Here is a 229,280-nt window from a genome sequence, read left to right as displayed (position 1 = left end):
TTGCATGATTTTCACCATATTAAGCTTGAAAGAATCTCTAGACCTCCACTCTAAACTAAAACTTATCTCAGTAATTACCAGATGCAGTTGGAGCTTTCTTAATTGCTTTTTTAATTGCTGCTTAATTAATAGCTTCACTCAGAAGTCACTGCGGACATGACTTTTCTTTCCAAATCATCCCTGTCTTAAAGACATTGTTTGATTATAGCCAAACTTGCTCTCCATTTCAAAGCAGATTGCAAAACTGGTGTCAGTGTGACTTTGTAGGTATAACAAAGAACCATCAAATAAATATCTTCACACTTTGTCCGTTTATCCAGTGGATCATGTGGATTTGGATGATGCATGATGCAATGATCTATGACTTTGATAAAGCTTTTAAAGTTAATTAACATCCAGAATGCCATACTACCGCAGTTGCATTGACTGATGGATCGATTGATCAAACATCAATATTAAGTTATGATTTTTAGCTACAACAATTTAAGAAGGTTTTTTTTCTCTTTAAAAAGTGACATGAAAGATAAGTCAGTTTTTGTGCACTCATCTGCTATGTCCGAGCCAAAACAGACCACATGAAAAACACAGCTTAATATACTTACTGTCCACCGTTCATTCTTTTTCAAGAAAAACACTAGACAAATGCAGTCATAAATTATTCATAAAAAGAAACCACAAAGTCCATCGGTAGTGACTGCACAAGGTGCATGAGTTACTTTTGATTTCGATTTCTCTAGGCCACTCCTGTTTAGCAAATAACTGTACCCTAAATCAGACGAGACAGAATTTGGTGAATTTAGACGTGGTGCACCTTTGATACTGCTGTACTTTGGTGAGTTAAGAAATTGTAAGTACAGTACACTGTACATACCACTGTAGCCCACAACAATAAATAGTCCACTAATTATTCATAGCGTATCCCTAAAACTGCAGTTCGTGTGTAGCATTCTGTGTAGAAACAGCGGGATATCGGTCGTTGTTGTGTGTGTGGAGTAGAGAATTAATGAGAGAACGAGAATTTACGTTCCATCGTATTTTCATAGACACTACTCCGACTTGCAGTTCTTCATATTTCAGTCGGGAATGTCTGCATCCAGTATAGTAAACGTAAACAACCTATGATTTCCGGATTCGAAGAGAGTAGGCTAAACAATACGATGACCGTACGGTACAGTGAAGTTGTGGTCGACATCTAACTAAGCGCCTAGGGTTACAGTCATGTCACGGTCTAGTGTAACCTTTTTCCCAGTCAAAATCCAAGCCTGACATGGTGACAGCAGAGAACTGACAGAAAGATTGGTTGTGGCACAGAGGCGTGGACCCATGCCTTTTGATTATGCAGACAGTTCTGTGAGTAACTCACATGAATATTGTGTTTAAACGCACGTTGTTTATTTCGTATTGACAAGCAGTTGATAAAAAAAAAGAAAAGAAAAACAGAACAGTTTTGTAACTCTCCAAAAAAGTATGTACAGCATGTACGTGGTCACATTAGGTTTGCTACTGAAAAAACAAGTTGTTACAGTATAAAGGATGAATGCAGCCCAATGTTCAACTTTGTGGAGCTCATCTTAGTTGTCTCTCTGTCAAGCTGAGAGCACTTCCATCACCCTGGTCATAAGGTTTGTCTGAGTGGAAGAGTAGAGTAGAATGGAGGGACCAACTCTGTTATTTATCACAGCTAAGGAGGTGACATTGTTTCTTCAAAAATGACAACCATGCCACAGCCCATGACACTCCTGTTTGTTTTCCTATCGGGCAATGCTTATCCCCGTTAGATGACAGTCTTAATGTATAGTCTGAATTCTAAACATATGCAGGTGGTGGTGTGATAAATTCTAATGTTGTATCCATTGTTCTGGGCAAACTAAAACACAGATCAAAGGGAAAACCCAGTTGTCTTACTGGCTCATCAGCATACTGGGACTCTGCCCTGTAATTTCCTGTAATTGTATTTCAAAGCAGTGACATTTACATGAAATCTAAGTGGCTAAATATAGGCTTTGTGACCAGTCAACTGCAAGTGGTAACACACTGGTGAAAGAGCACATTTCAAAATCCTCCACTGAACTATCAGAATAATTGGAAATTAAGAATTTAAGTTTTTGGTAAGAGTATATTGTAACAAGATTTAATTTCAAGTTGTATGAGATCCTGAGATACAAGGGGCTGATCTTGTATTCACTGAGGTGCTTTGCATTCAGTTTGTAATACTCTGAAGGTGAATTCATCGCCTAGCACATGGCAGCAGCATATTCACTGTAAGTTCACTTTAAAAGGAGTTGTCTCTTTATGAATTCCACAGTCATATCCCAGTGGAGAACAGAGTGCTGGCATTGAGATGGAACAGGATCTTGACACAGATAATACTCAGCAACATGGGCCTGGGCTTGGAGACTTTCATGATCAGTGCAAAAGTAATGATGTGAGTACTCAATACTAAATGTGGAAATTTTATACTTTTTGCTGTTATCAGTAAGCAACCAATAAGTACTCAGATGCAGCTACAGTCTTGACAAGCCTTAATGGACTAGGACCAAGACATGGGTTAAGTATCAGAAAGAACAATTAAAGTCTATACGTGTTTCCGGGTTCTTTCTTAGTAGTAGGACTATTCTTCCATCAAGCCATTGTTTTTATCTGCAAGTACATTTTAAGGACATGTGTAGTACTACTGTTACTCAACCTCAGCCTCCTCCTCCTCCTCCTCCTCCTCCTCCCATCATGTTGCAACTAGCAATCAACTAATATAGTTTTGCTTTCTGTGATTCTTATAAAATAATAAACAGGACATGGTGTTCTGACTCCGTTTACAGTAAAGTAATATGAAAATAATAATAGAAAACATATAATGTAATACAATGAAGTGTTCAGCCACTTTTCTTTGGATCGTTTGTGGCTGGTAGACCTTTCTCTGTTTACCTATGGTAATATCATGCATAAAAACCTTACTGTAATTGTTAACTCTAATAGCCACACAGTGGTGTGCCCGGCACCAGTTAACATGCCCTTTATCAAATCATTTCAACATATCAACATTTTGTCTTCCCTCTGAACACACCACAGATCCTTTGTTACTGGTTTCATGAAAACAACAAGTGGCCCTAATAAAGTAGAAATCTTGTGTATGAGCAGAATATAGTGACAGTCAGTGTGTTGTAGGTCCTCGGTGACCTACAGCTGGTACAGTTCAAACCAAGAACTATGCTTATGATACCTCTCTACCAGCAATCCTGATATAGTATACTGCCTGAGACTAGACCTGTGTGAAAGTCATTAAGTAGTCATGTGGTATTTGAGATATGATTAATTAAGATAATGCAAATTTTAAAGGTCAAATGTGAGCATTTGTAAGGAAAAATAAAGATATTGACAATTTGAGGCAACAGTTTTAATCCTACAAAAAACCCATTTCCTCATTATACAGTATTTATGTATTTATTTATTTAAATGACAAGATCTTTAGATCACTCTAAATGACCCCCTGACCACACTGCCAACTATCTAAAGTTCCCAAAGACAAGAGTATGAAGATGAGACAAGAATAAGATACATTAAATCCACTGCAGCATGCTTGCAGTGACTTAAATGATGATGAGATTTTATGTTGACCATGTTATCGCTTTTTACAAGCATTTTATGTTTTTCAGTTCAAGTTTCATTTGTCTTCAGGCATAGTGCTGTACACATTTTTCTTTATTTTCCTTCTCCTTCTATGATTAACATTGGGGCACAAAGGCACCACAACAGATATACCCTGTTTAAGGACAAACCAAAACTCTCATCTGAATGATTTAGTAGGCAGTTTTATATTACAGGAGTTCTATGTATATTTACACTGTCACATTAACTGTTACTGAAGTTTCTGTTGTTTTTCTGGCGGTACCTTTGTATCAGCCCTCATTACCTCCAGACACAGCTGTTGTCACCGTCAGGGCACAATGGACAGGTGGAAAAGTACCTGATAGACTGGAGAACTGGCTTCATTTGGCAGTTCAGAAATGGATCAGCGGAGAGTTTAAGGCAAAGCCTTGCGATGTTCTTAAAGTACAAATTTTGAAATCCCCAGATTTGGCTGACATTACAGTCACACCATCATCAGGTAAGACATGAATATTTGTTGGAAGTTGTTTTCATTACAGAAGTAGCACAGGACCTTAGCAGTGGAAATCTGTAGTACTTATGCCCTTAAAATAATGAGTACATAACAGCACTCATTCATATTTAAGCTTTACCTCGGACAAAATACATATTAAGTATATAAATCTTTTTTATATATATTCACTTTTTTTATCATAGCCTTGGAGGGTCTTCTGGAGCAGAAATCTGTAAAATTGATGCGTCGGGAATACAGTGCTGTTGTGCATTTCATGGAATCAGTGACTTCACCCCAGAACCCATCTGTACAGCAGTTCACTCATGCCCCTCCAACACCTATGTCTGGAGTCAACAGTCCAACGGAGGTATGTTTGATTTTCTTGACTTTTTATAGACAGCTTTTTTGCTCTTTGTTATTTCTCCCTGTAAATAAATTATATAGATGTATTACTATATCATAATATGAGTGTCTTAGGGAAATATTTTTCATTCACAGAAATTGAATTATTTTTAACTCATTAATATTAGTTCTGCATATGAGCAGATTTCATAGAGTACCTGATGCAGAAATTGTGGGATATCTGCTTATATCATGGGAGTTATGTTCATTTCCTCAAGGTGAGGGATGACAAATGCAAAAGAGAGAACCACAGGAGGCCATGATGTATACCCTCTGTTTAAGAAAAACTTGAAAAAGTAGCCTGTTAATGTAAATGTGGGATTTAAAAATCTGACATAAATTTAAATGAAAAACAGTTTGTCAAGTAATATCTTTTTCTCTCATAACAACTTTTCACATAACAAAACATTCTTTAAAAAAAATCGTCAATTCTCTTAATAATTTTATATTGTCTGTTTGTTAATATCTGTCAGTGGGTGAATAATTTTGCAGAGACCCATTCAAACAAAAGTAATTCCTTTCAGCAGGGAAATGGGACAAGTAATAGATGGAAAATTTAGGGAACATTAATAAGCATGTAGGAGACCTCATTCATTTCTATTTTTTAACCTAGTCCCCTGATAACAAAGAGAAGACTGTAGATGAAACCCAAGGACCTCCTGACTATAACACTAGCATTCAGCACAAACATACCTTCCAGGGACAAGATCATGCATATGAGGTAAATATGGGTTGCATTTGTATCAAAATTTGCAGTGATTTGCAGTGATTATCTTTTTGGGTTAATGGTAGAACTGCTCAGAAATTATCTTCAAAAATAGTTAGGTCATTAGTTGTGTAACATGTGATATGCCATTTTTCTTTGCATTCCTCAGTAATACTTTATCTCTGATCCTTGAGTGGAGGCCAAAGGTAAAAGCCACACCGTCACCATTTTCTTTCTCCTTAGATCCCGATGACAGTGACTGCAGAGGTGGATGTGAACAGGTTCAGCCCCAAGGCACTTGATACACTCCTAGAAAAGTATAATAATGTAATTAAATCCAGTCATGATGGAATTATCACATTAAAAGGAACCTTTGAGGAGATAAATATGTTTTACCAGGACCTCAGTAAACTCAGTGGACAGGAAGGAAAAGGGTGGGTTAATGCCAAACATATGAACAAATCCAGTCAGACAGAGAACAATGAAAACACTGATTTTAAAGTCCCTCTGTTCCAGTACTGGTATCTGAACCAGGCCTACAGCAAGGAGATGCACCTTATTGAAAGTAAGTATGGAGTAAACATTGAATCTGACGTCTTTGTGTTGATCAAAAGCAATTCACATCAGTCAATCAAGGATGATAACTTATCTAAAGCTCGAGAAGACTTTCAGGTCTTGGTTCAGAAGATAGCGACCAACTTAGACTGCATCTCCATTCCCCACTCACACCTGGAATCAGATATTGTAAAAGAGACAATGAAACACATCCAGACAGATAAAGCTAGAATGATCCTGAGTATGTCAGCTGAAGATTGCAAGCTTTTAGCACCACAACAACAGGCATCCATGGTTGCAAGAAGGTTGGGAGTGGGCAGAAAAGAGGATAGATCAGAATCAGATTTTTCTAAGACAGCTAGACACTTGATAATGGATGAAAAGGACCCTCAACTGTCCTCTGAACTCTCAATGAGCCAAATCCATTGGGATCTGATCAGAATTACTCATGAAAAGGAGATCGAGGATATCATAAATAATTTTGGGGTGGTGTTCCAGAGTAGTGAGCCCTCCCCAGGGACTGTGAAGGTTACAGTTCAACCCAGAAGAGAGAACTTTGAAGATCTTAAAATCCATGCACTTAGAGCCCTTACACATCTCTACCAGAAAGTTGCCATGGCAACCGTCACTTGCACTATGAGGAGCCCTGCCCCTGAATCTATAGTCCAGACAAAAGAGATCATTCACTCTGGTCACCCCTTTGTTGGGATAGAGGAGAAAAATGGATCTTATAGGTTGGTTGGTCTGCCTGTGCACCTAGGTCCTGCTGTTACTGAAGTAGAGAAAATACTTTCACATCCTGTGTTTCATGACAAAGAGAAACAAATGACTGGATACTATGAGTCTGGTTATGGAAATGGAGCTGAGGCAGGACCAGTGTGGACAGGAGGAGCACAGCACAGAGAAGCAACAAGAAGGAGTAAATGGGGAAAAGGAGAGGAATCAAAGGCAATAAAAATGGACGATGGAGAAGAAGAGACATGTCCTATTTGTATGGATCATTTTAAAACCAAAGAGAAGCTAATCTGTGGTCATGGCTTCTGCAGAGAGTGTGTGTGGCGCTCAGTGGAAAGCATGGGTCCCATCTGTCCTGTATGTAAGAAGGTCTTTGGGAAAGTGGAAGGAAACCAGCCTGATGGTACCATGAACACTTATGTGTCGGTTTCCAAGCTCCAAGGATTTCCTGACTGCAATACAATTGTAATTGATTATTCCATACCAAATGGTATACAGACGGTAAGATGCTCTATTTAGTTACTTCAAAGCAGATTATCATGTCACTTTAACTTGCTGAGTAGTGTTCTTGGAGAAAAATATGACAGCGAATTTTGTCCACTTTCATAGTTGTTTCACTTATTTTCTTAAAGGAGCTGGAATAAAGTAGATAATCTATATAAGATTACCTTTGTATTAATTTTTTTAAACTCATGAAATCCTAATTTGACTTTTCATTGTTTCTATCAGTGAATCATGAATTGTTGACAATTTTTGCTCGATGTTGCAAACACCGCTAATTTAATCTTTCAGGAATTAAGTATCGTTTCATCTGAGGTATTCAGATGAGTCAAGTTGCAGTCAAAATGTTTGTCTAATTTCTAACAATTTACATGTTTATTCTTGCATTGTTTACTTTTTTATACATACTGCAACATCCCAGGAGAAACATCCCAATCCGGGAAAACGTTATTATGGGACACAGAAACGAGCATACTTACCAGACAATAAGGAGGGAAGACATGTGCTCAAGTTGCTGGAAAGAGCATTTGATCAGAAACTTATCTTTGCTGTTGGGACCTCAAGAAACTCTGAAGCAGATGATTCAGTGACATGGAATGACATCCATCATAAGACCAGCACACATGGAGGACCACAATGGTAAGTAACATAAGAGAGGGGTTTGATTTCCCGTCAAATCTGGTAGATATGTCATTGTAACAGAGGAATTAGAGCTAAAAATGCCAGAAATTATGTATTTATTGACATTCTCCAAATATTAATGTGGCCTGATGTATTTACACTGTTTTTTTCTTCTTTTTTTGTGCATGCGTGTGTGTGTGTGTGTGTGTGTACACAGTTATGGCTACCCAGATCCTGACTACTTGAAGCGGGTGAAAGAGGAACTGAAGGCAAAGGGCATTGAATGAAGATGTCACACAATACAGGAAAAACAATGATGTTCAGTTTTCAATTTTAACACACAAATGATTGGCTTCTTATTCTTTACTGCTTGAGACACACTATTTTTTTTCAGTGATTACAACAGTAATAATACAAGTCAAATGCCTCACCATTTATATGGGTTTTGTTTGTTTTATAACAAATCAAGTTCAGTACTGAGCAGTTACAATAACTGAAAAAACACCGCTCACTCATTATCTAAGCCACTTATCCTAATTAGAGTTGCGGGGGTTGCTGGAGCCTATCTCAGCATTCATTGGGCAAAAGGCGGGGAAACACCCTGAACAGGTTGCCAGTCCATTGCAGGGCAGACACACAGACAAACACATTCATGCATACCAAGGGGCAATTTAGTATCTCCAGTTTGTCTGACTTGCATGTCTTTAGACTGTGGGATTATGGTTGGCTTTTGTGTCTAGATCATAAACAATGAAGATCATGAAACTAATGCACTTCTTAAAAGAGAAAACAGTAAAATAGTTAAGAAACCAGTACCAAAACATACTAGGTGAAACATTTCTGTCCAAGCAACAAACCATGATTTGCACTGTAGCTCTGTACTGGTGATGTGGCAGACTGTAAGCAATGGAAAAAGTGTAATTAAAAAACAAAATGTTTTCAAAATAAATAATGCTAAAAGAGAAACTAACAGTTGATCAGATATTATTTTTATACGCAGTAAATAATATTTTGCAGGATATGTTTATTTGGATTTCCTTCTAACATAATATTTAATAGGATGAAAAATTCTTGACCACAAGCAGTGTTAATCAATATCCACTATCCCATATGTTGCCTTACTCATCAGGGATAGGAAATATAATGGGTAAAAGTCAATATGTCACACAGTCCCTCTCATATAGATAAAGCTCATTCCAAATGGACAGAGACCCGCTCTTGTTTGTGAGGTGTGGAGGCCTGAAATGAAAATGTGCGTTATCTTTATGGCGAGGCAAGAAATCTTCGCCCTGTAAACTGTGGTGACACACCCTCCCGTATAATTTTGTTGTTCAGGTCGATTCTTCCAAATCTCCAACGTAGCTGTCTCAGAGGTAGGTTGCTGATGTTTAAAGAACTGCTTAGATTAAGTTTATTACAATAACCAATTTAGTGCGAAAACCGAAATTAAAACTATGTGTATAAGGGACATCCGTAGTGTCACGTAATTTGACTGCTAATAGCATATGTATTACTAAACACGCTGAGATTCACCCCACGCTGTTGGTGATAAAGGTTCTTATCACTAACAGCGTGCTTACTGTTCTGTGACGTTATAGCTATACCCTGTGTAACATAAATGTAAAATCTTCGGAGTTACACATTATGCAGCATATGAACTAGTGCAGTTTGTTAGAGACCACGCACCGAATCGCTAAACTTAGGTGAGCTGACAATAGCTAAGGATGCTAACTGGAGTGACAGTTACTGGTCTCCCGCGTTCCACGTACTCACCAGTTGCATTTTACTTCAGTTGTATTCTGCTTAAGAGTTATAAACTACACAATATATATATATATATATATATATATATATATATATATATATATATATATATATATATATATATATATATATAGCTCAGTTCAATATCTATCTGTCTAAAGGACCAAAAATTTCAGCAATCATATGAGTGGTTAGGTAACGTAGAATTATATTCTTCTTATTTACCGAGGCATTCTATACAGTTGTCCTGAACTTAATGTTTCTTTTAAGAATAGCACTTGTGTGTGATTTCCCAAATCGAGAATCGTACACAGAATAATGCTTTGGTGAATGTCAGTCACTCAGAGACGTTTCAGCCGTATGTCTGATCGAAGTCCAGAGTGACGTGATTACAGCCGGGCATCTGAGAGAAAGATCACTGCTGTCAGACAGTGAAGAAAAGATGGACAGTACAGACAAGCCTGTGAGTATGCCTCATGAATATCGTTTTTAAGGGCCTGACATTTCCTTCATGTCAAATAAACCAGGGAGATCAGGTTGGATAATTCCACCATGCATGTCACATACACTTTATCATATTATATCGTCCTAGTCTTGCTTTTGAAATATTGGACCATCAGTATAATTTTTCTACTCTGTGAGGGTCATCTTTGTTGACTTTCAGGTTTAGAACTTTTCTACTATAGAGAGGATAATGTAGATATGTTCAGAAGAACAGTTCCAGCAAACACCAGTGCAAGATGCAGACTCTAATGATGAACTTTTTTTGATATGGAGTGAATGGAGCAATGGATACGTTAAGTATCTACCTAACACATATTTTATCATACAATATTAATGCCAGCTATGTGTTCCTTGTAACAAACACAACATTTTCAAGTGGTAGCTGGTAGACTGACTGGAAAACATTCCCATGATTAAACTGTGTTAATTGGCACAAGTGTAAAAATGTCCAAATTTCTGAAACACTATTATGAATAGACTGCATGTATCTTGAAATGATTACTCAGACATTCAACATGCATTTCTTACCAACATATATTCAATAGAACCTCCCATTGACCACTACAGGAGTTACGAAGGTTATAGGATGGGTCTCTTGCAGAAAAACAAATCCTACGTTGAAATCATGATTTTTTCAATGTAGAATGTGTCATTTTTCTTTGTGCTCTTCAGCCACATCCTACTGCTAATCTTTCACTTTAGCCTAAAGACTAATGTCACGCCACGATTTAAGGAAAAAGTTAAACTCTTAAATGTAATTTGAGCCATTCTTCTCATTCTCCTTAGGTCACTGTCACAATGTCAGTGACTGCAGAGTTGGATGCGAGAGAGTGCAGCCTCCAAGAGCTTGATAGACAGTTGAAGAAGTATAAAAATGTTTGCATAAGTAGTTATACCGTAACGCTGGAAGGAAGCCCTAAAGAGGTCAACATGTTATACCAGGAACTCAACAGTATCAGTGGACAGAAAGACAGAGGCTTGAATGGAGCAACACATCACGGTGTAACCACTGAGAGATATAACAACAAAGAGAAAGAGTTAAGATTTAATACTCCCTTTCATATCCCTCATCTTGGGACAGACAAGAGATACAGTTCCTCAAGCCAGGTTGGATTACAAGCCCAACGAAGTTCTTCTGTTGGAGAATTGAAGAAGATGTTCTCATCACCTCATATAAATGATACTGAGGAGCAGCTGACCAGATACAAAAGCAACTCATCCACCAGTATGTACAGAGATCAACAGAAACAACAAACGGGTCGTGCAAAAGGAGCAGGGGGAGGAGCAGAATGGACACGAGGAGCACGGTATGAAGAAGGAAAAAGAGGGCATACACTTGTAAAAGCAAAAAGAGAATCAGATGTAAAAAAAGTTGAAGTAAGAGGTGGGACACAACAGACGTGTCCTATTTGCAAGGAGGGTTTTACAAAGAACGGGACATTGAGCTGCGGTCATGGATTCTGTAGAGAGCGTTTGCGACAGCCAGTGGAAACCAGAAGTGCCACCAGTCCTGTATATAAGATGGTCTTTGGGAAAGTGGAGGGAAACCAGCCTGATGGTACCATGAAAAGTCACGTGATATCTACCACTCTCGCTGGATTTTCTCTCTGTGATACAATTGTAATTGATTATTACATACCAGATGGCATACAGACGGTAAGGTTTTCTTATCTTTTTTTTTTAAGAGTGACTTCAAAGTAGATTATTATGTCAAATGTATGACATTCCAGACAATGATCTTGTGAAATATATTACTACTATATATTCCCCCTCTAGAAGTGGTATCATGTATTTTAGGCAGAAGAGCTGAAAAAGAAAGTGAATTGATCTATACATTCTGAATCCCAGTGTCATAATTCAGTAAAAAGCAAATAAGATTATTTTTGTTTGTTTTTTGTTTCCTTTTTTTTAACCCATAAAGATTATAATTTGACTATTCACTGATTCTTCCAATGAAGCCAAAATTCTAGAAATTTTTTGTTGAATATTTTTGCTTGATGTTTCCAAACACTGCTAATGTAATCCTTCAGTAAGTAGCATTGTTCAATCTAAGGTATTCAAATGAGTGAAGTTGTAAGCAAAATGTTCGTCTAATTCTAACAATTTTACTGTTTATTTTTATTTATTTTTTAATACATACTGCATCATCCAAGGAGAAACATCCCAATCCAGGAAAACCCTACCATGGGACAGAGACGCAAGCATATTTACCAGACAATGAGGAGGGAAGACATGTGCTCAGGTTGCTGAAAAGGGCATTTGATCAGAAACTTATCTTTACTGTTGGGACCTCAAGCACCACTGGTGTAGACAGTTTAGTGACATGGAATGGCATCCATCATAAGACCAGCCGATACGGAGGACCACAGTGGTATGTGACATGAGAGTGGGCATTAAATGCAAATGTGATATAGATATAGATTTTTTTCTATAGAATAGAATCTCCATGATTTCACACACACACTGTAAGCAGTAAGCAGTGAATTTAAGCTCTGCATTTAACCCATCCTATACACCTGGTAGTGAGCACACACACACACAGACTAGGCGCAGGAGCAGTTGGGCTCGGGGGGCAGTTGGGGGTTAAGTGCATTGCTCAGGGGCACTTCAGCCATGGATGTTGAGGGAGGAGAACGCGCCGTTCACCCACTCACTCCACCCACATTTTTCCTGCCGGTCCAGGAGACTGAACGGCTGCCGTTTGTACTGCTGTACTTAATCTCTTGACGCACTGGATAATTCAGACTCTGACTGACGCACAATTAGTCTAAGATTTTTTTATTTGGTGTGTGTGTGTGTGTGTGTGTGTGTGTGTGTGTGTTTGTGTGTGTACACAGTTATGGCTACCCAGACCCTGACTACTTGAAGCGGGTGAAAGAGGAACTGAAGGCAAAGGGCATTGAATGAAGATGTCACACAATGCAGGACAAACAATGATGTTCAGTCTTCAACTTAAACAAATGATTGGCTTCTAAGTCTCTGCTGTCTGAGACACACTGGGTTTTTTTCAGTGATTACAGTGGTAATAATATAGATCAAATGCATCGTCATTTATATGGGTTTTGTTTATTTTATTTCAAATCAAGTTTGGTGCTGAGCAGTTAAAACAACTTAAAAAACACTGGCGTTCATTTAACCATTCTAAATTAATTGTCTCTTTTTAAATACAGTTATTTGTGGTATTTTGACATTTTTCTTTCAATTTGTTTGCTTTGCTGGGACAGAGCTCTAACTTAGTGGCATTTTTATTTTGTAATAAAAAGTATGAAAGTCAGGATAATTGAAGTTTACTTTTGTGTCTAGATCATAAACAAGGAATATCATGAAAGGAATGTACTTCTTGAAAGAGAAAACAATAAAACTCTTAAGAAACCAGTGCCAAAAGAACTAGGTGATATGTTGTATCCAAGTGTTAAGCTACAAACTATGATTTGCTCTGTAGATCTATACTGGTGACAGACTGATGGAAATGGAAAAAGTGTAAAAAATAAACAAATGATTAAAAAAAGATGCAAAAAGAAACTAATTGTTGATCTGATGTTATTTTCATCCTCAGTGAATAATATTCTCTGGTCACTTGCAATACTTATTTATTTGGAGTTCATTATAAGCAATATTTAAAAGGATAGAAAAATTCTTGAAACACAAATTTTTAGTGAAGACCTTTTTTTATTTATTTTTTTAGTTTACAAAACATTGTGGTTACTATACAGAGAAGCAAACATAGTCATTGAAATGTAATGTGCTGTAACGTATCACCACAATCAAAATCAAATTTGTCAGCCACTGGTGTTTGACAGTGATGGTGAGACACTGGGGCCAGGACTGGGGTTGGGGTGGAAGGACACAAACAAATATGAAGTGAAACCCATAAAGAAAGGAGCACTGGCCAAATGAGGAGAAACAGTAAAGAGAGGAATGGTTGTATTCTCCAGCAGCCAGTTCCTGGAATTGGGAGATATAGAGAATCTTCTATTTATTTGTTCTTGTTCATGAGAAGAACTCCAGCAAAACAGAAAGAAAAAAAACATCACCACACAGACCTTCCTCACTGGCAGTTTGATTTGCTCACTGCAGTTAGTAATTCAAATTTAAAAAATGTCTAAGTTATAGTTCAAGAGGAAACTGAAAAGTAAGCAGATTTTATACTGTTTGACTATACACGTATATATTTTATGATATATGCATCATATTAGGACAGCAGCTCCTTTTGATCGCCTGTTCTGGTCAGTTAATGATTGCTGTGGGCTCTCTATTACCTTTTGGATGCTAAAACGGGAGAAGCGATAGCTTCAAAAATTGTAAAATGTAGTAGTTCTTTGTTTAAAAATGTTTCAATACAGACAGTGATGTGATTTTTTTTTAATCTACTTGTATTAACTTTTGTGGTGTCCTTTTGTTACACCAAGAGCAAACTTAAACTGCAATTGAAACTCTAAATTCTTTTGCAACATCTCAAGTAATGAGGCAACAGCGACATCAAAATGTACAGGGGCTGTCTTAAAGTATAAAATGTGCATACCTGCATCACAGCAAACTGGTTAGCGCATATATAATAGCAATTTAAAATTTGAGTGATTTGTTCAACATTCACTTTTCCACGTGTTTTCCACGTGTAGCCTGCAAAATCAACACATATTCTTTTCTTTTGCCTCCTTGTTTTTGCGCTGCAAATCAGCGCACAAACGACTTGGATCGCTCGATTATTGCTGACAGTCATTTTTGGAAGAAAAAAAAAAATCCCTGTCTCTCTAATGGTATCTAAATTTCCTAATATTGGTATCCTAAATTTCCTTCGAGATTAATGAAGTATCTATCTATCTGTCTATCTATCCATCTATCTAGTGTGCAAACCACAACGACTTCAAGATTCCAGATTACATGATAAGAAGTTGTGTAGTGTGAACAGTACGGCGATCTGACCACTTTTAAAGTCGTGTAGTGTGTCTGTGACTTACTCATCAGGGATAGTAAATGTAATAGTGAAAAGTCAATATGTCACACGGTGCTCGTAACATGGATAAAGCTCAGTCCAAATAGATAGAAGCCTGGTCTTGTTTATGAAAAAAGAAACTGCTAAATGAGCGTTACCTTTATGGCACCGCAGTAAGAAATCTTCGCCCTGTAAGCTTTGGAGACACACCCTCTTATATATTTTGATGGTTCAGGTCGATTCTTCCATATCTGCAAGGTAGCTGTCTCAAAGGTAGGTTGCTGAGCTTTAAAAACTGCTAGCAGGATATATAAACTCACCTGATGTGTTCAGGTCTGACATAGCCTATATATAAAATAACAAATTACGTTCATAAAGATTAACCCTCGATCCGTCCTTATAATCAATAGCGTGTTTAGGGTGCTTCTGTGACGTCGTGTTGCTGTACCCTGAAAGTATAAATGTAAGATATTCGAAATTTCACTTTATATAACATATTGACTAATGCTGTTTGTTAGAGACCACGCACCTAATCGCTAAATTTAGAGGGTGCTGATAATGGACGTGACTGCTAACGAAAGTGATAGTAACTGGTTCCACTTACTGACCAGTTGCATTTTACCTCAAAGTGGATTTATATTTTGCTAAAAAGATATCTTTTAGCTTCGTATCTGTCTTAACAATAACATAATTGTTTTATGTTTTAAAAGACCAAAATAAGACATTTTAGTTTAACATTCCTTTTTGGAATAGACGTCTGCATTGAAGACAACTTGTGTGTGTTTGCCTCAACCCAAATCGAAAGTCGTGCACAGAATAATGTGTTGGTGAATGCCAATCACTCAGAGACGTTTCTGTCATATGCTTGTCTGATCGAAGTCCAGAGTGACGTGATTACAGAGGAAGCTCAGTGCTGTCAGACAAAGAAGAAAAGTTGGTCAGTACAGACAAGCCCGTGAGTATACCTCATGAATATCGTTTTAAAAGGCCTGTAGTAGTTTCCCTCATGTGGACAGGCTGTTGGTAAAATAAAGCAGATGGATCAGGTTGGATAATTCTACCATGCATGTCATGTACACTTTATTGCATCCTGGGCCTGCTTCTGAAATATTGCATCACCAGTATAATAGTATTGGTTAGTAATAGTATTGGATTATCGGTATAATATCAGTATAATATTTTACTCTTTATGGTTCATCTTGGTTAACTTTCAGGTTCATAATTTTTCTACTCCAGAGAGGGTAGGCTTTTTTATATGTGTTCCTTGTAACACTCAGAACAGTATCAACTGGTACCAGTTTTTATTTTTTCTTTTCAGTGTGGAATTTTGATGTAATAAATTAGAATTATGTTGTCGCTGTTTTATGCTCAGACACAGACATAATTTGAGTCATTCTTCTCTTTCTCCTTAGATCATTGTCATAATGTCAAAGACTGCAGAGTTGGATCTGAGAAAGTGCAGCCTCCAAGAACTCGATAGACTCCTAAAGAAGTTTAAAGATGTTAGCATAAGTTGTACTGTAACACTGGAGGGAAGCCCTAAGGAGGTAAACGTGTTGCACCAGGAACTCTGCAGTGTCAGTGGACAGAAAGACAGAGGCTTGAATGGAGCAACAAATCACAGAGTAACCACAGAGAGTGATGACAAAAAAGGAAATTATTTAAGAGATATGTCTGAGTTTAGTCTCCCTCGTGCTCGATATGATAAGTTACATAGTTCCTCAAGCCAGGTTGGATCCTCTGAGGGAGTCCAATCAGGCCCAAATGTTAGAGAATTACAGAAGAAGTTCTCATCACCTCGTTTAAATGACACTGACAAACAGAACCACAAATCTGGTCATGGAAAAGGAGCAGAGCCAGGAGGAGCAGGATGGAAAGGAGCAGAGCAGTATGGGGAAGGAAAAAGAGAGCATACATTTGGAAAATCAAAAGAATCAGATGCAAAAAAGACTAAAGGAGAAGATGAAGCAGCTGAGATGTGTCCTGTTTGTATGGATGACTGTAAAAACAAAGAGAGGCTTGTCTGTGGCCATGGATTCTGTAAAGAGTGTTTGCGGCAGTCAGTGGAGACCATAGGTGCAGTCTGTCCTGTGTGCATGAGAGTCTTTGGGAAAGTGGAGGGAAACCAGCCTAAGGGTACTATGACCAGTCATGTGATGTATACCCCTCTCGCTGGATTTCCTCACTGTGATACAATTGTGATTGATTATTGCATCCCAGATGGGATACAGATGGTAAGATGGTCTTATCTTTTTAAGAACTTCAAAGTACAGAATTATGTCAAGTGTATGACCTGCCAGATAATGATCTTGTGAATTGTATCTTGTGAATACTGCTCTGTATAATACCCCTCTTAGTGGCTCTCTTTGTTTCAACTCATTTTTAACCCATTAAATCATAATTTGACTTTTCACTGATTCTTCCAATGAAGTATGAATTTTAGATTTTTTTCACTTCATATTTTTGCTTGATTTTCCAAACATTGCCTATGTAAACCTTCAGTAATTAAGAACCGTTCCATCAGAGCTATTCAAAATGATGAAGTTGTTATCAAAATGTTGTTCTAATTTCTGGTAATTATACTGTTTTTTTATTGCCTTATTTTTTATACATTCTACACCATCCAAGGAGAAGCATCCTAATCCAGGAAAACGTTATTATGGGACAAAAAGACAAGCATACTTACCAGACAATGAGGAGGGAAGACATGTGCTCAGGTTGCTGAAAAGAGCATTTGATCAGAAACTTATCTTTACTGTTGGGACCTCAAGGACCACTGGTAGAGACGATTCAGTGACATGGAATGACATCCATCATAAGACCAGCCGATACGGAGGACCACAGCGGTATGCAACTTAAGACAGGACATTAACTGAAAATGTGATATAGATTTTCTTTCCAGCTACACTTAATTTCTTGATGCACTGAATAAATCAGCACAATTATAAGCCTAAACCTTAGATTTATTTGTTTATTGTGTGTGTGTGTGTGTGTGTGTGTGTACAGTTATGGCTACCCAGACCCTGACTACTTGAAGCGGGTGAAAGAGGAACTGAAGGCAAAGGGCATTGAATGAAGATGTCACACAATACAGGACAAACAATGATGTTCAGTTTTCAACTTTAACACACAAATGATTGGCTTCTTATTCTTTGCAGTCAAAAATGAGCTATTTTGAATCAAATGAACTGTCATTTTTATTATTTTTGTTTTTTTCAATTCAAATTCAGTATTGAATAAGTATAATAACCATAAACATACTGGATTTCCTTTGAATTTCAAGTTAATTCTTTGTGTTTCATAGCGTTCTTTCTTTCTTTCTTTAAATACAATTATCTGTGGAATTCTGGGGGATTTCTTTCAATTTGTTTGTCTGGTGGGACAGAGCTCTAATTTAGTGACTTTTTTATTTTGTGGTAGAAAATGTAAAAGTCAGCATAGTTAAAGTTTGCTTTTATGTCTAGATCATAAGCAGAGAGGAAAATTAAAGTAATTTACCTCTTAAAATAAAAAACAGTAAAATTAATGAGAAACATCTACCAAGATATAATAGGTGAAATGTTGTGCCCTGAACTCTCATCGACTGAAAAATGATTATAAAAAAATAAATGATGCCAAAAGAGAAAATCACAGCTGATTGGACACTGCTTTCATTCTTAGGCAATAATATTCATTGGTCTGTATGCAAGACATATTTTTTTGGATTTCTTGTTTTGAAGTGCCTTATTTAAGCAAAATTTGTAGGATGAAATGTGATGCAAACAAAGTACAAATTTTGATTTAGGCTCTTGAGCAGTATTAGTCAAACTAAGTGAACCGTAAACCTGTAAAGGTCAAAGGTTCAGTGTGATGTCTGTCAGGCTGTGGTAGATCATTATAGATATTCAGTATTTATTAAAACATAGATGATTGAGATTATGATGGATGGACACAAACAAACATGAAGTGAAACCCATAAAAAAAGGAGTGCTGGTCAAATGAAGAGAAAGAACAAAGGGAGGAAAGGCTGTATTCTCCAGCAGCCACTTCCTGGATTTGAGTGACATAGAGGATCTTTCAAAGGATTTTGTTTATTTATTGTTGAATTTAAGAAGGACTCCATCAAAACAAAAACACATCACCATAACCCTTCCTCACTGGCAAATTCATTTGTTCACTTCAGCGTATAATTTAAGGCCAAAAATATTTAAGCAATAATTTCAGAAATAAGTACAAGGGTTATGTATGTATATGCACCATATCATCCTGATTTAAATAACCTAATATAATTCACTCACTCATTCATGCACTCACTTATTCACTCATTCATTTCATTCATTCACCAAGTATGCTGAAATTACAGTACTTATTCAAATGCACATAAATAATACACTGGGACTGGTTATAAATTCTCTTGCAGAAAAATAAATCCTGTTTAGTAAGCATGAATTAGTAAGCATGAATTGTTCAAAGTGAGGCATGTCATTTTTTTTCTTTGCACTCTTTGGTCACACCCGGTCATTAATCTGTATGCCCAAAAGTCAAATACCACACCATCACGTAGAAAAAAGTAACACTCTCAATATCTCTCCTTTCCCCACTTAAAACCTCCCAGCTCTTAAATATCAGTGATTTGTGCCAGTATTCACTATTTCATGTGTTACATGCTGTCCTTAACCGTTGAGGAACTGCTGGAGAACGCATTGAAAGGGAATGTCGTATAAGAACAATTTGGTCACAGAACACTCATAAACCAAGATAATACTACAAGTATGATAGTATCTTGTGCACTTTAAATGCAACAGTTCAAAGGTCATCACGGAAATCAATGATTGGCCAGCACTGAACTGTGCTCAGTACTAAGTTGCGTGAAAAGTGCAATTCGCATTCGCTTTGCTCGGGTTAAATTCAAACTGTGTCTTAATCCAGTAAAGTGATTTCAGATAAAGTTCAGAAATTCAACATATTGACGAATTGGAGACACTAAATTGCCCCTTGGTTTGGGTATGTGTGCGTGCGTGTATGTGTGTGTGTGTGTGAGAGAGAGAGTGTGTTTGTCTGTGTGTCTGCCCTGCGATGCACTGGTGACCCGTCCAGGGTGTCTCCCCGCCTTTCACCCTATGAGCGCTGGGATAGGCTCCAGCACCCCCCACAACCCCTAATTAGGATAAGCAGCTTAGATAATAAGTGAGTGAGTGTTCAACAATGGTTAACTTAAATTCTTTAAGGCAACGGGTTACCTCAAAATTTTGAAGTTGATTGAACTTAACTTGGGGTGGCACGGTGGCACAGCGGGGAGCGCTGTCACAGCAAGAAGATCTCGGGTTCGATTCCCGGCCGGGCGGCCAAGGTCCTTTCTGTGTGGAGTTTGCATGTTCTCCCCGTGTCTGCGTGGGTTTCCTCCCACAGTCCAAAGACATGCAGGTTAGGTGAACTGGAGATACTAAATTGCACCTTGGTATGAATGTGTGTGTCAGTGTATTTTTCTGTCAAGCTTTACTATTGACTTACTTAGAGTTGTATATTTTGTGTTTATAGTAAAGAGATAGTAGTATTGCAAGTTATGCACGGCAAGTTGCATTACATATAACAATTGCATTGAAAACATGGGACATATACAGTAAATCCCAGATTCAGTCAGTATTGTCATGTTGATCCAATTGCAAACTAGGTTATAATATTGTAGTGTCGGAGAGTGGTCGTTGGTCCCGCCCCTTTAGCTCTGTGTGTAGTTATCGTCAGAAAGTACTATACTGTGTTGTCAGTAAATGTGCAATTATGTACAGTGCGAAGTGAAAAAGAAACTCAACCTCTAGTTGAATCAATGCATAAAAGAAAGACGTGGGAGCAACGTCGCGATATCAACGTTGATGCTATTTTCAAGATCAGTACTCAATTCAGTGTTGACGCAAGACCTTCACCCATGTTGAAAAGTAAGACGTTGAAACAACGTCGCAATATCAACGTTGATTCGATTTTCAAAATCAATAGTTCGACGTTAATTCAACGTGGACGCAAGACCTTTATTCGCCCATGTTGAAAAGTAAAACGTTGAAACAACGTCGCGATATCAACGATGATTCGATTTTTTTTAATTATCCTTGATCCATTATGTTGACTCCACCTTGAATAAACGTTGAAATGCCAGCTGGGTAATCTAGGGGTTGTCATTTTCTTTGTGCTCTTCAGCCACACCCTGATGTTTACCTTTCAGTGGGCCGAAAGACAAGTTCTGTACCATGCCTTAGAAACAAGTTCACCTGTTACAAGTTCTGTACCATGCTTTAGGAACAAGTTCACCTCTTCACCTCTTTTTAATATATGCCACTATTTTTTTTTCTCTTTAGATCAATGTCCCAATATCAGTGAATGCAGAGTTGGATGTAAGGGAGTGCAGCCTCCAAGAACTTGACAGACTCTTAAAGAAGTATAAAAATATTTGCATAAGTAGTCATACTGTAACACTGAAAGGAAACCTTGAGGAGGTCCGCATGTTGGACCAGGAACTTTGCAGTGTCAGTGGACAGAAAGACAGAGACTCCAATGAGGCAACACATCGCAGTATAACCACAGAGAAAGATAACAATGAAGACACCAAAATATGCAGAGAGAAACAGAAACAACAGTCTGGTTATGGAAAAGGAGCAACGGGAGAAGCAGAGTGGACAGGAAAAGCACACCATGGAAAAGGGACAAGAAGTAATAAATGGAAAAGAGGTGAAGACTCAGGAGGAGATGCAGAAGAAGAGACATGTCCTATTTGCATGGACAACTTTGAAAACAAACAGAAGTTGAGCTGTGGCCATGGATTCTGTAAAGAGTGTTTGAGGCAGGCAGTGGAACGCCTGGGTTGCTATTGTCCTGTTTGTAAGAAAGTCCTTGGGAAAGTGGAGGGAAACCAGCCTGATGGTACCATGAACTGTCATGTGTTGCATTCCAGTCTCCCTTGATTTGGCACAATTGTAATTGTAATTACATACCAAGTGGCATACAAACGGTAAAATGTTCATATTGTTTTAAGAATAGCCTAATCTTATAGATTTTGACTTCAGAAAAAAAGTGGTGTAATCTGAAAAGCTAAGTAGATCAGCAGTGAATTCCAAATCATGTTTAAGTATATGAAAACAATGCAAATTAGATATAATGTAGATAAACAATAGTTAGCTGTGTCGTTTTCTCTTTCATTTGATTTCCTGCTCTAATTCTTTACATTAACCAGAAATGATTGACACGGCTTTTCTCTGTACTGCACTTTACTGTACTGTACCACTTCTTGCAGTATTCAGTAGAGTGCAGTGCTCATAGACAGCTAGGTAGTAACTCAACTCATCCACTTGTGCTTAAAGAACAAAAGACTCACTGCCAAAGACTCACTGCCAAAGGGAAAGGGCACTTTTAAGGGAAGGTTTGTCAGGTGACTGCATAAATCTGAAACTGTTTCCTCAAATGCACTACCAACATTCAGTTGTTACAAGTTGAGCTCCTATGTGTAATCCGTGGAACCCAAGGGACATAGTTACTCATTGATTCATGAGCATTTTAGCAAAGTTCAGCAAGTCCCATCTGATGTATTTATAATTGTTCAAGTGGTTCTTGAATATTGAAATATTGGAAAAACAAATACGTCTGGTGTGCTGGTCTTTACCCTCATGTCTGACAGTTTTTTTCAATACACCATCCAAGGAGAAGCATCCAAATCCAGGAAAACTCTACCACAGGACACAGAGACAGGCATATTTACCAGACAATGAGGAGGGAAGACATGTGCTCAAGTTGCTGAAAAGAGCATTTGATCAGAAACTTATCTTTACTGTTGGGACCTCAAGGACCACTGGAGCAGATGATGTAGTGATATGGAATGACATCCATCATAAGATCAGCCAGTATGGAGGACCACAAAGGTATGTGATACAAGAGTACAGATTCAATGAAAATAAAATATCTTAAATTGGGTCCATGTATATTCCATTCATTAATTTTCTTTGTTTTGAAATGGAAAATTGGAAAATATGAAAACACTTCCTCAGTGTCTTTCCTTCCACTAAAATTAAAAATTCATCTTTTGTGAAATGAAATCCTTCCTCCAACCCCCCTGCCAAAAAAGTAAGTATTGGCACTTTTTAATTGTTTCCATTGGTTTAAGCACATAAAGTCAAGAAATCAAATATTCATGAATCCCATGAAAAAACGCCCATTGTAGCACATTTCAGTGTAAACAGAGTAGATCTGGAAGAACAAGCAGGACTAGCCCACAGTTTCTTTTCTTTGATTAAGATATCCTCTCCGGAACCTTATTCTGATTTAATAAAAGATATGATAAAAACAGGATTATCATATTCAGAAACTGCTGAGAGTCTCCCACAAGTGGGTGCCGGTCAGGGATGTTCCACAATGTATGTCAGAAGATTCTATGTTTGGCACAACATTTTTAGAAGAGGATACATGTTTGACTGCATGTGTTGTCTTCTGGCTATTTTTTTTTAATAATAGAGCATAATTATTCATATCAGCAGCACATTAGTGCTCATTTAAATAACAGTTCATGTTCCCTACTACACAGGACCCTGTTACATTGCCCATGTCATTCAAGCATTGTTTATTCATTTGGCCACCAAACTGAAACAGGAAAAGTAAAAACCAGCAAAAGGGAAATATGAGACCCTTTTCTAAGGCTTTTTATTTTTAAGCCTAAAATGAATGAAAGCAGCTGTTTGCAATCACTCTTTTCAAACATTAATCTACCCCTGATGTATGACCTGAATTTTCTCTCTCTCTGTGTGTGTGTGTATGTGTGCGCGCACACAGTTTTGGCTACCCAGATGCTGACTACCTGAAGCGGGTGAAAGAGGAGCTGAAGGCAAAGGGCATTGAATGAGGTTGTATAAAACTGGACAAGACATTACTATGAAGATTTCAACTTAAACAAAAGATTCATTTGTTAAGGCTTGGCAAGAAATGCTGATGGTGAATCTGAGATCAAGGTATACTTCAAAAATAATTCTTAAGGAAACATAAAATATTTACATTTCTTTTCTAAAGCAGTTCAAAATAAGTTCAATACAAAATTATAGTAACTTTAAAAATTGATTTTTACTGAGTGAATTATTTGTATGTTTTTATAAAATGATGTATAATTTAATACAGTAATATTGCTCTGTTTCTCTCAGTTTGTCTACCCAGCAGGGGAGAGCTTAGTGAATCTTTGTGAATATTTTTCAAAAATCAACAAATTTAAAGTTTCCCAGATCATAGAATTCATGTATCGTAAGGTGCAATCATAAAAACTCCTAAGGATCAAGTACCAAAACAGGGAATGTTGAAATGAAATGCATCTCTGTGTTAAGTGTTCAGATAGGAACTTTCATTTGCTTTGCAGCTCTGTAATCATGGTGATGGGCTAGAGTGCATGGTGATGAGGGGGTGGGGGGGGGGGGGGGGGGGGGTTATAAAAAATTTAGAGAAAATGACCTTGCATTGGACAGTAATTGTTTTTATTTTCATTGAATAATAATTATGGTACATGTAGACAGATTGATTAATGGATAATTGTTCATTCACTGTGGCAATATTAAATAAAATTTAGACATCCACATGAAACACTTTTTGCATACTCAGAGTTTCCGGGGAGGCGTTGCGAGAGAACATGTCCGACAACGCGGACATGGTTTATAGTGCACCATCAAATCTAAAATCTAAAGTTTGGAGGACATTTGGATTTTATTTGGAGGAAGTAAAATTGGACAAAAGTCTGGCCATTTGTAAGGTCTGTATAGTGATTGAGTACAGCGGTGTAAAGGGCAGGCCAAGAGAAGGGCACAGAGACAGGAGTGGCAGTGCAGAATTTTGCTGTTTATTGGAGGAGGCATCAGTTCATTGTAAAAAAGAAGGAAAATCCATTAGACTTTGGGAACCGAAAGTGAATCAAATTAAAGTGAAAAACAAAATAATCCTATACAACTACACAAAGTCTGCTCTGGCCTCCGTTGATAGAGGTCTAAAACTAGCAGAAACAATTTTATCCTTTTTTAGCAAAAAAAAAAAAAATATCCAGTGCTCTGGTACACTTGGACAACAGACAGGGACAACAGATACAGCGACAAAGCATGGGGACCAACAACAGGGGTGAAAAACAGGGACAAAAGGGACAAAAATACAGGGAGACACATAGCGACGAAGCACAGGGGCCAAAAACAGGGAGCTCCCACACACATACATATAGTTTGGTGGCCAGCACCAAACAGACAGAGGGGATAACAAACAATAGAGCATGACAAATATATAAATATATAAGGTTATAGTCAAATAAATGTATCAACTGAATTTACATAATGTTGTTTAACAAATAATCTTATTAAAGAAAACAAAGCAAAACACATTAAGAACAATTAGGAAATACAGGGTGATGTTTGGTCCCCTCAGGTAATTAAAGATGGTATTTCCCTCCGCCTTGCCCCTTGGAACTCAATAGCCTGTGTTTCCACACTTACCCCTTTTCTTAACAGACCAACCTGGAAAGATGACTCAGGCAGGTAACAATGGATAAAGGTAAATTACAGAATCCCTCAGCAACTGAGTTTGTGCACTTAACTCAGAAACTGAAAGTAAATAAAAGGTTGTGGAGGACAAATGATAGTTTGTGTTATTATATATTGCTTATTTTGTGTGTGTGAGATAAATGTGGTGGAAACTAACTGATGTAGTGGCCTATATGTGCGGTCATCGCACACAGCTGTCACAAGGGGTAGCAAGACAAATCTTACCACTCACCTGGTGAGACGGCTTGAAACCTATGTGAGACTGACTTCAGTTTATATTTGTAGAGAGGGGCAAAAAGGGGAGAATGGAGAAAAGACCAGCAACACCACCTGTGGACTTACACCCCAGGAAACACTGTTCAAGAAACCTTGAGTATTGTTTTGGAAATTAAGGCAGACTGACTCATTCCTGATACAAGACAGAGACGTGTTCAAAACAAATCAAATATTTTATTGAAAGTATCAAACTAATCAAAAAGGCAGGGGTCAGAACTGCTGGGGAAGAAGAGAAACCAAAATAAACCAAGTGACAAACCTAAGAATAAAGGGAATAAAAAACACTTACAAATTCAATAAGACAGGCCTTTACAAAATCTAAAAATAGTAATTAAACCCTAAAAATGTATAAAATGCCATATAGGATTGTCTTGTAAGGGAGAGAAGCACACCCCAAATATATATACAAATATTTTAAGAAATGCAAAATTAACATGATTGCAAGAAATAAATCTGAATTCCATTATGTTTGATTTTGTAATAAATTCATTTTTGAGCACTCATGTCATGTGATATGGCACCCCCCCCCCCCCCCCCCCCCCCGTGCAAATGTCAAACTCCACCTATGACTGTTTGGTGCATACATGGTAGCTTTGAACAAAGTAATTTAGATTATTTAGATTTCATATACATTTGTCACAGCATGGAGTGGTGCAGGACCCAAGCGCAAGACACAAAGATTGTGGTGAGAAAAAGGAGGACTTTACTTACAAAAAAGTTGATAAATAAACAAGCGCAAACAGGAACAAAAGCCAGTAACAAACGGTGCAGCCTAACAGCATGTTCAAAACACAAACAACAATAGACAAAGAACAAGGCAAACACAAGGGCTTAAATACAGAAGGAGAACTAAACAGGGCAAAACAGGATTGGTTGAACTTAACAAGGGGAGAACGAGGTTAATAAATGCAACAAACAGGATCAGGTGAGGGGTGGAAACACACAGGGAAGATGAGCACAAGACATTTCAAACTAAAAGTCCAAAAATGAGGTGCAGGCTGTGACAACATTATTACATAATGTATTTAAACATTACTTATTTACATATCAGGTATATATTAATACCAAGTTAAATCAAAGCCAAATGGTGCAATTTGTATTTAAAATACTGACATGACCTTGAGATGAGGTAGGCTATTGTGTGAAAAAAAGAAAAAAGCCAAAGATGTTAAAGTTTACTTAGCGTAGGAAGGACACTGTCCAGACTGTCAACTTAGAGGCTACACCATTCGCTGTTTATATATTTGTGTAACTTTTTATGAGAAACAGCACATGTTACAGTGGCCTACATATTAGGAATATCAAGTGTCCGTTTTGGTACGATTATCAAGGATTAGCCAGCATCGTAACGAGGCTGTACATATTTACAATTTGCAAAGTTGTGTGCAACAGATATATTCATTTGTGTTTGGACAGTTTACAGATGTACTTTAGGTTTCCTTTTCACTCTACACAGCAAAATTAATATAGACTTGAATGGACACTGTAAAAATATGATTTAACACAAAAGAAATCAATCGCAAAAGAGAGTTGGTGTTATTGAGAAGGGTTGGAGATTCAACTCATACTGCAGAGTTATTAAACCAGTGTAGCATGTAGATAACACGTTCTGGTGTTAAGCAGAGTTCATTTTTAACACATCTGAGTTGAATTATCAACACTTTAAGAGGTGTTAAATTAACACTGCAACGATTGGGACAAAATAAACCTCAGCATAGTGTTAATATGAACTCTCTCAGAGTAGATTTAATGCTATAGAATTTGCTGTGTAGTTCACATATGAACTCTAAATACCGAAGTCAGACAGGATGGGCTTTCGCAGACGCAAGTCATTGTACAGCTTTGAAATTTCTGTGCATATGTGACCAAGGATGGAGGTAAGGGTCCCCCAGAACAATGTGTATACTGACTATGCCACTTCGGGAATTTTGAGCGTAATCCCTTAGTAAGCAGTAGTAAGTATTGCACAGGTCTTTTATTGTAAAGTTTATCTAAATTTGCTGTAATAGAAGAAAAAGCTGCGAGAGAGGGTTAATGTATAAGAAACAGCACTTTATTTAAATACCAAAGAATTTAATATTTAATAAGGGCATAAAAGAGAGGTTTAAACAAGGTATTTCAGTACCTACAAACTGCCACTATGATTATTAGGACCCCACAAGGGGCACTAAGGAGCGAAAGAATAGGATAGTAAGGCAGGCCGACTGCAGAGGAAGCTAATGTTGGCTTAACTAGATCAAAAGAAGAGTAGTTACCACCGCCACATGTGATCAAAGGGCCGGATCATGGCCCCGTGAGGCACCTGGGCACATGTCTTTTTGTCTCTGGCTTGTGCCCTTGACAACTGTTTTTGATGCATATTTCGCTGCTGTGAAAAAAACGCTCAAAACTTGGACACGGATCCAAAATCTCCCACATTACAGTGCTGGGTATCCACCTAACAGCCATGTTAGCTCATTAGCATTTTGTTTTATTCTTTGTTTTCATATCTTTTTGTTTTTCATTTTCCCCCCAGTCAAACAATGCTAATGCCAGCTAAGTTTGCCTAATGTGTGTGTGTATGTGTTTGCCTTTCAGTGTGATATTTTGGGGTAGTAAATTAGATTTTACTCTCATTGTTCCATGCTCAGACACACGAGTGCAAATTGAATGAAAGACTGAATTGTTTTGATTGAAACACATTTATACGATCTAACTGCATTCATGTGCACAGAGTATAGAAAAGGCTTTATCACTCACACAGTGACATTTGACTGTAGACATCAAATCAGTCGAACACTATTCTATGAGGTCACTTACTGACATTAGAAGCTGTAATGGTAGGAATTAATGTCTGAAGACTGAGCAGATCTATGAACTCTAACAATAGAGAAGAATATATTGTAATATGATTTATTTCACGTTAAATAAGTTCCTGATCTGTTTAGCTAGTACGAGAAGTTGATCCTGTGGTCATTATGGAGTTTGTTGTTCTGTCTCTAATACAGTGTAGGTAAATGTATTGTCTGACTCAGATTATCAGTACAGTGACAATTAATTCAGATTAAGGAAGGATGCTCCCCTTAAAGTATCAATATTTTCACTGAACCCCTTCATCATTGTGGGACTGATGGAATCTCAAATGATGAAACACACTGTAATGTGAGTACTGCTGTTTTGCACTTTTTGTCTGTGACCATGGTAGGTTGTTGTCCCTAATATCTCTCTGGGTGTTGAATAAAAGTGTCTGTAATTTCAGTCAGCAGAGGAGACATTTTCATTAAGTTTAGTGGATGAAACTAATATTTGATCAGAAAGCCAAATCTAAGTATCTGAAGACACCATGGTTTGAAAAGATAGATAATATATGTTACAATATATTCTTAAACATTTCATTTTTGTTTCCAATGTTTATTTATAAATCAGAAATTAAGTTGTACCCATCCAAATGTCTTTTTGTCAGATGACGTGATTCCAATGATTCTGTCTGATTTGATTTGATGTCTGAAACTAAATATCAGTGTCTGAAATACAGGACACAAATATTCCATTTTTGATGTTGTTTATGCATTTTGGCAATTTTGTACACCTGTGCACATCAACAAAGTGTGATCATTGAACTGGCTCCACTTAAGACAATTCAGTCTTTGCTTTCATATCTTTATAAAGCTGAGAAAATCACAGAAAGGAGAAAACCTGAAAAATTAAGATGTCTACTTAGATTGGGTGAAACTGTTGTAGACATGCAGTACAAATGCTGATGTTTCTGAAGCAGATACATTCTGCTACTGTTTCTGTTTATACGCAATTTTGTGATTTCAATTAAAGTGTCACACCGTGGTTGCCACTCTGCCCCTCTACTGGCTATTAGAATTAGGTTTACTGTTTAGGCACTGTCTTATTTTCATTGCTTCATTCAATTATTTTATGATTGTGCATATCTGCTTCTAGTTAATCAAGCCTGGCTGGTGTGGTGTCGCGTCTTGTCTTGCCTCGTCTCATCTGGCCTTACCTGCGTGTGTGCCTACTAATTCAGAGAGCTATTTTAAATCATGTGTTTTGAATTCGGCCTTGTTCTTGTTTTTATGTTCTTTGTGTCCGCTGTTTTGTCCTTTGTTTCTGTCCTTTGGTAAATAAAGACTCGTAGGTTGTACATGCATCCAGTCTTACCTCCAATTCATGACACAAATGCTATCAATCTCTGACAGCTGTTGGTTAAAAAGTTAAAAATCATTATCTCTGATAGCCTTTGTGCCACCATAACCAGCACACTGTCTCTAAAAACAGATGAAACTGTTCTCTGAATTATTCCAGTGGCTTTGTTGCAGTGTCTGTATTCCATGTCAGTGGGAGTTGCATGTGTATTTGCAGAATGAAGTTTATTTTCACTGAAATGTCAGTTGTTTCCCTGTAGCTGTCTTGGTCAGATGTTGAAAACATCTGACCAAGACAGACTTTATCATCCCAACATACTGCTGATTTCACTCTCATGTGGAATGGACAGACAGAAAAGTACCTAATAGATGGGAGAGGTGGTTACAGACAGCACTTCTGTCATGGATCTGTACAGAGTCCAAAACATTTTGTGATGTTACCAAGTACAACCTTCTCTAACACCATGATATACAAATATTACTATTAGTCTATCAATTTATGGTTGTTCCTTCTCTGAGGTGGAAGCACAGGATCATCACAGTAGAGGTTTATTTTAACACACTATCTAACAGTATTCATACATATTAAACATTTACATTCAGTGATATAATTTACAAAACATACAAGTTGTTTTTGCTGATCACTGTTTTCTTACAGTTTTAGATGATATTTTGGAGCAGAAGACTGTAAAGTTGATGTGTGGGCAATACAGTACTGCTGTGTATTTGTCTAGACGGCAAAGTGCACTCGTGGTATGTTTGATTTACTTAGTGCTATATGTAATTTGCTGTGAGTACTATGATATTATTATAGAAATATTACTGTAACATTAATGTCTGAGGTAATTATTTTTCCCTCAGTGGCAACTGAGAATCATGCCAGATAGTATGTGTACTTCCTCTCTATGCTAACTTTAACTCAGCCCTTCCAAACCAGTCTCTTTATTTTGTACTTTACTGACTTTAATACTGAAGCATGAGCACAGGTTTAACCTAAACATGGGCTGAATGGACAGGAAGTCAAACCAATAACGGGGGGAGATATCAAGAGATGATTAGTCTTAAATACTGTTCTTCTCCTTCCCCCCCTCTGACTCCCAGGTTCAACCTCGCATCGCAGCCTGCCTAGCTGACATTGCCTCCTGGATGTCTGCTAACCATCTCAAACTTAACCCTGAGAAAACGGAGCTCCTGTTTTTTCCTGCTAAGGACTCCCCAGCGATCGACACTGCAATCACCATCGAGGGATCTGCGGTGTTTCCCACCCCAGCAGCCAAAAACCTTGGCGTAACCCTCGACAACCAGCTGACATACTCCGGGCACATCGCAGCAGTCACACGATCCTGCAGATTCGCCCTATACAACATCAGGAGAATCCGCCCTTTCCTCACGCAACAGGCAACCCAGCTCCTGGTCCAAGTGCTTGTCATCTCCCGCCTGGACTACTGCAACGTTCTACTGGCTGGCTTGCTGGCCTGCGCCATCAGGCCGCTCCAGCTCGTGCAGAACGCCGCTGCACGCCTGGTATTCAACCTCCCTAAGCACTCTCATGTCACTCCACTGGCTTCCGGTAGCAGCCCGCATCCAGTTCAAGACACTGGTGCTGGCCTACCTGGCCACAAGAGGCTCTGCCCCATCATACCTTCAGTCTCTTATAACGCCTTACACCCCAACTATGACCCTCCGCTCCACGTCCTCCGGACAACTGACGGTCCCCTCACTCCGGGAACCCGGCAGCCGCTCCTCCCGACCACGCCTCTTCTCCGCCATTGCCCCGAGGTGGTGGAACGACCTCCCCCATGCAGTCAAGACTGCGGAGTCTCTTACCATCTTCCACAGGAAACTGAAAACCCACCTCTTTAGAACACACCTGTCCCCCAATGCCTAACCTCCCTTCCCTAGAGAAAAAAAAAAAAAAAAAAAAACACCTTTGTCTTGTATTTCTGTTTGTAAAAGTATTCCAGGGGCGCAATGCGAAAGGGCAATTTGACGCTCAGTCTTATTATGATCTCTGTTGAAGGTATTAGAAATCCGACTGATGCACCAATTGTAAGTCGCTTTGGTAAAAAGCGTCTGCCAAATAACTAAATTGTAAATTGTAAATTGTACTGTACCCTCCAAGCGTATTAACACTCATCAAGTTTCAGACATGAAATACACAAACTATCACTGTGAGCTAAGGCTAGATGCATTTACAACCTATACCACACATTCACCTCTTCTCTTGTTGTGGTAAACCTTTTATTTATTGATACAATAGTAAACAGTGAGCTCTTTAATCTTCATTCTTTTTTTCTAACCATTTGCTGCTGCACAACAACCGCTTGTCCTCTTTGAGATCTTTTTTCCCATTTCCTCAAGATGTAAAATGATGCAACTTTAAATGTTGTAAGATCATATGCATGGGGTAAGTATTGACAGCATTTATAAATCAGTGAGATATTTTCAGTGATTTTGCAGTGTTCTAGGATTAATGAAATGGTTTGTCAGAAATTCACTTATAGAAAAATAAATCCACCTGTTTTCTATGAGTCACACTTTATCTCTCATCCTCCTTTAGGGAAAAAGCAGCATCATCAAGAAAAAGTTTTTGATCCATTTTCAGTCTCTTCTTTTCTTTCTCCTTAGATCACTATGCCAATGACACTGACTGCAGAGGTGGATGGTAGCAGGTTCAACACAAAGGCACTTCATGTAATGTAATCAGTTCCATCATGAATGGAATTATCATACTAAAATTAACATTTGAGGAGATAAACATGCTTCACCAGGACCTCAGCAAACTCAGTGAACAGGAAGGAAGAGGTTAGGGTAGTGCCAAACATACTAACATACCCATTCAGACAGAGAATAATGAAAACACTGATTTTAGAGTCCCTCTGTTCCAGTACTGGTACCTGAACCAGGCCTACAGTAAACATTGAGTCTGATGTCTTTTGATGTAAAGCAAAGTCAAGTCAGTCAACCAAGGATGATGACTTATCGGAAGCCCAAGCAGACTTTCAGGCCCTGTCTCAAAAGACATTTAGACTGCATCTCCATTCCCCGCTCACACCTGGAATCAGACATTGTAAAAGAAACAATGAAACACATCAAGACAGATAAAGCCAGAGTGATCCTGAATATGTCAGCTGAGGCTTTTAGCACAGGCATCCATGGCTTAGAGCAGGTTGGGACTGGTAAAGAAACTGAAAAAAGGAATAAATGGGGAAAATGAGAGGAATCAGATGGAAAAAAATGGAAGATACAGAAGTTGAGATGAGAGTTGAGTTGACAAACAGAACTTGAGCTGCACCCATGGATTTGTTTGTAGCAGTCAGTGAAAAGCATGGGTGCAGTCTGTCCTCTAAATAACTGAAGACACAATTTGTTCAATTTGTATGTTCATCTATCTTTATGTTTGAAATTCTGTCAGCCATCACTTCAGCTAGGTTGCACACACAAATAAGTATCAGTTTCAGCTGCAGAGTGTTTTTTATTTTTATTTTTATTCTTATTTATTTAACCTTTATTTTACCAGGCAAGACATTAAGAACAATTTCTTATTTACAATGACAGCCTGGCAAGTGCCAAAAGACACCTGTAGGGGGAAGGGGAAGGGAGAAAAAAAAATTAAACACAGGACAAACAAAACAAAAGAGTGACCAACTAATCAAACAGAAGTAAAACATTTACAAGTATCATTAACAGTGTCCATAAGTGGGCCCTTAAAAGCAGTAATGGAAATAAATTGATCAAGTTTCAGGATTTTTGTAACAGACTCCAATCATAGAAGCAACAGACTGGAATGACAACAGGCCAAAGGATGTGCTGGATTTAGGGGCCTCTACTCTGATGTAGAGGGAAGACAGCGTTTTATACTTGGCCACAAATATTGGCTGCAATAACTGCCTTAAATAGGGGGGCGAGTATCCAAGAAAAGTTTTATAAATAAGCATAAACCAGTGGATGTTAAGACGAGTATGCAGAGAAGGCCATTTGACCAGGGACTATATATGACAGTGGTATGTTTTGAAGGGGGCATTCGTAGCAAATCAAATCGTAGAGTGATAGATTGGTTTTGAAGTGTTCCTTTGCAAGCCAATCTATAAATTGTATCCCCATAATCAAACAAGGGAAGTATGGTCATTTGAACAATCATGTATTTGGCAGCAGATGTAAAAGAGGAACGATTTCTACATAGAAAACCAAGTTTGCATTAACCTTTGACTACAACATGGTGACATGGTGCAAGAAGGACAATGCACTATCTAGCCAGATTCCTAGGTATTTATAAATCGTAACCTGCTCTAGCACAGTTCCATCTCTGTTGGTAATGTCCAAGGTGGAAGGGGACACAGTGCCCTTCCAACCAAACCACATAACTTTAGTCTTGGCAGGGTTTAATGATAAACTGAGGCTGGTAAAAGCCTCCTGTATTTCAAGAAAACTGTCCTGAAGTGATTTTATCGTGGCATACAAGACTGTATCATTAGCATATAAGCATATAAATGAACGTGGGAGTTATTAACACCATTTGAAATATCATTAATGAATATGGGGAAGAGAGTTGGACCAAGTGTTGAGCCTTGGGGAACACTTAAAGACACGTGGAGGGGCTGAGAGTTGGAGGTCTGAATTTACACGTTGCATCCTATTAGAGAGGTAGTTAGAAAACCAAGCAGAGTGACTGGAGACCCCGATACTATCTGATCTATTTAATGAGATGGAATGATCCACTGAGTCAAAAGCTTTTGCTAGGTCAGTAAAGATTGCTGCACAATGTTGTTATTTGGCGTCTAGTGCAGATTTTATGTAATTTAGAACTTTCAAAATGGCAGTAACACATCCATAACCTGAACAAAACTCCAACTGTTCACTGGACAAAATGTTATGCTCCTCAAGATAGTGAGTTAGCTGCTTGTTCACAAGTTTCTCCAAAAGCTTAGATATGTAAAGTGAAATGGATATAGATCTGTAGCAGTTTAAGTCAGCCTGATCACCACCCTTAAAAACAATGGCTCTGTTCCAGTCAGCTGGTAATTCAGCAGTACAAACAGAAAGATTAAAAATGTCTGTTCATCGTGCTGCAATGATTGGAGCTGCTATTTTAAAAAAGAATGGAGCAAGCCCATCTGACCCAGCTGGCTGTTTGGGGTCCAATGAGAGCAATTCCTTTAAACCTTTTTTTCGGCAAATGGTTGGAGGGGAAACCTGTGAGAGGCTGCATGTAGACAGGTATTGAACAAGAGGCTACACGATGGGTATGAGTTGGATTAGTGTCCAAGCAGCTCTCCCTTAGGCAATTCAAGTTAAAGGGAATCAGAGACATGCCCAGCTGCAGAGTGTGAACCTTGTGACAGAGTGTCACACATACTGACTGCTTATGTAGAATAACAACTAAAAATATTTTAGAATTTATGAAGAAACAATTGTCACGTAATTAAGGTACCACAGAAATGATGTTTCCTGCATCCAGGATCCCAAAGGGCTAAGGTAGATTCTCCCAGCACAGAGCTGGACAAGCATTAGAACATTACACTTTCCCCAAAGAATAGAATAGAATCCCATGATTGCGCACACACACACTGTGATCAGTGAGCAGTGAATTTATCCTCTGCATTTACCCCATCCTTACACACTCACTGGTAGTGAACACACACACACACCAAGCACAGGAGCAGTGGGCAGCAAATCTGCACCCAGGGAGCAGTTGGGGGTTAGGTGCCTTGCTCAAGGTAGGGCACCTCAGCTGTGGATGTTTCCTGCCAGTCCTGGGGATTCAGTCACAAGCCATGTTCTCTAACCTCTAGGCCACGTGCTGCCCCACAGCATAAACACTCTGTACTCCTGCATTTTTTGATTTCTTATAATTGTAGAAAGTGGCATTATAATTTGTTTGCAATTATAGTAAAGAGAGGCATTTTCTCACTGAATAAGATGAACATGCACGTTTTGAACCAATATACTGGTAGATATTTGATTACTCCATGTTTTGCAACAATAACTTTGAGATCTTTTTTTTACTGTTTTCTAAGTGACAGCAGGAGGATGGATGCAAACTAAATAAACAATGCAGGCGTAAATATCAAAAAGCTTGCAAAAGTATCTATTTACTAATGTATTTACTGGTTCATTTTTATAAAGGTCTTCACTGATACTTAATACTTAAAATCCACGGTATCTTTCCTAGCTTTCTAAGATGAAAAACGTTGATTGTGAATAGCTTGATTTAAGTTTCAATATCAGTATGGCTTAATGAATTAAAACAGTAGGCTATTTAGTTATGTTATATAACTCACCTTAGTTAAATGAGAAGCAATTCATATTTACAATGCTGAAAGGGCCTTGAGACGAGGTGGTGCATGACAAAGAAAAATAAGGTGTTTTACAAAGACAACTCGACTGATCAGTTTACGTGGCGCACGTACATGGACTCGCACTAAGAGTGTTGTTATGCCATACGATATTGTATATTTGGTATAGCCTGTTTGCGTAACCTTTGACGAAAAATAGCATAGATTGCAGTACAGACAGGAAAATCGCGAAGTATGCATTGAGTGTATATTTTGGTTCAATATACCGCGTTGTTATCGAAGATTACTCCGTAATGAAGCAATACATATTCATAACTTCCAATGTCATGTGCAATAACATCACTTCTGATTGGACAGTCTGAGCATATACTTTCGATTTCGCTTTTTTTCACTTTTGCATATCAAGTCAACTAAATAAGGTTCAAGTCAGACGACACAGGATTTTGTGGACGAAAGACGTCGTAGACTATAGCTTTGGTATTTCTGTGACTTGGTGAGTTAAAGCTTAAAATTTTGTATTACCATGATTTTCTTACGTCGTTGACATTATTAAGCGCTCTCCTCTCTTAATGAGCGATGTCTCTCATAGTCTACTTAACATTCTGTGCTGTATTTTGCTGTAGCCTGTATAAAATAACCCAGGTGTAAGATCTTCGTAGTTACATATATGTTATTTAAGTTTTCTACTACTTCAGTCTGTTTCGGGCAATAGCACACACCTAATCGCAAAATGTTGTTAATAAGTGTGCTAACAACCTAGCCAGGGTTACAAGTAATCGAAAGTGATAGTTACTGGGACTGACTTCGCAGTTACTATCCAGTCAAAACACTGGATAGTTCTCTTTTACTTCATATAGGACTCATATACCGTGAAATGTTAAGGTATTGTTATTTCATGCTATGTTTTGGAAGGTCAAAAGGCATTTGTTCAACAGTCATAAGACACACAAGGGGATGTCTTACACCTCATTTACATATTCACTCCATAGACTAGCTATCCGGAACTTAATCTTTCTTCCGAGAATAGCAGGCCACAATGAAGACAACTTTTTATGAGTTACTGAAAGAAAATCGAAACCTCCATGTTATATAACTGATTCATACTGGCCTGTTTTGGTCGACTTGCCAATCACACACGGCGTCTCAGTGCTATTATCAATTTTTTTTTTTTATGAAATAGTCCAGATTGACGTTGTTACAATCGTGAGCTAAGACGAAGATCTGTCCTATCAGACAGTGAAGAAAAGATGGACTATCCAGTGAGTATGCCTCATGATTGTTATTTTAAGTGCCTAGTTTCCTTTATATGAACAGGTTGCATGTGAAACAAAACAGGTAGATCTGGTTGGATAATTTCACCATGCATACTATGTATGCTTTGTTTTTGTCATCCTAGGCCTGCTTCTGAAATAATGGACCATTAGTATAATTTTCATGTTTGTGAAGCTCTTCTTGGTTGACTTTCATGTTTAGAGATCTTCTCACCGGGGCAGTGCAAGTATGGGTCAATACAGCAGTGCAGAGGAACATTCCCAGCAAACACAATCACAAGCTGCAGACTCTAATGATCAGGTTTGTTTGTATGTAGTGAAAGGAGACATTGATACACCAAGTATTCACCTAACATACACATGTAGCTCATTAGTCTTTTAATCTTAATATTCGCTTTGTTTTGTTTTGTTTTGTTTCAATTAGACAGTGCTCATACCACCTGTGCAACCCTTGTAAAGTTGCTGTTGAATTTTGTTGATGCTGTTCCATAGTCAGACACTCACATGCAATTAAATGAAAGGCTGAATTGTCATACTTGGTACACAGTCCCACAAATAAACTGTGCTCATGTGCACAGGTGTAAAGAAAGGTTACATTTCTTAAACAGCATAAAGACTGTGACATCACTCAGAAACAGTGATGTTCATCAGCAGACATCAAATCAAACATAGGCTACATATGATAACTTTCTGACAATCAAAAACTTTCTCTGTAGCAATAGGATCCAATCTTTGATGAATAAATAAATATAAAACCTTGAACAACAACAGGCATGAATATCTACTAATATGTATTTATTTATTTGTAAGTTAGAGTGTCTATTCACCAGTTAGAGGAGGACTATCTTGTACCTTGAATGTGAATGTAATGTCTCTTTTAAATTATTCCTATAATAACAATAAGCTTACATTAAGGAGAACATTAAGCTTACATTAACTGTATCTTTAAAAATTATTTCCACAGTCAGACCTCAATGGACAGCAGAATCCTGATGTTGAAATGGTGGATGTTACTAATGATTCGTCTCCGGAACTTGGACTTGATGGAATCTCCAGTGATCAAAGAGAGAGTAATGTGTGTACTGACATTTTGTGATTTTTATCACTATTGTTTGTAATTTGTTTTTTGTGTGTGGGTAACATGATAGACTAAATTGTTTTAAGTGGAGCTATGTTCATGTACAGGCTTATAATATTTCTGTAGCTGTTAACAAATCTAAATGGTTAATCATAGACTATATGGAGACTTATTAACAATTATAACCTTGTTCCATAAGATTATTATTGTTTGATGAATTAAGTATCATGAAAAGCAGGAAAACAGTGGTTAATAATAAATCTTTGTTTGATCTATTTACAGTTGTATAAGAACTTCACATATTCACAGGGTACACAATGCCAATGTCCTAGTCATCTAGATGCTTGGTCTTAATAAACTGAAACTGAATATGTTGTGTGACAAAGTATCGGTATAGTAACAGGCAGTTCACATTAACTCAGACAGTTTCTGCAAACTACAGTTAAACCAAAATAAAGAACAGAATAACGATGAAGAGATGACAGATGCCTCCAATGGAGAGCCCAGTCAACACAAGCCTGATGGAAACTCACATGTCCAGCAGATGAGTGACAATGTGGGTGTTGCAATTTTGTCCTTTTTATCTGTGATTCTGGTTGTTTTTTGTCCAGAGGATTTCTCCATCAGTTATGCAAAAGTGAAAAGTGTTTTCTGTTTTAGTCAAAGAGAAATTAAATACATTTTGATGCACCCGTGGACTAAATCTGTGCAGATATTGTAATGCTGCTGATTTTTTTTTTATTTCTATGATATTCTCAGCTTTCATTTACATTATGAGAAAGAGAAGCTTTCAATAAGTTCTTTATTTGTTTAGGAGTAAACATTACACACTTCCTTAGAAGAGTTTATATGAAGTTTTGTGTTAATGGAGTCAATATTTTATGCTTTTTTTCTTTTACCTCAGATATCTCATAATACTGACCTCACTGAGGAAGCCACCAGGTCTCAGCAGCAGCATGGACTTGGGCAAATGGAGGACTCTAAGGGGCAAGGCTGGGGACATGGGGTCAGTATCAAAAAGAATGACCAAAGTCTCAAAATGTTTCTGAACTCCTGTTTCATGTTCATATAGCAAATGAACAGAGATCTTTTTGTTGTAAGATATGTTCCCCATCACAGAGAATAAAATTGTAAAGTCAGTGTGGTAATGGTAAGTTTACATTTTGAGGAGCTGTCTCTTTATGAATTTCACAGGCAGATTCCAGTGGACAACTGAGCACTTACCCTAACATAGAAGAGGATCTTTACACTGACAACCTTCAACAACTTGGGGCTGATAGAGATCCTCATGATCAGCGTAATAGTACAGAAGTGGGTACTGAACAATAAAGCGAGATGTTTTACATTTTTTAGTCTGTGATTGTGGTTTTTCGTTCAGAGTCCCATGATTAAATATGAGCAACAGAAGCCAAATCAAAATTATTTAAGACACCACAGCTAAAAAACCCAAGCAAAAGAGTATTCAGATATTGTATATGGACATGACATTTGTAGGAGGTGTTAAGCAACAAAATATGAACATTTAAGTTTAATGTCTACAGTACATTCTCATAATCTGTCATATACATTCTCATAATCAGACATCTAGCTTCTCCAGTTTCCTGTCTTTTCTGTAATTGTCGTTTATGTTATATCATTCATTCATGTTTTTTTTTTCTTTTCCACAGGGACACAAACATGCTTACCTGTATATGAAGGACAATGCTAACCTTTTTTTCTATCATCTATTGTAGCCCTCCGGAGGTACTGTCATCACTGCACAACCCAAGAGCACTCAGTCACAACTTGGATCAAATCGGACTCAGTCACAACCTGGGCAAACAGATAACGTTAATGGGCAAGAACCAACACATGGGGTTAGTATTAAAGAGAAAAGCAAATGTCTCAAAGTGTTAGTGGTCTCTTGCTTTGTGTGTAACAGCAGATATCTGGAAATCTGTAGGAAATCTTTTTGCAGCACAGAGGATCAAACAATATATATTTTTTATGTACAGAACTGTTAAGAAGTAATTTTAAATACTGTAGGTGCTTATTACCTTACCTCACCATCTTTTAGCCAGTTGCAATCTACAGTCTCAAATGGTTTTCTTTATATTGATGTTTCTTCAAAGTGCTACAACATGATATTTTGTTTGATCTCCAGGCAAATCCTTTTGTCTCCACAGAAGTCTAATAATGTCATAGCAAAAGAAAATATTGAATGTAATGAAATAAACTACACTAAGTGACCAGTTAATTTCATATTTGGTAGAACTTTACAATGACTTCAGATACCATATTTAAATATTTCAATACCTGTGAAACCCTGACTATACTTTTAACATTTGACACAGATATTCTATAACTGAACCTAGGCATTTTATAACCAAAGACAAGAGGGGGAAGATGAGAAAAGAATGTGGTTCATTTATACCATAGGGATATACATATATATATATATATATATATATATATATATATATATATATATATATACACACACACATACACACACCAGTTTTGAGTTTAAACTGATGACATCAAAAAAGAGACTTAACAGAACAATGCTATGTTTATCAATTTAATAGTCATTGGTCAGGACGATAAAGTGTAAATCTTATTGTCTTTTTGATGCACAGGCACCACAAGACTGCTCCCCCTGACCCCACCCCCTTGGGAGAAAGCTGCGCTCTTATTTACATGACTTTATTTGTTCATTTGAGGAGTTGTATTATAAAACAGTGAAAATATTGTTTTTTTTCTTTAGGTACCTTGGTCTGATGAGGAAACGGTAACACAGCCTTCAGCACCCACAGATACAGCTGTTGTCACTGTCAGAATGGAATGGACAGATGGAAAAATACCTGATAGACATAAATTGGAGAACTGGCTTAATTTGGCAATTCCGAAATGGATCACTACAGAGCTTAAGACAAAGCCTTGTGAAGTTGTGAAAGTACAAATTTTGAAAGACCCAAATTTGGCTGATATTACAGTGACACCATCATCAGGTAAAATATGAATGTTTTTTGGATGTTACTTCAATTAAAGTAGAAGCACACAATCATTACAGTAGAATTTTGCTGTGCTGTAGAAATATGTCTTCCAAAACTAACACACAACAGTATTCATACACACTTAAAGCTTTCCTTCACTGAAATATATTTTATGAAACATCTAGAGATTACTTTTATTAATTGTTTTTGTACAGTCTTAAAAAGGCTTTTGGAGCAGAAGTCTGTAAAGTTGGAGCGTTCAAACTACAGTGCTGTTGTGCATTTCTCACCGTCTGTGGACTCATCCCAAAACCCATCTGTACAACAGTTAACTCATGTCCCCCCAACAACTCAGTCTTCACAGAGAAGTGATGTAGAGGTACGTTTACTTGCTGATTATGCTAACGCAATAGTACCATTTGTTTGTCATTTGTCTCTGTGACATATCATGTAAGATAAACAGCTTTCAGTAAGAATGCTTTAGGGTTTATAGTCTCCATTTTTAATCTAGTTCCCGGCAACATAAAAAGGTCCTCAGCCATCATGTTAGCACTCAACACAGATACTGCTCAAAAACAAGATCTTGTGGATGAGGGGAGCATGTGTTTCATTTATATAATAATGGGAGATTTTAGATGAATTTTCAAGTAGATTTAAGGATTTGACTCATTGGAAACCTTCTTGTAGAAAATTATTACTGTATGGAGGTCAGTAGCTAGTCAAATTGGTGTAAACTTTCTGGTCTCTACAGCTATACTCTATATCTGTTCCTTCAGTGGGGTTAAAGTCATACCATTACTTAGGACAAAAATTAAACTTGTAGACTCATTTTAGTGACATTTTTGTTCTTGTCTCCTAGATTGCTATGCCACCATCGCTAACTATACAGGTGAATGTGATGGAACTCAACCCTTTTGAACTTCATGCAATCTTACAGAGGTATAAAAATGTGTCTATAAGTGACAACATTATGACGCTAAAAGGAACCTCTGAGGAGATAAGCGTGTTTTTCCAGGTCCTCAGCAATATCAATGGACAGGAAGGAAGAAGTTTCGGTAATGCCACACACACTAACATTCCCATGCAGACAGATAACAGTAACAACAATGATCTTAGAGTCCCTCTGTTCCAGTACTGGTATCTGACACAGGCCTACAACAAAGAAATGCACCTTATTGAAAGTGATAATGAAGTGGAAATAGAAGCTGCAGTCTTGGTGTCAATCAAAAGTGCTTCAAATCAGCCTGCCAGGGATAATAACTTATCTAAAGCACAAATGGACTTCCAGGCGTTGGTTCAAAAGACAGCTACCAACTTGGACTGCATCTCCATTCCGCACTCACACCTGGAATCAGATATTGTAAAAGAGACAATGAAACACATCCAGACAGATAAAGCTAGAATGATCCTGAGTATGTCAGCTGAAGATTGCAAGCTTTTAGCACCACAACAACAGGCATCCATGGTTGCAAGAAGGTTGGGAATGGGCAGAAAAGAGGATAGATCAGAATCAGATTTTTCTAAGACAGCTGGGCACTTGAAAATGGATGTAAAGGACCCTCACCTGTCCTCTGGACTCTCAATGAGCCAAATCCATTGGGATCTGATCAGTATTTCTCATCAAAAGGAGATCCAGGAAATCCAAAATAAATTTGGTGTGATGTTCCAGAGTAGTGGGACCTCCTCAGAAACTGTGAAGGTTACAGCTCAAGCCAACTATGAAGATCTTAAAATCCATGCACTTAGAGCTCTTATGCATCTGTACCAGAAAGCTACCATGGCAGCAATCACTTGCAGAACCTTGAGCAACCTTGACTCTGAGACTACAGCCCAGATAGGAAAGTTTGTTAAGTCTGGTCACCCCTTTGTTGGGATAGAGGAGAAAAATGGATCTTATAGGTTGGTTGGTCTGCCTGTGCACCTAGGTCCTGCTGTTACTGAAATAGAGAAAATACTTCCACGTCCTGTGTTTCATGACAAAGAGAAACAAATGATTGGATACAATGGAGACTTCACACTCCAGGTACATGGGGACAGACAGAACTCTGAACCTGATTATGGAAATGGAGCTGAGGGAGGAGCAGTAGGAACAGGAGGAGCAGGGCATGGAGAACCAACAAGCAGGAATAAATGGGGAAAAGGAAAAGAATCAGATGCAAGAAAAAATCACGATGCAGAAGAAGAGACATGTCCTATTTGCATGGATCATTTTAAAAACAAAGAGAAGTTGAAATGCGGCCATGGATTCTGCAGTGAGTGTCTGCAGCAGGCCATGGAAAGCATGGGTCCCATCTGTCCTGTATGTAAGAAGGTGTTTGGGAGAGTGGAAGGAAACCAGCCTGATGGTACCATGGAAACTTATGCATTACGTTCCAGTCTCCCTGGATTTGATCACTGTGGTACAATTGTAATTGATTATTTCATACCATATGGCACACAGAAGGTGAGACGTTCTTAGTTTTTTAAGATTCACCTAACCCCATTGTTCATAAAAACGAGCCTAATTAGATACAGCGTAGATAAACCATAGCTGTGTGTTATTTTATCATTCAGTTTCTTGCTCTGCTTCTTCCAATTAAGCTCAAGTCACTGACACTGTTTTTCTTCAAAAGTTATTAAAATGCGCAATGCATTTCCTTTATTAACATGCTGAAACATTGTTTAGGTGGCTATGCATGCAAATGTTATTATATCAGTAGAGATAATGCTAGATAATCCCAATAAAGGAATTATGTAGTATGGCTTTCTTTACAAGACTTGTAAATACCTGTGCTTGCAGTAACTGTGAGCTACAGTAACTGTACTGCTGGTCACAGTAACTATGTTTTCTGAGAGCACAGTCCTCCTAGACAGTAATACCCTGACTAATCAACTTGTACTTGGTCAATAGAAGACAGAGACACATTGCTAAATGGGACATGCAGAAGTCTTTCAGGTGATTGGCTAAAAGTGAAGCAGTTTCCCCTGTGTAATAGCAATGTTCAGATAATACAAGTTGAGCTCCCTTGTCAGAGTATGGTCCTGGAAATCAAGGGGCATTTAAAAATTTAGATATTCAGGAGTCCAACAGTATTTTGACAAAAGTCCTGTCTGATGTATTGAGAATTATGTAAGCAGTAAATGAGTATTTGGATATTGGAAAAACAAGTAGTGTGTTGGGTTGTACCTTAATTTCTGACAGTTTTAATTTTATATGCCATCCAAGAAAAACCATCCAAATCCTGGAAGGTGCTACCAGGGGACACAGAGACAGGCATATTTACCAGACAATGAGGAGGGAAGACATGTGCTCAGGTTGCTGAGAAGAGCATTTGATCAGAAACTTATCTTTACTGTTGGGACCTCAAGGACCACTGGAGCAGATGATGCAGTGACATGGAATGACATCCATCATAAGACCAGCTGTTCTGGAGGACCACAAAGGTATGTGATACCTCAGAACAGAGTATTAGGATTTTGGTTTAAATTGCATTAGCAGGTTCTTTTTCATTCATTTGTTTCAGTTATCTACCCCTGAAGTTACTTTGTTTTTGTTTTGTATAGTTTTGGCTACCCGGACCCGGACTACTTGAAGCGGGTGAAAGAGGAACTGAAGGCAAAGGGCATTGAATGAAGACGTACAAAATTGGGCATGATATCACCAGTCAGTTTTTAGCTTTAACGAGAGCTTTAGCTTTAACGCTTCACAAGAATCTAACACTGATGCTCAATCTGTGGAAAATGTATATTCAAAAGTATTTCTTAAGGAAACGTAACAAAACATTTGTAATTCTCATTTAAAAGTACTTCAAATCCAATATATAATGGTAATAACTGTAAAAATGCAATTCAAATTTTGAATTGTTATATGTTTTATACAAATTTGTATAGTCTTATATAATTATCTGTAATAGTTTGAGGTATTACTTTCAGTTTGTATATCCTGCCAAGTGTGAGCTCTAGCATAGAGTCTTTTATGATAGGAATTTTTAAAAAATCTGTATAATTAAAAGTTGCCAGATTATAGACACAAAAGAGCATAGAATTCCTCCAGTTCAGTAGAAAATAAGTACAAGTCTTAAGAATCAAGTACCCAAATGTAATAGGTTCAATGTTGTATGGAATGTATGCTGTATATTGTACTGTTAAGCTATTAATTTTGATTTGCTCTGTAGCTCTGCATTCATGGTGATTGAACAAAGTGTGAATGATGGAAAAATATATGTAATAAAATTAAGGAGAGAATGACTTACATTAGATGCTGATTTTATTTGTTTCCAGAGGATAATATTTATGGTCCACTTGGTAATACTGACTAACTTTGAAGGAAGATTGTTCATTCATTCTGGCAACTGTACCAAATACTAATCTTGATGTGACCTTTAATATTTGACTGGAAATTCTACTACACACATGCAAAATCAGACATTTCCCCTATTGCTTTTCTATTTCTACTGTATTGAAAAAATGTATTTGACTAAAATGCTTTGGCAAGTATTATTCAAATTACAGTCAAGCTAATATAAATTTCATGTCAGAGGAGGGCAGGCCAAATATAGTCAGTGAGAAGGTCTTTACTGTGCTGAACTGCTGAAGGCCAAAGGTTCTGAAGTCCACCAAGCTATGGATTATCATTACAGGAATTCAGTGCAGGAGTGCAGATTATCAAGATTATGGAATACAGCCAAGAATGTTCATACTGTGAAGAGTTTCAAAGTCAGTCGTTGTGATGGTAGTGAGGGTGAGACGCTGGGGCTAGGGTTGGGGCGGACGGACACAAACAAATATGAAGTGAAACCCTTAAAGAAAGGAGCACTGGTTAAATGGGGAGAAACAACAAAGGGAGGAAAGGTTGTATTCTATAGCAGAGACTTACTGGATTTGAGAGACACAGAGAACCTTTCAGATAGTTTTATTTATAACAATATTTGTTGTTTAGTTTCAGAAGGACTCCAGCAAAATAGAAAGAAAAAAAACATCATTCTCTTTCTAAAAGAAAATTTGAGCCTCCATGCATTACGAACTATAAAAAAAAAAAGCTATGTGTCATTTTTCAACAGAACTGAAAGAAAGACATGTATGATTTTGCAGAACTTTAGAAAGTAGTATGATTGTTTTTTGAATTGCCAAAAAAAAAAAAAAAATAGAATAAGGGCTAAGGCAAACAGATTTGTTGCTCAAGTTGTGGCAGGTATAGAGGAGAGTCAGTTGTTCTGTGTACTGTTAGTCTGTTTGCTTATTTTGTGTGTCTTGAGCATGCATTAAAATATGGCTGATAAGCTTCCGACAGAAGCAGTGTCTCCGTGGAGAAACTGAGGATAAGAACACATTTTTGAGTGAAGAACAGCAGTACACTGAGAGGACAGGGAAAGAAAAACCATTCAAAGCAAAAACAGACAGACAAATATATTGAATTAGACAGACACTGTGAATTACTTTAAGACTGTAATGTACACTTTTTTTGTCACTCCTTAAAATCTCTTTTAGTGTGGATAGCATAAGCTCCAACAAAAGAAAACAACACCAAAAACAATCAAAATTAGACAAACCAGACATTTGACCTTTAAAAATCCAACCTATCTGATCCAAACATACTACACATTACCCACAGTCTTCCTGACGTCGTGTGCAGTCGCAAAATGAGCAGCAACAATACTCCATTACTCCCACTGCTTCTGTCCCTGCATTAGGACTGACTGCGCCAACCATTAACAGTAGCCAGCTACACTCCTCATACTGCAACCAGGAATTCACCTGGAATGCTTCACAAATCACCTTACTCATAATCCCTCCACATTGGCATCTTCATTTGCTCACTTAAGCATATCATTGAAGGCCTAAAACATTTAAGCTATGATTAGAGAAGAGAGAAAAAAACAAAAAAAACAACATATTTGTATATTGACCTGCCAATATATATATTTTTTTACGGTATACACACCGCGTAAGCTTGAGTCTGTGCAAGAAAGAGGACACAATCATTCCCAAACATAAATCTCTATGAAAATACTATGGAAATATTAAATTTGCCACTTTACATGTGCTGTACAGAGTACAATAATGTCCCGTCAGACATACGAGTAGTTAAGGACAAAACATCACCAAGATAAAACTGTAATTTAACAACTTTTCACCCCAACCCAGTCATGGCATACCTCAGACAGTTGGCACTGATGATATGGAACAACGTTTTCTTTTCTATACAATTCATATAAAAATAAAAAAATAATAAAATGGCTCCAAACATGATTTACCTCCAATTTTCATCTTCATCTGTTCTATTCTGCACAGAGGTAGTGGCTATTAAGGTACAGGGAAGGGCATGAAAAATGCTAAATAAAAAACTGTATATAAAATGTTTAGGTTTTTTTTTTTTTTCTTCCATCATTGTTTTAACCAGAAGAATTGTAAAAGAACAAAATATAATACTGCGATCACATACAAAAGTAGTCCTTCATATTGTACATTTTATACAGTGTTCGCTCTTTATCGCTGATTTTCTTCCGTTGATTTTTTTTTTCTTTTCATTTCTTAAAAAGGCAGAAGGGGGTGTTTTGAAATGGTATGGCCCGACCCTATGGACAGTCTATGCTAATGGGTCCACCAGGGGCTCCTCGTCCCCCCGAGATAGCAGCTCCTTTTGCTCGTCCGTACTGGCCAGGGAGTTGCGACTGTTGTGAGCTCCCATGTACAGAGTGGCATAAACAGGGTTGGTGAAGTTGGTGGGCTGCAGGAAGAAAGGATGGGGAGATAATCTTTACAACAAAAATCGACTGCCATCATATTTATGCAAGTGTCTCTGAAGCGTGTGTTCACTGACAGAAACTACGGCTGTGAGATATACAAGGCAGGACACCTGCAATACTTAAAAAAGGGCTGAAAATGTTCCAAAACATCTGGTGGTATACCAGTGGTTTTTCCAACATATCTATACTTCCTAACCCCGTCTGAATGTGGACAAATGAACCCAAAAGGCCATAAATGCTTTCCTATCAGTCCTAATGAGGAAGAGAAAATCTAACTGAACAGGTAGAATCTTGGCAGATGAACGAGGAAGTAATTTACTGCTTTCGCTTGAACCATGGACCTACGCTCTGCTGTATACTTTTTACTGTGTGTGTGTGTGTGTGTGTGTGTGTGTTAAAACTCCATTTCTTACCTTGTCTGGGTCCAGAGTGAAGTCTGAGTCCAGTAACTCTCCTACATCGTCGTCTGGCTCGCCTTCGTAGATCTTATACGCCGGGTTTCCGATCTCCACATTCATCGCACCATTCGTCATTCTCTGATGCTGGAAACCTTTAGCACTACAGACACAGAGGACAGGGGACAAAGGGCATGAGTCACAGGCCTATTAACCATTCAAGTGTCTGTATGTTTACCTTGCACACAGCAGCGTGAGCATACATACAGCCACAACACAAGAGTGGCGCAAATGGTCACGATCACCAGAGAAGCCTTGATATGAGCCAGTCTAATGGACACCAATGCAAAACCCAGTGTTTATCAGAAGAGACACACATGCAAAACTGGGGTGATTTCAAAAAGACGTGGCCACGTTCAAAAAAAGCCGGGTAAAATACAGAGAAAATCACCGGTCAATATTGACATGAATTAAACTTTTATCAAAATCTGTTTTATTGTTCCATGTGTGCAATGCTAGTCACAAATTGGAGCTACAGGTTTCAAAGAGAACACATCGGCCAGCATTGAAAAAAAAAAAACCCTCAGAGTAAATTTGAAGTATGCATTATTACGATAATTGTGATAAACGCTGGGTTTTGGAGCATATTGTCCAAGCACCTGCTTGGAACGATGAGGTCAACAATGAAAAGTCGTCTCATCATGTCACATAACGCCTACAACAGCATGACAGAGAATCAAACAGTGAGGCTGATTCCCACGGTCTGTTCCATCACTATGACAAATCACCACTTGCTCGCCCAAGAGAAGGAGGATTGGTATGTAGGGGCTGTTTAGGGGGGTAGGTAGAAGATATGATGGAAAGACCTGGAAGACTGTTCTGGTACGTCATGGTAAAAAAAAAAACCCAACAACATACAGACCACGAGACTACATTTTCAAACACAGCAAGAGAGAGAGATGAACAAAATGCAAGAGGAGGAGGAAATGCACATCAAATCCCTAACAATTGTTACCGCGATCGTCTGGTGCAAGATTTGGCCGGCTTGCCAGACCTGAAGAGCAGAGGAAATGAAGTTAAACAGAGAGAGAGAGGGGGGGGGAAGGAAAGGGAAAGGGAGAGAGAGAGAGAGAGAGAGAGAGAGAGAGAGAGAGAGAGAGAGAGAGAGAGAAAGACAGAAAGAGGAGAGGAAGGGCGGTACTGTCAAATGACTTGAAGCACATGATTATAGGGAAACCAATTTAAGAAGAAAAAATTAATCAGAAAGTCAAACAGTGACAGATTCATACAGAGAGATAATTTTCCTAGTCAAAATGACATCTTAAATTCCAATAATACCAAAACAGAAAAAGCCAAACCACAGTTCACAAGCAGTTTCACTGATAATAAAGACGCCACGTGGAGTCACTAGTTACTTAGTGCAGGCACGTTTTACTTCGCAAAAGACACAAATTTCTTCCCTTCTTTTTTAGTGGCTTTAAATGCTATAACTTAATGGCTTTTTTAAATTAAGTGGCAGTGTCCAAGTTTAAGTCTTTGGCAGTCAACTGAGATGTGACTCTCACAAAGACAAAACTACAATTAAGATGTGAAAGTTAATGTAGCTGAATATTGTACTGTCACACTGTAGGGGTATACAGATGGATGTTCAGTGAAACTGTTTGTGTGTGTGTGTGTGTGTGTGTGTGTGTGTGTGTGAGGGAGCCTGTCTGTGCGTGACAGGGAACGGTTCTGTGTGTGTGAGGGAGCATTTCTGTGTGTGAGAGGGAGCCTGTCTGTGTGTGTGTGAGGGAGCCTGTCTGTTTGTCTATCTGTGCATGTGTGTGTCTGTGTGTGAGAGGGAGCCTATCTGTGTGAGTGAGGGAGCCTGTCTGTGCGTGTGAGGGAGCCTGTCTGTGTATGTGTGTGTCTGTGTGGTTCAGGTGTCAAGTCAGGTGAAAGATGATATAAACTCAGTCATAAAGCCTAAAGTTATTATTGTGATTAGCTTGTTGGATGATTGCAAAATTGTCAGAGACAAAAAAAGTGACAATGAGTTAAGACCAAAATACAGTACTAATAAAATAGTACCATTCTATCAAAAAAAAAAAAATCAGACAGTGTCCATAATGTTATGGTTCTGAACTGGCCTACTTTTTAAAGACATGTTTGATGTCCAGCCACAAGAACAACCCGTAGCTTTTGTTCTTTACTAGAAAGACTGGTTTGCAGCATCTCAAAGGTTCAGTGACTGCTGAGGTCTGAAGCACTTTGAAATACTGATATAGCAGAAATAATCATAACAGTAATGTAATAATGTATGCTTTGTGAGAATGAACAGATAAAATATTGTAATGGCGAAGATAAGCCCTTAAGTATTGCTTTGTTTAAATGATTTTCTCACATGTACCATGGAGGTATACTAGTTAAATCTTCAGGTTGTCATATACAGTATCAAGGGTACACTTATGGACCATTCCTATGAAAATATAATCTGTTGTAATGTAGGAACACAGTGGGAAAGATAGAGAATAGTGAACTGATCTGTTACACTCACCCCCTCATTCTTCTTCTGTACCAGAACACTGCACCTCCAATCAGCAAGACCAGCAGTATCAACAACAGTACAGGGATGACTATAGATGCTGTGCCTACACACACACACACACACACACACACACACACACACACACAAACACACAAACACACGAGAGAGAGAGAGAATTAGATCTCTGCTACCAAAAATCAGTATATTTACAGCATTAAGTGATGTCCACCTGTTGCCATTCAGTATAACTGTTAAACTCAGACTCATTTAGGGGTGTTCTCATGTCATCTTTACTGTTAAGAGAAATCTTTGAATATTTGGAAACCCAGTGGTAAAAAAGAGCACACGTACGACTACTGGACTCTGCATTCACATTGGGAGCAGGGTTTTCACAACGATGTCCTTGCCATCCAGGAGGGCACCTACAGACACAAGGCACAACTCAGATATATATACATATATATGTATGTATGTATATGTGTATATATATATATATATATACACAAACACACACACACACACACACACATATATATATATATATATATGTCTGTCTTTACTGTACATGCATATATAGGCACCATACTTGAATCCTGAAAGTGAATACAGTATGAACAGTCTGAGTGTGTGTTTGCTCTTTTCTTACTTGCACTCTGGAAGCTGTGTAAGAGGGTTAAATGAGCATTGACCATTAGCACAGTATTCTTCACAAGTGTAGCAGCTGGGCTGTTTCATGCCGTTGGTACAGCTACAGCACAAAGACACAGACAGAACATCACCACTTACAGCCAGTCAGATACATCTATCACAAAGCTAATAAAACACTGGATGTGAAAGTTAATGTAGCTGAATATTGTACTGTCACACTGTAGGGGTATACAGATGGATGTTCAGTGAAACTGTTTGTGTGTGTCAGTGTGTGTGTGTCTGTGTGTGTGAGGGAGCCTGTCTGTGCGTGAGAGGGAATGGTTCTGTGTGTGTGAGGGAGCATTTCTGTGTGTGAGAGGGAGCCTGTCTGTGTGTGTGTGAGGGAGCCTGTCTGTGTGTGAGAGGGAGCCTGTCTGTGCGTGTGAGGGAGCCTGTCTGTGTGTGTGAGGGAGTGTTTCTGTGTGTGTGAGAGAGCCTGTCTGTTTGTGTATCTGTGCATGTGTGTGTCTGTGTGTGAGAGGGAGCCTATCTGTGTGAGTGAGGGAGTCTGTCTGTGCGTGTGAGGGAGCCTGTCTATGCGTGTGTGTGTCTGTGCGTGAGAGGGAGCCTGTCTGTGCGTGTGTGTGTCTGTGCGTGAGAGAGAGCCTGTCTGTGCGTGAGAGGGAGCCTGTCTGTGTGTGTGAGAGAGCCTGTCTGTGCGTGAGAGGGAGCCTGTCTGTGCGTGTGAGAGAGCCTGTCTGTGTGTGTGAGGGAGCCTGTCTGTGCGTGTGAGGGAGCCTGTCTGTGCGTGTGTGTGTCTGTGCGTGAGAGGGAGCCTGTCTGTGTGTGTGTGAGAGAGCCTGTCTGTGTGTGTGAGGGAGCCTGTCTGTGCGTGAATGAGTCCGTGTGCCTACCTGCAGGTGACTTCTCCGTTGGTCTGGGCGGGGTTGATGGGAATGCACCTGCCGTCACGGCAGTAGTGACACTTGTCCACCTCACAGGTGTTTCCAATGAAACGTGGAGGACAGCGGCACTGTCTCGAGCCATCATTCGCCTGCAGACACGTGCCACCATGAGCACAGAAACCCTCACAGCTACCTACACACACACACACACACACACACACACACACACACACACACACACACACACAGAGAGAGAGATGAAGAATAAAGGTGTCTGCACACCCTTTCACATATGTTGTAACACATGTCCCATCCTCATTGGTGTCTCTGTTTGTTACTAATTTTGCCCTTAGCTGGAGCTGATAGACTAATGATAACCTGTACATGTACCTCAGAACATCATATTTTAAAACCCCTCACAACTCAGTCTGTATACATACTGCATTTCCTCTTAATAGGTTTGCTAACAATGGGCTGTAATCGTATTAAGCATCCAGTGCTGCCTGTGATCCTCCAAGTCAAGTGGGGATACGATGACACTCACGGTACTGGCACTGGTCTCCAAGGAAGTTGTCAGGGCAACGACAAGTGGGCTGGTTTCCACGATTGACGGTGCAATTGCCGCCATTCTGGCAGTAGTTCTTACAGGTGCGCAGGTTACAGTTCGGCCCAGTAAAACCAGTCAAACAGCGACATGTAGGAGCACCTGGGAGAAAGAGAGAGAGAAAGAGAAAGAGAAAGAGAGAGAGAGTAAAAGAGCGTGAGAGTGAAATTCAGGGAATGGCTGCTTCACATTCCAAACAGGCCATGCAGACATGATAAGGAGCTGTCTGTTTCATAAAACCTAATGCACTAAAGACACAGCACTAAGGACTGACATCGACCAAAGCTCAGAGGTCATACTCATAGTAAAAGGCTACATGTGTGTTTTACATGTCAAGAGGGAATGCAGGTGTGAATGTGTAAGTGTGTTTGTGTGTACTACCGGTCAGAGAGGCAGTGTGCAAGTGTGTGTGCGCGTGAGTGTGTTAGGGTCCATGAGCATTACTTGTGGGAGAGGCTGTATTTTGTGTCTGTGTGTGTGTGTGTGTGTGTGTGTGTGTGTGTGTGCGAGCGTGTATATGTGTAGTGTGTATGTGTGTTAGTGTCAGTGTCCATGTGCATTACCTGTGGGGGAGGCAGCATATGCGTGTGCACACGTGTGTGCGCGTCTGTGTTAGTGTCCACGTGATTTACCTGTAGGGGAAGAGGTATACGTACGTGTGTGTGTGTGTGTTAGTATCCATGTGAGTTACCTGTAGGGGATGCAGTACAGGTTCCTCCGTTCTGGCAGTAGTCTCTGCACTGGTTGATCTCACACTTCTCTCCGCCGTAGTGGGGCTGACAGCGGCACTTGGGCTGCTTCCTGGCATTCACAATACAGCTCCCACCATTCAGACACTGCAGGGTACAGGGCCCACTGGGAGCTGAGCAGGACAGAGGAGAAGAGAAAAAGAAAGAGAGAAAAAGAAGGGTCAAGTAAGACAGATTTGGAAGACAAACATAAGGCCATGTTAAGAGGTGTACATTCTCAAATGGTGTATTGAGTGACAGTGGAAAAGGGTCTGTACTCAGATGGAGACAGGATTGTTGTACTACAGACTGTTATAGTACAGGCTGTACTCACAGACAGGGGACACAGTAGGTGTGGGGACCTCCACACAGGTGCCATTGTCAAGCATGCGTCCGTTGGGACAGGTGCAGACTGGGCCACTGGGGCTGAGTAGACACAGCCACTCACACTTCTTTCTGTCACATGGATTTGTCACTAACACACACACACAAACACACACACAAACACACACACAAACACACACACAAACACACACACACACAGAAAAGTTATCTTATATCCATATGTATTAATATTTTCTACCATGGTTTGAGTGGTTTTCTAACAACAGAATTTACATTTTCAGTTAACTCAGCATCCCTAACAGTGATGGTGTTGACAACAAATAAAGATGCTTTTGCAAAGTGCAGAAAGATGATATGCGGCACTCTGTAACACACTCAAAACAAAAAACATGTCCCACGAATTACAGTAAGCTCCATCCTAACACTGCTTTACATGTGATTAGTGGCTCTTTTTTTCATTCAATCAAAAACTGACAATTACTCAAGTAATTCATACCTGCTCTGAATGATTGACAAGCACTGGTATACCTCATACTCTACACACGTCTTATGAGTGTATGGAACTGGGAAGCATACCGTCATGCCATGTAGTGCCATGCAGTGAGGAAACAGGCAGCAGCTGATAAAAACTATTGGGAAATTGTAAAATAAGTCTTGTTCCTGTAAGGAACTGACTGTAAATGATCCATGTTACTGTGAATATCATTGCTCATTTAGATTTGGTGTAATGATTTATTTGGGTATGTTTTGGTCCTACCATTCTGATTGATCCATGGGATCTGAAGAACCAAGAGGACTTTCATTCTTCTAAACTGATCTATCAATCAACCATTCTCTCTGTCATTATTATTTCCCTCCATCCATTAGTGGAAGTCAATAAAGAACTGGACTGACCTCAGAAATCACTTTTTGGATATAAACACATATTCAGGAGAAACCACTGGTATGTTAATGGTGCGTGTGTGTTGGCTTTACACTGGACACTTATGTATTTAGTACCCATGTCCGGGACAGTGCTCTTACTCTCTGGCTGTTTGTAGCGGTGGTACAACACCAAGTCTGTGGCGTGGTTCATGCCTGTCGTCAGGTTCTCCACCAAGCCCTTGCCAAACTTGTTGACACGGAAGACAAAGTTGTTGACGTGGGTCACGCCGTAAATGTAGTCCTCAAACACATCAATGCTGAAGGGGTGATGGAGCTCTGCATGTGTGAGTGTATTGGAGATGGAGACAGAAGATTTGGCATTAGATTTGCATACTTTGCATTGCTTTCACTTTAGGAAGTGAACCTGTCCAACCAGCCACAGGCCCAGCTGTACTGCTTTAGTGGTTCATTTTTGGGTTGTACTTGAGATTACAGGAAGTCCTCTGATTAACTGTGTTCTCACTCTAGTGCTGTAAACATCTGTGATGTGAAAGCTATAAACCAGCCTCCTTTTAAAATACCATTCTTGGCCACACCCTTTAGAAAAATCACACAGTACACATAATTACCTTTGAAGTCTTTTGCGTAAATGGAGCTCTGTTAATCCTCATGATAATTCTCTGTCACTGAATCGTCATCAAATGATACCACAGTCGTGCCCAAATAAAAAAATCCCAACGTCTTTATTGTAAAAGATGAAAGAATTACTCAACTGTTCTTGAAGCTGGACACAGCAACCACCTGGTCTGTTCCATTCAGTCTCACACTGCCAATCACTGAGAGCTTAGCGTCTGCCCAGTACAGGCGCTCATTATAGTAATCCACCGCCAGGCCTTCAGGGAGAAGCAAATGGGGAGATAGTAAATGAAAGGATTAGGGAGTGGATTAGACTAGAGTAGCAAAAAGAGCAGGGGATAGCCAATGGGATAAAGACAAATTGAGAAGATGTAATTTTACTTCCTTAAGGGTTTTTAGTACAGTGTGTGTGTAAATCTCTGTGTGTGTGTCTTTACAAATAAATTTGTGACAGTGGGGATTGTGTGGCAGCACGTAGGTGTATGTATGAATGTGTAGGTATAACATGGATGTGTACGAGTGGGGTAACTAACCAGTTGGCCACTGAATGTTTTCATGGACTAAAGTCTCTCTCATAGTGCCGTCCATAGCTGCAGTCTCAATCTTCGGATGATTACCCCAGTCTGACCAGTACATGATGCTGTAAGAGTACGATGATGTCATATTAAGAGTGCGATGATGTCATATAACCTTTAGTTCATTTCCTCCCTCCATACAACTCCCACTGCTATTCTTTAAAGATTTACAACATATCCACTTTAACCAGCTATCACACCTTTTCCACCATCTCATCTCTCTTTAATCCATTCTTATTTTTCTCTTTTGTCTGGCCTGTCGTCTTTCTCTCTCTCCATCCACTGTCTGACTCACCCTCTCTGGGGATCCACAACGATGGCGTGGGGCTCGTCAATCATGCCTGATATGAGGGTCTTGCGATGTTGTCCGCTCATCTGGGCCACCTCAATGACATCACGGCCCGAGTCCGTCCAATAGATGTTTCCAGCCACCCAGTCCACCGCAATTCCTCTGGGCATCTTCAGACCCGGAATCTGTAAAACGGAAAGGGAACATTGTGGCACCATGGCCCACTTGGGACTATATCTACATTTACACAATAAATACAATATTAAGAGAGACAAGACATACTCACAGATACACACAGACATATGCGCGTACACACACACACACACACTTTGTGTATAGGAACTTGCATCATAGTTATAAATAAGTGGGGGCATCTCAGTCAATGCTCTGCATTTTCAGCAATGTTATGTACACACTCATACAGTTTAAACTGTACAATATCAGCTCATACTTGGGGAGCACTGTATATGAATATAGCACTGGTGTGTTTAACTCTGTCGTGACCCTTCACCTCAAGATTGGTGATGCGGTTGTCGGTCTGGCGCCGGTTCCTGTTGGAGTTGGGTGAACTCGGTCCCGTCGCCGGGAGTTCGTACGATGAGATTCGTCCGGTGTGCCAGTTAGTCCAGAAAATACGGTTGGACTTGATGTGCACGTCCATGGCGTCTATCCTGACGTTGGCATCTCCCTGGAATGTCTGCTCGTAAACCCAGTTTGGCAGTCCGGTGTTCAGGCTTCGGATCTCGTTATCATCGGCGATGTACAGAACCCGCTGAACATCGCCTGGGATAGGACGGGAAGACGTTATAAGAGTTAGAAAGACCAAACCTGGAATCTGAAATCTGGAAACCAAAATCCATGAATCAAAAATCAGGAGAGGTAGTAGTGGGAATAATTTGGGGACAAAGAAGAAGAAGTTTGAGATTAATCTTGGGCAGAAAAATGATTGTAAAGCACTGATAACGTACTTTCATTCCTTCATATCTCTAATGGTGTATTTGGTGTCTACATCAGCATCCAGTGAATACAATGGGAAAAAAAAGAAAATCTATAGAAGATTTCAACACCATCTGCAGTTGAGTAATCATTGCACTGTGGATGATGTACAAAGTCCGGCCTATCCCAGGACTCATAAACTTTGCCATGTGAAAGGTGAGGCAAACACAGATCGCATGACGGCAGGCAGGCTGTTGCCGTGGCGTTACTCACTGTCGGCCTTGCAGGTCTCGTTAATCCTGATGAAGTTCTTGTGGCACAGACATTTGTATGAACCCTTGGTGTTGTTACAGAACTGGGAGCACACCCCAAACTGCGCACACTCATTCTTATCTGTCAGACAGACAAAAGACAAACAAGTGTTGGGAAATCTATAACTGGCTGGAACAGGGACCATATTTGACACCGATAACAGAACATTTAAGTTTGCTTTATGTATTTGTATACATGTGTGTGTGCGTGTGTGTGTGTGCATGTGTGTGTGTGTGTTTGTGTGTGTGTGTGTGTTTGTGTGTGTGTGCGTGTGTGTGAGTGAGTGCATGTGTGTGTGACTGTGTGTGTGTGTGAGTGTGTGTGTATGTGAGTGTGTGTGTATGTGTGTGTGTGTATGGAGTATTTCTGTACCTATGCAGGTTTGCTGGTGTGTTTTTCGGAAGCCTGGCTTGCAGGAGCAGAATGAGTCTGTTCCATTCACCACACAGTGAGCTTCATCTCCGTCTCCACATATACTTCTGTTCTGATGGCATTCATTCAGCCCTGTGTCTGCAGAGAGAGAGAGAGAGAGAGTTAATACACACACACACACACACACAAACGCACACACAGACACACAAACACACAAACAGACACACAAACAGACACACAAACAGACACACAAACAGACACACACACACACACGGTGGTGGATGTACACAGACCTTTCTTATTGCAGTTGATCTCATCAGAACCGTAGTCCTCACAGTCATTAAAGAAGTTGCACCGCAGGTTAATATTGATGCACCTGCCATTACTGCAGGCAAACTCATCCTTTCCACACGTGACTGGACCAGGAACCTCTACAAGAGCATAAAATAACAGATGGATCAGTCACAAAGTCTATGTAGTCATCATGTTACAGTCTGACTAATGTAAGTGACAATTATGATACTGAAATGTTTGTCTACTTCAGAAAAAAATAATGCATGTTTTAATTTCTTTAAGAGATTAAACTTAATTCTGACAGCTGGCTTTCATGTTTGATACACTGAATTACAGAGGGCGCTATGGAGACCCGGTGAACTATCACATTTCTGTGAGCATGTGATGCATGAATACAAAGAGACAAAATGCGAGTAAAGACCTCCCCCTACAGGCCAGATTGAAAATTGTAGCACTATAGCCCCTCCAATCCCCCCAACCCCAAAAATAAGGACAATACTTGCGACACTCACGGCAGTTGAGCTCATCACTGTTATCACCACAGTTGTCCACACCATCACACTGCTTAGATAGTGCTATACACACACGGTCGTTATGACAACGGAACTGTCTGGTTGGTGGGCACTGGAACTTCCCTATAACAGAAGACAACGAGAGAGTGAGTGTGTGACTGAATGTGAGTGAGAGAGTCAGAAAGAGAGAGAGTCAGAAAGAGAGAGAGAGAGAGAGAGAGAGAGAGAGAGAGAGAGATTAAATTCACAGAGGATAGCTGAAAATTTAACAATACAAAAAGACAATGTAACAGTTTAGGAAACAGTAACACATTCTAGAGGAGTATTTAGAGAATGATGTAAGATTAAGAGAGCAGTGATGAAATATCATGGGAGGGAGAGAAGGCAAGAGGAGCTACTCACTGCAGTCCTCTGGGTTCTCATCAGAATTGTCTCCACAGTCATCCTCTCCATCACACATCCAACCCAGAGGCTTACACAGGGTGTTATTACACTGGAACTCATCTAGAGGGCAGTGTCTCCCAACTGAGACAAGACAGTAACACAGTAAACCAGTAAACCAGTTAATCATAACAGTACTGTGTCCATGCAATATAATTTTACCATAGCATTCACCATAAGGTTACTGTATGACATTCGCCATAAGGCTATTGTATGAGGGTCATAGATGAGGATATGCAGAGAGCACGTTTATGTTCAGAGTTAAGAGCTGCACAGCACAGCTGGTCTGTGTATTTCCTAAAAACCTCAACTGAATACTTATCCACATAACGCACATACAAATTTAATGTATTTGTACAGGGTTTACATGATGAAATATTGCGAATTTGTGCGTGTGTGTGCATGTGTGCAAGTGCGAGTGAGTGAGAGATAGAGAGAGAGAGAGAGAGAGAGAGAGACAGAGAGAGAGAGACAGAGAGAGAGAGAGAGAGAGAGAGAGAGAGAGATAGAGAGAGAGAGAGAGAGAGAGAGAGAGACAGAGAGAGACAGAGAGAGAGAGAGAGAGAGAGAGAGATAGATAGAGAGAGAGACAGAGAGAGAGAGACAGAGACAGATAGAGAGAGAGACAGAGAGAGTCAGACAGAGAGAGAGAGAGAGAGAGAGAGAGAGAGAGACAGACAGAGAGAGAGACAGACAGAGAGAGAGAGAGACAGCGAGAGAGAGAGTCAGACAGAGAGAGAGAGAGACAGCGAGAGAGAGAGACAGCGAGAGAGAGAGAGAGAGAGAGAGAGCATCAGCCTCTCACCTCCACTGTCACATTTCTCCTCGTCACTGCCATCCATGCAGTCAGCGTCAGCGTCACACCTCCAGCGGTAGGGAATGCAGTGACCGTTCTTACACTGGAACTGATCACTGTCACACTTCACATCACAGCCATGCTGTTACACACACACAAACACACACAGAAACAAACAAACATAAACAAAAACATTTTTATGTGACATTGGAGTCATCTTGCAGAACTGAAGGTATGAATGTGAAACTGTCCCTGACTGTCAAAGAGAAAATGTGTGTGTGTGTGTGTGTGTGTGTGTGTGTGTGTGTGTGTGTGTGTGTGTGTGTGAGAGGGTGTGTCCTTCTTCAGTGACCATGGTACTCTTGGTCAGATCATATCAGACAGGTGAAAATTAAATCTGTTAAGTGTGAAACAAGACAGGAGTGGTTTGAGTGTGAGTGTCAGTGTGTGTGTGTATGTGTGTGTGTGTATTTTGGGAGCGGTGAGGTTTACCTCATCTGACCCGTCGGCACAGTCATGGTCACCGTCACACTTCCAACGCCCAGCGATGCAGCGGCCGTTAGTACAGGCAAACTCACTCTCAGAGCACTGCCGTGGAACTGAGAGAGACACCAAGGAGAGAGAGGAGCAGAGGGCAAAGACAGAGAGATGCCAGGGAGAGAGCGGAGGAGTGGGCAAAGACAGAGGAGTGCCAGGGAGAAAGAGAGGAGCAGTGGGCAAAGACAGAGGAGTGCCAGGGAGAGAGAGAGGAGCAGTGGGCAAAGACAGAGGAGTGCCAGGGAGAGAGAGGAGCAGTGGGCAAAGACAGAGGAGTGCCAGGGAGAAAGAGAGGAGCAGTGGGCAAAGACAGAGGAGTGCCAGGGAGAGAGAGAGGAGCCATGGGCAAAGACAGAGGAGTGCCAGGGAGAGAGAGAGGAGGAGTGGGCAAAGACAGAGAAATGCCAGGGAGAGAGAGGAGCAGTGGGCAAAGACAGAGAGATGCCAGGGAGAGAGAGGTGCAGTGGGCAAAGACAGAGGAGTGCCAGGGAGAGAGAGGAGCAGTGGGCAAAGACAAGACAGAGGAGTGCAGAAAGATAAGACATGAGGAAGGGAGAAAGATAAACAGTTGTCAGAATACTGCAAATGACCGGCGAAAAGAAATATTACCAACATTTTAACTATTCTTAGATCAAATAGAAAACATACTGAACAAAACAAGGGACACATAGACACGCATGGGGTTTGGGTCTAGCAGCATCAGGGGAAATAAGGGGCTTGGAGATTTGGACACAGAGTTGGAGGGTGAACGTCGGCATAGGTGGGGTAAGGAGGCTGGGGGGAGCTTAGTGTGGGACGAACCGGGCTGTAGGTAAAGGAAAGGGCATAGTGACTCTGGGTGGAAGCCAACAGCTGAAGAAGATCTGAAGGCTTGGTTCATAGCAATGCAACAATATCACAGAACGGAGTTAGGTCCAGGCCAATTAAAATCTCTTATGGATTGTTTTTAACATATGCCTCAGCGTATGACTTGCCATGCATGTCATAAACAATATTATTTAAAATGAAGATGCAAGCCTCCTCAAATGATCTGAAACCAGGCTTTCACCCTAGAGTGCCCTCTAGAGGATGGGAGTTGTCACTGTAAAGATGAGTACCTACCTCTACCTCACGTCAACAGGCCAGTGTGAAATGAGCAATAAAAATAAGATGGAGTGAGATGTATCAATGGCCACCAAAAAAAGTGAGGAAAACGAAAAGAAAGCATAGCACTTTCATTTATAGTGTGTTTAAATTATTAATAAAGCCAATTACATCGTAAACATAACTGGTAATTATCATTTATAACAAGTAAGTCCTAACACAAAATAATAATTGTACTCAGCATTTGCAATAGTGTTACATGATAAGAAAACACACTTAAAATGAAGGCATAACTAAAACAAAAACTTCAAAAAATGAAAATGATATCAACCAAACATAAATAAAATCATAACTAAACAGACCACATGTATTAAAACAAGGTGATGTGTTCTCTGTCTTCTGGGCCTACACACAGACTGTCAACGTTTACATTTTTATATTTGTGTATGATTTAGAAAAAGAGGATTCATTTCAAGTGCATGCTGATTTTTTTTTTTTTTGAAATTCTAGTTTTGGCTTCTCTGACAAAACAATAAATATCTGAGTAAATAGGTAGAACTACTGATAATCATGCAGTGTATCGTGACAGCTGTACTGATTGGACGATGCTCTGAGAACTATGGCAGCTGCTAAAGAGTGGGGGGGCTAGTGAATGAACAGGTGAAGGTTAGAGAGGCAGCGGTCAGGAGGACAGATAGTGTGTTCGTATGGAGCGGCTCTGACCCCACTGATCTGTGGGTACCTACCACACTTGTCCTCGTCAGAGTTGTCTCCACAGTCGTTGTCGTAGTCACACTGCCAACGGCCCGGTACGCAGCGGTTGTTCTTGCAGCGGAACTGATACGGTTCACACGTCCGCTCGTCTGGTGGGAGGGACACAGAGTATACAGTCCTGCTTCACTGCGCGTGACTGAAATGAATGCGACTGAAGTGACAGTGCAGTTCTGACAAGGTTCAAATGTTTTGGGAGCTGAACACCATAAACGTTTCATTTAGTGAAAAAAAAAGAAAAAGAAAAAAACGAAACATTCCGCAGGGGCCGACATAGAAATAAGAATACCCTGAAAGTGTTGTGAGATGCGAGTTTCTGTACTGGATGCTGGGACATTTCTGCTTTTTACGCCACCTAATAAACGTCTCTCTAAAGTCCAGGACGCCTGCATTTGGATTCCGTCTCAAGTCACTCACCGCACTCCTCCTTGGGTTCATCTGAAGAGTCTCCACAGTCGTCCTCCCCGTCGCACTTCCATCTCGCCGGGATACAGCGTCCTGAGTCCTTACAGCGGAACTCATCCACCCCACACGTCATCTGAGCTGCACCACCGAGAGAGACAGACAGCCAGACAGACAGACAGACAGACAGACAGACAGACAGAGAAACACCTCAGAGAAACATCTCTGCTACCAAAAATAAGTACATTCTCAGCATTTAGTAATGTCCACCTGGTGTCATTTAGTGTAACTGTTAAGTTCAGACTCATTTGGGGATATTCTTGTGTCATCTTCACTATTAAGAGAGAGAGAGAGAGAGAGAGAGAGGGAGAAAGCCAAAGATTACAGAGGAGAGCAGAAGCAGGGAGAAGTACCAGAGAAAGAGTGACAGTTGGTTGTAGTAGAGGACACTGAGCAGGTCAGTGCGTAGAGTGCTGCTGTAATGTGTGTGGTTGAGTGGTTAGAGGTGAGTCTGATAGGACTAATACATAAAGGGGGAGAGTCAGTGTCTTACTGCAGTTGGCAGGTTCATCGGAGCCGTCCACGCAGTCGTTGTCACGGTCACACACCCAGACACGTGGGATGCAGCGTTTAGTGATGGCACACTGGAACTGGTTAGGAGCACACGTCACCTCCGCTACACAGAGAAAAACACATCACACCCATCACAAATACAGAACTGTTAATACAAAACTGTTACAAATAAACAGGTCACAAGACCAACAACCAGCAATACCCCATACTTCCTTCTAGATGTATGATATATATCATTTATTAGTAAACCAATTTAGAAATAAAAATCTTTTAAATGTTAACATATTTTAAAACAAAAACAAACAAAAAAAACCCAAACAGTTATTCAGGAGTAGTGTCTATATGATAAACCTGCTCTAAACCTGAGACTGTATTGTACTAATGTACTGTACTACACTGTACAGTATACTATAGTATTTGAGTGTATTGAGTGAACAGCTCCTGAGGGAACAGTATACTCACGGCAGTCTTTGTTTAGACTGTATTGTACTGTTCTGTGCTGTTGACTATAGTATTTGAGTATATTGAGTGAACAGCTCCTGAGGGAACAGTATACTCACGGCAGTCTTTGTTTAGACTGTATTGTACTGTTCTGTGCTGTTGACTGTAGTGTTTGAGTGTACTGAGTGAAGAGCTGCTGAGGGGAGTAGTATACTCACGGCAGTCTTTGTTTGGACTGTATTGTACTGTTCTGTGCTGTTGACTGTAGTATTTGAGTGTATTGAGTGAAGAGCTGCTGAGGGAACAGTGTACTCACGGCAGTCTTTGTTTAGACTGTATTGTACTGTTCTGTGCTGTTGACTGTAGTGTTTGAGTGTATTGAGTGAAGAGCTGCTGAGGGGAGTAGTATACTCACGGCAGTCTTTGTTTAGACTGTATTGTACTGTTCTGTGCTGTTGACTGTAGTATTTGACTCTACTGAGTGAAGAGCTGCTGAGGGGAGTAGTATACTCACGGCAGTCTTTGTTTAGACTGTATTGTACTGTTCTGTGCTGTTGACTGTAGTGTTTGAGTGTATTGAGTGAAGAGCTGCTGAGGGGAGTAGTATACTCACGGCAGTCTTTGTTCAGACTGTATTGTACTGTTCTGTGCTGTTGACTATAGTATTTGAGTGTATTGAGTGAACAGCTCCTGAGGGAACAGTATACTCACGGCAGTCTTTGTTTAGACTGTATTGTACTGTTCTGTGCTGTTGACTATAGTATTTGAGTATATTGAGTGAACAGCTCCTGAGGGAACAGTATACTCACGGCAGTCTTTGTTTAGACTGTATTGTACTGTTCTGTGCTGTTGACTGTAGTGTTTGAGTGTACTGAGTGAAGAGCTGCTGAGGGGAGTAGTATACTCACGGCAGTCTTTGTTTAGACTGTATTGTACTGTTTTGTGCTGTTGACTGTAGTATTTGAGTGTATTGAGTGAAGAGCTGCTGAGGGAACAGTGTACTCACGGCAGTCTTTGTTTAGACTGTATTGTACTGTTCTGTGCTGTTGACTGTAGTGTTTGAGTGTATTGAGTGAAGAGCTGCTGAGGGGAGTAGTATACTCACGGCAGTCTTTGTTTAGACTGTATTGTACTGTTCTGTGCTGCTGACTGTAGTATTTGAGTGCATTGAGTGAAGAGCTGCTGAGGGGAGTAGTATACTCACGGCAGTCTTTCTCGTCCTCCCCCCCTGCACAGTTGTCCTGGCCGTTACAGCGGAAGATTCCGGGTATACAGCGGCTGGGGTTTGTGCACTTAAACTGACTGGGCAAGCAAACATGGATGTCTGGAAAAGAAAACACAACGTCAAGCAGAGTTCTTCTGTATACAAACATATATTTACACACACACACACACAAGCAAACAAAGAGAGAGAGAGAGAGAGAGAGAGAGAGAGAGAGAGAGAAAGAATATATCCATACCACAGTTGGCCTCGTCTGAGTTGTCTTGGCAGTCGTTGTCTCCATCACAGATGTACGCTGGGTTGGTACAGATGCCAGTACCACACTGGAACTGACCGGGTCTGCATTTAAACTCAGCTAGACAGAGAACACACACATCAATACACAAACTCTACATCTACACACACATCCTTACTCACACACATCAATACACAAACTCTACATCTACACACACATCCTTACTCACACACATCAATACACAAACTCTGCATCTACACACACATCCTTACTCACACACATCAATACACAAACTCTACATCTACACACACATCCTTATTCACACACATCAATACACAAACTCTACATCTGCACACACATCCTTACTCACACACATCAATACACAAACTCTACATCTACACACACATCCTTACTCACACACATCAATACACAAACTCTGCATCTACACACACATCCTTACTCCCACTCTGTTTTAACTGTTGATAAACGATTCAAAGCTTTCATTTGTTTCTGGTCCAGGGATAACACAATAAAATAATAAAACAATAAAATCTGTGATGCTCTCAGTCTGTGCTCACTCCCTCCTTCACTTACGACAGTCAGCAGGTTCATCAGACCTGTCCCCACAGTCGTCCTCTGTGTCACACTTCCACCAGAACGGAATACATTTGTCATTCTTACACACAAACTAAAGGAGAGACAGAGAGAGAGACAGAGAGAGAGAGAGAGGGAGGGAGAGAGAGTCTTTTAATGCATTTACCATGGTAATGTATATAGTAAGATATATCTGTACAGTATAACTCAGGGAATACTATCACGCGACACTGCAGAAGTAAAGAGCCTAACACACTCCATGAAAGATCATTCAGTTTAAAAGGCTGTTTGGTTAATTTGCCAGTTTCTCATTTTTTGGTTTAACTGATCGGTCAACTCGCACTATACGGAATAGCTACTTTTTTTATAATGTGGTGGTAGCACTGATGTGGTTATCCCCCTGCACTTGTCTGAAGAGAGAATTAAATTACTGACTAATTAAAGCTCTAAAAGTGTGTAAGGTTGTGGAGGTGGTTCTTGGCACTACATTTGTGTACTGAGACATGCTGATTTAAGATATTCTCTGTGCACTTTTGTAAGCTGCTTTAAACAACAACATGTCTCTCTACCCATGAAACATATGCTGTGAAAAACCCATACCATGCACTCCCATACATTACTGGACAGAACTGCTGACCTGGCTGGCGGTGCAGTTGGACAAGCACTGGCGTCCGTTGGCGGCCAGGTAGAAGTTGGTGGGGCAGGCACACTTGTAACCACCGCCAGGAGAGAGCAGACAGAGATTACTGCAGCCTCCGTTATCCGTCTGACACGGGTGGTTAGGAACTGGGTATAACAAACAGATTTGTTCAGTAAGTATAAACCACCTAAAACAAACATTGAATGTGCTTTGTTCATATCACAAGTTGTGTGTGTGTGTGTGTGTGTGTGTGTGTGTGTGTGTGTGTGTTTGTGTGTGTGTGGTGTGTGAATTCTCACCCTCAGGTTGTCTGTATGGATGATAAATATGAATGTCCATAGGTCTGTGTAGAGTGCTGATCAGCATTGTCTTGTTGATGCCCAGTGTCTTGTGAGCTCTGTTAATGGACTTGGTCTCCCAGTCCGTCCAGTAGATATACTCCTCAAACAGAGTCATTGCAAATATGTGTGGAATGTCCTGATTTAGAACTGCATCGACACAAACACAAACATAATCCAAACAATCCAGTCACAAACTGATTTTAAAATATATTTCAGACAAACAGTCTTCGTTACTGATCCGTTGCTGTTCTGTATGTGTGTCTGTGAAGGACTGTGCTTGCCCCTTGTACCTGTGTGTCTATTGGATCCGTCTAGACTGGCAAACTCTATGTAGTCCTCTCTGGCGTCAGCCCAGTAGATACGGTCGTTAATGAAGTCCAGCGTAAGTCCGTTGGGCCAGGTTATCTTGTCGTCCACAATCACACTTCTGTTGGTGCCATCCATCCCAATGCGACCTATATGGGGATTATCACCCCAGTCTGTCCAGTACAGGTACCTGTGAGGGTCAAAACACAAAAATACAGTGGTTATGAGGGTTCTAAGGAGAGAAAGAGTCTCACAGTAACGTAATGTATGAAGGCATCAAAGCCACACAGAGGAAGAAAGGATGAGCCCTGTTTACCCGTTGCGTACATCCACGGCCACTGCCCTGGGTTCTCTGAGGCCAGTGTTCACCAGTACTGTGCGATAAGCTCCATTCAGTTTGGACACCTCAATCGTGTCCCGCCCCTTATCGCACCAGTACAGGTTCCCTCCCACCCAATCCACAGCCAGACCATCTGGGTTACTGAGGGACGTCCGGTGAAGGACCTGCCAGGGAACCAATGAAGGCGTTAGGGATGAAAGTTTTCAGAGAGAGACTATAGTTGGTATAGAGATTTCATTAACCTACAAGGGGGGCTTCAAATAAGGTGAAAAGGCTGATGCTGTGGTGAATTTGTGGTGTGTTGTGATTCAGATTGTGCTGAGATAGTGTTGAAGCTTGGTTGTGCAGTGAGGTTGATGGTGAACGATGGTATGGGCAGTTGTAAACTGTAGAAGGAGTACAGGGCCTAGTACAGGTTACCTGAACATTGCTGCCGTTGATGTGCATGCGTCTGATCATACTGCCTTGTGTTGTCACATCTGTCCAATAGATCATCTGCTGTCTGTAGTCGAAGTCTAGGGCTACTGCGTTGTTCAGGCCCTGCCCAACAGACATACAAAGAAGAGAAATTTCCATTTCTGTGCAGAGACGGCTTAAAATCAAATCAGCAGACTGAACCACATTGAAGAATGGCTTGAGCGTCACTTCAAATGACTTTGGTGTAATCATTTAAGCATAAACTTTTCCCAAACACCCACCTGTTTTAACAGAGTGTAGTTGGAGCCATCTAGGTTGAGCTTCCTCAGGTAGTAACGGTTAGCAAAAATGAGGAAAGGTTCCTCCTCTGAGTGGAAAGAGAAAAAAAGAGAAAGAGACATAAAGAAAAAGAGAAAAGAAGGTACAATCAACTCAAGACTTTATGACACACACATAGTTACACATACCAGACCTATGACACACACAGATCTATGACCTATGACACAACTTGGCCAAAAACCCAAGAAACCATACAAACAGTCTGTGTCTCTTACCAGAGATGGACTTGCAGATGGTGGGTTCCTGAGGACTGAGGACAAAGCCGTCCACACACAGACAGTGGAAACTGCCATGAGTGTTAATGCAGCGCTGGGTACAGGGGTAGGTGCTGGTGCACTCGTCTATATCCACACATGTTTTCCCATCATCCTTCAGTCTGAAGCCAGGGTGACACCTACACTGCAGGGGAGCAAAGGACAACACAGGTAAAGCTGGTGACAAAGTCACATAAACAACACAGGTAAAGCTGGTGACAAAGTCACATAAACAACACAGGTAAAGCTGGTGGCAAAGTTACATAAACAACACAGGTAAAGCTGGTGGCAAAGTCACATAAACAACACAGGTAAAGCTGGTGGCAAAGTCACATAAACAACACAGGTAAAGCTGGTGGCAAAGTCACATAAACAACACAGGTAAAGCCGGTGGCAAAGTCACATAAACAACACAGGTAAAGCTGGTGGCAAAGTCACATAAACAACACAAGTAAAGCTGGTGGCAAAGTCACATAAACAACACAGGTAAAGCTGGTGGCAAAGTTACATAAACAACAGAGGTAAAGCTGGTGGCAAAGTCACATAAACAACACAGGTAAAGCTGGTGGCAAAGTCACATAAACAACACAAGTAAAGCCAGTGGCAAAGTCACATAAACAACACAGGTAAAGCCGGTGGCAAAGTCACATAAACAACACAGGTAAAGCCGGTGGCAAAGTCACATAAACAACACAGGTAAAGCTGGGGGCAAAGTTGCATAAATAAGTTACCGCCACAAAATTCCTTCATGACAGCTTAAAGAAACCTTTAATGGTATGACTAGTTTACATAAAACAGATTTAAGTCCCCAGTCTAAAATACTGGACAACTTTCACCGCCATTCAAAACTCAATGAAAATTTGAACTTGGGTGTGTACTTATTTTAATTAACAAAAGCTAATTTAGCAAGTTTACATTACGTCCAGCTTTGACTTGATGAGTTGATCTGAAACCGGAGAATCTCTGAGAGCTCTCTCTCTTCTTTAAGCCAAGACAGTTGAAGTTTATCAGCTGTCATCTGAAAGCTGAGATTCAGATGTAAAGTTTGACTTGGCTCTTACCTTAAAGCCAACCTTCATATCCTCACAGAGCTGGGAGCAGCCGCTGATCTTGTTGTTCAAACACTCGTTGATGAAACAGTTTAGCTCATCTGTGCCATCGCCGCAGTCGTCCTTCCGGTCGCACAGCAGAGTCTCGTTAATGCATTTCCCGTTTCCGCACGCGTACGCCGTTTCATTGCACTTCTTCTCTGTTTTATCACAAAGATGGACAGAGGAAGAGGAAAAAAAACATATCTTTCAAACCAGAGTCTTTCTGGTTGTGGCCTTGATAAACAGCAGGGGTGGACAGATCATTTACAGCAAGTTTCAATTTATCAGCAGTGGCACTTATGCAACAGACAATTCCTTAATGGTTTCTGTTTTCTGTTTGTCTTGAAAGTCACTCTGGATAAAAGAGTCTGTTCAATGAATAAATGTAAATGTATGGGTGCCTTTCTATGCAAGTGCTCTTGTCTACACATATATAAAGTCTTCAAGTGGCCAGTCAGCAACGCTACGCTACACTAGCAGTTTAGATACATTTAAGTTGCCCTCTCACCTGGGCCATTGCAGCGAGGGTTTTTGGGGGCTTCGTCTGATTGGTCATGGCAGTCAAACTCTCCATCACACTCCCAGGAGCTCTGAATGAGACATCGTCCGTTGGCACAGCGGAACTCGTTAGGCTTGCAGGTGGGATAATCTGTGTGGGACGATAAAGCACGTCAGGTTACAGCTTCGTTACCAATTTACCAAATCACATCTCAAAACTACAACCTCATAAATGCGGCTGTTGGAAACTACACTGCAGTGTGCTTTCCACGCCTACTCTTGGGAACACAGTAAAATGCACATGTTATTCTAGCAATAACACACCTGATTTAGAAAACCAAGGACTTGATGAGTCATTTATTCAAAACAGTTCAATTTAATACATGGATACTGCCGAAATCCGGCTAAGCACCACTTAGACGTGATTATTTAAGGGTACTAATGAACACAATTACAGGGTAGAATCTTCTTTGTTAATATTATATCGAAAAAGCGGAGGTCACACACACTCACCGCACTCAATGGACTCGTCTGACCCGTCGCCACAGTCGTTGTCATGGTCGCACACAAAGTGTTTGGGGATACACTGTCTGTTCTGACACATAAACTCGTTGGCCTCGCACGTGTTGTTGAAAGCTACGACAGAATGACATCACGGTAATTCAAATCAACAAACCCGTTCATTAACATATTCATGCATTCACACACTCGCGTATATTTCAATTCAGCTCCTTCAGATGAAATGATGTTATTTATCATCCTCAGGAAAACTGATAAAATGCTACTCACTGCAGCCAGCCTTGACGCTTTCGTCAGCTCCATCCGGACAGTCTTTGTCCCCGTCGCACACCCAGTGCTGGGGCACACACTTGTGTGATCCTGGGCAGTGGAAGGCATCGGCACTGCAGGTCTTATTCTCTGGAAGTTTGGAAGAAGGAGAAAGCCCAAAATAGGAGGAAAATTAGAGAACTGGGAACAGGTGGTAGAAAAACTTGCCAAGGTTTCTTGGTGCTTGATTTCAAGTTGTACTGGTTGTCAACATGTTAAACATATTTCATTGAAGTTATACATGTTCATATTATGGACATGACATGGACGCAGTTCCAGGATCAGACGTTAAGGGAACAGGGAAGAGAACTCACTGCATCTGCTGTTGTCCTCATCAGTTCCATCACCGCAGTCGTCGGCTCCGTCACACACCCAGCGGCTGGAGATACAGCGATGGTTCCCACACTCAAACTGAGCCGCTGTGCAGAACTTATCTGTCAACACAGGCCAGGGCAGTCAGAAATAGAGCCAAACCACATTAAAAGTGTGTGTGTGTGTGTGTGTGTGTGTGTGTGTGTGTGTGTAAGTGAAGGAAACTCACCACAGTGTGCTTCATCGGCTCCATTCTCACAGTCATTCTCTTTATCACAGGTCCAGCTTTTGGGGATACAGCGTCCACTTGGACAGGCGAAGAAATTGGACGGACACTTCAATTTCCTCTTTTCTGTGGGGAGGGAGGAAGAAAATGAGTGCAGCTGAGGAAACAACGGTCATGCCTCAGCAAGTATTTCAATACTAATTATCATCACCACGTTATTTCTTTTAGGATCTTTCTTCAAAATCTTTAAGTCCCTGAAATGTGACTAATAGTGTACATTTCTCTGTAGACACCAGATATTTGCTGGTACCAGCCATGTCTCTGAAGTCATTTTAAAAATGTCAGGGTATTTGTGTGTGTGTGTGTGTGTGTGTGTGTGTGTGTGTGTGTGTGTGTGTTTGTGTGTGTGTGTGTGTTTGTGTGTGTGTGTGTGTGTGTTTGTGTGTGTGTGTGAAAAGCTGTGCTTGTACAGGCTACCTGGGCAGTTTCTCTCGTCAGAGAAGTCTCCACAGTCGTTGGCCCCGTCACACAGCCATGAGGGGGCATAACAGAGAGTAGTGAACTCACACTTCTGATAGGTCACCCCCTTCACCCCGAGACGGAAGTAACTGGAACAGTCCGTAGCAGCTGAGAGGGAGAGAAGACATAAGAAAAAACTGAGAAGAACCTGGAATAGTTACAGCAACCTGGATGTAAACTCCTGTTTTTGGTTTTTGTCCTCTTTGTATTATCTTCACAACATGTACATGAATGTACTCTACAGGTTCTAATTTTGCTGCTAGTTTAAAACAAGGGTTTGACATAAGTGTAACTGACTCACGGGAATAAAATGTGTTCTGATGTGTGTTGTGTAAAATGGTTTCAATCTAATTTAATTTTCATTTCTTACAGCAGTTCATCTCATCACTGGCGTCATCGCAGTCCAAGACTTGATTACAGCGACTGGAGTTAGAGATGCAGCGTCCATCTCTGCACTGGAACTGCTCCACCGTACACAGAGTGGCTGAGGGAAAGAAAGAAAACAGACAGACACACACACACACACACACACACACACACACACACACACAGAGTATGATTAAGGTAAAAAAAACTTTTTAATATCCTCTTTATGAGAGAAATAGAACATCTCCCCTCCTTTACTACTGCATAAACACAACCTAATGCTTAACTTATTTTTAATGATTTATTTATTGAGAGGAGATGACCTCACACAGGGTGAGCCGTGGAGGGACTGTCTCTGAAGAATCCCAGACTAATTCAGTGAACCGTGTGTGTGCATACTCCAGCGCTTTATCAAAGAATTTCCAAACATATAGAGGGTGTGTTAAATACCGTTACAGAAGAGCTCGTCTGAGTTGTCCCCACAGTCGTCGAGTCCGTTACACCAGGAGCTCAGATTAACACAGCGACCATTAACACAACGTCTGTAGCCCTTCTTACACACACGGTTGGCTAAGGGAGCAATGACAGTTTAATAACCATACCCAGAAAAAGACATAAGCAATCACATGCAAACACACACACACACACACACACACACACACACACACACACACACACAGTTACAGTCACTCACCGCAGTAGGACTGTTTCTCATCAGATTTATCTTTGCAGTGGGCTCTGCCGTCACATGTCAGTGTGTAGTTAATACAGTCTCCGTTTCCACACTCAAAGTCATCAATGCTGTTACACGTGGTGTTCGCTGCTGAATATCAAAAGGCCCGATTTACATTAAACCGTTTCCATCACACAGAGTATGTCATTCTTACGCCTACTGAGAATTTTTATACAGTTGTATTAAAACGATAAAGATGTATTAGAATAAGCTTATATTAAAATAAGCTGAAAATAATGTGCGTTATGACACACTTAGCTTAAGTCTCAGCTCAAATGCTTCAAACCGCCCTCTTACCAATGCATGTGTTGTCATCCAGTAGTTTTCGGTCATCACGGCAACTGCAGTTGACCTTGCCCTCTGAGGAGAGCAGACATAAATCCTGGCAGCCTCCGTTATTTACTCTACAGGGTGAGAATTCACCTACACACACACACACGCACACACACACGTACACACACATTATATTTTCATTTGGTATATGACCATGAATAACACAAATTCTAAAACTCTTCTTTCTTTTCCTTTTGTTCTCTCTGGTTCAGACACAGACACAGCCACCATTGAGACTGTAAAAGAGCACTCCATCAGCTTGCTTCTAACGGAAACTGACACAACCCAAATGGGATTGGCTCCAGTGTCTGCAGACTAACTTCAGGAGGAAGACATGAGAAGGAAACATAAGAGGAGACAGAGAGAGAGAGTGGAGATTTATCTCTAAAGTCCCTTCATCGGGGACAGAACCGCTGTAGAGCAGGAAGGGAGGAAAAATCATTTATTTTTCATCATCAAACACACCCTCTTACAGAAGATTAAATTCAATACCTCCAAGAAAAATATATACAGCATACAGAGGAAGGGATGCATAGGGTGGAATGATAAGGAATGGGAGGATTGCCAGGGACAGACCAGAACAAAAGCATATAAGGTTGAGGAGACTGAAGGAACCGACTTGGAACAATGGGAAAACTCGGGGAGTAACTTTCTCAGTTTGAAGGGCTCAGATGAGAACAGACAGTGGTACAGACGAGACTGGTGAGCTGAACTGAAGACATAAAGGACGTTGTGTGTGAGGAGGCCCAGTTCCTCACACACATCAAATTCTTCTCAGATCTGTCACCCTCTCAAATTACTCTCAGCACATCATTACCTGTGCAAACTCTTAAGCCAGGAAGTCGAGCAATGAGAAATGTAATGAATCACTCACAGAGGCACAGACATACACACACACACACACACACACACACACAAACACAAACACACACATACGGAATTGCATTCAAGCAGAAGCTTACAGCTGTTTGTGTCGTTAGCGACGGCAACGATGCCCATCGGCTGTTGAGGTATGTCGGCCCGCAGAACCTTCATGACTACGCCGAAATATTTGTCGGCTCTGAGGACAGCTCTGCGCACCCAGTCGGTCCAGAAAATATAGTCACCATAAACAGCCAATCCAAAAGGGTGCACGGGTTCATTCTTTAACACCACCTACAGGGGGAGACAAACATCACACAAGTGAATTAGGTACAGTATCTGCTCAGAAAAATTGTGCGTGGACTAATGATACAAAAACAAGAAAAAAAAAAAAATTAGGGCTAATGGATTTGGATTGGATTGATCAACCTGTGATTTTTTGCTTTCCAAACTATACCCCATAGTGTTGATATCTGTATCTGTATGTGGATGCAACTACCACTGACTGTTGTACTTACAAATAGTGTTTCAATGTGTGTGTGTGTGCGTCTGCCTTTGTATCCTCTCTGTAAGTGACTGTCGGTAATTGTAAATACTGTAGCAACCCATCTCTATTTGCAAGAGGTAAAAGAGTGTGTGTGTGTGTGTGTGTGTGTGTGTGTGTGTGAGCGCGCATGCATGTTGATCTAAGATACGTCAGTAATGATGTGACTCACATAGCGGCGGCTGCCATCGTATTCACATCGTTCAATCTTGTCCAGAGTGGCATCAGAGAAATAAAGTTTCTCTGCACGATGATCTATGGCCAGACCGTTGGGTGTCCGGATGTCACTGCCGATGATCCGCAACACGTTGGAACCAGACAGTGTGGCACGCATGATACTGGGAGACTGCTCGTTCCAGTTAGTCCAGAACATCAGACTGAGTAAAACAGAAGAAGGATAAAATGGCATATTATAATTTGTCATGTTTGTGATTGGTTTAATTTTTTAATATATCGACTTAACATTAACATATTAAATGGTCTTTAATTCACTGAAAGTGTAGAACTGTGGGCAGAGAAAAGAACTGACTTCTGACATTCATCAAGGACAAAGGCTCTTGGGTGGTCGTCTCCAGACATGGTGACCACAGTGTCACGGTCAAATGCCCCCCAGCGGCTCTGGTCCACAGTGTGGCGGGTGATGGTGGACGTGGTGTAGCTAGTCCAGTATAGTGTGTCCCAGGCTCTGTGATAGGCCAGGCCTTCCACTGAACCAACATCTGACAGGAAGAGAGAGAGAGAGAGAGGAGAGATAAAGTGTGTTTATGTGTATGTGTGAGAGAGACAGAGACAGAGACAGAGAGAGAGAAAGGGAGAGAGAGAGAGAGAGAGAGAGAGAGAGAGAGAGACAGACAGACAGACAGAGAGGGAGAGAGAGAGAGAGAGAGAGAGAAAGAAAGAGGAAGGGGGAGGGCTGGAGGGCAGTCAATCACAAATGCTTGTGAGGACGTCACTGGCACTTTGACTATACCAGGTCCTGCGCAAAGTCTAGTGAGTGAGGACATGACGAGCCTGTGTTAACACACACATACACACACACACACACACACACACACACACACACACACAAAACCACATACATATAGACTGTTTTCACATCACAAAACTACAAGACACATTAATAATACAAAACACATGCAATAAAAAGAATCTGGATTTGCACTTAGAACACTGCTGTTTATAAAATATTTAAAAATCTTTCATGTGGTTATTACGCAAGATTAAACAGTTTTGGAGGCATTTTTCAGCTTTGTTTAGGGACTATGACCATCAAAGAGCTGTTCACAGGAACCAAGAGAAGCAATTCTGGAACTTAGGTGGGACACTCAGTTCCTGGCTTCAATTACAGACATAAAAATGTAGCAGGGTTATTCATGCCAAGTTCACTTCCAGACTACAGGCACCAAGGAGCAAGGAAGCCCTTTCAGTTTTTAGTTCTGATCCTGCCTGAGTAAAAATCACTTTATGCAAAACTGTTGTCTCTAATGTCTACTGTCCCAACATGCCATGCCTGGTCAATGTTACATCAGTAAGAGACAGCTAATCTGTGGCTAACAGACTATCATTGTGATCAGAGCAAAGGGTAAACACACACTGCATGGGATGGGGTGAGTTAACAGCTGCTAGAGATGAAGACTGAGACTGAGTCAAAGGCTCTGTGTTCAGAGTAAGAGTGAGAGAGAGAGAGAGAGAGAGAGAGAGAGAGGGGCTATATTGAGAAAACAATTAAATGAATGGAATAACTCAGACAATTCATGAGGCCAAATTTTGCTCAGTCTCACCGTTTGATCTCCACGCATGCTGTTTACTCAACCTTAACTCACACGCGAGCAACTCCATGCTCAGATGCTACAAACTGTGGTGTTCGACTGTCAGAGCAAAGAAAAAACATAATTCAAAAAATACATAAATGTAAGCTCTAAGTGTAAGGGAGTGTTTGAAAAGTGCGATGTGAAAATAACATAATATCACATAATTATGAGGATTATGAAGACACACAGGGCTCTAATCAGACCCGTATCAGCAGGGGTTCCACTTTTTGATTTTTTGAGTGTATGAGTAACCTGATGAATCTATTTGTAGAATCACTGCCATTGTCAGAGGTAGTGTCTACTTGAGATATGGATCTGTTTGAGATAGGAATGTGTGTCTAAGCTGGTGACTTAAAACGTCAAACTCCACTGATGCTCATTCAATAGTGTGAACAATTTGACTACATGACAGTCTATGCTAAGGTGCAGTAAATAAAGACGCAAACAGTCTTTGTTAACTAACACAAATGCAGAGACACACACATTTTTCCTCTCTAATTTTAGCTAAGGTGCAAAAGGAGAGCCAAATGTGGTGCTGCCCCCTCCCCCAACATTTGGTATCATGTGGTTACTATTCAGGATTAAACCATTTGGGGAGTATTTCTGGCCTTTTCAGCTTTGTCACTCTAAGCAAGTTCCAGTTTCAGGACCCAAGAGGAGTGACTCTGGAACTCAGGTGGGACACTTGGTTCCTGGCTTGAATTATGGACATTCATGCCAAGTCATTCATGCCAAGTTCACTTGCAGACTTAAGACAGTGAAGAGCTGTAAACCTCTTTCAGGTTTTAGTGCCGATTCTGGTTGAGCAAAAATCACCTTGTGTAAAACTGTCTCTGGAGTCCTAGAATTCCATGACAGGTCAAAGTTACCTCAATAAGAGCCAGCTAATCCGTGGCTAATAGACTATCAGTGCCAGCACTGTGATCAGATCAAAGGGTAAACTCACTGCATGGAAGAGTGAGTTTATGGACATCAAGTCTAAGATTTTATAGCCTGAGCTGAATCAAATACTTCTCTCAGACTGTTTTCTACGAACTGGCTGAGACACATTTGCAAACAAAGGGGAGAAAACCCTAAAAACAATCCCTGAATTTGATCTCTGCCTTACCTAGCTCACATGTCGCTATTTAAACACTTTTAGGGGCTAATGTTAACGGCTGTCAGCACATAAGAAACATTAAGATGATGACAAATTAAATGTGAGCTATTATCAACCAGTCTTTTAAAAACAGTAAGGCAAGTAACAGTATCATAACAAATAATCACTGAAATTCTGAACAAACACAGGGCCTTATTCAGAGACGCGTATGAGACGGGAGTTTTCAATGTTTGATTTTCTGAGCGAATAAATAATGTGACAAATGAGACAAGGGAAAAGAATGGAACCCATTAACAGAGTGAGGGCCATGGTCACAGGTAATTTCTATTTGAGATAAGGTTTGGTATCCTGGCTGGCAACCTCAAATATCAAGCTCCAACCCAACAACACACAGCCAGCCCCCTGAGCTCTTGCCCCATCTGCTTTGGGAGTGCCAGTTTATGAGTTTACGAGCTGTTGAATGGCTTTAGCCCTTGAAGCCTTTGTCTCCTAAGGGTCCTTTCTCAACAGGTTTATGACTCCTCTTTTGGTTAGATTAGAGTGAAGTAAGATACACAGAAGTAAAGATGACAGCCACATAGATCAGAACCCTGCTCCTAGCAGTCCACAGGTGGAGAGTATTGAGAGTAATAACTTTGTTTATGTTTACAACACCACCACAAATATGTATATACAAAATATGTGTGGATAGCAAAATACATGAGAAAAAATGCACAAGATGTTATGTTCGAATAGGACTGGAGTGCTAAAGTTCAAGGTTTTATCTATAAGAAAGAAACAGTCTATAAAGCCACGTAGAAGATTGAAGATTTACCATTGCACAGAGGCAAAGAAACTTGATTGGAGTCCGGAGAGGAATTCTGAACTTCTGAGGGTTTTTTTTAAGAGATTTAAAATAAAAAAACCACTCCTGTTGTAAACTGACTGAACAACCAACCAAATGGATCATCCTGTTTATTGACCCTCGAGTTTCGTCACTGTACAGAGTTCAAGGGATATGTCGATCTCTCCCTCTCCCTCTCTCACTCTCTCTCTCTCTCTCCCTCTCTCAGACAACACATACAACAGGCAGCAGTATTCTTTCATGTAGCCTATGTTACAATCTTTTTTCCCCCCATGGCTGATTCTGCCTACGGAAACTGGGAAAGCTGATGGACTGACCACATGATTGGCTGAGAACTCCATCAAAGAGAAGCCCCATGCGCTCAACAAAGAACACAATTCAGCTGATTTCTGTGGAGAGCTGCCACCAGCAGTGGGAACGGAGGCAAGTGTATGGGATCATTTACAAAAGTAAATCTAGACACAATGCCTTACACAGGGGGCAGGCTGAATTTTCTCCATTGTACAGTCTTTTGAGATGGAGAGGGGACAAGTACACTCCTGATTGCAAGACATTAGAAGTGGACTTCTCACAGCCAAGTCTTCAGAGATCAGCTAAATGGAATGCACAGTAGATGACTGCTGATCTATTTTTGGAAGGAAGAAAGAATTTGGATTTGACCGCATGTTCTGCGAAAGGATGGACAAAGCTCAGAAAGATACAAGACAGCTCTGAAGGATTTTTTTTTTTTGATATTCTAGATGGTTTAGGATTGACATTTTCTGTTGCTCTGATTGTCTTTAGTGAGCTGTTGTGCTATTTAACAGTGATGTCATCATTCCAAGGCTGTCTGTTATCACCAAAGTTTTACAGCTAGTGTAAAAATCAATCAATGGGTGTGTTGTTATGTTGATCTGATTTCTGTGTTGGGTATTAAGCAGGAGCACTGGTGCCGCTGTTTGAATGACTCGTGTAATAAAACTACTGTGGAAAAATAGCAGTAGAATCAGGACAGCCTGGACTTTATCCTCAAGCTGGACAACTTGATGACCAGGTAAACACTAACCTCTGTCCCAAAGCACAGCCTAATATCTATAAGGTGGAGTTAAAATAAATTATGAGAAAGTGGAGTGTTATCAGCAGTATTATCCTGGACTACACCTTTACTTGGGTTCAACCTTAGCAGTACTGTCATATGCAGATAGTGTTTCAGTAACACCCAGCTTATCCACACAGTAACCTCCACATGGATAACGGAAATAATTCATTGGGAAACAGCTCTGATCCAGAGGTGAGTGATGTGGAGCGAGTGCTGGTCCCAATATTTGACACCTTAATCTTGGTGACAGGGGTAGTGGGGCACTGCCTTGTCATCGTTATCCTGGTTCGAATAATGCAGGGGGGCCGTGGACAGAGCAGTGGGGGGACGATAGGAACACAACACAGGAGTGCTAACGGGACAGACATTCTCCTCCTGTCTCTGAGCGTGGCGGATCTCCTTCTCTTGGTGTGCCTACCCTTCCACACGTACGCGATCGCGACCCGGCACTGGTCTTTCGGGAATTTCATGTGCAAGATTGTCAGCTTCCTCGGGGCTGTGTCTACATCAGCTAGCGCCTTTACGTTAGCCACCCTGGCTTTTATGAGGTACATTACAGTGGTTCATCCCACCAAAGCCTATCGTTGGCGCAGAGACAGTTTGCGTTTGAAAGTGGCCACGGGGGTACTATGGATCCCAGCTGTTATCTTGGCAGTTCCCCAATTGGTCTGGCGCACTGTGAGGTCAGGGTCGGAGACCTACAAAACCCAACAGGACCTGGCCTGTTTCAACTTCCTCTCAGAGACGGACCTGCTGGCGTCTGGAATCTGTCACTTCCTCCTTGCCTTCGTCTTGCCACTTGGTATCATTGTGGTTGCTTATGGGAAGATATACTGCTTTCTCAGAAAGACCAGACAGGGTAGTACTAGCCAGATTGCCCATCTGGAGCAGTACCAGAGACAGGTTACTCAGACATCTGCTCTGTTGGTGCTGGCGTTTGCTCTGTGCTGGCTGCCTTCTTATGGTCTAATGTTTGCACAAATACAGGACGAATGGACGGTGACTGGCCCCTCGCCCCGCTTTGGGCCTTTCGCCACTTTTGCTCGAATCATGGCAACCTCGTCCACTGTGGTCAATCCAATCCTCTACGTCTTCATGTCACAGAAGTTCAGGAAGGAACTAATTGAGCTGGGCCAAGGGGTATGTAAAAAACCCTCTCTCTGTGAACACTGCCAATGTATAAGGAGTCAGAATCAAAGGACACAATAGGATCTTATTGTAATGGCTTGTTTTGTTTTACAAATATATGGGATATTCAGTTAACTGAGTTATATGTACATGGATATAAACACTCTTCATTAATGCCTTTTATGTACAGACAGAATCCAAGATGATCTGTCAAAAGCTCCTCACAGCAAAGTTTACCTCTCTTGAATAAAATGTTTTTTCCACTTTCATTGCGCGACCTTTACTCGGATGTGACTTTGTGTGGATCTGTATGTTTGTGGGACTCTGTTGTGGGGATTATTCTTTTAACTTTGATGTTCAAACAGATGTTTATGATATTGCTGGTGATTCTGAGCTCTTTTAAGATCATATTTAGCCTGAAACAGTTTTCCACTGCTTTGCTAGTGCTTTATGGAGTGCTGTAAATCTGGCCGGTTATAAGACAACCTTCTCAGTGATATAAAAAAAAGAACACCAACACATTAGAGCAATACTTTTTGTCGTGTTTGATATAAAAATTTGATTGATAAAAACGATTACAGCCACCCCAAATATGAAAGAAGTCGGAGCACACAAAAAGCGCTTTACATGCAGTTATGTGTATCTCAATTTCTTTGATGACGCATGTGTCAACAGTGACTTGGATCAGTCAAACTAGTCCACACTAAGGCGGTGACTGGGACTTGAGTCAGATCTTACATCTTCTGTTTAGTCTGGTTTCAAACCAAAATATTTACAGGGTTTACTTCTGAGTCACTCCAGCTGGACACTCCTAAGTCTACTGGGAAGGTATCAGGGTGTGAACATTCAGAAGGATGAAGCATTTCATTCATAGCATAGACTGATCCTGAGCAAGCTGCACCAGAGAACACTACTTAAATAAAATTTGGGAACTAACACATCTTACTTTGTGAATACATAGTTTGATCCCTGTGTTATATCATACCCGCACACCTTGTTCATGACGCCTTTTCTTTTCACAATAATTATTCATAGGAAATATCGTGGGTGAGGTTTAACACAGAGTAAAAAAATATGAATGACAAGACCACAAATAAGGAATGCTACACAAAACTAACCGGCTCAGCTTAACAGTCTCATATAGTGCACAAAACTAGCAATGTCTGATCTAAAAGAATAATGAATCTCTAAGTTTAGATAGGCAATGACGGCCTAGAAGTCTATGTTATGGATAGCACAGGCGTGTCGCGTATGGTGACATAAATTACAAAAGATGTCAACATGTCATGGCAGCTTTACGACATCCCCATGAAAAAAGTCCTGAAAAGAGACAAAGAAAAAGAAAGACAGAGAACAAACAGAGTGATGGGAGACAGGAGGACTTACAAGGTCAAAAAGTACACAAGAAAAAGGTAGACTACAGGTAGACTACGAGAAATGAACCAAATGCTTAAACACTTACTCTCGACCACTGTTTTCCGATCAGATCCATCATCGTTAATCTGTTGGATGTTCCCAAAGTGGATATCACTGTAAAAGATGCGATTGGCTCCTTTGCCTCCTCCCCCGCCACGGTAATCAAATGTCAGAGCTATCACATTCTTCATGTGCTCTGGGTCTTCAAATGGTTTAATAGGTGCATTTAGATTGTTCTCATCTGACAGGTGCACGCTCTTTAGTATGGTTCGCTCCGAGTAAAGCAAATAGCCATCGTAGTCACGGCAACTCTGCCCGTCATCGGCAAGTACGCCGTGGGCACACGCACAGGTGCGCTGCCCATTACCACGGTAAAGACACAGCTGTTGGCATCCGCCATTGTTGTCCTTGCATATGTTGGTTCCTTAAAAAAAAAAAAAATGAGTGTAAGGACTCTATACTTAAACAGCGGTCAAAAGGTGAACCAAAGAGAGAAACGCATTCAGAGGTACGTGTCAAAATCATAGCTTGAGAGTTTGCATTTTGTTCCGTGGCATTTTTCTCCCATACTATTACATTCAAGATATCCTTTAGAAAACTGGTAAGTATAGCAATCACACAGCTGATTGTTCTGGAATGTTCTGTGACTGAATGTTACCGAATGCGTATGAGAGCAGAGAGGATTACTCGAGGGGGCAGGGCGGGAAACTCCAGGACACTCACCCTGTTGTCTGGCCCTGTTGAAGACTTTGATGTCTTTGAGTTGCACTCCAATACTTGTCCTCAGAGCCACTGAGTCTGTGGCGTTATCCTTACTGCCTCTCTTTATAGAGCCGTTCTCATGGGTCCTAAAGCCAAGACAGGACAGAGTAAATGCCGATTTTAACAAAAGGTCACACGAAAACAGGGACGTAATTCATTGTTATTATGTGGTATTACAAAGGTTGAGCTTCAAAGAAAAGTTCTTCTTGCTTTTAGTTAATTCGGTACAGAATACTCAGTGCAATAGACTGATGACATCCTGTACGAGGCTTGACAAACTGAAGACAAGAAAATACAATATCAGACCAATATTTCCCTATTTTCCCAAAATTTTTCCTTCAATTTATTCTCTTAGTGACCAGTGTTTACCATTATTCATGTTCACCCAAAATGACCTCCTTTTATATGGTTTTATCACACAGGTTTTAGAAAAGACACCTCAAACACAATGACATCTTCTGTGTTCCTCAACCTACATAATCACACAGGGAGTACAATGATCAATGATCCCTCACACACACACACACACACATACACACACACACACACACACACACACACACAGACACTTGCCTGTCACTCCAGTAGATGTAATTCTCAAACACAGAGACAGAGAACATGTCCATGTTGTTACTGGCCAGCACAACTTCTCTGTTCTGTCCAGTCTCCAGATTAATACGCTCAATTTTATCAGTGCGTGCATCGCACCAGTACAGCATACCCTCCTACAGAGCACACAGATCATCACCATGACAACAATTCACAATGCACAACACAGTCACACTGACATCAAACAGACATGGTTGATTTCATTACGACGTGTGTGTTTCAGTGTTGAAAGATCAAGAGAGCATAAGTGTGAGACTGAAAAGGAACTGTGTACCTGGTAGTCAATGGAGATCCCATTAGGCCAGCTGATACTGACGTTGACAAGCACAGCCCTCTGGGAGCCATCCAGACGTGACCTCTCAATGCGAGGGTACTGACCCCACTCTGTCCAGAACAGGTACCTAAACATACACACACACACACACACACAGACACACATATGACACATGACAATAATGTATAAAGAGCAACAGTGGGTGAAACCCTACAAAAGACCAACACAATATATCTATGAGAAACAGAGACAGAGAGAGTGGACAACAGAACGAGCTCACCCTTTCTCTGGGTGGACAGTGATAGCTCTGGGTTTGTCCAGACCCTGTGATATGACCACGTAACGGAAAGAGCCATTGAGACGGGCCACCTCAATCACGTCAAAGCCTTGATCTGTCCAGTAAATGTTTCCTATGAGGGAAAGCATAGAGAAAAGCAGGACTAAATATCCAAAACCAAGACACAGTCTGCATTACAAAGAGTTCATAAACTAGACTGTTTTTTTTATAACATTTTACAACTCTGGTTACTATGGTTAACAAAACACAAACCAAACATCTACCTGTGTACCTGTGTGTATATGTATATTAGAGTGAAGAATATAAAAGCATGGTAAAGTAAGAATGAATGTGAGTGCAAGTGTGTGTGTGTGTGTGTGTGTGTGTGTCTGTGTCTGTGTGTGCGCGCGTGTGTTTCAGATCCTTAAATCCAGTCCACACCTGCAATCCAGTCCACAGCGATGCCTTCAACTCGTCCGATTCCATTGGTCACCACATCCTCTCTCCAGGTCTGGTCTCTCTTGGCTCTGCTTATGGTGCTCAGGCCCATGTCCACCCAGTAGATAGTGTCATTGTCTAAACATCAGGGGTCAAAGGTTAGTCAGAGGTGCCAAAATCAAGTGGCCAAACATTTAATTTCAGTAGGTCAGATAAGATGAATGAAACTAGGCAGTATTTTCAAGAGCAACACTGTGTACACTTCAAAAAAAAAAGTTAATAAATCACTGATGCTTTATTTGAGGGTAATAAATCACTATCATGTCTTTCAGGAAAGGCTCCATCTATCATTCTGACCACCATTGTGTTCTTATCTTTAAAGGTTTATTGAAGTATTCCACTGGTTTTAACAGATGAGTTTCAAAACGCTAACATTAGCGTAATCCACTGGAAAATGGGAGAATGTGAGGACACTACCCTAACAAACTTTTCGACAAGTCTTTTATGCCTAAACTGTCAAACCATTTATGTCGCTGACATTAGAGATAAAAAGTAACTCTACGAGCATTTTCGCAAGCTACTTTTTTTTTTTTAAATTAGACTTTTATTGCTCGTCTCAATATGTTACCTAGGATACAATGTTTAGACCTCACGCTTATCCAATGACATCTCAAGGTGATGTGGCTTCGCTGATCTATTTTAGCAGTGTTTACAGAGAAAATCTACAAGATGTATGACAATGAATTGTACTTCTATACCTGGATGTACTTGTAACGACATGCATAACCTGATAACTTCAATATAATTCAAATTTAGCCTCTGTAGCCCCCGCAAACTTCCACCGTTTCCAGCTGAGGATGCTAATGTTAGCATTTAGAAATTTTATGTAGTTTTTTTTTTAAATACATATAATTATTATTTATTTATTTTTAAGAAAAGAAGAGTGAAAATGGAAAAATCATGAAACTTTCCTTGAAGATATTACATTTCCCACATCCAGCAGTTTTGTGGGAAAAAAAAAAAACACAAAAAAACAAAAACCCAGCAAGGAGGTGTCAGGTGAGATAGCATAAAGAAACACATAAGGGCTCTTAAACTGTAATATGGTGCATCATGAATGAGTGAGACTCACCAGCATGGAAATCAATTCCCACAGCCAGAGAGGTGCCAGACACTGGAACCAGAGCGTCAGACTTGTCTGCAGGGTCCAGTGGGATGCCCCGAATGCCCTCGTGAACAGAGTACAACAGGAAGGAGCCCACACCTGCAGCCAAACATGCAAAGTCGTATGTTGCAAGCTGCTGCCTGCCATATTCCGTTCATGCATTTGGTCACATTCGGCTAACACAGAGATAAAATATACTAAAAGGTGTATGGAGTCTCCATCCATGGAGTTTTGACATTTCACATGAGAATTTAAAGTGACGGTTCACAAATAGCACTCTGTATGTGCGGGTTTGTTACCTTCACAGGACTGTTGCCCACTCTTCAGACTGTAACCTGCGGTGCACATGCAGGCGCGGGTGGTTGGTGAAGTAGGCAGGCATAGCTGAGAGCAGTCTCCATTGTTTTTACTGCACATATTAGAACCTGGGGAAAAATGCCAATTTATTCAACCGCACTCCCATCTCAAATCTCTCTTAAGTGCAGATCGATATCATTTTCCTACAAATGTTATGTATCAGTCAACAGAGTGACACCTCTGAGACTTGGGGGTTCCAGATTAATTTGACATCAGTGCATTACAGTGCTGTCAAAAGCTGAATATTATTCTGATAACTCCTTTTGACATATAGCATGATTTAAGAAGCAAAACGAAACTCCTGGGAGACAGAGAATTCACACACACACCTTTCTGTACGGTTTCATTGTAAATCTTCATGTGCATTATTGGGGACGTGCTGTTTCTCAGAACCTTCCAGTTGCCCCCATCACTCTTATCACATGTGCCAATCTGATCTGTGCCTTGGTCTGCCCACCACAACTTCTCACCTATAAACAGTCAGCAAATCACAGAATGACACATCATAGTAAAGGACCAATCAGAGGCTGAAATCTGACACAGTATATGATTTCTTGTAAAGTCAAGGAATAGAGTTCATTTACTAACAAAAAAAGAGCACAGTGAGACACATAATGTACTACTCTTATTACCATGTTGATAAAGTTTGTAAAACATTTTGTGTGTTTTTAAGTGAAAGAAAAGAGCTTTATCAGTAGAATTTTAACTTCTTTTGGAGATGAGTTCACAGTAATTTGGAAGTCATGTGATCCTAAATTGACAGTTTTATTTCCTTGGTGATCAGAAATAAGATTTCTCGTGATGACTGATCTTTTTTTTTTTTTTTCATTCTAAACCAAAGGAGATGACAGTACAGTATATGACCCGTTTTAATCTAGCGGTCCCACATGCCAGCGGTATAGATTCTCATGGGGTCATACCCATTATGGCCAGTGCTGAGGCTTTGTTCAGTTTGCCCTTCATTCCTTCCAACACCTCCAGTCCACTGCCGTCCAGTTTACAGCGATTAATGGTGCTGTTGCCTGAGCTGATCCAGTACAGGTGTTCTGTGTCAAAGTCAATGGACAGACCTGCAGAGAGAGGAGAAGTTACAACGCCATGCCAGTGCCGTAGTGAGGCTCCGACACTCCAGGGTGTGAGTACGTGTGCAAATCATATTTACAGGAAGAATTTTAGAATCAAATACTTGAGCGCTTTCTAAAGGACGCAACATGTTTGACAAAAGTTTTGCTTGAATGGTAAAAATTCATTTTTGAGCATAAAGCCCCTCAAGGTCTTTTTTAATTTGCAAAGCCAAACCACCCACAGGTAATATCAGATGTGCAAGCATGAGCTTAATAAGCAAACCTGTTCTTGGGTTGTTATAAATGGATTAAGATACCTACCAACAGGTCCTTTCTGACTGGTAAAAAGAACACTGCGGTTGCTACCATCTGTGTTGGCCATACTGATGTTGTCTCCATCTGTCCAATAGAGCTTTCTAGAAATGGAGAACATGACACTTAGAAAAATGATTTATGTTGCAAAGTCACTAACTGTTCAATTGAAAACAGTGTATGTACAGAGTAACTTTACAAAGCACCACACATCAGCTCACCATAAAGAAAGACTGAATGTGTGTGTTGGACTTCTTCTTTATCTATGTGTGTCTAGGAAATTTGAGGACACCATAGATTTTCTAGGTAACACAGTATATGACATAGGCCAAGGTGTGTGTTTTATGAGTGTGTGCGTGGTAAACTTTGTGCGTCCTTACGCATGTTCAAGTCACTAATGAATGCATCAGTTTGTAAATTGCCTGTAATCAATGTACAGATGCTCAAGGCTGTCTCTCAAGTGGCTTCCACTTCATTTATTTTCACTTAATCTACAGTGTAGGGTTGCCTCTAGCAACCTGGTTGCTAAGAGAGGGGTCAAGGGTAATGTAGCAGAACATAGATGGAGGCTGATTGGGTTAGACCGAGCAGAAAGAAGTCTCATTTGATTTAATCACACATATCTAGCCAAACTCAATTGAAGTGCAGTTTACTGTGTATTGCTTTGTTCTTGATGCCTCTTTCACTGTCTGTTCCCCAGTTGCTTTCTCACCCTCCGCTTAGCAACATACATATGCCAGTACACACAGAATGAGAAGACGGCTGTAACCTTGAACAAGGGCATTCAACATTTCTAAAGCACGAACATACATCTTTTATCCTGTCTTTGTCAAACTTTTACCAAGTCACAAATACCCATGTCTCATTTGTAAAACCTGCAAATGTACAAAAGATAATCTAATTAAAGCAAACCCCTACTTTTTCTATAAAAGCTAAAACTTTCTCATATCTGAACTTGCAGGTGTGTGGATTAAACACATCTCAGACCCTGTGTGTGCACGCTTTTGGAGTAATGAAATAAAATCCCACTGCAGCACTATCAATGTAAATTAGTTCTTCACAGACAAACGTTATTATGTGCAAACACATATTAACATGTGTAAGCGAATAATTTCTTGTTCACTATACTCTTTAAAAAAAACAAATATATAAAAATTTTTGCGGTGTCTGTTACAACCATGCCAGCACTTGGGATTTAAGACATCTTATCTAAGCACTGTCCACTCATGGCTTTATTTTCACAGATAGTAATATCCTGCGTGAACTCGCTGACAGGTGCTATTCTTCTCAACACTTCTCAGAGCCTGCCACATTTAGAGCAGGCGTGACCTGTCAGGCCGGCACAAAGAGCTCGATACAAAAAAATGTATGCCCTCCTGTGAAATTAGTTTTTATATTTGGAGAAACATCTTTTTTCCCCCCCTCAAACTCAGCTCTTTGTCCTATCTTCTGTAGCTTCACCAGCCAAATCCAGCATATTTAAAAATGAAACACTTACAGACTTTAACTGTTGGTGGGACCATAAAATTGTTCATATAGGCCAAAAATGTAAGATATGTGTGATTTAGCACTTGAAACAAGCATATAATGGGTAAATATGTACACTCAGCTTCCAACTGTACGCCAATATTTTGTGTGAAATGAATGAGGTTGTTCTTAGACTGTGAGCACCATACATGTATGTAAATGTGTATGTTGTGTAAGGGGCCCTGTGGACAACATTTAAGGCTACACGCTTCTCTCTTTCTCCAACTACCAGCTAAACACAGGCGTGTATTTGACTTGTCTTTGTGTCTTAAAAAAGGGAAAAAAGAAAAAAAAAATCTGCAAACAAGTTTGACCTCAGCTCTCTGGAGAATGTGAGTTTGTGTGCGTATGTGTCTCTGCAAAATGTCTGGGTTTTTTTCTTTTTTTTTTGCCACCATTTGCTCTGACTTCCATCTGGAAATGGAGTGCATGTGAGCCTGCACGCATATACACACACACACACACACACACACACACACACACACACACACTTGCAGACAGCATCTGCTTCTTATTTGAACCTGTGCCAGAGAAGCCCACACCGGAAACATTCCACTGGCTCAGTGGCTGACTCTTTTTAAAAAGAAAAGGAGGAGGGGGGTTAAAAAGTGGAGTACCGCAAAAGAAAATACCCCTGTTACATTCAGCAAACACACACACACGAACACACACACAGACACAGACACACACACACACACACACACACACACACACACACAAACACGCTCGCTCGCTCGCTCCCTCACTCACTCACTCCGTTAGTCATTTAAAGAGCTGTAAAGTGAAGCCTGTCCTGGCCTTGTCTTAGCAGCAGTACAGTAGTGTTGGAGAGAGGAGGGAACAAAAGAGACAGAGAGAGATCTAAAAGTCACCCGTTATCTGAACTACCCCATTTGTCAGAACAGATCTCAGTGACTAGCACCAGGGTGTCTCACCATCATGTGTTTCTACCTCAGAGGTTTTGTGTGTGTGCGTGTGTGTGTGTGTGTGTTAGTGTGTGTGTGTGTGGGTGTGTGTGTGTGTGTGTGTGTGTGTGTGTGTGTGGTAACAGGTCTAGGCATGTGTTAAATGACAAGTCTCACCCCAGTACTGGATGCAACACTAAGCAGTGGGGTTTGTCCAGTCCCTGGATCACAGCGTTTTTGAAGGAGCCGTCCAGTCTGGCCACGTTGATCTGCTTCTTGTTGGCATCGTAACTGGTCCAGAACAGGTTACGAGACACCCAGTCTACTGCCAACCCATGGGCATTAGGCAAATCTGAAACACACAAAGCACACAGACTTACACACACCAAGCTTACGGTATAAAATGAACAAAAATCCCTCATTAACATCAGTTAATAACAAAGAATGAATATCTCTCTTTCTCCACACAAACAAACATGCTCACAATATATATATATATATATATATATATATATATATATATATATATATATATATATATATATATATAAATAAACACGCATACATATATATATATATATATATATATATATATATATGTATATACACACATATATTATTTAATATTATACTGTACACACACACACACACACTCAGTCACGCTCTAAAGATGGTCTAACCTGCTGAGACCACTGTTTCGATGCCTGTGCCATTGATGAAAGCTCTCTTGATGGTCTGTGTGCGGACGTCAGACCAGTAAATACGCTGTTCCAGAGCGTCGTAGTCCACCACCGTGACGTTATCGATGTCGGGAACAGTGAAGGAGATGATGTAGTTGTAATAAGGGTTATAGATGTCCACGCCCCGAATCTCTATCTGTCGCGCATACAGCAAGAACTGCCGGGACTCTGAGAGGGTAGAATAAAAGAGTCACAGAGCGTCTTCGCATGTAGGATAAAGTCCCAAAACAAAATACCACAAACATATCATTCTCTCTCTCTCTGTTCAGGCTGATGGGCTTGTCGCTCGGAGGGTTGCCATGGTAACGGCGTGGCTGTTCTTACCGTAGCAGGTGTGATTGTTGGGGCCCAGTCGCATCAGGTGGGGACAGGCACAGGAGAAAGTCTGATTATAGTTAATCAGGCAGAGATGAGAGCATGGACCCAGGCCTCCATTAGCAGCACAGGGGTTAGGGGCTGTGTGTGTGTGTTTGTGTGTGAGAGAGAGAGAGAGAGAGAGAAAGAGAGAGAGAGAGAGAGAGAGAGAGAGAGAGCGGAAGCAAAGAGAAAAGAAAAGGTCAGAAAGTTAAAATTGATTAAAACATTATTTCCAAGCACGTCCGAAGTAATTTGGCCTTGCTGTCTGGTCCTGTCTAGCATAAGTAAACAGATGTCTTGCTCCATGAGAAAAACTGAGGGAGGTAAACAGTTGTGACAGGCTAAGTTGCACGCTGCTCGCCTCTACAGCACTGACAGAGCACATCAAGGCATCTGTCCATCAAGCCCAAGGGTTACTACACACACCTGACTGTCTCTTTCCCAGGGGTCAACAGCACTGAGAGGAGACCAACACTCTCTCAATAGGTCTTAACCAATGATGCGTGACACGTGGGTGTCACCTGTATTTGCGGTTGAACAGACATTGAATAAAATGACTAGCTAACTAGCATCATGTTTTTTTTTTTTTTTAATTGCTTTTTGTTTTTCTGCTTGGGATGTTCTAAAACACTACACAACACTTAACTGTAATAATTAGCAGCCAAACGATATTAATATTCATTTACTGAGACAATTTTTTGAGTCCTCTATGATTTCAGCTAAAGGGAACAACTTTCCTGTTGGATGGGGTAAATGTAAAGCAGTGAGTATGTATTACCCTGAGGTTGTCTGGATGGATGGTACACTTGCAGGTCAAACGGTTGTGTGTTGGTTCTCTGAACCACAGTAACGTTGTTGCCGGTCCATTTGTTAGCCTTAGCCAGTGTGTTAGTGCGCCAGTCCGTCCAGTAAACCTCTCCCCCGTACATGGTCACGGCGAATGGGTGCGACAGGTATTCGTGTCCCCTGAGAACCTCGATCAGCCCAGAACCATCGTACTTGGCTGAATAGATTGCATCGGATCTAGTGGGAAAGACAAAACTGGACATGTTGACTCACGGAAAACACCACAACGTTAAACTCTACGCAACATTCGCCTTTATTATGTTTGACAGTCCAAAATTTCTCATAACAACCTGTATGTCCTTATTTGACCTGTCACACAATACAGCATTATATTCGTAACTGTCATATTCTTTCATCCTTTCAATAAGTTTTACAGAAATAAATATATATCTCTTTATGTACGAACCTTGCGTCTATCCAGAGGATTCGGCGCTCCAGGTAATCCACAGTGAGGCCGTTGGGCCAGCCACCATTCCCGGTCTCTTTATGAATGGTCCGTCTGCCCTCCCCACTCATTGATGCAGCTTCGATCCTTGGCATGCTGGCATCCCAGTCCGTCCAGAAAAGAATCCTATATACGGGGAGAAAAGAGTGGGAGAGAGAAAGAGACAGAAGAGAAACAGGTGGCAGTTTATCTACTAGAAGTGACTGTAGCTCACTGCAACCGGAGCTCTGTAATGACACTGTGCTCCTATTAAGGCTGCCAGAGGATAAAAAAAGCCCATAAAGATTTGACTGTTACAGGGGACGGTATAATCTCTTAAAGAGGCTGAGAAGTATCATCATGCCAGGTATGTTACATGAATCAGAGAGGATCGTGTAAAGCTAGTATCCGAGGTAACGGCCAAAGCCCCGTACCCCTCTCTAGGGTCCAGAGCGATGGCACGGGGGTGTTCCACGTCTCCGGCCAGCAGGGTGGTACGCATGGTACCGTCCAGTTTGGCCACTTCGATCTGGTCCAGGTTACTCTCCACCCAGTAGATGTTCCCAGCTATCCAGTCCACTGCCAGTCCCTCTGGTGTCGCCAACCCATACTGGATCACAACGTCAAAACTGGTCAGAACTGTGTGTGTGTGTGAGAGAGAGAGAGAGAGAGAGAAAGAGAGAGAATGATTCACTGAAAAAAAAAAACTTACCCTGAGTCCAGCTTCATTATGAAACAGTTTGTTTTGTTAAAGAAGAAAAAGATAAGCTGAAGTTAGGCTAAAATGACTAAGGACCAAACTATTTCATTCCCGAGGCTGCAGAAGACAACAAAACAGAGTTGTCAAAATCATGAACTAGTTGAGACCAGTCATTACAACACAGAAAATGAAAGACTTACCTAAAAATAACAAGGGACGAAAAACAAACTATTTTTCTTTCATCATTCTCTCTTCTTTTTTTCCTACCTGCTCATTTTTCCATTCCCTGACACTAATCACAGCAAACGGACTAATCAACCCAGACTGCTTATTATCCTGAATGGAGTCAGCACACGCACACACACACACACACGCACACACACAGTGTCAGTATACACTCATTACTCGGCTCTGTTTAATGAGGGGGTCTTGCTTGCTCAGAGGATTCTGTGTGATTGATTGTTTTGTCCTTTTGAAGATGGCTGTTTTGGATTTGACTGATTGTTGTATCCTTATGGAGAGGTGTCGGCGTGCTTTTGATGGATTGCGTTTGCCTTTCTGAAGGTAGACAGAGCAGATGCTCCAAACTTTGCCAGCTGGCTCTTTCAGGATGATATAATACAAACTGCGTTAAGCATAAATCCCAACGCTAAGTCGTACAAGTAAGAAACAGCAGGTGACTGAATCACTTCCTTGTTAAGTGTGCCTAGTAAATTCATTTAAAAACTTTTGCCTATCTCAATTCGGGAACTGCAAGAAGTTTCTAATAACTACTTTTCAGATCCGTCGTTGAACCCTTTGAGAAAAGCTGTAGTTAACCTACAACCTAACCATAAAAATGATCACCAGCGCCAACACAATACAGTTGTGCCCTGAACAGACAGAACAGAACAGACACTTACCGCCGTTCTCTGCCAGTTTACCACGGTAGATCTTGTCCTCCACCACGTCGGTCCAGTAGAGCGAGCTCTCGTTGAGGTGGAAGTCCAAAGCGATGGTGTTCCGCAGGCCAGGAACCAGGACGCTGAACTCACCCTTGTACAGGTCAATACGGCGGATCTCATGTCGGTTGGAGAAAATGATGAATGGTTTGAAGGGATCTGTGTAAAAAGAGAGAGAGAAAGAGAGAGAGAGAGAGAGAGAGAGAGACTGGGTACTTATCACAGGCTCTGTACATAACAGGCCAAATCAATGGTAATATCCGTAACTGCTGATAAGATCTGAAAAGCAAGTTATCATGGTTGCTGATGTAGCCACTTGCCCCTGGACATCCTAACACACAGTATGGTATACTACGTATTAAAGTGCTTTAAAAGATTTGCATTTCTAATGTTCTAAATAAATTACAATGAGGATTATTGCTCTTTAGAATGTAATATTGCATATAGCATTTTCATTATATCTGAAATGCCCCAGTTATAAATATATTAAAAGCAGATTTTCTTTACTGAAGTGGATTTAAACGGTTTTCTGAACATCACACATCAAGCACTGGGCGAACCCTTTCCAGAGAGAGTTTAGAGAGAGAGAGAGAGTCTGGAATGTGTGTGAGTCAAAGCAGGGCTTAGCACTTGGATTTGATTGAATTCTTCCAGACCGAGAAAGGAAAGTCAAGAGACCTTCTCACTCGTCCAACACTGATTTTCTTTCCTCTCCATTCTCCAAAATTACTTTTTGCGCATTTCCCCTCGCCCACTTTCGTTCCTTCTGTCTTTTATCTCCTTCCATCTTTTCATTGTGGTAAGTGAACAAAGTTCCAGTGTTTATACCCTTCACACAACCCTCATCTGTGTGTTGGTGTATTGTGGAGCAAAGTATCTACTATGCAATCTCAACAGTCTGTCTGTCTGCCTGTCTGTCTGTCTTTCTGTCTCTCTCTGTCTCTCTCTCTCCTGTAAATACAAAAATTCAACAACTGGGTGTTGGGTTGGCGCAACTACTGAAACCACACCACTTCCTGCCAAAATAAACCCCACTCTCATATGCCTCTTTTGCTTTCCACAATCTCTCATCTAAAAAACAAAACTGGACACTTCACGACTCCACCCTCTTTCCACCCTCATCCTCCACAACCTGATCTGAAACCGCAACTTCCCGCCAAACGGCCAAAGAGAACACTCCACTTACTCATCAATGACCTCTCACCACATTAGAACTTCCTCTGGTTACTGCAGCCGTCATCTATTACCTGATACCATAACCACATCCCTAATTCTCCCTCTCCTTCATCAATCATGTCTCTCCATTTCTTCTTTATTGTCATAGTGTTTGCTTTAGAGACTCTTCATGAAGCTTTTTTGGGAAAAAAAAAACAGGATTCAATCTTGATTCAAAACCCAAGTCTGTTGTGCCATCTTCTCATTTCAATTAACAAACATTTACATTGTTTGCACTATTGTCTGTTACTTTCTATTTTTATCAAAAACACTTTTGTTTGTATTTGATCCCTCTTAACATTTCCCTCTACTTTTCCTCACCCTGCACCTTTTTTCTCCAGACCTACTCTCCACTCTTTCTCTCTCTCTCTCTCTCTCCCTCTCTCTCTCTCTCTCTTTTTCTCCATCTCTCCCCCCTTTCCTCACCTAAGCTTTTGCAGCTCTCCATATCTGGTTCCAGGGCCCAGCCTTCGTAGCAGGAGCACTTTACGTTAAACTTGTCCTGTTCACAGCGCTGGCTGCACTTCAGGTGCTTGGCGCAGAAGCCCTGGATCTGACACGTCTTGTTGTCCGTGCCCAGCTCCATGCCCAGCGGGCACGAGCAGACGATTCCCTCCCCGGGGGCCACCGTGCAGTTATGGCTGCAGCCTCCATTGTTCAGAGAGCAGAGGTCTGAGAAAGACAGAGAGAGGAGAGCGATGACAGAAAAGATGAAATAATCAAAAAGAGTTTGCTGAGTGCTAGCTACACCATAAAACTAGTGAGAAAAGTTAAATGCTGATTTAAATGTTTAAAGCGTTAATGTTGATCTAACAGCATAAAGGCTTTATGGGAGTTTCACAGACTGGATACTCTTGTATAAATTAAACACCTGACCCAAAGTTCCCATCACAACAGTCGATCAAAATAACACATCCTTGTGGAATGTGCCAGAAAAGAAAAACTCAGACAAAAACAAAAGCAAACAAACTGACCAATGACAAATCACTGAATAGAAAGGAGAGCCTCAAAACCCTCAAGACTTAAAAAAAAAAATGACACCATTCAAAGCTACCAACTGTTCTCTGTTAACTGAGCTTAATAGCCAAACAGGTTACCAGAGGCTAATAACAGGGAGTACAACAGTTCACATCTGGATATGCAATTCTACAAGATCCCTAAGTGCTCTACTCCAGCGCCTTCTGGGTAATGTAGTTACCACACAGCTTTTCGTCAGAGCCATCTGGGCAGTCCTGGGTGCCGTCGCAGAGTTTGTCGGCGGGCAGACAGATGGTGGTGTCGTTGGCACAGACGTGATGAGAGAGCTTACACACCAGTGCCTCACAGTTGTCCTCGTCCGAGTTATCCTCACAGTCACTGTCTCCATCACACACCCAGGCCTTACTGATACACCTCGCTATGAAAACGGAAACGTACAAACACAGGGCTTTAGTCTGTGTGTCTGTAAGTGAGAGAGTGAGTGTTTGTGTGTGTGTGAGAGAGAAAGAGAGATAGAGAGAGAGACTGTGTGTGAGTAAGAGAGAGAGAGAGAGAGAGAGAGAGAGAGCAAGAGAGAGAGAGAGAGTGTGTGTGTGTGTGTGAGTGTGTGTGTGTGTATAAGATGAAGGTTAAAACAGCAAATGGTCCATTAGGAGACACAGCAGGCATTCAGTTAATATAAGTAGTACGTAAGAGTAGCAAGAAATCATATCAACTTTAGTAACAAGAGCAACATGAACTGCACTACCAATTGCACATCCCATATGTTCAAACTAAAACATCCCTCACATCAGCTACCATGGAAACAGAATCATGTGACAAAACAGCATATTGAGTGACTTTGTCATAGAGATCAGAGATACTTAACCCATCTGATACTTAATCCATTTTCATTTCCACGCAGGTCTATAGATCCCTCACTGAAAATTCAATATTCAAAATAATCCACTGACAACTTATTTACAACTACAAAAGTACCCAACCAATCTCTACCCATGCCTCACCGGAGTCCCGGCAGCCAAACTTGACTGCAGGGTCACAGATGTGTGTGACGCCCTCACAGTACTTCTCATCGCTCAGGTCCATGCAGTCTGTATCTCCATCACAGCGCCAGCGCATGGGAATACACAGCCCATCCATGTTACACTGGAACTCATCAGTGTGACAGCCTCCAGGAGGCCGCGTGGCTACAGGGACAGAGAGAGAGACAGTAAGAGAGAGAGAGAGAGAGAGAGAGAGAGAGATCTGAGTAACAAGGACAAGATCGTCCTATTGCTACACACAGCTCCATCATCTTCAACCTCACATGGTAAAGAATGTAAAAGTTCTGCTCCTGTTAAAACATTCTGATTGCTGTTAATATCACAGGTACTGTGTTTTTCTCATTGTCATATTAGTATGTCCTGTCATATTAGCATGTCCTCTCACTGATATAAGTTTGAAAATATGACTCTACTGTTCGTGACAAACATATCAATGAGGCAATTTGAATTGAACTGAACTGAAATAGAGGAGAGGGGTGAGAGAGTGAAAGAGAGAGAGAGAGATGTAAGTGCACTTTGTGGAAAATGGGTGAAAAACAAGGTAACCCAGCCCTTCCTGATTATTTGGAGGTTTGGAGATTATTTGGAGGTTTGTGCTTCATTCTGATGAAGGGTGAAGACTTGCGGTGTTTCAATATTTATGGGTCCATAAATGCCTCTACATTACATAACTTCAATAACCACACAAATAACAAATTAATCAAAAAAAGGCCTATAAGATCCAGAAATCTTCTTAAACCCGGAGGGTCGAATAACTCTCTCACAGGCACAAGAACAGACAATACAGAGTCGTTTGGAGGGGAAAAAACTTAACAGAAGCTACGCTCCATTGATAATTCTCCCATTACATCACTCCAGACCTGGCATTTCACAAAAGGCTGGAGGGGCGAAAAGTTAGCGTTTGGCAAAACTGTGGTGCCTAATGATGCAGAGGAGTCTGTGAGAAACGCTCGCAATCCGCCCTCCGCCCTCCGCCTTCACGACGGTCCTTATTCATTAAAAAAAAATAAAAATACCATTACAGAACTGACACGGCCTGTGAGAAAGTGTCGACTGCTGGCGCACAGAGAGGACTGTTCCACAGGCAAAAAAACGCATATGGCAGCAAAGAGAAAGCATTCAACTGAATCTTTTATGAAAGATCCCACGTCAAATACATCATTAGCTACAAAAACACCCGGAGAAATGCAGAGAGAGAGAGAAGCAAAGGACAACCGCTCATTTGGGTCAAATATTCAATGTAAGACTTAAACATGAAGTGGACGTCATTTCTTATTGCATAAACCACATAAGTAAGTGTGATTTAGCAACTTCGTTGATAAATATTAATACATCATAATAACGGGTTGAGGGGTAAATGATGCGACTGCGTAAACTTGTCTAGAATTGTAATAATCCCAAAGCCTGAAATGACACAGATCTGGCATCAAATCCATATCTGACACAAAGAACAAAGGCTCAACACGTCACTTCCAGAATAGAGGCGTGATTTCATAATGCAAAATGCAAAAGCAGCGACTTTGGAGCAAATGGTTGCCGGTTGGCATGGAGATCAGAGCGGGGACGGAGCTAGCAAAGAGCTTCTCCAAAAAACTGTAGAAAATATTACAATTTAAACAAGTAGTTTAGGATTCCGGTTTATAGGTATGTGGAAAAAAACAAGAAACAGAGAGAAAGTGGGACAGAGGGGCAGGCAGACAGACAAAACAGAGTAAGAGAGAAAGAGATTGACGGAGATGGAGGATATCTGTGTAAGTAGTGACTGTAAGTTCCAAACAGGGACTTTGACCTGAGACCACAGATGAGCTGCAGTAAAGTAACTGAGAGGTTTCCACAGGAAAAAAAACCAAAAAACTAATGCAATAAGCTAATGCCATGTAATCGTAAGCACATACGAGTGCATTTGTGTGTATGCTGCTTTGTGTGCAAGACCTGGCTATGCATAAAGAGTGGAAAAATGGATGCTGAACTGGTTCTCCTCAGGCAGCGTGCCCAGTTAGCCTGGCCTGACCTTTATTAAAGCCTCACAGTTCCGACTGTACCACTCCAAACTCATCACGGGGGAAAGACGAGCTTTGGCTCAGCCCATTAAGCAGCAATGTGGATAAACTCTGAGCTTTTAATGACAGAAACCGACCTCGAATATGAATAAACTCTCGGATAGATTTCTTTCATAAACTGTTTAAGTACAGCCACAATTAAAATGGGAGAAAAAAAAACACCTTTTTTTTTTTTTTTTTGGGAACCATGCTCTGAGTATCAGTGTATGTTGGTGTTGCCATTAAACATGACTGGTGGGCTAGGGGCCCCAGCAGGTCTATGCAGAGATCTGTTAAAAAACCTCTGGGCTGATTACTGGGGTGATGAGTTGGAGGTTCACACTTCACTTCACCCTGATTGGTCCGTTAGTCAGAGACATTCATTCTAACTGGTCTGACTGAGCATCAGTTTCTGTTGTTTTACAATGACGAAACACCAGACAGGTGGATTAAACTCTCACCCTGATTGGTTGGTTAGTCATACTAATACATTCTAATTGGTTTATGACTGAGCAGTATCTGTTGTTTTATAGTGACTAATCACCAGACAGGTGGATTAAACTCTTACCCTGATTGGTGCAGTTGGCGTGTGTCTCATCGCTGTAGTCTCCACAGTCATTGTCTCCGTCGCAGGTCCAGTAATCGGGAATGCAGCGGCCGCTGTTGCATTTGAACTGAGCGCTGGAGCAGGAATGACTGCAACCCGCCTCGTCACTGTTATCACCACAGTCATTATCTGAAACACAACATGTCATCATTTATCTTCCTCATTACTCATTTATACATCAACATCTTTTTTTTTTTTCCTCTAAGAGGCACTTCAGTTTACCCACTACTGACAGTGCTCATGAATGCCTCACATGTTCAATGTTTATTGCTCATGTCAGTGAAATATGAGTCCTGTAAATAAATAAACAAACAAGGCAGAGAACAGACTGATGGAAGAGGTGATGAAAGATTTCAGAGACGTATCTCTGAAAAGTATTCGAGCAACATATAATATACATTTATGTAAAGTACACAATGCATTTGAAATAAAGTAGTACAAGTGCATCTGAAACAGCATAACAGAGCATAACATAAGCATAACAGTAAAGTAAATGATAAAAAAAATCACAGAAACTGCATAGATCAGACCATGCACCATGAGAAAAGAGCCCTCTATACACTGAGGCAACCCACACCTGACACCTACTATTTTAGGCAAAATCAACACCTCAAAAAGTCATTTTGTGTCACTTGTATTTTCAAATTTTTACAAATATACATTGTAAAACATACAATGAATCTTGAACATTTAAACACTTTTCATAGTTCAAATAAAGTGTTTAAAAGTCACGGTATATTGCTGATAAATGACCAGAGATATTAAGAGACAGCAGACAATCTCCTGCTTCATGAGTCCCACCCAATCCCTGTGGCACAGTGTTCTGTGCTATTCCAGTTACATATCTATATATATTACGGTGCATGTTGATCTATGCACTAACCGGTTGGGTTCGGACAATTCAACTCATCAGAGCCATCCCCACAATCCTTTTCTGCAACACAGAGCCAATCGGAGACAGGGGGCGGGGCAAATAAGCACAGAGAACAAGACATTATGTCACAAAACAAACAAGGACAATGAGCTACTGAAGAAAAAAAGAAAAAAGAAAACAAGACACACACCCAAACAGCAAATGCTGTAAGACTACAGAAAGCAAGTAACTATCCAAAACTATAAAAAAAACAAATAAACAAGACACAGTGGTCGCACAGAAAGGCCATAACATGTGACTATGAACTCATCACTAAAAACAAAACAAAATTAAAAAAAAAAAAAGAGCCATGCATATACGTGCACACACACATACACATACACACACACAGGCACATTCACACACACAACACACACAAACTGGACGAGCCAACAACAAAATTCTTATACGAGTTGCAGACAAAACAAACCTAAACTGAAATGATCATGCTAAGAGTCAAACAGAGCAGAAATGGCGACAGCCAGGAGAAGAGAGAGGCAGAGGAGAAACTCACCGTTATCACAACGCCAGTTGATGTTGATGCAGCGTCCGTTGTTACAGGTAAACTGAGTTAGGGGGAAGCAGGTTGGGTATGCTAGAGAAGATCATATAAAATACACAAAATACTGTAACCATTTAATTTAACCAGCCAAAATACTTTACACTTCACAAACCTACACCCACAAACCCACAGCTCCGGCACGGGTCTCCCTGATCTAACACACCTACCTCAGCTATCAAGAGCCTCCTGATTAACTAATGAGTGGGGTGTGTTTGGACATCAGGTGCAATGTGCAGTGCTGTGGATTACAAGGAGCAGGACTGGGGAACATTGGCCCAAGCATGACCGAATGTTTAACACACGTACATTTTCAAAGGAGCAGAGAAAGAATCCAGTGGTATTTAACAAAACCCAGTTCCAGAGGGTAAGTATAAGAGCAGCTTCACTCTGCTCATGACTGAGAAATGATGTGTGATATGCCGGGGGTGACGTAGCAGGAGCGGAGAAACCATTCACGTTAATAAAGTTTGTACAAGAGCTTTGCAAAACACGCTGGGTCAATTTACCGCAAGACGCAGGCTCGTCAGAGCGATCTCCGCAGTCGTCGTCCAGGTCACACGTCCAGGAGTTGGGAATACAGCGACCGCTCGCACACGAGAACTGGTTGGGAGGACACGTCCGAGCTAAGAAGGGTTGAAAAAAGGGTTTAAGTTTGTGAGGAACAGAAAAAGAAACATCCTCTTTCTTCCTTCCTTCCTCTGTTTGGAATTAAACCTGCTTTATGATCTGGGCTTTCATAGCACTTGCCTTGGTTTAGTGTTTCTCTTTAAGTAATACTCCCATCATTGCATCGGAAGCGTTTACCTTCAAATGCCTTTTCTGCTTTTTCACATACACCTGGACTTTCTTCAGCACAAAGGAGAACCGCTTTAATAAATGTTTATGATCTGTATGGATGAGGTGTCTTGAGATGGATGTTGTTTCAGGTTTTTCAAGGGTTTTTGTGTTCAGAACAAATCTGACGGATATTCAGAATTTTCAGATCAGGATCTGTGATCATGTGTTTATTACTGGTGATACCAAGTCAGGTCCATGGTAGGTAAACACTGTATTAAGATGTTCCTCATAAAGGGCTGTTATCTTAAACATATTTGTCTACTCTGCACTGATAGCAATTTCAGTGGGACAGCTAAATGAGAGTCAGAGAAAAGGGTAAATGGAGAACATTTCTCAAGCCCATGACAGGAGAATAAAACTATGCGGCTGACCTTTTGGAAATGGTAAAAAGGCTTAAGTGAAATGACAAGGGCAGGGGGTGTCACTCCTCTGTGCTTATTCAGACGAGGAGTGAGAGTTCAGGCCCAGCTTAAGCTCTGACACTCTGCTAAAGGTCAATAGCCTTGTATAGACTTCTCTTAGGAAATGCAGACAGCTAGCTGCAAAGTGCATTGTACTGAATACTCTTTCTCTGTGTGTGTGTGCGTGGGTGTGTGTGTGTCCATGTCCTCTATATGAGAACACAGGTGTGTTTGTGTTTGTGCTCTCTAGTGGAGCATACATGTGTCTGGATGTGTATGTGTTTGTGGGTGTCTGTCCTCTGTTGGAGCATACACGTGTCTGGGCGTGTGTGTGTGAGTGTGTGTGTGTGTGTGTGTGTCTGTCCTCTAGTGGACCATACACGTGTGTGAATGTGTGTGTGTGTGTGTGTGTGAGTGTGTGTGTGTGTGTGTGTGTGTGTGTGTGTGTGAGAGAGAGTACCTGAACATGTGGTATTGGATTCATCCTCATTATTACCACAATCATTGTCTCCATCACAGAGCCAGCGTCTGGGGATGCAACGGTTATTCTGGCACTTAAAGCGATCAGTGGGACATGTGTGCTGATCTACGCACACACACACATGCGCGCACACACACACACACACACACACACACACACACACACATATACACACACACACACACACACACACACACACACAAGAGAAAGAGAGAGGGGGCGAGAGAGAGAGAGAGAGAGAGAGAGAGAGAGAGAGAGAGAGAGAGAGAGAGAATGATCACAAGGTCAGGTTAAGAATGAGGTCAACATATGTGTATGTTTGCAGGTGTGTGTGGGTGTGTGTAATAAAGAGGTGGACACAGGGCAGGAGGACCAGATACAACAGACCATTGAATACATTCACAACACAGAAGGGCAGGCAGGAGCAGGAGCAGAAATAACCTTGGAAACTAATGAGAGTGGCAGGGTTATATCTGAAGAGGATCTCTTGCAGGCAGAGAGAGAGTGAAGGAGCAGGGACACTGCAGACAGGCACAAATGACTTGGTGGGAAAGTAAAACTGAGATTAATACAGAACCTGGGCGAAGAGCTATCTGTGTAATGATTTGACTCACAAATATGGATAACCTGTTGTCTGAGCACAGACACGCAAGAATACCACCCAAAAGCATATTCACACACTCCAGCGACATTCACACAATATTAACAGTTTCTTTTTAGAGGTACAAGAAGATAAATAAAGAGATAGAGACAGACAACTGCAGCCAGACCAGTAGAACAGTAAATGTGTATGGAATAGAGAGAGAAAAGTGACACATCTTAGTGATGGTATTCCACTCCATTCTCTTTTACAGTTTGTTACACCTCAGAGATTTAATCAACACAGCTGTTCTGTCATTTATATTATAACTGGGAACTTTAAACGTTTCCAAAATTAGCTTCAAAATATTTTCAAAGTACAGAGCTAAACTTTTTTATTATTATAGACTGTTGTAAACCTTTGTAGGTGGGGGCTGATATGGTTTAAAGATTTAACTGCTCTACTGAAAGTTGTGGTTTGTGTGTGTGTGTGTGTGTGTGTGTGTGTACTCACGACAGAGTTCAGGGGCTTCGTCACTGTTGTCTAGACAGTCGTTGTCTCCATCACACTTCCAGCGGTCTTGAATACATCGGTTGTTCTTGCAGGCAAATTCACCTGGCTGACACTGCGGAGGTGGAATGTAGGACGGGTTCGCTGTGGACACACACACACGTACACACACACACACACACACACACACACACACACACAGTGGAGAGGTCAATGCAGATGCAGACTAGCAATTAGTCTTTGACTAAAACAGAACAGGAAGTGGAAGCAGGCAAGTGGAATATGGACAAAACTGCAAAAGCGTATGTGTGGTACTGGTTTGAGCCAACAGAAAAATGAATAAATGTTCCACACACAGAGGATTTTAGCACTTTATTTGGAGGTCTTAACGTTAATATTTTAATGCAGTCAATATCACAGCCAGCCCAAATTATATTTCTTGTCAAAACTTCAGAATTCGTTCTAAGAGGGTTGCCAGGCTCGTTCCAAACAGGAGCGCTGCATTTCCTCATGCTGAGCAACTCATTTCATTCTCACTCTTTCTGTAGTGAAAAGAAGTGCAGTGGAAATCCCTAGCTAATCTTCGTAATCCTTCATCTCTTTAGATTTGCCACTTAGGTCATGTTCCAGCTGACTGAAACTTTGGAGCATGTGATGTGTTTCCTCGCGCTCTGTTAGGACCCGGGGGATTTACTCCAGCGTTTATGTGGATCCAGAACACCCGATCCCTGTAGTCTTAAACCTCTGTGTCCTTGTTGGTTATCAATTATCGTTTAAGTAACATTTAGGGGAAGAGCCTTCATCTCCAGGCTGTATAGGAGAGGACATAGGAGGGATCTTTTTCATTCTGTGTGTGTGTGTGTGTGTGTGTGTGTGTGTGTGGGTTACCTTTGCAGCTGGTGTTGTCCGCCGGATCTAGAAGCTGGTCCTCAGCACAGGCACATGTTCGGCCCACTGGAGTGGCCAGACACAGACTGCTACAGCCTCCGTTATTCGCACGGCATGCGTTAGTACCTGCAACACAGACACACACACACACACACACACAACACACATACAGGCACGCACACACATATGTACACACACACACACACACAAATTTTAGCTGACTTTCAGCCTCATGCCCTATGGAAAACACAGAAGTCTTGGATGCAATTAAACAACCCAAAAACAACAATCCACAAAAAACAGTCCTGCACCGATACATTGTGTTGTTCCATAACTCTCTCACTTCACACAGACCACACTGAATAAAGAGATTCCAGTGTGAGGAACTACTGGAAAGAACTTCAGATCAACTTTTAACGTCATTTGCTACCACAAACATGGGAAAACTATGGAAAGTATGGAAAGCCAAAAGGGGCAAAAAGGACCTTGCTGTTGTTGTGCGTCATACATCCTGATCTCGAATATGGGCGGTCTCTCGTTACGCAGGAGCGTGACGGTCTTGGTGTTCTGGTCCAGCTTGTAAATGCTGCCACTCCGGTACTCGTTCCAGAAGAGAAGATGTTTGTAGTGGCACAGGCCAAAGGCGTGGTTCAGCTCCTGTCCCTCGTACACTGTCTGAAATCAAACAGAAAGGAGGAAAAGAACCGTTCAAACGTCTGTTTTAATTAGCAAAAGTAACCGGAGCTTGTAAAGGAGTTGAGCATGCCAGTGTGATTGAATATTTCATTAATCTTATTTCCTCATTTTCAATTAACACGTCAAAAACTCAGAGACCAGATCACCTAAAACCCAAATGGGTTCCACTTATGTAATATTAATGGTTCCTAATACCCATGAATTTATGATTACATAATGTAATTTGATATATGATTACATAATTTGAGTGTGTGGAAAAACAGGAAGGATACGCACATTGGTTTGTGTGTATAATATGCAGTGTCATGAACTCAGGTCCAGTGTGATAATAGGTTTAATACACCCAGCGTGATACAGGCTAGAATATGTTTGGGTGAGAATGTTATGTTATATGAAAGGTCTCATGGCTTTTTGTGTTCTTACCGTGCGTTCTGTGTTGGTGAGGTTAACCATCTCAATGCGGTCATAATAGGCGTCCACCCAGTACAGAACCCCCTGAGGGATGTCCAAACTCAGGCCGTTAGGCCACAGAACCGTCTTGGAGGTCAGGAGCACGTTCCGGTTGGTTCCGTCCATCCAGGCTCTTTCAATTTTGCCCCTTTTGCTCTCCTTTGGGTCCTCTTCCCAGTCAGTCCAATACATCCAGCTACATGAAATACATTCACAGTCACAAAGAGCAGGAGTGGGAGTGTGTGTGTATGTGTGTGTGTGTGTGTGTGTGTGTGTGTATGTTTCTGTGAGTGTGTGTATGCGTGTGTGCAGTTCCAGTCACAGTATGGAAAACAGATTAAAACTTGACAAGGGGCTTACAAAGGTCACTGTTTCTATTCAACCTCAACTGCTGACTAAAGTCTTTCCCACACTACTGTTCAAATCAACGCTTCAAACTCGTGAGACAAAGGGAGAAATACAGAAGCGTCTCTATTCCAATACATTTCAACTTTTGTGAATGCATGTCTATAAATGTTAAAGTGCATCAAATGGGCATTCTGTTACATAATCCAGTCTATTAGACGGGCTCATCGCAGCCTTTTCCCTAGTGGCACTGCAAGCTGCAGGTGACTGATTGGGTGTGTTAGTGAGGGTGACTGCTTCACACCAGGGGGTTGTTTGTACGCTCGTCTTGAAGTCATTTGCAATCTGAAGTGGACGTGACTCTTGGGGAAAGAGGGCAAACCAGGTCGCATGCAGATGAGGGGAGAAGATAAGACTGGTTTTAGAAGCATGCTGGGAATGCCTTTCCCTTTAGCAGACTTCATTTGGACAGCACTACCATCACAACCCTGTTAGAAACACTTCATTATAAAAACAAGGGCAAGAAAGAAAGAAAGAATGAAAGAAAGAAAGAAAAAAAGAAAGAAAGAAAGAAAGAAAGAAAGAAAGAAAGAAAGAAAGAAAGAAAGAAAGAAAGAAAGAAAGAAAGAAAGAAAGAAAGAAAGAAAGAAAGGTGTAAATGGAGGGGAAGTTGGAGATTTGAGGTAAGGCACATAGGAGACAGACAGGGTTTAAATGAGAGAACTGTAAATAGATTATGTTGGAGAGACTGCCAGAGAAAAACACTATGAGGGAGAGATTTAGGGTGGAAGAAAAATGACAGGAGCTGATAAAAAAGCATAAACACAATAATAAACAGTTTGATTAAGGCTGGAGGCAGAGGGAGGGAGAGAAAATAAGGGGGTAAAGGAAGAGTGTAATTGTTTGTTTTGTGCTTTGAGAGGACTGAGGCTAGCCAAGTGTGACAGATGACGGGTCTGACAGTGGACCAGCTGCCCAGCTCCAACTGTCCCTGTGAGGTCACACTCCTCCTCATCTCTCTCTCTTTCTTTCTTTCTCTCTCTCTCACTCTCTCATGCACACACACACACACACACACAAATTCTCATAATGTCTCTCTCTCTCTCTCTCTCTCTCTCTTTCTTTCTCTCTCTCTCACTCTCTCATGCACACACACACACACACACACACACACGCACACAAATTCTCATAATGTCTCTCTCTCTCTCTCTCTCTTATACATGCACACACACACACAAAGTCCTCATTATATCTCTCCCATACACACACACACACATACACACACACACACACATCATCTTTTTCATACACTCACACAAATTCCTTATCATCTCTCACACCACATACAACATAACACCTTATCACCTCTACCTGAAACACACACACGCACACACGCGCGCACACACACACAGACATACACACACACACATTCAGCATGTAAAGAAGTGAGCTCATTAAGGAACACTTGGTGTATGTCACCTTCAGCTTTCACAAACACAGCCAAGGTTAAGGCCTTAACATCACCTACTCACAGCTTGCCTCGTCATTAAACCGCCCTGCTGCTTCCTCAGATGCCTTCTATTCACGGCAAAGTCCCCCACGCTTTCACATAACCCTCTCTAATGCTTAGGTTGACCTTGTTCAGCAAAAATATTCCAGACAAACTAATCAACATAAATCTATTCAACAACATCCGATACCACGACCATCCCGACCTCCAGACGCAGACACTGTCTTACCTCAACAACGCTGAATATTTTTAACCAAACACTTCATTCTACACCCACCTCCCACATAAGTTCAAAGGCAAGATCAGTTAACAGCGATGTTCACCTAGAACTCATGCCAGAGTACAACTATGTACTAGAGTGCAGTTCCTGGCTCTTTCAGCACCTGCCATGGATATGTTCCTATTTGTTCCCGTAGCTCACCCGTGTCGGGGGTCCACCACAATGGCGCGAGGGTGGGTCATCTTGCCCTCGATGAGAGTTTTGCGGGTCTGTGAGGCTTTCTCCAGTCTGGCCACACTGATGGTTTTCTTGGGCCCGTCGTCGGTCCAGTACAGGTTATTAGCCATCCAGTCCACAGCAATACCCTCTACAGTGTGAATACCTGCAAAAACATTACAGCAAGAAATCCAGTGGATTCGGGATTGCATCCTCACAAAGACGGACCCTTCTCCTCCGATCAATACTAAGCCCAATTCTTTAACTGATTTCTCCCCCCAATGTGAGCGTGGGACATTCTGGTTTGGCTGTTAAACACCATGAGATGCTCTACACTTGCACTCTGAAATCCCCAATCCACAAACAAACCGAGTGAGTGCGTGACGGAGTGAAAAACCAGCTCCGGAATCAGAGGGGCAGTTGTTCCGTTACCTTCTTTGAGGATGATGTCCCTCTCTGTCCCGTCGATCTTCTGGCGGCCGATGATGTAACTGGTGGCGTCAGCGAAGTAGATGAAGCTGCTCTGGGCGTGGAAGTCCAGGGCCCTGGGGTTCATCAGGTTCTCTATGGGAATCATGTACTCATCCGGAACCTTAGCGTTCATGTCCATGCCCCGGATGACCCCAGGACGACCTTTACCGTACACCAGGAACAACTCGTGCTCCGGCTCTGGGAACGACAGGAAAACGGACTCGCGGGTTTAATCAAAGCTTTTACTGGATGAAACAGACATGATATTAAGTACTTTTCTTTCAATAACGTTTAACACTCGTGTCTATTTTCAGTCAGTATGTGACATGTATAAATAGTTTGTTTTATTATAGTATAAATCAGTCCTTGGAAATGGAAAGTAAGGAAATAAAAAAAGCCGCGTCTCTTTCTGTTGGTGTTTGAAGATTGCTTTCCTTGGTGCATATGATAACAAATATTCATTATGTTTTTATGGAACTGTCTCTGCAGTTCAGAAATATAGACTTAAACACAGAAATCAGAATTTTGATTACCGTGGATGGTACGACTAACATGTAGTCGAGATATCTCTCCCACGATCAATATTCAATTCCGTCAAGTCTGCTTCAAGGGCATGTTTTGAGGTTGTTCACCAAAAGTAAATCAATAATATCCACAGTGTTTTGATCAATGAATATTTACACCAAACCACAGAGCACAATCAATGTAGTGAGGGTCACTGGGGAAAAAAAAAGACTTTCATTTTACAGGACTCAGCAAACAAGAGGACGTTATTTCAAACAGTCTTTATTATCAGATGGGTCTTCTGGAACAACCTTAGGCTCTATTGTTAGGCTTTAGCCTCCAACAGTAAACTACTTTTCTTCTCTTTGGTTTGGTACTTAAGTTACTATGGTGAATACGTCCATAGTAACTGAAGTATAGCGTGAGTTGAGTCTGATGGTTTCAGGCCACCGTGACTGTGTCTTAGTGAGTGTTAATTGTGGACAAAGAAGGACGGACTGAAAGGAGGACTGGCAGCTGTAAAGCCTATTGAGTAAAAGGATGAAATGATCCACTAATCTCACATTTCATTTGAAAAAGTATGCCCGAAAAGCCAAAATGTATGTGCGATTTATGAACCCTCGCCAAATAAGTCGTTCTGTTGTGACTGAACAATTCATTGGCTCCACACTAAGTGAAGTCATTTCTGATTGGTTGTGCTGTAGATGAACCCTAAACAAACAGCCACTGAGTACTCACTCTTGCATGACTTTCCATCACTACCCAGGCTGAACCCAGAGCGACAGCGGCAGGTCCGGCTCTTATGGTTGTTCCCCAACAGACAGATGTCAGAGCAGCCACCGGCTTTCCCAAACTGATCTGGCTCACAAGCATGGCTCCTCACTGAGACAGAGACAGACAGACAGAGAGAGGGGGAAAGGGAAAGAGAGAGAGAGCGAGAGAGAGAGAGACAGAGAGGAGACAGGGAGACAGACAGACAGACAGACAAGGAGAGAGAGAGAGAGGGAGAGAGAGAGAGAGAGAGAGAGGAGATAGGGAGACGGACAGACAGACAGACAGATAGACGGCGAGTGAGAGAGAGGTGGAGAAAGAAGTATGTAAAAGCGTTTTTTGTAGAGACACACATTTCATGTCTGTTTAGAGCTTCACTGTCGTGTTACCAGAGCAGTCACCTAAGCCCCTGTGTCGCTTTGTGATAACAGCACATTACAGGATGAGAGCTTAATCAATAGCCATTACCACTATTTCAGGAAGCACATGGGAAATCAACAGAGCTTCATTTTCACCAGAGCCGTGCTGACACATGAATATTTTATTCATTCCACCGTGTCTATAGGTCACATTAAGGTCATCTCAATTCAGCGTGTCTCTCAGCCTCACACAAGAGAGCTCTCAACAAAAACGGGAACACATATATTCAAATGTGTAATTACGTGACACCCGCAGAGATAAATGTAAAGTACCTTCAGAGAGGTTTGAATGGGGTTTTTTTTTTCAGTAAGGGACAAAGTGAGAGGGAGGTGTGGGTACCTGGGGGTTGTCGTCTCTGGTGGTAGACATGCAGTGCTCCTCCTTTGTCCACTCTGGTGACGACTTGGTAGTCGGAGCTGTTGAAGCGATTGACGCGGATCACGCTGGTCTTGGGCTGCATGTTGGCATTGTCGGAGTTGGTGGCGTAGAGATAGTTCTCGAACACCGTCAGGCCGTAAAGGTGCTCAATCTGAATAAACGTGTAAGAGAAAAGAAGGGCCATATTAAAAGTGTGTCTTTCAGTTGGATGACTTTTTATGTGGTTATGTACTGTCAACAAGACAGTTAAAAGGGTAGGCGGTGATTTGGTGCTTACGGCTATGTGATTGATGGAGGTGTGTGTGTGTGTGTGTTAATGTGAGTAAGCCTGAGAGAGAGAGAGAGAGAGAGAGAGAGAGAGAGAGAAAGAGAGATGCAGGTACAGAAGCAACTGTCAACAAAATACAACACACTTTTTATTAATAACTCTCTATACCTCTCACAAAGAAACACACACACACACAGACAAATGAAATGAGCGCTTCCTTGCCACTAAGCCTGGTGCCTAAATAAAGGCCATCAGTTGTGTGTGAGTGAAAGAACAGGGATAATGTGTTTAGAAAGGCATAGCACTCCACCGCTCAAACACACTGACAGAGAGTCCCATCAACAAGATGAATCAAAAGCTCCTAATGAAACAGCTCTGTCTGTTCAGCGCAGTCACACCATAGCTCACAACACACACACACACACACACACACACACACTGACATTTACAGTGTAACAGCGTCAGCCCAGCCCCATAGAGAGAGCCCTGTATTCACTCAGCGCTGGGAAAGCAGAGAAATCAAAGACAGATGCTTGAAAGAGGGGAACGAGGGAATGGGGATGACAGACGCGTTAAAAGCGTCGAGGGCGTTTTGGAGGTTGGGTGGGGGGATGGGGGGGGGTGCTGGAGTGGGAGGTAGGGGAAGGCTATGACCCCCTCTGGGTTGGGCTGCATTCCGCTCTGTCTGTTCACCAGTTTCCACGTCCACCGAGCTGCTCACCAGTAAGCCTTGAATGATGGTGTGCCTGTTCTTGCCCTCGTAGTCCACCACTTCGATATAGTCCAGATAGGCGTCTGCCCAGTAGACCAGCCTGTTGACCAGGTCCAGCGTGATGCCGTGAGGGAAGACGATCTTACTGTCCACCAGCTTGGTCCTGTTCTGTCCGTCCATATCGCAGCGTTCCACTTTAGGAATCTGGCCGTAGTCCGTGAAGAAAACCTTCCTGTAGAGAAAAAGAAGAAGTAAGGAGAAGAAGGAGAAAAAAAAAAGAGGCAGCTATGTCTTTGACCAAACCTCATACGACTGCTTCAAAAAGGGAAAGCTTCTTCCAGCCCTTAAAAAATGTCCAAAACCTGCTTTTATTTTTCTCCTCCAACTTGTTTTAGCATCAAAATTAAGGTTCACAAAATGGTAATTTGGAATCTTGATTATAGTAATGGAGGCATTCATTAAAGATTAGGTAGTTATTAAAAAGTAGGGTAATGACCATGACACGCATTAGCAGCCTATCTTGACTGTTAAAATAACAAAATAACATGGTCTTTCCATTAGCGTGTATGGGGGAAAAAAAAGTTGTTACTGTTCAGCGCTGCGGCTTTGGCATCAGAGGTTTGGTGTGTTTTTTTGTACAATGAAAAACAACATTATTAAAATTTCCTGGCCGTCTGACTACAGACCACATGTACCTGCACTTTGTCAGAGTGAAATGATCCTTTGGCATAAGTGTTTTGAAATAAGTGACGTGGCCAAAGTTTGTAAGTGCGGTCTCACCCCATCGTGGGGTCCAGGGCGATGCCTTTGGGGTTATAGAGCTCCTGATCCAGCAGGGTGACGCACGTGCCCCCGTCCTTGTCACACACGAAAATCCGGTCGTCCACGTCATCCACAAAGTAAAAGTTCCCAGTTAGCCAATCGATAGCCATCTGCTCCACATCTGCGGACAAAGGAGAGGAGAAGGGGAGAGAGAGAGGGGTGTGACAGAGATATGAGAGAGGAGTAAAAGAAGGAGGGACGTCCATATGCTTTGGCGGCCCACGCTGCCAAGTGTTCGTCATAAGCGAGTGTTCATTCTCAGTCATTTGGATGAAGGACAGTTTAGAGTCTGGCAGACAAAGACACCAAAACTCATGTTACACAAATATTCAAATATGAGGCAATTTTCTCTGTTTCACTGACTACTCCCCCCCCCCCCACACACACACACGCATTCACAGATTCACGCTCGCGCACACACACACACACCCAATAATACACACTAGTTGATCTTTCCAAATATTAGGTTCTGCTGGTTTTGGTCATTTCCTTGAAAGTCAGTTGAAATGTCCATGACACTGTACCAGTGTGCCAACTGACCTAAAATGAAAATGAAAAAAAAAAAAACCCTAAAATTTGACCAATTCTTACCCTTCCAGCAAAGAACCACATGCACCCTCCGTGCTCTTTAGTGAAATTCTAAAGTCATCAGATTTCCAACAGCCCAGCGGTGTCCTACACTCTGAGCCACACTCTATGACTAAAGCCCCTGAAAAGAGCTGACTGAAAAAAAAAAAAAAAAAAGAGTCTCATTCATGTTTATCTCAGCTGTAACACATCTCTTCAGCTCTGTTTCAGACCATGGCCCACATAAGAAAGGTGATAATCCGTACGCTTCAGGACCCACAGAAGTGAAACAAGTTACACAACACCTTCCCTTCTCCTCTCTCATTTGCTGTTAGTGAGAATGTGCAAAGTGCTATCACTCTCTCAGTGGTTTGTCTCTCTCTCAGTGTGCAGGAGATTTGGTAGTAGAACCCGACCCGGTTCAGGCAGAACGGAGAGCAAAAGAGTTCTCTGCCCACCGTGGGGTGTCTTCTGCTGGACGTCAATGGCCACGCATGGCAACTGAGTACAGCCTCTCACACATATTGTCCAGCTGTAGTGTCTCTTGATGAGAACTTCTCTCAATTAAAGCAATTTCGTTTCTGCCTATTCACTAGGATGGAGCCCAACCCAAAAGACATTCATTTCTGTGTGTGTGTGTGTGTGTGTGTGTGTGTGTGTGTGTGTGTGTGCACGCATGCGTTCACACACACACACACAGTATCACATTTTGTGGTGAGGTTCCTTTGCTGTCTTTAAATAGCGCTAACATTAATACTGGGGGTTGGATGACTATATTCCTAAGAGACTAACATTTTTCTTCCCCTTAACCCTCTTACAATGAAGCTTTCTGTTAGCAAAAGCTGAGTCAGGGGTCTGTCTGTGGAAAGGTCTGTGTGTGTATAAGTGTGTGTGTGTGTGTGTGTGTGTGTGTGTGTGTGTGTGGGTGTGAGTGGGTATATTATATAACCTCAAAGAAAAGGTTGTGTGTTTTAACAGCTGTTATGTGTCCACCACCAGCGCTGACCGCAGTGACACTTTCCCTTTCTGAGGGATGTAGCTCCCCTACCATTATCTCCAGTCCAGTCAACTGACCTCTGCCTCTCCCAAACACACAGACACACACACACACACACACACGCGCGTACGCGCATGTACACGCATGCACACACACGCGCACACACACACACTCAGACACAGACACACACACATGCAAACACATACACATGCACACACACAGACACATCTCAAAAGGCATACTTTCAATGCCACTCTCGTATATGATTTATGGAGGATTTCCCCATAATGCATAAAGTGCATCTCTAAGTGCACAGATCACTGGGATGAGAAAATGGGAGTGGTGTCTGAAAGACTCTCACATTGAATGTTATTATGCATTCATTAGCCATTACACATGTGGCCGTCTCAGACAGATCCACTCTCAGGTAACCATTTTCCAGGGTCACATATCAGGGAAATGCCATTTTCTTAGTGGAAAAAAAGGAAAGAGCCAGTATACACACTCAGAATGCCATTGCAAAAGACAGAGGTTTACAGAGAGAGACAGACAAAGAGACAGAGACAGAGAGAGACAAGGAGGGAGGGGGACAGAGAGAGAGAGAGAGAGAGAGAGAGAGAGAGAAAGTGTTTTCTACAAAGGAAACTTGGACATTGTGTATTGGCATGACTTTCACTGGAATGAAGGTCCTGATTTTTACTGGAATCAGGGGCTGTATTCCCAAAGGTACTCTTTATTTTACAACACAGACCTGTTTAAATTTTTCCAGCTGCTCCAACCAAACGGCATTGATTAAGAACTCAGATTTATAAAAAAAAAAAAAAAAAGAAAAGAAAAATAAAAATTTAGGAACTAAAAACTGGCAGAGGTGGAGAGAAAGGTTGCGCAACACCCTGAAAACCAACAAGCACAAAGCAGCAGGCTGCTCCAAAAAAAGGTCTGGAATAAAACATAAAAAAAGTCTCGGCGGCTGATCTCGATAACTCTAATTTAATTCTGAGCAAAATCGAAAGTGTTTGAGGGAAAGAGAGAAACTCCTTCCAGTCTAAACATAAACAATGTCATTCCCTCTCTCTCTCTCTCTCTCTCTCTCTCTCCCTCTCTCTCCCCTTCACCATCGCACCCACACTTTCATTCTGGAGAAAATAGAACCACTCTCATTTCATTAACTGCAATGTGCAATGCAAGGTCCAATGTTGCAAAAACACAATAGGGTAATTTAAAATACACTGTGTTCTATTTTTGTCTCTTAAACATCCGGTCGATTGGATATTCTTGAAGACAAAAAAACACACACACACACAAAACATTTGTTTTGGCTTAGCCTATATTTTGTGAGTGTACAGCTATATAAGCATTTTGGTTGTGAGTGGTTTAACTAGGTTATATAAACTAATGAATCTGTCAAACCATCATAAATTCATTTGAATCAGCTATAACGCCAGCTCACATATTCCCAAACTGACGGTTTCAAGCCTTACATTTCTCCTCCTTTGCACAATCTTCTATAAATAAGGAATAGAGCAGTGTTCGCAGCACTTTTAAACAAATATTGTCTGGAGAAAGCATTAACCAGGAAACTCGCAAACTAAGAGAGAGAAAAACAAGGCAAAGCCTCCCAAAGCAGCGTCAGACAGTTGGGTGAGCGGGGCTGGTAGGGCCGCCAGAGAGAAGAGGAGAGAGAGGAGGAAAGAGTCATAGAAAGAGAAAGATCAGACAGGAAGAAGGAGGGAACAGAGAAGAAAGGGGAAACAGAAAAATGAACAGAGAAGGAGAAAGAAGAGAGAGAGAGAGAGAGAGAGGGAGGGAAAGAGAGAGAGAGAGAGGGAGGGAAAAAGAGAGAGAGAGAGAGAGAGAGATTAGAGACAAAACAAAGTGCTGAATGTTGACTAGGCCAAAAAACGTGGAGCAGCCGCAGTCAAGCAGGAGTCAGTCCGAACACATGACCCTTTAAGAGGCTTCTCCAGAAAGTTCCGTACCAAGCAGACTGCTTGTCAGACAGCCGCTGTCTCATTCTTTCGTTCCTCGAAAAACCACTATCGGTTCATTTTTACATTATCTTTTTTTGTTGTTAATGCTGCAGTAAGCATCGTAGATCCATCAGACTACAGCAAAGACACAAGCACTGAGCACTTAGGAACACATAAATAAACGTGCGTATGAACTGTCAAACGGCGAAATGCTGACATTAAGGTAAGCCTTATGCCTGACATTCCCATCCATTATATAAACTGCTAAAAGCTTGGGATACATGTAATGAGCGTTAGAAAACAGGAACCAGGTTATTTAACTTTGTCATTTTTTTTTGTCCTGGAAGTCATCTAATTTGGACAAACAATCTGTCATTTCATTTAAGTTCCTTGTAATTTATGTTTTGTAAACTGACTGGGGGCTGGGTGGGGGCTGGGGGTATATTTCTTAACCAGTCAACCACAGTGGCTGGGGTATGTTTTATAATACAGGGTATATGTGCCTAAACAAACCCAGACAACCTACACAAACCTCATACAAAACACACACACACACACGCATCCCAAACACATGGGATAATAACTTCCTTGTGACTAACATAAATAACAGTCACAGCATTTTACAAACATCTTGCACAACACTTTTTTTTTCCCAGAATCACAGTTGTACCAAACCAGTGGGCTGTTTGAGAGTCTGGTAGACAAACCAGTTACCTTACGCCTGACATGCAAAAACCTTCACAGTTTATGCAGATCATTCCACGGATATGTATAATTTAATCTCTGAATGATAAGTAAAGGTAATGTATCGTCATGTCATGCAGACAGCTGGGGGGCTGGAAGTATTTAACGTGTGTGTGTGTGTGTGTGTGTGTGTGTGTGTGTGTGTGTGTGTGTGTGTGTGTGAGTAAAAGAAAATGTATCCTCACATTTCACAATTTCACAAATGTTCTTGTTTGTGTTGGTTATCGTGCACAAACACCTGTGTGAGTCAGATACCCAGCACAGATTCAACAAGCCTAAGATTCCACATCAGATTAGCTTGGGCAGTTAGCGCCGTGCCGGCTAATCGCGTCTACAGGTTTTAACAACAACTCCCCCGCCCAACCCGACGACCTGTTTTCACAGCGGAGCTGCTATTGTCGTTTGGGTCGAGGTAGCCAACACGTTTAGAGCAGATGGAATTCTTCTTATCCCAGCCAATACAGCACTTGTATGACCTAAATAAAAGTCGAAAAAAGAAAGGAGGAGGAGAAGGGAGGAGAAAAGAGGTGGACAGAGTATTTTAACCTTCAAGGGCGGGACAAAGACGGCTATGAAGCAGATGTGTGGCTGTGGTGTGCTTACTGACATATTATGGCTCTTGTGGTTTGTGGTGATGTGGCCCTCTGTGTTTAGCAACAGATCTGGTGTCAGCTTTTGCTTTGCCAGATCTAATTTTAACCATTATAAAGACAGAGCCAAAACTGGTCTCCTATCAGTCTCAATTTGTGTAAGGTGTCAACATGTTGTTTCCTCTTAGTGGTACAGAGACACACACATATATATATATTACACATATTTGCCAGAGAATGGAAAAAAGAGCTCAGTCTACATGGAAGAAAAGATGGGGAGAGAGAGAGAGGGAGAGAGAGAGAGAGAGGGAGAGAGGGAAAGAAGTGATGGGGGGAAGTCAGTTAGGGAACAAAAGAGCACATCTGGATGGACTCATCTGGATGACATGCCAAGGTCATGAATCACTAGAAACGCATCATTTCCTGCGCGACCCTAACACTGGCTGCCATGACGACCTCAGCAACACATAGTTGAGTAAAGACTGCTATAACAGTTATATAACAGTGTATGAACTCTAAACTTTCACCCAGTGTCATGCTTATAGTACACTTATGTATTTTTACGAGCTTCTTATATCATCCCTTACCATAAAGAAATATAGTGAGGCCTGTGTTTACAAATGTATTAAAACGACTCAGCGTTCAGAATGATCAGAAGCTCTGTGTCACAGATGTTCCAACAGTGCAAAAGAAATATGTTTACGGCTTTCTAAATGAATCATTACCATTAGTGTTTCTCAGTGACACAGTAATGCTCGACCTCTCACAGTCGTATTTTTGCTGATGTTTTAAAAGCCAAACCATAAGTAAAACATAAGCCTGACTTAACCCTTGAATTATCTCCTTCTCTTGCTTATTTTGACATGGGGAGCAGGCAGTTACACCCACGTTGACGGAAACAGGACATGAGTAAGGTGGCTGGAGGACATCAATGATCTCTTTACCACTTCCTTTTCTGGGCAATCCAGCCCTGCTCGGCTCTGTTTGTGTGTGTGTGTGTGTGTGTGTGTGTGTGTGTGTGTGTGTGTGACTGGCTGAAGCACTGATAGCATTTGCCTCTGTCAGTGAGAGACTGTGATACAGGGTGTGCGTTTGTGTGTGTGTGTGTGTGTGTAAGATTGGGTGGGATACATCACGTGAGGAGTTGTGTAATGTGCACGTATATTGCTACACTAACATGGTTGTGTATGAGTGTTTGTGTGGGAGGTAATGCTCGCATGCGAGTTACAGGAAAGAGAGAGCAAGAGAGTAAGAGAGAGAAAGAGAGTAAGAGTGTGAGAGAGAGAGAGAGAGAGAGAGAGAGAGAGAGAGAGAGTCTTTAGAACCTTTTTGGAGGTGACAGTTTGATTTTGAAGTAGGACGCAAATTACATTTTTAAGTGAATGGTAACACTAGCATAAACCCCCAGAATTTCATTTCACATTCATAATTCCATCAACAGACAAACACAGCCAGGAGGAGAGAGGGGGTTCGGCCTCCAATTAGACACAATTACAAGGAACCGCATCCCATTAAAATGACATGCCAGTGTTGGCCCTCAACAAGTCAATTAATGAGTTCCAGTGTAGTGTTGGGTTAGGCCCCATATTTCTGCCTCAGTGGACTACAGCTATTCCCAACCATAATAACATGTGAACTAATTTAGTAGAGAAGAGCTCATAGTGAATTGTGCTGGCCCGGGCATAACAAGACATGGAATGCACAAACATGGACTGAGTGTGTCTCTGTGTACGTGAGTTTGGGTCGACATGCGTATGTACACACGTGTGGATGAATGTGCATGTGCATGTGCATGTGCTTGTTCAAGTGTGTGTGTAAGTGTGTTTGAGTGTGTGAGTGAGTGTGCATGTGAGTGTGAGTGTGCATGTGTGTATGTATGTGGCTGTGCAGGAATGCAGTGGGCACACTTGACTCAGGGGATCTAGATGAGGAATGTAAATACCGGCAGCATGGTAAGCAGTGTACAGGACAAATTGACCCCCCTCTCACCCACTTTCTCTCCCTCTCTCTCCTCTCCCCCTCTCTCTCTATCTCTGTCTACCCTTCTCTCTTCAATCACTGAACATTGTTTCTCCACAACATTTCCATTCAAAGGAGCTGTTCCACTGGTATTAGTTTTTCACCATTTTCAAAACAACCTATAGATGTTTTTTTTTTTTCTCTCTTGGAAAGTGCTCTCTCTCTCTCTGCTCAAACTATGTTGCTATGTCTCTCACTGTTCTTTTTGCTGCTTGTTATGAAGAATGATCAAGCAGCAGTCATTAAAGAAGACATAAGAACAGCGTGGGGTGGGTAGGGGGTCAACAAACTGCACCAGATACCGCTTTAGAAAATATCTGTGTAATCTCTTAGAGGCCTTGTATGGTAAAGCAGGCCTAGGCAATAAATGTATATTTTCCCTTATAGAACTGCCTGACGTATGAGCTGGCTCTTTTCCCGCCCAACCTCTGTGTAAAAGTTCAGCTGAAAATGAGGCCATAAATGTGCCATTATATTTCAGCTCCACAATGAGGGGGAGGCACAATATACAAGAACCAGGAGGAGCTGACCTATAAACCGTACACACACACACACACACACACACAAAATCCCACATACTTCTCTTAACAGCACCTAATCTGAGCTGTAACCACCCCCCCCCCCCTTTACTATGAAGAAAATGAGCAAAGCTCTTCACAGACAGTCTCTCACACCGACCCACCCTACAATACGATGCATATAATCAACCTAAATACCACCCATCTGAGCTAATACAAAAAAGCCCATGCACATTAGAGCAGTAGCCCGGGTGTTTTTTGTCGTTTCTTACGGTGTAAACTGAGCGATATGTTAATGGTCCTTTCGTCCGTGAAACTCTTCAGCCCGGGGATCCTGGCGCATTTGAGCTGAGTTCCCGCGGGGACGTCCCCCACATGGATCCAGCAGACCGTCTCCTGGGTGTAGATGAAGTCCATGGCCGTGGTCTGCTTGGTGCTGGTGAAGAGAAGGTTGTTGATGGTCGTGCCACTCAGAGACGTTGCCTGAATATTCTGCGAGTTGGCGATGAGGAGGACAGGCAGGCGTTCCACTGGCACTACAGAGAACACAAGAAAAAAAGACAAATGAAGCTCTTCAACGGTGTTCTGAACAGGTTAAAAGACAATACCTTAAGTCACACATTACAACAACACTCTAAAGATACTGCTGACAATCTGACATATGATACACCTATGAATACTGATGAACACGAGCAGACTTTACAATTGAAGGTTCACGTGAAAATTGAGCTGAGGACAGAAAACAAAACAAACAAGGCATTTCTGTTCAAAATACTGATTAACTTCTAGGGAGGTCATTAGCATTTATACCCTTGACAGTTTTCAAGAAAATATTCTTTAGGACTAGAACAAGGTGGTTAGCACAGGATATTTTACAAGGCGTAAGGAAATGAGATTAAACATGTTTGGACCGTGGTGTTCTTACCATTTTTGGCTTTGCAGGAGCGGTTGTCAGGCTGGGTGAGATAGCCCTCCACACAGGAACAGGAATAGGAACCTTCTGTGTTTGTACACGTTTGACTACAGGTTCCATAAACTGTGCACTCATCAAAGTCTAATGAAGGGGGGTGGGGGGGGGGGGGGGTCAAAATATAAAGCAAGGTTAACCAAGCATAATCCCATCCTCTGCTCTGGGATCAGCTGTTGAGGCATAACTCATGATGGTTAATATGAGGATAGGTAGTGGAAAAACTGATATTTAGTCATCCGTTTCAGGCTGGGATAAGCTAATAAAATGCAGACAACACTGATAAAGTAAAATAAGGTCAAGTCAAAATTTGTTTGCGTGGTGTTTTTTTTTCCTCATTCAGTGTCTTTCTGCTCCAGTTAAGACTCAAAGTTACTCTGATCATAAATGATTCTATGTCAGTGAGTACACAGACAGAGAGGGATGAAAAGACAGAAAGAGAGAGAGGGAAGGAAAGAAATAGAGAGAGAGAGAGTGAGAGAGAGAGGGAGGTAGATTGATAGAGATAGAAAGAAATAGAGATAGAAAGAGAGAGAAATAGAGAGAGAGAGAGAGGGAGAAAGAGAGGGAGTGAGGGAGAGAGAAAGGGACACAGACCTTTACAAGTTTTTCCATCCTGGCTGATCTCATAGCCGCTCTTGCAATAACACATTGGTCCTGTCCGTGTAACTGCACAGTTGTCGTGGCAACCAGCGAGGGTACAGTTAGAAGCAAACTCTGGAGAGAGAAAGATGAGTGGAAAAGGAGTGCTGAAGGTGAGTTCAAAGAAACACCCTCAACAGCCAATGTCACAAAGAAACTCTCCATGTGTGTTTCAAATGGCTCCAATTCAGTGTGTGGCAATTATGACTCTGAGATTGTGCATTTGCACAGTGTGTGTGTGTGTGTGTGTGCGTGTGTGTGTGTGTGTGTTCATGGATACTTATGCCCTTTTATACCAATCTGTATTCATCTGGAGTTTCACAGCATCCATCTACATCTCTCTCCTTCTTTCTCTTTGTCCCGCTCAATACACTTCAATTCAGTTTGCTTTGTTTCCATAACTGGTTTTTTCTCCAGACATTAATGTAATAAAATCATGGAAACGTTAAGCAGTTACGCCAGAGAAAAGGAGGAAAACAGTGACGAGCACGCTCTCAAAGAGTCTGTCTCAGTCTCTTTCTCTCCATCTACATTTCTTTTGTCCAAATTCAGGATCCATATTCCCCTCAGGTCTATGTGTGAGCCAGACTAATCTGTGAGGCTGTGAGACTCAGGAGGAAACCAGGAACCAGACTGGGTCTCCTGAACCCATCAGCTCATCTACTAGTGACTAGCCACTGGCGCTCAACCTGTTCTCAACACGTGGGGTTATTATTATCACAACAGCCATCTAACAGTGTCTTCTGCTAAATAGGCCTTTACTTTATCCATTCTCTCTCTAGAGACTCAGGAAATTGTAGGAGGTGGTATTTATATGATGGTGATGGCAAAATTGAATGAAAGAGACAGGAAAAGGCTAAGGTTGAAATACAACAAAGCCCTGCATATGTGAGTGTCTGTGTTTGTGTGTGTGTGTGTGTGTGTGTGTGTGTGTGTGTGCGCATGATTTCAACCCTTGTAGCACCATGTGGACCAAATGTCCTCATGCAATGATGAGAATATAAATATTTACAGACTTGTTGGGGACAAATGCTGGTCCCAGCTGACTGTTGTTTTTAAAACAGAAGGAGCCAAAATATTTCTTTGGTTATAGTTAGGTTATTAATATTTAATTACAGCATAGTGTAAGTCAATAGGATGCTCCCATTAGGCTAAAATAAAGATAAACACAAGCGTGTGTGTGTGTGTGTGTGTGTGTGTGTGAGTGTGTGTGTGTCACCATCCACTAAGCTGCTGCCATATTTTTCCTTGACATCGACTCCATCTTAATCATTCTCTGTCCCGTCTTTCTCTCCTTCACTATCAGTCCCGTTGCCATCTCTTTGACGCTGCCATTTGGCTCTGTCACAACTTTTCCTCTGCTCATTTATTTGGCCCAAATGATCTGAGACTTCATTCTTGTCATTTCTCACCCTCTAATCTAGCAAAAACTTTTATTTTAAACTCCTTTTCCAAACCATAAACCCCTGCAAAATGAGTTCAACTAATCAGTGAATCAATAGACATTAAGGGAAGAGCAATCCGTGTTATTAAAAAAAAAAAAAAAAAAAAACGGTCCATGAGACACTAAGTCACTTGCTTATAATTATCAAAGGCAATGTTCATTAGTACTTCATTACATCCAGGTGATTAAAAGAAACATAAGCACTAGAAATGAGTGGAAGCTATATATTTCATAAGTCCTATGGGAAATGAGCTGTTGGTAAAGCGTGTGGATGCAGTTTGTTTGAAGCTGGTCTGATTGATGGCAGATGTTTTGGGAGCTTTGGATGAAAGCTGCTGAGGATGCAGAAGCCCAGGGATCTGTGGCAGGCAGTCAGATGAGAAAAAACAGACTTAGGCCATTCACTGGTGAGCAGACACTTTTCGTCAGCATAACCCAGCTAAATGCAGCCAAGGACACTTCTAAGGTGGTATGTATGTGTGTGTGTGTGTGTGTGTGTGTGTGTGTGAGAGAGAGAGAGAGAGAGAAAGACAGAGAGAGTATGAGAGCATGTGTGAACGTGTGTGTGTGTGTGTGTGTGTCCAGAGTGGTATTTGTGTGCGTTGAGGATTCACGACTAATCCTCAAGAGGATTCTGGGGGGGGTGGCGTCAACTTGACAGGAAGTCAAACAAATAGGTGTCTCTTTGAGCGGTCTGGAGGGTCTATGTGATTAATAAGTGTACACACACATACACGCACACACAAACATACACACACACACACACACACACATTCACACACACAGAGCCCAGAACTAGAGCCCTGTAGCAAAAGAGAAAACAGGCAAACTTCATGCTGGTGAGGCAAAACACAACTGTAAAGATAAGCAAATGAGCAGTGCTGGTATTTTAGAGATGACCTTACAGATTCTTTTCAGAGATTACCTTTATCTCTATAGGAGAAATTAGATAGCACTTTTGCTTAAGATATATAGTTTGCCTATATATGAAAATTGGTAGAGCGGAATACACAGTTACTTGACGTCCATTAACATTCATAGTGTTATAATCATCTTGGAGAGGCCGCTGTTTTCCACGCTTTTCATAATGTCGTGCACAGTGCTGAGTGCTGATTTACATTAGAGCTCTGTAAATGTGTTTACATAATCCAAACTATTTGGACGTGGATTATATATACACTCAGGGTCCTTTTCACAACTGCCGTTTTATGATTTGCTTTGTAGTAGTAATACCATTGAATGCCCAGGTCTCTCTCTCTCTCTCTCTCTCTCTCTCTCTCTCTCTCCCTCTCTCTCTCTCTCTCTCTCTCTCTCTCCTTCTCTCTCTCTCTCCCTCCCTTAGTCACTCCCTCACCCCCTCAGAGACACACACATACACATTTACACCACCTGCAAAGAATTTACAAAGATGGCAAAAACAGTAATGTGGGGCTCTCTCTGTCTGTCTCTCTGCCTCTCTCTCTCTCTCTCTCTCACACACACACACACATACACACACACACACACACACACACACACACACACACACACACACTGGCCTCTTGCAGTCATGCCAGCGTGAATCGGCATGAACATTTGATGCCTCCTCCCATGAGTGTATGTGTGTGCTACTCTGATAAATATTTCAGCTGAAGCTCCCTGAGCATCCCTCTCGGGGCTTACTGGGGGGGGGGTTGAGATGAGAGATGGGGAAATGGAGGTGGCGGGGGGCTCATCAGACATATCCAACTCATCACACATCACTAGATAACCGAAATCAAGGTGACAACGCAGAAACAGAGCTCAGAAACCTCCCACAAACCTGGAAACATTAGAGTCATCGTCCAATCAAAATGAGAATCTGAAGAAAGGAGTGTGAATCTAAGAAGACGAGGGCTGTGTGTCTCTGAAATTAGGATTGCGTTAAAGTTTTGTAAGAACTTAATTAAATGGGTTTTTTTTTCTTTTCTGTAGCTGAAGTAATGTATGGTGTGAAAGAGATTCAGTGTTGATTAACTGCAAGACACACTTGTGTTTTCCTGATTGAGCAAATGCCTGGAAGCCTCATGGCACAATCAAATGAGTCACAATATGACAGGGTTGAGTAAAGCTCCTATGTTCTCCTTTCCCTCTTTTCCACCTTCTATTCTGACTTAATGTTCCGTTCATGCCCCCCCCCCCCCCCCCGCTTTCTCTCTCTCTCTCTCCCTTGCTCCGTGTGTGTGTGCATGTGTGTGTGTGTGTGTCTAGACATGTTGGTGTCATCTCCCCACCTTAGGCAACTGGCAACTTTGTCAGTGTCACTTCCTGTTGTGACATAATGCATGCCAGAAGGCTACATCTGTTAATGTGTGTGTGTGTGTGTGTGTGTGTGTGTGACAGAGAAAATGCAGGAAAGATAAATACCCAAAGCAAAAGTCAATGTGTTTGACAGGAGCCTAACAGCGTGATTATATTGCGGACAGACACCGATACACTGCGCTGTGAGCAGGGACACACATGAACTGGAACAAACAGTCCTGCACTGCTCCAAAGCTTCAAGACTGAGAATTTTGGCTTTTTTTTTTTTTTTTTAACAAACATACCCCTACAAAGCTTAGGACAAAGCAAAGCACCAAGTTTTTGTTACTGTCATTCCATAAAAGCCCTGTTTCAAGAGCAATTTGTGTCTGATTTAGAGTTTTGAGAATACATCATAAAATGTTAAGTGGCTATGTGGTGAATTTTCAAGTGTTTTCAGAGGACAACGATTTTATGGCACACACAAGCACTAAAGATACACAGCTAGGGACAAAGAACAAGAGGCTATAGTACAATCTATACTTGATGTGGCTCAGGTTTTCCACTATATCAATTCAATATAATGCACTTAGCCGTGACCAGGGTCACATGGTATATCACTAGTGCATTTTACATGTCTTGTGGTATGGACAGATTAATAGTGATTTCCACCAGAATTATTTTTCAATAATCATACTTTATGGCTTTCTTCAGCAGGAAATGTATGCAGGGTTCATGAGCAGTGTGTATAAACATTTAAAGAGAGTATGTGTATGTGTATATGTATATGTGTTTGTGGGTGTGTGTGTGTGTGTGTGTGTGTGTAAAGCATCATGCCTCTGTAGAAAGCTTTCCACAAGTCTGACCAATTCCATATCTGCGTTATAGCACCATTGCTGGTACAGCCCATTACTGATGCAGTTTTACCAGCGGATCTCTACATGAAAGCCAGTCACATAAACCATCCACAGATCACATTAGAACCAAGTCATAGCATTAATACAACTCACAAAGATCATTCAGACCTAGGAGAGACACACTGCGTCTGTTACATTACTCAGCACTGTCTACTCTTCCTAGTTTGTCTCTTATTCTCTAAAATGAGACTGACTACTCCAAAGAAGCCCTGTCTCCTGCCTTGTTTTGTTTCAGGAGGTTTCAAGGGTTTCATCTTGTTATAGCTGAATGGAGATCTTCTTTGTATAGTCAATTGTCAAGGACTCCAGCCCTGTATTTGAAAAAGCTGCTTAATAAACTAAAAATGTTTATTGTAAAAAGAGCCATGCAAATAAAGGTGCATTTTGAAATGTAGTTTACATATGTTTGTGTGTTCTCCCATGCAGATAAATGTGTCTTAACACATGATTACTGTGATGGTGTATATGTACAAGAATACTTGTAGCCCCAACACACCCCCCCCCCCCCAGCCGTCTCTGTGGTGTGTGTGTGTGTGTGTGTGTGTGTGTGCGTGTGTGTGTGCGTGCGTGCACTGCATGCATGTGTGTGGGATGTGTTTATGTAAAACTGCTGATGAGTAAGCCTATCACATGTATGCCTTGTACATTTACAGTGAAAGTGTGGAAATGAGTCAGTGAGCTCTGGAAGTGTGTGTGAGATCTGAGTGTGTGTGTGTGTGTGTGTGTCTGCATGCGCGTGTACATACCAGCAGCTCTGTGTATCCACATGAGTATGCTGGACCCCTGTTGGAGCTTTTACAGCGACCTGTAAACACCCAGATTTCAGCCCTCCCCCTTCACCAGCCTCTTTAACCTTTCCACAACCTTCTCATCTCCGTGTTTCCAAACTACGCACACTGCTTTAAATTCATAACCACGCTGTCCTCCGATTCACCCCAAAACCATGGCAACAGACCCTGCCTTTCTCCATGGGCTCACATTTGTCCAGTGTTTAGCCAGGTCAGTCAGCATGTGTGTTCTCAAGACGGGAAATGAAAAAACAAACATTTAAAAAAAATTTTTTAAAAAAAATCTGTATGGAGATGGTTAATTTGGGAAAATAGATTATGTGCCGTAGGGGAATCATGACTTTAGAGTGCTCCCACTTTTTGTTTTTGGAACATCAGAGTTACAGTCAACACATTATCCCAATTAACTCCTGTTTATTTTCCTATCAGGATACTAACATAAACCAACACACAGGCATGGTATATTTGAAACATATTCTGCCTCACACACACACACACACACCCACACACACACACACACGCGCACGCACGCACACACACATACGCGCGCACACATATGCACACACACATGCACACACAAAAAACAAAAAAAGTGCACTTTTTCCAAACACAATGCAGTTTTTCCAACATATATGAATAAATCAAACCACACGACAGCAAACCACGTAGAGCAAAATGACCCTTTTCCTTTCATCTACACTCAAGGTGTAATGCCAATGCCATCTCTCTCTCTCTCTCTCTCTCTGTATGGATGTATGTATATGTGTACTGGGACATTGCTTTGCTATGTTTAGTAAGAGGACTGAGGACAACAGGAAGGTTAAATGGTAATTAAGGAAAGGAAAAGACTGTTTACAGGGAGTCCCAGTGGAGGCTCATACACTGCACTGCTATCTTACTCCCTCTCTCTCTCTCTCGCTGTCTATCTCTCCCCCTCTGTCTCTCTCTCTCTCTCTCTGTCTCTCCCTCTCCTTCCGTATCTCTAACTCTGTCTGCCCCTTCTCCCTCTCCCTCTCTCTCTCTCTCTCTCTCTCTCTCTCTCTCACACACACACACACACACACCCCTATTTCCTAACATACAGACTTGAGTCTACACATTAAAACAAACTCGCATACATAAACCCCAAAGTCTACAAATTCAGACAAACTCACACAGACAAACTCTTCAGTCAACAAATTCAAACAAACTCACACAGACAAACTCTTCAGTCTACACAAACAAACTCATACAGACAAATTCTTCCGTCTACACAAACGTACACAGACAAACTCTTCAGTCTACAAATTCAAACAAACTCACACAGAAAAACTTTTCAATCTACACAAACAAACTCACACAGACAAACTCTTCAGTTCATCATAATTTCACATATCAACCTTCCAGCTCATGTTGCACAAACAGCAAGCACACATGTAAATACACACAGCATAAATTTAAGCCAAAACAAAGTGACAAAAGATCTGTCATCCTCTATGGAAAGATTCATTGCTCATACGTGAGTATGTGCCAATAAGGGAAGGAAAAACTTGCAAACACTCAGTTGCAAATTTCACACTTACACACACATACATGCACAGACGCGCACACATACACACATAGCCACACACGCACACACACACACACAGTCACACATGCATAGACGCGCACACATACACACAGAGCCACAGTTACCCTAACATGCACAAACAGACACAGTCACCACCATTCCCATCACTCACACACTCACACACACACACAAAGACACACACACACACGCACACGTCTGTTGAGATAAGAAGCCCTGGCTGAAGTAGGATGATTGATGAAATAATTGCTTTTTCCTCCATATATAACAAACAACAACAAAAAAGTGCAATTATAAAAAGAAGATGGCAATAATGGGGAAAAAAGACACGTCTGGAGGTGTGGGGTAGAGAGATTAGAGTATGACAGTCAGAGAGAGGTAGAAGTATAGCTCTCTCTTACTCCCTCACCCTTTCTCTCCTTCTCTCTCTCTCTCTCTCTCTCTCTCTCAATGCCTCACTCTACAGATAACCATGCATCTTCGTTCTTTAAAACTTTTTCACATTATGTCAGATTTTTCTAGAAGTGAGATTAATGAATCTGTCATTATATGTTTGGTATTGTTTAATAAATGAGACAGAAATTAAGACGTATTGCTTGCAAGGATATGTTTTCATGTCTGACAGCAATCTACCAAATGCCATTACGTGTAACGTGAGTAGAATAATAGCTACTATAACATCATCACAAGGCACATCGTCTAATGTGAAGTTCAGAGTCTGCAGTGTACAGTATATCAAACAGCACTCCTGCTAACTAATTATGACAACTCATTCTGAAGTATGTGAGTATATATATAATTTGTGCAGCAAAACCAGAGAATCCATGATATTAATTGCAATGTAATTACATTGTAATAACCTTTCTTGTCATTCATTTCAAAAACAGGAGTGTACTTTAGCAGTTATAACAAGGCAGTTTGTGCAATTTGGGTGGACTGATATTGATTGCACTGGTAACCATCTTGTGCATTGGCATTATCCTTGCTAATTGTATTTGCTTGTTTATTTATTTGTTTATTTGTTTGTTTGTTACATTGTGACATATTTGCAAACGGAGTGCTGTACCTCTGCAGAAGGCGCCTTCGTCCCCGCCATCAGGGCAGTCTGGAGCTCCGTTGCACAGTTTGCTCATGTGGACACAGAGTTCTGTGCCCTGGCACTGGTATTCGTTAGGGGGACAGCGAGACACACGGCTGTGTGGACCTGACCGGGCGAGAGGAGATTAGATCAGTTACAGTTACCGGAACCATCTCGAAAAATTCCATCTTGCAGACTCCAAGAATGGAGTGTGCCAACTGAGTTTACTGAAGGTTGAGTCATTTGTAAACACAGAGTCATTCGTACACATGCTGCCATTCTGTTTTAATTACAGTACGGATGGCCTCTGAATCATCTTCGTAAGAAATAACAGACAATTTCACTGGAAAATAAATCGAGATGACGTAATTTCATTTGTTTTCATTACCATGAGATGCCTAAACAAATGCACTGTATCAGACACGGAAAAAGTTACCAAAGGGGAGAGCTTCATTAAATTAAAATTTTAAAATTGTCTCAGTCTGAAAAACAAGGTTAAAAGGTCAAAATTTTTTGCAATTTTTTTTTGCTTATCCTTGTGATTCTGATTGAAAAACGAGTGCAGTGAAGGAAACTACAGTCACTGCAAAACAAGACAGATGTTAATGAGGAAATGAGGAAATCTGATACAGATACGGCAGATGAAAATCTGCTGTATGTGGAAAAATTGTTGGAAGCTGTGTGATATAATGAGAGTCTTTGTCATAACCCAACCTTCTCTGATACAGAAGCAATGAGCACAGACAAAATGAAACAGCATAGCCAACAAAACCATACAATATGAGGGATTTTATTGAACAGTAAAATGTTTCAAGCATCAAATGACTGAGTCTCCCACTCTCTTTCCCTCCCTCTGTGTGTGTCTGTGTGTGTCTGTGTGTGTGTGTGTGTGTGTGTGTGTGTGTGTGTGTGTGTGTCTGTCTGTGTGTGTGTGTGTGTGTGTGTGTGTGTGTGTGTCTGTGTGTGTGTGTGTACATTAGGGAGAGCATGTGTGGTGTGTGGTGACTGGTCTCAGTAAAAAAAAAAAAAAAGAGGAAAAAAAGAGATGAAAACATATCATTACCACCGTTGTGCACTTTATTCCATAAACTCAACATTTCAACACTCAGATTTAACAGACCATTTTTATTTTTATATCTTTTAAGTCAAGACGATGACATCAGCATTTTCAGCACACCAGTAAATATGATATGCTGCTCCCTCAAAAGTATGAACAAAGAAACAATTTATTCAACTTACCGGCTGATGCTAACAAATGGATGGCCTCATATCTAAAACTGATGCTCCAAATAATTCATAATCTCATTTTTCCCCACAATGTGAATAATACTTACATGACTGTTATGAGACCAGCAGTTTCATTAATTATACATTTGACCTAATAAAGACAGTGACGACACTGTAGCTGATAAAGAGCTTTAATTCTTTGCCGTAAAATATTATTCTGCAGAGCCATTTCTTTCAGGAAACGTTATCTCAAGTGTTTCGGTAAATCCAAAGAGAGAAAACAAGTTGAGCAGCTCATAACATCATGTGTTTTGCTTTCATTTATCCCCAGATGAGGTTTATTTGTGAAGGTTTAGTCTGTTCTACAGAATGTATTTCAAACGCCAAGACATGCGCAACACCACACTGACCTCATGGAATTAGGCGATATCCTGTTATTTGAGGACAGAGTGAGGCTGGGATTCGAGCAGTATTAAATCCTGTCTCACAGACTTAAAACAGGCTCATCTTAGAAACAAAACACAAACCAAACACACTTCTGTTTCTGTTTCCCAGTAATATCAGGGGAAAAAAAGACACGTAACAACGGCCTGAAAATTACCCAGGAAGCGAAACACTACAACAACACCGAAATCAACACGCTGTTCCAATCCCGACACAAGCCGTATATCTGTTATCTTAACAAAGTTGGTATTTAATGTAGGTCTACCGTTCCAGAGCAATGTGTGTCTTCCTTTAATAAGTGCAAAACCTGGATTGGCAATATAGTCAGTGATATACAGCCTGACAAACAGTCTTTAATTCTTTTTCCTACATCTGGATGGGTTTATGCTTTGGAGTTAAAAAAAAAAAAAAAAATCAAAGGAATCCTTCAACCCACATTGTCTGATCCAAATGGTCCAAACTGTTTAACATGGTGGTTAATCTGTTCTAGTACGGGCAGCCATCTTGTGTGAGTCATTGCTTAGAATTATCACTGTACATTGTGCAGTGTCAGTCAGGGCATCTGAAGCCATTTTAGGTGCCCAGGCACGCCCAGTGGCACAAACACTGTGTCCTCAAGATCTTCAAATATTCAACTCTGTTAACAACCCCCCCCCCCCCCCCCCCCCCCCCCCCACACACACACACACACACACACACACACACACACATACACACACACCCCACAAACACACCCACACACCACACTCAATAGCTCCATTTCAAGAACACACCAGGATGAAGTCCACATGCTCTATGGTGTCCCAAACGACCAGATCTAAACCACGTTGTGGAAAGTTCTGGGATTCTGAATAACCTTCCCTCAATGGGCTACAGGCTACACGTAAAATCAATCTGTCAACACAGAACAATGAACATATGTGGCCATATCTTCATACAATAATATAACAAAAGTAAAGCAACATGAAGGTTATAAATACATGAACTTGTTAAATAAAGGTCTAAAATGTTCAAAGTTACACAAAACTGGCCAAAGAGCTGGACATAAAATAACCTTTTGAACTATGGTAAGAGCAGGGATATTTCCGACACCTTACATAGATGTGTGTTGAGACCATAAGCCTATTGATATAATTTGGGATTACATGCAACCTTCCAGAGGGGAGCAAGGGTGGGGGTCTAGAACGAAGAGGAGCTATTGTTTAGGTCGTATTAATCTGTCTCAGGACCCTGGAAAGCTCCAGAATAAGACGTGTCACATGGAGAACGTGACCCAAGGCCCCAATGACACAGCCACGTGTCACGAAAACCCGTAACTTCAAAACAGAGAGAAAGAGAGACAGACAGGTCGAGAGGGATACGGAAATGGAAACCAGAAGAGAGAGAGAAACTGAAGGGGTTAAAGAAGGTAGTGGAGAACGGTGCTCATCAGACTATTGAAAACGATTGTTTCAGTAACATACACACATCATACACCAGTCCTAACATCCTACAAAGAAAATAAAAGGGGCTGAAAAAAATGTTATGTGTCAAAGTTCAGCCTGGTGGCTGGGCTGTGACCAAGGCTTTAACCAAACCCAGCCTTGGTCACCCAGCCCAAAGCTCATTAAATCTCCAGCTGCCATGAGGACAACTAAATGTTGCCAGCCATACAAACAAATCCACAAACAAAGCAACGTCTTTCACCAAGAGGCAGAAAAGAATGAGATTTCACTGGTAGATACTGCCAATGAACAGTGTCTGTGGCATGACTGGGTGGGGTGGTTATTACCTAACAACAATAGTTTTCTGCTATGATACTTTTTGATTGTTTATCAAGACAAAACAGACTATGACAATCACCTACTTAAAGTAGGGCTCTAACAATTTAGGTACCTGTACCATATAAAGCTGCAGCTTTCCAGAGTCCTGCAAGATGAAAGAGTGAGGGAAAGAAAGAAAAGTACAAAGGCTCTTCAACGCCCCCATTACCTGTAGCAAACACCAAACAATGATCAAGATAGCCATTACCACAGCACTTGTCTTTGATTATTTATCAGTCCAACAATTGAAATGCTCCAGTGTTTCAGGGCTAAAGTGTCTTCCAAGAGACATTTACATAGTCGACAATTCAAAAGGCTGCTTTTTTATGATTTGAGAAAATAAAACCTCAAAAAAACTGAACAAGTGTTGATGACTGTGTTAGTATATGTTTGAAAAGATTTTAAAAAAAAGAAAGAAAGAAAAAAAAAAAGAAAAAACGCGTTCTGACACACAAGAACCACACAGAACAAGAGAGATGGGACCACATCTGTTATATGCTAAAGAAAACAAATATAAACCCAGCTAAGACCCAACAGGACTTCCAAAAAACAATATCTCACATCTGCTCTATGTTCCAAACAAAAAAACTTTGGATGCCTGACCCCCGCCCCCCTTCAGAAACCTGGAACGTTCAAAACAGTCATTCCAACTCAAACATAACCTTCATATGACCCTATTAAATTCCAAATAACAAACATATGAGGGCCCCTAAGAAACAAAACACTGGATTATCGTTCCACACTCTATGCTTGGTTTAAAGAGAGGTTGGTTTTCAAGATGCCCGGAGATCTTGCTAGTGACACTTGACTTGCAGTCCTAACTAAAGCGGGCAGAAAACATCACGCCCTCTGCCATGTTTAAGTCTGCTAAAGCCTGTGAGCTCACGAACCTACGAAATTCATGCGAAAAGCCCGCTGTATCACACCAAAATACCACAACAACCGGCTTAATGAGCACTTTCACTGTGTTGAGTGAACAGTAAGTATTCAAATTATTTATATCATTCCAACTTATCCTCCGTCTGAGCGAACAAATGTCAGAAAAGTGTTTTGGTTTCAGTAAAACTGAAGACTGCTGGGACGAGCTTAATGACAGAGGGAGATTTGTCTGGTTACTTCTATCTGGGCCTCCCACTGAACACGACTTTCACATTCCAGATGAAGGAGGTGTTTAGGCAACTGGCAGGGAGACAAACTCAGCAGGAGGAACGAAAGCCAACCCTTCAACACTCACCAATGTAGTCTGGCAAGTCAAAACCAATCAGCGCACACTACACTCACTAAAAACGCAAAAACAAGATCCTGTTTTACACATATTTTTACATGTCTACTAAGCAAGTGATTTCTCTACTCAAGAAATCACAAAATTACAACTTTATTAGCCTCCATGTTTGACACCCATCACGTGTGCATCAAAAATGTGTGCGTGTGTGTGTGTGTGTGTGTGCGCGCGCGTATGTATGTGTGTTTTTTGAAAACAACATGCCTGCAAGTGGTCTCTCTATTACTACTTATAGTGCATATTTTGAATTCATAAATACACACACAAAACACACACAAGACAAAATGGAAACACAACCATCTGAAACCCTGAGGGCTGAGGAAGCAATTGACTCAGCACTGGCTGTACTTTCTTTGCCCAGATTACATACTATGCCTTCCAGAGCAGTTACCAACATACATTTATCAAAGGGAAGCAAAAAGGGGAAGACTGTTTCCTTTCTGGGTATACAAACACAGGGGTAAGCAGCAAAATGCAGACACACTCAAGTAATGTATGAGACTTGCAGTCAGACTCATTCTGTTCGTATATTTTGATAGTTGTCAAAAGAAACTTCAGACTAAAGAGAGTCCTTCATACTTTTAAACTACAGAAAATCCTTCAGAAAATCTTTCACAAAGGTCTAACAAATAGCACACTATTTAAAACCATTAGCTACCATGTCTACATGCGGGAAATAGTGCTAATTTTTAGACAGCAAGAACAAGAGAGGGTAGAGCAGAAAACAGAAATGTACCATGACTTGGTCTCAGAGCTTTCAAAGAAAGAAAATCTGTCTGTTCAATAAGATGTTTGCCTTGGACTCAGAGATGTTTGTTTGTCTGGTGGGAAAAAAAGTACTGAAAGGGCTTCAGCTTTGCTTTTGGAGCTTTTTGAGACGGTGAAGAGAAGGAATATGTGTATGCGAATGTGAATACTTCTGAGAAGCTTTCCTACCAAAATGTTTATTCCCACACAATAACTACAGTGGAAAAATACAAAAAAGTTACTTCAAAAACAAATGGAGTCATTTCTCATATTAGCCACACTTTAACGGATCCACCACTCTTGTCAACAAACACCAATTCTCAAACATGCGTCATAGAAAACGTAGAGTACGTAGGTGAGGTGATGAGGCCTTGAACCATTCCTAAGGTTCTTCTTTGTCCTCCTCTGTCATGCTTGGTCCCATTCATTCCTCCTCTGGGATTACATAATGCCTGACAGAGTTTAAAGCCCTGCTAGTCTTCCCTTTGACTGCATAACAGGCCTGCATGATCTGCTTCACTGTGGGGCCCAATGCCAGTCTGAGAGTCCCCATTCACCCAGCTGTCATATCTAATAAATACATTCCATTAGTCACAACCTTACATACCCAAGCTTAGTTGGATGTGTATTGTTGTAAGTGTGTATGTTTACACGCCAGAGTGGTGTCTTGGGACCAAGGAGCCTTATACTACAACTTTTCACATCTGTCACAACAACACAAAAATAGGACAAGCCCTCTGTTTTTATGTAAAACGCTATTAAAAACAGCAACAGCAAACAAATGTTGTTTTTTCTGTATAAAAGACAATGTGAGCCATCGGTACTACTCTTTGGTATAGCCATCGTATGATCCGTTAAAGCCTAAGGTGTTAACACTGCTCACGTGTTGATTTTGGCCTAGCAGGGTGAGGTTTCTAGTCTATGTATGAATGTTACACCATTGCAATTTGGAACCATGGAATGTTCTGGAAATAAAGTTTGGGGGAGTTGCTCAAAATGCCACAGGCATATTCACATAAAAATACACACTTCTTCCAAATGGTGGGATCTGTCCTGTCTTAACCAGGACTGTCTTGAACTCTGTGAGCACACATTGAGTGGAGCTGCACACTTTTAAGAAACAGAAAGCTCCTCCAGCGCAACTCTGTCAAATTACCTATTATTACAAATTATCTGTCTGTCTTTCTGTCTGTCTCCCTGTAAATGTGTCCTGCATTCACAGATGGGCCCAATCAAGGTGAAAGACACAGGAAGTGAAGAATCACAAGTCCATTTCTGACACCTATAACAAAGTGTTGATATCATAATCAGTATTCCTGCTACTTACTAGCAGGGTGATAAATTTCACTTTCCTAAAGCATATCTCCCTGTGTGGCTTATTCCGGCTAAGTCTCCTGAGTACAAAGCCAGCCATTGTATGGAGGTCAGCCCAATAGGAAGGCTTAACCAGCTGCAGTGGGCACACAGACTGACTTTCACTTGTAATGGTGGCTACCCAAACAAAAGACACAGTGAAATCCTGCCACGTAAATAAATAAACCTCTTTCATGCCTCAACTATTCACTGTTTTGGTGCATCTGCATAAGGAGACTCACTCACGGAGCACGTTTTAAACAACATTGGCGCATGCATCTCTCCCCAACTGGTACACACAGACACATGCACAAGGGATACTTCAGCATGGACAGACTGAAGATATTTTCACGAACAATGATACGTGCCGTTTCAAAGGTTCCAGGCTATTAATGAAACTGGGTGAAATGAACACTACGCAAATTGATTTTAGAGATGGTTTCTAAAACTAGCATTTTGCATATAGGCTCAAAGTAAGGAAGAGAACTCTACTGCGGAAGAACCAAAACAGAGGCAAAAGAGTCAACTTCTCTTGTTGTTTTTAAAGTGAGTAAGTGTCCTGTGAGTTTCCAGAGACATTCCCTCGGTGTTGTTTTTGTGCTTTTCTCTCCAGGGGAGAAAGACAGTGTGTAGATCTTCAGGCCACTAGAACTGAAAGGCGGGTTTTGGGGGTGGGGGGGGGGGTAGGCGTTGGGGGCGGGGGGGTTAGCTTCCTCCCATTCCTTTGGGCATGTTCTTAATGATTTCCAGACTAATGGTGGTCCAGTCTCTTTCAACTTCCCGCCCTTCCATTCTCTCCTGTTCCCCCCCCCCTCATTTCTAAACCACTCTCCCTCATCTGGTGTGACTCAGCGTTCGTCAACTCTTTATCCCTCATCTCTTTCTCTCTTCGTCTGGGAATGTAAAAACTAAAAATGGACTCTTGAAGGGAAGACAAAAATTTGTAAAGCATGTAATTGGGTGTGACTGAAGGATAAAAACATTAGTCCACAATCTGTCTGTTGAAAGAGACTATTGTTCTTGCAGTCAGACTTATCAAGTAGGAAGTTAAATATAATTACTTGTCAATCCAAAGCTTTACAAACACTCCTATGATAATCCGAACGGGCGTCATTTTCTTTCTTTTCTTTTTTTTTTTTTTTAACAAGTTTTTATCTTTGGATCATGACAGACCAAATGTAGGAGCTGAATGACTTCACACCCACGCTCTAGCTACCACTTTGAAATGTTAATTCTTCTCTGAGTTCTGAGTTGCTTGCCAAATTATGTCTGTGTGTTTATCGAATTCATATCAATAACACCCACAGTCAGAATGTCCCTCATTACAGATATGGTGTGAAATCCACTTACAGACACAATCAGATATATGAGAAATCGTTTTGGGATAATTATTTATGTAAAATCTGTTCAGGGCACCATGCAAGTTACTGTTTTGTGAGCCTTTTACAAGACTTTTATTTAAATTTAATAACAATACTAGAAGGGAAAGGGCATCTCCATGACAGGCAAAACTGCAGATCAGCTGGATGTAACAAGCGTACTCAAGGTCAGCTGAATTGAAAAAGCTGTCTGCATATGCACTAAAGATAAGCTGAATTGAAAAGGCTGCCTGTATATGCACTGGAGATCAGTCGAATTGAAAAAGCTACCTGTATATGTACTAGAGATCAGCTGAATGCTGTTAATGTATACGGGCCAAACAATACCACTTCCCTTGTTTATTGCCCAGCAACACTCACAGCCGGAGTAATCAGCTTTTGTCTGGGCCAGATGCACAGTTAAAAAGAGGGCATTGTTAAGGAAATGGGTCTCCAGAAAAATAAGAGCAAAAAACACGGAGTAGGACAAAACTAATAAAGACATCCATTCACTCCATTTTTGAGCAAAACAAGAACAAGGATTGAAAAATTGGCATAAGAAAAATCTAATTAATGAAATTAAAGAAGTAGTGAGAGGTAACACAAAGTGAAATGCACAAGAGGATTGTGAATAAACGCAGAAGATGATTGGTTAACCCAGTCAGGTATCTACCCAACACTGGGGTTATTCTTACAGTCTGATTTGTCTATTTACTCTTCTCGTAATGTTTGAAATTAGTGATGTCATCCAATAAAGGAATGTAATCTTTTCAATATGTCTTTTTTTAAATGAAAATGATCATTTTTAAGAGTGTGACTGATTGAGAATGAGTTTCAGGATTCAAACAGGTTTTAGACCATTACAGTCACGTACATCAAACAAGATACCCAATTTATCATTTGTTCTAGAGAATTCCGTGTTCTCAAAACATATAAAGTCATTTTCCTGGATAAATCACAATCCTCTTATATTTAAGATTATGATACATAACAGTCTTGTCTTTGGTTGAGGGTCATAGAGGTCAACAAAAGCATGATAGCACTAGCAAATAAATGTCATAATTTCATACATCTATGATAAAAAAAACACTGACTTGATGAAACATGACCTTGTGTTTTGTTTCCACTTGGAAATCACATGCTGACACACACAATACACCTTAAACAGTTAGTTTGAATCTCAACAATGAGTCACGACATTCATAATATGTCAGATGTGTTGTTGCTGTGGCTTGATATTCCTAAAGTAATGGAATCGTGTCAAAAACAAAGTGCTGTCTCTCCAAAACAGAGCATAATCTCTCCTTTAGTTCAATATTATGCCACCAAAAAGGAAGAATTCCTTGCAATAATATCGCTGACTGCATGAATATGTGAAATGAGATCAGAGTAAGTGGCCCAGATCAAACAAAAAAGACAGAGTACATCATGTTTGGGTCAAGTCAACTACGTGACCACATCTAACAAAAACAAAAGCTCTGACACAGGTCAACAGATACTTTCAGCTCCTTTCCAGTGCCTCTGAGTGAGACACGGCCCTGATTTTCAGACTGATCTTCATACAAAAAAAAAAAAAAATCTCTCAGTAATGCTTGAGAGTTAGCCTGATTTTTTGGAAGTTTGGTCTGGTCTGGTGAGAATAATTTTGAGGGCAGTGATGGTCTCATATTTTTTACACTTTACTATTTTCTTTCCCTTAATAATATTTAAGGGAAAGATGCAGCTTTAAATGAGGCATAGCCTCTTCCTTAGCGCTAAAATTCTCCTGAGATCTCTATAATTGAGTTCCCGAAAGTCTTAGACTCACAGACATCGGAGGCCTCATCCGAACCGTCGGGACAGTCTTTCTCTCCATCACACCTCCACCCTTTAGAGATGCAGGTCACCTGGTCCTTACACACAAACTGCTTAGGGCTGCACGTCTTTGGGGCTAAAACAAACAAACAAACAAACAAACAACAAAATATTTTCAAAACATCCTCACACATGCTACACCATTTTTTTCATATTTATTTTCATTGTGAAATGGCCAACATGGACAGATGTGTCCTAAAAACACACACAAAACCACAAATGTAGTACATTCAAAACTTACAGCAAGAATTGAAAATGAAAAACGGAACTAAAATGTGAAAACTGACGATGTTCCATATTTTAACCAGAAACCCTGGAGGGGGTACGGCTTATTGCATTCCCTGGGTCTTTCAGTCAAAGTCAATAGATGTCACATAGCTGATATCCTAATACAAAATCTCAGCTTTAGAGCAGAAATCATACCTTTAAGAAAGTAATATAAAATCCCCACCAGCAAAAGGCCAAAAGCATCTGGTCAAATATCACCGGCAATGTTAACACTAGATAATAGGGATACACCAATCATGATTTTTCATGGCTGATTCCGATTGACATTTTTTTTTACAAGCAATCAGGCTAATTCCGATACTGATTGCTGATTTTTTGCCTTTTTTTAAGCAACAGACAAGAAAGACAGAAAGAAAGAATACATGAATAAGATGTTTATTCTCTCTTGAACAGGCAGAAATGGCCTTAAACGAAAAAGTATCTGTAGCCATGTGGAATTAGAGACAACAACTGCATATTCAACACAACGAGCAAAACAAAGATGCTATGTGCATGTACCATCAGCAGTTGTTTTTGTTTTAAATTATATTGTGTAATTTCAAGATTTAAAGCAAAAAAAAAAACCCTGAATGGTCTGACATTAGCCTTGTTAAATTACATAAAATCAAAATAAATGAAATCATTTAAAACATTTCAAAATGTTACATAAATGTTATAAATTCTGTCAATGTAATTTTAAGATAAAATAAATTTGACACTCCTATACGGAACTATAGTGCCTTTAGTTGGCAATAAATTCCATCACTTTCTTTGTAATGGCCAGTGCTTTTTGACTATCTCTGCCATAGCTCAGGGTTTTCTGAAACATCACCTGTACTGATGGTTGAATGAGGGGTGAAGCTTTTGCCTGTTTAGCATCATCAACGCATTTAAAATACTCATCGTGTTGTTCCGGGTGATGCACTTTCAAATGTCGGATCAAATTTGTCATGCGGAACGTCTTCGCTGTAGTTCCTCCACGATTAACCTTTCCTTTGCAGACATTACAGATTGCAATCTTATGGTCCTGTTCACAGACTACGTAATATTTCCACACAAATGACATTTTAGGAAATGATTCCAATGCAGCTTGTGTGCATGGAGTGTACGCTTCTGGAACACAAATCGGCCGAAATAAACAAAAAAACGGCCGGTTGCCGATTGCACGTTAAGAGCAAAAACTTTTAAGAAGCTTGAGAGATGATAAAAAGGTAAAGTTAATTTGTTAAATGTATCATTTGTAAGTTTTGGTGAAGTATTTTCCTGATGTGTATTCATATGGGAGTTTGAGTTGGAACATTTCCTGTTTCTGTTTCATCTATGCTGTACTGCGTCTAATGGTCCGTAGAGACAGATGACTGCCTTGTTGTGTTTCAGTGAATGTAACTGCTGATTTGGCCAGAGTACTTGTCTTTATCTAGTCACAAGTACCTGAGCAGGGTCAAAGATGCCAGTCAGAGATCTGCCAATCAACAAACGAACAGGCTATGTTATTCTTGTCATCATATCATATCAGTGCATCAGCTCCAACTTGATGAGTGGGTAGCATCTTTAGATAACCAAAGTCAATAACATACTCGCATATCTCCTTCGGTTTAACATTCCAATTCATGGTTTCTCTTTCCCCCTCTCTCTCTAATCCTTGATTGCTTACTGACTGGTCTTGTTCTTCAGCCTTGGTGTTAGACCAGATTGCCCTCAAATATCCAGGTCACTGTTCCCAGACTAACGCTAACAATACAACAAGTCTAGATCCCATCAGAGAACATCTTGTTCTGGTTCAGCAAAAAGGGGACATGAAGTAAAACAAGTCTGCACTGGTCATCTCTTCAGTGATAAGAGGACATGCAAACCAACGAAACGACCCTTCCTGCTAAAACAAACCCGAAAAAAGCAAGGTCCTCTAGTCTTTGACTATAAAACATAAGTGCTCTAGCAGAGGAAAAACAGATAAGAAATAACACACAAAACTCTACACCAACGCCAGCTGGTCTTCATTCCAAAATATTCTAACTTCATTTTGAATTTACAACCTTTTCATAGTTTCTATGAAAACATGCAAGACGTTTACACAAACAACAAATAAGCTAGCACCGAATCAGTTCTTAGAAGACTAATGTTAGAAAAGAAAGTGCAGTTGTTTTTTTCAAGCTTCACATGAAAATGAAGATCATTTCAGAGCTTTAGCTTGCATAATGCTGGAAAAGGGCAGGTTTACAAATACCTTTGGACGCGAAACATGTCCATGTTTTGCCATGTCGTAAGTGCTAGCGTAATTAGCAAATGCAAAACAAGGACATTTCTCAATCACTGATAATGTCTTCCATTTTGAGTAAGCTTTAAGAAATGTCCTGCATGTGTACATCTTACTGCTCAGGCTTTTACAGTCTGATACAACTAAAATGGAACTTCTAATCTCAAACACAAAACATTCCATTCGACAGAAAACTCAACACAGCACTTCACCCAGACAAAGCCATTTCTCATGGGAATCAAAGAAGTGATAGTATCACGTTAGGGGGATGTTTCTTATTAACAGGAAGTGCTTGCTAAGACAGGAGGGGAAAATGAACGTTAAAAAGTCCTTGAGGAAAGCCTCCAGGCATCTGTGAGAAAGCTGAAAGCCCGACGTAAAATCTCAGCATGTCAGAGACCCGAAACGGCCAGCCAAAACCACACTTGAGTATCTAAGGAACGAAAGGATAGGGGCTCTTGAGTGGTGCATCTGGTTTAAACACTGTCAAACAACGCAGGAGTCCATCCAGCATAGGACCTCTAGGTCAAATCCCAGCTGTAGTATATTTGTTGGCTGTGGCAAGTGTGATTCCTGTAACTGATCATGTTTTTAGGACAAGTAAGTTGTCCAGGGTCCCACTGTCCTCCTCAGTAACTGCAGGTAGACTCAAGGAAATAGTAGTCCCCTACAAACAGGTTATAGTGGCTGATGAAAGTATACGACTTGTAATGAGGAAAACAAGTTTCTGGCTGATTGAGAAGAGAGGTGCCTGACTCACCCGCCTTCACTGAGGTGATTGCCTTGGAAGATGGAGGATAATGAGAGAACTTGGTGGGTAATTGGGCATTCCAAATTGAGCGAAAAAAGGCAGAAAACTCAAGGAAAAGGGGACAAAATGAAAAAATGTCCTTGAGTGACCTACTTAAGGCCCTGATGTAAATCTAATTAAAATTTGCAGTATGATTTGAATACTGCTGTCACATCAACGGTCCCAGAGGAACAGAAGAGAACCTAAGGCATTTTGGAAAGAGGAATGGTCAAATATTGACAAATGCAGGTATGGAGTGTGGTTAGTGATTCATCCAAACTGGCACACAGCTGTAACCGACTCTTCCAGTAAATTTAAAACAGGGAACTGAGATTTATCTTACTGCTAGATTTCAGTTTTCTCCTGATTCATTCATTTATTTATTTATTTCAAAGAAGACATTTTTGTGAGAATGAACAATCTTATTTTAAGTAGATTTCAGTCATTCTTATAGACTGACAATACAATGCAGAAAAAGTTGAATAGAGTATAGGTGTTCTGTTAGTACCCCAATTGCACGTCTTCAATATTCTAAATGTAACATTCTGAATCACAGAATAACTTAATGTAACATATATGCTTCGATAACTAATGGAGAGAGATCACAGAATGGAGAGCCAATTAGATTCTAATTGCTCATTAACTTCAGTCTTTTCCATGGAGGTCTAAACTTAGACAGAAATGTTGTCCATGTCAGTAAATTACACTTTGTCTTGGCACAAGATAACCCTCCTAATTAACTCATTCAGGAATACTCCAACAGACAAGTAATTTTTTAAGACCAGACATGAAAACCCAATCCATCTCCAGAACATTCTTATTAACCATAAGTAAATGGTCTGCTTCTCTTTCAGGTGACCACTGAAATGCTGTACTTATTTGTTTGTTTTAACCAAATAAACTTTGGCTATGGGTTATTTTAGAGTGTTCCGCTAACGTAAAGCCATGAAGAGGACCTTTATCTGGGCCTGTGCTGACGGCAGGGAAATGGAGACCCACACACATACACACACACACACGCAAAGGCACACATACACATGCACGCACATATACATGCACAAACACATACACACACACGCACACAGACTTTCATGCACACGTAAAATAATAGAGGAAAAGCTGGGAGTCAAAGCCACATCAAACTTCAGCAGAGACATAAACACTCAGTATTTAAATATAGGTTATAAAATACCAAGACATTTCGTTCCCTTCATCTGACTGGTCTCCCCTATTTTCCAATTCTGAAAAAATGAATTACTTCATTCAAAACAGACTCCAGCATAAAACACGCTTAATTAGTTGTTCAGACATGTGCAAGCTTTTCTTGCTTTTCATTTCCATCTCAGTTGCTGTGGACAGTACATGAAATAAAACAGCACACCTTTCAACACTCAGTAATCAGTGATGCAAAGATGCCACATTAGGTTCCGATTCATTTTCACATTTAGAATATGAATTAAGAGTTGAATTCAGATTTAAGACCAGAAAACATTCGCACCTCACCGACACATTTCAGCGTAAGCACTGCTAAAGCCTGGAATATGAAGTGCATGTTTGAACACACATGAAAAGTTTGGTACAGCTGCAAGTATCAAGGGTGGGCTAAACTGTAGAGTTTACATGTGACCTTAGACAAGTACACATGAATAACTGGTGCCAGGAACAGTCACAAGGGAGGAAGAGGAAGTAGGTCAGGAGGTTAGCCTCTGCACTTAGAGAGACAACTAAAATTAACTGTGCTGAGAGTATCTTGGCTGCTTTAGCATTACAACAAAACTAATTTTAATACAGTTTAGTGCAGCAAATTTATTAACAACATCTTACAGGGGTTTGACCCATCTACCACTACAGCAGAATCTTACATCTCATGAGAAGAAAAAACTTGGAATATTAGCACAGATTATGAATACAATTACAATCTGAATCAGTAAGACTCATGCCACCACTTAGCTGAAATGCTTATGTAAAGTGCTTGCATCACAGTTCTCTACTATAGTAAAAACAAAACCATAATTTCAGTCTAATTGCTGCCATTAACGCTATTAACATTTCAATTCATTTCATTACAAGTCCTTACTTGGAGAAATTGAATACATGAGAGCGTACTAGTCTAGTCTAGTCTTGTCTAGACTATATTAGGGCATCATCTCTAGTGAAGGGCCTGCAGAATAAGCACTCAGTGCTCAAACTCAGCACATTCTGAGTGATTTCCATGTTACCTTTGTTCCTCTTTCTGTGTTTCCATTGATTATCTCAAGTAGATAACAAGTGGACTTAATAGTTAATATGATTAACAGTTAAAAGGCAAAAAAATGCTTCATAAAGTACCAGGTTATAGACCTTAGTATTTTACCATTATGATTTTATAGCACCAAAATGAAAAGATTTTCAACTAAAAACTGTTTTCTATCTTTCTTTCTTTTTATAGTAAAGTGACACTGTGTTGAGCATTAAATGTACTTGATTTAGGAAAAAACTCACTAAATTATACTGAGCAAAATCTGAATTGGGATCTTTGCACTGAAGTGTGAGCAGGAGTGGGTTTTACCTGAATCTTATTTCTACAAGCTATTAATTCGCAAGAGTTTGAAATATTTGAAGAAAAACAGAAGTCTCTGTACAAAAGCGTCTCATGTTCAGTGTAGATTTGTATCTGCCAATGTGTACGCAGATTACATACAAACTCTGTCAAAACTGAAAAATTTATTCTCATTCTGAATCAAAATTGTACAGCATTTTTTTCCATTATTTGAAGCACTAAAATAACAATGGATGTTCTCTGACCCAATGAATGGAGGCAGATGGTGTTATACAACTCATTTTCAATTGACAAATAGCCAGCGCAGAGCAAAGGCATGAAGTTGTAGCCCGCCCTCACATTCATTTTCATATTTTCATTGTTTATATCATAGAAAGGGATAGATATTGAATGAGAAGCTGATATCAGCAACCATAGAGCTGCACATGTCTCAGAAAGGCACTTGAGTGAAACTAGTCCAATAAACCTGAAAAAACAAAACAAAACAAAATAACCTTATTTGTTTTTAGTGCACAGACATTTTGTACAGAATTGAAGGGAAGATGAACAATTGCCAAGAAAACAGTACAATCCCCAAATCACGATATGTCACTCTGCCTGCTAAATAAGCATCAGGTTGTACTGCACACAGTGTGTGCTAATAACTAAATAACACTGTGTTGTTCTTAAAGAGACCTTCACAGATGCCATCTGCTAAGTACATTAGCAATGAATCATGCAAGAAAACAGCAAGAGTGGAGCGTAGAGTCGGGCCATGTGTAAAGATGATGCCGTTAGCAGAGACTCAAGTAGACTTGGCAAATTAACAGAGAAGGACAGGTTAGAGAGGGAGATGAGGATGTTTAAAGAGAAGAAATAGAATCTGTGCCAGACCAAAATGTTTAACAAATTTAGTCAAAGGCAATGAAATTTCATTTATCATCAAACTGAAACAGAGATCTCTTATGACTCATACTACTCACAGAAGCAGTGTAGAGTATAAACTCCACTAATCTTCAAAACCTCTACTCTCCTACTGTTAAGAAACTGTGGTAAATTTCAAGGTTGAATTAAATAGACAGTGCTGTTGTCAGTCGGCGAGTCTCAGTGGTGCAGGAGTATGTCACACATAACACCATTACGACGACTACTGCAAACAGTTTGTTTATTTAAGTGGACATGCGTGAAAAAGCTGAAGCTTAGCACCATTTGGTGGGACATCTTTTGCTATAAAAACACAGAAACTTTCACAGATAAACCTGAGCATCACAATGAGGAAGAGAAAAAGGAAGTAGCAGTGATATAAAGAAAAGCAGAAAGGAATCAAAGCTTGATTAATGGATCCTCTCACACCACATTTTATTCAACTCATATTCAACTCATCTACTCCCATCTCATTATGTGTTTTGTACATATACATATACATACATATAGATAGATAGATAGATAGATAGATAGATATAGATATATTTACACACACACACACACACACACACACACATATATATATATACATACATATATATACACACATGTGTGTAAGTAAATATGTTACTTAGAGAGGCAAAAAATTGTGTTCATTCTACAGTATTGAATAGAAATCATGCTATGTCACAAAAGCCAGGCAGACAGATAATTGTTTCATTGTGACAGATTTGGCTAAGTAATAAAGAAAGTGTTAAACACTCTAGTGATGCAATAGTGTTCTATTGCCAGCAAATCTCTCATTCCTAACTTTGCTTTTTCGATTACGAGAGCACGCATCTTGTAACTATTTCATAACATCCACTAGCAACAAAACACATTGGCAAAGCAACAGTAAGCTTCAACAAGACTGTTATCTTTTTAAATAAATGTCTCAACATATGTTTATCAGTACCATAACTCAAACATTTCACCTCAGGCTTCCTGAGAACAGGTTCTATGCTTTCAATCAAAAATATTTTTAAAAATGCTTTAGATTAAGCATCTCTCCTCTCCAAGACATCTTAAGGATAGTCTTCGTCACGTTTTGTATGAGCATTATTATCGGACATTTAGATCGGCAAGTTTTTAATTTATCATTTTTTGGGGGTTTTTTCAAACGACTTTTACCCGGCAAAAGCCGGTAGTTACGGTAACAGAAACCTTGGTTGGAAGAAATTCATATCTTTAAGTTCTCATCCTTGCATTAGAATATAGAACAGTTAATGTTTTGGTGGTATCTCAGGTGGTAATGATTCATCATGTGCTTAAAAACCATTACACAATTAATACTGAACTGACGCTTGACTTTAAAAAATTATATCGCAAATCAAATCGCAATATCTGTCAGAAAAATCGCGATTAGACATTAGACATTTCCTTCGCTAAGCCCCTCCTTAGAACAGCCACTGTCCAATTCGACGTTAGCAGCTGTGACTAGGCGCAGGAGGCCTGCCAAGCCTGAACAAGGAAAAATGCCGAAATGGTGTGCATATGGAACCTGCAGGTCCAACAACAGATATCCTAAAAGTTTAGAGGGGGGTGTTGTATTTTTCGCTTTGCCGAAGCCAAAAACTCTAGAGGAGAGATGCTGGCTATGGATTAAACATTATAGAAAACTGCTATGAGTAAGGTCTTCTACACTGCTTAATCCAGGTTTACACTGTAATGGATTTTTGATGCAGGCTATAAGCAGATGTGCTGATGTCACCCTCCCAAACGTTTTTTTTTTCTTCAAGTCACTCAGTCCTCACATGCAGCATATATGGTACTACATACTTCTGTATGGTTTAGTGATGGGAAGTTCGGATCTTTTTACTGACTCGGCTCTTTGAATCTCGCTCAGCAAATCTTTTATCAAGTCATTCGTTCATTTCATTCATTGGAACTAGTGTTGCACTGTAGCCATCATCTGATGACAGAAAGACGGTTCTCAAACACTACGAACAACATGGTTTGCTTCACCTTGGAAAGGATAATACAAAAGTTCACTTTTGTCAAGCTCTTAAGCAACCTTCTGGACCATAGCCTACTGAGTTATTCAGTTCAAATGACTGATTACTTAATTTGCCCATACAAGAGCGCTGCGCCTATCAATAAAAAATGATCATTCTATGATAGCTGTTCACTTTAGCCTACCCGGTTATTGAGGACCCATAGTGTATGAACTCGTTACAATGGAAAGGCAAATTAAACATCCGTTCAATAGCTAAATAGCTAGCGTTAGCTACCAGAAGAATGTTATATAGCTCTTCTCACCAGTAGTAATACCATTGGTCATGTTACTGCTGTAACCACGCGAATAATGAACGAAAGACCCCGAAGACCCATAGTTATGATTCGTGAACAAATCATTCGTTCCCACACTGAGCCGGCCCAGTGCCATGTGACAAGTGAACAAGAGACTCAGGACCCGAGGACCCACATTTATGAGTCGTGAACAAATCACTCATTTGTACACCGTGCTTGCACAGCGGCCATGTGACAAGTGAACGAGAGTCAGGACCTGAGGACCCATAGTTATGAGTCATGAACAAATCACTCATTCAAACACTGAGCCTGCACAGCGGTTATTTGACAAGTGAAGGGAAGACACAGACCCGAAAGACCCGTTCGTGAACTAAGCTGAGCCTGAGTGGTGCGCATTTGCGGCCTTGGGAAAAAATCAACGAATCACTCACTTAGACGATTTGTTACTCCCGAGTCATGCAAAAGATTAGTTCAAAATGAGAGAATCCTTCACGAACGACACATCACTAGTGTGGTGACATATTGTAGCAGTTGTTCCTCTTTTAGTTATATAAGGTGCCAATGTTTTTGTTATTCTATGTTCTGACGTACACCAACACGGGAAATGGTTAAATTGTTTTTGATTCAATTCCCCTTTTTTTTCCAAGCCTTTCATTGCTAGTGCTTGCAAAAACTTTTTTATTTTTTCAGTTTTTAATTGTTTTTATTTCATGTTTATCTATTTCATTTGACTTTTTATTAATGCACTTTAATGCAATTTAATTTGTTACTGCACTTTATTTTATAAAGGTGATCTGAAATTAAATATAACGCGTTATATACATGCTCTTGCCCTGTCTGCATTTCCAGGGAAAGGTCCTAGAGGACAATCTACTTGCACCTTGCTAAACACGCAGTTAATAAAAAAAAGTAACTAAGTAACTTTTACTCAAAGTAAATTTTAAATTTTAAATAAGTTACTTTTTACTTTTATTTGAGTAGATTTCTACACAAGTAATTTTATTTTTACTTATTTTACTTTATTTTTAGTACAATTTCACCAATGTAACAGTACTTTTACAAACTCATTTAGTACTCTTTATACTTCTGATCCCGTTTGGAACCATACCAAATAACAATATGGTTTAGGAAGCGTCCGAGTGCATATGTGCTTGGAAATATGTTGGCGGACTGTGCGCATACCCTTGGCTATTTCTCTCATCTCAGAGCACTCTGCTCCCTCCTTACATTCAAATTCACTACGTGTTTAGCATTTATGCTGAAAAAAAAAAAGGTTATGTTTAGTCTACAAGAGACAGTTTCCAAGTTTTATCGGAGTTCAAATGTAAGCAACTCACATAGCAATGACTTGTTATTTTTGAACTGCTTTCTCATTTCCCTAAGACACATCCTTCCAAAGGAACAACAGAAACAGTCTCGATTTTGTTAGCCCCTATATTCTTAACCGCAATATGAACTGCTTCAGTTTTCTTTTGATGCTGTATTAGGACAAGCATGGGATAAACTAATCTTAAAAATCATTCCAAGCAAAATCAGAGACCTCTCTTGTGACTCAGTATATTAGCCTGTGCTTTACTGCAACAGTTCATTATTCAGTTAAGTCACTAATAAGGTGGAGGTCCAGCATTTCAGTCAGATGTTTGGAGGGACAACACACACACACACACACACACACACACACACACACACTAACACACAACAACAACCTTATCTTCTCAGTACAGAGTCTTAAAAAACTTAGACTCAACTTAATCTTAAGAATTTCCAGAATGTTCTTTTGGGTTTCATGAAAGAAAACCTAAACCCCTTTTTTCCCTCAGAGGAGGCAAAGTTTTTCTTATTCCCCTCACAGAGAGTTGGGCAATTGAATTCTTCACTTGCACAACTTCACTGGACCACAGGCCCAAGTCTGATAGGTAATTATAGTGCGAACCGCCATGACAAAAACAGAACGAGGGAGCAGATGGAGGAGGTCAGGCGTCTGAAGGAGGAGAGCAAGGACGCACAATGAAACAGGGAGAAAATGATCCTGAACTTTCTCTGAGCTCACCTCCATTTTAAGAACTTGCACTGTTGACCTGTACAGTCTATTTTGCGTTTGTGTTTTTGAGAAAGCAGCTCTAATGGCCACGGTAACTATGGATGAAGAGAATGAATTTCCCTCTCTTTTTCCTTTGTTCTTTCTCTTGAACTGTCTCTTTCACACTCTCGCTCTCCAAGCCAAACATGACTCTATATTTCTGCAATGAAGAGGAGAAGGGGAAAAAGAAAAATCTTTCCAAATTTGCCACGTTATGAAACAAAGGGGAAGAAAGAGGAATGCCTAATGCACCAGCTGTGGCTCTTAAAAAAGGCCTTGAGTAGAAAGCTGTAAAAACTTCCAATACTTTCCAGAAACAAACAAGAAAACAGTAACATGATGAAAAGCCAACCAGAGGCCATGGTAAATGTTTTATGTGAAAGGCTCAAGTTTCTGACTGATGTTTTAAAAGTTTAGGTAATTTTTTTTTTTTTTTTTATCTGAGAACATTTAGTTGTGTTTTTAAAATAAGAACAGCCCTCCAGACATCCAGACATCCCTGTAAACAAAATAGGGAAACATTAATTAGCATGAGATCAAAGAAATTTGTGCTATGTGAGTGAGTAAGAGAGAGAGAGAGAGAGAGAGAGAGAGAGAGAGAGAGAGAGAGAGAGAGAGTGAGAGTGTGTGTGTGTGAGTGTGTGTGTGTGAGCGCGTGTGTGCGCACTACCAAGTAAAATGAAACATGCACATCAGCAGCTGTATGAAATTGGTGTGATTGTTTTGATTTTATGGGTCAAGTGGGAGTAGATTTTATCAGACTGTCAAAGTACACCAGCCAAGCCATTAAGAAAATTACGATAATTACATCCATATCTACCAAATCTGACACAGTTTTTTAAGCTGGATGGCAGCTTTGAAATACCTGTTTTCACTTATTTACCTGTTTATGGAGCTAGCCAACAAAGAGTGAAAGCAAATGTTTTATAGAGAAATATTAGCAAGATTAGCAAAATTTTCTTTTAGCAAAGTATGTATGATTCAACTCTATGTAGTGTCTAATTGATCTCTTAGATATACAACCTCAGTTAAAATGTTATTTTTTTAACATAAGTTAAATATAAGTTAAAATTTCAATGCAGCAGTAACAGCAGACAGCCTAGTCTTTCTGTTTATAGACACTTTTAGAGTGACTTAAAACACTACTCTGAGAAAATTCAGTTATGTTCAAGTTTTATTTTGATGACTTTGAATCAATATAGACCAAAATCATACTGAAGTGTAAACAAAGCCTAAATGGCATAGGGTTTTTCATCAGTTAGTCTACTTCAGGGATAGAGTGGGAGTTCAAAAGCTGACAGTTATCCCAGAATGCTGAGGTTTTAAGAAATGGAATCCGGAATGGTAATGACTCAAAGGCGGGAAAGGCTAACCCAAACCAAGCTTTAGTTCCCCTCCTTCTTCATGCTTCCAGCAATTCTAATGATGTACTTGTTGCATGATATCAACCACAGGGAAGCAGCAAAACAGGAAGAACATTAAAATCTCTTTTGAATTAGTGTCTAACTGTGTGCTTATGGTTATATGTTGCTTTAATGCCTTTTTGATGGTCCTCTGTTTGTATATGGTGATTAAGACTCATTCAACACTCAAGTCAGCCTATTGTATTTACTTTGCTGCTTTCTAGGTAGACATCTCTAGGGCAAAATAGAGGAGAAAAAGAAGATCAAAAAAGAATGCTTATGTCAATCATTATACAGAAGCTATCTAATGTCATTACATCAGCAACTCATATTTCACACTGTGAAATGCCACATTTCCTGAATGGAAAAAGACAAAACCGAAACATACGCATCGTCTGTAAAAACAAGTTTGACTATTTCGAAGCATGCAAACGTATGTTGAACTGAGCAAAGCACTGAAACGTGTGAAATTGTCATTGCTTTCTGCAGGGTCATGCCACATATAGATTGTCTGAGATTGAATGACATTCAGAGTCTGATCAGGAGGAGTCAAGAGTGAAAATATCTTGGCTCAACAACAGTGATTCCTCTATATGCTGTACCACAGAAAAGCCTGTGCCTACACTTAGTGTCTTTGCATCTGGGCTTAACTACTATTGTACAGGCCTGAAATATGTTAAATTGACTGTGCCAGTGTTAAACAATTCACAGCTCATCTGGATGTGACGAAGCATTTAAATATCCCCACAGTGAATCTATTTCATCTGCAGAAGAACAAAGGAGGGGAGGGGGGTTATGAGTCATCCTATAGCCGAGATCCTGCTCTCTGTGTGTGGAGCTCTTTTTCTTTCACTTCTCAATTTGGCTCAAGAAAACTATTCATCAAATTATGTACCCTATTACTTACAGCATAATAGCCCACGTAATCCACCATTTTCATATAATTTCACAATTTTCAACTGCACTGTTCCTTGTCCTGATTTCCAAAAGCAAAAGAAAAAGTGTCAAGAGAACATTGAAAATTACTAAAATCCATCCTGAAACGTACAAAAACATAATAGCTCATGCTAAACTGTATCTCTTATTTTATAAGCTCACCAGATTTAAAACTCAGGTCTCACACTCTCCCTTAACGAGCACATAGCCGTTAAAAATGGTGAAATTGGGATAATTGTATGTCTAAGGCTTTCAGAAACAAAAAAAAAAGAACAGCGAAAATGGAGTAATTGGAGACAAAAGGTGTCAAGAGTCAAACCACTGAGTTTTTCGTCTACTTCTGAGGGATATGACCTGAAGGGTAAGGGATACCACTGTTGTTGAGGGCTGCATGCTGGAGAAACAGGGCGGAGACCACTGTCTAGACCTGATGCTTAAAACTCAACCCACTGTGCCTCAGGGTACAGTAGATTAGCTCTATAGCGGCAATTGAAGGGCGTTGGTTGGGAAGACTTAGTCTTAGTGAAAAACATGAGGAAAACCATAAGTTGAGTCATGCTTTCCAAATTGGAATATTCCAGTAAAAATTTGGAGAATCCTTTCAGGAAAGCTTTATTAAAGTATTTTTAAGTAAATGCTTCAAAACTTTTTAAAACTGGCAAAGTACAGATGAAATGTATTCACTGTTTGTCCAGTGCAGCATATTCCCCACTAAAATGTACTCATGGAATCAATGGCATAGATCGAAACTCAGTCAAAGCAAGTGTCAAAAAACATGGCTTACAGTGAAACCAACTATACTTTATAATTTCTGGGTGTAAAAGTGCTGTTTCATTTCTCTAAAAAAAAAAAGGTAAACTCTGGGGGGTGGGGGAAGACACGAGTCATTTTCAGTCCACTAAAACAGTGTTTTGCAAACCAGTCCTCAACAACACCCATTCCTTGTCATATTTGTGTTAACCCTGCGCCAGTATATCTGATTCAAATGATCTGATCCTTTATAATTACCCAGCAAGCTAAATGAGGTGTGTTAGTACAGAGCCGATACAAAAAAAGCATATGGAACAGGGGGCATGTAATGACTGGTTTCAGAGACACTTGTTTACCATTTCTATGATGTGCATCCAAACACAGAGACAAGCTAACGGAGGATTAGAGAAGCTGTTACGGGAGGTGGCTTTGGAAGATTCCTTGAGTTTTGGATATGACTGAGTTGATCAGGGTCAAAAAACAATATCATTACTCTTTCATATAGTGCTGTTTCTGTAAGCAGAAATCACTGGAAAGTCTAAGAGCTGCCAATCAAACACTGTTTACTCCGGTTAATAGCAATGTTTTAGGGATTAATACCACCCACACAGAACCCATGGGACGGTTTTGTATATTTAGCACCTTTTCCTTGCCTCACAGGGAAGCCAGATGCAATTTCACAACCACAAAAACTACAATCAATTGAATATCCTCTTTTCTGACTACTTGCACTGAATACATTCTCATTCTCCCGGTCACCAAAAAGTTTCTCTTCAATATCTTTTATCTTCCTTTCATTATGTTGTGAAACATGTGCTTCTCTTGTCCACTCTTGACATGTAAGCGGTAAAACAAAAAAAAAAAAAGAGAAATGTCACTGCTATCCACTTCTGACCTCAGTGTTTCCAACATTACTCTCCAACTTCGATGAAAAAAATATCCACGTCCATTTTAAATCTGCTGCTTCAGATCCCATGCAAGACAAAATAAGCTGACATGAGTCAGGGCCTGACATGAATCAGTATCTTTGCCTTTGCTTCTAGAAGCAGGTCAACCACTGACAATGTTAATCTTACTCATAACTTAATATCTTTCTTTGAAGACAGTGCATCTTACAATGGTCCATAATATTCTTGTATCCTCAGTGAAATTCTACTCTTTTTTTATTTGAGTATGCTGGCTGCTTCTTTTTACGTCTAACTGCTCAAAAAGGGAGAATTAGTCAACAGCAAACCATTCTAGCTATGCTCGATGAAAAAGAAAGTTGGTGAGGGAGAGTTACAACACCAGCTTACAAGCAGACACAGTCTTGTCCTTCTTCTGTCAGATTTGCTCAGGTTTAAAGAGCTTAGACTATACTCTCTCTCTCTTTCTTTCCCTCTAACTCTCTCTCTCTCCCTCTCTTTCTCTCTCTCTCCTTCATTCCCCCTTAAGAGTCTTTATGCTCCGTCTAGGCAAATTATCTAAATTATCTGCTGGCAGCCTATTGCAAATATAGACAAGCACCACGGAGAGATGGATGTTAAGTTTAAGTACAGAGATAGAAAGACGGAACAACCACCCTACCACTCTTTTACTCTGCATGCATGTTTCCAAGATTAATGAACCTTTCTCCATCCAGATGTTCCATCGAGAGTTTGAGTGGGGGTGGTGTGGTTAAGGCGAAGAGGAGGTGTTCACTAATGTGTTCTCCCTCCTCCTCTCACCAAGCCTCCATAATGTCTTCATTCTTAATCTGTTGCAGTCCAGTTTTCATACATTTTTTTCTTCCTTTGTCCCATCCTTTTCTTTTTCGACATCTTATGACTTTTTATGTGTCTGCTGTGACCTGTTTTTCTTTGTCTTCTCACCCCTCTTTCTCTTTCCACCGCTTTAAATGTCAAATGCCTACAGAGGTAGGCTACCCACTGAAGGACTAAAGGACATTGTCCATGGCTGCACTCAAGAAAAGGACAGAATTCACACCTAATTTTAAAAAGGTTCCCAGCAAGAACAGAAAATTAAAACTGCCACAACCCTTTTCATATAACAACAGTGTCATTTTCACTAAGAAAAAACAAAAAACAAACTCACATTAATCAAGGAATATTACAAATGTTTGTGATAAGGCACATGGAAAAAGGGAATAAGAATTAATGTTATGAATTCATGCAATCTATGTTCCTTCCAAAACTGCAATCTTGATAACTTTATGAAAGCTTAAATTAACTATTTTTGGGTTCTATAGTTTGTTAAAATAGTAGATAAAGACCAAAAAAATATTTAACCATGAGAAACTGAAGACATCAAGACAAAGTAGATATCTAGGTAACAGGGAGTATTTATCTGTGAGCAAAATAACTTGAGCCAAAACTGTGCAATACAACATTTCCTAGCTCTGTTTCAATCAGGCAATTCTGACCTCAGCCCTAAGTTATCTAGACAGCTAACAGATCCTGCATGGAATATCCTCAGCTTCAGGATTTAAGTTATGAAACAAAAGCAAGTGTGATCAACATCTACTGAGTAATGTTGTTTTGCCACCTAGAAGAACACATTATTAAAATAAATGTTCATATTTAAAAGATTATCATGCATGGTTTAATTTTATATTTAAAAAACAGGAATTTGAGCAGGATGATAACTGTATTTGAAGGACAGGAATGAACTGTTGGCTGAAGAAAGAAAATTCCTTACAAAGGATTTTGGGTATGGAAAAAATACATTAATTAGGCATAGGTCAATTTAAAGTTTTGTTAAAATGTGTTCCACGTGTTTTGGTCATCAGAGAGAGAGAGAGAGAGAGAGAGAGAGAGACATCCAGAGTGTGAGGGGAGTGGTGGGAATAAAGTGTGTTAGCTTGCGTAGGCGATTCATCTTAAACTACATGTCCACATGATGCAAAGCTAAAAATTCTTGCCTTTATTAGAGACATAACATGAGACAGGAGCTGTACCGTTAGGGTTAAAGCATGTATGCATGTATGTGCTGTGGCACTCAATCTTCTCAACTCTTCAAGCAGAACCCAGAGGCAACAAGAAACCCCTTCTGGACACTGTTTATGGTGATCACTATACACATGCATAGCCAACATCCACACATGCACAAAGGGCAATAGGAATTCTTGTATGCCATTTTTTAATGCAGCCTCCCAGTTAACTCACTTTTGACAAATTCTTTTGGCTTACAACTACAGTTTCCTGTCAGAACAAAGAGCATTTTATTTTCAATTAATACCCACATCTGTAGGTGGCTTAGAAAGACAGAGAAATGGCACACTAGAGGCTGATGAATGCGCGCTCTCTCTCTCTCTCTCTCTCTCTCTCTCTCTCTCTTTCTCAATATACCGTTTCTGATGAAAACGTTTTCGGGCAGATAAAACAACACTTAACATCAATTACACGTTTCAGTCAAAGCATTTGGGACTGAGACTTTGCAAAATGCAGCTACAGTCATAAAGCCTTTTCAGAGAACATAACAATTATGGTTGTTTACTGTGAAAACTGTGATGAAATGTTCAATTAAAACGCAACTGTTTACTTCCGTGGCAACGAAGGCCAGAACATTCACTGGACAATTTCAACCTGTCACAGTACATAACTTTTAACGGGCTCTATGAGGCGAAGTTACGAAAACAAAGCGCTTAACTACAAAACTTGTCTGATCTAACTTTATAACACTTAAGAAATTGTAGTTCTAATTTCATTCATATATGTCCATTTTACAAGTCTTCTCACATTTCTGTTTCTTTCTTGTAATTGGTAAAATTATCAAATTAATAATTCCGCACTACTACTATACTGAATTTAGGGGGTGGCCGAATGGAACCTCTTCATTCTCATTCTCTCTCTCTCTCTCTTTCACACACACACACACACACACACACACACACACACACACACACTTTAATTTGAAATTGTTGCTAAAAAATCTAACACATTCGTGCACACGCCCCTTTTTTCATTACAAAACTTGCCGGGTGCGCGCATTGTTAGCTGTTACCAGAGGTAGGCGAAAGCGTCTGGAAAGAAATTTTCCAGTCTATGCTGCCTGTTGAATTAGCGCTGCAAAGACACTGTATGAAAGCCTGTTCAGGAACGACTCGTTGTTTACTTAGTTACAGTAAAAGAACAACAAAAAAGTAATAAGCTCTTACAAAAATCCTTCATACAGTGCTTAAATGTAGAACAGTAATGAGAATGACAAAAGTCGAAACTGAATGTCCGCATGATATGACACATCGTTTCCCTCAAACCACTAATAATATGCTCTGAATTCTGCCTGGGGCCTCATTTCTCCCCTCTGTTATGCACACTCAACTTTATCGACTATGCTGCGCTCTAGTATGCCGGGTATTTCAACAGCAAATAGCCTACTTAACTTGACGCGCATCAAACGATAAAGCGAAGCAAGACGACGTGTTCCCGGGAAGTAGTTACACAAAGTCATGGTTATGTTCGTCAGAAGTAACGTTAAGGAAATGTAGACCCTTTGGACCTCTAATGTTTAGCTGAGATGCTTGGTACCACTTAACGGTTACGTTTTTAAAAAAGCAACGGTCCGCACTATGTTTAACTTATCCTACAATATAGAGTCATTCATGACACGTCTACAGTTGCAAGGAGAGCTACACAGACTGAATCACATTGGCTTGAGGCCGGATGAATAGCCAACTGATGTGCATTTTACAGTGGTTTTGGGCGATAGAAAACGGGGAAAGGACTTGAGAGGGGACTAGTGCATCATAATTGCATGCTATGCTTGGGCCCTTTGCTAAGACCAAACAGCTAATCAGGAAAGACAACAATCAATACAATATATTCATGTCACATACAGAGCCTGAAGATATAATGACGACTGAAACTAACGCACAAAGCATATTGATTAGAGCAGTTCTTGTAAATTTGTAGCGTATTTCCCTAAATATGGTTGATTCTTGCGTCTGCAAAACTGACAATCAAATAAGATGATTGACAGGTTGCATTTGCCGGTCGCATTAACAATGTAACATCTGTACCTTCTGATCGACTGAAAGACCAAATGAAAAGGACACAAAACGACAAGTTATTAAGAACACGGGCATGTCAGGGCTAACAGAGGGCAGAATAAGGCAAGTAATCGATACATTTTGATTTATTTACTGATTCGAGGGTGGAATTTTAAAGGCGGAGTTGATTGTTTGATGTGAAGCGTGGGCACTGTGTGGAAACTGCGTACTGATGGTAAATGTTGTGGGATGAACACAAACACTGCTTGACAGTCTTGTCATCAGTCCTGTGCGCTATTGCAAAATGTCAGTTTGGTCGAAATGAATTGTCACTTATTTTAAAACGTCACTGAAACAACCAGACGTTATTCTAATTAAAAAAGGCTACTTACCATCAACAGCCCTTGCTGGAAGGATCACCTCCAAACTGTGCAGAAAGCCCAAAAAGAACAATCCAACAACCAGCATGTCTGCAGTGCAACGCAGCATATTCTCAAAACTGAGTACAATACTAAACAATAATAATCAACTAGACAGGACGTCTCTAAACCCGGCTCCTTGTGGGGTTCAATCCTGCAGAAGCCCGCAGTCTGAGCAAGGCTATTGCTTCCAGACGATGCTCCCTCTGCTTCTGCCCTCCACCGCGCACACAGACGGACCAGTAAATGCACCGGTACAAGAAATCTGCACCTTGCCACAAAGATCTTGGAAAAGGTTTCAATCGCCCTATACGGCTACGAGTTCTTAGGATGCATAGTTAAAACAGTTACAAATTTACTGCATTGGTCATCAGTTAGCGTTGCTTAGCTCTCCGCTGTTCGAACACAGACAGACAGCATCAAAACGACCCAGTGGCAACGTGGTCAAACCATTCCTTTGTTCGTATGTCAGTCTGTGCTACACTTTATGGCAACATCAAATGGTAAAGGTAAAGACGCTTTCCCCTCTCTGCCCACCGCCTCTGTTGCTGGTGGTAACACAAATTGAGCTCAATTCAAGCTCCAGCCCTTAACTCGCAGGGTTTGAGTGTGACGTCGCCAGGACCAATGGCTGGCGACATCCCGGTGTGTCGAGTTATCAGCGCACGATGAATCTATTGGCCAATACGATAAAAGCAATGCTTTAATCGAATCAGAACCGAGTGCGTTTAATATCTGTTGAGAACCGCGACAGAAATTTTCCAAAATTTGACAACTACAACGTCTAAGCACCGGCATTTCGTCTGCGAGTGGTTTCTTTCTTTTTTCTTTTTTGCCTCTCAGGAAGCATAGACACATCAAAGTAAAAATGCAAAAAATGGATCTAATAAGGTGAAAATATCAAGAAAATCGCTTTAAATTAGTCTTTGGAGCCAGTTAAATTCAGTCCACCCTCTAATAAAAACCAAGACAGAACACTTCAGTGTCTTGAAATCACTAAGCAATCCACCTATCGCTACAGTATTGCATGTAAACTATTTTGTCTGGTATTGATTATCCTATGACTAGAATTCTGTTTTGCAACAGCGTTTGCCAGCAAAATTACATCTTAAATCGTGTATACTGAATTATGCAGAAAGAATGATTAAACGCAGACGTCAGCTGCTTAATGTCTTAGCTGCAACATTAGCTCCTTGATGTTTCAGCTGTGCAGTGGCTTCCTCCTTAAAACGGGGGTCTTTTAGATTATATTATATGCTGTTATTGGGAGGGTTGTACCCAAACCTGATTATACTGAACCTGAGAACCTGACCTGACGAGTATAGTCAACAACACCAACAACAACAACAAAACACTTGTGGATGAAAGTATCTGAACCACTCACACGCAGTGGACTCTGGAAGATCGGCCAATAGCATTATGGGGTAAACAATTATCAAACAAGAGCACCTCAAGTCTGTTTGTGAGCCAAAAGCAAAACACAGTGATGTCAGAATCAGTCATGCATGAATTTATTTATCTCACATAATGGGTGTCTGGGGTATCATAAATTAAACATGTTTTAATTTTGACCATAAATGAGCCTATAACAACACTAGCACAGATGCATATACTAGTACTGATACTACAACTGTTGGGGAGGATCCCAAGGGGGTGTTCCAGAAAGTGTGTTTAGTGAAAACTCTGAGTGAGTTAACTCAGAGCAAGCAGTAAACCTCCTAAGAGAAGAGCCCTTTGAGCCTTCATTTTGCTAGGAGAATGAAGCCATAGGGCACTTCTATTAGGAGGTTTACTACTTACTCTGAGTTAACTAACTCTGAGTTTTCACTAAACCCGCTTCCTGGGATACCTCCCAGACGAAGGACTTCTATAGCTTAGGGATAGCAGTGTTTGCCCCAGTGTATTTGTCAGTATCACACTTGAGTTGAGTTTTACGACTGAGTTGCAGGACAGTAGTACAGCATACAATTTGAGTCAGTTTTCACCACGTTTGTAATGCATAGCAGCACACGAAGTGAAACAACTTAGGCTGACATGGCCATCTTACAACGGACAGTGTATCTGATGTTGTTCACTATAATGTAACCAAGCAGAGCAACAAATGTAAAGGTGTAAATCCTAGTGTTCTTAGTGTGTGGTCACTGTTCCTAGTGTGTGTGTGTATTCACTATAGGATAGCTTAAATGCAGAGGACAAAATTCGCAATGGCAACCTAATGAAATCTGATTTCCACTCTATTTCTGTTTACATAAGGAGGTCACGCAAAACCTCCAGCAAAGGTAGACGACAATAAATACTTTGTCAAAACTGCCTACTCGTTAGGAACAACACTGAACAAATATAGCAACAGTTAACACTGCGAGCATAACCAAATTAATCAAGCACTCACTTCTCTTCAGTGACGCTCAACTAAACTTCAAATGAAACTTATATAATTATTAAACTACAGAGTGCCCTTGAGAGTCAGCTACTCTTCTCGTGCCACTGTTCAACTGCAGGGGCGCCAACAAGGCTACATGCAGCCACTGTTATGGCGATGGGCCCTCGGCTCTCTGCAGTCTTTTCTTCTGCCACCCTCAAACTGCAAAAGAAACCTGTTTATGAGAAAGGTTGTCATTTCTAGGGGGCATAACCAGCTGTCTCTCCTTTCCTTTCAGTATGAGGAATCCTTTGAAGAACCACTAGGCAGGCTAAGGGGGACTTTGCCTTTGATGGGCATATTGGCTGACTAGTCCCTCTTGAAAACTCTCCCAACAGGCCAGCTACTACTGGCTCATGCCAGTTCTGCCAAGATTGCAGAGTAGATAAGTAATATCTTCACTATCTAGTCTAGAACTGGTTGGTCAGGATTTGGCAATGTCTCCATTATTGTCTGCAGAGACCTTCAGACCACATGTGCACCACTTGGTGCAAAGATCAGTCTGGCCACCCAATCAAAAGGTAATCACATGGTTCAGATGTGCCACGCTAGAAGACACATAGCTTAGCAGTTTTTAATTGAGGATGCTGTCCACTGCAGTGAGGACTGTCCTCAGTACTTCTTCTGTCACCAGTGGAGCCCAAACAGTCACTATCACTTTCTCTCGAACCTCCAAAGGGTGACACACCAGGGGATTGAAATGAAACATTATCTCCTGTTTTGCCAACATTGGTTTGAAGTTAGCAGAAAGGTTGACTAATGCCCCTGGTAGCTCCTTCTCTCCCACTCACAAGTTTGTGTCCTGATTGGAGAAGAGGTCAGCTTGAGTTCCCCATCAAGAACTGAACATTCGGGGGGCCATTAGCAAGGCATCAGCGTTGATATTGGTGAGAGGATCCAAATGTACACCCCTTGCGGTGAGGCTCTTAAAGATAATGATGTCCTATCTTCATCTGGTAAGGCCTGAAGTCACATGGTGAATTACACAACATAGAACATTCAGTCTCTGACCAGGGGACTGCAAAAAAAAATTCTATTTTTCTTGGAATCTGTTTTGTGTTAGTACACAATAGGAAGAATGCAGAGAGAGAAGGAGGTTTCTGTTAACCACTTTTCAGCATTTTCTCAAAAACAAGTGGGTACATTAGGGGCTGTCTGTTTAGGCTTGTCTAAGTTAACTTAAACAAATGAACAGACAACTGGATAATAAAGTAAATCCTGGGGGAGCAGTTGGTCATCCCGGTTTTGTTGCTTATCCTACAGTCTTTGGGCCAGGACCTTCACATGCATGGTATAGGGCAAGAAGTAACCTAGCGTATCCTATTGGTTAACAAGGACTTTGCACACATTCCTCATTGGGTGGCCCCACAGTCCACAGGACAATGCATGTAGGGTATAGTGTCAGACTGGCAGTGCCAACTCAGCTCTAAGGTGAATTCAGGTGTGACTGTTTTGTTCTGTGCAAGCCACAGCTCTGTAACACTTGACCTATCCCACTTTGATAGATGACTAATGTGCTTGGGATGTTGCTGGCCCACTGCTGCAAACCTGCCAGTGGCCAAGCTCTGCTTCATCTTATCAGCCAAGTGTCTGGCTTTCTCCAGGTATTGGCAGGCTCTGTAAGCAATTATGGATGTTGAAGCACCGCTCCACAGAGAACCGTAACTCAGCACCTGGCTTGCTGTTACGGTTAACATGCTGTGTGAGGGTGAAGGTGGTGCAGTACTGGCTGCAGGTGGTACCACATGGAAGTATCTGCCATTCATAGATGTCAGGGTTGTTATATTTTCTCATGTCACGCCAAACAAATCTCAGGAGAGACCCCATCTGCCCCATCTTTGGGCAGAAGGCGAACATGGTGGAACATTCCCCTAGTGTCGCTACTAATATGGACAGCATATTCATGGAAGTGCAGCTTGACCCCAAACAGCAATGACCCCTGGGTGGGTCCATGTAGGAGACATTCATTTAAATTAAGGCCTTTACACCGATACGAGCAATTAAACACAGTTTTTGCTCTTGTGAATCACAATATGGTGTGGGATATACCATGATATCCCTGCTTCTTTAGGGCTGCAGAGTTTCTTCAGGGAACCTGCCTATACCAGTTTCTCAATTTCTGCACAATAAGCCCGGGCTCTTTCTGGGTCCATTGCCAAGCATCTCTTTGTGCTCCTCAAGCTCAGCATCAGTACCTCCCTTGGCACTCTAAATAGAAGCATGTTCTTCTTGCAGAGCAAGTTGGTGGTGTAGTGGAACCTGCCATCCACCTCCATTCATGTGATTTTGGCCTCCAGTAAGTCAGGTACCTCCTGGCGTGGCTTAGATTGTGATATACTCTTCTGATTTATGAATGAGAGTGTGTCTACTTGCCTTCAAATGAAACTTGCATGATTACTAAAGAACAAATTGTTTTTGAGACCCAGCTCCTGTCCTCTAGCCACTACTCGGTAAACTGCAGGGGACAACTACAAAGCCTCACAAACTCGCTTCCATGGCAAAAGATGCACAGCTCTGTGCCACCTCTTGTACAACAACTAAGAAGAAGACAAAGAAGAAGAAGAAGAAGAAGAAGAAGAAGAAGCAGAGGTAGAATTTGTATGAATACCAATAACAACAGCAAGAATCATCATCATCATCATCATTTTTCCTTCCAAGATACTCATGGGAACTTATGGGTAAAAAGATTAACATCAAATAGAAGAATGCATTTACTGCTAGAAGAACAGCAACTAAACATACAACTACAGGCAACTGGGAAGTGTAGGGTGCAAAAAATATAACTGAAGTTGAGAATAAAATGATACAAAAGACTTGATTAGGCAAAGGGATAACATTTAACAATGGATGGAAGATACAAATATATTTCACACTGTAGTTGAAAACAGTAACAGTTAAATAATTTTCAGGTTAGGATTAGGGTTACAGTCCACTCTCTTGCCTAAAAAAATATGGATCTTCAATCTGGACTTGTGAGTAAGTGTTTTGATTTATTGAGAGTTCCAAAGTGTTGGAGCAGCAGTACTGAAAGCACTGATTCTTATGGATTTGATTTCGGTGCTGGGGATGAAAAGGAGGCGAGAATCAAATGAGCAGAGAGATTGAAACTGAATACTGTGAGTGAAGAGTGTTCTAGCAGAATTCTAAATATGTTGAAGCATATTGAGTTACTTAGCAGGTAATCCATATGTCAGTAATTGCAGTAATCGAGGCAAGATGCAGTGAAGCCACATTGGAGGTTTTCAGCATCTGGATCAGTTAGGGAGAAATAAATGCCAGCAATTTTCATTAATGCAATATTGGAAATATTCTTAATGTGAAAATTGAGGGATAGGGAGGACTTCAAGATGAGCGTTGGGATTCTTAGGTTCTGCAACTTAAAAAATGTGACAGTTGTGAATGAATGGGTCAGTTCATTATTTGTCTATGAAGCTTCTCTGTAGTGCTCAGTAGAACCTCTGACCAGAAAACTTATGTCATCATGTCCTAGTTCTGTTGAACACCTGCTTTCTAAGTCAACTTCAAAGGGGTATTTGATAGGTGTACCTCTTAGGATAATTACAATAATGATATGAGGTTAATATCTTTACTGACACAGCTTTTGAGGTTGTGAAGATGTGTCAGTTAGAGACCAAGGCATTTATGAGAAATGCTTTTACTACCTTATGAAACATGGCCGAATTGGTCTCCCTACGCACCACTCTTGTTAGTCCTCTCATTAAATATTTGAGTCACTCCCTAGTCTACTTATTCTGTGCGAAAGTCTGAGCCCTTGGCTGAAAACATCAGTCAGAAATAACTGCTCCTATCTGGCTTGAACCAGCTACACTGCTTGAACCAGTGCCTTAAATTTTTACTCCCTCTTGTGGCCTCCTTCCATTCTCTCTCTCTCTCTCTCTCTCTCTCTCTCTCTCCCCCTCCCTCTCTCTCTCTCTCTCTCCCCTTGCTGTAGGCTTTTGAGTGCTTTCCCTTCTGGACATGATTTATTTCATTAAGAAACCTGAAGCCAGTAGTACTGTAGTGCAAATTAGCTGTGGCAGCTTGCATGTCTGTGCTTAAAATTACTTTGCTAACTTGCTAAAGCAGAAAACTGAGAAGACGCACAGCTAGAATTGAGTATCATCACCACATCTAGCATCATCATGTCTACCAACACACTGACCAGCCAACAACTCAACAACTGTCAATAGATCACAGACCAAAACCAGATCCATGCAGCAAAAGTTGAGCAGTTTTAGACACCAGTCCCCAGTGCTCTAGTACCAAAAAGAAGGTGAGTATCTTGTGATGAACTGGTATGAGATGTTCCTGATTTAGTCTGTCAGTTAATGATGAAAACTGTCAGTGAAGGATTCAACCACATAGATATACAATAATTTTTTTCTGGCTTGATATGCTCAAAGGCTTCCCCACTGCATGTTGAAAATGCTGTTCTTATAATGTAACAGCTGTTTACGGTTATAATACTTAACAGAGCACTCGTGCGTGTATGATTGTGATATTGTCTTGATAACAGTTGTATTTGCTTACAGAAATTTTCTTTTTGAAAATGTTCTGTGTATAGAGCACAAATCTATGAAAACAAAGTTCAACGAAAGACATGGCGCAGTTTCTGGGAAGCACCTTCTTCAAACATGAATTTTTATAAACAAGAACTGGCAAAGAGGACGAGGGCACATTGTCCCTATAAACAGAGATATTGAAAGTATGCCCTCACCCTCAGTGCAGATCACTGTTATAAAAAATTAAGAGTCAGAGATGTTCATTGACTCTTTGATCTATCAGATGGGATAAGACTTAACCAAAGACAGAAAAGCAAGAAGCTGCAATCTGTTTCCTGTAATGACTTAAAGACAAATAGAGCATAAAATAAATGACTGAAAAACAAACTAGAACAGAAATAAAGTGGAAAAATAAATAAGCACACGAACAGAAATGATTACATTCCACCTGAAGTGTAAAACAGAGTGATAGAGTCACGCGGTGAGTTACACAACATAGAACATTCAGTCGTTGACCATGGGATTGCAAAAAAATATTTTTCAAACTTGTTTTTCTTGGAATCTGTTTTGTGTTAGTACACAATGGGAAGAGTGGGGAGAGAGAAAGAGGTTTCTGTTAACCGCTTTTCAGCATTTTCTCATAAACAACTGCTTACATTACAAGCTGTATGTTTAGGCTTGTCTGAGTTCCTCATGGACTTAACTTAAACATGTGAACACACAAATGGATTATAAAGTAAATCAAGTGAATGTAGTCAATTCAACAGTTTTGCATGGAAAATATGTGTGGAGTCAAAACTAAGCAGTATGATCAAACATGAATAAAAACTTAGATTACTGGGTCTACAGATTGAGAAACAGTCTGCTAGGGTTATCCCATTGTTAAATTGTTGAATGAAATGCCAAAGATGTGCATAAACATTCACCTAGGAATGTCTTGCCAAATACAGGACAAATATGGCATATTTTTACATGTACTTAGACTAGGAAAGAAATCTTGTTCAACAAAGCAGATAGGTAGTCCTAAAAGGAGGTGTATGCCTAAAATCAGCTGAAAACATTCCAAAGTTGCAAGTTTGCCTGTTCATCCATCATCTGTCACCACATAGACAAGCAAGAAAAGCATAGACAGCTCAGTGATCAAAACTGACATTATATTGATATGGCTGCTAAGCCGACAAACACTCCACTGAAATTAGCTACAAAAATGCTAATGGAAAAGCACTACAGAACGAAACTAGCATTCAACAGCTAATCTAACATCTATCTTGGGGATTTGTTTTGAACATGCTCGAGTAATATATTTAGCAACTGCTATAATAAAACATTGGAAATGAGTAAAAGCCTTTTTACATAATTTGCTCAGAAACAAGTTATCCATGGCTTTTTGAGAAGATTGCAGGGTTAGCCAACAGGCTTGTCAGGCAACTTTGAAACTCCAAATACAACCTGTGGTGCCCATAGAATCCAGGTCACTTTGAAATGGAATGTGATTTACAGTGTGCCTTTGGATTAAAAACTCATTCATTGCCTAAACAAGTAGCCAACAACTCTTTTCATAAATGAGATACCAGTGCTCAGTATGAGAGACTGATCATTTGGCTTTTAGCAAAAATCTGCTGCTTCATCGAAACATGCAAATCTCTCAGTCTGAAGATTGTTTGTAAATCCTGTTTAGGGTAAAAGTGTCCTCCCTGACATGGAATCAAAGACTACCCTACCACCCACCCTACTGGTCTTTCATTTTATAGCAAAGTCTGCATCCTCTTCTCTGCATGTCTAACTGCATCATGTACAATAACATCAAAAATACAGACAGCCTTGATTAGGATGAGCGCTAATAAGTAATAGAAAATATCCACAGGCATATCAATATTTTATGCTCAGAATATGTTATAGCTACATTCTTTAAAAATTACTGAGAAAAATAGAGCAACAAAGATATCTTTCTCAAAAGATAGGTATCAAAATTATTGACACCCTTGATCTTTTTTTTTTTTTCTTTTCCGATCTTTGTGAATGTTCTACTCTTTGTCACTAATCACAATGTCACTATACTGAGACACTTGAGTCCCCACACACATCAGATTCACAAAGAAATGATTAATTGACCACAAAATAAATATTTTGCAGCTTTGGAAAAATTTCTGATTTAAGATTCTTCTCAACTTGTAGTCCGATCTCTTGAAATATTACTAAACAGTAGAAAGTGTCAGCAGCTGTGAAACTTAAAAAATGCTTATATTTATTATTGAAGAAATGTATCATATTAATTGATTCTACTGACATGCTATTAAAATAAAACATATTTTACATGCTAGATAATCTCATTATTATGCAGTACTGGCATTATTATTTATTTTATACCACCTTTTTTCTCAGACAATACCATCAGTTTTTGAGTTCTAACTTTGCAACTGTGCCTTTCTTTGAAAATAGGAAATGAGAGATATGGTAATGGAGAATTTGATGAAAATCTGATTAATCTAGGCACCAAAAGAGATATCCCGTAGATTAGTACATTGCCCGTTCTGCGACACAAGGACATTTCATGCATACTGTTGCCAGCAGTTCAAATGAGATCCATAACTTGAATGGTCACACCATAAGAGTGGAAGGTGATGAGCCCCTGATGAGATGAGTGCATTAAGTCATGATCTGTAACTTGGTCTTGATGATCAGATGATGATCAACATGCTGTGAAGGTTATGTTAAACGTCACAAACAATTCAGAATTTTATCGCTTGTAGCTATTCATATTCTCTTGTTTGTAGCAATTTGCCAGAACTTGTCAGTTCTGGTACAATTTCATAATAGTAATTTGTGAGATAGGCTGGCTGTACTGACCTCTATCACGCTTTCTATAAACCAGTAACATCAATCTAATCCTGCTACTCATCTAGCGTTACTGAGAGGGGCTGGAGAGGCACTACCACTTAACATAACTGCTAGTGTTGACAACCATCTGCTCTCCACAGCAGTGTCTGGTAGTCTGTAATGGGTTTGAAAGCTCTGGAACTAGATCTACTACTCATGGGTTTGTGTATTGCTTCACCACAGATGAGAGTGATGAAAGTGTTCCCTTTCTCCAAGCAGAGTTGGCACCCAAACACTTAGTCCTACCTGTCCATTCACTGTGCCTCCATCACAGGAATTACCTCAGTGAATTGTGTAGGCCTGGCACTCTGACTCTCTTCCACCATCCACCATTTCACCATTTTGACATCTGGACAGGCAGCTGTGCTAGTGGTTCTTTCCTTCTCTTAATCCTCACACTTTCAACGAGTCAAGTACACTGATGCATTGCTGCTGGGCCAAACACTTATGGCAAGATGATGGGTTGGTAAATGTCAGATTTTGCAATGACATGCCACCATCTATGGCTGATACACTCATCCCTGTCTAAGCAGATACTGTCTAGTTTCCCAGTGATACTGGGCCAAATTTACCTCCAGACTCTCCAACAGGACAGGTGATTGATCAGCTGCCTCCTTTTAATGTAAATTCTTGGTATCAGTTTTTAGAAACAGAATAATAACATGTTCTAATTTGTCTTTCACCTTTCAAACATGGTTTTTAATGGATAACGTTGGGAATTTGTTGCAAGCCAAATTTCCATTATCATGAATTGCATTTAAACTCATTTAATCTTTATTCAAAAGTTGACATGTAGAAAGGGTATGATTGGCATTGTGACTTTATAAATATAAATGAAAAGGCTGCAAAACACTGAAAACTCCTCAAGAACAATAAATCACATTATTATCGACAGAGACCTTTAATACCTCGGTACAAGTACAATGAAATTCCTTACATGCACACATGGCTTATATTGATGCAAATAAGGCTGGTATTGATGCCGACATGGTCAATATGAATATAAATGATGTGAAAATACCTCAGAGAGCAAATCTGAACATTTGCCACTCAGGCTGCACTAGTTGATGTTTATGACCACTTTCAACCTTGCCTTCAGTCATGATAGACAGGTATACTGGAGAGTTGCAAACTTCATCCCAGCTGGCTATTTGATTGCTGGATGCGACAACAATTTATTGTTGCAATCTGTTGGAGAAGTGTCAGCTATCGATTACTCGACACAAAAGTTCCAACATTCCAGCCAAGCAAATGATTTAGCTCTGTATTTCTCCATGAGTTCTCGACTCTGTCTATTTCACTTTCTGTTTTTTTTTCTCTCTGGGGGGGGGGGCATATTCCTGACCGTTACCTCAAGTACAAGGAAATGGCATTTTAAAAAGGCAAAATAAGTACTGCATTGTCCTGTGCTAAGTAACCTGTTTCTCTCACCAAAAGAAATGGTGGTCCACGTTCCACTGATCTGTTCTCCCCTAATATTTTTCTCCCCCATGCTAGTGCTCAGGCCCTGCTTCATAAGTTTAAGTTAATTTCCTTCGCATTGTAACCTATGCCCACTCTGAAACCATTCAGATCTTCCATTGCATAATACAGGTTTAAAATCTGAAATGAATGAGTCATCTTGGAGGAGTAGTTTTAGGTTTTGGAATCCAGTTTATGTGATGTTAACTAAGCCAAGACTTAATCAAATTAACTAAAAGAGGCCGACAACTATTTTCACATTTTTTTAAACTATAAAGCAGTCTCATCCTTCAAATGATTTATTCAGTAAAATCATTAGTCCCCTCTGAGACTGAGCCTGATTGTGGCCTGATTGTTGTTTTGATGATTTTCAACACTTTTCTCCTTGACACATTGAATAATTATCATTACTCTGATTCCCATCTGCACCTGTGGTGCAGTGGCACAGTTGGGTAGCACTGTCACATCACAGCAAGAAGGGCCTGGGTTTGATTCCTGGCCAGGGGGTCACGGGCCTTCTGTGTTGAGTTTGCATGTTGTGTCTGTGTTGGTTTTCCTTAGGTGTGAAAGTGTTTGTCTGTGTGTCTGCTCTGTGATGGACTGGTGACCTGTCCAGGGTGTTTCCCTGCCTTTTGCCCAGTGAGCTCTGTGATAGGCTCCAGTACCCCCCGCTACCCTTATTAGGATAAGCAACTTATAGAATGAATGAGCATCTGCAATTAAGACGCTGTGCATCTGACTTCTTTTGATATTTGTTAGATAACTCAGTACTTTAGGTCACATAAGGTCACATTTTTGTATAAAATGCATATTAATTAGTAGCTTTAAAATTTGTATTAAATGCAATTTAAAATCCTTTGGAATTCTGAATCCTTTTGACTTTTTTGACTCGATAATTTCAAAAACGCGAATCCTTTTTTCAGTAGGTGTTTTCATTATTAAACAATTTCTTGTGAAGTTTGGAGCTACAAATCCTTTAGCTGAGTGTGCAGTCAAGAGCCTCTCTAATTGTTGCGAAAAAAATCTAAGACTTATATGAATTTGTGTCACGTACTCCAATGTTGTGTGTTAGGAACCGTGATGAATAACTGAAGAAAGCCTTGGAATTGATAGTTTGCACAATCATGGTGTGGAATACAAATAAGGGAAATGAATTCTCAGTTTAAAGAAGCCAAAGGGGATAAAAACCATGTTTCAACTTGCCCTTATCTTCTGTACTCGCTGCGTAGTAGCTTATTCACTTTCATTTATTGCTCCATCTTTGTGTTTGCATTGTGTCACCCTATCAAAAAAGTCCTTCCACTGGCCAAGACAATAGTTATATATTACTTTCTGTGAATCTCTGAAACACTGCAGAATTGAATTCATTGTCCTTAGAAAACATTGTGGGAGGATTGTGGTGGTCTCAATGGGACCTAAACAGAGAGCCCTGAGTGAAATTTCCATTCATCTCAGGGATTGTTAGTTTTGGAAAGCGCTACCTGTACCATGCTTTTGTTAGCTGTTTGTGAAAACAGGATGCACCATCACTGAGACTGAACAAAGATTAGGAAGTTCCCGTAAAATAGTTTCGACACTTCTAACACGGTTACGAGTCCATTTAATTATAGAAATCTGTACTGCAAAAGTAGGAACTTCCATGAAAATAAATAAAGAATGAAAATGAGCCAGATGTTTGAAAAGAAGTCGTTCTTGTGTACAGAGTAAAGCCTCTGTTTTACCATTGGAAGCCAGGAGTGAAATGGGTATATTTTGAGTTTAGGAGTAGCCTTAACCAACCCCAAGATTGGCTGATGTGACTTTTTCCGTGGTATGATGTGACCACCCCCCGCCCCCTGCCCGTTGTATTTTAGGGTTGTTGTTGTGTAAGGATGTTTACCTCACACTGCATGTGAAGTCTAACAGCAAAATTGCCTGACAACAATAGATTCGTGGAAGAAAATCACTGAGTATATACCTTAACACACCATGTGGTCTGTGTTGAAAGGCAGATTGTTGTTAAGAAAATTAAAGCAAAAACAAACAAACAAAAAAAACACATGAAAGTACTGCAAAATCAACTTGAATTTATTCACATTTACCAACCTTGTGAGCTGTAAAGTAGGGATTGTAAACTGATACTAGTGAGATGTTAGTGCTCTCTTATGTCCTCTCTCATCACTGAGAAAGTTGTATATTTTCCAAGACACTCAGAGTGGTATTTATCACCATAAACCTGTTAAAATGTGTGACGGTTACAGGTTCACTATGATTCATGATATTCTGTCTGACAGTGTTAGGAAGGTTGCTCTAAACCTCAGCAGTTATTTAGCGTACACTAGCCACACAACATTTTGTGGTAAATGGAATGATGACCTAAACGGTCACCTTAAAATCACACACACATACACACCCACACACATACACACTCACACACTCACACACACACACGCACACACTCACACACACACAGAGTGGTAGAGAGAGAGATGGAATTCAGACTTTTGTGTGATATAGAACCGAGTGATAAAGTCTGTAGTCATGCAGCATTGCTGTTTTTTGGGTTATTCTTGTATATGTAAATCAACAAACGTCTATTACATATTATTTTCATTCTTGCTCTGCCTTCAGCACTCTTTTATTCCAAGACAAATGGTCAATACAGTATAATTCTTTGCTTACTTAAGCCAGTGCAGACTGTGTTTGTCTGAGTCAGTTAATAACCAAGAGACTAGCCTTGCCCATTACATTAGAGGCACTTTCAAGACTTTGATGGGTGTGTATCTTTTCTTCCCATGGCAAATGATCCCGTCTCAGTATTGGTGTGCTACTTATAATAGCCATGTAATAGGAAGAGCTGATCTGATATCAGTTGTTACAAGGATCAAAATAACCAGAGGTCTTTGATGGGCCTCCCAGGGGATAAAGTGTTTCCAGTCTCGCCTTGCCTCTGTTTCCGTGACCTCACCACTTTAAAAGTTGTCTTTGTTCTCAGTTTCTTTCACCTTGGAGACTGCTTTTCCTTCTACCAGATGTAACCACAGTTTAAAATATAGACATTCTGGGTAATCCTGATTTATGTTAATTGCCTCCAAGCAAGAGATGGTAAATACATTGAGCAACACTAACTGACAATAAGTAATTACTTGTTGCTCTGTCTGTGGTACTGAAATGAGATGCAAGATCTAAAATATACACACACACACACACACACACATACACACACACACACACTCACACACACACACACGTTCCTTGGCAATGCCGCAAATTGGCTTTCAAGGACTCACTGTATTTTTAGCCTCAAGATGGCGCCATCTGTTAACCATTTTTGAAGATTTTGACTAAATGACCAAAACAAACAGAAAACTGAAACCAATCAAATTAATGACTCAAGGCCCCAAACAAGGCCACAGACTGTTGTAATTTGGGGATACAACTCTGTTCTCTTCACTTGGTCCCACAAGATTACAGAAAAGAGCCACTTGTGTTCTGTTCTTCACAATTTCTTAGAAATCCAGCCTCCAAGCCAAATGCATATTTCTGAATTTCTGAGGGGGTTTGTGTTTAGCTTAACCGCTCACTTTGGCCAGAGCACAGTTGATGCTGTGTGAAATTTTGGCTAGTAGAAGGTGTAGGAATGAGAGTAAAGTTGATCCAAGGCCGTTGTGCCATTTAAGGTGTTGATAAAACTTGCTCACCATTCTCCCTCAGATGATCTGTTCTTGCGCTCCATCCAAAGAAAATGCGATCATTTTTCTTACACAGTTCATTTTGCTGCAGGCAACAAAGACCTTTTTTAAAAGTGTAGTCTTTGCACTCTTCACAAGGACTTAGATCAAATATCTTTTGCCAAATATCAGTGTACTGAAATGTCAAAGAGCCAAAGAGGGTTTAAAAAGTTTTTACAGAACAAATCCATGAAAATGATTACAACCCAAGTGGGATTTTTAATGCACAGTCCAGTTTTAATAACTACCATTTATCTATGTCAACACAAATTGAAAGTGAAAAGCAAAATATGACTTTAGCTGCAAAAAGGAAGGAGTTAAACTGTAAGAGAAATTGGCATCACAAGTGATTCGATTTTGATGATATTAATCTGCCCTGTACATAAAGCAAAACACAGGAACAAATGAATAAAACATAATTTCATGATGTATCGAGTGGTTAAAAACCAGCTGTTCCTTCGCATCTGCCTTGTTGATTGTTGATGGCGTTTCCAAGAGCACGATCTTTAATGGTGCTCTGGCTTGCGTCACACACACCTCAAACAGCATCACACAGGTGGGTGGGTCTAATTTTTCCAAGATGATGTTATAGTTTGGACAGTCAAAATGAGCTATTACCACATTACTTGCAAAATCAATTAAGTTTATTACAAACCATTCAAAAATTGTGAGATTTCCCGAGACAAGGGACAAGATGAAATGAGAAAAGAGAAAACAGACGCAACACATTTTGATATTGTGATATATTACCATTTTTTGTAAATTTGCAATTGCGTGTGTGTGTGTGTGTGTGTGTGTGTTCTGTAAAAGTACCATACCCACAAAACAATGTATTTTTGAAAGGTGACGATGGGTCGAATAGTATTATTATCTTGTTCTATATTGAAGTGCTGCAGCAGAATGGATTAAGACAGCTATGTAACCTCAGACATATTAAATGTTCCATAAGGTCTGAAGTCATCTTAAATGTCTTTTTTTTTCAGATTATTTATTAGCGACTGATGTGTGTATTCACACAACAACTGAAAAAAGATTATAGCTCATGAAAATTTGCGTCATCTCCAGGAGCTGCTAAAACTCCCTGATCGATGTAGCCACACCCCTCCCTTTAGACTCATGCAGACTGATGACATCATCAGTCACACCCTGCCCTTCTTCTGCTGTGTTCTGTACTTTGCGTACAGCTCATGCATTCCAAAAGCTGTAAAAGTGGTTGGAGAACAGATTGAGAATTCCTAAACGTGAACATTTGCTGTGTCAACTGACATCACGCTGATGTAATGAGTGTCCACTTGCATTAACTGTGTGTTCCCAGGCTCTTCAACTGTGAAATATTCAACCTCTTTCCTTCAAACCCAAGTTGTGTAAATAAGCAAGGGTCAAAATGATTATCAACCAGGAATAAATATCAGTCCACATATATGAGATATTTTGCATGTTGACATGTAAATGCACTATATCAGGTATGTCGATACTGAGATGACCCAAATAAACTACAGCTGTACAGTCCATTTTTTTTCTTTTTTGTGGCATTGTTACAAGAAATTACTTATCTACACAGTGCACCACCTCACCTGCAATTTCAAAAAAGTAAATGTAAAAAACCAACAAAATTAGTGTGCCATTGAAAGACTTCTAAATGTGATGCCGAGGTTGTTATTCATTAGTTCATCAGTTATTGGAGATCCCAGATAAGCACTTTGGATGTCTTTGTTTGTCTTATCTTGTCTAGGTAAAGACAGAACTCTGTGAACAATGTACAGCACATGTGTTGCCATAATAAAGCTGGTGTGCACGTAAGCCAATTTAAACAGGACAAAGAATGTGTGACTCGTGAATCTTGACACTACATTATGTTGTATATTTACAAAGTTAATTCTGATTTTGTTTGTTTTCAGAAAAGGCTGACACCCACAATTGTATATGACTGGTCTTTTTATTTAAACGGAGAGAAATTTCCCTGGATTTTGTATTTGCTGGTATTGTTGGGTTCGTATTCAGTTCACGTCACATTATGCTAAAAAGAGTTTCGCTGTTCACAAACAAAAGGAGGCATTACTGGAAAAACAGGAGCAATCTACCGATAGCCCAGAAGAATGGAAGCAACACAGAAAAAAAAACCTTATCAATTTAAGTGCTCCTTCCACCTACACAGCACCACATGGAGTAAATTTTCTTTGACAAGTTATGGAGTCAGCTGCACATGCATGACCTTCTTTGACCCTAAGATTCTGATGATTTTTAGAGTTATGGGTGTCAAAACGAATAGCACAACACTAATACAACCTCAGTTTGTGTAAAATTGAGATTGGCTTGCCTTGACCTTGAGAGCTTGACCTCCCTGTCAGTGATTGGATGACTTAATCAGCCAATGGAATGAAATGGTTTATCTGCCATTGGGGAGTTAGTATCAGATACTCTGCTGCTAACCTAGGATCATCTGCACCTATTCTGTTCACATTAAATCTGCATGTACACTTTTGATGTTCATGGTAAAGCAATAATCTAACAAAAAGCATAAATGAACTGCTGCATGAAGGCAGTTATCCTAGTTCATCCAACCCATTAGACATTCAATACCCATGGAGTATTCCATGCTAGAAGACAGAGAGATGTAGATTAAAGAAACAGGCTTTGAGCACCAGATAAGTGGAAACCCCTATCATGATGTAATTAAGCAAGTGTTACAAATGTCATAGGTGATTTTTTTTTTTAAATGTAACATTACCAAAACGTCTGTCTCTGCTTTTTTTTTTTAAATGTAACATTACCAAAATGTCTGTCTCTGCTATATACAGACCTCTTAATCATTTAATTCTTTATGAATGTTAAATCCCGAGATAAATTCTGAACTTCCTAATCACAGTTAATCTGCCCTTCCTATTTGTCACATTGCATTTGTGCATATTTTTTGGGTTATGGAGTTCATCAGTTGATTAAATAATGAAACTGCTTTATTGTTTCAGTGAATTGCCCTCCTTATTAGTAACAAGGAGTGTGTTTACAAATTTCACATTTTCATGACAGAATCTGTGTACAGCTAAATCTGTAGATTTAAATAAGATATAAGTCTTGAAATGTATTTATTTCAATCTACATTCATCTTTAGATTCAAGATTCAATCTCCAAGATTCCTTTACTGTTACATCTCATAATACAAGTATAAGACGGTAAAATTCTTGGGTTTTGGCCCCTTGACATTGCAGCGACAATAGTAATAAATAACAATAAGATAGACAAGATAGTAACAAAAGGGTAATATAAATAATGTTCAGTGTGTGTAAAGTGCTATGTTCATGTAGGTCCCACCTTAATTACTGTGCATATGTGTATGTAATAGTTTGCGTGTTTATGTGTGTTTGCGTATGCACGGCAATGGCCGTGTATTTTTGTATGTTTGTATTTGTATTGTGTGTTTGTGTTTGTGAGAGTCATTTGGTAAAACTGATTCCTGTGGAAGGTGGGAAAGAGAATACGAGGGAGAGAGATATATTATCCATATTCATATATCCATATATTCAGTATGAAATATTTTGTACAAAGTTTACACTTTCGGATCTACAAAATTGAGATGACCTGTGATTTCTTTCTTTCTTTGCTTCATTATTTTTCTGAGAGACTGTATGTCTGTGTGGATTTTTGTGTATTTGAAATAAACTGTTTTATGTGTCTGGGAAACAAACACCTTAGTTCCACACTTATTTTAAGTGTTCAATGGCTGGTATGTTTTTACTATGAATATGTCTAACTGTTTGTCTGTGTTAGCATTAGCATAAGAGCTAAAGGCAGTGAGAAATACCATGGGATTTTTGCATGTTTTTCTCTGCAGGAGCAATCACAGGGTTGGTTATGCTGATAACACCTAAGGAATGCCAGGCATTTACAAACATCCCCTCCCCCATTCACTTCCCAAATTACCCCTTCCCCGTGAACCATACCCCCCCCCTTTCTGTCTCTCTCTCTCTCTCCCTCGTATTCTCTCTACCGCCTTCAACAGGAATCTGTTTTACCAAATGACTCTCAGCTGGAAGGCCAAATAAATATTCAGCTGTGGCGATTCTGGGACACCCCCCCCCCCCCCCCCCCCCCGCCCTTTTAAAAGGAAAAAAAGGAATTGTATAGACGCTTTAGACTGTCTGTGCTTTGTCTTGCATGTGAAATTCAGAACTGGTTGACAGAAAAAGATGAATATATTAACAATAACAACAACAGCAATGACAAAAAATTCTTTTGTGACATATTTCATTGTAAGGTGCTTTGATTCAATGTTTTGAAATCCTGCTACAGCCACATGAAATTTTCAGACTGATCAAAAAATAAATAAATAAATAGGGTGGAAAACGGGTTGAAATCCAGCAGCAATGTTTGTCATGACTGTTTACAGAGGGCACTGCATCTCAGATGGTCTTGGGAAACTCCCACTGTCGATCATTCAAAGGGAAAAAAACAGTGGTGTTATGGTCAAACAAACCTGCAATCACAGCCTGGAGTCCAACATATAATTCTGACTGAATTAGACAACAAATTTACAGTAGCTGTGCCAAAGAGCTCTGTGTCACATAGGATGATCTAGAGATATTTCAGAGGTGCACACAACAGTGAATTTACTGCAGTTTTAAAACGAAAGATAAGATCTATAAAAATACAACAGTAACTATTACTACTAACAATAGTAATAATAATGACAGTAATATAACAGTGACTGATGGTTTGACAGCCTGTGTTAATCCTGCAGAGTGTGCTACAACATATTTAAATTACTGTACTATGATCAAACACAAACCTATTTGAATGCAAACTTCTGAGAAGCAAAGTATTGCTATGGACTGTACTTTTTACCCAGACACCAAGCAAGGAGGGCTTGGTTTAATCTATGTTGACTGCTAAGGATAAACAAAAGAGAAGTCTGAGATGGGAGGAGAGGGCTTTGATTCCCAACCAAGAAATACAGATCTATGTTATAAAATCTTTGTTTTATTGCCTTATGAATAAACATAAATTAAGGCCCCTGAAAATGGCATGCCAGCAGTGCTAAACTAGATATTTTGGCCCCTTCAATTATCTGTGTTAATGTAACATGCACCCTCTGTAAAGAAGAATAAATTCAGTTCTATGTGATTCTGTTTAAATTGGTGTTATAAAGAAAGACACTAGCTGTAGGGCAGTTTTACACTTTGTGAAAGAAACTTGTGACACATAAGTCAAATGACCAGCAGTCCTTCTCTGACAGGTGCAGAGGAAAAACATCCAGAAAAATACACTTACAACATATAGTGAGGTTTAGTCACATAAAATCTACATTGAGTAACTGTGGTTCTTCCATGGTTTGTTTTTGTTTTTTGGTTTTTTTTGGAAATGTGTTTGCATTGTCATCTTGGTCACTCTCCTCAGTTTAGGACAAAAAAAGAAAGTTTATTTGCATCCTCTCTTCAACATCCCCAGTGCAGATTCCAGTGGGAAGGGATCTTCAAGCTTGAGGTCAGAGTGTGTGATCTGTGTGCAGCTTTGAAGTGTATTGAGCTCTCCAGAGTGTTGAGCAGTATCTAACCCTCTGTTATGTGTGTTTAGACTTCATTCACAAGTCTACAAAGAGAACCTCTGAACAGCTCCTTCCTCTGTATGTTTCTGGTTACTTCAATGAGCTTCTTTTTTTTTTCTCCAGATGTTGTCATACACATTTTTTCCCCCATGATTTCCATTCTCTGTGGAGTCTACATGTTACTAAGATTAAAGGTTTGCTTTGAATTCTCTGAGATTTTTGTCAGTGTTGAGTTCATTGAGTAAATACTTAAAACACGTTACAAGCAAGTTAAAATATTGATCAACATAACTGAACCAAATTGAACTGATCTTGTAAAATACATTTAATGTAAGTGTAAAAAATAGAAGTATTTTATAAGCCCCAGGACAGTGCCTTTTTTGGACAAATGTTCTTTTTTGGCCTTTTTGAAGTGGTAAGAAAAACTGTGATGGCAAATTCAGTTCATTATTAAATGTGTATCTGTTCCTCCTCCCTCTTTCTGGTTTCTATCATTGTTTTCGTTACCCCCCCCCTTTCTTTCTTCTTTTGCCCAAACACCTGGCTTATGAAACACTCCCATTCTTTCTCTTCTTTTGATTGGCACATTTTGACCTTTAAGCTCAAAGCTGACATTCACACACTGACTGACTGTGCAACTCCCTCTCTTTTATGTTTCATGGCTACTCTACACCTCACACTGGTCCTGAGGCTGGAGAGTCCTCTCCCTCCAAACTACACTAAACCTGCGTTGATAAATCAATGAGGAAAAGGCCTGTTTAATGTCTGAAACAGTTAGTTGGCAGGCTATTTTTTGCTACATACGTGTTAACACTGTGTATTTTTTTTATCAGTTTTATTTTTTGCCAGGTGTGTTTACCAATTCACTTTCAATTTCAACATGCATTTCTGATCAGTGTCACTTTTCAGATGATTATCAGTTGAATGCCTCTTCTAGATAAATCACTCGGTTTGATGAAATATCAAATCAACAGCTGAATCAAAACATAAATCCCATAAAAATCAATAGCTACACATCAGGTAGTCAAGAAAATACAGAACAAGAATTACTGAAGTTAGTGTTGACATTTCATGCTCTTTTTGCAGAATTCATTGGGGAGAGAAGCTGCAACCAGAGAAACATGTGGTCTGACCCCAGTTTGACCAGGACACGTATATTATCCTCCTTGTGTTCACTGCTGATTTTAAGGCCAGGATTCACACAATGAGGTACTGCAACTAATATAAGCATTGTTTTGAGAGAGGAACAAAAGACAGGGGATTAATCTACCCACCCACTGACTCTGTCTCTGTTAAACTTCCTCTCTCTAGCATGTGCTCTCTCTCTCTCTCTTTCTCTCTCTCTGCAACACACATACATAAACATATACACAAGCTACAAAGACACAAGGACCATTCATACATGCAATGAAGACACAGTCTTACTAATCCACTAACACAGTCTAGCTGATATATGCTGAAATTGTTTAGTACACACACTACATACACATGCAGGAAAGTAGACCAATAGAGAGTAAGTGAGTGAGTGTGTGTCTGTGTGTGTGTGTGCGTGTGTGTGCGTGTGTGTGTGTGTGTGTGAGAGAGAGAGAGAGAGAGAGAGAGCTAATCAGTATGGATTTACGAGTCAAAATACTTAGGGCAGAGGGGGTTGGGTTGCTTGGCAACAAACCTGTTGATGTCCAAACAATATTAATGTCTCCAGTGCAACACGTCGCCAGAATGGAGTCCCGTCCACCGACAGCATAACAATGTGACTTTGTATAGCAGACTACAGGCTGTGTTGACTGGAAATCCACCAGTAATAGAAGAGGCTGATAGCGCATGCATCATACCTTTCTGGTGACTGAATTCTCTACTCTCGTTGCAGCCAATTAAAATAGTTTTTGATGGACGTTTTAGGCTTTGTGCACTTAAAAACAACGTGTGTGTTTGTTTTACTCTAACAAATATGTCAGTGCATTAAATTTCAAAGCTGCAACTCAAAGTTTTGTCTACATAGCGATAGTATGAACATGTCCGTGTCATTTGTGCTCAGTGACAGATTTGGCTCGGAGCATGGTTCTCTCTCTGTCTCTCTCTCTCTCTTTTTGTGTGTGTGTGTGTGTGTGTGTGCGTGTGTGAATGGGTGCTGCTGCTTGAAACTAGTTGTGTTGAGCTTTGACCCCCCCTCCCCTCCTTTGACATCATACACAAGAAGGAGTGGTTGAAAGCGAGGAGTAGAAAGCAGCTTGATGAGGTGGGATCTACTAAAGTGGTTGATGTGAATGATGTGATGTAAATGCTGTTCATACCATCAAGTAATTGACTGCTGGGTTCACAAAGGGTTGTCTAAAAATTCTGCTCCAGAACTTTCAGTTAAAACTGATGTCATATATATGTGTGCGTTTGTGTGTGTGTGTGTGTGTATATATATATATATAAACATTGGCCAATCAAAATATCTGATATTGCATCAAATTGACTCAAGAATAACACTCAGTATACTTCAATACTACTGCATTTCTCAGCACTACCTCGGTGTGATCGGTTTAGTAAATATAGTGTAATTAGGCCATACATTGTTTTCCCAATGTACGTTGCATTAACTATTCATTGAGGAATGAAACTTCTTCGTCCTCACGGCTGAGTGAAGCACAAAAGCAGGAGCACATATTTTGGTCATGTAACACACTGAAAGATTGTTCTGTGTCCTGTGACCAAATCTAGCTATACATTATTAGGGAAAATGCTCTTAAGAGCGTGTATAATTTTTTTTTTTAAAAGTGACCGGTTGTTTGTCCTTTTAGTGGCAACAGCATTTTGAGAGTGCTGCCCACTAGTTTGCGGAGAACCTCATGAAAATATTAACAGTGGTCTATTATTAGCTGTGCACTACACAGGGGGTGTACCGACATGACTATTCTTCGGTTTAAAACGTTTTCTTAATGGAGCAAGCAGCAGCGGATTGACTAGCTCCTTGCTGAAATGCTTCGCCCCGGCGCTAGGACCCAGGCGATTGAGAGCGCCACAGCAGTCCTGGCGACGGCGGGACTCGACGAGCTCCCCCCCGATTCCAAGCTTAACTTCCCTAGCTGACGTCAGCTGGCAGCCTTGGCAGTACTCGCCGCTCCGGACATAGCGCTGAGAAAAATGCTGCTCTCCGTGCCGCCAAGGACAGGAATCAATCCATACAACGGCTACAACAGCAGAAACAGCAAAAAGGTAACGCGAATATATGCTTTGTGGATTCTGGGCCGCTTACGGTTTCCCGGGCGGACACACTCCTTTAACAGTCGCGACAGAAACCCATTTTGTGCATGACAGTGAGCTGCAGTGTCCTTGAACGCGAAGCGTTCAAAAACCAACTTCAGTCTTCTTGGACAACATTGCCTCTTTAATACACAGCATCTCCGGTATGCTATGTGTTAAATTTGGTCTACACGTATAGCAGGATGTGTCGAAACTGTCCGTGTAATATTTCGCAAGTTTTTATTATAGCGCACCGATGTTGGATTTTTGCTCACTCGTCAAATAAGGCAGTCTTCGGACAAACTTTGGTAGGAAACCATGAAATATGGACTCTCTCTCTCTCCCCCTCTCTCTCTCTCTCTCTCTCTCGCTCTCTCTCTTTCCCCTTCGCTCGCTCGCTCGCTCTCTTTCTCTGTGTGTGCGTGTGTATGTTGTATGTGCGTGTGCGAGCGTGCGACCATACAGTGGAGGGGAGGGAGCAAGAGGAAAGATGGGATGTTGTCGATAAATTATGTCGAACGATAGTTTATTAAGCTGTTTTGGTTTCACAGTATTGAGGTTACTTGTTTCATGGATAGTACTTAGCTCCATCATCTAAAAATCGAGTGATTTTCTTCAGTAAACTTCAGTAAAGTTTTCTGTAAGAGTAAACGAAATTGCCCCACCCCTCTGAAAAGCCCACTACGATGACGGTGTTGCTTTCCAGAATTATGAATTGGAAAATAACTCGACCTTCCACCGGACGCTATCGACAAATGTGCCTCCGCCTTGCCATACAGAAGTTTCCTGCATTAGTCGTCATGGCCTTTGTTGGTGTAATGGTTAGGGAGAGCAAGATATTTTTATTGTGACATGGAGTGTCAAATCTTGGATGCAGATTTTATCTGTGCATTCTAATGAAACCATTACTCTGTTTAAAACACAACATCTGCTTTTTCAAACGTTATTTTGTGGGCGGATGTTTTGCTGGCAACATTTCACAAGCTTCTGTAATTACAAAGTAACAGTTTAAAGCGCGTAATACACATCACGCGACATACCATAGTTCGTTATAAAGATTGTGGTCCCTTAAGATAAGTTCGAAAAATACAACCTAAACGAAACCAATATGTGCAAATTTAGTCAAGATTAACATGTCATTAGAATGTTATTACTTTGACATGTCACACCGTTTGTGTATTTTACCAAGAGAAATAACTGATTGTTTCAGGTAAAAAATAAAGACGTTATTCTGTAGCATATTGAGAGTACTATAAACATCTGTAGAGCAAGTTTGCTTCACGCAATGGTATGCTTTCTCAGAATTGCCAGTGACCTCCCCCAGTCGACCCTTTGACGGCCCCATTGTGCAACTCCGCGGTGCTGGGTATGTTTACCTTGGATTTTAAAAACTTGGCTGTCATTACAAGCTCTTGATAGCTCTGCATATGCGTCACAGGCGACAATCGCCGACACTGGTAATTCAGTCAAGTTTGAACGTCACAGATAAATACCTGGTCAACTGTGATAGTAATTTGAGAGTGGCATGATTTTGCAGCGCCCAAAATTCACATATATATGTGTGTGTGTGTGTGTGTGTATGTATATATATATATATATATATATGTGTGTGTGCGTATGCGTGTGTGTGTGTGTGTGTGTGTATGTGTATGTGTATATATATATATTTCAGAGTTATTTGAAGATGTTGAAAGGGGATTCTGTGCCAGTATTTTTCAGCTTATAAAAAAAAAAAATTAGCACTGTTTCTGAGATTTGTGTTGGCGATATTGTGGAAGTGGACCACTAACTACAATGGGATTCTCTATAAACCAAGTCCATGTAGAGAATATGCCTGTGTGATTGTAGCATGTTCTTTTTGTGACTCCCTAGTGTGTGTTATCATCTTAAGGCCTATCAAATGCCATAGAGCTGAAACAGCAAAATGAAATTTATGTTACATAACATAGTTTTTTGCATTCTCGTAGCTGTCAGCTCATTAGTTTGGATAAATCTGCTGTTTTGCTAGGCCTTATTCTAGTCATGTACTAGAAATTTATATCTGTACTTTAACAGTGACATGAGTATTGATTTTCACAATGACCGAAATAAACATTTGTGTTGGGATCAGACTGACTGCCAGTCAGATCATAGTGATCTTTCTTTTTCATACTGAGCACCGATATGCAATAGTGTATCACATTACTCTCAGTTAGCCCCATTGGCAACATGCATATGGTTTTCTCTGCTTACTTTTGTCTTTCAACTACATATCTGTAATGGTTTGGAGATCTTCACAAGATCGCCTATATAATACACAGATAAATGTGTTATAGACATATTAAATGTATTTTTCTTGCTGTTCATTTTTGGATATGGTGTACATCATGGAAATGTGTGTGGATGGAAATAATATGGAATGGATTTGTTTAAATATCTCGATCACCTCTTGGAAGTGCATAGGTCCAGTGTGGCTCTTTTTTGTGTGGTGCTTTGGTCTTCTCCTCTTATTACCCAGCGCGCTTCACGGACATAACACCATTTCCAGTAAAATGAAAGTAAAATTCCATCTACATATTTCACTCACTGTGTCCCAACATGAACTGCATCCAGTGCGTGCTGCCATAATTTGGCAGGTTGCCATTTTATGAAACGCTACTGTATCCACAGATAGTTTAGGCACAGAATGAAGGCTAAGTATGCATGAGTGTATCCTTAAATGCTCCACCAGTCAGTCACGCATCCACACCTATTTATGGACTGTGCCGTGGTATGCACAATCAGTCTTTTTAGAGTGGGACAAAGGTGGAGAAAAGGCAAACGTCCATAGTAAATGGACTGGGGAGAGACGCAAACATTTTACATTACGTGATCTCAATACTGTACTTATGCTTTGACAAATGTCCTGTTTGCTGTGGCGGATAATAAGCTTAAGGCAATGATATTTCAGCAGGATTTTTAATTGGGTTGGTCAGTTTGCAAATAAACGTTATTATGTCATGTTTTGACTTAAGCAGTGCTATGCTAACTTTAGTTGTTTATTTGGATGAAACATAAAATTTGGGAACAATGCTGACAATTCTTTTGTCTTAAAAAAATATCCGTTTATTTTTTGATTTTCTATTTTTGTTTTTCAAATTTGAGAGGAAAACAGGTAAGTGTGGAGGGAAGCACCTTGCTAACATGACAGACTGGTCTTAGCCTCTACACCACAACGAAAACGTTTGCTCCGAGATTAGTTGTTAGAAGTCTTGGCTGTGGTATGGAGTTCACTTGGAGGTCAAGTGTGTGTGTGGAGAGAGTTCCAGACATATCTCTATACCATCTCTCTGTCTTTCTCTTTCTGACCTACTCCCTTGTTCCTGTACCTTTGCCATGAGGGTAAATAAAGGAGGGAACACAAAATAAACGAAGGGTGGGGGATGAAAAAAGGCTCTTTGTGAGTGGGAGGTGATTACAGAACCAGATGGCACAGGGTTTTGAGTTACCTCACTGCCTTCTAAACTACACTGCTAGAACTACATTACCCAGAAATCCCCATTGGTGACCCTCTTTCAGTGAAAAATACCATGTTCTGAAATGGGCACCAATGTTATTTCTAACTCGGCGAGAAACCGTTTGAGAAACCATGCATAAAAGTGGTGAGAAGTTGTCAGTGACATTATTAGTTTTGTAATTGCACAATAATATGTTGCAAAGTTTCCACGATGGCAAATATGCCCAAACAAAACTGGAAGAAAAGTAAAAATATGTTCCTCATTAAATGATTGATTTCAAGAGTCACAGCTCAACAAACTAGTTATTCTCAACACACCCTTAGGGTGGAACTGTGAAAGTGCCACACAGCCACTGCTGCCTTTGACTTTCAGTTGTTTAAGTTTTTCCCTTAAAACCATAGGGCTTTTCAACAGAACCAGTGCTGTCAGATATTAGTTTATTATCTTTATTGTCAAGCACTCCTATAATGAAAATCAGCTCTGGATAACTCATCATCATTCTCAGTGTTGTTGTCTTCTTCTCTCTGGAACAGAATTGGAATTCTTCTCGTCGTACATAACAGAAATTCCAGTAGATTCTCTCTTGAAAAATGAACTACTGTTGGTTTGGTACATGAGAATTTAATGAGATTAAATGAAATGAATAGTGAAATTGGAAGTGTTGTGATATGTTTCATGCACAACAATTTTTTTCTGATTGATTCCAGTGTCAGTTTCTATCATACATGTAATTTTTAAGTATGTGTTTACAAGCAAAAGCTCTGAAGTAATATAAAGGCCAAAAAATAATGCAGGAGAAAGGTATTGGATGGTTAGTTTCATAAGCTATAAAATTTTTTAGTTAATTTTTACGAAACGAAATATCCATGCACGTAAATAAATGCTGATATAGTCAGAACATGTTACATTTGCTTGAAAATTGATAGCATAGGCTATTTGTTCTTGTGTTCTCCTTCTCTGCCCACAGCTTGGAAAAAAAAAATGGAAATCAGACATGGAGCTATTCATCTTGGCTCATCTTTTTATTTCATGATGTGGGTGTGTGTTCTTAGTTTCACATCTTTTTAGTGTATTTTTTTTCACAGTATTTTGTTGTCCAGTGTCCAAGATGACGTAGAGGGACTGAATGTTTCTTTTTTTTTTAATAAATTATATACACACACACACACATACATAAATACATATAGACAGAAATAGGAAACATAGCTTCATGAACGAAAGAATAAATTAAACACTTAGCATCACATCAGTGTCATCACAATCAATCCATGTACGTGTCAGGTAATGGATTAATAACACAAATCAGTGCTCTACAAAGCATTAAACAAAAATCTCATTTCATCAACAAATTTCAAAGACTCAGATAGGTCTACCATCTAATGACTGACTCCATAATCAGTAAAACCAACCCCACTCCCATCCAGCCCCAGCATTAATAGACTGCTTACCATAAAACAACACCTAGATTCTGTTTATAATCCGTAAGACAGCAGACTTCATACACCGATTGATTAGTTGCTGTAGGCTGTGTCCAGGGGAATTCTCACAGTAAGGGTGTGCTTTTAATATATGCAGAGAGGGTGTGGTGTCTGGTGGATTAGACAGGATTTCCTGTGCTGTGTATGATTATCATGCTGTGGTGTGTTTGAGGAGCGTTTCTATGCATTATCCGTGCAGGGACAATTCAAGGTGAGACGCTAAAGACAGATATTTCTTACAAAAAAAAACGTGTTCCTGGACACATGATCCCTCATTGGCACTGATTGCAGCAGGTTTTTGAGCAACAGAAAATGACAAAGAACTGAGGGGATATCTGATATCTTCTTGTGGCCCAGTGGAGAGGGTGTGTGTGTGTGGGGGGGGGGGGGTGTGAGCAAGTGAGTGAGTGATGGAGTCTTTCGGTTTGTTATAGTGTTTGTTCTGCATCGCATTCCTTGGAGACTGTCTTCACCACAGTGCACTCTGCATAGCTAAAGCCCTTAAGAGCAGTTGCACCCAGGTTGTATGTACACACACACACACACACACGCACGCACACACACACAGTTCGTATATTCTGTGTACCAGCAAGATCTGGAAGAGCTGTCAGACATCTGTTGCAAGCTGTGATATAGAGTTAGATATGTTTGTTTTATGCAGTGTATTATAGATGAATGACAGATTACTGATGAATCCAAAAATGAATGGAGGTAAAGAAAAAGGAGGGGTAGAGTGAGAGAGAGAGAGAAAGAGAGAGAGAGAGAGGTGTCAGACGAGTCTGGACTGGATCCTGATGTCACCCGTCACTTAGCAGGAATGCTGCGAGGCTCATGAGAACGCCTCTGTGTGTGATAACATCAGAGAGCAACAGAAAAAGGATGTCCTGTCCTCCTTCACCCAGTGCCCACAGCCGCCGGCGGCTCCGCCCGCCCTCTCGGCTTGTCTCACAGACGTACGGACCACAAAATCAAGGAAAAGAACATTCCAGCAATGCTCTTTTAACTTTTTTTAAAGAAGTGTATAGTACGCTTCAGTCTCACACAGTAAATGTTTCAAACGCATATTTCTGGTATTTAAAGATTTTACAATATACTAAAACAACAATAAACTAGCAAGGCAGCATATTTCTCTCCCTTCAAAGCAAAGTAAAAAAAAAAGAAAAAAAGAAGTCCAGATCCTATCTCCATGAAGACTTATTCTTTTAACTTCTCTTCCCATTAGCAAAATATTGCATTAAATTTAAGCAAAACTCGTTTAAAATGGTTCTGCCGAAGGTCCCTCTCACAGAGACTCACCATACAAGCCTGTCCCACTTTCTGCCCATTCTTTTCTCAACATGTCTGTCTACCTCTTCCTCTGTCTGTCTTTCTGCCGGTTCCCTGGTTAGTCTGTCTACCTACACGCACTCCTGTCTGTCTGTCTGTCTTTCTGCAAGTTTGGCTGTTCTGTGCTTTTGAGCATTGTCTCAATTTATTTAGACATGCATGGTACTTCAAAAATATTTTTCCTTTTCCAAAATGATATTTAAAGGCAAAATATTTGACAATTTGTTTAGCATTTTATTTTGTATCTAATCACTATTGCCATAAATGGCAGCTCAGATCACAGATAACACAGCAGAAATGACAATAGAAATTCCCTGATAAGTTCAACTTTATTTTTCCTTTATTTGTGTGTATGGCCTCTATTCTGGAAACAGAATATCTATCGCAATGTTTTAAACTCCTCATCTAGGTGACAGGTTTAATCTATGCATGTTGTTAATTTTCAGATTTTCTCATTATTATAACAGCAGCTTCATTTCTGTTGTATTTTTGTTTACAACCATTACGGTGAATTATTATTTCTGTGTGATCTGAATTGAATTAATCTGCTAAATTAAGCTCACATACTGCTCTGTGCAGGTAATGGCTGTTTTTGTTTTGAAATGGATGTTTAAGCCACTGATTTTTAAAAACTGTGAAACACTGTTGGTCACTGGGCTTGGCGTACTTGGTCAGAACGCTAGCAATTGAAACCTAGACTGTTTTTCAATTAAATGGTAAAGGTGTATTTTGAAATAAACATTTGAAAATATTTGTATGAGTTTCAGACTGTAGACATAGAGTAGGACATTTAGGCTTTTGGTATGCCTCCTGGGGCCATTCCCAGCCTGCTTCTGTCAGGCATGTTGATCTCTCTTATTGCCATTTTATCTGCTGGCTGTCTGTGCGCCTGTCTTGGCGGGAGTAGGAAGGGGTGGTGAGAACTTGTTTGCTGCAATGGCAGGTAGTCCACTGAGGGCAACCAAGAGCAGGGAGTTTTTCGAGGATGTTTATGAAATCCACAGAATGTAATTGGAGTCAAGGGTCAAAAAAAGGGGGAAAACCCTGGTTCAGAGGAGTTCTTTTCCTTGAAAGTGCATGTTTTCCAAAGGATAAAGAGAAACTTAGAGCGACACATTTTTTAGAAGAGCAAACATGCCCTGAAGAACTACGATGTTAAACTTATGGATATCCGGAGTCTTAATCAAGAACAGGAGAGCCAATGAAACGATACATGGGTCGCACCAAATTTCTGCTTTATCTATGTAGACATGAAAAGATTGTTTTGTGGGTGTTGTAAGATTTTCTTTTAGCTTTGAAGCATCCAGAGAGAGAATCTTACCGTGTACTTTCTTTGTTTTCCTTTCTTTTTTTTAAATTCAGATGACCCATTCCTGAACTATGGGAGTCCTTGATTATACAGCGTTAGCAGAGCGTTACTGACCCAGAGCTGGTACAAAAACCTGTTAAAGAACACACTGCCTTCTGGAATATCAAATAGTACTGACTGAGCTTGTTCAGAAAGACAGAATATTCTGTGAACGTACAAGCAATAAACCATTCTGAATGATACGAAAAATACAAAAATATTCCTCAGTATATACAAATGAACTGGTTCTAACATTGAAAAGTCAAAAAACGAAGGAAACATGGACGGAGACAACAGATGAACTTATAATTTTGAGATGTAGTTAGCTAAGTTCAGTCTGAGTTTGGCCATGAAATTTGCTAACCGATAGAGCCATGTAAGGGATAAACAAACTGACTGGCTTCACCAGAACATGTGACTAAACCACAGTTAATTGAATTCAGATAACCTAAAATGCACCCTTTTGATCCATTAGTCATGGCAAAATAAAAAGACATCTTGGCTGGAAAAACACATATCTATCTGTTTTTTCGGGGGCTGCAAAATAACACGACAAATTGGAAAACTCAAGTACAAAGGAAAAAGCACACAAAGAAAATGCAATGGGATAACAACAAAAAATGAAAAAAGAAAACTGCATAGATTTTTTCATTTTTTTCAAATGTAACTTTGGCATCAGTCTTTACCATGTGGAGAAAAGTAGCTACCCGGTAATGTATGTTACATTAGTATTTAAGGAATTCACATGCTTATACTCCAGTAGACTGCCCCCTAGTTCCTGGAGCAGTCAGATGTGACTTAAAAAGCTAGCTTTTGATACAGCCTGCATTTAGTTTAGTTTTCATTAGCCTTCTGTGACTGCCTAAGTTTGCAAAATCAAAACGACACATTTACAGCGCCGTTAGCAGTTGTAGATGACTCAGTATTGAATTTAAATTTCTTATTGTCACAGGGGTTGAAAAAAGTAAGTACCTATTTCTACACTGTCTTGTCACAGTATTCTTCGTAATTTGGCTGATAGCGTTCCTATTTGTTCTTATGTGTGATGGGACAAAGCAGCTTTTTTCCTACCTTTTATTGCTCATTAAGACAGAATGTGTGGTCTCGACGGTTATGCAGTGCTGTCTAACTGCATTTAGTTCTACAATGCTCTTGTGTAAGCATATTGACTATACTTGAATTTCCACCAGTAGTGCATTCGTTGTAATAAAAGCCTGAGAGTAATTAAGAGAACACTTAGCTGAGTCATTCAGGAAAGTAATAATTCAGGGAATGCCTTGTTTATTTTGTTTCTCACACTGGGAAACATAGAGCCCATATGCTATAAGTCAGAGAAATATGACTATTTGAACTTTTGAGGAGATTATAGTTGTTGTGCTCTCCCTCATTCAATTAAGCCTAATTAATCCAAGGGATGATTTAAAGTGGAAACAACCGTCATGCACGGTTTAGCCCCTCAGAGGCAATGCATGAACTCTTAGCGTTCCAAACTGAGCCTGTATTTGTTGGGATGCGAGCTGTGGAAGTTGCAATGTGGTACTCACACAAAAGCGTGTGAAAGACCTGCTTTTCGCTCGTTCTCCGGAAACGTATAATTCCTAAATTGATCGGTCAGATCAAGTCATGAGGAAACAATAACTGCATGGAAAAGACTCAAAACCAGTTTATTTTGTGTAAAGTGGTCAGGTAGACTATGTAGCATAAGTCTGGCATATAATTTGTTCACTTTTGGCTAATTCTGGGATACCATGGTGACCTCTCCCATTGTGGCTGTTTACTGTTCCTGTATGAATGACAGCTCATGCAAATGGGGACATGCTCAAGGACAAACAGAACCTTGTTTTTTTTGTTGTTTTTTTTGAAAGGAGAATGATAACTACATTAAACTCTGCTGTGTTGGTGATACTCTGTTTAGAAAAGACTATGATTTGATCTTCCAGCAATTTGTCAGGAGCTATATATCGATCTTTTTTGTCTTCTGTATACCGATTACCTATTGATGTATTGATGTCATTAAACGCCTTACAAAGATTTTTCTGAAAACCATTTGTATGGCTTTGTTGTTTCCTCTGCAGTTCCAAATCAAAGCATTTGGCCTGTGTGTTTTGGAGGCTGTAGTTCTCCTTTTTTGTGTGAAGTTGTGCATGCTGAATCCTTTTCCTTATTGTGTGTTAATTTGTAATGTGAATGATCTGGTTTGCTCCAGTCTTTTCAGCCTGAAATGCATTCTTAGGAAGATGGGGATTAAACTCCTTAAAATGAGTTTCAAGTGCAGAGGCGTTTTTGGAGGTGCAATGCTGTCTTGTGCTCTTATCACTCCTCGGAGGGGATAGCTGGGTAATTTGAGAACTCACAAAGGGGTTGCAGTGTACCTTTTGGATGGGTTGTAATTAGCGAGATTGGACCTGTTCTCTGTGGGGACCCCTTTGCCCCCCTTCCCCCGCTGAGCGATTCCCAGACTTGTGGGGTGTGATTGGTGACCCTGCTGGCCCTAAACAAATTTACCCATTGTACTCTTTGAGCCTGATCCTTGCTGCCTGCTCTAATTGGACATTTCATCCTTGCTGTGCCTGTACCCCTTGATGAGTGAGAAAGGGAACAGTAAAGATTCCTACAGTAATGTAAAAATAGAGTAATTGTGAGGCCCAAAGTAACAACCTAAGAGCCAAAATAGAGATTTTGAATGGTTTTATCTTTTCTATGTGGGCCCTTTTGGTTTGCACACACAAAAGATCTGTATACTCGTGAGGGTTGTCAGAGGTCATAGAGATACAGGGGCCCACAAGTTGCTTTAATTGGTCATTCTTCTTTGACTCAACCCACATTCTCTCTATCGCTCCTTCTCATACAAATTCTCATACAAACAATAATTTACTCTTTTTTCCTTAGCATAGACCATGGATTATTTTTAGATTTCTTTCTTATAGTCTTGCTTTTTGTGTTTTTTTTTTCTCATTTCCCTTTGACCAGAATACTTGCTGTAATGTTCAATGTGCTCAAGCAGTCAAGGTTTTTTCATTTTAGCGTGACTATCATCATCAGCTCTGAATAGATCTCCCCACTGATCAAAACAGCTGTACATCAAATGAACTGGGGCCCATAGCAATCAACCTGTTTATGTTTGTGTGACCATAGTATCAACCCTTTCCTCATGCAAAATAGCAGATTTAGATCTGATATGTTTTGAACAGAGTGTTGTCCTTGATGCTGTTATTATAATATATTTTTAGAAATTATTTTCTACACATTTGTATCAGAGGCATACTATGGTGATTTTGTGAGTGTTCCAGTAGAATTGCTTTACTGTATGGGGTACATTGGGGTACATTGAAACATCTCTGTTCCTTCTCATTAAGTAACCTGTTTTTTGTTTTTTTTCTCAAATGAAGTTAGGTTATATCCTGACTCTCAGGTTACTGTGATAAATCAGATTCTGAGGAAGAATTTTGTTTTATCAAGGCAAACTCGCAACACTTTCAGAGTTTGCTTTGACCTGCAGCCAGTGAAAATGAGTTACACATCAAGTATCTCGTCATCTCTCCTCCAGCACTGCCTGGAAATAACATTACACTTCTGGCACTTATGATATTCTTGCATCACTGTATTGCGGTGTAATTGAGAGTGGAGCTGCTCTGCTGTCTCTTGTTCCCTGGACTAAAGCGTGTTGTTTGGGTTTAGGTTGGGCTTGGGGTGGGGATGGGATCGGGGGTGCATTTCAAAGAGGCCATTGTTACTTATGGCTTCCAGTGCCTTCATTTCCCCTTTTGCACTGATTCAAATAACTCCAGTCCAGTTAACATATGGACCTTGAACCTGACGTGGACTGAGCTCTACTCAACCTTTTCTCATTCTTCACATTTCAATACCTGTTTTTCCCCTAACTGTTAGTCTGAAGGTTGCATGATGTTATTATTAGACCTCAGAGACAATGGCAGTTGCCACTGAACACAGTGCTTTTGGAAGCTGAGGGAAGCCTAATCCCCCTGCTGTTGTTAGATATAAATTATAAACATGAGGGGAACACACACACAGGCGTTGCTGTTGGAAGAACTGCCTCGTTCTCTCAGATAAGCAGGGGTTGGTTTGAGGACATGGAGGACTGCACAGAGGGCTGTTAATATGTAAACGAGACGAGCATGTATCTCTGGATGCCATATGACCCATTGCACTAAATACTGCAGGTGTCCTTGTCAAAGCAAACACATGTTACGAAAGCCTGGTTTACACAGTCACGGTGTGCATACTGTATACGGAGAAATAATGTTAGTACTTGGCTTGACATAGACTTTTTTGTGGAGGGATGAGCTGCTGAATTAATGAGCGGACATATACTGTAGACTCAGAGGGAAAATGTGCCATTTCCCACTCTCTGATGTCAAGTATACTTACAATTTGTATGATGACTCAATGGCTCTTTTACAATATTGATTAATTTTATTGATTTACCTGTGTTTGAATACACATCAGAGGGGTGTATTCCTGGCACTACTCACTTACTAGTTGTCTAGTAAGTTGTTTAGGAGAGTACACATTGATAACGGACTGATCCTGGATTGAATGGACGGATTAATAGGACCTATCCTCAACATTTTTCTCGTCTTTTCTTTGCCTGCAGCAAGCCTATGTGTCCTCCAGCCACCAGATGGCACCCCCCAGTCCCAACACCAACAGCAGCAGCGCCAGCAGTGCTGGGGGCGGGGAACAGCTGAGTAAGACCAACCTTTACATCCGCGGCCTCCACCCAGGGACCACCGACCAAGACCTGGTCAAGCTATGCCAACCGTAAGTCCGCCTGCTCTTTGCTACATGCTAAGCTAAACCAAATGGTTAGCTTTCTTATTACCGCGATAACTTAGCGGTGCCGCGCTATGTTCTCTCAGCAGTAACATAGTGATAACAGAATGGCTGTTATAAACTGCTGAGAGATGAGACACAACACTCAGGCAAGTGTTTGCGATTAATTAACGAGTCCAGGCCATGCGTTTTTGTATGTAGTTATATTGCGATATCTTGGGCTAATGTGTGTTTAGGTTGGAAAATGTCTTTTGGAACTTTTGGAACTATTCTGTTCTGTAACCTTACAAAGGCAAATACATCAAGTGGAGACTGAAAAGACGTATATGGATTTGATCATCTACGGGGTATATAGAGGGTATAGAGGGTCTTCTCAAAAGATCGTGCTCATTGCCAAAATGCCTGGTCTGTATTTTGCATTGGTATTCATTTTCAGAGGGAAGGGTGGAGGAGATAGAGTAGATGCGTTGTTTGGCGTAAGTGTGGAATTAAATCCCTCATAATGCAGAATTTCCTGGGTTGTCTTGTACAAGCGCAACAGTATGCTTGAGCCAGCAGGTCAAGAGTGAAAGTGCGTGCTTGTGTGTGTGTGTGTGTGTGTATGTGTGTATATTTTTCTGGGGGGGGGCATTAATTAGTCTCCAAATTGGAAACAAAGAGCATGACAGAAGAGAGCAAGAGAGTAAGGGATAATGTTGAGGTTAGACTGTAAAGGGAAAGAAAGAAAGAGGGATTGAGGGAGAAAGAGAGAAAAGGAGTGAGGGAGAGAGGGAGAAAAGGAGTCCGGGAGAGAGGGAGAAGTGGAGATGAGGCCAGAATGGGGTAAACCTTCTTTACATGTCCTGAAGTAACCCTCCTTCTGAGAAAGAGCTAGCTGAACCTCCTCAAATATTCTCATTCCAAACCAGTCTGTTTCACTTAAATATATTTGCACTGTTCATTTGCAAACTGTAAGATAAAAGGATAAAAAGAAAATTGTGGAACAGTGAAGTCCTCTTGACTGTCAGTTAGTGTACATTGCTGATAAATACTTTTTCAAACTTTGACAAAGTATTGAGCCGAACATGTATTGCGGCAATTTTTTTTTCTAGCGTGCCTCAAACGAAATGTAAATATGTGAATTTCAGTTCTCTCCATGTTCTGCAATTCCTGTTGAAATACCATAATCCTATGGATTCATAAAGATTGAAAACTGGTTTTGTGCTTGCAAGTCAGGACCAATCTCCCATACCAGCAGTCATTCATTTTTAAACAAACCCGTTCTTCAGTTCAGACCCAACACTAGAGAGCCCTTGCGGTGTCGTTAGCTAGGCAGTGAAAGGTGACTCGACGTATAGCCCTGCTCATTTACTTAAGATGAGACGGAAATTATGACTGTGTTTTTCAAGGCTTCTATGTGACATAGAACCACCATTAGTCTGCTTCTCCACAAACTGCAGACCAGACTTATGAAATGACATACTTAGCATATGGAAAAATTCAGACGACGTTTATTCTTGGAACCGGATAGCATGTAATCCCACTGCACACTCCCTCAATGTCTTCTGTGTTCGCTGCATAACGTATATCTTCCAAAAAAAAAAAAAGAACCCTGACTTGAGCATACAAGAATATGTATAAATACGCAGAAAAGCTAAATTTTCCTTATATAGTTAGCAAGAACCATGGTTATGCAGGGGCTAAAACTCACCATTATGCTATATTTAGCCAATTTTCAAGATAATCACGTTTTTAGGGTTCCATTTTCTTATTTTCACTTTGGCCTTTCTATTGTCTGTCTCTCCCCCCCCCCTCTTTTTTTACTTTTTTTGTCAGCTTTATTAGAACCTCATTCCCAAATTTTCACTCCACCCTTATGTTTTTTTCCTTTGCTGGGAGAGAGAAGCTTTTTTGAGAGAGTAGTAATTGTAACTTCATGCTGACGTAAGCCATGTAAAAGCTCTTTCTATTTCACAGTCTCACTTACTGTTACCGCTGGGTCAGACTGTCTGGCAAACAGGGCTATGATGCTGCTTTTTCCCTGTCTCTTAGTGCATGCACACGTACACACACACACACACACACACACACACACTCACACACACACACACATTAAGGCCAGCAAAGTTTATGACCCTTCGTCTCTTGTTGTGAACAAAAGAAAATGCAGTATTTCCTGTTATCTTCAGTCTTTTTCCTTCAAAAATGTCTTTTGTAGATTTTATGCTAAATCATTCATACTTCAGCCCCATTACACATTGCTTTATTCTGTCATATAAAGTAGTCATTAACTCTACATGAGCGTTTAAGCACTGCCTAATAAATGCGTAATGAAAGCAAGAGGCGTTTTATTAAGCACTTTTTATTATGTATTTGGTATGCTGCATTGAACTTCATCTTGCTGTAATTTTTCCTCTCTGTTAATGAGAGCTGAGGTCATAGAGGAAGAAGGGTCTGTGCTGAAGAAACTACAGATCTGTTCTACTTACACTGTCTGCAGGAAAGTCTTTCACTTGTTTTGTTTTTTCTCAAATTCATGCCCAAAATGATCTGTTTAAAAAAAAAAAAGTCATTTTGTGGCATACAGTTCTTGATTTGAGTCACTTTCTTTAACAGTTGTTCTCAGTCCTATTGCAAAATGCAATTCAGGACACTTGAGACAGGGAGAAACATGCTGTAGTTGTGTAACTCGACAATAGGTTGTTAAATATATATACTGTAGAACAAATATTGACCTTGCGTCACTGTTTGCCCTTGTGTGGTTCAGCTCCTTGACTCTGGGTTTATCCGCACGCAGAGGAATGGTTCCTTCCCTCTTTCAGACCCCCCGAAAGGGGGGGAGGGGAGGCAGCAGGCTGACTTTTCCAGCCCCACAGGAAGTGGAGGGTTGTGGAGGAAAGGGGAAGACAAACAGAGGAGTTTAACAGTGTTGGAGACATGTGAAAAACACAGCAACTGTAACTAGCCACTTTTGAATTGCTGACGGTAAATGTATTTTTTGTTTTGTTTTGTTTTAGGAATTGTGATTGAAGGAGGGCTTAGGGGTTTAGTTAAGTAGGAGTATTAACTGAAGAATCACAGAAACTGGATGGGGGGAAGAGGGACGGAGAGAGGGGCAAAGAGAAGGGTAAAGGGGAGGTCGAGAGGCTTGAGGAGTACACCCTCATTGACTTAGAAACAAACAGAAAAAGCATGACAGCAAGAAGACACCCAGAGAGGATAAGTTGGTCAGAGTTGAACAGCAACCTCTTGTAGTTCCCCATGCCAATAAGACACACACACACACGCACACACACATCGAGAAATGTTCATCATGTGCTATTGCAGATGACCCAGTGTAGGGGAAAGAGTCAAGAGTATCCCCCTGATGGCATGTGAATTGTCAAAGAGGACCCACATGTCTCTCTCTCTCTCTCTTTCTCTCTCTCTCTCTTTTTGTGTGTGTTCATGTTTCCTTCTTCAGTGACTACTTGATGCAACACCAGATTCTGTCATGATATGGTTTTTTTTAGTTGTGGAATATTCCATACATAACGTGAAATATTCCATACATAACATCTGTGTATAATGGAATTCATACATACAGATAACATGAAATAAGAGTGTAGCTGAATGTACAGATGAGGGTTTTCCGTTTATTACTGGGAGGTTTTATGCCTCAAATTCGTGATAATGAATGAGACTAATAAACTTCAACCGTTTGTAACCATACACAGTGTGTCACTATAACATACACAATGCATGTATTGACACAGAGAGATTCTGAAAGCAAACTTCCAGGTTTGAACAGATATTTTACAGACCTGACTATAGCTCTGTCATCCCTATTGGCTATAAAGGTATTTCTGTGTGTGTTTATGGATTAATTTATTTATCAGTCACCAAATCTCTTACATTTGAGGAAACATAATTGCATAAATGCGTACATTATTATTACATATTTGAAATCAATGAATTGCTCACTTTCTCAGTAGTGTGCTGTTAATTAGCTTGGAGAGAATGTCCTCCCCTCTATTTGAGCGGGAGGAAAAGTTGATACTACATTACTTTCAGCGTAAAGGAATGAAAAATGAGGTACTGCATCCATTAGTAATTGTATCTTTTCCATTTTATTGTGCTTACTTCCTTCTGTGGACTGAACCAGCTATCACTTTACGCTCTCTTCAGATTAAATTTTTAAATAAAAAAAAAACGCAGGGGATCAGCATTGGAAGGATATTTCATATTCATACCTCACGTAACAATGAATAATGTATTTTAGACCTATGTCAGAGGGTTCAAAACCAGAAAGACAGGAAAAGAGACATGTTGGTGGTCGGTCATTGACATCAGGTAGATGCTTGTGTTGGAGCAGTCTCACAGATAACTTAAATAACTTTTAATCAACATCTAAATGAACAAAACAGAGCCCTGTTTTTTTTTTTTTTTTTTTTTTTTGCTTTGACAGCTCCTAATCTACTTACTGACAGATATATTTTCATGATAAATGGATTATTTGGCATAAACCTGCTTGTCAGATTTAATCTGTCAGGGGACTCTTTCACAACTTCTTTCTCGCTCCTCTTTCGTGTAAAAGATTAAATATTTTTAAAGGGGAAAAGATTCTCTTGATCTGAAAGGCTAAGGGTTTTACTCTATGGAAGATATTTGACTGTAACCATGTCCCTTGCGAAAATAGGTTTTAGACTTCTTTTGTTTCATGAACATCTAACTTGTTTTTATTATTATTACTATTTTTTTTTTTTTTACAGTTTTTTCTTTGTACGGTTCTAGTGAGTGTACAAGGAGTTAAATATGTAAAAGCAGCCAAACGGTGTGTTGTTTTTTCATGCTGTAAATCGGCACACTTCAGTAGAGTGCTCTGGCGCTGTGAATAATTTGGATGAGGCCCTGCCAGTAAAGCACGTCCAGAAAAAAAAAAAAGAGCCAAGTTGCCTGAAGACAGACACGGCACATGTTAGCGTGATAGGGGAAAGAATGAGAGACAGTGAGGTATGTCTGTGTGATGTGTGCCAATGCCAATGCTACTGGGAGGAGTCTCCCATCAGGCCTGATCGAAGAAATGCCTTCCTCGTCCTCTCAGGCTAACCTGGATCAAAACAACAACAACAACAACAAAAACTGCTTAGGAGATAATCTCTTCTAAAAACCAGTCCTCAGTTCAAATCCCTGTACACAAACAAACACATTAAAAGACAAATATACTCATCATTCACTTCTTTCCTTACAGGGGAAAAAAAAACTCGCAGAGGAAAAGCATTAGTTCACTTATGAAAGTGTGTAAAAGTGTTTTCTGAATTTGTTTAAGATTGTTTGAAATTCACACTTCTCCACCAGTTGGACTATTTTACTCTAGTTTTTGCTGCGTGTAGGACTGATTGCGTCTCTAGGCTTCAAAAGACTAGCAAAAATTTGAAGAGGCTGGGACAATTAAAATCTAATTTTGTCTCACTGGATGATTAAACAAGCGCTAGGACTTTGAAAAAGCATGCCTCTTTGGAGGATAGGAGATTGTAAAGTTCTGAGTGAAAAGCCATCTAACACGGCAATTTGATAAGCAGTTAGCATAAAAGCTATTTAGCATCAGTTTTGCTTTATTGCTTCTAGGGCCTAAGAGTCGACCTGGGAACAGAGAAAGCCATGCTAAACCCTGAAACTGTCTCTCCTGCCTGTCTGTGCACAGATGTGTGTGTGTGTGTGGTGCAGTAGGACCCAGAGGAGGGAGAGAAAGAGGGAGATGGAGACAGGAGAGAGGAGAGGAAGAGAGGGCGGTGGAGGGCTGAGGAATCAGGTTTCATGGCCTGCCCTACCGTCACTGAAGCGTCAGAGCGAGTCAAGGCAATAGAGTTCACTAAAGCACACACAGCACGGACTTTCAGTGAGCCAGGGAGAGAGAGAGAGAGAGAGAGAGAGAGATTACACAATTATCACAAATGGCTGTTTCAGTCTCCACAGCGATTTTTTTATTTTAAAGCTGTATGCACAGTTGAATTCTTCTTTGTTTTAGGGGACAGCTATATTGCTCTTAGATTGGGTACAGTACTAAATGAGTGTGTCTGAGAATTCTGGTTTACTTTACATCTACGGTATTTGCATACACTATCATATACTAAGCCATCATAATCACAGGTGCGATTTTGCCTTGCAGCCTGAGTGGTAATAGCACACAGTAATACCACACAATGTTGTATTGTGTCCTCTTTGTACTTTTATGCAAATAATGTAATGTGTTCTTACTGGAATGTACAAACATTCAAAATGTAGAGATATTGTCTTTCACACAATATAAAGAAAATACTTTGACGTAACAACATTGCGTTTTGATATCACACAACATGATGGAGGAAGAATCTTTTAGGGGCATAACAAAGATGATGTCATATTTCTGCTAAGTGAACCTAACGGTTGGCATGTGGGCCTGTGTTTGGTTGAGGGAGTGAGAGAATGAGAACAGGCAGACAGGTGTTGAAAGAAAAAGGCCGGAACAAATTGTTTTTGTCCCTGAGGCCATGTCTCAACCAGTGTGAAAACAACACCACAGAACCTAGTAACTGTATAGAGAGCTCCCTCTGAGACTGACTGACTCACACATGCACTCACACACACACTCAGAAAAATTTCTCTCTTGAAATCTTACGTGTATGCCCTGTTCTCTATAGCATGTGGGAGAGGCTGTAAACGCAGAGGTCATGTGAGTGCATGTGTGTGTGTGTGTGTGTGTGTTTGTGTGTTAGTGAGGGAAATAGAGGTCATGTGTGTGATTTCTGGGTGTATACTCTTTTCTCTAACATGTGGGAGAGGCTGTTAACTCAAATTCTGTGTGTGTCCCTGTGTTTGTTTGTTCACAGTGTGACACTCATGACTATAATTTTCTTTCTTTTTAAAGCTATGGGAAGATTGTGTCCACAAAGGCCATACTGGACAAAACTACTAATAAATGCAAAGGTGAGAGGTCAACAAACCTTTACACAATTTCTGTTTTTACTCTGCACTCTGTAATATGTAATTCTCTAAATCTTCTCATATTAGAACAGGCTGCTCATTATAAAATGAAAAAGCATTAATCTTAGAACCCCACATTTGGCAGCCGAATCTCTCTTTTGTACCGTGGCCATTTTACTCATGCTAGTGCAAATTAAATGAAATAGAAGATAATAACAGTTTTCAGACCACTTCTGTAAATTTTTCAGTGACCTTTATTTGAATTAATATTGAATATTAAAAGGAACATATTCAGCCAATTTTACTTGTCTTGTTTCCCTCTCTTGCTTTCCTCCCCTCTTTGTGTGTTTATGGGTGTATGTGATGTGCGTGTTTGTGACTGTGTGTGTGTGTATGTGTGCGTATTTATGTATGATTATGGGTGTATGTGATGTGCATGTTTGTGACTGTGTGTGTGTGTGTGTGTGTGTGTGTGTGTATTTATGTATGATTATGGGTGTATGTGATGTGTGTGTGTGTGTGTATGCACATGTAGGTTATGGCTTCGTTGACTTTGACAGTCCAGCAGCGGCACAGAAAGCAGTGACCGCCCTGAAGGCCACAGGAGTCCAGGCCCAAATGGCCAAGGTAACCAAATACGAACCACATTTTTGCCCTCTGAGTCTCTCAGTTATTACACAAGGCTTCTAACTCAGAACTACCCTTCTTTTCATATTCCAACTCTCAATGTGGGTTTATCAATATTTTACCCAGCTCAGCTGAACACATATTACAGTGTTGTAATTCACATATTTGTCATTCTGCTGTCCTAATATAATTAACAACCTGAATAAAGTTTTATCTATATAAAGTTCCGTTCAGCTGCTACATGGGCGTCCTCAGTTCTCTTCATTTGTCTAGAGTGGAAAATAAAGCTGAAAATGTTGCATAGTTTTCTTCATGAAATACCTGCTGGGTTTGTTCGTTAGCGTTCTTCTAACTTTAAAGAACCAGGGTCTTGTCAGGCTCTACCCTCCCGCATAGCTAAACGCACAGACTGGCTTTTGAGTAGAGTATTTGAATAGAACATGTATTGAAATGAAAGTATTCATGTGTTTTGCTGTCTCTGGCAGTGCATCAAGGCAAACGTCATGTTTTATAACAAAGTTTATTTTACTTTTTGGTTAGTTAGTGTTTGGCACTCACATATGCCACACATACACACACACACGCACATATACTTTTCACAGATTTTTATTTTACTGTAAGCGAAGGCTTATGTCCAAACCCTTGAGCTAACTATAAAGAAAGAAATATTTTGGCACTTTCAGTTGTTTTAACAATTACAACATCTTTTCAAAACCCTTTTCCAAAACGTTCCAACAAGTTCGGCACTTGTCAGATATTTTTGTATCCTCATGTGGACATTTGTTCCACATAGCACCATAAGAACATAGTCGAAACACAGAATTTTATAGAACATCTGTTATGATGGTGTTGTAAAGAAAAGGCGGTTTATGTATACATATGTAAGGGGTGGAGGTGTTTTGTGTTTCTGTGTTACGTAAATAAAGCAAGAAAAAAGAAAGGGAAAATGAAAGTTCAGGCTTGGATTTCTTTGTTCCCTCCCCTCCTCCATTCCTCTCTCTCTCTCTCTCTCTCTCTCTCTCTCTCTCTCTCTGTCTCCCCCTGTACCGTGTGTATCCTGTTAGCTGGCATTTGCTGTGAAGTAGTCTGGCCTTTGTTTGTGTGTGTCTTGGAATTGTTTGGCCTTTGCTTGCCAGTGAGTGTGCATGCATGCTGTGCTCCTGTCTGGCCTTTATGTGGATGTGTGTGCACTGAATGGCTCTCTTGTAGACCTATTAAGCTGATCCCTCTGTGCCTCTCAGCCGCTCTATTGTAAAACACTCAGAGAGCGTGCAGGACAGAAATGCACAAACCCACATTCAGACACGCACGCACATACACACACGCACACACACATGCTGTACCCACACACGCTCACACACACACACACACACAGACGCGCTGCATCTACATACACACACACACACACACATGCTGTACCCACACACACTCACACTCACAGACGCGCCATAACCGCAGACACACACGCGTGCGCGCACACACACACACACACTGAAAGTTACGTGATGAACAAGTTTCTGAGTTGTTTTCTTTTCAATGGGAACAATACACACATAGACAAAGTGTGCCACTGGGACAGATTTAAGTTACAAAGCCGCCTTGTGTCTACTAGTCTGATACACAGTGTCACAAATCACTCTATTTCTCTCGTTTGTTTCCTTCTTTCTCACACACACACACACACACACACACACACACACACACACACACACACGCATGCACACACTCACACATTATCCTCTCGTCTCACGGCTCATCTGTGTTTACTTTAGAGAACTCCAATGGTTTTGGCAATGCCTTTCAAGATGACATCAACGGATCGAAATTGAGACCTTTTTTTTAGTGAAGTGATTTTCGTTATGTTTTTTGCCAGTGGAAGCATCATGTAAAACGACAGTAATGAAACTTCCTCTCGGTAACACCGTCCTTTTCTGTGATCAAATGTTTATTGTTTTCATAAGGATGCTGATATACATTGAATAAGAATTGTGAACAAGCACAACATCCCCAAGCCATCTATGCTAAGACTCCCATACAGCATTAGAGCGAAGGCTAACATTGAAAAGCAGTGTCAACAGTTAGAGAGAAGATAAAAATGAGGGCCAGCTCTTCGCTTTAAATGTTCAACACTGCTCATGTACTTTGCATTGCCATCACAGTTTTTAAGTAATTGCCAGTAAGCTAGACTAAACTCCAAAACTTACTACCAAACGTGGTTGATGTGACTTTCTCTGTTTTAAGAAGATGATGTCACAGCAGGAGGCCGTGCAGTAGAGTTTCTCCCTTACTTCCCTCTTTATTTGAAACTGATATTAGTGTTTCATTCACAGAATGATCCAGAAAACATATTGTTTCAATACTGTTATCAGGGTGAAATTCTTGAAATGTTTTTGAGAACAAGAAACAAAGGGAGAGCTATAAATAGTCCTTCCTCTTTCTGAGAACCTCCAATTCTCAACAAAGACCTTAGTACAGACACGGCCACATAATACACACAGACACCTACACACGTTAACACACCGACGCATACGGACACTAGGACACGCTGAGAGCATCTGATATTAAAAACATCTTGGCTGACTTGCTTGACCAGGGTGGCAAGAGAGAGAGAAGGGAGGGGGGAGAAACCATGATTCAAAGCATGCCTCAGACTTTTCCATGGGGAGAAAATGATATAAAAAAAGGGTGGAGAAATTGAAGAAAGAGGTAGGGAGGGAAAGAGAGTTACAGACGGAGGAAGCCGAGGCGGGAAACACAGGACTGATGGGGAGGGGTGAGGTTGCAGCTAACACTGTGTGTGATATGCTGACTAAACAAATGCATCAGTAATTCAGAGAAATAAATAAATGTGCCAATTTTAACAAAAACATTTCAGCAAAAAAAAAAAAAACAAGGATGCTGAATCTGGTGATATAGTGCTTTGATACAAGACTGGTTTATCAAGAAAGTAGAGGGAAAGACAGAAAGAGAGAGAGAGAGCTCGGTCGAAGTACACCACCACCCAAGTCCTCTTATTATCATCAACTGTCTCTCTGTTCTTACTATTTAAAGCCCTCTGTTTCAACCCTAAATCTGTTCTGTTTCTTTTTTTACTCTCTTAACTTGCCCTCCAGTTCTAATACTGTTCTCTCTTTTTCCTCTTTTCCTCTATTACTAAACATTTTCACACCTTTGTGGGTTCTCACACACATACTCTTTTTCTTTTACACTCTTTCTACATCCCTCTCCTTACTCAGGATCTGTCTCTCTCTGAACCTCTGATAAACAAAGGGAGTTTTTCCTCTCTTTCTGTTGTTTCTATTGTTGTACAGATGGAAATTTATGACAGTCTGTCTTTACTTTTCATATTTCTTCATTATCCGTGGACTAAGATTTGGACATGCAACCATTAATCACCATCTGACCCCTAAGGATTAGCTCTCGGGAACGAAAAGCAATCGACATGAAGTGAAATACATTTATGAATTGGCTGCACTACTCCATTCAGAGACTCTATCCAGACCAACACAGTTATAAATATTGATTTGATTTGACTTTTGGCACTAAGTCAGAGAGATTGCATTAATGAATCAAACTGATTTGCTGATTTTTTCTGTCCCAACACTTCTTTTTCCAATTTTTCTGTCTTCAAAGCCCAAATTAATAACATAAATATAACTGAATATTCATTCATATTTATGACCATTTTTTTTATCCAGCTGTAAATGTTTAAGGGTGTTGTACCATTGTAAAATTGCGGATATAGACCTATTTTTATCTGTAATGATAATTAGTCTTTGAGCTATACTGGGAGGGCCAAATTGCCTTAGGAAAATGAAACCTGTTTCAGTTGTGTTTAGAAGGGGGAAAAATGTGTCAGCAGTACTGGAAACATAGTTGTGAGAAGCAGTTAGTTGCCCATGAAAAACTGTAGGAGGTTGTGGTGAGATGTTCTCCACAAAACACTAAATATGAAAGCAATGATTGACTGTTTGCATGAGAGCCAGCTGCTGTTTTATATAACAGGCCAAAACAGGTTTCAAGAGAAGCGAGAATGTGGATCTCTGCTGTGCCCATTACTTTAGCAACTGCACACTTCCATACATTCCAGGTTATCAAAAGTTCTTTAATCCCTTTTTTTCCCTCCACAGCAACAGGAACAGGACCCCACTAACCTGTACATCTCTAACCTGCCTGTGTCCATGGACGAGCAAGAGTTGGAGGGCATGCTGAAGTCCTTTGGTCAGGTCATCTCTACACGCATCCTACGGGACGCCAACGGCACCAGTCGCGGTGTGGGCTTCGCAAGGTAAAACAGCCCTGCAGTCTGAGAGAGACAGTGTTTGTTAGCTCCGCAATCCTAGTGCTGTTCCGCCAAGGCTGAACAGACAATATTCAACCACTCTGGACACGCGCGTTGTAAGAAACGTTGGCTTGTCGATGAAGGTCGAGTGTTTGTCATCTCTGAAACAGTTAAAAAGAGTTGAGAGAAATCAGCTACGGTTAGCAGGTGCTCTTGACTATTTTTAAATGTGAGCTTCGTCTACAAATCTCTGATGATATTGTTCTTTTACAGAATGGAATCTACAGAAAAATGTGAGGCAATCATTCAGCATTTTAACGGCAAATACATCAAAACCCCACCTGGTGTTCCAGGTAGATTTTTCTCAGTTCTCACATATCTGTAAACGTGTCACCTGTTCTCTGATTGCAGCTCTTTAACAGCATCTATTTTCATTACGTCATTACATATATTCTCAGTCAGCGTGATACATTGCAAATGCCTGATAGAAATCTCACTCATCATTTTTATCTGTAGTGCCCACAGAACCTTTGCTCTGCAAATTTGCGGACGGAGGGCAAAAAAAGCGACAGAACCAAGGGAAGTACCTGCAGAATGGACGGCCCTGGGCCAGAGACGGAGAAACGGTGAGACATCATTCAAACTGGGGCCTTTAAAATACAATATTTGACTAAGCAGAGAGAAGCATCACTCTAGTTATTCATGGATCTTATGCTATGTGTGCTCTGTTCACCAAAAGCCTTTTTTCTTCCAGTGTTGTGTGTGTGAGTGTGTAGCTTTTCAGATGTCTTCAGTCTGATACATATCATAATATACAGTTAGGAGTACGATCATGTACTGCTTGTTTGATTTCATATTCCTTGTGTTTTATCACTTTCTCAGGGAGGAATGACACTAGCATATGATCCAACTGCCTTGCAGAATGGGTAAGTTAGAAGCTGACACCATTTCAGAGATACACTAAAAACACCCCATACGCTTATAAAAGAACCACGTCTTTGCCTGTGGTGAATGGATTACACCTTGTGGCCATAAAAAGTACTGCAACATGTCTTAGTTGAAATCCGATGACCGTTTCATAACAACAAAGCATGATACTGCTGTCATTAGAACAATGATAAAAATAAATAAAGCAATGTACAACATTTAACATTTAAGTTTTATAAACATTCTCTTTATGTGTTTACGTGCTTTAATCTCATAATGTGAAATTTATTGGTTTTATTTTCTATCATTGCATGAATCTGCAGGTTTTATTCGCCTCCTTACAGCATTGCTCCAAACAGAATGATTGCTCAGACGTCCCTGTCTCCATACATGCCCTCCCCTGTCTCATCCTACCAGGTCAGTCCACAGCAAGTTTCCACAGCCAAACTCAAACTGCCTTCAGATCTCCCCTGGATTTATTATCAGCAGACAATGACACAGTCTCCATGTAATAATTTAAAAAAAAAAAGCTTGAAGAGATAACAGTAGTGCACTAGTGCACATTTTAGAAGTTGCTTTGAAATTTGCCCTCTTACATAACGTCTGTTTCTTTGTGTTTAGTTATTTGTTTTGAACTGCTGCCAAAAAGCAAAAGACATCTGTGCTTGTGTGTGTGTGTGTGTGTGTGTGTGTGTATTTGTGTCCATGCATGTATGTGTGTTTCTACGTGTGTGTGTATGTTTGTGTGTTTCTAAGTGTGTGTGTGTGTGTGTGTGTGTGTGTGTGTGTGTGTGTGTGCGCGTTCATACGTCAGTGTGTGTGCACGCATTTGAATGTGTGTTTTCACTGTGCAAGCTTTGACAATACAGTGGGAAAACCTCTCCTTTGACTCTGGGCTTGTCTCTTTTCTTTCTTGCACGCAGTCAGAGATCTGTCTGTACAAAAGAGTTTTGTCTTCTGTCACAGTCTAGCTCACCAGTATATACTTTTCTCTGTCACTGCTGGTCTTCCATATGTGCGCTCCTTTCTTTTCTTTTTTTTATCAGTCTTTTTATACATCTCCTTTACAATCTCCATTTGCTTTTGGTTTGTTCTTTCACTGTCACATTCTCTTTGTTTCTCAAAAGCATATTGTCTCTCTCTCTCTCTCTCTCTCTCTCTCTCTCTCTGTCTGTCTGACTGTAGGTACCCACCCCGTCATGGATGCATCATCAGTCATACCTTGTGCAGCCTGCTGTAAGTGTTTACACACACCTTTTTTCTGCTCACATCACTGTGTTTTAGTTCAGTGTTGCCAAAGGACAAGACATAATGATAAATCATAACAATACTTGGTCCCCAGACGGCGGCGGTGGCTGCCAACTGCTCTTAGCTCATAGTGTATGTGTGTGCTCACTGCTCTAGTGTGTGTATGCTTACTGGTGTTAGGATGGGTTAAATACAGAGGCTGCATTTCACTGCTCACTGCTCAGCGTGTGTGTGACAATTAAAAAGTACTTCTTCTTCTTCCTTCTTCTTTTTGTGATAAGGTTCTAACGATTATATTGATAAGGATCATTTCCATTCTGATTTTCTCTCGTGTTTAACTCACATAATTGAAGGAGTAATGCAAAGCTAAAGGAGTAATGCAAATAAAAAAATAAACATTGATATGGTATGGTGATACATCTTGTAAAGGTGAATGTTTTTCTGTGGGTTTACAGGGGACAGTCCTGACTCCAGCGATGGACCATGCTCTGTCCATTCAGCCCACCTCAATAATGGGGCCTCTGACCCAACAGCTCAGTCACCTGTCTCTGGGCAGCACAGGCACAGTACGTTCCCCTCCAGTCTGGTTCTGTTAAGATCTGCTCTGTTAGGTGTGCAACGGTAGACAGAAGTCATGGTTTGGTACATACTGTACATTGGTATGTTTGGTACAATTAGTACAAAAAGGGGAACATGAAATGGAATTGTGCTGGCTAGCTGACAGTGTTCCTGCATTTACCAAATTGACATTATCTGTTGAGGTAAAAAAATTCAAAACAGCGTTTGGTAAATGAGCTTAAAACATGTTAAATATGTAAAAGCATGTGCTTATTTTTAAGCCTTAAATTCAAAATAAAAATTAAATTTTAATTTTAAAGCCTATTTGAATGATAATGTTATCAGTACTTTGTTGTTAGTTCCATCATGTGAAATTATATTACAGGCAGCATGTTCCTTGTCTTAAGCCTTGTCATTGAAAAATTGCTCGGTTTGCAAAACAAAGTATAATCCAGTACATGTACCGTTACGCCCTTAACTTCACGCACACTCCTATATGTCTCACATGTTCTCCCTCTTTTATATTCTCACTCTTCTCTAATATCTGTAGAAGTATTTGAATAAGTTTGTGTAGCAGTGTGTATCTTGAATATGACGTAGGCATTTAATCAGCTCCGTTTGAATGTAGTATGTCAGTCAAACCTAAGCATGTTGAGTGATGTTAATGTCTAATTAAAATGTGTTGAAAATGCATCTGTTTCGTCTGTCACATACAGTATATGCCTGCTAACACAACTATGCAAGGGACCTATATCCCACAGTACACCCCAGTGCCTCCCTCTAGTGTTCCAGTAGAGGTATGTCATTCAGAGGTCACAGACACCCATGATTCATTTATGCCTGGTACTGTGGTTGTGAGTTGATAGGCTAACCCTCTGTTCTCTGTCTATCCATACAGGAAAATGGTGGACAACAGCAACAAGTTGCTATAGAAACACCTACAGAACACACAAATTACTCCTACCAGCATACCAAGTGAAACAAGGGTAAAATTTCAAAAGCAGTTTATCCTATAATGACACACTGAAAGCAATTGCTCTCTTGGAGTGTCACACCCACTGCCCTGTAAAGCTAACTTCTGTCAATGTCTATTAATAGACAGCAGAACTGAATTGAATTTTGAAGTCATTTTCCAATTTTTCAGTTAACATTCTGCTGTGTAAATTGTGTTTGAAAAAGACTGAACGTATTTTGAAACATTCTAACTCAGATTGTTTTAAATTCCCAATCTTCTAAGAAAATCCTTGTGCTTTTGTTGCTTGTTTTTTGTAGCCCCCAGTAAGGGTGGTACATGTTCGCTTGGACAATGGAAAACCTTCGTGGAGATTTAACAGGGTTCCACAGCTGAACAGTACCGGAAACAGACACAGATGGCAAAAGGAAAGTGTGTCTTTTTTGGTTAAAAAAAAAGAAAAAAGACATCCTTCATCTTTCGCTTGGGTCTTCTTCTCTCTTCAAGAGTCATTCAACCAAAGGTGGGAGATTACAGCAAAGGAGCTTTAACCTATTTTGATAAGAAAAACAAAAAAAGAACAACAGTAAAAAAATGGCTGAGTGGTTGAGAAAAGGGTAAAGAAAGACACAATGTGTTGTTTTTATGCACGTCACAGATAAGGAAACAGAAAGCTCCAACGCAGTGTGTCTTTTATTTTTGTAAAATATGCAAACATTTGTTTTCTAGGTTTTTTTTTCCTTTTTTTCTGTAAGCAGCAGTATATTTTTGTACAGATTCAAAACTGAACAATGCATTTTGTTTGTCATATTTTCACATTGTTATTTTGATGTTGATATCATAGATTTTAGTTAAGGAAACCTAAACCATTTAAAGCCACTTTGTACATGCCCATCCATTATAAGAAACCTCAAACTCCAACCAAGACTTGTCCAGAAATGTCTTTTTAGTACTATCAAGCTAATTTTTTGATCTTAATTTTTTAATCAACAGACAATCATGTCTCTTTTTAATATTTATTTGTTAGATGTAGTTCTAATTTAGTTCATACAAATCTGTCACTCATGAAATTGTTAAATTCTTCGTAAACAAATTCTCATCACAAAGAATTCATGTTGTCATCTTATATGAAAATTAGTAGTTTATCTTATATTAACACTATGTTGGTGACATTGAGCCAATGTAGAGAACTAATATTATTCATTGTTTTTGGTCTCAATGTGAAGCATTTTTCCCCAAACCCAATTTTTTAATTATAAGAACTATTTATTTTTCAACAAAATTGTTTTGGATTATGTTATGTGACTAAGAATCTCACTAAGAACGTTTTTAGATGTCAAAATGTCTTTCAGGAGAGACATTATAACTAAAAAATGACTCCAAGTCTAAATCCCTGAGCAGTTGATCATAGTGTGAAATCAGATTAATCTGTTTGTTTGTCATGCACGATGACCAACACTGGCCCCACTAATCAGTCACTGCAGAAATGCCCAGACTGAAAGGGACCAATCAATTTCAATTTAAATATTATCCACAAAAACAGTCTGTGTGTGTGTCTGTGTGCCTATGTGTGTGTGCAGGCGTGCACGTGTGTGTGTGTGCGCGCGCGTTTCTTCCATTGTAGATCAAACTTACCTAACCGCACTCATTCTGCTATCTAATTTTTTTTTTTTTTGGTTTATTTTGTCTGGAGTTGCACTGTGAGAATTGGATGGTTTATTGGAACTACCTATGTTTGAACACAAAAACAGCATATAAATAAATGGGTTTAGCTGACAAACTGCCTATATAATTCCATTAAGAAGAAGTGGCTTTAAATGGTTTTTTAATTCTTATTGTAAAGATTCAGATATTCTGATAACATCTTTACCTGGAGAGGTCCTCACAATGCCTACAATACGTCATGCATATTCTCTAACCAACTACAACAGCCAGGCCAACTTAGAATGCTAGTATTTAACAAGCATGAACACTGTTTGAAGATAGGTTGGATGACATACATCTGCTGCAAGTGTTTGTGTTGAATATGCGATTGTAGTTGTAGACTGAGCCGGCGGAGGCTTTGTGCCTGATTAAGGCAGTATTATATTTAGGCGGAATATGAGGACCAGCCCAGATAATATGTAACCAGAATTTTTCTAGTGTACAGTACAGAGAGAGGGAGAGAAAGACAAATTAAAATGCCTTAGATTCGGGTGCTGGGGTTAATGTAGAGAATACAAAGAGTAAAATAGATTAAGAAGGACACAGATAAAGGAGAGAGTCCTTCAAAGCTTTGTAACTGAGAGGATGGGAGCGAGCAAGATTTTTTTTTCTCAGTGCTGCTGTTGTTTTCTAAAATTGATTCCTGTCTTTCACTGATTTTATTTTCCTTTCAGAACATTTGTTTTGTTCTTTTTCTCTCTCTCTCATCTGAAATCTTTTTTTTCAGCTGTATTGTCATGTTTTGGGGCAAAATTAACCTTTTGATAAATTTCCTGTAGATTATAGAAACCTTCCAGCTAAAGGTTAGAAACTTTCTGTGTGTATTGTAGAGTTGCCTCTTTTTCCTGAGATTCATAGGATTTTTTTTTAAATGTGTTTGACTTGCAAGTTTCTCCATAGAGGAAGCTTCTTTCTGAGTCCTTTTCATCCACTTCTTTCTCTCTTTATGCACTTGTGTGTTTTGTGACTTTATCTCTGGCTGATCACAGAGGGACTTCATGAGGTTCAAAGAATTATCAAACAAAAACACTTTTAACAGTGAAAACTTATATTTCAGGATAACAATATCCTCAAATCCTCAAAAAGATCGAATTCATCTATTTTAAAATGTAAGTACATACAGCAACATGCTATTTGTTTAATAATGAACAGTGATAAAATAAAGACCCCAGTTTGAAAAATGTCCATTTAATATGAATGGCCCACCTAGAGACGGAAAAATTCACCATTTATGTCAGAGGGAGTATTTTAGCCTTCTGAGTTTCTAAGCTATATAAGGGCTTTTTAAAGGCTACTGGCCACTTCATTTCTTATGCAATTTCTGCATTTGAGGCTATCTGATTAAGTAACCATAAGGGCTACACCCTTTGCGTTGCTTTGAAATGTAAAACATCACATTGAGTTTAAGCAACTGATAACATTATCCATGGTGAAAGGTGTCACTTGAAACATTCGAGGAAAAGGGCCTCACCCCTTAGTTAGAATCACTTTGACTTCTGTTTTCATAACAAGTAAGTAACTTGTTAGCTTAACTAAAATGATTAAAAAAATAAAAAAAATAGGAAAGGAAAAGGAAAAATTTCTTATTCAACACTGTCTCTCAGACAAAGGTATTGAGCTGTCGAGTTTCAAAGAGAACATTGTCACTGATCTTGTCTATGTCTCTCTCTCAGTCACTTCCAAAAAGTTTTGCAAGTACCTGTTACCAAAGACAAAAAAGCCATTCACCATTTAAACAAGCTGAAAGTTTAAAGCTAATTTTGTTAATAGAAATAAGCTGTTTAGACCTGTTTGGCATAGTGACATTCATGGTTGTATTCACTTCATTTAAATTTATTCAGCTGTCTTTGAAAACAAGCAATATGGTCATTTAGGGACAGATTTGTTGTTAAAATTTTAGCATAGGGTCTTCATGAGATCTGGACAACTTTCTCCCCCTTTGTTCATAAACCTCACTTTAAGCTGAAAAAGAGGATAGACTATGGAGTTTCTAAACTTGATATTGAGGTATTGGTCAGGTGATGAAAGTAACTGACACAAGTACAAGTTTTTCTCCACTTTTGTACATAGTGGGATGCATCCTTCTTCTTTTACTCTCAAAATTGTCCAGGCTTTGTCACTCTTGTCTGTTACCTGTTTTTTTTTTGTTTTTTTTGTACATACAACTATGATTTTTTTTCTTTCGGAAAAACACTAATAATTTTATTCACAGGTTATCACATGCAGGTCACCTCATGAAGGAAAGAACATGGGTTTTAATTTTGACTTTCACAAAAAAATTAAACCTGGTAAAATGTGTGAACCATCACTATGAATACAGAAAATCTCGTTTTGAAACTATGAAATGACCTACTTTTACGGTATTTAGAAACATTTTTGTCACCAATTTACTTTTTTAACCATTTTTTTAAGAAATGCTAATTAAGACAGAAGTTTATTTGATATTTAAGGTGAAGAGATGGTAAACAATGAATTTAAAATCTAGTTAGATAACAATGCAAAATTAGAACAGGATTAATTCATTTTTGACTGCTGAAACAGTAAACAAAAGGAAACTATTAATCTGATTTCCTTGTGAATTTCTTCTTTTAATTAAAGTATAGTCATCATTTATTAATCAAACATTTGATGGTCTAACCATCAAAACAGTTCCATTTCATGGACACTGTATCAGTCCAGGACAAATTTTTTTAGATATAAAGCAGTTGTTTTATTGCTATATATCTTTATGTGTAAATATGTCATTAATGTAATTAATTATTGCTCACGAAGAAAGGTCTTTTCGGCTCTTCTAATGGCTTATTTCATAGTTTCAAAACATTTTGCTGCTATAACAGGATGTTGAAGCAGTTCAGGAGAAAGCCATGTACAAAAGGATCCTTAATTGAATCCTTGCAAAAAAAAACCTTTGCCACTCAAACCTGCAGGACTGAGTTTGTCAATGTGCCTCAATGAATAATACAGAACGTGGTAATGCCTCAGAATGTGGAACAAGGTATTATTTTTGTGTTCAATTTGTTAAAAAGCCAAGCATTTTTTGTTTCTTTTACTGTAAATTAGCTATGCATATTATATTTTTACATGAGGAGACATGCCTTAAAATGTGAGCTCCCAATTCTGATGTATAACCAGAGGAAAGAAATCACCTTTGATAGTTACAAAACTTACAAATATATGTATTTATTTCAGATCATAGGAAAGAAAAAAAAAGTTCCCAAATTATTAATCAAATTAAACATCAAATAAATGTTGAAACAATAGATTATTAAAAGAAAACACAATTACATAACTGTTGTGTTTGTTATGTAGACACGCAATTTCTATGAAATCTGTAATTGATATCTTTGCATAACTTGTACGTAACGTTAGGCTCTCCAGCTTAGTTATATTGGGCTGTGAGATCACCAATATCAACATAGTTTTTGTTTTTTTGTTTTTTCCTAGCCATGTTAACCGTCCATGAACTCAGAATTCACCAGGTTTGACTTGTCAGTCAGTTTGACATAGTAATGACTGAAAAGACAATTGGCTTATCTCTTGAACTGCAGTATAACATGCTTTTTATTTATGTAGGAGAAGAATTTTGATATGTAAGTCGGTTTAGCTAGCCGACAGTTTTTTTTTGTCTTCCTGTTTCTCTGTTTCTCTGTTTTTTATTCATTGAAAAGAAAAAAGATTTATTTCTGCTCTCCTGGTTTTACTCTTTTTTGGAATTCAATCTGTTGATTTTCTTTTTTTTTAATAAAAATTCTTGTTTTTCATTCATGCGCCTTAGTCTAATATGTGTCTACCATTGAAAGAACAGTTCTTTCAAACATATATGAAGGATCTCATTCACAGTTTAATGCAATGCAAAAGATATCACATCCATATATGCATTTCAACAAGTTCTTTGTGACTAGTGTTAACTAACAAACCATTCACCATAATGAAATAATGGACTAAGTATTAAAAAGGCCACCTTTGAAACATCAACTGATAAATCAATTGATACCCAAGAAACAAAGCACTGTGTAAACTAAATGATTCCCTTTGCCCAGATGTGGCACTGTCTTTTTCAGGTATCAGTATGTGCGCATATTGTTGCACACTGAGAGAGAGATATGCTTTGCCTGTTGACCTTCATTCACACACAGTAACCACACAAAAATACTTATATGAAAACCTCCAGTCAGCAACTCTAATACTGAACCTTGAATTTATACACTGTATCTTACAGTGGTAAGTTATTCCTAAAAGTGTACACTGCATTACAAAGAAATGTAGTGACAAGGTATGTCCCTCTTTATTGTCTTATCAGAAGAATTCCTCTAACTTAGTTTTCAGGTCCCATATTTTCACTGATGTGTGAGTCACCCTACTAGAAGGATAATATGTACAGAACTGTAGGAATCTTGTGAAATTTGGAGTCTTGAAATCCACTGGAATTGATTGAAGAAGTAAAGGATATATATTATTAAAAAAAGATGTCAAAACAAGAGGAAATAGTTTTATATTAGTTCAACTTAACTAATGGATGAAGTTTGTGTATGTGGCCCCTAAAGTATTAATTTACTTGACACATGGTAATTCAGATAGATTGGAAATGTATTTTTTCTGCTGAATATATACAAAAATAAAAAGCTTCAGTCTTATTTTTAAATATATTTGAATAGATGTTGCAGGGGCAGATTTTTAGCTTACCAACACCTGAAACCTGAAACTTAGTAATGTTTTTGCAACCATGATATTCAATCACTAGCTTAATATCACAGTTACACACATGCGCACACACACATACACACTCACACTTGCAGCCATATATACTTAACTTACATACAGTACATAAACAGAGCTCAGAGCATTTCACTACAGAGGAAGTATGTTGTGACGACTGTTACTCCCTGCCTCCTCCAAAGAGCTGAAGTAGGAAAGAGAAGAGGTAAATGATGTCCAGGTACAGACTCAGAGTGGCAAAGATGTATTCCTCAGGGCTCATGGCATAATCCTTATTCCCCATCAACAGCTGAGTGTCAAACGCCAGGAACTGAGATAGTTTGAGAAGTCAAAATATAGAAGTAGAGAGGGTTTGGGGGGGAGAGTACATAGAAGGATTAGAAAAAGAGTTGAGATTACAGATACAGTTCAACGCAGTGATCATTAAAGCCAGTCGGCTTTCTAGACTGATTTGTAGCTCTTACCATGGTAAAGACGATTGCTCCTATGGTGGCATAGATGGCATGTAACCAGGGCACCTGTTGAGGAGGTTAAGATCATTACCAGAGGCACTGAGGACAACAAACTATATTGAGCATACAAACGGTTTCATGAAGATCAGCAAGAGGATTAGGAGAAGCCATGCCATAATCTGTTTGACACATACAGTGATAGACAGAACACTTAACCATTACCGTAACTCTAAATATAGACCAACAGCCAATGGCTATGTTTGTTGGTGTACACATCTAGAAAATACTCCTTGGATTTATTTACTGGATCTTCTTGGCCTAGTTTTATTTTTAGAAAACTTCACAGACACTTACGTATCCAAAGGGGACTACAAATCCCATTACCAGTCCACAGAAAAGCATTACCATGCAGAGAATGAAGAGGAGACCCTGGAAGGAGGTGATGTCAACCTAGAGAGGAAAATGAGGGTGAGAGAGAGGGGAGGGGGGCAATTACACACTGAGACAGATGTTCACCTGTTAACATATTTGACATGAATGTAAATCACTGTTTAATGAAATAAATAATAAGTTTTGAATTACTAGACACACAGCATGCATTTTGAAAAAGACAGACGCACCTTGGTTTGAAAGCTGAAGATAGTGACACACAGACATACAATGGCAGTAATACCAATGCAGAGTAACACAGACTTGGTGTTGTAGAAGCTATAGCAAAACATGACAGAAAATATAGCATTAGTCAAATAGTCTATGGTCTCATCTTAAAACTTCAGAGTAACTCAACCAACATTTCTTTCTTTTGGATATATTTAAATTATGCAGCTATAGGTAAAACCCAAACATGTTGTCCTAAGATAAATCGCTTAGGAAGAATGGTCCCAAGCTGTCGCTCAGAATCAGCTTGGGGTAAATTGGCTGCTCTATTAAAGCTTATTGCAAATGTTAATTAGCTTTATAAACATGTGTCTAATTCAGGAAGATTAGCCATCATTACTCCCCAGCCTGTATTGCAGTAAAATACAGGTGCCACACACAGATTTTTATTATTCTAATCTTTTATGAAGAATGCATGCGGAGAGGATTAGTATAATCTAAAGCTAAGTTTGGTCTTAATGAAAATACTTCTCATACATGTATACACACATACAAGCATATATCATGCATCACATATTACCTGGATACAAAACCCATCATGCAAGCCATGCTGAGTGTCTATTGGTTCAGATGGAGGAGAGCCATGCAAAAAAAGGCCAATCAGAGAGAAAGAATGAATGATAAAGTTTCTGAAGCGTAGAGTGAGTAAAATAGCTTTGACAAGGATTGCTGTCAGACACTTACAAAGATTGTCAGTAGAATTAGGTTCCATGGGAACTGTCTCCTGCAAAAGACAAAGGAACAAAGGAATGCAATTACATTCCATTGTTTATGTTAGCTAATACAATTTTGTTTTTCTTTACCGTCACATTATATCCTACCACAGGAAAGCTATTTATGAGCAAGCAATCCATACTATTCTAGGTCTTACACAGTTATATAATTTGTTGCATGGAATGTTTACACGGTTGCTTTTCTTTTTCTCATTATGACAAAAAAAATTTCACATTATTTTTCTGCCTCAAATAAAACTTGATCCAAAAAGAACTATTCTATGAAAAATAAATAATCATTACACCCCCAGTGATTTCATAAACATACCTCAAATCCCCACAACATGCCAGTGTAATGTACGTGATGAAAAACAGGAGACTGTGTGTATGAAAAAAAAACAAAGACTGAGTTAAATTTCATTCTACTTTGACAGTAAAAGACTGACCTCGCTGCTCATAGTTCATGAATATATAAGTGACTTACTAGGAGGTGGAGTAGAGAGCAGGATGAGTGTAGAGGTAGAACCTCACTGCATCACTGAGGGAACAAGGGAAGGACAGGATTACTGAAAATGCTTCATGTGTGAAACGCAGACACACGCTCTCACTCATTTCCATACTAGTTTAACACAGAGACGGTATATAAAACATTCGGTGGTATTCAAAAGATATTCAGGATATCCAAGATACGTACGAGTAAGTGAAGACAGCCACAATGGCCACTGTTACAAGTAACTGCATCATTAGGATGGCATACACCTGTATGAATATGCATGAACAGATTAGTTAAATGTACAGTCACAGCGAATGTAGTCCTAGCGTCTCATGCTAGCTCAGTAGGTGATTGGGGTAGAACATTCCAGAGACTCAGTACCTTCCGTATAAAAACCCGCCTAATGTTCTTGTCATCCCAGCAAAAACCTCCTTCACCATAGTAATAGCTTGGACATCCTAAGAGACAAGAAAAAAAATTCGCACAGGAATTCTGAAGCAACGCGGCCATAATTTTTATGTTTAAGCATTGACATTTGCTTGTGTGAAGCTAACTTGATCTAAAATGAATATAGCCACCACTCAAGGGCTTGTTTTTCAAGAAAAAAACGGTCACAAATAGGGAATTGTGCACATTTAGTTACTGAATGAGAGAATGACAGTTCATTTTTATTACCTGCTGTAGCCTCATCATACGATGGAGGTGTGTTCCCATCCACAGTACTTACTGATGGAGCTACCTGTTCAATAATAATCAGATATGGACTGTAGTTAGAGGTATATAGTTATAATTATAGTCAAGATCAGACACACACACACACACACACACTCACACACACACACACACACTCACACACACACTCACACGTACACTGACTGTTCAAATGTGGACAAGTCCCAAAAATATCTGTCACCTCTGCTCTAATATCCAATCAACTGTCTGAGTATCATAATCATTTTGTTTCAAAAGAGTCATCAGGACAGAACATTGTTTTTCCACCAGGACAGAACATTGTTTTCCATCTCACAAGAATTTTGTCCATTCCTGTTGGACAGTTTAACCTCAACGGCAAATAATATCTAATCCAATTTAAAGATTAAGAAATGCATATTTGGGGTAAAGTGGGGAAAGGAACACTGAAAAAGAAATAGCCTGTCTAAAATGTGCCTACAATACCCATCAAGAGGACAACTTAAACAATGTTACTTAAATAGCTCATGCTTATTCAGTAAACTATACTATTTTGTGACACTTTTTGGACCGTACCTCACACCAGATGATGTTTATATTTTGGGTTACACACTACAGCAATGCAATTTTGAACGTTTCAGAATGTATTTCATTACTAATGCATATCTTTGCTGAACTCAGGTAGAGCATTAAGTTCTTGTCTATCTCAGAGAGACATATTAATCTTCTTACACTCTGATTATCTCTGGCAACACAATACAACAATATTACAAAAGCTTGAAGAGTCTGTGTTTACTTTCAGGTATGACCTAAATACTCGTTAAAAAGAAAGGAAGAATATTATTTGGAGTAATAATTGATTCTGGTCATCTGCCATCTGTCAGTATGGCTGAGAATTAATTCTCTAAAAGATCACAGAATGAGGTACCTAAGAAAATAAATAGAATACTGTAAAGAAAAAAAAAATGAGAGCTCTTACCTTTTTCTGTGTCATGATTGCGAGGATGTTCCTTTTTTCTTCCCTCTGTGTCCACTTGTTTCTCTTCAAACTCTTGGATTATTTTCGCTTCAGGAAAGCAATTTCCTCGTCAGTTGTCTCACACAGGAGCTCTGTCTTTAAAACAATCTTCAAACGTGAAGCTGTCGTGCAGTCAGAGTCCGTGCTTTAGATTCGGTGTTTTCGGTGTTCTCACTGTAACTGACCCAACAAACTGTCTCCACAGCTTGGATTACCACTGGCATTTAAACATGCTTACTAGGTTAATCCCTCTCAAGCCTTCTTTTATGGCCCCCCCCCCCATTTCACAGTCTCAACAGTACATTCTAGCAGCATCCTGGACCTGAATGAAGCTGTAAGAACTTACAGGAATGTACCACCTCCACAACCAAAGGGGTGAAACTGAAACCACAACAGTGACGCAACTATTTCTGGGAGAACAATTCTGAAGGATTGTGAGCTCACTGTAGAAGTTTAATGGGTGAATTATATATGAATTATATAACAGATGAAGCTTAAAAGGATAGAAAAGACCGGAAAGGAAACAGTAGAGTGGGATCTCATATATATCAAAAATCTCGTTTTAAAAATCATATATATTAATGTACATTTTCAGTTATTACAAATGTTTAACTCAATATAATTTAAGATTTATAGTCATCATCAGTCCTGTCAGCATCACCGTTAGCACATTCAGAGAAGGAGGAGAAGAAGAAGAAGAAGAAGAAGAAGAAGAAGAAGAAGAAGAAGAAGAAGAGGAGGATAATATAAGAGTGTTCTTGTCCTCATGATCATCACCATCGTACTCTGACTTTGAGAGTAACAACACAAACAACAATATGACAACACTGTTGTCTGAAAAATACTGATCCGCAGCAAAACAAGAAAACAATGTTCACATTTCCTTCAGAGCTCTATGAACTGGTGAGTGTATAAAATGTGTGTACGTGTATAAGTGTTATTATATTTAACAGAGCAGCTGTAGCGTAAGGGCTGTAACAAATTCATTCAAATATCCTGCAATTTCACACACTATCTCTCTCACAATGAAGTTAAGTCAGTGGAACTATATAGAGATAGGGCAAGAATTATATCTCAGGATTGAAAATGTTCAGAACATCACAGAAAAAATCATTTCTCCCCTTTTAATATATGTAGTTTTTGATGTCATCATTTCCAGTTTGAGGTTTAGCATAACAAGCATTCACTTTCTCGAGGTGACAGAGCTCTTGTGAAACGAGTGATGTCATAGCCTATGTAAAGCTTGTTTCGTAATGAACAGACAGAAGTAATGAGATAATCAGTAAGAAAGTTAAAGGATAAAGATGTTCTTGAGAGACCATATCATTAAAACACAGCATAGAAATACTTACTCTGTGTGTGTGTGTGTGTGTGTGTGTGTGTGTGTGTGTGTGTGTGTGTGTGTGTGTGTGTGTGAGACATCTAAGAGACTTGAGACATCTAAAAGGTGTTGAAAGGACAGACGGGATGAGTCATGATATCTGACAGAATGACAGACATCAGCTCATACCATATCAATCTTAACCAAAACTAGCTCTAAAATGGTGGTGTGAGTTACCTCTGTCCATCAAATGCTCCAAAACATATTTAATAGATAGATAGATAGATAGGTAGATAGATAGATATATATTTATCATATTTAATATATTCTAAAAACAACTCAAAATCCATCCACCTATTTCATATTTCATATTTAGACTTCTTAACTGCTAATCTTTACTCATCTGTGGTTTAGATACAAGAGAAAGAAAAAAAACTCACTAAAGCACTAAACCATACAAGGTCTTTGTTGTGGTGCTTGGAAATAGTTTTGTTTACAGAGATGTGTTGTTTAAGCCTGTTATCTATGCTCTTTTGTAACTCACAAGTCGGTTTACACATATAGAGCTGCCAAATGATTAAGCATCATATAACATTGTGTAACACTTTAAATTGGTCTGAAAATGTAATTTAGGGTAATCTATGGTTTCTAAGGACACTCCCTACTAACTAGTTGAGATGAGAACGGTAAGAATTGCATAAAATTAAATCAAAGTTTGATTCCTTCAGTATGCTCAGGCCTAACGTGCTATTCGTGTTCGTAACTACGAGGTACCAATGGTCAGGAAGATGAATGTGCAGGTGAATATTGTTTGTTGTTAATCCATGCTTGACTTAGATAGGTTGCACGAGTGGATTTAAAACACCCAAGTCCATGAATCATGCTCGTTCTGTTTGTCGCAGATAGTATTGTTTTTTCTATGTGTTCTGCCTGAGCACATACTGTAAATTTTCCAGTTCCACCATATGAGGTTGGATATTACAGCCCTTGAAGATAAAAGGGATCTTTTTTTTTTGTCACTCTCAATAATCTGCTGAATATCACCATCAAAGAATTTAGTTCAATAACTTTGTTAGAAATGCTTTTAGAATGTGGTCCATTATGTTTATGTGTGGTCCATTTGTGTTATTTGTTTTCTCATTATACTCATGTCATTAGTAGACCAAACCACAAGGGGACGCTCTATGACTGCAATAATATGGGCCATCTGGTATGGGTGGAGACTGCAGCATACCTCAGCATATTGTCCAGGGCAGGTTCTAAAATTGCACTTTGTGGTTATAATATGAGATGCCTACAGTTCAACTGTTAACCATCAACTATTAACCATCAACTGTTAACTATCTCAGTAAGCAGAAATGATACAAAGCAAACTATTGTGTTGAAATATGAAAATAATGCTTAACAGTGAGAACTGCTTAATTTTGTCATTTTTGGTCCAAAACAACTGTTTCAGTGTCATTAGACTAGAATAGAACCATTAGATGAAATAATATACGTATATAATCTTGGCTCTGGAGCTTTTCTCAAACTGAGAGTGGGTATAACAAAACTAAATCGTTTTGTCTTGATAGTTAAAACGTCTCACAATAGTGATTTTACAGAATTTCCCAGGCTGGTAAGAATGTGTATGGAGTCATCTGGGTATCAGTCACATGTTATGCTGTCCATGTTGTCTGAAATGTGGAGAGACGAAGTCTCTCAGCATTGGACTGTCACAATGAGCCTGGTACACTGTATTGGTCAGAGCTGAAAAGAGGACATACAATGCCCCTTTTTAAAACAAAATGACAACTAAAGCTTTAAAACCATACATGAATAATTATAGTTTGATTTAATTTCTTTATCCCATAAAATCAACACATGTTCTCATATATGTTAAAATTTGTAAAGGATTGTCAATTTGCATGAAACTTTTTTTTCAACTGTCTTGAAACTAACAGCCCACTAAAATTGTTTGTAGTGTCAGCTTGTTCAGTTTTAGCCAAGTTTTCAGCTGTGAATGTAGGGCGCTGCATTAACGGTAGAGATCCCAATATCACAGATGAATATAGGGCACAGAATCTGTGATTCATATCCAAAAACTACAGATGAGTGTAGGCCCACTACAGATGAATCTATGGCCCATGTCCTAATAATCACAGGTGTGTGTGTGTATGTGTGTGGGCCACAGGATCTGTGGTCGGCCCATACCAGTGTGCCACAAATGAGTTCACAGTAGAAGATCCATGAGTGATGTATGAATGTCACAGATGAATACAGGACATGAGATTGATGCACTATACATGAGTGCTATTAGTGAATATGTGGTCTTCACTTTGCATCTGTGCATTACAGTGTCAAAGTAATGTGTCTAAACATCTGTAGAAGAACTCTATAAAAAAGGTTCATGGTGCATAGGAAGTTGTGTGTAGTAATACTGAATTCATTCCACCAGACAGAGTGCGGTACAAGGACATTAAAAAACCCCAGGAGAGATCTGTCTTTTCCACAGCCTTCTGACTTTTTATTGGAATTTTTTTCCTCTTGTGGTTTATAATTTATAATTGTGGTTTATTATTTTCCAAAGGAGTATTGTATTATTCTATATAAACCTGTTCTGGTGTGGTTTGACCCTGAGGCTTACTGGTTTACCAGCACAAAATAAGTTTGCATTGAGATGCGGTGCACAAATAAAGCTCTTCTCGATAGACTTAATATATCACAAGCGCTAATTTACAGATGCATGAAGAGCAAGCTGTGGTTGCTAGGTTACCATTGTTCCCCACTGGCATGCAGTACACAATGGAGTGTGTTGAGGGGAATTGACTATGATCAAGAGAGACACTGAAACATGAGGGGGAAAAAAACAACAAGCAGGAAAAACAGAATATCAGCTAATTCCTTTTAATATCATATCATTTTTTATGGAATAAGATATACATGAAACATTTACAAAATATACAATTTGCAGGGTAGATTGATGTCTGAGGATACTATTACATGGGTTTGAACAGAATGACTGAAATGATAAATAGAAAATTTTTGCCATTCTTGGAAAGCTTTTTTAAACTTTACTTTGACATCCAGTGGTAGAATCCATTGATGTATATTTGCTAGCTGACTGTGACTGCTAAAAACCAAAAAAATATCAGTAGGAGTAACTGTTATTTCTCTCTCCCTCTCTCTCTCTCCTTTACTCCCACTCAAAAAGAGTGGCTTCAAAGAGTCTCTGATATTTCTATGGCTGTTCAGCACGACACAGCATAACATTTCATTCAAATGGAGTGGTAATCTAAGACATAGACACAATATAAACAATAACAGAAATCATTCTTTTATACACATTATAACTCATACAGTCTGAATGCTGGTAACTGCCTCATTATATCAATAATCATTTACTGCGGTGTTGTGTTTATATTTGTATGTGTAACTGATAACCGAAACCATTTGATCTGGTTAGAGTTGACTTTGCTAACAAACATATCTTTAACAGTACAGTAATAGTACTATGGGAGCTAATAATAACTCCTTCTATTGTAATAATATCTTGAAGATCTCAAGTTTTCAAAAGATTGGGCGAGCCTGATAATGTGTGATCAACCGGTCCTTGTTATATTCATGATTACTTGTGTATGAGGATGTTGTGTGTTATGTATGTGTTTGTGTGTGTGTGTGCGTGCATGTAGGTGTGTGTGTGGCTAGGTATAGTTATAGTATGACACAGGTACAGGAGTACCAGATGCAATGATTTTGGTTTAGAGTGTTACCCTAGATCGGTACTGTATTACAATACATTCATAATTCAGAGAGACAATTTCTCAGTTGGTCTTCCATGTTTCAGACAGAGGATGTGGATAATTAAGATATTATTAAAGAGCTAAGATGTGATAACTTGACTTTCTCAGTAATGTGGACCACGGTTTGTGCACAGCAGCACAAGGAATGAGAGTAAACTGGTTCAATGTCGGTAGTGTGAACATTCCAAATTCTCAATCTTTTCCTCTTTGGCAAATTAAACATAAAACTACCACAACACTACACTGACCCCCTGCTTTATTAGAAAGGAAGACCATCTATTTTACTTCAAATTACGTAAATGCACACAAAACCACTCTTTTGTGCTTGGGTACGTAGAGAGATTCAATCAAACATGAATTAGATTGGTTGTCAGAATGGAAAAAAAGTTACATTTACAATAGCAATACTTTCATGAATAATCTCTTCTAAATCTGTTCCCCCAACAGGAGAGAAGAACTGTCCCCAAGATATGATGGCAAAGTCTTTGCATCCAAGAAGGACATAGCTTTTAGAGCTCTTTCTCAAAACTACCATACGTGAACATACAAAAGAAGTCCACTGTATGTTCAACACATTAATAAAAATAAAGGTCATCCCTTCAAAATCTTTTAAATCATCCATCTTAAAAATACATTTCTTCAAAACAGTTCATCTGATTTCTGCCTCTTTATAAAACAAGTCTCTTCAAAACGTCTTGTTTAAAAATTCATTTCTTCTGATTCCTCCATCTTAAGAATTCCTCCACTAAAGTTCTCTCCAAAATATGTTCTTCGGAAATTGAAAAAAAAAGTCCTTCAGACTGTCCCAAAACATTTTAATAGATATTCTGATTTCTTGCCATCATAATGAAGTACATGTGACTGACGTGGCACCATCTTGAATGAAGGTTGGGTTTGTCTGAAGAGACAAATCCTGGTCCTGGTATCTTAAGTTGGTTCCCCCTTTACATGGGGGACGAATTCAGACTTTTGAATGAACCCTGCATCTGAACACTGTGTCAGGGACACAGTGGATATTTGGTTGTGACAACCATGTTGTTTACGCTATATCTATGACTCAAGGATCGATACGGAAAGCGAGGAGCTTGTCAGAGTGCAGATTGTTGAGCGTACGTAGGTCGGGCAGGCGTAGGAGCAGTTTGGGGAACAGCGAGGTGTCGTCTGGCCGTCTGCGTGTGATGAGGGAACGCAGGGCTTGGATAAGACCTTCCTGCAACTGCTCCACAGCGCTCATGTCCGCGATACCAGAGCGATCTGACAACAAGATAGAGATGCAGTTAGACACCCAGTCATACCATATCAACGTACTTGCAGAAGTTAGGAAAATCTGTGTATGTTTGTTTGTGCCTGTGAGCATGTGTGTTTGGATGAGAGAGAGAGAGAGAGAGAGAGAGAGAGAGAGAGGGAGAGAGAGAGAGATGTGCTTCTATAAGTAAGTCAAGTGTGTTTGTACCTGCAGACACTAAAACCACCGCCATGAAGAGGGCCATCTCATCTGGTTCCAGTGCCAGGGAGCCCAGCTTCTCACTGAACTCAAACATGGCATCCAGCAAACTGCCCATACCCAGCGCTCGCAGTGAGGTCAGGGGGTATGTCTGCCCATTCAAAAACGTCAATGTCTTTTCCTTAGCGTCAAACAGCGAGCAGAACCGCACCATCAGAACCTGCCCAGAACCAGAAGGGACCACAGATAAATTGATACAGTATGTTAAGACACAAAACAAAACATATTCATAGACAAAGACAACTGCCCACATAACTGGCTCTACTGGACTGTTTGACAATCTTATCCAGCATCAGTGAAGCATTTTGGTTTGTGGGAACTTAATCAAACATGACAGGTAGGTAGTGTGGTCTCACCTGGAAAGTGCCTGCTTTAAGCAGCATGACCTGGTCATGCTGGCTGAGCTCTTGGAAACCTGGGATACTCTTGGCAAACTCAACCACCTCCCTGACAGCTGGTGTGAAGCACTGAGAGAAGGCATCCCACACCTGCTGACTGGAACGATCAGCAGGAGATACAGGAGAAGCATTCAGAGGGCAAGCCTATGAGACCAGACAAAGAGAGAGAGAGAGACAGAGAGAGAGAGACTAAGATATCACTGTGCCATTTTCTTTAAATTAATAGCTCATTGTCATGCTGTAGTTAGGCCTACATTTACTGCAATAGTATTAAGAAAAGATATGACACTTTGGACCTGTATAAAACTTAAGACATAAGTGTCACAAATATATGGCAACATACATAATCACATACCAGAACTTTAGCACCTGCTCCTAACCTCCATGGACAGGAAGTCGGACTCTTGGACTTGCTAGCTGGATAGCTGTTTTGCTTCTCTAGGTAATTTAGTGAGGCTGGGCCACCTGC

At 40.1% G+C, this 229,280-nt stretch overlaps 7 protein-coding genes across 7 annotated transcripts in view; 4 read left to right on the top strand and 3 right to left on the bottom strand.

Moving 5' to 3' along the window:
* The first annotated feature begins 5,591 nt into the window (after positions 1-5,591).
* LOC115815294 (E3 ubiquitin-protein ligase DTX3L-like) lies at positions 5,592-17,893 on the top strand. The gene is made up of 4 exons (XM_030778251.1): positions 5,592-6,606; positions 6,697-6,995; positions 17,446-17,663; positions 17,824-17,893. Exons 1-4 carry the CDS (start codon positions 5,592-5,594, stop codon positions 17,891-17,893), a joined length of 1,602 nt encoding a protein of 533 aa, XP_030634111.1.
* A 19,392-nt stretch (positions 17,894-37,285) lies between these two features.
* On the top strand, positions 37,286-44,980 carry LOC115815546 (E3 ubiquitin-protein ligase DTX3L). The gene is made up of 12 exons (XM_030778507.1): positions 37,286-37,295; positions 37,510-37,608; positions 38,272-38,382; positions 38,828-38,941; positions 39,290-39,391; positions 39,580-39,696; positions 40,119-40,241; positions 41,132-41,375; positions 41,576-41,739; positions 42,220-43,803; positions 44,566-44,783; positions 44,904-44,980. The coding sequence occupies exons 2-12, from the start codon at positions 37,537-37,539 to the stop codon at positions 44,971-44,973; spliced, it is 2,919 nt and encodes a 972-aa protein (XP_030634367.1). The 5' UTR covers positions 37,286-37,295; positions 37,510-37,536; the 3' UTR covers positions 44,974-44,980.
* Positions 44,981-47,215: 2,235 nt separating this feature from the next.
* On the bottom strand, positions 47,216-159,760 carry lrp1aa (low density lipoprotein receptor-related protein 1Aa). The gene is made up of 90 exons (XM_030778709.1): positions 159,664-159,760; positions 140,048-140,170; positions 130,016-130,153; positions 121,930-122,049; positions 121,291-121,419; positions 120,638-120,901; positions 112,919-113,081; positions 112,148-112,370; positions 111,120-111,309; positions 110,328-110,471; positions 109,047-109,283; positions 108,600-108,780; positions 106,297-106,519; positions 105,663-105,852; positions 105,178-105,303; positions 104,293-104,433; positions 103,179-103,304; positions 101,987-102,103; positions 101,433-101,513; positions 99,967-100,134; positions 97,321-97,503; positions 96,537-96,734; positions 95,765-96,010; positions 94,085-94,282; positions 92,917-93,121; positions 92,465-92,629; positions 91,991-92,235; positions 91,180-91,311; positions 90,796-91,023; positions 90,293-90,467; positions 87,693-87,787; positions 87,228-87,377; positions 86,637-86,777; positions 86,250-86,375; positions 85,918-86,049; positions 84,789-84,923; positions 84,351-84,480; positions 84,071-84,197; positions 83,761-83,912; positions 83,149-83,273; positions 82,472-82,849; positions 75,579-75,768; positions 75,222-75,426; positions 74,607-74,799; positions 73,609-73,734; positions 73,273-73,401; positions 73,029-73,148; positions 72,583-72,696; positions 72,164-72,320; positions 71,697-71,812; positions 71,470-71,589; positions 71,117-71,245; positions 70,841-70,963; positions 70,338-70,478; positions 69,800-69,987; positions 68,700-68,883; positions 68,427-68,512; positions 68,149-68,268; positions 67,705-67,892; positions 67,373-67,578; positions 67,041-67,229; positions 66,739-66,887; positions 66,102-66,195; positions 65,511-65,627; positions 65,255-65,374; positions 63,590-63,712; positions 63,052-63,177; positions 62,610-62,726; positions 60,736-60,842; positions 60,253-60,385; positions 59,409-59,531; positions 59,007-59,129; positions 58,494-58,631; positions 58,201-58,338; positions 57,790-57,909; positions 57,092-57,363; positions 56,587-56,765; positions 56,250-56,356; positions 55,854-55,973; positions 55,240-55,416; positions 54,206-54,346; positions 53,835-54,005; positions 53,084-53,245; positions 52,549-52,732; positions 51,654-51,755; positions 51,359-51,429; positions 51,017-51,110; positions 49,496-49,534; positions 48,499-48,643; positions 47,216-48,066 (listed from the first exon to the last, which is right to left on the bottom strand). Exons 1-90 carry the CDS (start codon positions 159,758-159,760, stop codon positions 47,926-47,928), a joined length of 13,704 nt encoding a protein of 4,567 aa, XP_030634569.1. The 3' UTR covers positions 47,216-47,925.
* LOC115815719 (delta-type opioid receptor-like) lies at positions 79,009-81,272 on the top strand. The gene has a single exon (XM_030778710.1). It carries the CDS (start codon positions 80,029-80,031, stop codon positions 81,088-81,090), a length of 1,062 nt encoding a protein of 353 aa, XP_030634570.1. The 5' UTR covers positions 79,009-80,028; the 3' UTR covers positions 81,091-81,272.
* A 23,526-nt stretch (positions 159,761-183,286) lies between the features above and the next one.
* On the top strand, positions 183,287-216,828 carry LOC115813652 (RNA-binding motif, single-stranded-interacting protein 2). Its single transcript, XM_030776177.1, has 14 exons — positions 183,287-183,399; positions 195,670-195,836; positions 202,714-202,772; positions 203,305-203,396; positions 207,527-207,684; positions 207,952-208,031; positions 208,195-208,304; positions 208,561-208,604; positions 208,929-209,022; positions 209,791-209,841; positions 210,309-210,419; positions 211,128-211,208; positions 211,310-211,397; positions 211,684-216,828. The coding sequence occupies exons 1-13, from the start codon at positions 183,328-183,330 to the stop codon at positions 211,388-211,390; spliced, it is 1,200 nt and encodes a 399-aa protein (XP_030632037.1). The 5' UTR covers positions 183,287-183,327; the 3' UTR covers positions 211,391-211,397; positions 211,684-216,828.
* A 1,115-nt stretch (positions 216,829-217,943) lies between these two features.
* On the bottom strand, positions 217,944-221,782 carry faim2b (Fas apoptotic inhibitory molecule 2b). Its single transcript, XM_030778618.1, has 12 exons — positions 221,768-221,782; positions 220,774-220,837; positions 220,480-220,556; positions 220,300-220,364; positions 220,090-220,143; positions 219,934-219,984; positions 219,577-219,616; positions 219,413-219,450; positions 218,856-218,943; positions 218,590-218,685; positions 218,248-218,301; positions 217,944-218,093 (listed from the first exon to the last, which is right to left on the bottom strand). Exons 1-12 carry the CDS (start codon positions 221,780-221,782, stop codon positions 217,944-217,946), a joined length of 792 nt encoding a protein of 263 aa, XP_030634478.1.
* Positions 221,783-227,966: 6,184 nt separating this feature from the next.
* nr1d4b (nuclear receptor subfamily 1, group D, member 4b) overlaps positions 227,967-229,280 on the bottom strand; it is an 11,744-nt gene continuing 10,430 nt past the window's right edge. The window contains exons 5-8 of the mRNA XM_030777528.1: positions 229,167-229,280; positions 228,770-228,955; positions 228,363-228,573; positions 227,967-228,163 (exon numbers count right to left, since the gene is read on the bottom strand). The exon at positions 229,167-229,280 is cut by the window's right edge and continues 431 nt beyond it. Coding sequence (XP_030633388.1) covers positions 227,967-228,163; positions 228,363-228,573; positions 228,770-228,955; positions 229,167-229,280 — 708 coding nt within the window. The remainder of the gene's footprint in view (positions 228,164-228,362; positions 228,574-228,769; positions 228,956-229,166) is intronic.

This window comes from Chanos chanos, chromosome 6 (genome assembly GCF_902362185.1).
Source record: "Chanos chanos chromosome 6, fChaCha1.1, whole genome shotgun sequence".
NCBI classification, from domain to species: Eukaryota; Metazoa; Chordata; class Actinopteri; order Gonorynchiformes; family Chanidae; genus Chanos; species Chanos chanos.
Note: the sequence above shows the minus strand (reverse complement) of the source record. Positions and strands in the feature narration are given on the sequence as shown.

Excerpts from the sequence above, each read along its gene's own strand:
- faim2b (XM_030778618.1), bottom strand. Across the intron at positions 219,985-220,089 it reads GCTCTCTACTCCACCTCCTA|TCTCCTGTTTTTCATCACGT; the intron begins GTAAGTCACTTA and ends TCATACACACAG. Across the intron at positions 218,302-218,589 it reads TTGTAGTCCCCTTTGGATAC|GTGCCCTGGTTACATGCCAT; the intron begins GTAAGTGTCTGT and ends CCTCCTCAACAG.
- LOC115815546 (XM_030778507.1), top strand. The coding sequence starts at position 37,537 with ATGGGTCAATACAGCAGTGCAGAGGAACATTCCCAGCAAACACAATCA. Across the intron at positions 38,383-38,827 it reads GTGATCAAAGAGAGAGTAAT|TTAAACCAAAATAAAGAACA; the intron begins GTGTGTACTGAC and ends TGCAAACTACAG. Across the intron at positions 43,804-44,565 it reads TACCATATGGCACACAGAAG|AAAAACCATCCAAATCCTGG; the intron begins GTGAGACGTTCT and ends ATGCCATCCAAG.
- lrp1aa (XM_030778709.1), bottom strand. The coding sequence starts at position 159,760 with ATGCTGCGTTGCACTGCAGACATGCTGGTTGTTGGATTGTTCTTTTTG. Across the intron at positions 59,532-60,252 it reads GGAGAAATGTGACAGTGGAG|TTGGGAGACACTGCCCTCTA; the intron begins GTGAGAGGCTGA and ends GTCTTGTCTCAG. Across the intron at positions 57,364-57,789 it reads CGAGACCTGCAAGGCCGACA|GCGATGTTCAGCGGGTTCTG; the intron begins GTGAGTAACGCC and ends GTCCTATCCCAG.
- LOC115815294 (XM_030778251.1), top strand. The coding sequence starts at position 5,592 with ATGTTTTACCAGGACCTCAGTAAACTCAGTGGACAGGAAGGAAAAGGG. Across the intron at positions 6,607-6,696 it reads GACTGGATACTATGAGTCTG|AGGAATCAAAGGCAATAAAA; the intron begins GTTATGGAAATG and ends GGGGAAAAGGAG. Across the intron at positions 6,996-17,445 it reads TACCAAATGGTATACAGACG|GAGAAGCATCCTAATCCAGG; the intron begins GTAAGATGCTCT and ends ACACCATCCAAG.
- LOC115813652 (XM_030776177.1), top strand. The coding sequence starts at position 183,328 with ATGCTGCTCTCCGTGCCGCCAAGGACAGGAATCAATCCATACAACGGC. Across the intron at positions 209,842-210,308 it reads CATACCTTGTGCAGCCTGCT|GGGACAGTCCTGACTCCAGC; the intron begins GTAAGTGTTTAC and ends GTGGGTTTACAG. Across the intron at positions 211,209-211,309 it reads CCTCTAGTGTTCCAGTAGAG|GAAAATGGTGGACAACAGCA; the intron begins GTATGTCATTCA and ends CTATCCATACAG.
- LOC115815719 (XM_030778710.1), top strand. The coding sequence starts at position 80,029 with ATGGATAACGGAAATAATTCATTGGGAAACAGCTCTGATCCAGAGGTG.